We start from the raw sequence: 282,352 nt of genomic DNA on the forward strand, positions 1-282,352 counted from the left end.
GGCATGTGGGATCTTCCCGGACCGGGGCACGAACCCGTGTCCCCTGCATCAGCAGGCGGACTCTCAACCACTGCGCCACCAGGGAAGCCCCAAGGATCGCTATTTTTAACGTGAAGTATAAATAACTCCTTCAATCAAAACAGGATGACATTGTCACAGATAGACAAACAGATCAATGCAACATGATACAATATTTAGAATTAGTCACTGTGAAGGTGAGTTTTCTGTGTCAGCTTGGCTGGGCTCCAGTCCCCAGTTATTTTATCAAACATGAATTCAGGTGCCACTATACAGGTATTTTGTGGATGTGGTTGACGTCTACAGTCGGTTGACTCTGAGTAGGAAGATGACCGTTGGTTGTGTGGGTGGCCCTCATCCAGTCAGTTGAAGGCTTTTAGAGCAAAACCTGAGATTTGCTGGAAAAGAAGAAATTCTGCCTCAAGAGTTCATCATCAACTCCTGCACCTGAGCTCCTCACCGGCTGGCCTCCCTACGGATTTCAGACGTGCCAGCCCCTCAGTCACGTGACCCCGTTCCTATAAATGCTCACGTGAGTCCTACTTGTTGTGTTTCTTGGGAGAACCCTGTCACAGACTTTGATATGAAGAGTGGCCCTAGAGGAATGAAATCTTAAGGATACGTTTTCTGAATTGCTTCCAGGTTTTCTGGAATTGGTTCTTGAATCTGATTCAATTTAAAGGCACTACTGGCTCTATTTCTGTGGTGTGACATAGCAGCAGAGACTCAAAAAAATATCAGGACTGGATACTCCTGGTCAAACACTTAACAAGGGGCAAGGCTCTGGGTGACCATTGATTTGATGCCCCAGAACATTTTGTCAAACTAACAAGTGTGGAAAGGTTGGCTGTTTGTTCCTAATTGTGTTCGGCAGAGTGGGGAAAGAGAGGCCTCCCAGCTCACACACCACACGCAACCAGAAGACGCCACATCTGCCCTAAAACAGGGACCCTTTGCTCCTGCTGCCACAGAGCTGAGACTTCCAAAATCAGACTCAGAGGCTCACCCTGCCAGGGGCAGCATTACAACAAAAGTTGAATTCTCGACGTCGTGGAGGGTCTGCTGTTGTTTGGGAAGGTCTGCCTTGCAAGACGCTGCTGATTCTCAGGACCCACCCGCCGCCTCTCATGGCCTCCAGACCGAGGACTAGACTCAAGGCCCAGCAGACCCCAAAAGGTGAGGTTCAGAGAGTAAACCGAGAGGAGGCGGGTTCACTGTATCCCAGAAGAACTGTGCTTCCCAACTTCTACAGACAGAAACTGGAGAGTATGTATGGGATGGAAGTTAAGGGTGTAGAAAATGGTGGAAGGAACGTAAAGTTGGACCAGGCTGAGTTTCCTGCTATGGGCCCACTCAGCGGAGAACCTGGAGCCAGGGCTGTAGTCCCCGGGGTTCGCTTGGATGGGGGGCTGAGACGTGGACCAAAAGGTGGCCGACACTCAGAGAGCTTGAAACGCCAGGACCACCTTGGGATACGGCAGACGAGGGGGTTCCAAGGCTCAGTGAGATCTCAGAGTGGATCTGTCACGAGGCTGCTCACCCATCTGGGAGGGTTTAGAAGGCATACCTTTCACCCTGATGTGAGAAGTGAATCCGTGTTGGAGCCCCCAGACTTATGAAGCCCTCTGCTGTCACCCTTCTCTGAAAGGGAGAAATTACACCAAGAACTAAAGGGGATTCTCAAATGCAATGGGAGTAACTGGATCTTAGGGGGAGGGGCCCAAGTGACATGAGATGTGCTGAAGAGAAGCAGCCTCGTGCCTGGCCTCTGTACACTGGGACTGGAGTAAAGAGCCTAGAAGCTGTTTGGGTCTGAAAAAGGGATGGGCCTTGAGAGCCAGGAGCAGTGGAGGACACAGTAATGCTGGCTAACATTGAGGTGTGGGATCTGTGCCACGTGCCAGCCTTGGTCTGAGGGCCCATGTGTATATCCATTCCCCTAGGAATGCTCCTAGGTGGGGGCTGTCAGGCATCTCCTTTGACCAATGAGGAAGACAGTCTCCAAGAGATTAGGGACTTACTGCTCCCCCCCGACCCCGGTCTCGTAGGTCGGAAGAGGAAATGCCAGAATTGAATGTCAGATGGTCTGGCATTAACCATGACTCAATGCTGCTGTCTGGTCAAGCAAAGAGAAAGGCAGCTACAGAGGGAGCAGACACAGAGGGAGAAAGGCAGCTACAGAGGGAGCAGTCCACCCACAGGGGACCCAGGGCCATGCTTCCCCGGCTCCTGGCTGAGAGCCAGACTTGAGCCCTTGTGAAGAAGTCCTGCCCCAGAAGAATGGGATACAGAACTGGGGCAGGTGAAGCGCTATGGGTGGCCAGAAGAGGAGGGCTGTCACCCACTCCAGAGGCTGGACTCTAGGTCCCATAGGAATATGCCTAAGGAGTACCTCGTCTGAAAGCAAGTTAACAGAGAGAACGCCGACGACACGTCACAGCCCCTGCATCCCCGGAGCCTGAGCCCTTGCCCTCTGACCCATTAATTCTGGGTAGACCTAGGAAGGTCTTGAAGAGCAGTTGTGAGATGGGGACAGAAAATCAAGCCTGGAGGAGAGAAGACAAGGGAACCTCTCCCCACCATAAGCCACCCGACAGCCCCACTGGAGATGCCACCGCGGAGAAGATTTACTTCGGATGAGGGCTTGAAGTGAAGCTTTTGGACTACATGGGCATTGAAGATCCGAAAGTAACCAGAAGAGAGACCAGATTCTGCCAACATCTCACCCAGGAAGCAAGGATGAGCAGCTGGGCTGTTCATAGGAGCAGCCATGAGGGTGAATGGCGTCCACCAAGGCCAGCTTCTCGGTTCCCGGAAAAAACTCTGCTCATCCATGACTGGTCATCCTTTTAAATACACCAACCAGCCTGATTTCATGTCTACATTTTGTTGAAGAGTTTTGCATCTAGATATAGAAATGAAATTAACATATAATGATATAATTTGTTTCTTCCTTGACTATTATTACCCGGTGTATTATCCACATTAAGTTTTCCATCTTTTTGTGTGATCTGCAATACTTTAAATATCACAGGAAGCAAAGAAGAGCGAGAATACAGTTTAGAGATCATGAGGAGTCATTTATATTAGGCAATACTTAAAACATTCCCTAGCTCCAAAAGTCTATGTTAATATGACCAGAACCTTCCAGAGGAAAAGGCAGTATTCTGGAAATGAATTTACTGTCAGATGTTGCCTTACAGAGGGACTGGGAGAGAGGGTTAGGTAGATACAAAGATATGAACTTTTCACTGCTCATTCTCTATATGTATTTATTTTATTCAAATTATCTCAAATGTGGGACAAGAATGTAGAGGAAAATAATAAAAGTCCTCGGACCGTCAACAAAGCTTTAGCAAATCAAAATATGACATTAAAAATAAAACCTCTTCTAACAAGGTTTTGCTGCATAATCGTAAAGGTATCAAAGGGTCTGATTTGCTGAATTTTCACAGACAGAATCCACCCACGGAACCAAAACTCAGATCAAGAAGCAGGACATGGTGACCCCCCAGGAGCCCCTGGTGCTCCCTTCAGGTCACCACCCCATCCTCCTAAGGGTGTACCCCCTTCCTGCCTTTTACAAAAAGGACTGCTCTCACCTGGCTTATACTTTAGGTAAATGGGCTCCAACATACATAGTGTCTTTTACATTCAGCTTCCTTTGCTCAAAGTAGTATTTGTGAGATTCCTCCACGTTGTTGCATGAAGTTGCGTCTCATCCATTCCACTGCGGTAAAGGATTCCATCATGTGAATATATCAACATGTCTGCGCCCATTCTATTCATGGGCAAGTAGGTAGCCGCCAACTGGGGGCCACCAGAAGCCCTCTTCTGAATACTCCTGTATGTGGTTCTTGGTGAGCACATGTCCACGTGTCTATCAGTACCTCACCTGGGAATGGAACAGCTCCATCACAGAGTGTGTTTACTTGGGGCTTCAGTAGATACTGCCAAGTGGTTTCCCAAAGGGATTGGAGGGCACACATCCACTTGCAGCAATTAAGAGATGGCGTTGCCCCATTTCCTCCCCATCTTTGTGTGCTCTGCGTTTTTCCCCATTCTGGTGCACAGATCGTGAGAAATCACCAAAGTTGCAGAGGCCACTTGGAAGTCCACTTCTTGTGAAGTACTTAGTCAAACATGTTGTCCCTTTTTCTGTTGGGTTGTCTATTCTTGCCTATTCATTTGAAGTTCTTTGCATATTGTGGAATGAGTCCCGTGTTGGACACACGTGTTGCAAATATCTCTTCCCACTCTGCTAGATGCCTTCTCACTCCCCTAACAGTATCTTCTGATAAACAGAGATTCCTAATTTCACTGTAATCCAATTCTTCCACTTTCCCAGTTTAGGTCTTTGTTAAGAAATCTGCCTACACTAAGACCGTAAAGATAGGCTCCTGTGCTTTCTTCTAAAAGCTTCCTTGTTCTCACATTTAGACCTGTAATCCATCTGAAATGGATTTTTACGTAAGGTGAAGTGTGGGGATCCGTACAGATATCCAACTGATCTCAGCCCATTTATTGGAGAGTCTATCCTTTCTTCTCTACTGCAGTGTGGGCTATGTTCCAAATCATTTTTCTTAAATGAAACTCCAGCTTATTCACCAGTTTGTCCATTAATGTCCTCTTTCTGTTCTAGGATCTAATCTAGGATCCTCCGTGATGTTTAGTGGTCATATCTCAGTCTCATCTGTCTGCCGCATTTTCTATATCTTTCCTTATTGTTTATGACCTTGAAGGTCTGGAAGAGTACAGGCCATGTACCCTGTAGAATATCCTTGAACCTGGGTTTTTCTGTTGTTTCACTCATAATTAGACTAGGGGTATGGATTTCTGGAAATAATAGTGCAGAGGGGAAGTGCCCTTCTCATCACGTCATATCAGGGGACACATGATATCACATGACTTATCATTGGTGATGTTGACCTCCATCACTTGGCTACAGGGGTATTTGCCAGGTTCTCCACTGTACAGTTACTGTTTTTCCTTTCCTAGCCTATTCTTTGGAAACCAATCCCTGAGACTAACCCACTCTTCGGGATGAATCTCTACCTCCCAGAGGGAGGATATCTACATATAGTGTTTGGGATTATTCTACAATGAAGATTTGTCTCTTCTCTCTCATTTGTTTATTTATTCACTCATTCATTTATATCCATATGGACTCAGGTGTATTTATTTTCTATATTGTCACATCTTTAAAAAAAACTTCAGAGTTGATGTTCATTTATGACAGAGATGGAGTAAAGGGGTCAGATTTAACCTCTTGCCTGAAACAACAACAAAGCCGGACACAATATATGAAAAATTAAAACCAAGTATGGTTTTCAAGATACTGGACATCAGGCAATGAAAGACAGGGATCCCTGAGAGATGGAAAACCAGTGAGGTGATCTCCCCAACTGCTCCAGCTGACTGCCTAAAGAGTTTCCCATCACTGAGAGTACAGAGAAAGAAAACCCACAGGGAGCCTGGTAGATGCTTGAGTTGAGTAGACCAAGCCTAGAATCCAAGCTGACTAAAGCAGCTGGAATTTGTAGGACAGAATATTTAAAAGAGTGACACAGAAAGAGGGGGCAGAATATTGATTGGTATATAAAAGTGAGGAAACTACTTAAGTTCAGGAAGAGCAAAAAGAACAGTGAGAAAAATACCCAAAACTCACGTAGGGCCAGGAATATTACCTGTTCCTAGAAGTCAGCTAAAAACCTCCTAATTTATGGGACACTAGATAGATTACTCAGAAAGGGCATGCCCCAGTAATAGGGGAAAATTGCCCTAACTCAGTGTTGCTCTGGTCCTGCCTAATAAATGTGGAATAATTACTGAAAGAATAAAACTGTTTCCAAGTAACATAACTATACATCAGAACAAAGCTCAAGAACATTTTAAGAATATAAAACATTCAACACTCAACAAGGTAAAGTTAATAATGTCTGGTATCTAATCAAAAATTACTAGGCATACAAGCAAGCAGAAATTTCAGCCCCAAATGAAGGGAGAAATCAATCAATGGAAACCACCCCATAACTAACACCGATATTAAGATTAGTGGAAAAGGACTTGAAAATAGTTATTGTAGCTGCATATCATAGTTCAAAGTACTAAAGATTGAACATGTTAAGTAGAGACATGGAAGATATTAAAAAGACCCAAATCGAACATGTAGAGATGAAAGCTACAGTGCAGGAGATGAAAAGTGTACTAAATGGGAGTAACGGTAGATTAGACTTTGTAGAAGAAAATATTAGAGAATGTGAAAATATAGCAATAGAAACTATCTAAATTGAAATGTACAGAGAACAAAAGACATAAAAAATTAACAGAGCATCAGTGGGCTATAAGAAAACTTTCAGCACCCTAATATATGTGTACATGGGATCCCCAGAGAGGGGACACAAGGAAGCATACTTTAAAAAATAATGGCTGAACATTTTGCAAATTTCATGGAAACTAAAAGCTCACAGATCCGAGAACTTCAATGAACCCCAAGTTAAAGAAACAAGAAGAGGGCTTCCCTGGTGGCTCAGCGGTTGAGAGTCCACCTGCCGGTGCAGGGGACGTGAGTTTGTGTCCCGGTCCGGGAGGATCCCACATGCCGCGGAGCGGCTGGGCCCATGAGCCATGGCCACTGAGCCTGCGCGTCCGGAGCCTGTGCTCCGCAGCGGGAGAGGCCACAACAGTGAGAGGTCCGCGTACCGCAAAAAGAAAAAAAAAGTATATGACACACAGGAATAACAAAACAAGTGAGATACTATTATTTGAAAACTATAAAATTCTGATTAAATAAATCAAAGAAACCTAAAGAAATGGAAAGACACACACTGGTAATGGATTGAAAAACTAACGTAATAAAGATGTTATTCTCCTCAAAATGATCAATAGGTTTATATGCAATTACTATCAAAATGCCAGCAGGAATTTTTGTGGCCAATTCTGAAATTTATATAAGAAAGCAAAAGGACCAGAATAGCTAAAGGTGTTTTCAAAAGGGAAGAATATAATTAGAGGAATTGCACTACCTGATTTTAATACTTAAAGACTGACTCTGGAGCTATAGTAATGAAGATGGTGTTTTATTGATATAAAGATATTCAAGGAGACCCATGGAACAGAATAGAGTCCAGTATCAGACCCTTACATGGATGACCTACTGATTTTTTTGACAAAGGTACAAAGAAGGTGCAGTGGAGAAAGGAGAGCCTTCTTTATTTTAACTATATAGAAAGGCAAATTTTTTTCAAGATTAAAAATGTCAGAAACAATGACAGAACACAGATAATAGAGAGGGAAATGTTTTTCAATACATATGGCCAACACATGGTCGTGTCTTAATTTACAATGTGTGTATAAGTCCAAAGTACAACATGAAGTACTCAAAAGAAAACCAGGCAAAGAACCAAAAGAGATAGTTTTCAGATAAAAGAAATACAAGTGTCCATTGAACACATGAAAAGATGCTCAGCGTTATTCACACTTAACAGAATTCAAATAAAAATAAGGAAAAACCCCACCACTTTTCACCCATCTGATTGCAAGTCACAGGAACTCTCACACCCTGGGGGTGGAAATGTGAATTGAATTGGTGCTGCCTTGGGGAGGGTATTATTGGTCAGTGCACGCACCCCACATGTCCAAGAAACACTAGTCCTGAAAAAGGACCCCTCACTTAAAGAAAATCTAAATACAACCTGGAATATCACAGCAGATTATTTTAAAGTTGAATTTGGGTTTAAGAATATGTATAAACTAGGAATACAATTTTATCTTATATTTTACACAATAAAGTTTATAAGGCAACTATGTCCTCATTTTCCAAAGGAACAATGAACGATTCAGATGTTGACTGTGGGTTTTCAAGAATAATTCTTCTAAACAAATGTTATAAGGGTACAGTGAGAAACCTTTTCCTTTTTTTCAGAGCAGGAACATAGCTGAAATTTGACATGCTATTCAAAGGCTTCATCACTTTTCCCCAGGGCTCTCGACCTGCGATCTCCTGCTCATTCTGTCTCTGAGTGTGTGAATGTGTTCCCTCCTCCACGACTGAGAAACAAGTTCTCATCTGTCAGTGGGATCCAAGTTCCCCAACGTCACTTCACATTTGATTTGCACTCTCTTTTGATGCTGCAACTCCTTTTCAAGCTCTCTGATATATCATCTGTGCATACGGCTTTTCATTTTAGTTACGACATTTTTCATTTCTAGGGATTAACTAGTTTTTGTTTGTTTGCTTGTTTGATTACTAAGCTCCCATGTTTAATAGTGTTTCGTTCCCTGTCCATGTTTTATGTTCCCTCTTACACTGAAACATGTGACGCATATGTATTTATAATCTACACCTGCCGATCCGCCAAATCTGACATCTCTGTGGGGTGGTGTTGCTGCTGTGTGTGTTTCCCTACCTGGCAGTATCCTGTGTATTTGTGTGTTTATGGTGTTTTCAATGGGCCATTCGCTGGGCAGGCCCTGAGGTTGGGTTTGTGGGTGTATAATTACAGAGAATATTGCGTTTTTTTCCGCCAGGACCTTTGAGCCCTCTGAACCTGGGACCGTGTTTAAAAGCAAAGTATCAACTACAGTGTTGTAGGGCTCTACAGAAGATGTGTATTCAAGCCGTAAACCTTCCACAGAGTTTTGAGATGTATGGATCTTCAAAGGAATCTACATTTTTCCTCTACCAAGAACCAGAGTTGATACAAGTGTCTGTTTCTTCTCTTCTTCAGGGAAAATTCATCTCCAGACTCCTCCCTTACTGAGCACGTCCCAACCACAGACAAGGACACATATTTGGCTCCTCATTTTGGGTCCTATCTGTGCCACCATCAGACACGCAAACTCCACGTTATTATAGCTGGGATATGCCTATATGGGTCACCGATCTCTTTAGAGCCTGGTTTTGTACTTTCCTGTTATTTTTTTATTCCTGAAGATTTTTATTGCTACCTTTGAGTAGAGACAAGAATTTAAATGCATGTATTTTGCACTTTATTCCCCATTCTGAGGGCTATATAACAGGATATTTCATCCATTATGTTGCTGATCAAAAGAGATCTAAAGTATTTTAAAGTTTGCTTTTTAATACTTAGTATTCAGTCCACCTGGATATAATTTTTGAATATGATATGAAATAATGATACTTTTTCCATATTGATAAGCAATTGCCCATGTATTGAAAAAAAATCTATCTTTTTCTCATTAAGGCTATCTCAGCCCTGCCATATATTGATTACGTGTATCTTGGGTCTATCCTGGGTTATTGCCTTCCATTGGTTTATTTGTCTGTCACAGGACTCTCAATATATTGTCTTAATTCTATAGCCATCCAATATGTGCTAAAACATGATAGGGTAAGCCCTTCATCTTTTTTTTCACAATTAACTCCATTATTGTCTGTCCTTCTCCAATATATAATAACAAACTTGTCATGCTCTGTGAAAAATACTACTGGAATTTTGACTGGAATTACATTAACTTTAAAGACTAGTTGAAGGAGAATTGACCTGTGTACACCACTAAGACTTCCAGCTCATAAACATATCTAGCCATTTATTCAGATCTATATTTTTGTCCTTTTAAGTTTATAATCTATATAGAGGCCTGGTAACTCTTTGTCACCTTATAGTGTTTTGAGGGGAGATAAATGGGAACTTTTTCTTTTATGTTTTTTATTATTGTTTTGGAAAGCAATTGAAATTTTGTAAAATCACATATCCTGACACCTTCTTGGTAGTTTTGTTTATTTGATTGTTTTGTTTCTTTGAGGTATAAAATCATATCTTCTGCAGACAGATATAATTGTACAATTTTTATCATTTCTGAATTCAATGTTTTTCTTGTCTAATTGCATTGGTTTGAATTCAGTGAAAATTTGAAGAGAAGCAGTGAGAGCTGGCTCCTCATCTTGTTCCCGAATTCAAAAGGAATGTTTTTAAAATGTTATCACTAAGTATGACTCTTGTTTATATTTCTGATATATGCCCTTCAGGCTAAGAGTTTACTTTCAATTCCAAGTCGACAAGTCATTTTTCATCCTGAATGGATATTGGCTTTTTCAGTACCTTTTTCTGAGTCTCTTGTGATGAAGTTTTTAAACTTTAATCTCTTAGCAAAGTGGGCAGTAGTCACTGTGGGGAATTTTGAGATACAGATGGGTCTCTTCAAAAATTCTCAAAAGCCCTCCTGAACCTCCACTTCCCTGACCTTCTGCAACCTTGAGGTTGGTGATGCTTTTAAGAATGATTCCATTAGTTCTCGACCATTAACTTTGAAATTCCTGTGTGGTGGTCTCACTTTGAAATGAAGCATTTGCTGTCATGCATCTAATCTAAAGCTGAAACAGGCTCATTTCAATACATGTCTGGATTTTGTATTTTCGATGACTTCCTTTGTGCTACCTTCCAATTCAGTACTTCTCATTTTGACAGCATTCAAGCAGGCTAGAGTTCAACACATGTCTTCCTTTTTTATAAAGTTTATTTTTTCATTTTCTTTTTTTTAAGTTTATTTTTTATTGAAGTATAACTGAATTACAATGCTTTGTTAATTACTTCTCTACAGCAAAGTGACTCAGTCATGCATATATATACACATTCTTTTCCATATTCTTTTCCAGTATGGTTTATCAGAGGATACTAAACATAGTTCCCTGTGCTATACAGTAGGACCTTGTTGTTTATCTATTCTATATATACCCGTTTGCATCTGCTAATCCCCAAATCCCCCTACTACCCTCTCCCACCCCCCTCCTCCGTGGTAACCACAAGTCTATTCTCTATGTCCCTGATTTTGTTTCATAAATGTGTTCATTTGTGTCATATTTTAGATTCTACATATGAGTGATATCATATGGTATTTGTCTTTCTCTTTCTGACTTACTTCACTTAGTATGATAATCTCTAGTTGCATTCATGTTGCTGCAAATGACATTATTTCATTCTTTTTTATGGCTGAGTAGTATTCTGTTGTATGTACCACATCTTCTTTGAATATGCAATGAGAAAAGACAGTCTCTTCCGCAAATGGTGTTGGGAAAGCTGAACAGCCCCATGTAAAGCAATGAAGTTAGAACACACCCTCTCACCTTACACAAAAATAGACTCAAAATGGCTTATAGACTTAAACATAAGACATGACACCATAAAACTCCTAGAAGAGAACATAGGTAAAACATTCTCTGACATAAATCATACCAATGTTTTATTAGGTCAGTCTCCCAAGGCAATAGAAACAAAACCAAAAATAAACAAATGGGACCTAATCAAACTTATAAGATTTTGCACAGCAAAGGAAACCATAAACAAAATGAAAAGACAAGCTACAGAGTATAAAGTTTATTTTAATGACTCCCTTTTAATCAATATTTAAGGTCTCCAGCTAGTTATTTTTCACAAAAATCAGTTCTGCTAGCGTTTTCTCTGTTTTCTCCTTGATTTTTATTCTTTTGTGATTGAAACTGTACCTTCAATTATCTCTGTAAACACCTTCAACATACTTGTTTTGATGCTTCTGTTCGTCTCTCTGTGAAGGTCTGAATGATTTTCACCTACAGCCCATTTCTATGGCAGGAGTTTATTTCCTTGGTTCTATTTCTCAGACTTATACTTTTGTAGGCCTTTCTCAGTTTGGGTTTCCAAGTCAGATCTGATGGGTGGAGTTTGGGGCGGTTTTCCCTTTGTTTCTGTGTCTCTCCTGCCTCCTTCTCCCTGCTCTCACCTCCCCCACCTGAGGACCGTGCCTCCACTCCACCTGAGGTACATCCAGATCCAGGTCTTACACAGGATCGTGTGCGGGCTGGCAGGGATGCTAAAGACAAGGCAGGCCCATCCGTGATGCCAGCGGGTACCAGGCTCGGATCCCAGCCGCACGGTTATGTCTGTTTCCTCTCATCTCCCCAGGCCTGCAGCTCCCTTCAAATTAGGGTCCTTGGATCTTAGAGCAAAAGCTGTTTGCAGTCTTATTTCATGGGGCTCCTTCCACCCCTTGGCTATAGCCCGACTCATCTCCAGTCTGATATTCTGGTCTCCATTATACAGAGGTGTCAACCCTTGTCCTCCTTGTGTGGACCCAGAGACAAGTGACCCTCGTTCACCCCACTCAACAGTCACACTCTCCCCTCCCCACCCTGCCCCCCACCTCTTGAAATGAAACTCATAGAGGCGCGTCTCCTGGTTTCAGAGCCTGACACTGTCTGCATTTTCTCTGTTCACACGTGGTTCATCATTTCTATGAGTGCAGAGCAAAGGGAGTTGTTGCAATACAAACTCGCTGCCCTGTCCTGACAGGAAATCCTTGTGATTGCTGTTAAGTGATAGGATTTTAAATTATTTATATTTTGTCTTTTATTTAGAATTTTTCGAGCAAAAACACATTTTAAAGACTATAAAGCAAAAATAATGGTTATTTTTGTAGAATGAAGTAGAAAAAAATACAGATTTAGTACAAAATGAATATATATATGTATAATATATACATATATGATGTATACATTATATATACATAATATAATATATATTATATATAATATATATTATATATAGTATATATATTATATATATACTATGTATTATATATAATATATATAGTATATTATATATTATATACATTATATATATTATATTATATATATTATATATATTATATATATTATATATATTATATATATGTAATATATAATATATATTATATATATTATATATATAATATATATAATATATATTATATATACATTATATATATGTATAATGTATACATATATATACTATATATATGTATAATATATATATTATACAAGAATATATATATTCTTGTATAATAACAAGAATTATACAGGCATATGGACAGAGCCTGAGAGAGAGCTTAGAAAAAAAAGAAGACCCTTAATTTGTAGGTGTTATAGGATTCTGGGTAAATTTCTCTGATTTTTATTGTGGCTAATATTACAGTAATCAAGAGCATGTAATAGTTGGGTAGATTGAAGAGATAGAAGAGTGAAGTTAATAATTGTATTTAATGACTAGGTGATTTTTTTTTAGTTAATAATTGTATTTAATGACTAGGTGATTTTTTTTTTTTAACTGCAAGAAATAGGTCAAAGTCTACAGGCTAACGGGATCCCAATTAAAAGAATCCTAGTATATATAATGAAAATAAAAAGGGTAAATAAAACATTAGCCTTTGAAAGAGGGGGAAAGCTTTCTGAACAAAGCAGGAGGTGAAGCCGCAGAGTTCTAAGAAGCGTCACTGTTGGGCACTTCCAGCACTCGGTGTGTGCAGAGGCCATGGAGGGGGCAGTGAGGTCCCGTGCCCAAGAGAGAGACAGCAGCACCGGGTCCCACTGGGGACCATCAGCCTGGGAACAGGGAACCCAGGGTGAGATGGACGCACAGGAGGTAGTAGGAGGCCATCCTGGAGGAGGTGAGACCCACGGGGTTGTAGAGGGCAGAGGTCTCCAGGCATTGATCCGATGAGAGGATAAGAAACTCTACCTTTCATAATCACAAGGATGATGAAAGCCTTCTGTTTCTGCCTGTGGGCAAAATTAGGATCCCACTTTGTACATTTCAGACAACGATCCCAGGAGGCAACTTGGTCGCAAGCCTCACCCCCTCTGCCCTCCCTGGGACCCACAGGACCAGGGCTGATGTCAGGCCTGCTGGCCAACCCCTGCAGCATTTCCCACAGGCTGCGGGGTGGGCACTGCGGGACCTGAGGGATAAACACACCCTTCAAGGCGTACCAGAACCCCTGCCCCTTCCTCTGTGTCACAGTCCCCCCTGGAGGGGAGGGCGGAGTCCGCACCTGATGTCCATCAGTGTGGGCTCCTGCCCCAGGTGCACACCCAGGTGTCTGCAGGTGCAGGGCTCACGTACCCTGGGGATGGGGCCTGGCCGCTGATGTCCACGCAGTCCTGTGCAGGAGACCCTATGGCTCCTTGTTCATGGGGTCCCACCCTGCTTCTGTGGTTCTGTCGGTTGGCTACTTTAAGTCACCATGTCAACCATAGGACATCCCCGATCCAAGGACCAGCAGACAGGTTTCAAGTGTGGGTGTTTCTAACGTGATGTGTTAGGAAGCTGGCCTGTGTGCTAATATTCTGTTCATCTATCTCTGTTCTTTGCTGACTTAACATATTGAATGTAACTAGTTTTACTTTCTTAAGGTAGAATCTTATTTTAGGTATCAAATGTTAATATATGTCAAGGATTTTTTTTTTGTTTCTTTTGACCCAAAAATAACGTGATCATGGCTAATAGAAATTCAGCGGATGGGGACAGCCTTACCTTAGAGTGAGGTCAATGCACCTGGGGCAGCTCCAGGGCTCCGAGATGCCGTGTAAGGTCCACTGTTTTATTCCAGCTTTGATGTGTGCCCTGCACCAGCCAAATGGCCCAGCCAGACGCTCTGACAGCTGCCGCCCCCCCACCGCACACGCCTTACCTCGGTTATTCACCCTTCTTGCACACGTTGATGGAGCCCGGGGCTGTGCACGTGCCTTGCGATGCATTTCATCTAACCTCTTAAAGCCCTACGAGGATGTCCTAGTGACCAACTGCTTAGAGACAAAAGCTAAATTGAGAGAGGTGAGGTGAAGACTTTGAGTTTCCACAGCTCATGGTGAAACCACTTTGTCTGACAACAAACCCTGAGACACAAGAGAGCGTGGTGGTGGGCACGGGGGAAGGGTGGGCAGGAGGGAGGGCTGAGTCGGCGGGAGACTGGCCGCAGCTGCAGCAAATGGGGGCCCTTCAGGGTGGCACTGCTAGGCTGTCAGGGGTGGGCAATAAACACCACAGTCTGGAAAAGCAGATGGAGAAAATCTATTACAGAGAAAAGCGGCTGAGTGGGTTGAATGGGGGCCCCTACGTCCTAATCCCAGGCCTGTGCAGGTGACCCTATTTGGAAAAAGCAACTTTGCAGATGTACCTAAGGACCTCAAGATGGGATCATCCTGGATTACTCAGGGGGCCCCAAATCCAATGACAAGTGTCCTTATAAAAGACTAAGATGCAGAAGAAGAGAAGATGCAGACTCCGAGGCGGGGCCGCGTGACAACGAGGGCAGGGAAGGGCGATGTGGCCACAAGCCAAGGAGCCCCAGCCTTCAGGAGCTGGAGGACCCTCCGCTGGAGCCGTCGGAGGGAGCATGGCCCTGCAGACAACTTGATTTATGGCTTCTGGCTCCAGAGCCACAAGAAAACACATTTTTTGGGGGGGTGGCGGGTTAGGGACCAGAGCACACAGAGCAGCCCCAGGGAAGTTTTGTCCGGCTCTGCGCATGCTGGTCACTGAACTTTTGATGGGCAAACACAACCGTCCAGATGCCTGTTCGTGGTCATGCACTCCCTCCCCGATGTGGGGCTTGGGCTGGAAGCAGCCGGAGGAAAGGACTTGGGAAGTAACATAGCTGCTTTGAATCTAAGGAGACGTGGCAGCCACTTCAGGATGGAGGGATGGAGAAGGGAGCCTGGTGCAGGGCCTAGGCCCGCCTGGGGCTCATGGGTCACCTTCACAGGCCGCTCGGCCTCAGGCCTGTCCCTAGAATGAGCGGGATGTGGGCCCTGGGTCCGCGGGCGAGGAGGGACCTGCACTTTCAGGGTCAGCCGGTCCTGGGCGGGCAGGGCCACCAGGGAGTTTTGCTTCCAGCCCCGGAGCTGCGACCATAGGCTGACCTCGCTCCAACCCCGCAAACTCACGCAATGTTTTTCTGAATGAGGTTGGCGAAGCGTCTTTTTTTAAGACTGATTAAGAAGCTGTTCTCTTAGGGCACTGTCCAACAGCCCAGCCAGGAATGAAGGTGTTTGTCCTCACTCACAAAGGAAATGGGCTGTGGGGAGAAGAATTCCCTACAATTTATTCACACCACAAAAAATTAATGAGCATTAGTAAATTCCTTTTTCGTGTAAGGAAAAGAAGATGCAAACAGTGATTTAATGAAGGATTCTGCTCTCAATGCTGCTTTCCACCATAACAAAGAGGACAGTCCTTGTTATTCAGAAAGCAGTTGGGCTCAGAAGGAGGTTTTATAAACAGTCATTAGCATCTTAACTACAGGACCATTCAAAAGGCAGCGCCCCTGAAAAAAAAACTTCAGCCCATTAATCTCTTGGTCTCAAAGTCCAAGAAGTGAAACAGCCTCCTGAGAATATGTTCCAGGCCGGGCGGGCGTGAGGGGGGGTCTTCAGGGAGCGGGGTCTCCGGATGCGTCCTCCCCGTGGATGGCGGGCAGGCGGGATGAAGCCTGCTTTCTCCAGGCTTGGGTCTCAGGGGGCATGCCTCTCATGGCAGGAATCTTTCACTGGAAGTGGGTGACCTCATTCAAACCCACTCCATCCTAAAGGAGTGTGTGTATTTGCACAGCTGAAAAAAAGAGAAAGGATGGACGGACGGTGTTCCTTCTGAGCTGAGTCTGGCTTTGGAGACCAAGGGGTGAGCAACGTCCCCTGTGGTCCCTCCATGCCCCCACCTTGGGTTCTGGGTGACACAGTCCTGGGGACAGGGCCTCTCCACACAGTGCCTCTCAACAGCCCCAGGCGTTTGTCCCACGTGTGGAGGCCGCTGTGAACAATTTCTTTCCCAGTCATTTCTGCAAAAGCCCTAGAACTGGCTGGTACAGGAACTGATCACTGTTTGGGGGGAATCCTGCCAATTTGGGGTGAGGGGGTGGACCAGCCCATCCCAAACACACAGGCAAAGACATGGGGGCAGTTCCCTGCGGGAGAATGCAATTGGGGTGATGCCATCAGAAGTAGGGGCCAGGGCTGGGCGCAAGGGGATGCATAGCCACTGCAGGGCGACTGAGGCCTCCGAGAGACACTCAGAGCTGTGGCTTTGGATGTTTCTTCAAGTGGCTGCTCAGGGCAACTCAAGGCTCAAAGCAACAGAAGCTGCCCCTGTTGGCGTGATAGTGGGAACCCCGGCTGGTCAAATCCATCCCACCTTCCCCTTCCGCGGGATCCGAGGCCCTACCCTGAACCTGCAGGGCTCTGAGGAACAGGGTGAAACTGGCAACATAGCCCTCCCTCCATCATAATACGAATAAACTGTGACAGAGAGGGGAGGGCACCCCAGTCAGTGTCCAGAGGGAATCACCTGGAGCTTGGGTCCCAGAGACCTTCACCCGAAGGTGACCCCCAGAGCGGTCAGCTGGGACCGTCCTCAAGCCCTGCCCTGAGGCCTGCAGCTGGGGGTCTGGAAGCTGGTGATGGGGCTGGGGTCTCTTTTTATCACGTCAAAAGAGGAAGAAGCACCAATCGATTCTCTCTTTCTATGTTTGTTTTTTTCAGATTCCACATGTGAGTGAGATCGTACAGTATTTGTCTTCCTCTGACTTACCTCACTGAGCGCAACACCGTTAAGGTCCATCCATGTTGTTGTAAAGGGCAGCATGTGTCATTCTTCCTCACAGATGAATAATATTCCATCGTCTTTATATACCACGTCTTCTTTACCCATCCATCCACCAGGGGACGCTTAGGGTGTCTTTGTGTCTTGACTACTGTGAATAACGCTACAATGAACATGAAGGTGCAGATATGTCTTCAGAATCCTGATTCCAGCTCCTTTCAATATATACTCAGAAGTGGGATTGCTGGATCATAAGGTAGTTCTATTTTTAATTTTTTGAGGAACCTCTATATTAACCAATCTTATCATGATCATCATTCTGCCATATATACATACATACGATCACTGCATTATACACCTTACACTCACACAGTGTTATATGTCAATTCTATCCCATAGAGCTGGAAAAAGCCCAGCAGGAAATATAATTCCATCTACAATAAACCAGCTGTGATTTTCCTGAGGCTGCCCTGACACAGGGTCCCCTCCCAGGTTGTCTTCCACTTATCATAGATGCTTTGTTGTACAGACCAGTGGACAGGTGGATAAAATCATAGCTTGAAAATACTGAATAATCTGCTAAAAACATAACACCCACAGTGATGAGGGTATATGCCAAAGGGATACAGGAGCTGCTGAGAGAGCGCCCAATGGCCACAGCGACAAAATGAATCAGGCATAGCTTTAAATCATAACCTGTGTAAAAACGTAGACCCGAGTCCATGCTAATATAAATCCATAATTGAGGAAATAAAGAGGACAAGAGACACATCTCTCAGGCAGAAACATTCCACATAATTTGTAGACGCTTCCTGCTCAAGGAGCCGGGGCACGACGCCCACCCCTTAAGTGTGGGCCTTGCATAATGACAGGCTTCCAAGGAGGAGTAAAGCGAGGAGAAGCCTGACAAGCCCACCTGAGCCGAGTGGCAGAGGCCAGCACCACGTCGATCCGCCAGGTTGACAGCATGGGCCCAGATGCGAGGTGACGAGGACACTTCGCCTCTATGGTCCTCCTCCCAAAACCCAGGACCGCCTAACCCTGAGACAAACATTAGACAGATCCCAATAGATGGGGCACCTACACGACACCTCCCCAGCACTTCTCAAGGAGCTGCCAAGGTCTTCAAAAGCAAAGAAGATTTGAGAAACTGTCCCAACCCAGTGAGCCTAAGGAGACATAATGACCAAAGGTCACGTGGGACGTCAGTGGGGTCCTGGGACCAAACAATAAGAAAAGCAAAAGGCATCGGGTGAAAATGAAGCAGATCTGAAGAGAACATGGATTTTAGTGTCAAATAAGGTATCAGCACGGTAACAAACGCACTGCACTAACCTAAGATGTGGACAGCTGGGGAAATGAGTGCTGGGTATATGGGAACTCTGTATTATCCTCACCATTTTTCTATAAATCTAAAACTGTTTCAAGATTTAGAGTTGATGTTTAAAAGTACTTAATAAAACCAATTTGGGGGAGAAAATCCTTGCAAGGCTATCCACCCGTCAGCAGCAGGGCCTGCCAGGCCAGCAGCTTTCTAGCACCATCTTCACACCTCAACACCTGGATGGTGCCCAGGGCCCCCAGCAGACATGTCCTCAGCCTTGCAGAGCCTCTGGACACAAGCGGGTCCACCTGCTTCAGCGCTAGGGCCATTTCTGGAAAGTGCAGGAAGGGTCTTTAGACAGACAAGATGAATCAAAGTGGGCAGGAGCCCCGTGATGGGAAGGGGCTCACGGAACAGTCCACATCTGCATGCATCTGGAAATGTTCAAAATGAAACTCCAAGAAGGTCAGAAGAGTGGTCGAGAAGTGCTGACCGCCCACATGAGGCTGGGAGATGACCCACCACAAAGGCCATGTGGGTCGAGCCCAGGGGTGTGATCCAGTGCCCGCAGGGGCTGGTTGGGAGAGTCCAGGGTGTACAGGTGATGCTGTAAGGTCTTGGCCACAGAGAGAAGGACCGTGGGCAGTGGGTAGACACTCAGGGTCCCTTGTCCTCGTGCCCAGGGCTGGACACGGACCCTCTGAGATGCCGGGCCTGTTTAACAGGCCTGTTCTCTCCGGGCCTGAGACGCTGCATCACTTACCCAGTGCAGCATGCCGACCCCACGATCTGAGTGGTGGATGGCGGCATACAAGCAGGGCAGCTGGGGGTGGCTCCTCCGGCCGGGCAGGGCTGGATTCAGCTTCAACACCATTGACCTAACTACTCCCCTTCCCCTGTTTATTTATGCATTTATTCCTTCTTTATGTTTTTCCCTGTAGCATTTTCTGTTAAATCTCAGGTATCCTGTTAAATTAGCCCTGATCAATTCAGTAGGTGCTTCAAAATAATGACATATTTAGTATAAAACCAGAAGCCATATCACACCTCACAAAATAGTAGCCAAATATTATTAACTATTTGTAGCCAAATATTAAATATCTAGTCATGATGACGGCTGAGAACTGTCTTCTGACACCAAGCTTAGGGAGACCTTCAGGGTGAGGGCTGCCCCTGAAACACCTCAGCCCTGACTCTCGGGCCTTCCTTCAGGCCTCAACCCAGCAAACACACCCTTCGGCACCCCCGTGTGACTGTGGGTTGGGACACCTGCCCAAGGCCACTGGGGCCTCTAGGACTGAGCCCTAGTTAACGATGAACGAACGGATGCTCTCACTTCAAGTCCCGCTGCTCCTTCCCCCACACACTAACCTCCAGGCTTGCCAAACGATTTACCTTTGCCTGGACATCCCTCTGTCCCTGGGCATCTGCACAGCTGCTTCTTCTGCCTTCAGTGCTCTCTCTCAGCGGACACCTTCTCATCCATTCTGGAAGCAGCCACTGCCTTTTGCTCAGAACCCTGCCCCGAGCTGGCACGGCAATGCCTGCCCCCCATGCTCACCTGTTGGCCGTTGAAGCGCCTGTCACATCTGCTGTGACTCTTCCCCAGGGGCCAGGGGTTGTGCTGGAGATCTTGCCTCTCCAGGGCTCAGCACAGCGTTAAGCGCTGAGTAACTGAAAGGATGACTACTTTATCACATATCCTGCAGGGTAAAGGACTCTTAATTATAAAAAACACAAACAGGAGGAGTTTTGCTTTCAAAAATGATGGACTAACAGTGATAGAATATACCGTCCCACCTGAACCAATCGAAAAGTGGACAAAGTATATGAGACTATGGTCTGCAAGATACTGGTCATCAGGCAACAAAGGACAGTGACCCCTGGAAGATGCAAAACAAACAAAGGGAGCCCTGGGGTTGTCCCAACTTACTGCCTAGAAAGAGTTGCCAGGCTGCACTGCAGGGAGCAGGACCCAGGTGGAGCTGGGCGGGTTCTCAGAGCTGAGGACGTAGAGCCAGAGTACAGAGGGACTAGGATGGCTAGAGGTCACCCACAGAATGCCTAGGAGGAGAGATCTGCCCAGAGAGAGAACCCAAGATCGACAGAGCATCCCCCCTCTCAGCTGAGAATTAGCCAGTTCATGTGGGTGGAAACTGCCTCAGGCCAGAGAAAGAACCACAAGAGGATCAGAGGTAATGGTTCCCATTGTTCACACAGGGCCCAATATTAGTGCTTGTTCCTATTACTTTGTCCCAGACAGAACGTCAAGGTTCATGGGGCAATGGGTAGAGTGCTCAAAATCTGGGACTTGCCTTAACAGTGGAAAATCATTACTTCTTGACTAGGTACTGCTCTTGCCCCCCACCCCAAATAATCTCCAAAAGCGAGACCCAAAAGGATCAAACTGCTTCCAAGTAAATTCACTGCAACCTAGAATAAAACTCGAGAATATTCACAGAAACACAAAACTATCCAGCACCCGACAAGGAAAACTCATCATGTCTGTTGTCCGGTTAAAAAATCTCCAGGACTTCTATGTAGAGGACATTTCAACAGAGGACATAAGGAGGAGGTATATCAATCAATTGAAACCACGCCAGAACTGACACAGGTGTGAGAACTAGCAGACAAAGCATTTTAAAAGTTGTTGAAACAGTAAGGCATATGGTCACAAAGCTTAAGCGGAGACATGGAAGATATTTTGAAAAGACCCAAAAGGAAATTCCAGAGATAAAACTATAATGTCTGAGATGAAAATTACACCAGTGGGATTAATGGTAGATTACAAATTAAGAGAAAAAGATTAATGAATTTGAAGACATAGCAGTAGAAACTATTCGAAAGGAAACAGAGGGAAAACAGTTTTAAAATTAGAGCATTATCAAGCTGTGGGCTAACTTTAGGTGGTGTGTAATGGTGATCCTCAAGGAATATGAATAGAAGAGATATTTAAAGAAATCACGGCTAAACCATTGGCAAATTTGAGGAAAACTGTGAATGTGTAAATCCAGGAGGCTCAGAGAACTCCAAGCACAAGGAAACTACACCAAGACACATAATAATCGGTTTGCTAAAACCACTGTTAAAGAGAACATCCCCAAAGCCGCCAGAAACAAATATACGTTACATACAGAGGAACACATGTAAGAAAGACAACAGACTTCTTGTTGAAAACAATGTAGGAGGGAAGATAGTGACAAAACATCTTTAAAGTGCTAAAAGAAAACACATAAATAAGCAAATATCAGTAAACATAGAGCTCTATACTTAAAAAATATTATTCAAGAATGGAGGTGAAATAAATGTTTTTTAAGACATTCAAGAGATGAAAGAATCTATTACAGATCTGCTCTGTAAGATAGGGTAAAAGGAGTACTTCGAGCAGAATGAAATAATACTAAATGGAAGAATTGATCTACTCAAATAAGGACATCAGAAATAGCAGGTATGTGTGTTACTCATACTGTAAATGAAGTGGTGTAATAATATACCTTCAGTGTGGTATAATAAAGCTACACTGTGAGAAGCAGACACTAATATAATAAAACAGAGTTGAAGCTGAAAAAAAAACATAAAACTGAATCATAAAAATATTCAATTAATCCATAGGAAGGCAGAAAAAGAGAGTAATGGGAACAAAAGAACAGCTGAGAAAAATAGAAAACATTTGCCAGTGTGGTAGTTTAAAATCTAACTAATAAATATTCACATTAAATGTAAATTATCTAAATGCCCACTGAAAAGCAGATATTGTCAGACTGGATAGAAAAGTGAGGTCCAACAGTGTACTGTTTTGAAGTAATTCACCCCCAAAATAAAGACACAAATAAGTAAAAAGTAATAAGATATGCTATATTAATAGGGTGGATATGTTCATTTCAGGCAGAATAGATTTCATAGCAAACTATTATTGGGAATAAGTATGGCCATTTTGTAATGATAGAAGGATCAATTTATCAAGAGGACACAACAATCCTAAGTGGTCATGTACTTAATTACAGAATTTCACAATATGATACTTGAGGTAAAAACTGATAGAACTGCAAGGATAAATAGAAATCCACAATTATAGGCAAAGACTGCGATGACTCTCAGTAACTGATAGAACAAGTAGACAGATCAGTAAAGATACAGATGATATGAATAACGCTGAAAACTTACTCAATGTGACAGAAGTTTGTTCAACATCCCGCCCAACAAGAGCAGTGTTCCATTCTTATCAAGGACAAATGAAATATTTACCATGATAGACCATATTCTAGGCATAAAACATGTCTCAGATTATTTTAAAGGACTCAAGTCAGGCAAACTATGTTCTTTGTCAACAAAACTAAATTAGAAATCAATAAAAGAAAATCTCTAGAAAATCTTCTGAATGTTTAGAGACTAAATGACCCCCTTCCAAATAACTTATGGTTCAAAGAAGAAATTAAAAGGGAAATGAGAGAGTATTTTGGACTGAATGGAAATGAAAACACAACTAAAATAGTAATTGAAGGAAGTGATGGTGTGATTGTCTCAGTAAACACGGAAACAATATTTAGAAAATTTAATATCCATTTCTGACAAAACCCTCCAAAATCTGGGCATGGAAGGGAACTTCCTCAACCTGAAAGAGCACCTGTGCAAAGACTTCAGCTAACAACAGGCATAATGGAAAAGAGTGAAAGGTTGACTTGTAAGATCAGAAATAAGACAATGATGTTCATTCCAACTACTTACATTCAACATTGTGTTGGCATTTCTGGCCAATGCAATAAAGTAAGAAAAAGAAATAAAAGCCATCCAGATTAGCAAGGAAGAAGTAAAACTGTCTTTATTCACAGAAGTTAGGATTCTGAAGGAACCTGATGGAATCAACGAAAAGATAATAGATCTGATATCCGAGTTTATCAAGTTTGCAGGATATAAGATCAATATAAAAAGTCGAATGAAACTCTGTAAAGTAGGAACAATCAAAAATTGAAATAAAAGTTATTTTAAAAATTAATAAAACATCATTTTGTACCAAAAATATGATAAATACGGCAAAAGGTGGGAAGACCTGTATACTGAAAACTACAAAATATGGCTGAGAGAAATTAAATAAGATCTGAATGGAAAGATACACAGTGTCCATGGCTCAGTAGACTCAAAACTGTTAAGTTGACAATGACATCCTAAACTGATTCTAAAATTCATATGGAAATGCAAATAATCTAGGAAAGTTAAAAGAAAAAAATGGAGAACTAACACCATTTCATTTCAAGACCTTCTGTAAAGCTACAGTAATCAAATCAGTGCATAAAGACAGGTAAATAGATGAGGGGTGCAGAGTGGAGAGTTTAGAAATAGAGCCACGCAAATGCCGTCAGCCAGTTTTTCACAAAGCTGCAGAGAAAATTCAGTGGAGAAAGGACAGTCTTTCAAACAAATGGTGCCAGAACAATTGAAGTATTCGTATTCAAAAACATAAGCTTGTATGTGTAACTCACACCATGTACAAAATTACCTCAAAATGAATCATAGATCTAAATGAAAAACCTAAAACTATAGAAGTTCTAGAAGAAAACATGTCTGAAACATTTTTGGTCTGGGGCTAGGCAAAAATTTCTTAAATAGGACACCCAAATATGTACTTTATAGAGCAAAGTGATGTACAGGACTTCATCAAAATTAAACACTTGTGCTCTTCAAGTGACACTGTTCAGAGAATGAAACGGCAAATCACAGACTGGGAGTAAATATTTGCAAATTACATGTCTGATAAAAGATTGTGTCTGGAATATATAAAGAGCTAACAAAAATCAAGAAAGCCAACGACTCAGTAAAAAATTGTGGGTACTTTCCACAGAAATGTTTATTTGCCCATATGCAAGTAAGCCCATTCTTAACATTATTGGTCATTAGGGAAATGCAAAATAAAACCACATGAGATACTGCTTTATACCCAATAGGATGATGCCAATAAAAAAGACACCAGGATGTGAGAATATGCCGCACATAGAACTCTTATACACTGCTGGTGCAGATGTAAGGTGGGACAATCATGTTGCAAAAGAGTTCGCCATTTCATACAAAGTTAAGTTTGTAGCTGTGATATGATCCAGCCATTCTACTCCTTAATATTGACCCACAGGAAATGAAAACATGTGCTTATACAAAAACTACACCTGAATGTTCACAGCAGCTTGATTTGTCACAGCCCAAACTGCAGGCAACCCAAACGTCCATCAACAGGTGAATTCAGGAAAAACAGTTGTATCCATGCAATGGAACATTACGCAGCAGTAAAAAGGAATGAACTGTTTATTGATCTCTTCAGTAACGTGGATGAATCTCAAAAGAATTTTACTGAGGGAAACAAGGCAGAAAAAAAGGAGGATATACTGTCTATCAGTCCATTTTTATAGGTATCTAGGAAATGCCAACTAACGTATCATGACAGAAGCCATGGTTGGATTGGGCAGGGAGGTGTGGATGGAGGAATTGCAAAGGGCCAGTGGAAATAGTTTCAGGAGATGGATGTGAATACGTTCTTTCTCTTGATTGTGGTGATGTTTTCACAGGCACACACACGCCAAAATTTATTAAAAATGTCCACTTCAGATGTGTGCTTTTTATTGTATGACAATTACTTCTCTTGTGATGGTTAATTTCATGTCCACTTGGCTGGACTATGGTCCCCAGTTGTTTGGTCAAACACCTGTCTAAATATTGCTGTGAAGTTATTTTTAAGGTATGATTAACATTTAAAACAGCAGACTTTGAGAAAAGAGATGACCTTCCGTTACGTGGGTGGGCCTCATCCAATCAATTGAAGGCCTTAAGAGAAAACACTCTGATGTCTCCCAAGAAGAGGGAATTCTGCCTCTGGATGGACTTTGGACTCCAGCTGTGACCTCATCTCTTCCCTGGGTCTCCAGCCTGCCTTGTCCTGCAAATTCTGGACTTGCCAGCCTCCACACTTTCATGACCCATTCCTTAAATCAATCTTTCTCTCTCTCTCTCTCTCTCTCTCTCTCTCTCTCTCTGCCTCTCTCTCTCATTGGTTGTGTTTCTCTGGAGAACCCCGACTAATACACCTCTGTAAAGCTGTTATAAATATCAAAAGATACAAAAGATGAAAACCCATATTCCCATTGACAGCATATTTAAAATTACAAATGGAAAAATTGTCCCATGATCCATTCAACAGCTGAAAAAAAAAGATTTATAATATAGGTGAAAGACTGGTAATACCTGCTGTTGTCTTATTTATACCTCTCTGTATTTTTTACATTTCAAAAAATTGAAAGAAATTAATTGCAAAGTTAAAAGAGTTCTTACTCATCAATCATAAAAAGACAAAACACCAGGAGAAAACTTGGCAAAGGATATAACAGTTGATTCACAAAAGATGTTAAAATGACATATACATGTTAATCTTCATTAGAGCAAATAAATGCAAATGGAAAAAATAATAAGAACTTTTTATCAACTAAGTAATTGTCCAAGTTACTTGAGTCAGTAATAATAACCAGGCTGCTATGGGTTGACTGAAATGGTTACTGTCAGGTACTGTCTGGAGAAATGTAAATTAATATAACATTATTTGGAAATTCATTTAGTAATATATAGCAAGACCTTAAACCAGTGTCCTTATTTTGACCTAACAATTCTAGTTCTATGTTATTTTTCTACAAATAACCGTAACTACAGGAAATGATTTAAGTACAAGTGTGTTCATTGCTGAAATCCTTAAATAGTCTAAATGCTTTCTAAATGCTTAGAAATAGTCTAAATGTCCCAAAAAATTGATTGATTAAAAAAAGGTGGTATTTATGCATTACAGAATTTCAGACTGCATGGAAACAACGTTCTGGAAGAGTATGTGGTGTCGTGAAATAACGTCCACTACATATAAAGAGCCTGGTTACAAGAGTTATGGACCCAGCAATTTCACGCCTAGGTATGTCTCTGAGAGTAATGAAAACATATGTCTACACAAAAACTTATTCATAATGTGACTAACAGCATTATTCATAATAGCCAAATGGCAGAAGGAACCCAATATCTATGAATTAATGAATGAATAAACAAGAGGGGTCAAGCCGTACAATGGAATATTACTCAGCCATTAAAAGGAGAGTAGTATTGATGCCAGCCTACAACATGGATGAACCCTGAAAACATTATGCTAAAAGAGAGAAGCCAGTCACAAAAGACCACATATTCCATGATGTCATTTATAGGAAATGTCCAGATTAGGCAAATCTATAAAGAAATCTATAAATCAGAAAGTAGATTAGTGGCTGTCTAGGGCTTGCCAGGGTGGTATGGAGGGCTCTGGGGTAACAGAGGGTCTGGGGTTTTTTTTGGGGGGGGGTGATAAAAATGTTCTAAAATTGATTGTGATGATTGCACAGGTGTTTACAATTATTGTATTATACACTATTTAAATGGGTGAATCATACCCATACCCAAATATAATGTAAATTATATTTCAATTAAGCTGATACAAAAATAAGACAAAATAAAGATGTACAGAGTGAACGTGCCAAAAGAAGTGTAAAGTTACTAACAAAATGCCAAGTGTGGTTAACTGAGTGGTGGAAGGAAGGAACATTTGATTTTCTTTTTGCTTATCCGTCCGTTTTACAAATTTTTCTGTAAGTGAACTTAACTGAGTAATGAGAGGCAGGGGAGCAACAGGGCTGAAAAGCACCCTGTCTGGAGTCAGACTCCCTGGGTCCGGCCTCTGCTAGCCCTTACCAGCTAAAAATACTGCAGCGATCCCCTTACCTCCTTCCCACCCCAGCTGTCCCACTTGTAAATTCAGAAATGGAGCGCTTCAGGGGATGGTTCTGAAGGCTGAGTCAACCGTCTCTACCTGCCCAGAACACGGAATAGAGCCTGGCACACAGTAGAGAAAAAGCACCACTTATCATTATTAAGACTGAATCGATAAAATGGGTAATTGTTCATAAAAATGACACATAGATTCCCTCTACCAAGTCCCTGGAAAGCACTGTTCCAGGGGCTGAGAGTTCCACCAGGTTGCTCTCCATCTCCTTGGAGATCACAGCCTGCACCTGCCTAAACTTCCCACTCCTGCTTCTGTATCTTCTGCCCTTTGACGCTTCCTTCTGGGCTGCAGCTTCCCCATCAGCCTGAGAGCTCACAGAGGAAGCGGCTGACCTCACTTATTTGCCGTCTGCAAGGAGACACCGCTACCCTCTTCCCGGTTTTCTAGCCAGAATCTTGGAGTCACTCAGGACACCTCCATCCTGGTCCCCCCCTTCCCATTTCCCATGGCCGGTCAATCCCATCTCCTGAACAGCTCCTGAGTGCACCTGTGTCCCCTCATCCCCTCTCTCCCAGAGAAGCAGCCAGCCTGCCTCTCACATGGACTTGTACACCTGCTGCCGACTGACTGCTGGCCTGCCTCCCCTCCCCCACCCTCCCCCTGCACTCACTTTGGAAGTGATGTCTTTCCAAACGCACACGGGAGACGAGGGTGCCAGCCCTCAAAGGGAAACCGGCCATGTTTCCATAGGAGGGGCAGCCAGGCCCAGCACAGTCTAGCCCTTTAGCTGCCTGCTACCTAGACCCACGTGTATTCTTCATAAAAGGGGACCTGCTTTTTCATAACAAAGCCCCTCCCCGTTGTCCCAGTGGAGACATCCCATCTCACCCAGTTAAAACATCCTGCTCAGTTCAGGAGCTCTGGGAGCTGCCAGGGAGCCTGGCAGCCCATGACAGAGTGACAGATATGACATTCGGTATGGAGGAGAAAAAGTGAATGGGAAAACCACGGCCAATATTCCTGTTTTCAAAAGCAGAGCGGGGAAAATGAGGCACGCTTATCTCGAAGACGAGCCAAGATTTCCTGCCCAGACTTGGAAGGAGTCGTGAGGACCCACCCTCACGAGCCACGCCTCCTCTACGGGGTCTGTCCATTCCTGCCTCCGTGGCCACCTGAGCCGTCCACGGTGCAGGGCGCCCCTCCCCGGGCCAGGTCTCAGCAGCCCTGTGACTAGCCACTCGATGTGGGGTGAGACCCAAGCATTTCCTCGGGGTTGAACTCTTCCATCCCTTGTTTCCTAGGCTTGAAGTGAAGGTGGTGGTGTGATTCTCTAATAAACTCACCCGAGTTTCAAAATTTAATGTTCTATCAGTTCTGGCTAGTAATCAAAACCAGCCACTCAACAACAACAAACTGTCACTGGGTAGTATGCTTGGATCCAGGGCTGGCTTTCTGTTGCCTAGCAACAGACTTCAGCGCTCTGCTCATCCCCATCCTGTTTCCATCTTGGTCCCTCACGGGGCCTCCAGGAACCACCGGTGTCTGTCCCTACTTCTGGGCTGCCTCCTGGCTGTGCCGCTGTGATCAGGTCAGGATCGTCGGCCTCCGGTCAGGGGGCCCCAACCTTGTCTCTTTTCCCACCACCTTACCCCTTCCGGCCTCACTGGGTTTCCAGCTCTCCACGTCCCTGGATTCCGAGTCATGAGCACCAAGAACTCCATTATTCTTCCTCTCTCTGGTGAGAGTTTTCAGTACAGGGCATGAACTAGTCGATCCACTCCGACTTCCTGAAGTTTTCCACCTGACAAAGGTTCTTCGCTCGAGCAATCTTCAGTCAGGCTCCAGAACCTTCTCTAGGCCCTACTTCCTTGTAGGATCCACTCTTACCGAGAAGGCTGCTGAGTCTGTTTACTCAGAACCTGATCAGGCTCCTTACCCTCCCCCACTCCCCCAGGTGACCTCTGACCTGCAGCAAGAATCCTGTTGGGTCGGCTTCGCCAGAAGCCCCCACCCCCCCACCCCTGATGTTTCCTGTTACTCATTTTCCATCCACTGACTCTCACCTGCTCCTTGGCCATAAATGTCCACTCACCCATGCGGCAGGCAGGGTTGAGCCCAGTCTGCTTCCCCCAGTGCAAAATCCTTTCCCAGTGGTCCCCGTACACATCATGATGGCCTTGAATAGTCTGCCTTACCGTCTTCAACAAGCGCCACTGAATTTTCTTTTTTTTAATACATGTCAAACTCCTGACATTGCGGCCACAAAAATCTCCTGGCCTGAGTTTCAGGATGAAGGAGACTGTTTCATTCAGCGTGTCCCCTCCTGCTCAGACCACCCTCCCCAACCATCCACCATCACCATCTCCTGCATCCTTTGCAGGACAGCCCCGATCTATCCTTCCAAGTTCAACACAGACCACATCTCTCTATAGAACAGTGTTTGTGAAGCAAAGGAAATTACAGTGAGCAAAAATTATTGGGTGGGCAACCAGCACTTTAAGAAATGAATTAGGATAGAATCGAACATATCAGAGAGTATTGAGGGTATAAGTATTGTTCTGTGAAACTTTCAAGTGTTTGTCTGCCTGTGTGTGTGTGTGTCTTAAGGATGGCACCAAAAATGTTTGAAAACCACTGGAAGCTTCCCTGGGACGCCCTTATGGAACCCCACAACCTGATTTGGGCCAACTCTCCTCTCCTCTGCCCCAGCGGGCTCTCTAACGGCCCTCCCCCCTTCACAGCACCCGCCACACTGCACTGTAGTGGCTGGTTTCCTAAAACAGCCACACATTTCCAGGGGACAGAAAGTGCATGCCTGGTCCACTTTCCCTCCTCCAGCACCTGGCATCTCGTAGGTGCTCAGTAAATTGACGTTGAGTAAATGAATGCCCAGAACAATGCACAGGATGAAATGCAAGGTGTAACGTTTTTACAAGGTACATCCTTTTAACAGGATGAAATCGAATGAATGAATTGTGAAGGCGATGCAGGCATCCAGGGCGGCTCCATGTACTCCGGTTGAGGCGCCCCTCCCTGAGCCAGAGGCAGAGGAGACAAGGGGTCCTGCCCTCTTGCCTGCCCACCCCCCCCGGTTCTCAGGGCTCCAGGTTCTGCAGCACCGCCCTGCCAGCCAAGGGAGACGGGCAGCCGCAGCTGGGAAGACACTGAGATGGGAAGTCAGAGGACTGTAATTAAACAGGACCAGAAAATGTATGAAGAAAATCAGCCTGGATACAACCATATTACAACACCAGCCCTGCCCGAGCCCCTGGCCAAGGCGCCCACGGAGCCGACCCCTGGGTCCAGACAGACCACCTGGCCTGCGTCTTCTGCTCTCTGCGTGCTCGCTTCCCCCACTCTGTGTGTGTGTGTGTGTGTGTGTGTGTGTGTGTGTGTGCGCGCGCGCGTGTATGCATGTATGTTGTGTGTGTGTGTATATGCGGTGTGCACATGTGTGTGATGTGCACGTGTGCGTGCTCCTGGGAGAGCTGTCCCCTCACGCCCTCACGCCAGTCTCCCTGGTTCCTCAGGGGCCTCCCCAGCCAGGACTCAGACGTGAGTGAACTTCTTCCATCTCTGCTTCTCCCAGCTATTCAATCAGCGCTCAGGCCCTCTAGTGGCTCCTGAGAAAGGGTCCTCAGCTCCAACAGTACCTCATGGGTTCCCAGCTCCCCGTCCTCACGCAGAATCCGGAAGAACCCCTGAATTGGGAAGGATGCGTTTCTATGGCGTGTCCACGAGCCGGCAGGGAGGCAGTGCTCAGGCGGACGGTGTGTCTGGGCACCGCAGGGTCAGAGCCTCCCCGGGTAGCTGGACCATCTGGTCAGCACCTGGACTTGGGAGCTGTCTTGCCGAGGGGACAGGAGAGGGAGGAGTGGGGATGGGGAAAGTGACCTCAGAGGACGCACTTTCTCCATCCTCGGCATTAACACAGGAGACCAGTCCCGGGTGGGGAATTTAGAGACACAAGACTGGAGCCTTGTGAATGGTGCGCAAGGAGACCGCTCACCGAGGCCAGGACAGTAGGCAGAGGTGGAGGCACTGCAGAGGGGCCGAGGACAGGGCTCCTGGGACGTGTGTCCTGGCCTGGCAGTGCCCGGCCTGGGGAAAGGAGCAGCCTTTTCTGGGTGCTCAGCTGACTCTGCGCGGGTCCAAGGCTGTGCTCTCCAGGGGTTTGAGGACGCCAACAAAAAACCCAGAACAGGGATGACAAGGCCCATCCGCGTAAAGGGTCCAAAGCCCCCTATACTTGGAATAAACTCTGGTAACCCCAGCCCAGGCAAGGTCTGGGACCCAGCGTTGTAGGCAGGGGCGGGGAAAGGATGTGGGCGCCAAGGGCCTGCGGACCACACAGCCCCAGTACACAAACTTCACGCTGGCCGGCCCGTCCCCCCCCGCGAGGTGCCCAGGCCGCGGGCGCGCCGGGCCGTCTCTGTCGCCATCCAGAGGCGCGGTTCCGGCGCTTCGTCCGCTCGGCCGCCGCCGGCCTCCCCAGCCAGCACCTGGGCCCCCGCGGTGCCCCCGCGGCGCCGGGCACGCGCATCGGGGGCGCCCCTCGCATTTGTGGCCGGCGCGCCGAGCCCGGGCGCGCAGCGACGACCAGAGCGGCAGGGCCGGCGTCCCCGGGCTCGGCGGGCGCGGGCGCGCGCGGCGCGGGGCGGGCCGGCGCAGGGCGCTGTGGGCCGGAGCCCGGGCGCGGCGGCGGCGGTGGCGGCGGCGGCGGCGGTGGAGGATGGCGCGCGCGGGGCCCGCACGTGGAGGCCGGCGCGGGGGCGCGGGCAGGGCCGGCTGCTGAGACGCGCTGCTGCCCCCCGCGCGGGCGCCGCGGCTTCAATGGCGCCATCGCCCAGGACCAGCAGCCGGCAAGATGCGACCGCCCTGCCCAGCATGTCCTCAACTTTTTGGGCGTTCATGATCCTGGCCAGCCTGCTCATCGCCTACTGCAGTGAGTACCGCGCGGCCCGGGTCCTCGGCCGGCCCTCCGGTCCCGGCCCCGGCGCCCGTTCCCCGTTCCCGGGCCGCGGCTCCGGCGGGGCGCCCCGCGGGCCGCCCGGAGTCCGTGAGGAGTTGCGAGCTCGGGGCGCGCCGTCCCCCGGGTCCCCGTCGGTCCTGCGCTGGGCCGGGAGGGCGAGGGGTCGGCACTTCGGAGGCCGGCGCCACCGCTGAGCCTCCCTCCTCCGACTCCGGGGCAGGGCCCGGGCACCAGGCCCCGGGTGGCGCGGCGCGTCCCTGCGCGGCGATGCCCGCGGCTGCCCGGCGTGCCGCCGCCACTCCCGGCCCAGGCCCGCGATCCGAGCCGAGCCGGCGGCTTCCCGGCCGAGCCGAGCCGCGCGCTCCGGAGGCGGCGGCAGGTCCGGGGCGGGCGGGCAGCGCTGCCTGGGCTGTCGGTGGAGCGCCTTGCCCTGAGCTTTCCGCTGGCGACACTCCGGCGGGGGACGCGGCGGCCGAGTCCGGAGCGGGGCGCCTGGGGCAGGAGCGGGGCTCGGGTTAGGTCGTGCGGCTGGAGCTTCTGCCTTCCCGGGAAGCAGGCTCGCCGGCGCTTTCCTAAAAAAGATAAGTGAGGGCTGGGGTGCCCGGAGAGGGCTCGCCGCTTCCACCGGCATTTCGCGAGTAGGGTCCGAGGACCCGAGCCGGTGAACCAGTGGGTCTGGCGCGGGGCCACGGGCTCGGGGCTGGGGTGGCGCGGGCTGGCGGGCGCCCGGGGCACAGGCTGGGGGCTGGGGGACCGGGAGCAGGGTCGGGGTCTGCCTGGGTGTGTCGGGGGTGCTGCGCCCGGGGCACAGGCTGGGGGCTGGGGGAATGGAGGCTGGTGGGACGCTGGGCACAGCCTAGGGACTGCGGTGGGGGTGGATGGTCAATGCTCCGGACACGGGTTCGCGGCTGGTTGGATGGGTGGGGAGTGGTCAGCGTCCCGGGCACAGGCTCCGGGCCGGGATGGCGCGGGCAGGTGGGCTCCCCGGCCGACCGCCTGGCACAGGGTCCGGGTCCCTTCCTATCCCAGCGGGAGGAAAGGACGGGCGCTGAGGAACACCTGTCATGGAGAATTGCCATGGGCGATGGAAAAATATGGATTCTTTACCAAAAAAAAAAAAAAAAAAAAAATTGAGAGAGAGAGAGGGAGAGGGAGAGAGAGAGAGAGAGGCCGGCGCGGAGCCTCGCTCCCCGCCACCACCTCGCAGCCCTCGGCCACCTAGCTCCCAGCCCGAGCCTTCGCTCTCTCCAAAATGGGACCGCGGCGGGCCATGGAGACGCGGGGCGCGCGCGGTCGCGGAGTCCTGGGACAGCCCAGCCCCCACTCATCCTCCCCGAATGGCGGGGGAAACCCGGTGCTCAGAGCAGGAGTCGTGCTGCTGGTCTCAGCCGGGTTGTGCATTTCGCTGCAGTTGCTGGCGACGCGTGGGGACGCGTGGGGAGGGGTCTCCGAGCGGGAAGGTTCCCCGTGGGGCCGCAAGCCCGACTGCCCAGACTGGCACCGCCATCCCGGCTGCACCCTGCCTGCTCCTCCGAATGCGTTCCTGCGCTGGCTGCCTGGAGGGGGGCTGTTCTGGGGGTTTGAGCGAGGTCTGTGCCCTCTCCCCAGCTCCTCGCGGCCATCTCGGGGCCCTGGGGCAGCGTTCCCAGGGTTCCAGAGAAGAGCCTCAGCCGGCTTCCTTGGCCATGGGGAACAGGTGAAAGGCAGGTGAACTCGGGGCTCACCCAGGAGGTGTCATTTAAATGCACTTCCTGGTGGCAGCATGGGAGGGGGGCTCATCCAGCAGTGTTTGGGAAGGGGGTTGTTGTGCCCCAAGTCCCCAGGCTGCTGTCCCTCCCCGGCTCTGGGGACAACATCGTTGGTGCCAAGGCGAGAACCCGGCAACAACAGGCTGGCTGGGGAGGCAGCCCTCCGGGTACAGAGAGGAGCAACTGCTAATTGTTGTTAAGTACATGACACCTCCGCCCTGCCCTGTGGCTTCAACACTTCCCACCCCAGGTGCGCCAGCCAGGGCCTTCCTTTGTCACCTTCTGTGTGCAGTCTCTGCTCACTCCACCCCCCACCCCCACCCAGCACCTCCTGAACCTGAAGGGGGACCCGCTATGTCTGTCCTGACACTCACACCTTTGCCAGACTGCTGCCTGCTCCAGGTGGCGGTCCAGGCCTGCCCGCTGCTCAGACACTTGGTGGAACCCGAGATCCCATTGGACACTCAGGCTGCTTTGCGGAGGCCTCCCTGGCATTCTGGAAACAGCTCTTCCACCAGGACGACGACATTTGGTAAAAAAAAAAAACCCGTCTAATCCAGAATGGCGGAAATCATTAATAGCCGAAGCTTGGGTTAACCACATTTTTATGGTTGTTTCCACCTCCATGGAACGGAATAACTGACAATAAGATAACGTTTTTGGACACACCCCATTACACCAGAAAGGCACTTGGAGAAATTAAAACATTTCACTAATATACAAAGTAGACATATGCACTTGGAGGAATGAAAACACTAAAATGCGAACTAGACATAATAATAATCGATAGCTTGGAACATCAGCCCTAGAGAAAAAAGAAGTTCTTTTTTTTTAGAATTGATAAAGCAAATAAAATGCAAATGGAACAGTCCCTGTGATTTCATTCTCTTTTCCAGTATATCTGGGATGAAAAGAATAGTTATAGCACCCATGTCTGTAAATTGTTTCTGTTATCGGTAAGGATTTTTATTACCCAAAATGTTTTTGTGTTTTGGAGCAGATCTATTTGTGTCATTAGTTAGGGAGACTGGTAAGTGTCATACAGGATTCAGTTATCCTGCCTGTTAAATCTGTGCATTTCTCTGCAGCACAAAAGGTGTTCACTTTCTGGCGCTGCTAGAAGCAAACTGGAATCTTTCTTGGCGTCGTTTTGGGTCAGGGGTGTTCTCCTGTTCTTGGCCCCGTGGAAGCCCTCCCTTCCTTGCAGCCGCTGAGATTCATATTTAAGGAGATGGGCTCCACCCTCTGGCTGGAGAAAGACCTGCAGTCCACCAATTAAGTTAGTTGCTATAGTGACACAGCCTTGTCATTTTTCTCCTATTGGGGAACAATTGACAGGAGACACAGAAAGAGGAAGGGGGCCCTTGATGGCTTTCTTTAGAGATGCAGACTCCATCTCTGTGTACGTTCCCATTACAGCAGGGATGGACGCTTGGTAAAGACTTATCTTGGGGAGGTGATGAGCTCCGATGAGAAAATTGAAACTCTCCTTCACTCTGGTCTGGGGAAACCTCTGTTCTCATGGCTTGGAAAACGCTGAGTTAGATCGTCTTCCCCTTAGTGTATCTGGAGAGGAGAGTTCTGCCTGGACCTGGTTCTTGGATGGAGTGGGACAGCTCTGGCGAAACCATAGTGGTTTGCCTGTGTGCTGTGCTCAACCCCGAGACCCCGAAGATGCAGCTGCTGTGCTGGCTTACAACATACTGGCTGTAATAAACCGTGAGGGAGGTGGAGAGAATGATGCGCTAGTGGCGGCCTTAGGACGCTAAGCCGTGACTTGACACCGTGCACGGTGTTTATTTCGAAGTCCGAGAAGGCTGTGCGTTCACGTAGATTGCCCGTCTCCTCTTTGGACGGGCTTGGTGGACAGCTGCTCCTGGCATGTAAACGGTGGGTGGGAGGAAAGTCTTATATTTGAAAGTACCAGGGAGTAGAGTGCGAGAGGCAATGTGACTCTGTTGTCGACTTGTTTTTTTTTTCAAATAAATCTCATCAAAATTGAATGGCAGCTTTAAGTTAAATCTCATGCCATAGACCTCATGCAACTACGAGAAGAAATTACAACAACTTCTGAATTGTTTTTTAATCCACTAGAATACTAAAGAAGTGCAGGCTTTCTGAGGCTGCATTTTCCTTATAAATACAATTTATTGCATATTTAGGAGAGATCAGAATATGCCACTTTCCTGCTGTTCAAATTTGATTTCTGGGGTTTTCCAAGAGGTGAAATTGGAAATACTGGAAACTGAATGAAGTGATGACATTCAGAAGTTTATTTCTCATCCTTTTTTTTTTTCTCCTACTGTGTTTTTCATTTGATGAATTTCTGGCCGGAGAAGATGTGCTGTGTGTTTCTTTCAACAACATAAGGAGATAGGTTGCCTGTTTGTGGGATTTGTATTGGTGGAACTCCACGCCCAGGGATCGGGGAGCTGGGGGAGGTTATGCCCCTGGAAGCCAGACAGACTGATTGGTGCCCCCCCCCAGCCCCACACCCCTCCCCCCCAGCCCAGACACCGCCAACAGGGGCCACGCCCTCCAGGACTCCCCTGGCAACTCACTGTTTGCAGCGAGGCCAGAGGATAGCGCCTCCCAAACGGGGGCTGTGTGCTATAACTCAGCTGGCCGGGTCTTCGGTACCAGGCGTCTGGGCTGAATTCCACCCTGGAATTTCTCGCTCAAGACCTGCCACTTGACATCCCCCGGGAGGAGATATGGAGATCAGCTTTTGTGGCATGAAGTATTTTCAGGTGACTTTTATGGGTGTGATTATGGGAATATGTTATGATAATGTGGCATGAGAAATGGGAAGAAAAGCAAAACATTAACATCCCCATTTCTTTATATAGCTTCGCAGCTGCGCTGATTTACAAGGGCTCATTTTTGCATTAAAATGTGGTGCTCTGGAGTTAATGACCTCTACAGAACGCCACCTGTCACCCAGAGCCGTGGGTGCCCGCTGAGCGTTGGGGAGGAGATGGGTTGACAAGGAGGATGTGGGTCAGGGTTCCTGCGTGACAGGGGATCAGTCAGATGCTGGTGGCAGAGGGGGCTGGCCGCTGGATCTGCTGGACTTTATTTGTTTGGGGGATTGTCACTGGCTGTCCTCTCAGGGGCCGGCGCTGGCACACGGGGCTGAGAGTGCCTGGTGGTGTCCCTTTCTGCAGGCAACCTTGCACGCCCTCCGTGAACCCCAGAGCCGAGCTCCGGCTGCCCGGGCTGCCCCGGGGCTCCCACGGCTTCTGCGGAAGCGTCCAGCAATGGCCTGCTCCTCCTTCCACGTCCCCCTCCCCACGGTTTCCGTATCTGGGCTCTGGCGTGGTGCTAACTGAAGCTCCCAGCAGGCAGCACGAGCCGGCAGCAGCTGGCGGCAGATCTGGGCAAGTCGCCCCGTCTCTCCTTCACCCTGCAGACGTGGTGGAGGGCTCCCGCAGGCTTTGTAACGTTTACTTATTTATTCCAATGGCTGGCAGGAGTCGAGTGTGGAATCACTTTTGTCTCCAACTAGGCCGGCGGGACTCCTCCGGCATCCCCTGGTCCTCGTGGCTCTCGGGAGGCCCAGCTCCAAGTTGGCGTGCCTGCGGCGTCCTCGGGAATGGTGGGTCTAGGCCTGGTGGGACAGTGGCTGCTTGGTGAGATGTCCCCTGGGGAAGACCCCACTCATCTTCCGATGTTCCCGCCTCCCGGTCCTGGGCCCTGGTGTGTCACCTGCTGTGGAGTCGGCCTCCCCCGTGGAGGGGCTGGCCTCTGTGGGGTCCCACCTGGGGACCTGGCCCTCCTTCTAGGTGTGCTGGAGGCCAGAGCGGTGCAGAGCCGGCCCCTGGCGTCTGTGCCTCAGCTTGTTCGTGTGATGAGGAATTAGGAAGCCTGGGGACACAGAGGTGGGCAAGACCGCTTGCGTCCCAGTGTGGGGGGTGCTGGACGGTTAGCACAAAGCGAAGGCAGTAGAGGACGGGGCCCCCAGCTGGGCCCGGCACCCTCTTCTGCTGGGGTCCTGGCTGCCTTCTCTCAGGTCACCGCCTCCCCCAAACTCTCGGCCCAGGGTCTGGCCCTGAATCCCCTTCCAGCCCTGGAGCCTCCTCTTGCCCTGCCTGGCCTTCGCCAGGGCCTCTGCATGGCAGGGCAGCCTCCAGCTCTGTCCCTGTGCCCAGCCTCCTGGGAGTCCTTCTCCGAAACACACCTAGCCATCCTCCATCCTGTCTTCCCCACCGTCACCCGAGTCCCTCCTGCATACATCAGCATCGTCCTTGGTGGCCCCTCTGCCTCCAGGCTGGCCGACGGGAGATCCCCACGTGTGGCTTCCCTTAGAATGGAGCGGGCACCAGTCCTCTCCTCCCCGTCTCGCCGCCTCCCCGCTCACGTCACTCAGGGCCTCACTAAAGCCCATCTTTCCTGCCCCGGTGGCCCTCTCCATCCTCTGTGCTGGCTGGCAGAGTTCGGCCCGGAGCCGGCACCCCAGGGCTCCCTTCATGGGAATGTGATGCGTGTGCCCGTTCTCTCCTGCATGCCCTGGTATTACTCACTTCGATACCCCACTGTCCGCGGGGTCCCTCGCACGGCAACTCCCCCACAGTTCTGCTGAATGCAGCGAGGGAACCTGAGCTGGACTGGTCTCCAGAACATGCCCCACCCCCAGTGGTGGAGAACTCCTCCTCCAGGAAGCCTCCCCTGAATGCACCGCTTCCTTTCCCTCTCCAGCGCTCTGTGTGTTCACCTGGATGCCGGCTGGCACGGCTCTGGGACTTCGGGCAGTGACTGCCCCATTCTCTGAGAAAACACTCGTTGATCCTGGCGCCCTGGGCAGTGAGCTGTGACCGGGGCGGGGCTGAAGGTCTGGACCCTAAGGACTTGGGGTGCCCCGAAGGTCTGGGGGCAAGGCGGGCTGAGGGTCTGGGTGTGGCCACAGGACTGGGGGCGGGGCCGGAGAGATGTCTTGTGAAAATTGAAGTTGTTGGATCCGGAGTATCAAATCTGGTTCTAACACCGTCTGATTGAAAAGGAGAAGAAAGAAAACTGTGTGGAATCTCGATGAAACGTTCACTGTTTTCAAAGCGTCCTTGGTGGGCCTTTCACACTGCCGGAGTGGGAGCTCTCCAGAGCCTCCCAGCAGCCTCGCCTCCTTTCCTTAGCTTCTACTCCATCCTTATTTTCCTTGAATACTTGCTTTCTATGACATCCCTGGGGTTTCTTCCCCGTAGCACTGTGGACGTTTGGACCAGGTTGCTCTCCAGCGTGAACTTTCCTCATGGTGGGGTGTTGGGCAACATCCCTGGCCACCACCCACTCGGTGCCAGTAGTCTCCACCCCCCCCGGGGTGATAACCGAGCCCTTGTTGTGTGTCCCCTGGGGGTAGAATCCCCCCATCCCTGGGGCCTCTGACTTAGTTTGTGGGTCCGCAGTCCACAGGCTTGTTCTGGCATTTCCTGGTTTCGTTGAGTCGGGACTCTGGTCCTGGGGCTGAGTGCCAGTCACGCTGAGCAGCGTGACAACCTCATGACCGCGTCTGTAGCTGAACAGCCAACACAGGGGTGGGAGGACGTTCAGCCGGTCGCCTTCTCTGGCAGGTGCATCTCCCCAGTCGTGCCCAGACCGGCTGGGCTGTGGGAAAGGCTGTCTGCTGGGCGGGGACCGTGTCTCCCCACGCTTCTGTCTGCAGAGCTTGGAACCAGCCTCAGGGCTTGGGGTTGGTCTCAGATTCTTCTCCACATCCTGACTTCTCCATATCTCACATGTAACTTTATTGCTCATGGTGATCAAGCCATTTAGAGGCAATAAAACATTCCTGACCCGACGGGGACAGGGCAGCCCGCCCACTACCTGTCCGTCATCTACCCACCGGCTTGACGATGCTCACCTTTTCAAGAGGCATGATGTTGGAGATTTCTGTCTAGAGCCCGTTGGAACAAATTCATAAACACCATTCCCTCCAAAAGTTCTACTGCCCTTGGCGGGACCTTGGCTGCCTGGAAGCCGCCTTTACTCAGTCCTTTTTGGGGGACGCCAGAGCCTGCTGCCTGTATCCCTGACGGGGCTGCGCCAGGCTCTTTCTGTTCCGGCCTGTGCCCGCCAGCCTTGTCACTGGGCCCTGGCTGGGCCCTAGGAGCCCCTGCACGGGGATGGTGCCCGGGGTCAGCCGGCCTGTGCCGGCAGGGGGAGCATGCAGACCCCCTATGCCTCAGGATGTGCCCCTGCCCACCCCCCTCCCCAACAGGCAGCGTGTTCTAGTCCCTGGGCAGCCTGTTGCCGCCTTCCTTCGGGAGCCCTACCCCAGCGCCTTCCTCATGCCATCTGTGACCGTGGGGCGGCAGGGACGTGCCGCTGTGTACGTGGGTGCAGCTCGTGAAGATGCACATCCCACCGTATCAGGCAGCACTCCTGCACACGCACGCACGCACACATGCACACTTGTGCGGGTCTCCCCGCAGCCCCCAGCCCCGGCCTGCAGGTTGCTTTTCAGTCTCAGACTCGCGTGTCATGAGCCAAAGCCACTGACGGCCCCGCCAGAGTCCTAGTCCCGGGAGACCCCAGGTGGTGAGCCCAGGGCAGCACGGGGATGGGGTGGTGGGGGACTTGACTATCCCTAGAGCGTTTCCTCACCGGTTCCTTTTTAACCAGAGAAGTGGGATGCACAGGTGTGGCCTGGCGGCTTCCCTGGAGGTTACAGGCCTGGGGACCACGCACTGGAGAGCAGGAGCGGACAGAGCTCAGGGCTCCCCTCCCTGTGCCGGCTGCTTCCACTTCCCCGGCCCTTCATGCTGTGTCCCTGGTTTTGTGCACGCACGTGTGTACACACGCCACAGACACGCATCCCTTCTGATTTGGGGCCTCTGTCTCTGCACCAGATGGTGATGGCGCTGATGGTCTTTCCAGGCCCCAGACGCCACGAGGATCAGAAGGGAGTGAGTCTGGCACTTTGCAGGGATCCGACCTGCGATCCCAGGACCTGCCCATCCCAGGGTGACAGAGGGCAGCGTATGCTCGCCCGGACTTGGGATCCTGGGGCTGAAGGGCCAGTGAGACTTCGCTGTAGTTCACACAAGGAAGTTGCAATATCGCTGGACAGACACCTCGAGTGCACTTGCAAAGAGGGCGTGGGTTGCTCGGGCCGCCTGGTGCCCGCTGGGCTGGGCCTGATGACCAGGTGTCCCTGAGCACTGGGAGCGTGCGGCCTCGTCCGCGGGGTGGGGGGCCCTCCATGCAGAGCAGGGACTGCGGAAGGTTTGCTGCTGTGCCCGTTTCCACCGCGGCTGAGCCGGAGAGCAAACCTATCAGGACGCTCCCTGACACCGAGCGGGCCTGCAAGGACCTTGCCGGTTGAGCAGTGAGTCCCTGGGACCCGGCTGGCAGTGAACTCGGGGGCTGGGTTCCGCCTCCCGTGGTCCCTCCCCAGGCTGACATCCTCCCACATCCCGGAGCCACCTGCCACGGCACCTCAGGGCGCCCACGGCAGACAGGGCTGGGGGAGGTCAGCGGGTGGGCAGGTGGTGGGTGTGCTGGTCGCCCCGCGCGGGGTGAGGGTGGAGGACAGCTGGGGACTCACACTTGGGGTCCTGGCAGGGGAACAGCCCGGAAGGGCCAGCCTCGCCTTCCCCGCCCACGGGCTTCCTAAGGCCCCTTCTTTTGGTGCCACATTCCTTCTGACCTCCTCCCCGACGCCTAGGGCGCCTCCGGCTCCAGAGCTTCCAGGACTCAGCCCTACCCCCATTGCCAGCCCCTTGGCCACAGCCTGGCCTTGCACCCACCCTCCGGACGTTCAGAGCGACCGTGAACTCTCGAGACCGCACTGTTGAAACAGAGTCACAGATGTGGACAGCAAACTTATGGTTACCAAAGGGGTCGGGGGGAGGGTAGACTGGGAGATTGGGACACCGACACACACACACTGCCATACATAAAACAGGTAGTTAATAAGGCCCTGCTGTAGGGCACAGGGAGCTCCACTCAGTACTCTGTAATGGCCTGTATGGGAACAGAGTCGGAAACGGAGGGGATAGATGGGTACGCATGACGCATCCACTTTGCCATGTATACAGCCCTGTACAGCAACTCTGCTTCAACAGAGGCTAGAAAAGAAAGACCCCGCCCCCCCCCGCCAGCCGCCTCAAGCCTACAGCCCCTGCCTGGTTTGCTCGGCCTCCATCCTGGGGCCGCCCCCCGCCCCCCCGCAGGACAGGCTCACGTTCTGCATATGGGGAGCTGCTGGGGAGGAAACGCACGGATTGATCCGAGGGGCGTCCTCGCCCGGGGCCTGCCTCCTGCCCCAGCCGTGGGTTCCCCCTGGCCTGTTCGCCTGCGCTCAGATCCTCCGCCCTGGCTGCCAGGTCCAGCAGCTGAGTGTGCTCAGGAGATGCTCTGGCCGCCCGAACACCCCTGTGGTCCAGACTCATCTCTCCAGAGAAGGGGGTGCCTGGGGTGCCCAGGGCGGGGCCGGGCAGGGGGAGACAGCCGCCCCTCGGAGGGCTGAACTCTGCTGACCTCGCCGTTCTGACCCCGCGAATCCTCCCAGGGATCCGGGGCTGTGGCTGGAGAGAGGGGATGGATACACCTCACGGGCGCACGGAAACACTCGCCGCATGAAGGAGGCCCTCTCCCTCTGACCCGGGCTCACAAGCCCTGACAGTTCTAGCAGGGCGGCCAGCGGAGCCTGACGGGCTGCCGGGCCCGCGCACTGTGAGTGGTGTCCGCAGGTGGGAGTGGTGTCCGTCGTGGGCCTGGATGGGGACAGAGCCGGGGGCCCTGCGAGGGTCTCCTTTCTCCCCCGGGAGGCCCAGGCATGAGCTGGAGGAGGGCTGGGCAGGGTGTGTGTGCCCCCGGGTCTAGGGCTGTGGACTCACCGCAGACCCTTGCTGTCGTAGTCACAGTCGTGCTGGGTCCACGGCATGGGCCTCTCCAGGGCAGGGCCCCAAGCACAGCACCCCTGCTTTACTGATGGCTCTGGAATGGTTTTCCAAAAGGACAGACAGAATCTCCCTGCAGAGATGGGAGCGGGGTAGCCAGGGCCCTGAACTCTTCAGGACACTCCCTTCCCCAAGTTGTCCCCACCTGCCTTGTCTTGGTGTCTTGAATGTCCAGCGAGAGGGGCTGATTAATACAGCCGGGCAGGCTCTCCCGGTGCCCTTGCTGACGGCCTGTGATGGGCCGCTTTCTCCTAAGTTCTATTCGGAGGGTTTCCCCTGATGTTTAGCAAGGTCAGTACCAACATTGCGAACGTCTCTGAGCTTCCGTACTTGTTACTAAAATCCACCGATGATGAGGTGACGGTGGAGTCTTCCTGGCCTGCTTGACCGGACCGTGAACAAGTCGGCTGGAGCCGGGCTAGGCCGTGGTCTCCTGCTGTCAGGTACCTGGGTGACATCGGGGGGCAGGGCGTTGCTAGTTTTCCAAGACCTGCCTCGCATCTGATTTTAACTGAGCGTTGAGGAAGGCAGTTTTAAAGCACACCCGTTGCCTGAAGCCTTGTGGTTCGGGGAGGGGTATCCGGACAGTTCTCTGGAGGGCTTTCCTATCAGGACGTCGCACGGTTAAGATGCTAGTGCCTCCACGCCGCCCTGAATGCCACTGGATGCAGGGGAGAGGCCTCTCTCCGGCTCTGTTTCTAAATTCTTCTTCTCCATAGCAGCTCCATTACCTAATAGCACTTCCCCGGGCATCGCTGAATGCCGTTAATGGGTTGATAGGACTCGTTGCTAATCAATTGATGCTAATTTATGGTCCTCGCTGCAGTGGCTGAAGGAGGCCAGCCATGGAGCCACGCTGGGTCTTCCGTGCATTTCCCTGTGTCTCTTTTCGTGTCTCTTTTCTTCCCCGGCTCGTGTTAGGCTCTGTGGCCGTAGGAGTGAACCCTGCAGGGAGGCAGAGGCTGGCCGTCTGGGCTGTGTTTCGGAGGACCTATCACATGCATGTCTGCAAAAGCTGGAGAGGACAGGCCTCTGCTCCCTCAGCGCGGGAGGGCAGGGGCGGCGTCTAGGGAGACGGTCACCTTGAGATGACCGCGGGGGTGGCGTGTGTTTCCAGAGCTCCCTGGGTTCTGGAAACACGCGTCTGAGTCGGGCCAGCTCTGTCGGGAGCCACCGCATCGTGACCCCCGGAGACCTTTGCTCTGGCGTCCTGGTCGGCCCAAACAACATGCATTCCACACATTAAAAATGGTCAGGACCCAGACCTGGGGGCAGGTGTGTGTTAATGAACTTGGGGAGGTTTCTGAACCCCACCACAGTGAGATGCAAGCTCTCGAGCTAAGAAAACAGCAAACCTTCTCACCGTCGGCATCTGGGACATTGGACGTGGGCGCCGAGGACTTCTGAAACCTGCTGGCAGGCTCAGGCCTGGTGAGACACAGGCCACTGCTGCGTGGCAACCCACGTGCTTCTTTACAAGAACTTTGATTTGGTCAAAATCAGTGTTCCGTGGTCAACAGAAATGCATTTGCTCAGTGTGGTCAGAGTTCAGGGTGTTTTAGCTCCGTCTTCATCTTAAGGTTCCAGCATGAAAAAGGAACAGATTTTCAAGACAGGAGCAGCAGGAGCCCACGCGGTACAGCCGGGTGGCCGACGGCCACCTGCAGCTCCTAAGCCCCGTGCGTACGGGGAGGGCGCAGACGGCTTCATTGGACGCTGTCGTCATGGAGATTTTGCAAGATGCTCCAGTCACCCCCACCGTCTCAGGTGGTCAGGAGGTTTCTGTCTGTTAGACCCTGGGAAGTGGGCAGGATACCCAGAGGCCTCTGTCCACTCAGCATGTCAGCCCCACCCACTGTGACCTGGAGGATGTGGGGCGGTGAGCCCGCTGGAGGGGCCAGGACCCTTGGGGCCTGGGACCTTCCTCCCAGTGTCACGCCAGACCTGGGAGGGTTTGCCCCCTCCAACCTGATACCCGGTTTGCTCAAGCTCTGTTCTTGGGGCCAGCAGTGGGGTGGGACGCTTCTGAGAAACAGGGGAGCCGATTCCGTGCCATGGAGCAGACGTGACACGTACTGGAGTGTCCCTAGTGGGAGTCCGCGGGGCCTGGAAAGTTCCCTGGGGCGGGCCAGGCCACCTGTGACTGCGGACACTCCACACAGCCTTGCCCACTGCCGGAGCCGGGCGGGATGCTGCTTTGGCATTGGGTGCCCAGAGCCTTCGCCAGCCAGGCTCCCATCAGGGCGGCCGAAGCCTTAGCACGTCCTCTCCAGGGACTCAGGTGGACGCCGTGTGGGAGGGTGAGGAGCCAGCCCAGGCCCTGCAGGGCTTCGTGGCCTTGGACTCAGGGCCCTCCAGGCTAGCGTTTGCTGAGCATGGCCACATGTGGGAGGGCCCAGGCCTCGTTCCTGTGACCTGTGCATGCCTGGAAGTTGGGGACGTCTCCATTCACTGGAGCTCCCCCAGAAGTGGGGGGCTGTGGGCCTGCCAGCTCCACGCCGTGTGGCCCTGCGTTCACCCGGGGATGGGAGCCCCTCTGGGGCAGGACCTGGGCCTCCCATTGTCAGCTTGGTCCTGTCGGCTGGATCAGGGCCTGCGAAGGGCAGGTGCCGCGGATGAGTTAACCCAGGATTACTGCTGCTGTCAGCCGTTTACACATGTGTGTGAAAAAGGCTCTGATGCTGATTCGGCTGACAGGGTGGGGTGGGTATGGGGTGACCTGCCCATTCGACCCTGACTTGGAAGACTACCTCCGGCAAGTGTTTTTACCTGGGTGGCGGAAGGGCCTTTAGCAACTTGCGAATCCACTGAAGTTCCAAAAGGAGACAGGTCGTCCAGGCCACGGGGTCCTTGTGGCCAGCGCCTTGTTTTCCTGCCCAACTATAACCCAGACGAGGGCCTTGTTTGCCCCGGGAGTCTCCCCTCTGGGGCGCCTCTCGCTCCTGTCCCACCACGAGTCCCCACGTCGTGCTGGAATCCTGCCTCCACGGTCCCGATTGAAGCCCCCATATTCCCCAGCCCTGGCAGACTCCCCGTCTCGGGGCTTTGGTGACCACGGCTGGATCTGCTGCCCAGACAGACATGTGCTGTCACCCCAGGGCTTGTCCATACAGTGGTGCTTCCCTGTCCACGCGGGCCATCCTTGGAGAGGTGGGCGCTGACCCTGCTGTGTCACTCAGCTGCAGTCCTGGTGGATGGGCATCCTGCCAGGCACCCAGCAAACTGTGTCCACTTGCACCTAGATCTTCACGGCAACCCTCCCAGCTCAATGTTTGTTTTCTTTTCATTGTAGAGGGAAGTGAGGCTCAGGGAAGGCAGGGGACGTGCGCAGGGTTCCTGGTGGGAGAGGTGGAAACAAAGCCAGGCCGTCTTCTGGGGCCCCAGCCTGGTCCTGAGGGGTTTGGGAGGCTTGGAGAGGAGACCCGTGATGGGCCTTGCAGCCAGCCTTAGGGGCAGCAGGGGATGGTCCAGACACCACGCCAGGAGGGGCAGGTGGGTCTTGGACTTCAGGGCCTGGACAAGTTGTGGGAGCCTACTGGTGATGTATCTGCTGTTTCCAAGTTAAGTTGCAATTGCAACGTTAAAAAGAGAGGGGAGAGAAAGAGGGGATGGGGGAGGGAAGGAGGAGAGGAGGAGGGGAGAGGGAAGGAGGTGCGGAAGGGAAGGAGGGGACGGGGGAGAGAGAGAGGTACAGTCACAGGGTGGGGCTCCCGAATGGAATCCCAGAGGCCACTGCAGGGGTCCCTTCAGCCGGCGGGGTGCGGCCAGGGGTCTGCACTGGGGAGACTTCGGGTGCTTGGGTGCCTTCCATACCCCACCCCACCCAAGCCTCCTTGTGAGCGCTCTGGGCAGGGCAGTTGTGGACACTGTCCCCCACTGTGGGCGTGTCTGCCTGCAGGTGGGACACACATTATTTGCCTTTGGGATTGAACCAGTTGCATCCGGAATGCTCCCGTGCTCAGGAACCCACACAAAAGCCTGTAGCCCTCCCAGAGAGGACATTTCTTTTTTTTTTTTTAAGTTTTGTTTCAGTGACTTATTCTTTTTTCTAATCTTGTTTTTTTTTGACTGCATTGGGTCTTCATTGCTGCATGCCAGCTTTCTCCAGTTGCAGCGAACGAGCGGGGGCTACTCTTCGTTGTGGTGCACGGGCTTCTCATTGCGGTGGCTTCTCTTGCTGCGGAGTGCAGGCTCTAAGCCCGCGGGCTTCAGCAGTTGTGGTTTGTGGGCTCTAGAGCGCAGGCTCAGTAGTTGTGGCGCACGGGCTTAGTTGCTCCGCGGCATGTGGGATCTTCCCGGACCAGGGCTCGAACCCATGTCCCCTTCATTGGCAGGTGGATTCTTAACCACTGTGCCACCAGGGGAGTCCCCGAGAGGACATTTCTTGAACCACTGCTGGGTGCCAGTCAGGTGCCAGGCACTTCTCATACTTTGTGGCATTGAGTCTTCTCAGCAGGAGACGGGATATATGATTCCCTTTTTATAGAAGAAGAAACTGAGGGTCTCAGAGGCCCACAGTGTCTCCCTGTCTTCCCCAAGTGTGATGAGCTAGGATTTGAACATGGCTGCTGGCCTCTTCAGCTCTGGATCTTGCCATTAACCTTGTGAAACACCTACTGCCCCATAGGGGTGTGGAATCGCGTGGTCACCATCTGGATGACCAGGGCTGTGACACACAGAGCACTGCCTGCAGGCTATGGTGATGTCTGTCTGGGGACTGAGGAAGAATGTTTACCCAAAGGCATCCGGACAGCCTTGGCAGTTGGCGCTATGTCTACAGAAACGTCATCCTAAGCACACCCAGTGCAGACCATTGCCACTGCCCGTGGGTCAGGGTCTGTGAGACCACTGTCTGATTCAGAAAAGCTGTGACAGTCTCGGGGATGGTTTGTTAGACTGAAAGGAGATTAAATTGGCAAAAGGGAAAGGTTCACGGAGACACAGTCTCCAGGAGACACCAGGCATGAGCTCCAGGCCCCAGGGGGTGGCACAGATGGTACTTAGTTCCCCAGTGAGGACGTGTGACAGCCTGTGGAGTGTCACCAAGCAGGGGCACGCCCCTGAGCCCTGGGGCCGAAGGTGGCTATTGGGGGTCCCTTGGTGGGTAGGCTCCAGTCCCCTAGACCCAAACCAGGAAGAAATAGAAAATAGGAACTGACCAATTGCCAGTAATAAAGTTGAATCAGTAATTCTAAAACTTGCAACAAACAAAAGTCCAGGACCAGATGGCTCCACAGGTAAATTCTACGAAACATTTAGAGAAGAGTTAACACCTATCCTTCTGAAGCTATTCCAGAAATTTTCAGAGGAAGGAACACTTTCCAAACTCATTCCATGAGGCCAGCGCCACCCTGATACCAAAACCAGACAAAGATATCACACAAAAGAGAGAAAATTACAGGTCAACATGATGAACATATTTGCAGAAATCCTCAACAAAATACTAGCAAACCGACTCCAACAATACAATAAAAGGATCCTACACCACTGTCAAGTGCGATTTATTCCAGGGGTGCGAACATTTTTCAATATCTGCAAATCGATCAATGTGATACACCACATTAACAAACTGAATAAATAAAAACCATATGGTCATCTCAATAGATGCAGAAAAAGCTTTTGATAAAATTTAACATCTATGTATGATAAAAACTCTCCAGAAAGCAGGCTTAGAGGGAACTTACCTCAACATAATAAAGGCCGTAAGTGACAAACCCACAGCCAAAATCATACTCAATGGTGAAAAGCTGAAAGCATTTCCTCTAAGATCAGGCATGAGACAAGGATGCCCACACTCACCACTTTTATTCAACATAGTTTTGGAGGTCCTAGCCACAGCAATCAGAGAAGAAAAAGAAATAAAAGGAATCCAACTTGGAAAAGAAGTTAAACTGTCACTGTTTGCAGATGACACAATACTATACATAGAAAATCCTAAAGATGCTACCAGAAAATGACTAGAGCTCATCAATGAATTTGGTAAAGTTGCAGGTTACAAAATTAATATACAGAAATCTGTTGCATTTCTATACACTAACAATGAAGTATCAGAAAAAGAAATTAAGGAAGCAGTCCCATTTACCATTGAACCAAAAAGAATAAAATACCTAGGAATAAACCCACCTAAGCAGGCAAAAGACCTGTGCTTAGAAAACTATAAGATGCTGATGAAAGAAATTGAAGATGACACAAACAGATGGAAAGATATACCGTGTTCTTGGATTGAAAGAATTAATATTGTTAAGATGACCATACTACTCAAGGCAGCCTGCAGATTCAATGCAATCCCTATCAAAATGCCAATGGAAGTTTTCACAGAACTAGAACAAGTAATTTTAAAATTTGTATGGAAACATAAAAGACCCAGAATAGCCAAAACAATCTTGAGAAAAAAGAACAGAGCTGGAGGAATCACCCTCCCTGACTTCAGACTATAGTACAAAGCTACAGTCATCAAAACAACATGGTACTGGCACAAAAACAGACACATAGATCAGTGGAACAGGAGAGAGAGCCCAGAAATAAACCCACATACTTATGGTCAATTTGCGACAAAGGAGGCAAGAATATACAAAGGAGAAAAGACATTCTCTTCAATGAGTGGTGCTGAGAACCCTGGACAGCTACAGGTAAGAAAAATGAAACTAGAACATTCTCTACATCATATACAAATGTAAACTCAAAAAGGATCGAACACCTAAATGTAAGACTGGATACTGTAAAACTCCTAGAGGAAAACATAGGCAGAACACTGTGACGTAAATCACAGCACGATCTCTTTGGATCCGTCTCCTAAAGTAAAGGAAATGAAAGCAAAAATAAACAAATGGGACCTAATTAAACCTAAAAGCTTTTGTACAGCAAAGGAAACCATTGACAAAATGAAAAGGCAACCTACTGAACGGGAGAAAATATTTGCAAGCAATATGATCAATAAGGGATTAATATCCAATATATATAAACAGCTCCTACAACTCAACATCAAAAAAACCTGATTGAAAAATGGGCAGAAGAACTGTATAGACATTTTTCCAAAGAGGAAATGCAGACAGTTAACAGGCAAATGAAAAGATACTAAACATCACTAATCATCAGGGAAACTCAAATCCACACCAAAATGAGATATCACCTCACACCTGTCAGAATGGCTAACATCAAAAAGAACACAAATAACAATGGTTGGCGAGGATGTGAAGCAAAGGGAACCTGGTACAATGTTGGTATATGTAAATTTGTGCAGCCACTGTGGAAAACGGTGTGGAGGTTTCTCAAAAAACTAAAAATAGAACTACCATATGACCCAGTAATCCCACTCCTGGGTATATATCTGCAAAAACAAAACACTAATTCAAAAAGATACATGCGCCCTAATGTTCATAGGAACATCATTTATAATTGCCAAGGTATGGAAGCATCTTAAGTGTCCATCAGTAGACCAAGGGATAAAGAAGATGTGGTACATTTATACATAATGGAATATTACTCAGCCATATAAATGAATGAAATGTTGTCATTTGCAGCAACATGGATGGACTTGGAGGGTACTATGTTAAGTGGAATAAGTCAGACAGAGAAAGACAAATACTGTATGATATCACTTTTATGTGGAATCTAAAAAAAAACATATAGAGAATACAAAGAACAAACTAATGGTTACCAGTGGGGAGAGGGAAGGGGGAGGGGCACTACAGGGCTGGGAGAGGTGGGAGGTACAAACTATCGGGTATAAGATAAGCTCAAGGACATATTGTACAACACGGGGAATAGAGCCAATGTTTTGTAATAAGTGTAAATGGAATGTAAGCCTTAAAATTCTATAAACAGAAGAAAATCCCCAGTCCTGAGGGACCATCCTCCCCTGACCTGGGTGCAGGGGGTGTTGCCGTGTGCGTCCTGGCCAGCATGGGCACTGCTGTCATCTGGTGTGGGGTGACACGCTGCACGTTTAGGGGTGGCCAGGACCCTGGAATTCACAGCACAGGGCTGGTCTGGGAGCCCGAGGTGCAGAGTCTCGGGAGCTGGGGGCAGCCGGGGCGCCCCCCTAGGGCGTGAGCTGGTCAGCAGGTAGCCTCGGGGCTTGTGCTGTGCTTGGTACTCCACGGGGCCCCATCTGGGTGCTTTAGTTTTGCGCCTGTGGATGGCCTGGCCTCTTCGGCTCCTGCTTGGGCCAACCTGGCCGGGGGTGGCTCAGGCTTCCAGGAGGTGGGAGCGTCGTCCTCGCTGGTGCCTTCCAGGGTCCAGCCCTCCTGGGCTCCTTTAGCCCCCAGAGGCCCGCCCACCCTGGGAGGCAGTTGACAAAGCCTTGCGCACCTTCCTTTTGGAAAATGCCCTTCATTCAGCCGCATCTGGGTCTGCAGAGAAGCCGTTTCATCGTGAGTTTTGATTTTACAAAACACACTTGCAGAGACCGAGTCAAACGCAGTGCTTGCCTCCCAGGCTCTGCCCTTCCAGCCGGACCCCTGAAGCTCTGAAGGGCCATTCCCTGAGGCTGGCTCGTGCAGGCCTGCGTGTGGGTGTCGTGGACTCCTCACGTGGCCGGTGGGGACGGCCCCTCCCTGTGCACATATCCAGGGGCTGAACTGCTGGGTGGGTGGGAGGGGGAAGGGGAAGCCTGCTTCCGTGTGCCTCCTCCCCCAGGGCTCTGTGGGGTCTCCCCAAGCTGGGTGGGCTCTCCTCCCTCCTTGCATGCTACTCAGGGCAGGGAGAGGGGCGTCTGCTGGGCCTCCCCAGGCTGCAGCTGGTGATGGGTGTGACGGGTCCCTGGGGCACAGCGTGGCATGCAGGCAGCGAGCAGCCAGCCCAGGGGAGCTGGCCACGGCGCAGGTGGGACGCGGGGAGGGTGGCTGGGGCCCACGTTGCACACGCGCCTGCATCTGTTGGCCCAGGAGGCAAGGTGACCAGAGCCCCCTGCCCTCAACTCCCTCTCACTGTCACGGCCTCACTCCAGTCAGGAAATAGCCCTCTTCTGCTCTGCCCCGGAGACAGATGGTAATTTTAAAGACTTTAGGCAAAAACTAAAGGAAGATAACAAAGTCCGAAATGAGGACGATACCAACACCTAGATGGTTTGTAGGGTGTGTGTGTGTGTGTGTGTGCGTGCGTGTGTACGCGCACAAGTGTACGTTCGAACGTAACTCCTCTCAATGTGCTTCTCTTCCCTCGTGGTGGGTCATCAGGGCTCAGCCTCCATTACGGACACGAGGACCAGAGGCTGCCCGAGGCAGCTTGGGGCCTCAGAGCAGAGCTTGGCCGAGAGAGGCCGAGGCCCTGAGCGGGCCTGACTCTGGAGCCAAGTCCACGCTGTCGCTGTGCCGGGGCGCCTGGCTTTGGCCCGTCTCTGCAACCTCTGGCGCTGCCTCTCCCCCGGGGGCCACGTGTGTCCTATGCGTGGCGCCCTTTAGTCTTGTTGGGGACTCGCTGTGCAGTTTCGTCTGTCTGCTGGCTTCCTCCCCAGGGATGCTATAGGGAGCAGTCAGGTAGGCATGCCCGGTCCAGGCGGCCTTGGTGTGGGCAAGGGCTCACGGCTGCCGGGTGGCACGGGACAGAGGGAAGACCCAGCCCTCCTTCCCTTCCCTTCCCTTTTGTGAGGCTCAGGTCTCCTGTGGGAACCTGCTCCATCTTGGACGCTCCTTGTTGGCCCGTGGTTACAGCCGGCCTCAGGGTCTTCCCCGCGTCCCGGGAGTGGAATCCGGTGCGGACCACCAAGTCGCTGCCTGTCTGTGCGCACAGGCTCCAGACAGAACGAGCACATGCTCTTCTGAAGTTCCCAATTGCAAAATTTTCATCTCAATTAATGTAACAATAAGTTTGGAAAGGTGGCAGTCGGCGTTGGAAAGTTAAATGACACCTTCTTGGCGTCTCACGTTGGTAGAAGGCCAACTGATTATTTTTATATTACAATCCCCAGGCATTGTCAAATTGATTAATAAATTCTCTAAAAACCCGTTGCCTCTTAAGACGTTGAATTTGGGTAGCGGGGGATAACTTTCCTATGACTTTCAAGGGTGGGCTCTCTGGGCGTCAACGGTGTGCACGTGAGCTGGCGTGGCAGCCATCTGTTGTCCCGCAGAAATGAACTGGAGCCAAGGGGCAGTTCTGTCAGTTACCTTTCCACGGACATGGCTCAGGGTCTCGAGGCTGCACGGGGAGGGCCCCTTGGATCTCCCCAGGTGGCTTCTGTGCTGGGCAGAGCTAGAGCCTGCAGGGCCAGTCCCCTCACCTGTCAGCCAGGTGCCTCATCCCAGCTGAGCATTACCAGCCCAGACACAGGGAGCTCCTGAAACTGAGCACAGAGCTTAGCTCTGAGCTTCCTGGCAGACAAGGCAAAAAGGGAAGATCCACTGGGTGTAAGGCTCTCAGTGTCTGTTAAGGACTCATCTCAGAAGGTTGAAATGACACCAGCAGGAATACTGACTCTGGGCCATCACTCTGGCTGTCCTGGCACCTCGACGAATCATCTTCAACCTCCAAAACCAGGCGAGGTAGGCACTGTCATTTCCATTTTTAGGGTGAAACCCGAGAGGCCCAGACCCCCCATGTGGCAGGGTGGTCGTGACCCTGAGAGCGGGGCTGGGCAGGGTGGGGAGCAGTGGTGCAGAGCTGCCCTGGGTCAGTGAGCCCCCAGCACAGGGCCAGCAGTGGGAACTTCATGGGGCTGGACCTGCCAGACTGCAGCTTCCTGTCCTGCAAAAGGGGGCTTTGGGGTGCTGGTCTTGCCTGAGCCCTGCCCGATGACCTCTTCTCCCAGTCATCTCCACCTCTCTCTCCTCTGGCACCTTGGCCTCGGACCAGTGGACCTCAGCTCCCCGCACCTGTCCTCTCCTGCCTTCTCGTGCAGGCATCACGCCCGCTTTCCCGTGGCTCTGTTCCCTCCTTTCCCAGGATCACACTTGTCAAAGTCAGCATCACAGGGCTTCCCTGGTGGCGTAGTGGTTGAGAGCCCGCCTGCCGATGCAGGGGACACGGGTTCGTGCCCCGGTCCGGGAGGATCCCACGTGCTGCGGAGCGGCTGGGCCTGTGAGCCATGGCCGCTGAGCCTGTGCGTCTGGAGCCTGTGCTCCGCAACGGGAGAGGCCACGGCGGTGAGAGGCCCACGTACCGCAAAAAAAAAAAAAAAAAAAAAAAAAAGTCACCATCACAGTTGCCAGCCGCGAGGTCTTCTGAGGCCTCGTGGCGCCGGGGGCGCTGCTCACGTAGACCCTCCCCATCTCCTCGCCCACAGGCTGGTCCTGGCCTGTGTCCTGCCCCCCTCATTCCTCTGGGATAGTGTCTCTGTCATCTGTTCAGGGAGCGCTGCTCACCCCCTGCTAGGCACTGGCTTCCATCCTGATGGGGGAAGCGAATCCGGGGCCACCTGAGGCCTCCATCAGCCTGTGGGCAGGAGTCCATCCTCTAGGGGTCTGAACGCAGAGACCCCTCCCTGCCCAGGGTGACCCTGGCAGCCGTCCTGCCAGCGCCCAGTCCACCTCCGGGCCCACCACCCGCATCCACCGCCGCGTCCTCGGCCACCACAGCCTTGACCCCCGCCGTCGGGTCAAGGAGAAAGGACGAGGTGCGATGCGGCCCCAGCAGCTGCCGCAATCAGCCCGGCGTGTTCCGTCATTAACTCGGCGGCGCGCTACCCGAGGACTAATTAAACCAGGTGGCGGCAAAACCCAAGCAGAGGCGCAGAGATGTTTTTACATTTAAGTTGATCAAAATTAGGTGGAAAGGCATATGCTGGTGGAGGTGAAGAATTCTTTAAGTACATCTTACCGGCTCTTCTGAGCGCCCTTCCTGGTGATCTCGGCACAGATCTCTCCTCTCGCGCCGCTTAATCCTGGTTGCTCCCGTTCTCCTGTTGCCGAAACCTCGGGGCCTCTTGGTTCGGCCTTAATTTAAGCCAGCAGCATATTCGGTGCCGACGTCACCGCTGCGGGTGGCATTCTGGCTGAGGGCACGGACGCCAACCCCCCGCCCTCATCGGGAGCCGGTGGGCATTTCCCGGCCGGGGCCCAGGGACCCCACAGATGACCATCTCCATGGCGATGTGCTGACCGCCTGGACCACTTGTCAGGCATCCCTGTGCACTTACGTTGTCCTGTTTTCTTCTTGAGTCCCTGGCTGGGGGGCTTTGGGCTCAGGCGGTGCTGGTGCCCAGCCGAGGATGGAGGGGAGGCCGCCCCCCGCCGGAGGCTAGTGCTTTCTGGGAGGAGGGTGGCTGCAGCCCCGGCCAGGCCCCTGCTGAGCCCCCACCCAGTGCGGCCCCAGGGATTGGTGTGCGGGGCGGTTGGGGGGTGGCCTTGGGGGCTCCGGGGAAGTGCGTGCTCCTTGTCTAGGCCTGGTCTCTGGGCCAGGGGACCTCACTCCTGCTTTTTCAGGGAGAGCCTGGCAGCTCCGACGGCCCTTTTAAAAGTTTTCTTGTTTGATTTTTTTATAGAGGTGAAACTCACATAGCACAACGAACCATTTTTAAGTGTGCATTTTGTCAGCATTTAGCAGGTTCACAGTGTCCTACAACCACTGTCACCATCACGTTCTCATTTTCATCACCCCAGGAGGAAACCCCAGATGCGTTCAGCAGTCACTGCCTGTCACCCCCTCCGCCCACCCCAGAAACTCCCAGACTCACAACCTTCGTGAAGCAAAGGCCCAGAGACCCCTCAGTTCCTCTGAGGTGGAGGTTGACGAGAAGGAAAACAAAGATCCTGGCTTTGTCCCGGCTGCCAGGCTCCCCCGGTGACCTAGGGAGAAACTCCTGGGCACGGTGGTGCTGGCGACATTCAACAGGCCGGTGTCGCATCGGCGTGGCCGCTCTCCCGGGGGGGTGAGCACGGGCTGCCCGCGGGCGGCAGGCACACAGTAGAAGCATCCCTGCACTCTACGCGCCCCCGGGACGCTCGCCCCCGCCTGCTTCCTGACCCCCTTCCCCAGAGGTTGAGGCCCGGGATCCAGGTGACGGAGCTGCCACGAGCTCCGACCGGCCCTGGGCCCTGCATCTGGCCTCAAGGCTCTGCCTCGCTGGTGAGCCCAGCACACTGACATCCGGGGCTTCTGCCCGAGGGCTTGGCTCTGGGCCACCTGGGGGCCCTGAATTGTGTCCTAGTGGAAAGCAGCCCCTCGCCAGGGAGCAGCAGACCCTGGCCTCCTGCTGCCTGGACACCTGGATCCCTTCACCTGGTGGCAGCAGTGTGACCAGAGACGTGATTCCCGGGACCAGGGTCCTCTGCCACAGCCAGCCTGGGGGGGCCAGGCCGGCCTCCCTCCCTGGCCTCTCCTCCCTGCCCATCTTCTCTGGGCAGGCACGGTGGGGGTGAAGTCCTGGCAAAGCCCACTCTGTTTTCCAGCCCAGTGGTGCCCACACGTGACAGCCCAGGGGACAGTGCCCGTGAAAAGCCCCTTTGTCTGGCCGGGCTAATTAAGAAATAACAGCAGCCCCAAAAGGGGCCCAGGCCCAGGTCCTCTCTGGACAGCAGCCAGGGTCCCGAGGGGCTGGACGGGCACATCCAGGAGTTGAGTGGGATTCAAGGAAGACCTTCCAGGCCCAACCGAGCGTCCTCCCAGCCCCGGGGGCCTCTAGGCCGCAGTCAGCATGCTGCCCCTCTGAGTCGGGGAAGCTGACGTGGCCCTGGGAACAGGCCCAGGATCCAAGGCTGCGGCTTCGTCTGTGCTGGAGCCCAGCAGCACACAGCGTCTGAGGCTTCACTCTCCTCTCTGTGAAACAGGGCAGACGTGCTGCTGAGTCCACAGGGCAGAGGCTGCTTCCAGGCCCTCGCTGAGCACACCAAGGCCCGGGTCCCCTAATGGGCCGCCGTCCCCGCACCAGCTTCAGGGTCGTCTGAAGTGGCACCTGGCGTGCCGTCTCCCTGCCCACCTGGGCGCCCGTCACGCTCCCGTCTGCACAGCCGGTGTGGCCCCAGGGACAGGGACCGGAGACTCCATGCAAGGCTCACACGGGATCCGTGACGGTTGCTGGGCTCCCACCTCCTGCCGTGTCGTCTGGGAGCAGCAGGGCGGTGCCCAGCACGGAGGGCCAGCCCAGGGAGCCCCACTGTGCTCGCCCCACTCCAGTCACGGCCAAGCTGAGGATGAGCTGACAGGTTCTGATTTGCTTCAATACGAAAGACTTCCAACCTCAGAGAATCCGACGGATGCCGCACCGGCTCTGGCGTTCGGGCCCCACGACCCACAGACTCACGGAAGCTGGTCCAGGTCTCGGCTTGGACACGCAGTGACGGGACCAGGCAAGCTGCTCGGCCTCTGGGGCCTCGGTTTACTGATCTGTGTAATGGGAGCAGGAATGCAGGAGCACCCACCCCCGAGGCTCGTTGCCTGGCCTCAGCGGGCTGACATAGGTGAGTGAGGGCCTCGTAACGCCCCCTCCCACCTGAATGGCAGCTCAGCCGTGTCCCCATCAACTCCATCACCACCAGTAACCTTACCAGACGCGGGGTCCCGGCGAGGATGCCTGGCTGTGGACGGGATGGCCCTGGAACCCCTCCTGCCCGACCGGCATCCTGCGTGTCCCCACGAGGTCCCGCCTGGGAACTCCTACAACTTCGAGGGTCCTCCGGAGGCCAGCTGAGCTGGGCGATGGTGGCCACTGTGTAGATGAATGAGAAGACCAAGGCTCCCAGTAGAAAATGATGACCCCGGGGCACCATAATGCTGAGGGGTGTCCTGCCCAGTGTCCCCCAAGCAGTGTGTGGACGGTCACTCTGGTCGGGCAAGGGCCCTCACCTCCTCCCCTGGAGCAGTTTTCACCTGCACGGAAGCCGAACCTGCTCCCACATCTGCAGGGCCGGCCGGGAGGGTGCCCGTGATGGCCCGGACCTCGTGCAAGTGCAGGCTCTGAGGGGCTGACCCCAGGCAGAGAGCTTTAGGGTCGTTTGCATTTGAAAATTAACATGAAATCAAAAGAGACAGAGTAATTTTTCATTCTGCTTGAGAGGTTATTTGCTTTCTCAGCCGAAGCTTAGCGCACTGATTCGTGATGTCAAAAGGTAAATGATCTCAAACCAGATTCAATTTAAATTTCATTACATATTTGTAGGCGATGGCGGCGCCAAGTATCCCTCGCCTTCTCTTGGAGGATCTCTCACTTTTAATAACTCTGGTGCCTAAGGCCCTAATCTGTTTATTATGCAATCATGTAGCAGGGGTGATGATGTCTGTGAAACAGGCCTGAGTCTCGAAGGGCAGCTGCGCAGGGGACTGAGCACAGCCCGGCAGTCCCAGGGGAGGCAGGCTGGAGACCCCGGTCCCTGGAGCCGCTCGGCCCAAACGTGGTGAGACCACAGGCAAGCTCTAAGCTCTGTCTCCTCATCTGCAACGTGGACCGTTGAGTGGCTGGACTCCCGTGACAGTGAGGACAAGGGCCAGGCTCCAAGTGTCCTGCCAGGGACTGGTCTTGGCTCGACCACGTAGCAGCTGTGCAACCTTGGACCAGTTGCTCAACTTGTCTGGGCACGCTCTCCTCCCTGACACAGAGATTACCATTCTTACAGGCTGAGTAGCATCCTCTCAAAAATTCGTATCTAGCCGGGACCTCAAAACGTGACTGTATCTGGAAATAGGGTGTTTGCAGATGTAATTGTTAAGATGCAGTCATACTGGAGAAGGGTGGCCCTAACCCCAGTGACTGGGGGTCCTTGTAAAAGAGGAGTGGACACAGAGACACAGGGAGAAGCCACGTGACAGCCGAGGCAGAAATGAGAGTGACGCCTCTGCAAGCCATGGGACACCAAGGATGCTGGGAAACACCGGAAGCCAGGGGAGAGGCCGCAGAGGGAACGAGATGTGCCGACTCCCTCATCTCACGTGAGACGATGAACGTCCGCTGTGTCGTCTGCCCCAGGGGCAGATGCGCACGCCTGGGGTCGGCGTGAGGGTGCCCTGGGCATGTGTTCCTGTGTGTGGCCGGGAGACCAGGCCTGGCCCCAGGCAGCATCGCGGACGCTTTGGCTGCATCCCTGCTCCGTTTTCCCGACTCACCATCTCCATCCCCTCCTGCCCACGGCCACGGCCAGTCACGGCTCTGCTCTGAGTGCCTGCCCCACATCTGAATGCCGGGGAGCAGGACGTGGGGCAGGGCATGCCGGCAAGCACAGCTCGTGTTCTGGTCGGTGGAGTGACCGCCCGCACCCCGTCCTGGAGGGCGAGACAGCACGTTGTGAGGACGTGTCCGGGATGGGACGCAGGTGGACGGCATCACTGTGAAGAGGGAACCAGAGCCGGAGCCTCTCCCTCTGGGAGTGCGGCTTATCCCTGGAGATGAAACCATGATTTGAGGCTGATCCCGTGGGAGGACCTGAAGCGACACAGGGCTTCACTGCAGGATGTGGGTGGCTGGACAGGCTCGGGAGGGCTCCCGGGCCGGAGCACGGAGATGGGAGAGCCTGGTGGGCTGGGGTGTGCCAACATGTCCGGGCCCCCCACTGACTCCCCTGGCCTCAGCCAGCCTGGGCCCCCGCCCTGAGCTTCGTCAGAGGAGGGAGCAGCGGGAATGGTCTCTTCAGATGGCCCAGGGCTGCTGAGTGACCGCAGGGGGAGGCCCAGCTGCAGGGCTGCACAGAGCTTTCTGGACGGCCAGGGAGAGGGGGGCAGGACGCAGCTCAAAGGAGCGAACAGACGCCCTGGGTCTGGACGTTTCCCTCAGGACCGGCCTGCCTTTGCTGCATCGGATCCCAAAGGCCAGGGCAGACCCAAGGGCGGGGCGGGGCGGGGCCCCACAGAGCAGTGTGGGAGGAGCGTCCACACTCTCAGCATGCAGCCCCGCCCACAGTGCTGGAAGAACCCGGCGGGGTCGGGGGTTGGGGACCCTGCCCTCGCGAGGACGTCTGTTTGCGGGGGAACGTGAGTGTGGATGGAATTTTCTTTGGAAATGAATGCCTGCTGAATTCCTCCCGCCTCGGCTGCAACAGTGCAGAATCCAGGGCGTGGAAACAAGGCTGTAAATGGGTTTTCTTTGGCCCGTTTCACCAGTTACTGCCTCCTCGCCGTCCTCTGGCTTTATTTACCCAGCGGGATGCAGCTCTTAAGTGCGCATCTGGGCACTTTTCAAAAGTAATGTTAGTGCGTCTCAGGAACTCTCTTCCGCGATTTGGGCTTGTTTTATTTTGCAACATCAAACAGTGAGGAATGGAAGGTTCCAGATCAAGGCCTGCGGGGAGGCCCCCCGGGGTTAAGCGTGCAGACTCTCCCCGAGCTTGTCTCCACCCGACGCCAGATCCCATCCCCTCTGCCGCTGTCTCCCGTTTTCTCTCCTGTGGTGCTAATGGCATCGTTTGTTCCCGGTGCCAGGTAAAAAGAGCACGAGATAATCACCCAGGCATGAGTCATCATTAAGTTGAAGATAAAAACAAAGCTGTTCTGAAGCTCTGTTGCCAGGATGGGCGTTGTGTCTTGGATGAACGGGGTTTGTTACACATGTGGGGTTTCGGGGATCCAGGGCGGCCCCGTGGGGTCGAGGGGGAGCCAGTGTGGCTGCGTGGCTCCGGACCGTCAGGCCTGACGGTAGACGGACGAGGAGGTAAAGCCACCGCTTGGAGCATCCCCGGCGGTGTCGGGTTTGTCATTAAGCAGCGCGTTCATTGCCGGGTGGCCTTGGCCTGCGTCTATGAACTCGGGATGGCGGGATGGCGTTAGAGGAGGAGGGTCCGTGTTTGCTCCACCCCCTGTGCTCTGCTTCTGCTCGGAGCAAAGCGGGGCCGTGAGCTTGGCCTCAGAGGGGACTGGGATCCATCTGGAGGGAAACTGTTCCAGAGACGGAGCCCAGGCTGCGCAGGGGCGCTCTGCGTCTTCCCTGGCTCCTGTCACTGGCTGCCGCCTTCCTTAGGGAGGAGCAGGAATCTGACCAGCATTGGTGTCAACGCTGGAGTTTAGGCTTTTGCATGAAGAAGCGGGATGAGCAGCCCAGAGCCGACACGGGGCTGACGGGGTTAAGAAGACGAGACCCGTCCGTCCCTCACGTCTGGCTCAGGGTGGGTCGGTGCAGGCAGCCCCCGCTACCCCACAGGCCACTGGAGCCGCTCCATCCTTGAGCCATCTGGGTTTCCAGTTCCCTGTCTTGGTGGTCGGCTTCCAACAGCACGGGCCCTGGCCTATGACATGCCACACTCCCTTCTCCATTTGCTGAAATGATGCTCATGGGACGTGTGGAGGACCGGTGTGGGGTGGGGTAGGGCCCAGTCACGCCAGGCGGGTGAGCCCACATCTGCCTGGGAACGTCACCCCTCCAAGTCCCAGGGAAGGTGAGATGCTTGGGGATGCTCAGAGATGCGCAGGGCGCAGGAGGGCGCCCTGGAAACCAAGTCCGTTCTGTTGGGGTGTCCTGCCTTGGACTCCATGTCCACTTATTGTGGGTGACCTGGTGCAGTTCAGGGGGCATATTCTAGTCACCCCAGGTGATTTCGTGGCACTGAGACCAGAGCAAGCAGGGGTCCTGGTGAGTCAGGAAGCGCCCTTCAGTGACCCCTGGGACCCGCCTGGTGTCCGGCCTGTCCTAGGGGATGGACCACAGGGCAGCCTCGGGCCACCAGGAGCAGCCTCAGGTGGCTCAGGTGCCAGAGACCCCAGGAGGGGCTGGAGGGCCACCTCCTTCCAGAAGGAGGCCTAGAGCTGGCAGGTCCTCACAGAGGATGGCTGGGGCTGGACGTGACAGCCTAGGGGCAGCGCTTCAGCCCCTGAACCGCAGGTCACCCCAGGGCTGAGATCCCCAGCTCCAGGGTCTCCATCTAGTTCTCTGAAGCTCGTGTTCCGGAACTGCTCAGGGCCTGGTTGACCCAACACAGGCCCGGGGTCCAGTTGTCCTGGGACAGCAGTGGCCATGGCCAGGGGTCTTCTATGAGCCGCGGGCCATCACAGCCGGGAAAGTGACTGTGGCCTAGGGCACTGGGTGGGCTCGTTCAGGGTGGGGCTTAGAGCCTGCGGGTTTCAGGTAGGAGGGGTCTGAGCACCTCTGCAGGGGGCACGGTTGGCTTTAGGCCCGTTTCCGCCCTGTGCTCAGGCAGTGGTGCCTGGAAGGCGGTCACTGAAGACTCCCCAGCCGACAACCCATTAGCGCTGTGGTGGGGACGGAGGAACGTGTGACAGTGAGTTAAAGCAGCTCGTGTTGAAGGCGGGGCTGGCGAGGGGTCCGGATGGAGAGGGTGATGGAGTACCTGGGCCCAGGCCGGGCTGGCATGGTGGACCCAGGTTGGGGACTCACTCGCCCCGGCCGGGCCGTGATGCCCACATGTGGTCTCGTGGCCTAGCCCTCAGCCGTCCCCCGGGGGAGTCTCAGGGGTGCAGCCCACCTGTGGGAGACGCAGGGCATCAGCCTTTGCACCAAACATCTTTCCGTAGATGAAAAGATGGCCTCTCTCCCTGTCTCTCTCCCCCTCTCTGTCTCTCTGTCCCTCTGTCTCTCTCATCATCATCACCATTGGCCCCCACAGCACCCAGAGTCTTCCCGTCTAGGGACCTTGGCCCGTAGACTTTAGGAGAACCCGACAGATTCAGTCCCTCCCTGCCCCTCCCAGGAGTCCCTCCTCTGCAGGCTCTAGGACCCGCTCAGCCCAGCATTTCTCAAACTGTGGCTCGTGACCCTTTCTTGATGTTGAATCAATCTGGTGGGCTGGGGTCATCTTTAATAATGTAAAATATTTACCCAGAATCAGACTCCCTTGTGTGGCCTGCAGCTCTGTGAGGTTTGGCCCACGCATAGGTCTTTGTGGAGACCACAAATGGGACACGGAGGGTGCCTCCCACCCCAGAGCATTCCCTGGGGAGGCCTCTGTGCAGGTGCGCTGACCACCGATCAGTTCTTGGTTCCCACGGTTTGCCTTTTCCAGGATCCACGTCGTGCCGTCTGCGCGGCCGCTGCCCCGCCGAGCATAACCGTGGGAGGTCAGTGCACCTGCGCAGAGGGCACGCCTCTCTCTGGCCAAGGAGGTTCCGCGTGGGTGCCTGGGCTGTTTGCCCACCGCAGGGCATCTAGCTGCCTCCACTCGGGGCCATTGGAATGAGCTGCTGCGAACATTCGTGTGCGGGGTTTTGCGGGCACACACACTGCCGTTTCTCCGAGGGTCCGGCTGTTTGCTGTGCACTGGCCTCGGGCGGGGCGGGGCACAGGGCTGCGAGTGCAGGGCCCAGAAGGGCGGGGGGCGCCAGCCCTCAGGGTTTCCCTGGACACCCGGAGCATGGCCGCTTCCCGTGTTTGAGCCGCCATGTTCCTTCAAACCCGGTTTCCTTTGAGACGTGGATGCTGTAGGGTCTGCCTGGGAGGGAGGACGGAGCTTGTGTGACTGAGTCGTGAGCGGGGAGTTGGGGGGGGCGAGTGGGATCACAGCTCCCTAATAAACAAGATACGAGCGGGAGCTCAAGGGGGGCCGAGTCCCCTGTGACCTGAGGCTCTCCTGGCACTGGGCCACGTTGTCCTTGGAGATGCTCGTTCCACAGATGATTCTGGAGCACTGGCCGCCTGCCCGCCCGGGGGTCCAGGGGTAGTCACAGATCAGAGGTGGGCAGCTCACGGGTGTCCTGGGCCGGGCATCGCCGTGACCGGCCTCCGCCCTTCCCCTCTGAACCCCTCTCCTTCTTCCTGCTTCTCTGTACCCGGCACCCTCCAGCCTGGGGCCCCCTCTGCCCTCTGCCGTGGAGCGCCCCCTTATGCCCTCCTTCCAGCACTCGGATTCCCCCACCCCGCCCACCAGGACTCCCAGCTGCTTCTTGCCACCCCGCCCTCACCATGCTTCTCTTGCCCAGAACCGCTCACCTGCTCACGTCTGGAAGCGGGCACCGCACGCGCTTTCTCTAAAGATCAGAAATACGTGAAAGCTTTGAGGGCCCCGCGGTGCCCGGCACAGCTTCTCCGCTCGGCCGGCCCCGACATCTCCACGGGTTATTTCCGGCGAGTGACTCTGCCCCGTCTGCCCTGCTGTGGGAAGGGCTGACCCTGACCCTCCACCCGGAGCCGCCCCGGGCAGTTGGCTAGGTGCCAGCCTGCAGGGGTGAGTGGAGAAGGGCTCGGGGCACAGGGTGCATTCCGAGTCAGCACCCCGAGAGCCACGAGGCAGGGCCTGGGGAGCAGAGACAGGGCTGGGGGTCAGCACAGACCGAGGGCCGGGGGGGACGTAGAGCACAGGGGTCACGGGCGGAAGGCAGGAGGCGGCCAGAACCACTCCCTGACCGGCCAGAAATCAGCAAGACAGGAGGGACATTCATGCCTGCAACGCACGACACAGTGCGCACCCGTGTGGGCACAAACCGACGCGCGTGCGAGCGCCATGCATGTACCCATCCTGACGTTTACCCTCGACACACACACACACACACACACACGGGAGGTGAAGCTGGCAGTGGAGACCTGGCATCCAGCCACCTCGGCCAGAGGCACAGCCACCGGCTGCCACCTCTCGTGTTTGTCCACTTGACCTGCAAGCCCCCAGCAGCCTCCCGACGTTGGTTGACGGAGAGCTGCCTTTCAGCTGTTGGACGGCCCACAAACCTTTCCTCCGGTGGGGGGGACTGTCTTTTGGGGGCCCCTTGCCCCCTGAGGTCTCAGCGGGTGACCGGCCTCAGAAGCAGAAACCTTCCCGCTAGGGGTGGATGCAGACATTTTAAAGCCACAACGCGTTTTCCATTATTGTGCTCGTGGGGCGCCGGTCCTTGGGTTAATGACAGGCATTCCGTAAGTTTCCCTGCGTCCTGAGCCTGTGCCTGCCGTCAGCTAGGTTCTCCTGAGGATGCTTGTTCTGGCTAAGCTCAGATCACGGACGGACGAGGGCACCAGGCCACCCCCGTGGAGCCCGGGGGCAGGCACGCCGGCCCTGGAGGTTTTCGGGGACCCCTGCACCAGCCTTCCTGTGGCTGGTGGGTGTGAGGGCTCCATGCCGCCGGCCTCCCGGTACAGGTGGGAAACAGGGCACACCTGTGAGGGCCCAGGTGATGGGGACACCGGCTGTGTGTGCACCAGTGGGGAGGTCCCTGCACCCTTGCAGGATCCTAGGGCAGCTCCCACCGCAGGGCCCTTATATGTAGGGACGACTGACTCCAAAATCTTCCGTGGGCAGAGTGGAAGGAGGTGCAGCGGCCAAGCCTTCTGAGAGCTGCCGCTCGCAGCCCCGTCTGGGGGTGGCTGTGCAGAGCCCGTGAGCCCCCGGACCCCGATCCCAGAGCTTTGGTCCTAAGGAAGGGAACGGACATCTGAGCGCCACCCACGCCCATTAACTCTGTGCGTGCCAGCTTTGCACAGCGGACTGTGTAGGGCGCCCGCTGCGCGGAGCTCCCGGGGGAGCATCTCCCCTTGCTCCTCCTTCCTGGTCCCCGCGGGAGGAGACGATGTCCCGTGAACACATTTGCATGTTGATCGTGCTGCCATTACGTGTCTGAGAGTCTTTATGGTGAGAAGAATGAGGCAATCACGTTGGTACACACTGAACAGACTTTAAAAGACGGCGAGAAGGCGCTTTCATTGGAAGAGGGGAATTCGCTTAAAAATGTGCTGTCAAAATATGTTGCTCTAAATGCTGAGTTGATGGTTCTTTTGTTTTGCTTTGTCTCTTGAATGTGTCATTAGAAAAAATTAACAATGACATCAACTGGGAGATGGGCTGCACTCCACTGAAAGGGAGGCGTTGAGTTGTCCTTGTCATTTTTTAAAAATGATTTCTTTGCCTGTAAATATTATATCTCACGTGATGAATGCCCATCCTAACTTGGGTATTCATTTTGTGAAAGTCAGGTGTGTGTGTTTGGGGAACTCAGAGATAAGGTGCTGCGAAGGGGCAGGCGGGCCCCAGGGCCCCTCCCAGGCTCCGCGCCAGCCTCCTTCCTGCCCCCCAGTGTGGGCCCGGGTCCAGCCCTGGGGGAACGTGGGCCCCAGGCTGGGCTGTGCTGACGACTTGCCCTGCTAATTCTCATCTGAGAGCGCTGTGTTTCGCAGCCCGGCCAAGTCCTCCCTCTGAGGACACAAGAGCGGACGAACGGATGCATGTGTGTTTCGTGGAGACGGATGTGTGTCTGCATCAGTTGGTGAACCAGCGAATGGATGAACGGATGAATGAATCAGTGAATGCGGGGCCACCAGGGGAGCTGTGGCCTCTGGCCTGGGGTCCCCGGGAGCCGTCGTGCGCAGACATATTCTTTCCGAGAAAGCCTCATGGAGGACATGCTCTTCCAGTGTCGGGCTCCACGGCAGAGGACAGAGCTTCCGTGGAGGACATGCTCTTCCAGTGTTGGGCTCCACGGCAGAGGACAGAGCTTCCGTGGAGGACATGCTCTTCCAGTGTCGGGCTCCACGGCAGAGGACAGAGCTTCCATGGAGGACATGCTCTTCCAGTGTCGGGCTCCACGGCAGAGGACAGAGCTCCCTGCTCCACCCCATCGTGGCTGCTTTCACCCAGAATCTTCTCCCGGGAAGATCCCAGGATCCTAGAGGCCGAGGGGGTCCCAGAGCAGGGAGGGCAGCGCGCCGACCCGGGCCGGGGCTCCGAGCAGAGGTGGGATGGCCGCTCCCAGCAGCCCACAGGCCATCCCTTCTGCCTGGAGGATTGGCCACCCTGGCCTTGGACGCCAGAACCTTCCAGAAGGCAGACCAGGGCATGGCTGTGGGAAGAGGGGCAGCAGAGGTGGTGCAGGCAGGAGGTGAGGGCCTTCCACCAGGCTGGACCATGTGAGTGGGGATTTTCAATCCCAGGGCAGCCATGGGCTGGGTGAGGGGTGCGGGGAGGAGCCGTGGGTGATGCCAGGGTGACGGCCCACCTCACAGTGAGCCTGCACGGGGCGCATGGGCGGGGGACTCTGGAAGGAAGCGCGGCCGGGGTGAGCGGTCAGCTAGGACGAACTGGGCTGGCTTCCACGCGTGGCCGGCCGTCAGGCAGGGGAGCCACAGCCCCCTCTTGTGTCGGTGGCCCTGCAGCCACCTCGGTCGCCATGGAGACCTGAGGGGGAGGCGGGGCTGCACCCGCATTCCTGCAGCAGCAGCAGTGCCGCGAGGCTCCTCTGCCCGTGACGTCCACGTGCACGCGGCCCGCCTGAGCAGCAGGCAGTGGAGAGCCGTGCACTGCCCGCGCTGCGCCCTCCGGGGGAGACGTGGGCCCGGGCGTCACCTGGTTCAACCTGCTGCCATATTACAGAGAGAAGCTGAGGGCCAGGGCAGACTCCGGGGCGGCAGGGGCCTCCCGTCTCCTCGCCCTGCTCACAGGTGGGCCGAGAACCCCCAGGGCCCTTGGCTGGCGCCTTTTCTCCAGCCGGCGTGCTGCTCCTGGGACGGGGTGACCTTGGGGGTCCTGAGCAGGTGCGCTCACGGGGCAGTTGCTCGGGTCCATCACTGCGTCAGGTGCCCTGGACCTGCGGCTTCTATCCTGTCCCCAGGGGTCAGAGCGGGACTTCCCTCCGGCCGCTGTGCAGGGGCAAGGGGACGAGCCTGCCGAGGGCCTGGACGCTAAGCCCTCGACTTTGCACTTGAGCCAGGAGGCAGCCACTAGGCTGCCAGGAACACTTGGGCACAGGAAGGGGTGAGCACCCCCGGGCTGTCCAGGTCTGCCTAGGACTCATGTCCCCTGGGGAGACCCGGGGGCGACGGAGCCTGGAGAGGAGGAGACCAGGGGCCTCCAATCTCGGGAAGGAGCCCGTCCGTCCGCAGGGCAGGGAGAGCAAGGCCGTACAGCGGCGGGCCGGCCGGTGGGCTGTGGTGGGCGGTGCCTTTCCGCTGGAGGCCGGCCCAGGCCTGCCTGCACCCCTCCCCTCCTGCCTGTCCCCTGAGGCCCCTCCTGTCATGCCCTCTGCTCCCTATGAAGGGGAGGGTCCCCTCCCCTTTTCTTTCTGTCAGAAAGGCTGTAAGCTCGGCCCCGCGGGGATTGTCCATGAGGATGCTACTGCCAGCACCCCAGCCTGGGCACTGGGGCCAGAGCTCCAGGAGGCTCGCGGGATAGAAACCGAACCTTCAAGTATTTACATCCTTCTGCTTCGTGGCCCCTTTTGGGCCGTGGGCTGTCTGGGCGGCTCCTGCGGGGGCTCGTCTCTGGGTAGGGCTTCCCCTGGGGAAACAGGTGCTGCGTTTTCCCGGAGACCGTGTCCCTCTCTCCAGCCCCACGCTGGGCACATGCTCACAGGCACTGCTTGTGTTTCCAGGACAGTCTCTTTGGGGTTTCAGTTTCAGGGGTTAAAGGGATGACTTTGGGGCCAAGGCGACGATTATGCCCTAAGTGCCACTGGCTAGTTCAGGGAAGGGGGGCCGGAGACTGCTCTCTGCCCTGAAGGAGGGTGAGTGGCAGACAATCAAATCTACACCTGCATTCATGGGCTGGCGGTCACAGGTGCCTCCCGCTCAGGGTCTCAGCCTGATCCCAGTGGGTTTCTGCTCCCTTCCCAGCCCAGAGAGGGTCACGGGGCCCATGGCCAAGGCAGCCCCAGGGACCCTCTCATGCCGTCTGGTGAGGCTGTGAGGCCGCCATCCAACATGGTCTCCGCAGAAGGGGGCGGAGCAAAGGAGGACGCGTGGGAGAGGAGGGCCAGGCGGGCAGAGCCACATGCCCTCTGGTCACACTCCTTCCCCCAGAGTGACTCCCAGGTCCAGCTCCACGCAAGGCTGGCTGGGAGACGTGGTTGTCCCGTGCGTCCAGAGGAAGCTGTCTGACCTCGGAGAAGGCGGTGCTGTTTCTCCACCTGCCAGGGAGGAGGGGGAGGCAGGCGTGAAGATGCTTCCCCTGTCCTTAGGTCTGGGAGTCTCCCCTCCTCCATCCCAGGCAGCCCCTCCCCTGCCCCTGGGCTGCTGGGTGTGGGGCTCCCACCCCCGAGCGTGTGTCCCGGGCAGGGACACCGCTGGCCAGCCTCCAGGGCCTGGTGGAGCTGATGGTGGTGGTCGGGGGGGTGAGGGCAGAACCTTTCTCATGGAATGTTCTGGTTCTGATTGTGCGTGTGTGTGTGTAAGTGCATGACTCCTGAGAAGATGGGACGTTTCTATAGGATCGTGTGACAATGACAGGCCTACTCTACCTGCATATGACTCAGAAAAGTGTCTTCTACACACACATACGTATTCCGCGTTATGTAACATGTGTGCGTATGGGGGGGGGCGTGTAGAAGATACACATTTATGGGTCCGGTGCACTTATAATAAGGGCAAAGAGCATGGGGCCACCTTTGTGTGGAGATGAGCTCTCTGACCTCAGTGCCACCTGGGTGTGTGTACGTCTCAGACGTGTATCAGAGACACACGTGCAAAGGCTGCTCGACTGCACCGTGTGTGATGCCTGCTGACCCCCATGCACACACACAATGGGCCACACGTGTGCACACGCATATGCACACCCTGCTGGGGAGGGAGGCCCCCTGCTCCCTGATCCACGCCGTGAGGCTGACCCTGGGCCGGCCGCGTTTTGCAGCAGCCGGTGGTGTTTTCTCTTGACGCTCGGCAGAGGCAGCGTCCATAGGTGGGTGCAGCACTGTGTCTGTGTATCCTGCACACCCCTGTGCACGCACACCCGTGCACGGACCTGGGCGCCCCCGGCTCAGGGCAGGCGGGCAGCCCAGGCTCTGTTGGGACGCACAGAGGAGACTTGTCCGTCCCAGGGCTTTCCCTTCCTCGAGCCAGGAAACAAGTGGTTTCCTTTGTTCTCCTGAAAGTTCAGGTCCACGACAGGGGAGCCTGCCCAGCAGCTGTCCTTGTGGTGCTGACAGCGTGTCAGCCCAGGGAGCCCCCGGGGACGGCGCGCCTGCCCGCGAACAGATACAGAGCCCGCGTGCGCCAGCGTGACCCGTTGGCAGGGATCCGTGGCCGAGCTTGCTGTGCCCAGCGCTTTACTGGAGGAACATGACTCCAGCCTGATTATCAACATGTGACATTTTGAAAACCTGCCGAGGAGTTGTTAACTTTGGGTCTCCATGGCAACAGCGTCCTGTCCTCAGTGACAGCCGCTGCCTGAGTGGGTGAACGTGGCCAGGGGAGCGGGGAGCAGAGCCGGGGGCTTGCTGGTTCTGAGAAGCTCCTCATGCCGGTGTCAGGGCTGGGGAATCAGGACAGGGTGGCAGAGGCTTGACACCCTCCACTTCCCAAACGGTAGATCATTCGGTGAGTCTTGGGCATGGTGGGCGAGGCCCACGAGGGCAGGCTTGCTGGGGGCAGGGAGCGGAGATGAGGACGGTTACAGCAGCGTCTTTGTGGGCGCCCCGTGGTTTCCGGGCAGCACACAGATGTCATTGTCACCTACTGCGTGGTACTTCTGCCCGTGGCCAGCTTTTATATTTACAGGGAGCTAAGAATGGATTTCACAGTCTCTTTTTTTAAATTTATTTATTTATTTATTTATTTTTGGCTGCGTTGGGTCTTCTTTGCCGCACGTGGGCTTTCTCTAGTTGTGGTGAGTGGGGGCTACTCTTTGCTGCGGTGTGCAGGCTTCTCATTGCGGTGGCTTCTCTTGTTGTGGAGCACAGGCTCAGTAGTTGTGGCGCATGGGCTTAGTTGCTCTGCGGCATGTGGGATCTTCCCGGACCAGGGCTCAAACCCGTGTCCCCTGCATTGGCAGGCGTATTCTTAACCACTGTGCCACCAGGGAGGTCCAGGTTTTACATTCTTAAAGGGTTATCACCACAACAAAAAAGAAAAATGTGTGAAGCAACAGGGACGGTGTGTGACCCGCACGACCTGACTCCTGGTTTTGGGGTGGCCTCTAGGTGCCGTGGAGACGAGCCACTGGGGTCCACAAAGAGAGGTCCTCCATGTTTATCTCCTTTTTTATGTCTTTTTTTAGTGTATGTTTCGTGAAGTGTGCAGTAGATTTAAATGCTCAGACATGTATACACACACATTTGGGGGGACACACTCATTTTGGGAAGCTGATCAGATGCCAGTGCCCGGAGGTTCCGAGGGTCCTGGACTGAAGCAGCAGCTCCGATCAGGCCAGGCCGGATTCCGCTGAGATAAGCACCCCGGGGCCTCCCGTGACCTGCCAAGTAATTGCTGTTTTCAGACCCTGCTTTCCTGGTGCGTAATGACATTTCTCTGTCTCACGGCGGATGCTGGCTCTATGGTAATGAAGGCGAGGTGGCCAGAAAGACCCCAGTGGGCCCCCAAATTGGCTTATTTGCCAGGTAATCAGAGGCAGCTAGGCGCCATAATAGGACACGGGCTCTTGTGTAGACTGTGCGTGGTCGGGCCCCCGCGGGACGGGCCTGGCGGGACGAGCGAGGGCACGTGGCCTCCCTCCAAAGTGGCTGCTACAGTTTCCCAGGCAAGAAAAGCTATTTGATTTCCCTTTGGGCACCTGGTCTGAAGCAAAGAGAATTATTATGTTGACTTTTCCTAAAGACAGATTTACGTTGGGATGGGTGTAGTTTGTCAATGCAGCTCTTCTCTCCCATCTTCTGCTTTTTTGTTTCGAGCCAGCACAGCGTTTATGAAGGATGCGAGCGCGTTAGGCAGCAATCAGGAACGAAGAATAACAAGCATTTTGGGCAGGCGGCGCGGCGCGTGGTTCCGTGCCGACTGCCAGGCTGCCTGGGCCTGGGCTCGCCATCCCGGTTGCCGTGAAATGGGCAGAGGTTCCCGAAAGCCCTGTCGGTGCCAGTGCTCTTGTAAAGCCCGGAGCTCCAGCACCCATGGCCTCACCAGCTGGCACTGGGGCCCCTGGTCCATGGAGGAGAAGCCTAAAGCAAATAAATAAGTACGCGGCAGGTACATCCGGCGGCTGCATGGTCCCTTCAGAGAATTGCGACAGTGGAGCTCGATGGTGGCGGGGAAGCTGCAGAGGGTGGGTGGTCAGGGAGGGCCGCTCCCCGTAGGTGACATTTTAGTGAGCGCTGGATGACGAGAAGCCAGGAGTGGTCTTCCATGGGGTCACGGCTAAGTCCTAAACACTCAGTGAGTCCGGGAGCAAGTTCCTTGAGAGAGGCAGCTTCCGAGGTCCCAGATCCTGCATCTTCCGGCCAGAAAAACACACAGACATCAAGCAAAATTCTGGGGCCCTGCACACAGCCCCGCAGAGCACGGGGCATTGGATCTCTGGGCGCCTGTGCACACGTCCCAGGAGGGCATGGGCAGGGAGCCCCTGTCACTGTGTAGCCAGGGCTGCGGGCAGGCAGTCCTGGGGCCAAGGGGCCAGGAGAGGCCTTTGGTTTGGTTCCATGGGTGACGGAACCTCTGGAGGAACCCAGTCTGATTCAGCCCACTAAAGGCTCCTGTGGCTGCTGGCAATCGTGAATTGGGGGGTGGGGAGTGGAACGTGGGCCACTGGGGAGGCGGAGGAAACAGGGCAGATGGCGGTGCTTGGGTGGGGGAGAAGGGGGCCCTGCTGGGTCCGTGCCACTTCACCCCAGCCCTGCTCAGGGCAGTGTGATGCCCGTTGGAGCTGAGCCCCAGGAGGTCGTAGCATCTGAGATGTTATGGGTCACAGGTGACAACGAGCTTAACTCAAGCCGGCTTAAACAGCAAAGGGGCCATTGGCTCCTGGAATGGGGGAGCATCCGAGTCCAGAGGCAGGTGGGCTGCTGATACCCCTGCCCCTCTCAGGTGGCTCCCTCGCGGCTCCAACAAGCTTGCCAGACGCAGCCAGAGCTGTGCCTTCCCTCCCAGCACTGGGCCCGGACCTGGGGAGGCCGGGGTGTGTCCTGGCTGGACCAGCGAGGGACACAAACCCCATCTTGAACCTCGGACTGAGGGTGGGAAATGGAGGATGCTGATGGGCTGAAGATGGTAGGGCCGCCCCCGGGGATGGACCAGCTGCCCTGGACCACGGCTGCCCGGGCAGGGGCATGGCCGCAGGGGGAAACCTATAGACACCAGGAGCGGCTGGGGTGGGAGACGCTGCCTGACAGAGTCCCTTTCCTGGGGTGCCCCATGTGGCCTCAAACATGCCCTTTGTTCTTTCCATGAGTCCAAGCCTTGATGTGTTGCTTTCAGCTCTCTCTCAAGTTACTGAGCTAAAATCATCTCATAATTCACCAATTCCTTCTTTACAAAATGGTGTTATTCAGAATTTAGTCACTAATGTCTGTGAACACGTGGCCTTGGTTCCGGCTTCGCTCCGACGTTTGGACGAAGATTTGTGGCGCTCGGGGTGTGGGTTTGCTCGGTGTTTGCTGTCGGACCATGTTTCATCACCAGTAATAAAAGCAGACATTTATTAAAGGCCGGCCAGGTAGTGCCGGGCCAGACGGGTGATTTATCTGTGGGTGTGAAGCTCTGGTGCTCAAAGGAACCCTGGAAAGCATCTCCCATGGGGAAAGAGGGGCCCGGGGCTGAGGGATGTGCGCAGGACCCTCAGCCGGGGAGACGCGGGGGCAGGGGTCAGGCCCCAGCGTATGCGGCCCACCTGCAGCCCTTCCCCCGCCAGCGCTTCCTGGGGTGTGTGCACAGGGACAGGGACCCTGCCCGTGCTTCCTGGGTGTGTGCACAGGGACAGGGACCCTGCCCGTGCTTCCTGGGTGTGTGCACAGGGACAGGGACCCTGCCCGTGCTTCCTGGGGTGTGTGCACAGGGACAGGGACCCTGCCCGTGCTTCCTGGGTGTGTGCACAGGGACAGGGACCCTGCCCGTGCTTCCTGGGTGTGTGCAGGGACCCAGGGATCCCATTACCCTGTGCCCTATGGGTGTATACACAGAGACCCAGAATTGTGCTTGAGGCCTGGCCCGTCTCTGGCCCAGCTGTAAAGTCTGGCGGCTTGTCTGGTCCACCTGGTCACACTTACCTGTCGGCCACAGGGACTGTTGGTGGCCCCCCTCTGTGCTGTGAGATGGAGGTCCCTGGAGGCGGCCTGTGCTGGGGGCTCAGCTCGCCCCTCGTCTTGGCCCCGGGCTCCGAACCCTTCACAGTGGGGCTCTTGCTCCCAGGGACAAGCGGCCGGCCGGGCCTGCAGCCCTGCAGCTCGGGGCTTGGGGAGCTGCTCCCTTTCCCTTGGGCAGCCTGGTGGGGCCCACAGCCCCGGGTTCACAGGCTGGGAAGCGTCCCCGGCTCAGCCCTGCTTGTTCAGGTTGCCTGAGTGCCCTTCCCGGCCCACTGTCTCCAGCTGTTTCCGGTGGCCTTGGGCGCCACGTGGGCTTCCCGGGGCCTCTGTAACAAAGCACCGCAAACGGGGTGGCTTCAGACAGCAGACATTTGCTGCCCCGCTGTCAGAGAAGATGCCAGAAGCCTGAGAGGCAGGGCTGGTTTCCCCGAGGAGGCGTCCGTTCTCCCCCAGCTTCTGGAGGCTCCTTACTTGTGGCTGCGTCACTCCAGTGTCTGCCGCCGTCCTCACGGGGCCGTCTCTGTCTCTGCGCCTCTCATTGGATCCGGGCCCCAGCCCACTCTGGTAAGGCTTCTTCTTCACTAATTGTCTGCGGCAGCCCTGTATCCAAATAAGGACATTTGGGCTCTCGAGGGTTCTGAGGGTCCGGACTTGAACATTTCTTTTTTAGGGGATACAGTTCAACCCATAAAGGTAGGCTGACGTCTCTGCACCCCAGTTTCCTCATCCAGCGCCGCCCTTTCTGGTTGTTGAGAGGCGACGTAGGTGCATTTCGGAAGGAGGCGTCTATTATTTTCAGACAGAGCTGACCCACCTGGTGGTTAGTATCAACCCAGTGTGACCGGGGGACGGTGACTGGGCCCTGCTTCCCACCCCCCCAGGGTGCGGGGTTCCCCTATGAGCAGGCCAGGGAAGCAGCTGCTATCCCAGCAACCCCACTGCCAGGAACTCAGTAGGACCCTGGCCTCAGGGCATGGAGGTAAGTGTGGTCCTGGTGGGTCTGTGATGCTCTGGGCCAGGAGGGGAGAAGGGAGGTCAGGACGGCCTCGGGAGGGGAAAGGGCCTTGAGGGACACGGAGCGGGGAGGCTCGGCCGTGCTCCAGGGAGGGTGGACGTTCCCTTCTTCCAGTCCCTTCCCCTCTAGGAGAGGACAGCCCCACCACGTGGAGCTAGGCTCGCGCACAAGGGCTAGATGGAGGGGCTGTGGGAACTACGGAGCGGGAGCAGGGAGGGGGCAGAGCCCCACCCTGACCTCTGAGGTGGGGCTGCTGGGAGCGCTGCGTGGACGGCACGTCTCCGTCCTGCTTTGCGGGGCGCACAGGAGTGACCCTGTGCCCGCCACCGTGCATCCCTGCCTGGGAGGCAAGCAGGAGGCGGCACGTCCTGGCCCCTCCGCAGACCCAGCGCCCGCGAGCCTCGGGTGAGTGGCCCCACCTCCCAAGCCCAGGCCTGGCGCCTGGCACCCACCCGTGTCCACTCTTTCCAGGGAAGCGATCGGGGTCACGTCTACCTGTTTTTGATCCCTCCTTCGGCTCTGCTGCACGTTAGGATTTTGAACGGTGTTAACTCTGATTACCAAATACCAAATTCCATCAGTCAAGACACGCACCCTCCCCAGAGCGGGAGGTCGGGGCCCGAGTCATTTTTTGCAATAGCATTTGTGGAACGTTAAGACAAAATGTTCATAAAAGGATCATAAAATGTAATCCTGGCTGTGAAGCCGGCCTGAGTGGACGGGAGGTGACCTTTCCAGTTACTCTGGAGGAAATGTCGCCCAGGAGAGGGGGCGGTGGGGTCTGATGTCCGAGGAGAGCCTTCCTGCCAGGCGAGCCCTGACCTGAGGCCACCCTGCCAGACGCTGCCTCTGCGACTGAGAGATGTCTGGACGGGGACAGAATCTGTGCTACGAACAGGGAGTCTGGCACTCTGACCTCTCTGCCCTTCCCATCGCTGGCCGGCTGTGTTCCTGCCTTCCTAGGGGGACGGTGGTCCCATCTGGGCAGAGCCCGTGACTCTGAGGTCTGGGCCAGGTGGGGTTTACTCAGACCCTGCCCTCGGGTGGGGGCTAGACTGGCAGGATCTGGGCCAGGAGGGTGGCTTCCCTCCAGGCGTGTCCTGGCTAATGAGACCACGCCCCCGCACCGCCAGGAGAGGTTGGAGTGGCCCCCAGGACTCCAGCCGACCTGGAGCTGCAGGGAAGCGGGGCCGAGTGTCACAGTGGGAGCTGCTCCCTTAGCAACCAGGCAGGGCTCACCTGAGATGCCAGGACCTGACACTTGAGGGGGCTGGGATCCGGCCAGCCGTGGCCTGTGGACACTGGGAGGCCCACACCAGGGGGCATCCGACTGTGGTGGCGTGGCCAGTGAGGGGGAGTCTCCTACAGGAAGGGCTCCCCGTGGGTCCCGAGACGTACCTAGCACCTCCAGGTCCCCGACTTTCCTCAGAACTCCCGGCCCTGCCCCCGACAGCTGCTTCCGTGCTTCGCCCTGGGGGACCCGTCAGGGCTGGGGGGCACCCCCCGCACCCCCGCCCACTTTCCTGGAGGGTTTGCCGGGGACTCCCTCGGCCCTCAGTGGAGGTGACATCTGAGCGGGCAGCGTTTCGTTAATGTACGCAGATCTGCGCTGAATGCAGCTGTGGGCTTTGCTCCAATGAGCGATAGCGCCAGGGGTGAGGGTGCACTCGGCGTTCATTGCGTTAACATCACACCAGCTCCCCCCGGGCTGCAGAGAGCGGTCCCAGCTGTGCTTCCGTGGCCGCATCCCTACCCGCTTTCCTTAGAGCTCCGACTTGCACTAAGCCCCCGCGTGGAGGATTTGCCACGTCCGTGTGCGTCCCACACTTTGGGTTGTCGTGTGCCGTGTGCAGATGAGAAGGCCCGTGGCCCCGTCGCCCCTCCGGGCCTTGGGGAGACCTGCGTGTCCAAAGCCCTGAGTTCCCGCTTTTATGGCCACCAGGGCGTCATCGAGCAGCCCAGACGGGGCGAGTGTGGGGTCTCAGGTTGAAATCCAGGTGAGAGAGAGCTCTGGGGGTGTCCGGGAGGAGGTCAGGCACAGAGCTGATAGCCCAAACCTCCCCCCACCCTCCCCCCGGCCCTAAAGGGTAATGCGTGGAGTGAACGGGATGGAGGTTAGAGGCTCACTTTCAACTGGCAAGAGCTGCCCCGAGAGTGACATCTCCTCTGAGCGGGTGCAGCCCACCCAGCCCCCAGCGGGTCAGACGGCAGAGAAAAGACTCCCAGAAGCGATGACTCGCCACCTCCAGACATTCCTGAACACTTGGGTTCCACAAGCGTTTGCAAGTCCTAAGGATCTGTTATGTTTCCGGATGTGCCTTTCTCTCCCCACCCTCGCCCCCGCCTTTCCATCTGCGCGCTGACCCCCATCGCCCTACACACAACCGCAGCCATGGCCACGGCCAGCACGCTGCTGAAGGCCTCTGGGTTTCAGGGTTCTCCGGGATCGTACTCTTGGTCCCCCCCTGCCCTCCTGCGCAAGCGTCCTGGCAGCCCTGCCTCGGGGCCTGCAAATTCCTCCCTGACGCACTGCGGTTTATTCTCCCTGGTGTTACTTCGTGACTAGAGTGGGACACCCAAGAGGACAGCAGCCCTGCGGCCCTGCGGCCCAGTGGTCAGCCCAGTGCACAGCGCACAGTAGGTGTTCAATGCACGTTTGTGGAGTCCAGGGCTCAGGCAGCCCAGGCCGTGCCTCTCAGTCTCTGGAGCCAGCTTGGGCATCACGGATGCCTCTGTGCTGACGCTGGCAGAGGATCAGGGCTTCACAGTCTCCCCTGCTCCCCAGAGGGCTCTCGGAGACACAGGGCCGACACCCAGAACTGATCACGCACCGGAACCAGGGGGGCTGCTAGGGACGCAGGTGGCCAGGCAGGTAGCCGTGCAGAGAGCTGCCACCGGGCGAGGAGATCTGGCCGGGCTTGCAGAGGAGCGGGCGGAGCTGCAGGGACCAGAGCCCCACCCAGGCTGCTGTGCTGGCCCCGAAAGAGCCCAGAGCACCATCCTTGCTGCCTGTCCCTGTTAGAGGCGCTTTGTCCCGGGATGCCACCCCAAATCCGGCCGGGCCGAGGCCCGCAGTGTCTGCTGAACGGGGCGGGGGGGGTGAGTGGGTGCCCCGTGTCACGTGTTGGATTGCGGGTGGGTGGCTCCTGGTCTGTGGGCCAGCAGGTCCTACCCTAGGGAGCCGTTCCGGAGGCTCCTGGAAGCCCGGCGTGTGAGGGTGGGGAGGGCAGGTGCCACCCTGGGGCACCAGGGCAGACCTGGGCCCTCTGTCAGTCCCTGGAGCAGCTCAGGTGGGCACCTGGAGGAGCCAGGGCTGTGGGCACAGCAGGCAGGGAGGAGGGCTGGCCCAGGCCGCCGGGCGCGGACTGTCCCCCATGGGCCAGTGGGCCGGGCTCCCTCCTGCCTCTCCCCCCTCTGTCCTCAGCACTTCCTCTGCACCTGTGTATCCTCTACTCAGGCCTCCGTCCTCGGTCCTCACTGACAGCCCCTCTGCTCAGCATCAGGGTGCTTTCTTTCCTCATTTTGTGCTCACCTGTCCCAGGTTGTGGGTGCTCCAGTCAGGCGTGCAAAGTGGTTCACTCACAAACCCCTGTCGTGCACATGGATGGCCCCTGGAGACCCCGCTGCACCCACCGCCCGCCCTCGGAGCTCTCAGAGGAAGAGGCACCTGGGATGAGATCCTTCCTGCCTGGGGCATCCTACAGGCCCGGGAGGGGAAGGGGAGCCGCACGGTCTCTTGTTCTGGTTCCTTAGGTCCGTCCGTGGGCTGCAGGGCCACGCTCATTGCCCAAAGCCCGGCGAGCAGCATGCCCATCCCCCAACCAGAGGCTTCTCTGTGGTTCTGAAAGACCCCCCAGCGGTGCCGGTGTCAGGCTGGCTGGTTCCAGGACGCTGTGGCCCTGGAGGCTCCCGGGAAGCCCCCCAGCCTCATGGGGGAGGGCCGGGGCTGCCTGCAGCGGGCTGTTCCGACCAGCAGCTCACGAAGGCTACGAATAGCCACTTGGCCAGACTCAGTCTTCGTCTTGTTTCAGAAGAGTTTGTTTTTCCAGACTCTGTCCAAGTCTGTTTTAATCCACCAAAAGAGAAGCTAAGTTTGATAAATAAAAGAAGATGAAAAATGGTAGAGAAAAATGTGTTTCTCCCCCAGCTCCCAGGAGAGGACTGCCAAAATTGAGGCGTAGACACAGCAACAGAAAGATCAAAGCGTCTGATGGCATCTCTCTCCTCAGATGAAAAGGCAGTGAGTCCCCCAGCCGAGCCCCTTGCGGCCTGAGAGCCACCTTGCCTCCTGCACTGCATGCCGGTCGGAATCCCTTCGTCTGCTGGGCGGGACTGTGACGGGTCCCCGAGGTGTTCGTGGGAGGTTGGGCCCATCAGGGAGACCTTGGGTTTGCGGACCGCATGTCCCAGCCCTCCCCTTGGTATCCCAGGTCTTTGCCTTTCGAGACGTGCCCGTGACATTCAAGGCGCTGAGATGTCAGCCCTGGACAGAAGTGCAATGGTTGGGGGCGGGCAGGGGGGACCTTGAACTTGGCCCTGGTCACTCAACTGCACCTGGGTGGTGCGGAGAACTTTGCTTAAGTGATCACGGTGGAGGCGGCAGCAGCCTTCCTCCGGAGGCTCGGTGTCACCTGGCGGCCCGCCCGCCACTTCACAGGTACCACCTCCCAGAACCTCCATGACCTCTTGTAAGTGGGTGGTTCTCAGAGCGGGGCGTTGGCCTCGCCTGGGAGCCAGTTAGAAAAGCGGATTCTGGGCCCATCCCAGACCCCCTGAATCGGAGACCCCCAGGTGGGACTCGTTCCGTCTTTCTCCAGGGGCTCTGATGCACGTGCACGTTTGGAAGCCGCTGCTCCGCGGTGGATAATGTGCCCCCCCACCCCGTTTTCTAAGTGGGGAGAATTGAGAAAGTTGATATTTGGCATCTAACTAACTTGCCTGACATCTGACGTCTCGTCAGTGACAGAAACAGGAGCAAAGTTAAGTCTGCTCATTACAGAGCCGAGCCAGGCGCCTTGCCATGGGCCACGCCCACACCACATGCTCTCCCTTCTGGATTCTTCCATGTCCTGGGACGGGTGGGGACCCTGAAGTCCCCAGTCCCAGGGATGACGTGGCCACTGGGGCTGCGACTGCAAGGGCGGCTTCCAAGTGGAGGAGGCGTCAATAGCGGCTACTGAAGGTTTCCCCGAACCCACCTGCGCCCCTGGGATGTTGATCCCTGGCGGGCGGGCTCTTGCTTTTAGTGAAAAGTATTGAGGAAGATCTTGGGGATGTAGGTAAGCCTCCGGAGATGCTTTGAAATGCCACTCACTTCCCCACTCTCCCTGCCTCCCTCCCTCCCCCACCTCCCGCCACGGACAGTAAGCTGACCGTTCTTCAGGTCCGCCGAGCTCGATTCTCAGCCAGCCTACGTTCGAAATTAAGGGCCTGCTCCAGTCAGCTGCTGCCGCGTGGCGCTGTGTAACTAGCCGGCCGCTCAGTGGCTCAGTGTGGCAGGTGGGGGTCCGTGGGTCAGCTGGGTGGCTCTGGCTACGGGTCTGGGCTCAGCTACAGCAGGGCTAGCCTAGACCCAGACCCGGGCTTCAAGACAGGGCTGTGGATCCCCTGGGCTTCTGCAGGTCTCAGCGGGCTGGACCCAGGGTTCTGGGCTGCTCTGTGCGTGAAGCACCAGGGCCCAACCTCAGAGGCCCACGCCAGGCCCCTGGTCACTCCTGCCCCTGCCCGTCACTACGTCCCACTGCCTAAAGCAGCCCGCGCAGGGTGCGGGTGTTTCCCCCACCGTCCATCACTGTCCCAATCTCCTTGCTCCTCTGTCCCGTCCCCTGTGAGGCCTGTCATACAGCCGGTGTTGAATGCAGGCCTCCTGCTGGCTGGCCTGCAGTCAGTTGTTTTCACTGAATTCATTGTCTTTCTGGGAATGAGATTATGTGATGCCATCACACCCACGCTGAGGCTTTTGGCCAAAGAGACCTTCTTTATAGAAATCAAATTGACCCAAAGAAGAGTTTTCAAATGTAAAATGTAAATTAATTGGCATGAAAGGGCACTGTCCGTCTCGTCGTAAATTGTCTCCGAAATGGAAATACGAAGAGTAGACACGCGGCCCTCCTTTCCCGAGTAGAACTGGGCTATAACCCTTTCAGGCAAAGGCAGGATCCATCATGCACTCCTCTGCCTCTGAGACTCACTGCTGAGTTGTCTGGGGTTGGTGGAGGTTCTGCCCTCGCAGGCGGGCCTGATGTCGAAGCCCACACGCCGGCACGCTGGCACCCCGGGGACCATCGGTGACGCCGGGAACCGTGTGAACCTCGGGTGGGTGTGTCCCTCGTCGTCCCAGAGCCTGAGGTGGACTTGTAGTTCCAGCTCCACGCTAATCCTGAACTTGCGGTGCGGCAGTGATTCTGCATGCGTTTTGGAGAGGGGCCCTCATTTGAATTTAAATCTTATTCATTGTATTCCTGCGGTGGCATTTGGAGAAGGGGACCCACGGCCTTACCAAGCAGGCTACAGGGACTCAAGCAACATGGTACCACCGAGGGCTCGGGCTGGCCCTTGTCCAGTCTGTCCACTCTTCTGGAAGTGACAGCCTCTGGGGAGGGATGTGGCAGGAGCAGGGCAGCTCTGGGGCCACCGCGTGGTAGCGGGATCTGTCTCTGGCCCTCGCTGCCCACGTGGCCTTGAGAAGTGGGCGAGCCTCAGGTCCCCTGCCCGGGTGTAAGAACTGGACTCAACCAGAGACTGGCAGCGCCAGGCCCACTGCTGGCCGCTCAGGCTCTCATCTGGTTGCTCCCTGGCAGCTCAGTCTGCACCAGGCGGGGGTCCAGGTGGTTGACATGCGGTGACTCATGGCTGCAACGCCCCGTGAGGTGCTATCACGGTCCCGCTTCTCCCAAGGAGGAACGGAGCCACAGAGCGTTGAAACACCCCGAGCACTTGGCCCACTGATCTCAGAAGCCTGGCACTTTGGTGCCAACGCTGTGAGGTTGCCCACAGGCCCCCTGCTGCTGGGACAGCGACTTCTCTGGACCTCCCCGCCTTCCCTGTCACCACACACAGCAGTGGGAACCACACAGCAGTGGGAACCACACGCTTGGGGTTATGTGCCCGCCTCGTGTCCTCTTCCGAACGGCTCAAGGGCCTCCCCAAGCAAGGCTGCGTCCCCAGGGCCAGCATAGGACCTGACACTTAGTAGGGGCTCGGCCAGCCTGGGGTGAGTGAAAGACCTGGGCGCTTCCTGATGTCAGGAGCGGATGCTTCTCTATGTGGTGTCCTGTGGTCCAAGCCCCGGGAGGCCAGACCCCCCCCCCACAAGAGACTGTTGGAATAAAGGAGAGCCATCTCAGCCTAAGGAGACCTCCCCGAGTGTCCGTTCCCCCTCTGGGTGGGCTGCAGGAACGGAACCCTCTGAAAACTCACGCTGTCTCTCACTAGCCTGGGAGTCCCGGAATCAGGACTTCAGACTTTCCAGTCCAAGTTGTCAGAAAAGCTCTGGCCTGAGTGTGCCCTAGCGGACAGACGCAGACGCCTCTGTGGGCTGTTCCAATCGCAGGCAGCGACCGCGGGTCCAGAGCGGCCTCAACGGCCATTTCTGGATGACTGATGGCCACAGCCTGCCCATGCTGAGTGGGAGGGTGCCAGGCCGTGCCAGGGGAGGGCACGATCGATTTTGGCTTTTTGTAGCAGGACACACACACACACATCCCACGGGGCAAGGGGTGGGGGGAGAGGAAGTGGTGGACGAGAGGACGCAGTGGGCTGATGATGGTGTCCAGGGATGGCGCACGCTTATCTCGTGCAGCCACCAATCGTCTCGTCTTAGATGCCTGCCAGGCTCTCTTGAGAAGGGTTCTGGAACCTTCTGGGCCTGGTAGGAGATGGATTAGTGATGTCTGCCGTGGGCACAGGCCAGGGGAATCACCTGGGAGCCTTTGCTATTTCAGGGCAGCAGGCAGGTGGGTCCAGGACCCAGGACAGCACCCTGGAGTCAGGATGAGGTTGTCAAGGCCGCGTGGCGTGCAGGTTCTGACCTCTGAGAGCTGGGAGCTGCCCAGTGGCCCAGCCGGGTGGAGGGGTCAGGTCTGGGGCGAAAGTCACGGGAAGGTTGAGCGTCAGCCCTGGCTCTTCCCCCACCATCCGCAGTGCTGAGGCCGGCGGTGCTGGGCGTTTTCCATCTGTCCACACTGTCCCTCTTGTCCTGGACTGAGGGGGCTGATGCGGGTGTGGCGCTAGCCCGTGTGCCCTGGTGGGAGAAGGGGGCCTTGGTGGGGAGGCCTCGGGGAGGACGCGGGGCGCCACCAGTCCCTTCCCGCCTTCTGCTGAGCTCTGGGTCAGCAGCCGACGTCTGGGCTCTCCCGCCCTCCTGCTCTGTTGGAAGGAGAAATGCATCTGACGAAGGGACGCACCGGGGACACCTCCCCTTCTGACTTACACACTCAGCTCGAATGCAGGGTCTTACCCCAGGGAGACCCACCCCAATGGTCCCTCACCGTCCCAACGCCTTCTGGACTTGGATGCCTTGGGCCCTCCGTGTGGATGGAGGCCTTGACGGGGCCCTGGAGCCTGGACCACTGGGTCCTGGTCCAGGGCCCTCTGATTTGACGGGAACACCTTCTCTGACCTTCTCCCTCCTGGGACTGAAGCAGGATCTTGCAGACCAATGTGTGTCCAGAACCAGCAGACTCACTTCTGTTTGTGCAGAAAATTGCTGTTGTTGAAAATGGCCCCTCAAGTCTTAGCCGGTGTTCCTGCCTCGGGCCTTCGTGAGGTGGGTCCACGTGCATTGCTGACCCACTGTCCCCTGCGGCCACTGGGGCTGCTCTGGGTCCCTGTACAGTGTCATTCTAAGCCCTCCACACCCCGGGATGCAGGGGTCTCGGCGAGCAGAAGGTGCCCCCTCTGGCTTGAGGGCCTCCTAGTGGAAGGACGGGCTTCCCCTCTCCACTCACCCCCAGGGACAGGCAGGGGACAGTCCAGTGTGGGGCTTCCCAGATGGAGGAACAGCTGAAGGCCCCCCCGAGAGGTGGGGCAGGTGACAGCAACCTCACTCGTTTTCTAAGCACACGCTGGGTGGACGAGCCCATCAAGAATTCCGTTCCAGAACTCCTTGATATTTGACTTAAAGTTCAGCTCTAAATATAGACCCACTGGGCTGCGTCCCCACGTGTTGTTTCTGGGTGTGTGTGTGATCACGTGTGTGTGTGTGTGTGATCACGTGTGTGTGTGTGATCATGTGCGTGTGTGTGATCACGTACGTGTGTGTGACCACGTGCGTGTGTGTGTGATCACGTGCGTGTGGGTGTGATCACGTGCGTGTGTGTGTGATCACGTGCATGGTGTAGTGGCAGGCAGGTAGTGCTTGTACATCTTTCTTACACGCGTTCTGCAGCATCTTACAAGGAGAGAGACACCCGCGTCAGAGGCCCCAGGGGCAGGACCCTCCCCCGTGTGGCCCTTCTGAAGATGCTGGTCCAGCAGAGCCAGGCCACAGCCTCGCCGGCTCGCCAGGCTGGAGCGACCCCGCCGCAGCCGACCCCACCCACCTCTGCTCGGGTGGAAGCTGTCGGGGCAGAGCTGCAGGATCAGGGGCTTCTGGGCCAGTCGAGGAAGTTGGAGTGGACGGTGAGTGGACAGTAGTTAAGAGCACGAGGCCCCTGTGGGAAGGCAGCGCCACTTGAGGAAACTGGAGGAAACGAAACGCTCTGACTGTCTAGCTGACAGCCGAATGGGGTCACTGGGGCAGGGAGGGTTCTCGTGGCCGCAGCCCTCAAGGGCCGTGTGTCCGGGGGCTGCGTGCTGGCCGCCGTGCCAAGAGTGCCCGCTCGTCTGTCCCATCCTGGGAGGGTCCCCGAGAGGGCCAGCCCGCGCTCCCTCCATCAGAGGGGCCTCTGGCTCACGGGCCTCCCCAGGGCCACGGCCAGGACCCTGCACTGCCCGGGGCACATGGCCTGTGCTCGCTGCGCAGCTGAGCTTGGTCTGGGCCGGTGGAGGGCCCCGACCCCTGGGGACCGCTCTCCGAGTTCCCGCAGCTGCGAACCAGGGTTCCAGGGATTCACCAGCTCTTCGTGACTCTTCTCGCCACCTTCAGGTCCCAGCGGGGCCACCGTGGGATGCTCTCTGCCACCAGGTGGGGGACCCAGAGGCCAGCCAGGCCAGTGCAGCCTCTGCGGTGGTGGGGGGGGGCGTGGTCCCGGGAACGGGGCGCCGCCGGCCCGTCTCTATGGCACCTGATCCTTTACCGCGTGAGGTCTCAGCCTCCGGAGGCCCGGCTCGCGGGCTATGGGCAGGTCGAGAGGGTCGGCTTGCTCCAGTCTCAGGACCGTGCTGGGGGCCGGGACGCACCAGGACCCCCCTCTCCTGGGATGGCGGTGTCTGGAGAGCGGCCACGTACAGGCTGGCCAGTCTCGGGGTGCTCCTCAGAAGTCCGTGTCCTCCCTGCTCCCCGCCCCCCACAAAGGCTGGACTTCCCGGGCCCTCAGCTCCACGTCTGGCACTGGGGGACCTCTCCGTGCTGGGTCTCGGTGCCCCACTCTGTCGCCCCAGGTCAGGGCAAGGCCTTAACACCCCCTCGACTCCTAGGATGGATTTGGGCGCACATGGCGGCCCCTTTAATGTTTGTCACCTGCCAATGGCTCCTCAGGTCACCGTGCCTGCAGGGAGGCACAGTGCCCGGCTTCTGCTCCCAGGAGGGCCCGTGTGGGGGTCCTGCGTCATCGTGGGCCGCTGGGGTCACAGGTCCCCACCCCAGAGACCCCCCATTAGGCCAGGCTCTCGAACAGCTCAGGATCCCGAGTTCTGGCTGGGTGCTGGGGCTGGGGGATGTGCACGGGTCCTGCTGGCCCCGGGCCTGGGAGACAGTGGCACAGAGCTGAGGGCCCTTCGGGGATAGAGGGGCCCGGGGTGCAGCCCGCGGGTCAGCCGACCCTCCTGTCCAGCCAGATGGGAAACAGTTTTGGCTTGGCAGTCCACAGCCCCCATCCAACTGCTTCCCGCTGCCGGAAAGGAGCAAGGCGCATCCCTGTGCCCGTTAACCTTTATTTACAAGAACCGGCCGTGGTCCAATGGGGGCACGAGGGGACGCGTGCATTAAATTCTGTACAGAAGCACCTGAGGGGCCAGTGTGGCCACAGGGAGCGGACAGTCAGCTCATTCCGGGGGCTGCCGGGGGTTCCACTGAGGTGACAGCGTCGCTGGGTCTGGAGAAGGGAATGCACTGGAGGGATTTTTTTAAATCTGTAAATCAGATTGCATGGTTTTCCACCAAATTGTGTTGATTTAACTGAGTTGGTTGGAAATTAACTGAACTCAGCTTGGCCTTCTACAGAGGAAGGCAGGTTTAGGTGAGGTTTGGGCCCCAAACTCAGCCCCTGCCCGGGGGTACCTTCATGGACAAGTCTACCGGGGTCTTCCTGACTCTGCGTCTATATGACCGCAGCCCTGATGCCCCACGGCTCTGCCCCACCCGGCCAGCCTGGGATCACCTCCTGCCGGCAGCTGGTCCTTTGCAGGGCGTCGCCCTATGAGTGGAATCTCCCCATTCCTGAGCACCTGTTCACAATGGACCCCGTCCCGGGCCCTGTCCCTTTGCCTGGTCCTTGCCCTGTATGGGGACTTGCCTCTCAGCCCAGTGCCTGGAGCCCGCGGTGCCCGGCTCTGGGCATGATCGGGAAGCTCACCATCACCTCTTCTCTGTGCTCTGAGTGGCAGGCAGAGTGGGACACGCCCTCAGGAGGGTCTCCTGTAGATTAACTCGGCTTACTTGATCCATTGATTTCGTCAAGGGTCCGTTTACCGCGCTGACAACTGGAAAAACCTTAAATAAATCTTTAGTGAGCACAGGGGGGTCTGCCGGGCTCCTGGGAAATAGATGCAGCAGCCACACGGCACCCTCTTGGGCCCACCCCCCACCCCGGGCTGGGCCCTGAGGGAAGAGGCTGAGAACTGGGGCCTGGGGCCTGGGGCCCAAGGTCGGCCCGCGCCCCTGGGGGAGGCCGCCGGTCCTGCGTTGCTGCTCAGGGCTGCCCTTCATGCCTCCTTCACTCGTTCACGCATTCACTTAACATCACCGAGAACCTAGTCTGCCAGGCCCTGTGCTGGGACAGGAGAGATGTCCAGAGCCGCTCTGGGTGGGGGCCGCCAGGCTGCAGGTGTGTCAGGGGGTAACAGTAGTCAGGCAGACGGGGAGAGGAGACCCCGAGCGGAATGGCCTGGACCGCAGTGCCTCCTTCTCTGCTCAGGCATCCTTGCTCAGAGGCATCTCAGGGTCATGGCACCTGGCCGAGAACTTGGCGCTTAGCAGGTGGCAAGGCCTGTAGGTGGACACACTTAATCTGCCCGGCTCCCGTTTCCTTCCCTGCCGGGTGGGGATGGTCATGTTCTCCAGGCTGCTGTCCTCCGACATCAGGGGGGATGGGGAAATAGCCCCAATACGGGGCACGCAGTGTGCGCCCCTTGTTTGGTGCCCCAGAGCTGGTCCTTGTCCTCGGGGGGCTGCTCAGAGGTACCCCCGGGGGGCTGGGAGGGACCTTTGAGGAGTTGGGAAGAGGCTCATCTCCCAGATAGTCTGAAAGGGCCGCATGCCAGGTCTCGTCTCTGGGGAAGGTGCCCGGGAGCCTGGGCTACGTCTTTGAAGGGGCAGAAGTTTGACGAGTTAGTTTAGTTCATCACTTTTTCCATTAATAAAAATTAGGATAGGAAAGAAATTATCATAATCCAACATTGACAATGAAGCTTTCCCATTTACTTCTCGTTCTGGGAGGGTTTTTTTTTTTAATCAAAATGATTTATGGTGAATACAGTGCATATGAAAACTTTTAACCTGGTACCTTCCTAAGTTAAAAATGTTCCCTCCATATTACATTTTTAATCACATGAGTTAATTACTCTTTAGGGAGGCTTTGGAAATTCTGGGAAGGAGAGTATTACGGATTTCAAAGAATGAGACTGAAACTGTCATTTTAATGAGAATGCAAATGAGAATTGTTAAGGTTCAGTGAAGGTCACAGCGGCTTAATCATCAAATTATTATGCCCACTTATTGCCAGTAACAAGTGAATGTTAAAAGCTATTGTTTTAACAGATTAGACCTCCGAATTATTGTTATTTCAAACTTTCCCAGGTGTTCCGGGTATGATTTAAGAATTAGTAAATGCTGGGATCCCCTTCACACCTAGAATCCCCTCTGCACGTGTTCATTTTCACAAAGGGGTGGGCGCATGTGTCCCCAAATGTCAGAGTTTTTGGGATGGGCTCTGCGGAGATGCTGTGGGCAGGCATGTCACCCACCGGTGGTCCTGCCCCCTCTCAGGGGCTCCTCTGTGTCTGAGGAGGTGGCTGGACAGTGCTGTTGGGGAGTGGGCCCCAGGGGGCCATGTGGCCGTGGCGGCCAGGACTCAGGGTCAGCGGGGGTGGAGGCCGGCGGGCGCTCAGGTAGCCGCCAGCATCAGAGGGAGCGGAAGGGGGTGGAGTCACCCCGTCGTGGGACCCACGCCCTTGGGCAGCCTGTCGCCTTCCACTCACTGCTGACTCCGGGGCACGGCCCAGGGCGTGGTGCCTGGCACATGGCAGGCGGGGTGGGGGCTCTGTGAGTGTCTGAGGGTGGAGTGCAAGCTGGTGGCACGGGGTGACTGTGGGGTCAGTGCTGTGCGTGGCCCTGCGGTGTGGCTGGCTTCCTGGGCTCATCCCACCCGCATAGGTGGTGCACCCCTCCTGTGAGGTCAGAGCAGCCCCCTCTGCTCCCGCAGTGCCAGGGGCCCAGACCCTGTCCTTCTGCGGCCTTGGGGTATTGCTCCGAGGCAGGGGCATCACCTCTAGCTCATCCCCACGGCCTTGTCTGGCATATTTACCTTCATGCGGCGGAAGTTTGAGGGCATCTGTGTCTTCAGAAGGACGGAGGGAGGAAAGGAGACAGGCAGAAGGGAATAGTTAACCCCGGAAGTGCCCGGGGACCCTGGAGCACCCCCAGGCTGTGGGCACCCGGTGGACTGAGGCCTCCTGCAGCCAGGTGACCCCCTCTCCAAAGGGCTTAGAGGAGGGGTGACCTTTGCTGGGGCACCTTGCCTGAGCCCCTCCCCCATGGCTGAGGAGGCAGGGGTTGGGGCTGCGGGAGACCTGCCCGAGGGCCCAAGGCTGAGGGCCCGGGGTCATGTCCATCTCTCCAGGGGCAGAAGCAGCATCCTCCCAGACCGAGGCCCCCGGACGGCCAGTGGGGCTGGTCTGAGACCCCCCCCCCCCCCCGCCAGGCCGGACCTCCACTCTCCTTGCCCGAGAGCTCTCCAAGCTGGGTGTCCTGGTGCCTGGGACTCGTGTCCTGGCTAAGACCTCAATCTCTGAAAGCTGTTCCTCGGGGCAGTCAGATGTGTTGGTAGTTTAGAAAGGGTGACCTAGGGGACCACCTGTGGGACCTGGGAGTGGCAGAGGGAAGTCTCGGGCAGAGGAGGTGAGTCTATCTTGGCCAGTGGGGGGCTCCAAGGGGCCTGGGGGAAGAGGCAGGGTCCCTCGGAGGGGAAGGTGCTCCCCAGCCCCTGCCCCCAGCCCCCCGTCCCTGGGCTGCATGGGGGCTGGGGGGAGCCGGCCAGCCCCTGCCATGGAGCAGCCCCCTGGGGTTTGGTGGGGCAGCGTGGCTATCTGTGCGTCTCGATCCCGCGTACCACAGGGAGAAGTAATTAAATGCAATAGGTGCTGAGGCTTCCGAAATTGCATTATTTAGGAGCTGCAGCTCGCACACATACACACACAGGCTAAGCTGCGGATAATTAATAGATATATTTAAATCGGCCTCTGCCATCTGTATTCACCTGGGGAGGGACGCGTCCCAGGCAGGCCCACGCTGGGACATCTTTGGTTTGTGAGAGGAAAGCTGGGAATCCCGAGAGGGGCCAGGGCAGCAGGGCGTGCGGGGACCACAGAGCTGGATCCCCGGTGGGTGTGATGGGGCTGTGGCCCTGGACCACTGCATGCGGCTCCCTCAGATGGACAGGTGAGGTGCAGAGTCCGGCGGGGGGACACGGATGCAGGTCCCTCGGAGGTGCTCCCGGTGGGGGATAGATCCCCGGTGAGAAGAGCCACAGGGACACGGGGGCACCTGCCCTCTCCTGGTCGGGCTGCAGCTGGGCCCCTTGCTGGTCCCGGCTCCGTGTGCAGCTGCAGGGGCCTCACGTTAGGATCTGACAGGAAGCATCTTGGGCAGCTGGTTCTCAGCCTCCGTCCTCTGCCCACATCCCACCTCTGGGTGCTGGTCACTGCCCGGAAGGAGCCACAGGCCCTAAAAGGATGCACGCAACTTCCTGCGGCCCAGACACCGGTTAGCTGCCAGAGCCTGGCGTGTGGGTCTCCCTTCCGAGTGGCCAGCCCAGGCACGTGCGGCTAACGCGGGCGCAGCCACGGCCTCCCCTGGACCTCACGGCTGGCCCTGGACCGCAGTGTCAGTCTGTGCTGCCGGAGGCCTCTGCTGGTGCCAGGCAGACAGCGTCTGAGTCTCAGGGTCCTGCCCAGCTTTGAAGTGGGGGGGTGTTTGCTGCGAAGGCCGTGGTCATCGCTCTCTGTTGATGGGGGCCTGGGGGTGAGGGCAGCGTGGGCCGGGGACTCGGCACCCCCTTTGGTCCCATGTCTGGTTGTTCACAGGCAGTTTCTGGGCTCCTGCTACGCCTGCTTGCTCCCCAGAACGTGCTAAGAGGATTCAGTGCCAGCAGCCCTGCCCCCTGGGGGGGCGTCTCCATCTCCTGCCCCCCTCCCCTGCTCGCCCTCTGCCAGCTGTGTGGGGTCAGCACCTCATAGCACCCCATGGCGCCTGCCGTCTCTTCCCTAAGCCCTGATGCTGGACAGTGCCTTGGGCCCTGCCGTGCCCCGGTTAGGTCACGAGCTCTTTCCTCAGGGGCCGGATCAGCTGTGTCCCCACCCAGCCCCTGCAGCCATCGGGTGCTCTGTAGGTATGGGGGGAAGGGCTGAGCAGTGCAGAGAAGCTGGGGAGCTCCCAGGCCAGCCTGCAGGGTGCGGGGTGCAGGGTGTGCGGTACTCTGGAAGGAGCCCTGCATGCCTGGAGCCTGGGGCTTCTTTGAGAACCAGATCCTCTGGACAAAAAGGCTGCCGCGTGTTTGCTGTAACATCCCCATTCTGAGGGTCTCTAGATGGGGAGATTGGTGTGAGAGAGACCCCTGATGCCTTGGGAGGAACCTGGGGTCCCAGACTCAAGGTGTGACTTAAAATCTCATAAAACAGCCAAAACCCATTAGGAGTGTCTCCCTCTAGAGGTGGCCATGGGGAATTCTGCGCACGCTATCAGCAGCAGAAGGGGAGAGGGGAGTGTCTGTGGGGGGCTGTCTGTGGCGCTGGCCCCCTGGGTCTTCCCTGTGCATCCCACGTGGGCTCCAGAGTTTACCTGGAGGCCTTTTACCCGGTGAGGGCGGAGCTGGCCCAGAGCCTGCTCTGACTGCCCCCCTGGGGAGCGCCATTCTGAGGACTCTGCCTGGGCACCTCCTGACCCCTCTCTGTCCTGCACCCCTGCACAGTCATGGGGGAGCCCAGGCCTGGACCCACATCCTCCTGTTGACTCCTCACTGTGACCTTGCAGAGTGACCTTTCCCGCCCGTGGGCACTAGGGGAGCTCCGAGCACGGCCAGCGCCTTCCTGGAGCGAGTCCTGGGGATGGAGGGGCTCCCTCACGGGCCTGGGGAAGGCTACTGGGACGGAGTTAGGGAGGCCCACCCAGCGGGCTCAGAGGGAGCCGTCGGTCCCCCCGGGCCTGGGGGAGCGGGTCGGGGAGATGCTTCCTTCCACCGAGCATCTGACACCGGCTCACAGGGTCGTGCGTGCACTCCCTGCTCTGTCCTGGGGGAAAAGCAGAGGATGACACAGTGAACTGGTCCTCGGACGGAGGAAGACAGCACACACAGAGCCGGTGTGGCACCTGCACCCACGGTCGCAGGGACCAGGGGCGAGCGCCCAGCTGTGGGGTCCGGGCCAGGTGACAACAGCAGAAATGACATGGGAGGGGTGTCGTGGACTGACTCTGTCCCCCAGACTCATGTGTGGAAGCCCTAGTCCCCCAGCACCTCTGTTGGAGATAGGTCTTTACAGAGGTGATTAAGGTAAAATGAGGTCACAGGGGTGACCTCAGTCCCACAGGACTGGTGTCCTTATTAGAGGAGATTAGGACACAGACTCACACACAGGGATGACCACGTGAGGACATGGGGAGAGGACGGCGTCTACAGTCCAGGAGAGAGGCCTTGGGAGAAACCAGCCCTGAGACACCTGGATCTCAGATTCTAGCCTCTACGACTGGGAGACAGTAAGTGTCTGTGGTTTAGGCCACCCCATCTGGCCCGTGGCGCCCGAATGGGAGATTCGCCCCCCACACCCCCAGCAGTGGTGCCCCATCTCTAACCTCCCCAGGGCAGAGGGCGGAGGGAGGGCCACCTGCCCATCGGAAGGGTCAGCACAAGCTCCTGGGGGACGGGGAAGGCGACGGGAACTCCCAGATGGACGGCGGCCGGGCCAGTGCCAGTTCATTCTCGCCACGTGCCGCCTTCCCGCCATCCCAATGTGGTCATTATCGCGTTTTCGCTTTCTGTGGCTGCATTGTAATGGGAGCTTATGTTCACTTTGCTGGGAGCTGCCAAATCGTCGTCTGCTTCTCTGCAGCACGCACTCATTTGCTACTTGCCCTGGGTGTTTCTTAAAGTCGCGCGTTTTCCACCCAGACAAATTAAGTCTCGGTTTGAAGGCGTCCCTCTCCGGAGCGGACATCATGTGTGTTAATAGCCATCGCACCTCTCAGGGTGCTGGAGCTGGGATCACCTGCATCTTCAAGCAGCCGATTACTTACAGGGACGCAGCCTCAAAGCCAATAATGAAGTTATCGGGCGGAGTCAGGGCCCGTATGGGTTTTTGCCGCACCCCTGCCAGGACCAGTTTCAGGGTACACTTTGGGAGCAGTGGCGGTTGGGGAGAAGTCTCTCTGTCCCTGTGTGTCTTAATCCATGTGGCCGACCAGGACACGTGTCCTGAGCGTGGTCAGTGTGCAGCCACTGGGAGACAGGAACCTGGAGATGGGGTCCAGGAGCCGCGGGCAGGCGAGCCCCAGCGGGCACGCGGACTGGACACTGTGGACCGAGGTGTGAGCAGGTGCACTGGGAGGGCTGTGGCCACTCAGGAGGCCCAGACAGACCCTGAGTGCCTGTGAGCCAGAGTGACAGGAGAAGCGTGGTCCACCTGCGGGCATCCACTCACGGCCACCAGGGCTCCAAGGGAGGGCATGTGAACAGATGCTCAGCGCTAAGTATACAGTTAGCAGGTGTTGTATGTGGACTGAGTCACGTCCCCAAATTCATAGGCTGCAGCCCTAACCCCCAGTGTGATGGCGCTGGGAGGTGATTAGGTCACAAAGTGGGGCCCCCGTAGGGCGACTAAGGGAAAAAGAAGACGGGCGTCTGCAGCCGCAGGAGACCCAGGAGGAGAACTGCCTCCAGAAACCGAGCCAGCAGCGCCTGGATCTTGGACGTCCCGTCTCCAGAGCTGTGAGAAATGAAGGTCTGCTGTTTCAGCCTCTGTCTGTGCTGTTTGTCCCGCAGCCCGGCTAAGCAGGGCAGCGGACACCCCGTTACCCGACGTGGACCCCCAGCAGCGGATCTGTTCTGAAGCCGATGAGGATGGAGGGCTGCCGGGGATGCTTTGAGGAGGGTTGTCCTCATAGCCCCCGGGCGAGCGGGTGACTGGCCCTCGGAGCCTCTGCGACCCCTCCCCCCCAGCCCCTCCTGACCATGGCCCTCCCATGGCCTTGTGGTGGCTGACCCCGGCTCTGTGGCAGGATGGAACCGTGCCAGGAGTGGGGTCCGAAGGAAGGCGATGTCCTCTTCTCACTCCCAGGTTCTCAGGGCCTCTTGCTGTGGCCCCCGCAGACACAGATGGGTCTTCTGGGGCCGACAACTTGGGGAAGACTGACTTGTCCAGGCAACCGGGGCTGGTCTGAGCTGAGCCTTCAGGAGGAGTAAGCAGCCCCGGGCGGGGTCCAGGCGAGGGCACGGCGTGAGCAGGGCTGTGGATGTGTGTGTGGGTGCGGTGTGACTGGAGCCCTGGGGGTGACAGAAGCGCGGTCCCGAGGAGGGGGCTGGCTGGAGGGGGCACAGCGCCTCGGGGCTTCAGGAGGTACGCAGCGTCTCAGCCTCGCAGATGAGTGTCTGGGTAGCAGCCGACGGCCACCGTCTTCTTTCCTGGGACGCTGAAGCTTCCAGGCCGCAGTGCCTTTGCAGTCAGGATGCAGGAACTGTGTCTCCATGGGAGGGGCGTCCCCATCGTCTCAGCAGGAAGCCATGTCTGTAGTTCTGGCCCCGTCGCTTCCTGGGGCCGTGTCCCCGTGAGCCTCTGGGTTGGTGCCGGGCCGGCTCTTCAGCACTGATCCGTCGGGACCCCGACAAAGCACCCGTGTTCTCATCCACAGCCCCCAGTCACTGGAGGCCATGGCTGGGTGCCCAGGAGCCCAGAGGGACGGACGCATCAGCAGAGCAGGGGCGGTGGCCTAGGGGAGAGCCGGAGTCCGGCACGGACAGCAGGCCCTCATCACGCAGCAGAAAGCACGCCTGAGACCCGATGGCAGCTGGCCGTTCTCCGTGGTTCCTGGATGCACGGATCCCGTGCTGTGCCTGCCCCTGCGTCCCCGGGGGAAGGTCCGTGTTGTGGGAAACACTGGGCTCCTGTGGGCGTGGCCATCGCAGGGCCCTGCTTCTCAAGCTTGGAGCGGCCGTCAGGTGTGGGGTCCTGGGGTCCCGGGGACAGGAGGAGTGGACGGGAAGGTGCACGTGTGATGATGACAGAGGACACCTCACCCGCCTGGTCCATCAGGAAAGCCGTCCTGCCGGCGTGGCCGCAGGGCTGCTGGCCTGACCAGGTCATGAGGGTCCACCTGCTCCTGCTGTGTGGTTCTGCGGGATGTTGGTGCCGCTCGGTGCCTGGCCGGGTGCGCCCGCCACAGGCGCTCAGAGCATCCTGCCCATGTTAAAGGTGGGAACGACACAGCACTGGGAGAGCAGAGCCCTTCCCTTCTGTGCGGCTGCAGGAGCCTCCTCCCTGGATCCCTGTGGTCCCAGGCCAGATGTGGGAGTCTTCTGTCTGCTCTGGGGACCGTGAGGCTGATCCGGAAGTGAGCTGGGGCTGCTGCTGTCAGCACCCAGCAGGCACAGTGGGTGGGTTTCTACCGCGTTTAGGTGAAAAATGCACCCAAACTCTCTGTGCCTTGTCCGCCCAGGCCCTCAAGGGCACCCACGTTGTCATTTAGGCCTTGTTCTGGTTCATGACCGCGGTTTCCACCTCGGGTCTCAGGCGTGCTTTCCGCTGTGTGAAGAGGTCCTGGTGTCCGCGCCAGATGGCTCTCCGCGGGGCCCCCACCCCTGCTCTGCTGACGTGCCCGCCCCTCGGGGCTCCTGGGCACCTGGCCGTGGCCTCCGGGGACCGGGGGCCATGGATGAGAACGTGTGAGCTTTGCCAGTTTATAAACCTGACAGTTTATAAAAAGTTTACACCCACTTTCTTATTCACTCCTGTCAGTAGCTTGCAGGATGGCCGGGGCCGAGATAATGGACTTTTGTTATTACCGAGGTGGGGACGGTGACACCAAGGCTCAGCGTTCCTGCTGGGGGCCCGGGAGAGCCTCAGGGTGGGCTTCAGGGAATGGCCTCTGGGGGTCCCGTAACTACCTCTTAGGGCCGAGGCAGGGACTGGATCAGTTCTGGACGCACAGGCAGTGCCCAGTAAAGGTCAGCATGTCGCTCCCGCTGCCACTACTGTTAATATCCCCCAATCCTCACTCCCAAGCCCCTTTCTGGAAAGTGGGGTGTGTGGGATACTCCCCAGCAGCACTGGGGACCCCACAGCGTGGCCCCTGACTCTGGTGGGGTGGCCACATCTCAGTGGGAGGCCTGGCGTCCCCCCAAGGGCGGCCATCACACCCGAGGAGGGGTGGCCTGCACCCTGGCTGGGGAACCCCAGGGCCAGGTCACAGCCTCGAGGGCCATGGTGCCCCCACTTCTGGTTCTTCTGGTCACTGGGGGTCAGCACAGGGCCTGACCCCTTCTCCACAGGGAGAGGGGTCACTCGCAAGATCTGCAGCATTCCCCAGACCCACTGGGGCCACGCCCGAGGGTGGATGCCCCTCTGTATAGGGAGTGGTGCTGGGGGTGGGGCCCTGGGTGGACCCCAGGCCAGCACCTGGGAGGGCTCCATGCCCAGCGGGCAGGGCTGCCTCCAGGCCCGATGCTGGGCTGGGTCTGGCCTCCTGCTCCCCTGCAGCCAGGCCACAGCCCCCGACCTTCAGCCCTTTCTCTGACATTTAGCAAACAGGGCCAGCTGCCACCTCCTTCTCGGTTCTCAGCCGGGCCCTTGTGTGGACCCCGTGAGGATTCCTGCAGACGAGTGGCCGATCCTCACCCTGGGGCTCGTTTGTGCATTTCTCCAGAGGGAACGGCCGTGGGCATTTGGGCTGGAAGGACAAAGGGATAGTGTCCTGAGTCTTGAATGGTCTGTCTGGCCTCGCCAGCAGCGTGGGGGGGGTGAGCACGGAGCTCTTGAGGGGATGGGAGAAGCTGGCCCAGACATCTGAGTCCCTGGATGCGGAACGGTGGGCGGTGATGCTCCCAGCGTCTCCTTCTGGGAGGCCTGGTCCCCGGAGGCAGCCTGCACCTCTGCTCAGGTGAAGAGATCTTGCTGCCCTGGCGGGTCAGCGCATGCCCGAAGGAGCTGCTCCTGGGAGTGAGGGATGCCCGGCTCCCTCCGCCTCTTGCACCCACTACTGGAGCGGGGTCACCCGCAGCAGGAGTGGCCGCCCTCCGAGAGGCAGTGGTCACGGCGCATTTGGTTTTGCTCCAGCTCACCGAGCAGGGTTGCGAGAGTACCGGCTCCTGGATGGACAGCTTCTGCAGGTCCTGGAGGCTGAGGATCAGGGGCCCCGGGGGAGCTGCTGGGTGGCATCCTGACTGCCCTGCCGCGAGCGAAGGCTGCTCTCCCACCCACCTGTCTTGGGCAGTGCCCCCAGGACCACGTCGGGCTCCTTGCCTAGGACTGTCCCTCCTGAACCCAGCCACTCTGGGAGGGCAGCGTAGACTGCTCCCCAGCTGTTCTCTTTAGAAAGGGTGCCCTGGATGTAAAGGGTGCCTCGGCCTGGGCTCCCCAAAGCAGCCTGAGATGAGGCCGGGCCTGCAGGTGGTGTTTGGGAGTGAGTGGAGGGAATGGCTGTGAGGACGGGCTTCGGGAGTTGGTGGGGGCAGTGAATGGCGGGGGGAGGGTGGTCTCAAGTCCCCGCTGTGGGCAGCTGGGCTCTGCCCTGGTGGGAGCAGAGGAAGGCTGCCCACAGGAGAATAAGCAGAGACTGTTACCCGGAGACTGGGGCACGGCGGGGGGCCGGGGAGGCAGCTGTACCGGAGAACGGAGGCTGGGTTCCAGGTGCCTGGCAGAGGCTGGGCCTGGGGAGGCTGGGCCGCCGACCAGAGCAGGGCGTCCCTGTGACTCGCTAAGGGCATGTTTGGCTTCTCCCGGGTGGTCCTGCGTTGGGATCAGGGAAAGAAACAAGGGAAGCTGGGGGTCGCTGCCCACATGCTGAGCGTCTGGGCTGATAGCTGTAAGGTGGGCTGGCGGTCAGAGTTCCCTCGTCACGTGTGGTCTGGCCAGTGTCCGTACAATGCCACCTGCCTCCTAGTGGCCGGGGCAGGACGGATGACAGGGGTTGGGGCCTGCAGTGGCGAGATGGGGGTGGAGCAGGAACCAGAGCCTGCCAGCCTGGAACTTCTCTGGGGGACACTGGCCATGGTCGGGGCGGGTGGGAGGCTGGCTGGAGCCCCTGGAGGGCCCACAGCCTCAGGCTTGGGGTGGGCCTGGGAACATGTGAGGGCTGACTCAAGGCCAAGTGCTGGGCAGGGGCTTGGGGCCCGAGATCACAGAGCGGGCGTGGCCTCCTCGGGTGCCGGCGCAGGGGACCGGCGAGCTCTCCCAGATGTGGATAGTAGAACAGGAACACAGATGTCCCCAGATCCGGTTCCTATTACAACAGCAGCTGTGGGGAAGCCTCCGGCTCTAGCTTGAAAAGCACAAGATGCTCAATCGTAGCAGCATTTACAGGAATGTTCAAAAGGCTGTGGGGCCGCCAGTCTTTCACCATTTCTGGCTCTGCCTGGCTCAACCTGGCTTTCTTTGCCTGCTTTGAGCAGAATCTGGCATTTTTCTCCCTCAGATGGAGGCCTTGCAATGTCTGCATAGAAGGCTTGTAATTCTCAGGTCTTAGCTTTGGGAAGGTCTGCCACGTTAGACCTCCATCTTGCCACCCACCCAGCCCCCTGTTCAGCCCTCAGGAAGCCCCTATTGACCCCAATCACAGCATGTGCCTCATGGGGCTGGGACTGCCCAGGAGCGGCGTCCGTTCCCTCCAAGCACAGGCTTAGGAGAATGGGTCTGGGTCTTTCTCCCTCCTGAATGCTCCTTGCTTGGACCAGAGCTAGGCATAGGTAGGGGATAGATGGATGTACAGCTGGGTGGATAGAAGAATGGAAAGATATATAGATGGACGGATGGGTGGATGGGTGGATGAATGGATGGATGAATAGATGTATGATGGTGTACAGATGGATGAATAGATGACGGATGGGTGGATGTACGGTTGGGTAGATGGAAGGAAAGATGGATAGGTGGATGGATGGATGGATGGATGGGTGGATGGATAATGAATGATGTATGGGTGGATGGATGGCTGCATGGACAAATGGATGGATGGACGGATGGATGGGTGGGTGGACAGGTGGAGGGATCATGAGTGGATAGATAGATGGATGGTGGATGGTGGACTGATGGATGGACAGATGGATGATGGATGGGTGAGGAGATGAAGTAGCTCTGAGAATGGTATAGCCTCTGGGTAGCGAGGACAGGCAGGTGGACCCAGCCCTAGCCCAGCCCTTCCTTGCCTGACTCTAGGCAGACCCTGAGCTCCCTGAGCCTCCGTTTCCTCAGAAGCAAGTGGGAACCTCTGCCTCAGGAGGTCGCTGTGAGGACCACCTGTGATGAGCAGCGCAGGGCAGAGCTCCAGCCCTGATCACAGCCCGGTGTTTGTGCCCAGGGGCCACCCTGCCTGCTCTTCTGCTCACCTCAGTGGTCTGGGGGCTCATGCCTGTTGACACAGTGGGTCTAGTTCCTTCCTTTCCCTCTGTCCCGCGGTGTCCCCTCCCATGGTTCGGCGGCAGCCGTCACCCTTCCCCGTAGGAAGGGGCTCCCATTGTTTCGAAGGTTTTGCTACAAAGAAGCTGCCCTGAGTCACGTGTGAAGGGCTTTGTTCTGCGCCTGCAGCCTGCTCTGGGCATATTCTGAGGATGCGACTTTCAGATGTAGGGCGGGGACATCTTGAATTTGACTCTATTTCCTCAAGGACTCTTCAACAGGAAATCACTGTTTTTAAACAACACCAGAGTCTCCATGTTTGCTTCCCGGAGGGGCAGGTGAACCCTCACTGGGATGATATGAGCCGGCTGCGGGCATCCTGCCCTTCGCTGCCCCCAAGGCGCGCAGGAGGGCAGCGCGTGCACAGCTGTTCCAGGGGCTGGGAGCATCGCCCGCCCGCCGCGGGCAGCGGTTCCCTCCCAGGCTCATTAGGAGACACTTTGAGCGGACGGGAGGTATCAAGTTCACCTAAAGTGTGAGAGTGTGGTTTACTGCTTGATTTCACAGGGGAGGGCAGGGCAGCAGCGGTTGGGGCAGAGAGCTGCGCAGGTGGGCTAGTGGGGCAGGCAAGCCGGCCAGGTGAGGGGAAGCCGCCGGCCCCCAGGAGGCCAGCCTGGGGCGGCACGTCTGCTCCTCCATGAAGGCCCTGCTCGCCTTGCCCACCCCTCACTCAGTCCTCACCCGGCATCACACCCTCTGGGCGGGCGAGGTCCTCTGGGTGCAAAGCTCCCAGACGCAGCCCTGCTCGCTTGGAGGCCCGGGCCATGGCTGTCGGGGTGCGGGCGGGGACGGGGTGCCAGGAGGCGGGCTCAGTACGTGGCTGCTGCCTGAACCTGGCCGGATGGCGAGCTCCAGGAACCGGCAAGGTGGTCCCAGAGCAGGGAGACAAGGGCTCAGCAATGGCAGCTGTGAGTGTCGGGCAGGGCGGTTCGGCACCGGCTGGTGGGTTTTGCTGAGTTCATCACCTTTCTCCTGGGGGTGCTGGAGGGGCCCACAGGAGAAGTGAGAGCGAAAGAGCAAACTCTCCTGCTGTGCGGGTCTGTCTGCATCTGAGGCTGACCCTCCCTCTGGCCTCAGACGTCCTGAAGCACAGCTGGTGGTGAGAGAAACTGACCCGCACGCCCGCCCCCAGCCCCAGCCCCAGCGTTCCGGTCACGCTCCCTCCACTAGCGGCCTTGCCGTCCACCGCATCCTCCATCGCCGCCCGGGCATCTGCTCTGCTCCCTCCTTCTGCTCTAGAGAGAGGAGAGAGACGGTCTGGAGCTCACTCCCCCCACCCCAGCGCTGGATGTAAAGGGCTAATGGAGGAGTGAGCCCTGCCAGGGAATCTGCCCTTTACCCTTTACACAGAATCAAAACTTGAGCTCAAAGATGCCGTTCTGGGGGTGACTCCAGACAAGGGCTGCCACACGATGAGCCCCGCCCCCGACCTCCCTGGGGTTTGGGTGCTGCCCCTTCCAGGGGGAGCGGAGGGAAGAAGACGTTGCTGGGGGCCAACCCTGTGCAGTGCCCGCTGCCTGATTAGCTCCGACCCAAGTCCCAAGCTCTCATGAGGGATCGAGGGGCACAGGGACTGACAGCTGGCCAGCAGTCACACGGACGGCCAGCGCTGAGCTGGGCCTGGGGCTGTGGCCCTCCAGCCAGAGCCCTAGCCCTTTTCTTTTTCTTTTTCTTTTTTTTTTTTTTTGCAGTACGCGGCCCTCTCACTGCTGTGGCCTCTCCCGTCGCGGAGCACAGGCTCCGGACGCGCAGGCTCAGCGGCCATGGCTCACGGGCCCAGCCGCTCCGCGGCATGTGGGATCTTCCCGGACCGGGGCACGAACCTGTGTCCCCTGCATTGGCAGGCGGACTCTCAACCACTGTGCCGCCAGGGAAGCCCCCTAGCCCTTTGCTTAACCTCAGGCCGCTGCTGGCTGCTGGTTGGACCCCTTCCCCTGGCCCCGTCGCCCTCTCTGATCTCCTTCAACCGTGCGGCAGTGCTGGGGACCCACCCTCTTGCTCTCGGGGATGGGGCCACGGGTGGCTCCGTGTATCCTGAATCCCAGTCATCCTGAAGGAGAGGCAGCCTGGGCGTGGGGTCCATCCCCGCTGGACCCCCAGGTGCATAACTGAGTGGGCACTGATAACAGACAGCCCTGCCCTCAGCGCTCAGCTTTCCCATCTGGGGGGTGGGGACCCCTGCTGCTGTGTGCGCAGCACTTAGCACAGTCCCGGGACGTGGTGAGGACTCAGGGTGGGGCAGGTACTCAGCGAGGGGTCGTCGTGGGAAATCAGTGGGCACGTGGCCGAGCTCGGTGGATGCAGACGTCTGCGCAGAGGATTGCGGGGACTTGCAGTCCTAGGAGTTCCTGGCAGCCACGGGGCCTGGCCCAGCCCGATGCCTGAAGTGATGCCCGTGGGTGACGGGGGCCTGCAGTCACTGGGTGGGGGCACAAGGGCGACGCAAGCAAGACCCGGCCTCGGGCACACATGGACCCGGCTTCCACGCAGGATCTAGAGCTCCAGGAGGTGGGCTCCGTGCGGGCTGCAGGATGACAGAGCTGGCTGTCCTGTCAATTCTCAGGTGCTGGGGGGCCGGGGGCCGTCCTTTCCTCGCAGATCCCCTGCCAGGTGAGCCCTCTGCTGAGGTCTCCCCTCCCTCCTTGGCCTCTGCCTACGCTGCCTTATCCTCCCTGGCGCCTCCTGGAACCCACCCCAGATCTTTTCTCAACCGACCCCCTCTGGACCCAAGCGATGTCGTGTGGTGTCTCAGCCTCAAAAGCCCCCATAGGGAGGCCCCCACGTTGTCCCCCCCCAGGTCTCCTCCATCAGTTCCAGACCCTGCCACCTGCCCACTCCCATCTCCCCTTAGATACCTATAGTTGGCCCCAAACTGAGCTTGTCTGAAACCAGACACTCCACCCGCTCCCAGCAGCCAGCCCCTCACACGTCTGCTCCCCAGTGTCCAGCCTCCTGTGGGTCTTCCCATAACTATCTCTAAACCATTACCCGGGTCTGGCTGCTTCCGAGTGACTCCCCCACGGTATCCCTGGTCGTCTGGATTGTGGGTGACCTGAGCGGCCTCCCTGCATCCTCCCTGGTGAGCCGATGGTCTCTTCCCTTTAGGACACCCACCCTGGTCCCAGTCGAGCTTTGCTGTGGTTCAGCCGTGAGCACAGAGGCCTGTGGATTCGGCAGCACGATGGCTGAGCCTGGGATCCCCGGGAGTGGCCCTTCCTCCGCCTGTCCTATCCTTGCTAACCTGCCCCATTTCACCCCTTGCCCCTTCTATGTGCTCTTGGCCAATTCAGGGAACCGTGCAATTTGAGCATCACAGTTTGGTCTGGGTGCCCTTCTGTTTTGTGGCCTCTGGGATGGCTTGTCTGGGGGTGAAGCTGGAACCTTCCAAGGACACGAGGACCGTAGTGGGGAGGCAGTCAAGCTCAGGGGGGCGCCCAGCCCTCCTGTCCCAGGTGCGCGTCTGCAGCTCCCAGGGAGCCTCTCCTCTGTGTTTCCCAGTGTCAGGCCCTGCTTACTTGTCACGTTAGTTAATTATTCTTGCTGACGGTGGGGCAGGTCCTCTAAACTGACCTGCAGACGCAGGCTCATCCACGTAAATGGTGGTGGTCACTTTCCAGCCGTCCCCACAGCCCTTGCTTTGATCCCCGTGAGGGTGAGGCCCGCGGCTCCGGGGGCTGCCCTGCAGGCCTGTTCTCCTCACCCATACCCAGGAAGAGGCAGAGCTGTGGCCCAGTGTCCTGGTCCTTCCCAGGGCATCTGCAGCCCCCAAGGCTGCACTGGATTTGCCCCAGGTCTAGATCCCAACTCCTCCCCCTCGTGCCTTCCCGTGCCTGAGACCTCCAGGAGACTGCAGGCCTTGTGGCATGCTCACCAGCAAATCGGTCCTCTCTGAGAACCCTAGACTCCAGTCCCCTGGCCCCTGAGCCTGCCAGCTGGGTCCCCACCTGCTGCATCTTCCTGGTCCCACCCCCTCCTGGGACACTCCACTGATTCTCTTCCACTTGGGTGACTTCCCCCTATCAGCCAGGGCCAACACTCCTACCCCTTCTGCTGTCATGGCCTTTGGTTGTCAGAGTGTGACACTTAATTAAAAACATAGCTGTGACAGCCTTTATTTTGTTTGTATCTTTATCTTTCTAGATAAATATTACTGCCTCGTTCTCTTCAACAAGTGCAGACTATTATATGGACAAGACACAATTTATTTACAGTATTTTTATGATACTAGGTTTTCTCAAATCACAGAGCTTAAATGGCTCACGTTAGAAAAAAAATCAAATAACAAATGAGGGTTCAAAATGAAAAGCAAGATTCTGCCTGTCTTCCCCACACCCTGACCTTTTCCCCAGAGACAAAACTGTTCATCATCTGGTCCTTCCTGCTGTAAATTTTATTTATTTATTTTTACCCAGTGTTGTGGCTGTAAGTGCTGACTTAAATGTTCATTCCTTGACCCACCACCTCTGATCAGCCTGGTCAGGGCCTCAGCACCCCTCACTCTGAGCCGGAAGAAAGCAGAAGGGCTGCTTCAACACCATACCTTCCTTTGTTCCACATAATTTAAAAAAAAAAAAAAATCAAGGTTTAAGAATGTATATTTATCTTTCTACTATAAACATTTTTCTGCTCTCTGTCTACTTGTGGATTTAAAAACTTATAAAGAAATCAATGGCGTTTACAATACTACTCCATAAATATTGTTCAGCAAAGATACTGGATTTGTGACCAGAACTATGAAGAAAGAGATATAACATTTTACAGTGAAGGTTTTACTGGTCGAAGATTCTTCCAAGTGTGAGGGCCTAATGTGTTTTTAAGCACATACTTCACAGCTTATTTCATTTCTAAAGAGTCAAAGATGCTAGATTTTCTTTTATCCCATATTCCCACATCTGATTCCTGGATTCCTTTCTCTGCTGGAGTGTCACTCCAGGTCAACTTTTGTCTCAGGTGCATGGCCAGTCAACTGAACCCTTGTGTGCCCTTAAGTGGGAAACTATGTTGGCAGTCTAGCTGGGTATAAAATTCTAGATGCTGAAACTTTTCCCTTTAGCCCCCAACGACCTGCTCCAGTGTCTTCTAGAAGCAGTGTTGCTAATGGAAACCCTGGCGTCTCCATCTGTTTCTGACTTCACAAAACACACCTTATTGGTTCTTTTTATTCTGCCAGCTTCTCAGAGTTTCTTGCATCTCTTGGGTCTCGGTCTGTCTGTTCAGCCTACTCTGAGTCTGGGGGCTGCAATCCGAGTATGTGTGTTCAGTCGTCTGAGTTTTCTCCTCTGTGTTGCATTTTTCCTTCTCCTTTATAATTTCTATAAGTGAAAGTTTGATGCCCAGGATATGCCCTGCATGTTTCAATTTGTACCAACCTTCCCATCTCTCTCTCCATGTGCTCTCTGTCTGGGAAGTGTCCTTTACTTTCCACACACCCCTGTTTCCAGTCATGCCCATTTTACTCCTCAGGGCATTCCCTGGAGCCTAAAATCGGTTAGTCCTGTTGATTCCCAAGACTTTCTTCTTGTTCTCCTGTTTCCCTTATTTTTCATGGTACCTTATTTTTTTTTAACTGGTGCCACATTCTCTCAAATTTCTTTGAGAAAGATGTTATTTAGAATTATTATTATTACCTTACTTTTCCCTGAGTCATTACTGATTTCTGCCTCCTAAGGGTTAAGTGTTAGAGTATACCTGTCCTGGGTCTTCCTTCTCTTTCTGTAAACACCTGGTGGCCCTGCCTGCCAGGTCCTCTCTGTACAGGAATAAGGGGTGATGTGAGTACAGGCACTGGTCAGTGTGAGTCACCCTTGTCCTGGGCAGCAGCTGGCTTCTTGCTTAACCGGGAGAGTTGACCGTAGGTTCTCTGGGAACAGGCAGGGTGTATGGACAGATGGGCATCCCTGGAAGAAGCAGGGGAGCTGGTGGGGAAGCGAGGTCCCAGGCTACCCTGATGCTGGCTGGCTATAACCTGGGGATGTTCGTCCACCTCCCCCCTGGGGGACGGTCCTGCCTCTGACCTCCGTCCCTGCTTGCTATGGGTGGCCAAAGATCTCCACTCTGCCCTGCTGTGTCTCTCTCCTGCTCTCCCTTTCTCAGAAGAGCAGGGGACTCCAGGCCTTGTTTGTGCCAGAGGCCTTTTTGGCAATCTGGCGATGCCTGTGAAACCTTTCTCAGAACACCATAAAAATATATAAGATTACTAAGGAAACCAGTTACACCAAAATGCAATTTCAAATGTTGGGAAACCTATTTTGATATAGTAATATGTTTGCTTCTTTATTAAAACATTACATAAAAATGTCTGGCGGTGGGACAACCATAATTTGAAGTCAGGGTGATATTTCAAGCTGTCTGCAAGAGCTGTAATGTGATATGAAGATCCCTGCAATTTCTGGTAGTGACAAAAATCACAGTTACACCTAAACTCCTGTGAGCCTGCATGCTCACTTGAAGGGAGTGTCAAACTTCAGTTAAAGACACATTAAACAGAGGCACATTTGCCCCATCTGGTCCTTACCTCCAGCCCTCTGGGGACTGTCCCCAGGCAGAAGACCCCTCCCTTTTTGGACAGCATTCTTCTGGCTCTGGCCTGAGCCTGACAACAGCTGTCTCCACGATGCCCCCCGTGAGCACTGGGCCTGTGCCTCTTGGAGGCATTGCCTCCCCTTTGGAGTCACAGGTGCTGACGCTGGAGGACCTGGGCCTCCTTCCAACGTCTCTGGCTGCAGCCCCTCCTCTTCCCTCCAGCAACTGTGGCCCCAGGACTCCCCACCCTTCCTGGCCTGCAGATTGCCCTCATTTTGATTCCCGACACCATTATGGCTTTATTATTATGTTTAAGCATCTCTCTGATCAGACCCTGGCTGTCCCCTCCCGAGGTACATGTGGTGCTCACTCTGCCATCTTAAACTCGCTTCCCAGTGGCACCATGGGCCTCCGTGGTGTGCACAGCTAACGCACTCCTGTGGGCACCAGCCACAGGGCCCCCCGGTTGTCACCTGTTACCTCTTCTAAGGGCACAAGCTACGCCACACACGTTTCCTTGCAGAAGGTCTCAGAGCCAGAGGAGGATGCTCCGGTACCCACGGCATAGCACCTCCTGTTGCACTTGTTGAAAATAGATTTACACCACGTTTCTCCTTACAAACTTTCTTTTCTTAATTCCCTTTATAGAAGGATCCTCCAAATGGTTAGTTTGTTTGTAAAAGTTCCCCTGGGGAATTTAGAATACTTTAAATTTTCAAAATTTCAAGTAGAAGGCCCCGGATCAGGGCCCAGTGGATGTCAGAGGCTGGCCTTGTTTCCTCCTTGAGGTCCCTTTGGGGTCCTGGGTGTGCGTATGTAATAAGCACTGGGTGACCCTGAAGCCTTCTGAGGAGGAGAGCTCTGCACCGGGTGAGGACTGACCGCCAGTGACCTTGGTGGAGGTCAGGCTCTGTTGTGTCAGGAAGGGAGGCTCTTCAGAGGCTGCGGCAGGTGGGGTTTCCTACAAAGTGCCTGGGGGGGAAGGCCAAGGACCAGGGTGAGGCTGTTACAGGACATGGGGCTCTGAGGGGCTGTGCAAGGGGAGAGAGCCCCCAACCAGGGCAGGGCCTGAGCTGCTTGGCCTGTGGGAGGCTACGGCCCCTTCTCCAGGTGGGGTCTCGGACCCGGCATTCCCGTCTCATGGACATGATGCAGCTGGAGTGTGGAATCGCTTCTGGGCTGGCCTCCCCTCTGACCTGGGGCTGGCACAGCACCTCAGGCCGGGCAAGCTTGGAACTGGTCCTGGAGGACTTGGTGTCAGTGTGCCCAAGCGTACACGGAGGGCCTTGACCTGTCTGACCTCTAGGAGCCCTCCCAGGACCGGCCTCTTTCCCTTCCCAGCACTTAAATGTCTGTGCAGGAAGGAAGCAGTTTTCATGTGCACCCTTGGGCCTGCTCTCCAGGCCCGACGCTCACCAGGGCCCTCTGAGGGTGGGTCCCGTCCCGTCCTCCACCCACCCCACACGGTGGGGTTAGGTTCAGCCAGAGGCTTCCACCCTCACCCCCAGCCAAAGCTCTTTGCTGGGCATTTGGAATTGAATTGGAAATTCAATGCAGGAAAAAACTGCCTTGAGGCCTAGATACTGGCCTCTGGGGCGGCTCTAAACAGGACCCAGATGCCTCAGCTCTGGGGCTCAGGCGAATACCGGCCCTTCCCAGAGGCCGGAGGAGGCCAGGCCAGGAAGGGGCCCGCTGTTGCACGTGGAGCCGCCCCCGGCATTGACTGTGCGCCCACGCACGCGGGGCGGCCGCTGGCCTGGGGGATGGCACAGACTAGGGCCGGGATGTGGAGTGAGCGTGTTTCCAGGCCGAGGGGCCGTTTATTCAGAAGCCCTCGCAGGGCAGTGGCGACGCCTGGGCCGGGTTCCCCTGCCTCCTGGGGCCGTAGGGCGCGGGGGGCTGGGCGCACCGGAGGCCGCGCGATACCCGCTCCAGCCCCCGCCGCGGCCGCCTCTGCAGTGAGGCCCCTGCGCGCCTAGGTGGAGCCCGACCCGCGGTTTTCGGCCGGACCGGCCTCGCCTGACCCGCCGGCGCGCCAGGCGGGGGCGCTGCAGGGCGGCGGGGGTCCCCCGGGTCCCCTCCGCGGCCCAGTACGCATCGGCTGCTCGGCGGGCCGGGCGGAGCGCAGAGGGCGGCGGGCGCGGGCCGGAGTCCGAGCGCCGCGCTGCCCCTCCCGCCGCCTTCCCAGAAGGGCCGAGCTGAGCGGGCAGTGGGCACGCGCCGAGGGCCGGAGCGGCGGCATCCCGTGGGCGAGGCGCGCATTCTCGCCGGCCCCACCTGTCGGCGCGGGCGCCACCGGCCCCGGCCTCGGCCCCGGCCCCTGGCAACGCCAGCCGGGCGGGCGGCCCGCGGGAGCGCCGGCCCGGTCTCAACCGGCCACCGAGGCGGAGGCGCGGGCTCCCGGAGCGCGGAGGCCGGCACCGTCCGAGGGCGACCGGGCCGCGCAAGTTCTCTCCCTGCGGGCTGGGCCCGGCCGCGCGGGCCCCAGCGGCGGCGATGGTGCGGCGGCCCCGCGCCCTGCGCGCAGCCCTGGCCCCGCGCCCGGTTTTCCGCGGCGGCGGCGCGGCCCCCTGAGCCCCGGGCCGGAGCGAGCGCGGCGGCGGCGGCTTTGGAGAGGAAGGCGACGCCGGGCAGCGGCGGGAGGCGACAGGCGGCCAGCGGCCGGGCCGTTGCGCAATCTGCGGCCCGCCGTCCGGGCCCTGCCGGCGGCGCGGCTCCGGGGGCGACGGCGGGGCTGATTCATGGGGCCGCGGCGGCCGTCCCCCCGCGCCCGGGCCCCCGGCGCCCCGCAGCCCGCGATGGTGGCCGGGCGGCCGCCGCGGCCAGAGCCTCGGTGCTAACCTCCCCGCCCCGCCCGACCCCTCCCCGCGCCCCCGCCCGCTCCCCTCCCCTCCCCCTGCCCAAAAAGACACAGCCTGGCTCCCGGAGCGGCGCCTCCAGTCGCGGCGGAGCGCGGCGTTGGCGCGGATGGAGGGCGCGAGCGGGCGGCCGCGGCGGCTGCACCCAGCGGGGCGCTGATGCGGCGCCTGGACCTTCGCTGCTCGACTAGGGGGGCGTCGGCCGAGTGGGCACTCCGCGATGCAGCTCTTGAAGGCGCTCTGGGCACTCGCGGGGGTCGCGCTCTGCTGCTTCCTCGTCCTGGTGATTCACGCGCAGTTCCTGAAAGAAGGTAATTGTCCCCCGCGCGCCTGGCTTCCAGCACGTTCCGCCGCCACCGCCACCGCTCTCGGCCCGGCCGGCCTGGCGCTACTGCGGGGCCCGGGCGGCCGGCACGGACCCTGCCGCTCCGCTCACATCGGGGGTCCGAGGTGGCGCGCGGCGGGGTTTTGGCGCGGCGACCTCGGTGGCTCTCGCGCCGCCGGGGCTCCGGCCCGTTCCCGGGCTGCTGTGCCGTCCCCTGCCCCGCACGGCTCGTTGGCAGCGGCGCCCGGCCGCTCTCCGCGGGCCTTCGGTAGATGGCACCCGCGCTCCATCCTGGCGGGCCTGACTCGGGGCCCGGGCGGCGGGAGCCCAGGGCGAGGCCTGCGCGCCCGCATCCCGCTCTCCACGCCGCCTTCCGGACGAGTCCAGGACCCGCGGGCTCTAGGAGCAGGGACTTGACAGCCAGAGCAGCTGGCCCCGCACCAAGTCCGGCCCCCCTGCCCTCCCGGTGCCTGCTTGAGAGCGGGGCGCTCTTTAGGATCCCGTTCTTGGGACTTGCTTGAGTCGTGCAAGTTGACAGCGGGACCGGCGCAGCCGGAGGAATCTGTGGGAGGGGTAGCCCTGCCTCAGGGTTCCAGGGCAGGAGTACGCGGGCTGGTATGGTCGTGGTGGGTGGCTGCCCGAGTACCCTGGGCACTCCTGGAAACTTCCTGACTCGAAGGCCAGCTCTCCTGGAGGAGGGCTACCCTGGTGCACCATGGGCTCAGCCTGGCTGGCCTTTCTGGAACAGCCGACCTAGGCACCCACGGCCCAGGCAGCACCCACTGTCTGCCTGCAGCTAGCAGTGCCCTTGCCCGGAGGCACCTTGCCCCCAGCGCTGCCTGCTGCTGCCCCTGGCCATGAGGGAACACCGCCGAGCTCAGAGCTGCTGTGGCCTGGAGTGTGGGCAGATCCTCATTAGCTCGTGGCTCTTACAAAGGAAGGGTTGGCAACATTCAGCTGCTTCCCTGACTAGCTAACGAGCTGCCTCTGGCTTCCTGGGGAGGCAGGTAGGTGTAGGAGGCCAGCCTCGGTCCGTCACCTGCCCCGTTGGCCCGGTACCTGCCCCGTTGGCCCGGTGTCCTTTTCCTTCCCTTGATTTTGAGCCCAGGCCCTGAATGGAGAGGGGACTGTCCCAGGGGCTGCTGCAGGCCTGGCCTGCCCTGAGAGGGCCTGGTGTTTCCGCTGAGCTGGAGGCCAGCCGTCCACCACCGACCGGCTTGCTGACTTGCTTCAGGAGAGGACGGTTCTGCTGGGGGTGGCTGGTCCCCTGGCGCTGGCAAGCCTCCTAAGGTCTGATCTTGGCTGTGTCCTCTGCCAGGTGGCCGGGGGTCCCTGCACAGCTGAGCCTTCCTGGGCCGCAGGCCCTCACCCTTCCCTCCCGCTGATCTTTCCTCTCGGGGGGAATTCATTTTGAAAGGGGGACTCCTGTGTTCACTGCTTCTGAGGTCGAAAGGGCCTGGCTCTGTGGGAGTTCCTGTGATGAGGGGCGTCTTCCATGATTTTCAAGCTGCCTTACCAAGGGAGTGGAGCTCTGACAGCCTGGGGCTGGACGGTTCCCTTCTGCTCGCCTGCTGGGAGCTGACCGGTCCTGCTGTCTTACAGGGCACTGCCGTCCTCCTGAGGCCCCGCATCTTAAGGTCAAGACGTACGTTTTGGTGAAGAGAACAGAGTGTTTATGTCTTGGATTTGAAGAATCTGTGTGTGGGGCAGGCCAGCGTATTAGAGACTAGGCTTGCTCTGAGAGTGTGGTGTGTTCTGTGGATGGGATATTGGAGAGCCCTGCACAGAAACCTCAGCGTTTACTCTGGAGGGGCTAGAGGCTCCTCAACGTTCTTGAAGACGGTGTGGAGACAGGAAGGTGGGACACGGGGCCGGGAGCAGGTACGCGTTCTGGCGGTGCTCAGGGGAAGTCTGAGTGTTTGCACAACCCTCTGGGATTCTTGGAAGTGCTGTGCGTCCGCCCTGAAATGTCATGTCCGTGCTTCCCGGGATGGGGCCCACCCTGCAACGTCACGTACTTGCTTTCTGGGATGCAGTGCCCTTTGCTGCGTGCCTCTGATGAAAGGCCAGACCTGGAGAGTAGCCCTGTCCTCTCTGAGCTGCCCTTCCCGCCCTCTGGGGTCAGGAGCCCCGGGCAGGCGCTGGGAGGGTGGCGGGCCCACCCTGGATGCAGGGGAGACACAGGCCCTTACCGGCTGGAGGCTGCAGGTTCCAGGCCACTTCCTTCCAGTGGTGTGCTGGCCAGCGGGAGGGAGGGAGGGAGGGAGGGAGCGAGGCAGCGAGGCGGGCGGACGGACAATTGTGACTTGTTGTCTGTGGACGAGTGGGAAAGGGCTGTTTAAATAGCCATTTCCTTGAATCAGGTTTTTTCAGAGGTGAAGAATGGGGGACCCAGGGAGCCGTTTTTCCACACTTTGCCTTTTGTGCAGAGATGCGGGTCACCCCGTGGCTAATCCGTCCCCCTCTGGCCAGTCTGTCTCCCACTGTTGGTGAAGATGAATAGGGCTGTGGACGAGAGAGAGGCGTATTGTGGTCCCTAGTTGCAGCCTTGGCTGGGCCGGTCTTTGTGAGAGCGTCCTGCCTGCCGCATCGGGCCTGGCCTGGGCGGCTGGAGGGCTGGTGAGAAAGGCCCCGGTCACGGCCACGGCCACGGCCACGGCGTGGGGTGCGGGAGCTCAGGGACCAGGGTAGTTCCTTCTGCTGCTCGCCGCTCGGGACACCCTGACCCTCCTCTGGAAAGCCAGAGCCGTCATTTGCGTTCGGATGCAGCCTGACATGCCCTGTGCTTGTGAACTACAGTCAAGGTGGGGCGGGAGGGGGCAGTCTGGGCAACCGGATTTCAAATACAGCCTCTTAATCGGGGTTGGGGGCAGAGCATCGGCGTGGTGGTGCACTGGGAGAGGGCAGAGGAGAGACACCCTTTTCTCTCCCTAACTGCGCTTGGTCTCAGAACACAGCCTTAAGGAAACGGCCAGAATTAGAAAAAAAATATTTTCCATCTCCCTCTACCATAGACTTTAAGATATTTTTCTCCAAGCCTTTCAGTTACTGCACAGATGACAGCTTTCACGTTGCTGCTGATGGAACAAGAACAGTAACCACTCCACAGAAAGGCAGGGCGATGGGCCATTTGGCTTGTTCCTGGAGGTGAGGACCTGAGGTCTGTCAGTCTCCTTCACTCCTTTTGGGGGCAGGGGAGCCTGGGAGGTGGTGGGCGTGTTGTTCACAGCCTTCGCATGTTCCTATTGAGAACGTGTTTCGGGAGACGAGCATGTGTGTCTGGCTGCCCTAGCAGTGGACCCGGCCTCGATTCCAGAGGTCCTTTCTGAATCGCTGCTGCCTTCTGAATTGGACAGCTGCTCTGAGGGCCAACTGTTGAGCAAACAGGATTCGACTTTTATTTATTTAGTTAGCTCTTCATTCTGGAAGTGAAGCGGAATTCTGGGACCCGGCGGCTGGGAAGGCGCACGCTTAACCACGAACAGTCCCTTCACGGTCTTCTGTTAACTGTCATGGCTCTGCGCGCTGGTCATTAATTGCTGTAGTCGTTACGAGATCAGTAGTTAGTACAGTGTTACAGCGTACTGTGTCTGTTACATCTGTGAGTTTAAGATGTGGACAGAGGTCTTAGGACTGACATAGCAGAGTTCCTGGCACCTTGGAGTCCATCGGAAATGTTTGCTGGATCCAAAGATCATCCCAGTTGTAACACGTCTGGGGGTCCCAGGGGCACAAGGGGGCAGGTGTGTGCGGGTCGCCCACTGTGGGCAAGGGCTGTGGACCCCATGTCAAGCTTCTGAGAATGGGAGCAGTTTGGGGGCCCAGGCTACACCCAGATCATTCTCAGAGGCTGTGATAGTGGAGGAGAGTCGGGGACAGATGCTTGGGGCCTGCGTTCCAGGTGCTTCCGGCCACCCACCCAGACCTCCCTGCCGGCTGCGGGGTGCCCAGCCTGGGTCCCTGGGCTGCATGCGGAGAGAGCTGATCAGGCTTCCTCCCCTGCCCCCAAGCAGAGTTTATTTGCGAGGCCAGGTGAGTGGGACTGGTTGCCGGGGAGGCGGGGTGGCATCGAAAAGGCGTGAAAAATAGCCCAGCTCCTTTATCATCATTTCCTACCATTTCCACGACGAAGGATCTGCATAAATCCCACACTCGCCGTAATGGGAGCCTCGTTGCTGAGTGCCTGACAGCCGCAAAAGTGAAAGCAGAAAGGGACTGGACACAGAGGCGACTGTTCAGGCGTGAGGGGCCCCTGCGGCGTGGCCCGGCTGCTGTCACACTCCCCAGGGCCTGGGCACACGCATGCACACTCAGGAGGGCCGCTGTTAGCCTGACGCCCCCACCGCAGCTCTGGACGTTCTTCAGGCCCCGCCTGGCTTCCGCCCTGAGGGCGTTGGGGAGCTGTGCAGGGGACCATGCGAGTACCAGCTCAGGGGTCTGACACCAGGGTGTCTGCCCATCCTGGGGACGCAGCCCTGTGCAGGGCACCAGCAGAGAGGGGGCAGTGCGACGGCCAGGTCCCCTCCCTGGTGGAGGCGGGTCGTGGTGGATCCCTGGCGATGCATGGAACACTGCTGACGTTTCCTGTGTGTGAATGTGTGCGTGGATGTGGTGACGTTCGCTAAACTCTCACGTGCATTATACGTGATGCCCTTCGGCACGTGAAGTAAGTAGGTGAGATACGTTGTGAACTTGATCTAGAATCAATTCAGTGAACTTGATCTAGAATCAGAGCCATCCCTATATCCTTGCACTTACACGTCAGTAAATCGTTACAGGAAAGGCATGGAGTATAATGTGAACCTATGTAACAGATGATGTAAAGTAAGTAATTATGCATCTGTTTGTAACACGTGCTGTTGTTCACACACACATTTAATAAATGGACTTAGGACTCCTTAGAGGTGCACGTTGATGACCCCTGCAGTCACTGCCCTACTGTAGTGGTGACCAGCTTGCCCTCCTGTGACGTTTTCCTTTCATCTTTCCTTTCATCAAGTCTGTTCCTGTGTGCACACACAGGCACACACACGTGTAACATACAAACATGTAAACACATGCACACATGGACAGGCACACAGGTGTGAATGGACACACACACACACACACACACACACGTGTGATGCAGCCCCCAGCCCGGAGGCGGGGAGCAGAGGGTAAGGCCTCCACCTCCGCTTCCTGGCCCCTGCGGTCCTGTCCCTGCACCCGACACCCTGCGGGGTGCCTTTCAGAGCGGCCACGTGCTGTTCTTTATTTTCACAGATGAAGCAAGCGAGGCCTGGCGACGTCCAAGGACAGGCCCAGGTCACAGAGGTCAAGGGGACGTGGGCCGACGCACGGGCTCACTTTTTCTCTGCTTGGATCCGGGAGCAAGTGGCAGCCCGGTCTTACATCCATCTCCCCTCACACACCCTGATGCCTGCCTCGCCGACTCAGCGCCTGGCCAGTGGCTCACATGTGCTTGTGCAGATGGCCTGTGGGATTAGGAAGCCGGGTGGCAGTGTGATATCAGGCAAGTCACTGGGCCACTGGGACCCTCAGTCTCCTCCTCGGCAGGCTGGAAAGGATCGTAGAAACTGTTGCTCTGGGTGATCTGACATGGACAGACAGGCCGCTCCACCCAGACTCGCTTAGCTGAGAAGGACGTTCGCTGATCTCGGGTGGAATCGCCACCAGGGGCTCGAGCCTCGGCCTGGGTCCACACCCCACTCCCTGCCCCTCGGAGGTTCGTCCTCCAGCTGACTCAGCCTGGGAGGCCTCGGCTGTGGCCGCCAGCACTTTCCGGGACGCTGGGCCCTGGCTCCAAGGAGTCCTCGGGGAAGGGCAGGGCCCTCCGTCCGTCCCTCCCTACCGAGGGCTCTGACTGCCGGCCCAACCTGTGCCCTATCTCTGAGCAGGGTGGCAGGCTCTTCAGAACCATCTCCGCAGAGAGGGCCTCCCAAAAAGAAGGGGGAGCCCAGGACAGCTGAAGGGGTGGGGGACGAGCCCAGCCCCCGCAGGACCCCTCTGGGACCCATCAGACTGAGGGTCTGGGCCGTGTTCCTGGGGGAGGTGGCCCAGGAAAGAGCCAGAAGCAAGCCTGGGCCCTGAGAGCCTGGTGGGCGGGGGTGGCCGGGGCCTGCCGGGGTTTGGAGTCCACTGACCAGGCTTGACTGAAGCCCTGCCCTCCCTGACGGAGTTTCCATCTCTGAGTGGCCCTGGAGAGTCAGGGGCAGGAAGGCTGGGACCTGCCCACTTCCTCTGCGTTACTTAGGCCTGACGGCAGGCTGACTTGTGCCGGCGGTGTGGGGCTGAGATGCTGTCCGCGCGGGTGGCCCACAGCTGCGGGGAGCGGGGGCTCACCGGGCCTCTGCTGAGCTAGCAGCACAGGGGCTGGCGGTGGAGGAATGGTGCTCTCGGCCGACCCCGTTCCCCAGCCGTGACCTGGGTGGCAAGAAGGACCAGCCCCTTGCTTCCAGGCACTGGTGTGTCTTTGTGTGGGTGAAGGGCTGGGGGGCTGGACGCGGGACCACCCCTCTGGAGGGGGTTGGGCACATGTTTGCAGGGGGGGAGCACCCCCAGAAAAGCTTGGCTCTGCTGGACATCCTCTTCCTGCAGTCCACGTGGCGGGCGGCTGCTTCTGCCACTGGCTGCCCACGATGCCCAGACGGCCCAGGGCGGAAGCCGGGCCACGTGCTTGGTCGCACCGTCCGGTGGTGTCTCCGAGGCCGCCCTGCGTGCACCCTGCCACGCCCAGCTGTGTGACCTTGATGGTGTCCACGGTGATCTCCATAAGGTCCTCCATGGGTCACGTCACCGCTTTGTCCAAACACTTTTCAGGGAGCGGGAGGGAGGCCTGCCCTGTGCCCCAGCCCCTCTGGCCGCCGGGGGAGCTCGGGGAGCACTGCCCAGACCACCTCCATGTTCCCTTTCAGCATGAATGTCCTTGGAGAAAGCAGGTCACGGACTCAGATCACTGCTCCGGGGACTTGAGTGGGGCGTCGTGGCTGAGACCCCAGCCCCGTGGATGGAGTCACACGGCTGTGGCCAGGCCAGGCCTCGGGGTGTGGGTGCACCTGGTGGTCCTCACGGCCCACCCTTGGGGGTGGGCGACCCCGGGTCCGGCCTTTCCCGTCTCCAGGCCCATGTCTATTTGCTCCCCTTTCCTTCTCCCAGTGGCACGTGCGAGTCTAACTGCTCTGTCAGATGAAAACCCTGCAGGTGTGATGCGACCTGCGGCGTCCAAGCCAAGATGCTCTCGGTGGCTGAGACGGGCTGGGAGAACCTGGACAGGCTCGGGCCTTCCCAGGGGCGGGATGGGACGGTCAGGGTGGTGCCTCTCCAGCCGCGTGCTGGCCGCCTCGAAGGCAGCTGTGACCCAGGGACACTCAAATGGCGCCTTGGGCAGGCTTTGGGGGAGCACAGCAGGTGCTGGAAGGGCCACTGTGGCCTTCACTGCACTGACCTCCGTGGACTTCTGGTCAGTGATGGCTCGGGCCTTGGAGGGCACGGGGTGGTCACCCCGAGGGCAGCCCCGGAGGCCTCCGTCCATCAGCTCACGGCCCTGGCGGGTACCTCGGGCACTGGCTCCCTGGCTTGGGGGCCATCCGAGGTCTCAGGCAGGGTGGGCACCATCCTCAACATTGACCGTCGGCCCCTGTGTTCCCCACCCTGCACTGGACTTGGGGTGAGACCGCAGGGATTGGGCTGTGGCCTCTGGGTGCCAGTGGCTGGCTCTGGGCCCTGGTCTCCTGGTGTGACAGCAGAGTCCCGCAGGGGCCTGAGGCTGGACCTGCCGAGGGCGGCCCCCTCTGCTGCTGGCCCCCAGCCTCCAGAGCCCCTGGTTTGGGCAGGAGGCTGTGTTCTGGAAGGCTCCGGGCTCGGGCAAGCATGCTGCCCTCTGGGACTCTCCCTGAGGACCCTGCCGAAGCCCCAGGCCTAACACACACGTCCGCCCTTGGCCCTGTGCTCTCCCTTGCGATTCTGGAGGAGGGTGTGCAGACTCTAAAACACACACTCTTTTCAAAGTCAGCTTGTGCCTAGAGAAGGCGGATTTTATTAGCCAATTACCTCTCTTCTTCTCTGATCACAGGAGCGGCCAAGCAGGCCCTCCGATGTGCTTCACTGACAGCAGCCCAGACCTCGCTGATAAATAGCTGTGCTTTGCAAACCCACAGCCTCCTCCTGAGCCCTCCCTCCCCGGGGAGCTCCTGGGGCCAGTTGCCTGGGTGACGGCCTGGCTAGACACACCCACACAGTGTGGTGCACGTATCGAGCGCCTGCTGTATGCCGGGCACGGGCTGTGCTGGGGCTGGCGGGTCCGGTGGGACCATATATGTGACGAGCAGAGCAGAAGCTCCAGTGTGTGCCCTTTGAGAAATGCACAGCTGAGGGGTCGAGTGGTGGCCCCCTAAGGACAGGTCCACCCAGAAGCTGTGGACGTGGCCAGATTCAGAAGCAGGGTCTCTGCAGGTGTAGTGAAGGTCAGATTCTCCAGATGAGATTGTCCTGGATCCAGGTCTACCCTCTATCCAAGGACAAGTGTCCTTAGAAGAGATGCAGGGAAAGGCCACGCGAAGATGGAGGCAGAGACAGGTGATGGGGCCACAAGCCCAGGGAGGCTCACAGCTGCAGGAAGTGGGCAGAGCCCTCCCCCACAGCCTCCAGAGAGAGCATGACCCTGCCCACACCGTGACCTTGAACCTATGGCTTCCAGGACTCGGGAGAATGAATTTCTGTGGTTTGCGATCATTTTTACGGTGACCACAGGAACCCGACAGGCCACACAGGGGCGATGGAGGGAGCACCGGCCAGGAGGAGCTGAATCACCTGTGCCACCTGTGCCAGGGGTGCAGGGGTCTCACCTCCACCTTGTGTCCCGAGGAGGCCTGGACGGGCAGGTGCTCCATCAGCGTTCTGGCAAAGATACGGTTTCCCACCTGGCACCTGAACCCACGAGTGTGATGGCCACTGAGTTTCAGGTTGAAGCAGAAGCCGAGTCCCCCGGCGGTGGGGCTGGGGGGGGCCCGGAAGTTCTCAATGCGCCTCCGTCCATAAATCAGCGTTTCCCAAAGCCAGGGCACGTACGTTGTGCATACGAGATGGCTTTGTTTGGGCTTGGTGGGCATTTTTCATTTTAATGGTCGTGTGTATATTTTTATGGTTACCTTCTATTTACGGCCGTGGCTCTGCCTTCCCACGTACAGGAGAAGGACAGTTCCTTTCCAGCTGCATAGGGACCTTCTGTGTGGTGGGCCGCGGTGGAAATGCTGAGCTGCTGGGATGCGTGTTTATTAAGCACCTACTGAGTGCCTGCCCCGGCGAACAGGCTGAGGCAAGGAGTGGGGCGCTGGAGGCTGGTGGGCGCGGGTCTGAGGCTGTGCAGGCAGCAGGGGCTCCGGAAAGTTGTGCGGGTGCGTGGGGCTCATCGCAGACCTGCGCTCCAGGAATTGTGGTCACTTCCTCGGTGTCCAGGCCAGCTGAGGACGAAGGGGCCTCCCTCTGATGCGGGACGTGGACTCCACGGTGGGCCCTGTCATGGAGAGGTGGGCGGTCAGCTTCCAGGGGCTGCCGTCACAAAGGACCATGACCGGAGGCGGGGTGGGGGTGCTTGAAGAATGCACATGTATTGTCTTCTCCTTCTGGAGGCCAGAAGTCCAGGTCAGGACGTCGCAGGGTGGGTTCCTTCCAGGCCTCTTTCCCACTTCTGGTGGCTCCAAACGACCCTGACTTTCCTGGGCTTGTGGCCCCATCACTGCAGTCCCTGCCTGCTGTCACGTGTCGTTCTCCCTGTGTCTCAGATCTTCGTGCCTCTTATCAGGACACTGGTCCTTGGATTTAGGCCCCACCCAGATCCAGGTGATCGCATCCTGAGAGCCGTCACTGTATCTACAAGGACATATATTCCAGGTAAAACCACGTTCTGAGGTTCTGGGTAGACCCCTCTTTGGGGTCCACTGTTCCGCTCACCCCATGGTGGGGTGGAAGAGGATGCGCCCCTGTGCCTGGGCACTAACACCATCACCAGGGCCAGAGGTCTTGCAGATCTTAGAGCCACAAGCACCAGCTTCCTTCCAGTCTGGGTCTTGCCTGTGTTTGGGGTTCTCCCGAGGGCTGAGGGCCAGTACAGTTTGTAGGAGTGTGGAGTGGAGCAGGGCTTCCTCCCTCCCTGAACCCCGTTGCTCCCTGATGGAAGGGGCAGCCCTGGGAGACCCCTGCATCCTGCATTTGGAGGTCCTGTTGTCCCACCCACACTGTGCCTGCCGTCTGCAGGCTGAGCTAACCTCACGGGTCCAGGACGCTGCCTCTGCTCATGGACGGCACGTGTCCATTTGAAAGTTATTTGTGTTTTTCTTTTCTTTCTCTCTTTTTTTAAAGAAATTTGTGAAAGCCACCTTGGCATTGGTGCCTGGCCTCCCCCAAGGCACGTTGGATTCCATTTGGAATAGTCTGTTGCCAACTTAACAGTTACCCAGCACGTTATTAAAAATGTGTTTGTAACGTTTATTCTTTTGATTCCCAAGTCATCCTGATGTGTTGACTCATGTTGGTTGAACCTCGCATATTTCTTTTTCATGAAGTGTGTGGCTTGGCGATGAGAGCGAAATGCAGGATTCTGGGTATCGAGTTAATTTCCCACTGTGGCTGGGAAGGTGTAGGCAGGAAAGAGGGGGTGCTTTCCCTGAGGAATCTTCTAGAATGGAAGGTGGTTCCTCTTGGGTGGAAAGCACCATGAGAGCCAGAGATTCGGGGAACAGGAGAGCAGCCCCCAGGCCCCATTGCAGGCTTCCCGTCGGGATCCTGCTTCCCCGGCCTGTCGTGGGAGGGCATCTGATGCGGCCAGCCACCTGGAGGGCGGCCTGTGATGCCTTGAGGTTTGACCGTGGGGGAGGGCGCAGAGGTGTTGGGAGGTCCTGAGGGCGGCCTCACTGTGGACAGAGGCCTCTTGCTGGTTTGGGGAGGAGACAGGGACACGAGAGGTGGCCATGGGGAGGTCCAGGTGAGGGAGGGCCAGCGTGTGCCCAGGCGGTGGAATCAGAAGGTGGGGGACAGACCAAGAGCTCCTGGAGGTGGCCTGCTGGGCCAGTGGCCTCCCTGTGCCCTTGGCGGGCATGGCAGCTCCCACACCTGTGCTGCAAGGTGAGGGGTCGTCTCCCTGGGTGCTGGACACTTGTCCACTCGCATGCGGTTCCCCAGAGGTCAGAGGTGAGGAGGGCGAGGTGGCTGAAGGGGGCGGGGGGCTTGATGAAGCCGTCAGGGGGCGTTGTCCTCCGCAGGCGTGTTTCTCTATGGCCCGGGACATGCCACCCTCGGTCTCAAAAAGGACATCCTTCCCACGGGAGCGCAGCCGAGCCTCGTGGCTGGTAGCTCCCTTCAGCCGCTGGAGAAGTGACCGGGGGTGTGGTGCAGCACGTGGTCCAGGAGTAGCTGGTGTCTGCCTGCACACGTGGCGGGGGCTCCCTGGGAGGTGGGAGTGCTGCCCTGGGAGTCTGTGGGTCCTGAGCCAACGTCCTTCCAGGGACCAGCTCGTCCAGTCCCATCAGTCACTGAGCCCCTCCCCCCATCCTAGGTGACTGTCCTGGGAGCCCGTGGTCGCTCGGTGCAGTCTGGGCTCACTGTCTACGACCTTGAGGACTTGTGTCCTTCGTGCCTGGACCGGAGGGCGGCGGGGTCTGGGGACGGCGGTTAGGCCAGCAGGCGCCGCTAGAGCATCCCTTGCCTTTTGGACAGCGTGTGTGGGCGAGGCTGCCCTTCCACCCTGCCCGGGCCCGGGGTCCGTGCCTCCCGCCTCCCAGCTGCTGCCTTGGGCTGAAGGTCCTCGACACAGCCGTGGGCAGGCGGGCTGGTGTCTGCAGCTTCTTCCCGCCTTCCCGTCCTGTCCTCGTGTGGATGCACTTTGGGTGCCGAAAGGCTGGGCTTGGCGCCCCGGGGCTCTGGGGCGTGGGAGCGGCAGTGTCAACAGAATTTCCTGGAAAACTTAGCAGTCGACGCAGCGAAGGGAGCATTCGTGGTGCTCCCCCGACACCCATATGTTTTCTGGGACTGAACTTGGGAGGTTCCAGGGGAGGCCGTGGGACTCGCTGGGCGGGGCCCCTGGGGCTGATCATGTGTGAAGTCTGGTCCATGTGATGGAGATCCAGCCCTTGACGTCCTGGGCACAGGGGCTTCCTCGGAGCTTGCTGCGTGAGGGAAGGGAGACAGGACGACCGAGTTGCCTGCAGCCGCGGGAGGGGGTGTCCGCATGGACCCAGGCAGGAGCCATTGTGGGCCCAAGTGGCTGGTCCCCAGAGCGTTCAGAGCATCACCTGCCGAATTTCCCGGAGTGACCCCGTGTGCACAGGCCGGCCTGGGCCCACACTCGTGTCACTGGCAGGCCTTGGGGTTTGTTTGTAAAAGGAGACTCAGACTCAGAACTGCTGGAGATGGAGGCGGTGGGAAAGCGTCTGGTGTGACCGCTTCCTCGTACCGGGCACACTGAGGCCCGGTGGGAGAGGGACTTGCCCAAGGCCGCGTGGGGCTCAGCGAATGACATCGGCAGATGTCAGGGAAGTGGATTTTCAGGTGGGGAGATGGGTCTGGCCGAAGGCTTACAGGGGCCATCCCTCCACAGAGCAGGTGGGAGCCCGGAGCCGAGCAGGCTGGGGCCTGCGCAGCTGGGCTGATGGGGCTGGTGGGGGGGCCTGGGGCCTGCAGGGCTGCGTCTGGCTAGTTATTTAGTCGAGAGAAACGTTCCACGTGACCCTCTGATCCGCATCTCAAGTGACCAACTGCTGGAAACGGCACTTTTATCCCCAGGCCTCCCCCTCCCCGCCGCCTGCACCATCTCCAGGGCGGCGTGCTCTGCAAGCTGGGGGTCTGACCACAGGGCACCATGGAATCCTCGCCACCAGCCAGCCGGGGCACTGGCCAGCTATGGCCGTGGCCTTGCCCTCCTGGGCCTCCCCTTCCCAGTCTGTAAAGTCGGGGTGCTCCTGGCCGCCCTGCCCCGGCTGCGATACGGTGATGAAGGGCCCCCGAGATTGTGGGGAGGGGGCGTGGGCAGCTCATAGCGCGGTGCCTGCACCTCAGAAGCCCTCGGTCCACGAGGCTATTACTTTTAGCTATTTTTGTTGCTTTTCTTGTTACTCAAGACGTAGCTCTTACAGAGCCATGGTTTCTAGGAGGCTGACCATGACAAATGCCAGGAAACAGAGGCATCTTACCAGCCCCTGTGCGGGGGCCTGCAGACCCTCCAGGCCCTCGAAGCTCTGCTTTCTCCATCCCGGGAGTGATGTCTGTGTCTCTCGGGGACTCACAGGGACGACCCTGGGGGTCCAGGGGCTGCTCTTGGCTGGCAGAGCTGCCCCAGCCTCGGGGTGCAGCCAGGGCCCGGCCGGGCTTGGGGCCGTGGGTTGCCCAGGAGATGGCAGACGTCTGTGTGTCTGATCCCCTCAAGAGGGCCGCTGGGATGGGCCGGGAGCACCCGAGGGGGCCTTGCGGGCCGTACACGTGCGGGGAACCTCTTGGTTTGCTGCCAGTGCCGAGCACGTGTCGATCTGAACACACGCCGGTGCCTGGTGTCACGTGGCTCCCTCACAGTAGTCAGGGGCTCCTGTGTGGGTCCCCCATTCCCCTCAGCCACCTGCTGGTGGACAGTGCAGCGTAGATGGCCAGGCAGATGGAACCCTCGGCGTGGAGCTCTGGCCACTGAGACCGTGGAAACGTGCACCAGCTCGTCACCGAGCCTCAGGGTGGAGCTGGCGTGTGGGCCGAGCCCCCTCCTGTGCGCGTCTGTGTTCTGCACACAGGAGCCCTTTGGACCCCGGCCTGAGGGTGATCCCTCGTCCATAGGAGACTCTCGGCTGCAAGACCGTCCGGATTAGCTGTCCCCACGGCCCTGGGCACACGGAGCCACACATCAGCGAGTCTGGAATTAAGTGTTCTTTGAGCCCCGTGCTCCAGTGAGCGGTGAGCCCGCGTCGCACTCAGAGTTGGCACTCCGAGCGTATTTGCAGCTGTGCAACCACATCTCCGGGCTTCACTGCCCCGACCACAGAGGGGTCCTCCTAACGCCTTCCTGTCTGGGGGGTGTGGTACAGCCCTGGGGTCTTGCAAGGAGACCGGCTCCAACTCAGGGGGACTCCCTGTCCCCCAAGCGGTCTCCCCCAGGATCCTCTGTTTCTCCAGCCCCCAGGGTAGCGGTGGTCAGCGCCGTGCCATCAGCTCCAGCTGGCATATGCCGGGAGCGAGGGCAGCTGATGGCATGGCGCTGACCGGCCGCACAGAAAAAGCTGGGGAAATGGATGCATTTTGTTCTGAGGATCAAGCGGTCCCCACTGGCAGGAATGAGGTCCTCCAGGGCAGGGGAGCCGGAAGCTGCTCTCCAGGCCAAATCCAGACAAGCAGGGGCCGCAGAGGCCATGGCAGTGTGTCCTGGGCGAGAGGAGCTGGGCGGGGGGCTCCGCATCGCCGTCGTGGACCCCTGGGAGCCCGGCGAGGTCCGCCCCACCCCTTGTTGGTTAATTATTGTCTGCGGGGCCCCTAACATCACCAGACACTAATCCTTTAAGAACAGAGACCATCTTCAACAACAGCTGAATTCCAAGCCGAATACATTAAAACTTCTCCAGCATGCTATCTGTAGCCTTATTAAGTGGCAAGATTATGCAAAAAAAATCGTTAAGTTTGATAATGCACCTTTCCGTGAGGTTCCTACGGAACGTTCGTGATCTCCCATTGGGCTCTGTTTAAGCTCGACTGCAGGGGAATTAGTGGTATTATGTTTAAATCTTAACGTTTGTGTTAAGAAAGCATCTTGCAAAGCTTTTGGAATGTATCTTGAAAGCAATGCCTAGCTTCCTGGGTTTAACAAGGGAGTGAGTGCAAGGGGTTTCAAAGCCGCTAATCTGTAGGTATTTTGGCCGTGTGCCAGTAGATTTTTTTCCATCTCATTAAAAAAAAAAGGTGTTGTTTTCCTGAAAGTGACTGAGATAAAGTTGTTTCAGAGGCCAGGGGATGTGGAGACGACATGGCCTCAGAGGGCCCAGGCCAGCCTTCCCAGCTGGGCACCGAGGGCCAGGTCTGGCACTGGGCTCTGGGCACACGGCCGGGGAGGAGGGGACAGCAGCCTCGCTGTTGTCAGCCAGGCTCCCTTCAAAGGCATGTTCCAGATGTGCATGCACAGGTGAATGGATAGACGAGGTCTCCAAACGAGGTCCACCGAGCCTGGTGGCAGGCTTGTCCTTGGGCAGGTGTGCAGGATGCCCTCAGGGCAGGCTAGCAGGTGTCAGGGGTCAGCAGGGCTCAGGGGTCAGCAGGTGTCAGGGGTCAGCAGGTGTCAGGGCCCGGCAGGGCTCAGGGGTCAGCAGGTGTCAGGGCCCGGCAGGGCTCAGGGCTCAGCAGGTGTCAGGGGTCAGCAGGTGTCAGGGCCCGGCAGGGCTCAGGGGTCAGCAGGGCTCAGGGGTCAGCAGGGGTCAGGGCCCGGCAGGGCTCAGGGCTCAGCAGGTGTCAGGGGTCAGCAGGGGTCAGGGCCCGGCAGGGCTCAGGGGTCAGCAGGGGTCAGGGGTCAGCAGGTGTCAGGGCCTGGCAGGGCTCAGGGGTCAGCAGGGGTTAGGGCCCGGCAGGGCTCAGGGACAGGTGATCTTGGGCTTCTGGGCACTGCTGAGGACACCCAGCCTGTGGACTGAGAGTTTGATGGCTGGGTGCCCCTTGAAAGCCCAGGAGAGGGGCGTGGCGTGGCGGGCAGCTCTAGACCCTGCGCCTGCCAGGATGGCATGTTCAGCAGGTGGTCCCCAGAGACATCCGTCTTCCGGGGGAGGGAGCCCCCGCGGCCGCCTGGTGCAGATGCGCTGTCTCTCCTTCTGCTCAGGGCTGGTGTTCTTTCGGGGACCGTCCTGTAACGAGGCTGAACTAGCCCCGCCCCTCAGGGCCACTGGCAGCCTCTCACCAATCTGCAGGCCTTGCCTGAGGCGCCCTGCTCGCCTCTCCGGGCTAAGAACCTATGGCTGGGGGTGCGGGAGCCCATGGCCCAGAGCGCAGATGGGCCGCTCGCCCGCTGGCCATCCAGGCCTTGCTGTCCTGCGGCCCACGCCTGAGGCTCTCCCTCTGTCACCTGATCTTCATTTTGGGGTGGCCCTGTTGTGCCCCATTTCTGCTAGAGCTCCAGACTCCAGCTAAGATATAACAGCCGTGGACACGTGCCCCACCTTGGTAACTATGCGACACCCCTGGGGAATGGGCGGGGGGCCAGGGGGCCTGGCGAGGGCCGTGTTCGGACAGCCCATAGCCGGGGGAGCCGGTGGGGTGTGTGTAGGGACGTGGGGCCCCCGGGAAGGTGGCAGCCCAGGGTGGGGTCCCGGCAGGACCAGCAAGTGGGGCCCCGGGCACCCACCACCGAGCTTCAGAGCAGAGGCCACTCGAAGGCTCTGGGAGGTGAAAGGGGCTGTTGGCAGCCGTGTGGCCACGTTTGTCCTGCCCAGCGAGGCACGTCCACTCTTGGTTTTCACCTTTTTAAAGTGCACGTGTGTGTGTGTACACGTGTGCATGCATCTCTTTATTATGGGGGGGGTGTGTGTGTGTGTGTGTGTGTGTGTGAGCAGGTGATTTACTGGTGTAGGTAGCGCCTTTACGTCGCACAGGGTTCGGAGGAAGGGCTGCCAGCCTGTGCCCTCGAGGTGCCCAAGCCTGATGCAGGGTGCACCACGACGGAAGGCACAGAGCTGAAGCATACCAGCTTGCAGGCGTGCCGGCCTCTCTGTTCTCCTGGGTGGGAGGTTTCGTTTCCTAAAAAATAGCTTTTATCACAGTTTTCGTTCTAGGCTCCAGCCTCTCTCGCGGCTCTGTAGCCGGGCGGCCTGTCTGAGCAGCAGGCGGGACCCGAGGGGCTCGGGGCACGGAGGACCCCGGCTCCATGTCTGGCGTCTCAGGACGTGGCAGGGCATGGGGGCGCCCAGGCAGATGGCCGCAGTCCCACCAGTTGTTGCCTCTTCCAACAAGCGATTTTTACTGTAATGACTCAGCTTCCCAGACGGTCAGCGATGGGCTCGCCTGCCAGGAAGTGGGGCCCTCAGCCATAGTGATGGATGGCCTCCAGAGGTCACTTTGGGAGAATGCGTTGTGGGGTGGGATATCTCAAGGCCAGGCCCCTCTGCCTGTGGGCTGCTGGGGTCACAGAAGGCCAGAGGTCACCCAGCTTTGGGGGTCTTCGGCTTACTAGGGTATCTGCTGTCAGTCAGGGTTGTGATACAGTTTGGATGTGCCCAAGGGCATCCCTGGGGTGCACAGGAAAGTCCCTGCACCTTCCATCTGTCTTCTCACTGAAGGCACCGGGACGCGGCACCTGGTCCCGTGGGTTGAGGCCCTGGGGACTGGGCACCCGTCTGGCACCAACAGCCGTCCCCATCCACGTGGTGCCCGCTGGGCGTTCCTCAGTGGCAAGCTGCCCAGGGTTGTCATGGAGACATGACATGCATGTGGGGCTGGAGGAGGCTTTGGCTCTGGAGCCTTTGGGCCTGGGCTGGGTGGCTTCCAGGCAGAGGCCCCCTTCTTCTCCCCTCCTGCTCCCCTCTGTGCTGACAGCACCGTGAGCTGGGGCCTGTCCAGCGGAGACACCGTGAGCCCCTGCCCTAGGGTGGCACGTGAGTGAAGGGTGGAGGGAAGGCCGGGTGGGGAAGCGGTACACCTGTGAGGAAACAGGTGGGGCTCCAGGCAAGGGTGGAGGCGGGCCATTTGGGGAAGAGAGGGGCGGGGAGCAGAGCCCTGAGGGAGGAGAGGCCCAGTGGCACCCGGCTAAGCCAATAAGTGCGTGTCTGTGGTGGTGGTGGTGGTGGTGGTGATGATGGCAGAGGTGGTCATTGTGGTGACAGCGATGGTGGAGGTGATGGTTGTGGTGGTGATGGTGGTGGGAACCAATCTCTATGTTTCGGTGTCTTACATCCACCACCTCCTGTAACCCTAACAGCCCTCGTAGGTTGAAGGCAGGTATTGCCTCCATTTTACACGTGAGATTTTAGAGGTGACCCAACACGAGTGCCCTGGTCGACCTCAGGTGTAAACTCGAGACTGACGGATCCCAGAATCGGCCCTGCCTTTGTCACTCCAAGGCACACAGTGGAAATAATTACGATCTGTTTGTTGCGTTGGCCTGAGTAGCAAGAGAGGCTGCCGGCGTCTGGAGCCCTGAGGGCTGAGGGGTCAGTATCCAGGCATGGCTGTCCTGGCCCCTGCCCACAGCTGGGGTGGGCATTGCTAACCCAGGGCTGAAGGTGCCCATGGGGTCAGGCCTAGGGAGCCCCGAGCCCCGCATGGCTCGGGTTCTGGGTTCACAGCCCTGGGCAGTGTGACAGGGCGGCCTCCCTCCAAAGGAGGATGCTGGGCTCTGCATATGGAGGACAGGACAAGGTGGCGATTGCGGGGGACTCAGCCCTGTGAGCCCAGCGAGTCTGCACAGGGTCAGACCTTAGGAGGCCTCAGAGCTCTTGTCCTGCTGGGTGACGTCTGGGCGGCCCCAGATCACCCTTTGCAGACTCAGCTGCAGATCCCCGGGCTCAGCTTCTGGGACACGTGTGCCCTCTGGTCTCAAGGGTACTTGCACCCAGAAATCCCACCTCGGGGAATTTGTCCTGGGACCCACGGAGAGCTATCCTGGGATCTGACGAAATCGTGTGGGGAGGGACTGGGGAGCTTGTCCCGGGGCAGACGGCGAGGGTCTCCCGGCATCTCCAATGTGGACAGTACCCCCAGCCGCCGAGGTGGGAACATCAGTGATACTTTCAAAAATGAAGGAAAGCAGGCTTACACTGTACGTACAAAGCTCCCATGGTTGCCCTGGAGTTCCGTGTTTATAAGCATAGGTGTTTATGTGGGACACACGGAGAGGAAACACCGGGGGGAGCACGTGCTGGAGAGCTCACCTTGGCGGCTTCCCTGGGTGGTGCGATTTTCCGTGAAATGTGTTTTAAATCACATTTACTTTTATGTGCAAAAGCACATCATTAAAAAGCACATTAACTGCCGCCTCTGCTCTGGGGTTGGCCATCGAGTTCCCAAGGGGAGGGTCACCCCTCCGCCCTGCCTCTTACCTGTGCACCTGAGCGGACGCAGACACATGGGGGGGCATGGCGATGGTTTACTGCTCTGGACCGATGCTGGGCTCGTGCATGAGCCCTGGCTGTGACCCAGGCGTCCCCGTGGCCCGAGGCACACGCAGTCCCCGCTGGTGGCATCTCCCCAGGCAGAAAGAACCCAGGTCCCACATCCCTTCTACTGAGGTGGTTTGATGCCACCCCTGTGCCCTGAGGGTGGCAGGATGCAAGCTTGGGGACCCACACAGTGCCCCTCACACAGGCACGCTGGTCCAGGTGCCCACTGAGGTGGGATGTGGTGTCAGGCGTGGCGCAGGTGGCTGTGTCATGGGGGCAGGTGTGCACGTGGGACCTCTGCCCATCTTGGAGGCCAGACCACCTGTTCAGCTGCTGCACTCCATGTCGTGAGTGCCCCAGGGCCAGCTCGGCCCCCGTTGGACAGCTCCGCCTTCCACCCGCCTTCCCCACAGGCTGCCCGCTCCAGTGCCCCAGCCAGGCCAGCACGTCCTCCCAAATCCCCTGCTGTCCTCCTCTTCTCCTCCTGACCTGGGCTCTGTCATCTCCCGCGGCAAGGACAGCGCCTCCCCAGCCCACCCGTCCTGGCCCTTTTAGATGGAAGGGTCCCTTGCGAGTCTGATGCAGGAGGGCCCCTTCTTCAACACAGTGTGGGCCATCTGTACAGCCCATCATCAGTGGGTCTTAAAACGGGGGGAGATTCTGACACGTGGTTGGGCCTCGAGGACAGCACACTCGGGGAACAAGCCAGACACAGAAGGACAGATACTGTGATTCCACTCATGTGAGGTCCCTGGAGCCCTCAGAGCCTCAGGCACAGAAAGTAGACGGCGGGGCCAGGGTCTGGGGGAGGGGGAGGGGGGAGTCAGTGTGTAATTGGGGGCAGGGTTTCCGTTTGGGAGGATGAGAAAGTTCTGGTGGTGGTGGTCGCACGGAAGTGTGAATGGACTCAGTGCTGCTGAGCTGTGCACTTAAAATGGCTGAGAAGGTGAATTTTGTTATGGGCATTTTACCAGAATAAAAACTAACCAACTAGCTGGAGGAGGGGCCTCTTCCCAGAGAGGCACGTCTGTGTGCCCACAGACCCATGGGTGCACGGGGTCCCCTCAGCCCCCCAAGCCTTTCTCCTGCTAGTGGGGTACAGCAGGCCCCTCTCAGCTTGGGGGGGCCCTGGGTGGCTGTGGGGTGACGGTGGGTCCTCCCTGTCTGTGAACCCGGAGGCTCCCCGTGGGGTCTGTGTGCCCCTGTGACCCAGTCTCCCCGCACCTCGGTGGGTGCCACCGTGAGGCCCACTGGCCTGAGTCTTAGGTGCTGGCCTGAGATGATGCTGCCTGGACAGCAGGTGCCCTGGGCTGGGGTGAGGGGGCGGAGAGTCCCAGATGCACTCCCAGCCCCAGGGGGGCTGCGTCTAGGGGTCCTGGGGGCGTTAGTTAGTTGTGTTCTTTGCCAGGAGCAGATGCTGGGCAGGAACGTCGTGAGCCTTGTAGTCCGTCGTGATTCACCCGCACCCTGCAGAGGACCAGGCGCGTGCATTTTAGAGCAGAGTTCTCTGGGGGGCCTGTCCGGGGACGGGGCCCTTTCCTGTGTGTGTGTGTGTGTGTGTGTGTGTGTGGAGGGGGGGCGGTGGCGCTGCTGTGAGTTGTGTGACAAAGCGCAGGGCAGGGCCCCCTCTCCAGAAGCCCTCCAGCCTTTCCGTGCTCCTGTGACTCAAGGCGGGACCTCCCTCGGGCAGACGGAAGCCTCCCAGCGCCCAGGCCTCTGGGCCCGACGGCCCAGCCTCCCGCGGTCTGGGTGCGGGGCCCCGAGCCACAGCTGCGTGAGTATCACGGCCTCTGGCCCTGGTTTCCACGCTCCTGGGAGCGGCGCTGGCAGGCACTTGTCGTCATGGGGAAAGTGGACTCGGATCCCGGGGGATGGTGGGGAGCCGTGGTAAGCCCCCAGCTGCTGTCACGGGTGTCAGTCCCTCTTCTCTTGAAGCAGCACCTACAGAAGCGCGGCGATGGGTGCGGGGCTGCAGGCGGCTAATGCCTCCTGAGTGGGAGGCGCCTTCCCCTGCGGAGGCCAAGGCTGTGAGGGTGGACGCTCTGCCCCTCCGCCTCGCAACACGGGCACCGTGGGAGGGCCCCCTGCAGGGCACGGGTGAATCAGGACGGACTACAAGGCTCACGACGTTCCTGCCCGGAGCACCCGGGGAACCCAGGAGGGGTGGCCCAGGCCGGGGCATTTCCGGGCTGGACACGGAGGCCCCACTGGGTCAAGGGAACATGGATACACGTCCTCGCTGGCCCCGCGGTGAGCACAGGTGCCCGCCGCCCACCCCCGCCCTTGGGTGGCAGCAGGTGCAGGTCAGGGCTCCCGGGTGCCTCCCGCCCTCCTGGACGTTGGAGGCCTCCTGGGGCAGCCCCACGTGCCGCTCACCACTGCAGCGGTCACTTCTCTGTCCAGTAGAAGCGCATCTTCTCCAGCAGAAGCCTCAGGTCTTCTTCTCAGACTCTGGGTTTGAGTCATAGATGGATGGCAGGTACCTCCTCCACGGAGACCCTCTCTCCCAGGGGGTGGACCTTTGCACATCTGGTTTCACAGATCGCTGAAGCAGGAGCACAGGCGCTAGCAGCACAGAGCTGATCTAGGTTTGGGGCCGGGGTGGGGGACTTCCTGGTGGAGGTGACATCCGAGCTGATCCAGAAAGAGGAGCAGAGAACCGGGGGCCCAATGCAGTGAGGCCATGAGGCAGAGGGTCTAGCTGACCTCAGGGCAGCGTCACTCCCAAACAGGTGGGCACTGGAGACCTGCTGGGGTTGGGTAGCCCCTTGAGCAGCGAACTTGAGACTCCCCACCCCCCGCCATCCTTCAGAAGAGAACAAGAAGGTGTCCGGCGGGGGTCCTGGAGGGAGGGGCGCTTGTTGATGGCTCGTGTGTGACCCCCAGCACGGACAAGACTTCGAGTGCCGTTATCCGAAAATTATAAGCCCACCACCGGGAATGCGGAAGCGCCCTCAGTAAATCCTGCTGTGTTGAGGGGCGTCCGTTTGATGGGCGTTGGAGGCGAGGGCATCCCTGAAAGGGAGCAGGAGCTGCAGGCCCCCCGCCCGCCCCCCAGAAGCGCAGCCGAGGCTGCAAGGGTGGACCCTCCATGCGGGGCTCCTGAGATAAGAACTGTTGTTTACACCTTGAAATGTTTGAACACACTTAAAGAGAATAGCTCATGAAATTCAAATCACAGTGTCGGGGGGCGAGCACCCCACATCTGTCTGTCTGTGGTTTTCTGGGCCGCACAGTCTGCAGTGAGCAGCTGCCAGGGGGGCCCATGGCTGCAGAGTCGAGGACCTTTGCCGTCTTCGCTCCAGGAAAGGCCTTCGGGTCCCCAAGCCAAAGTGGTGATGACTCAACGTGTGGAGAGGGCCGTCACTGAGGGAAAGACGGCCTCGGCTTCCTCACCCACCTCGGAGCTTGAGTTGGCGGAGTCTGGGGGAGGCCGAGTGGCATTCACTCTGTAATGCAGGCGGTCCGTCTGATACCCAAGAGCACAGCTGGCTGCAGCCGTGACGAGGCCAGGGGGCCTGGCAGGGGGACGCGGAGCGAGACCAGCCCTGGTCCTGTGCTGATCCGTGACCTTGGCCAGCTGCTCCACCCCTGGGTCCTCCGTGTGGGTCCTTATAAGGGGCTCAGGGAGGTCAGAGAGAAAGTAGGAGGCGTGATGGCAGATGCAGAGGTCTGAGTTTAGTGGAGAAGGGGCGGGAGCCTCCAGAAGCCGGCAAGTCGGGCACGACCCCCGGAAGCTGCCCACCCTGGCCTGAGCCCCGCAGGCCCCCGTCGGTCTCTGGGGCTGGGCACTGCTCTCTGCGTTGCTGGATACCAGCCGGTCGGAGGTGACGTCTGTTGCAGGAGCCACAGGCAGTTCGTAAGAGGCCTGCAGGTGCGCCCGGCCTGGGCCCGCGCCCGCCCTGCTGGCTCACTGCCATTGCCCCTCAGGCTGAGTGACCGTTAGAGCAGCTGGGGGATGGCACTGTGCAGCATGGTGGCCCCCCCGACCTCAGAAGGGAGGCTGGCGTTCAGGGAACACCCCCCAGGACGGGCTGCGTGGTCAGTCTGCCCCATTCCCTGCTGAGTGTCTGCGGTGCGTGTCCATCGACACCGTAGCTGGGGTCATGCGGGCCTATGGGAGGGGCACGTCCTGGGCCAGCCCACTCGAGGGGGCGTGCCCTGCCCTGAGCGCCTGGTGAGTGAACACCTCGGCCCAGGTCCCTGTGCAACATGGGCCAGAAAGTCCCAGTTCTTACTAGGGTGAGATCGCTGACCCAGGAGAGTCAGGCCTCAGGAGATACGGCCTCCGCACCAGCCCGGCTGCACACTGCCGGGGGGAGCCCTTTGTCTCCGAGGTCAAAACCCACTTTCTGTGTCTCTGAGCTGCACACACCCAAGTTCCTGAGAGCCGCACCCCGTGGGTGCTATGTCTGCCCATTTCTCAGGTAGGGAAACCGAGGCAGAGCCAGGCTTCGAACCCAGGGAGTATGGCCTGCGCGCGTAACCTCCCGGCTGCGTGGAAGCAGACGTGGCGGAGGGAGCCCCGGCGTTTCTGACAGGGGGCTCAGTGGGAGTGGGCTTCCTCTGCCGGCCTCTGCACTGCCCCCACCACGTGGGCCCAGAGCAGCTTTCCCAGGCCTGAGACGTGCTTTGCGAGCGGACACCGTGTCCACGCGTGGCGTTCCGTGTGGCGTTCCCGTTCTCACGTCTTCATATTTACTTCTGCAGCGGCGATTGAATGAGAAAAGGCCGTCCGCGCACTTTTGAGACAAGGCCTTGTAAATACTTTATTGGAACAAGCTCGGGATTTACTTGCTATAAAGACGCCCTGGACGGCGCTGCCCGGTGCTGGGTAATTGCTCGGCCGGCTTAACGATCGTCGTTGGCAGTCAGGCCGCTCGGGCGCGTGGCAGCGTGGGGAGCTGGGCCACGTGGCCTCTGAGGCCCGTCCCCCTGGTTGGCGAGGGGGGCGTCCGGGCCCCTTTGCTCGCGAAGCTCCTTCACACCCGTCCTGTTCCCCTGCCCCTGCCCGTGAGGGCGCTGGGCTTGGAGTTGCCCGAGGAGCGGCTCTGCTGACCTTTGCAGAGCAGAGGAGTGGTGGATGGGATGGACGACCACGTGAGCTGCTTGACTTCCCGAGGCGGTGACCTGCCTTCAGCCTGAGTGTCCTCACTCCTAGTGAGAGCTGGGGCTTTCTGGCCCATGTTCTTCTTAGATCCAGCCCTGGCATGAGCCCTGGGAGCCCTGGACCCTGTGTTGGAGGTACCATCTCTCCCACAGTTGCTGGCCAGGTGCTCCCAGGGCTGCAGGACGCAGCTGGACCCCAGAGTCCTAGGCCCCCCGTTCAAGGAGGACTTTGGTGACTTAGGCTGACCCTCACATTACAATTCGGGGACTGATGGTTGCACAGGGACCGGCAGCCCCAGCGTCCACCCGAGTGGTGGCATCAGGACGGAGACACGGCACCAGCCCGGCTGCACACTGCGGGTGGAGGAGCCCTTTGTCTCCGAGGTCAAAACGCACTTCCCGTGTCTCTGAGCTGCACACACCCAAGTCCCAGGCTCTGGGCACTACAACCTGGGTGTTTATGGGGTGCAGAGCTGCAGGCATCTTATTGAAATGCCAATGTCAAATCCAATAGGAAAGGAAGAAAGGAAAGGAAGGGGCATGAGCCTGAGTTGGGGGTGGTCAGGCTGGAGGATGGAAGGAGAGAAGCTCCCGTCCCATCCCCGACCGCAGCACTGCTGCCCTGTGCCTGCACCCAGCCCTGGAGACTGGATCTTGTCCCATGACTGATGGCTCAGGCTACCCCAAGAGCCAGACATCTGGGGCCTGAGCCCAGCGCCCAGGTTCCAGAAGGTTCTGTCCAGTGGGTCCAGATCAGCCTCCCAGGCCCTGTCGCAAACTCCCACCCTTGCTTTTCTGAAGTACCGTCCGGGCCCTGCTGCAGGGAGTCCTCGGCCACCGATGCTGCCCTGGGAGTGGCTGCCCCTCACCCGGCACTGCAGGGGGTCAGTGCACGTAGGTTGGCGGCTCCTCTGACGAGTGCCCACCGTGGACCTTGGGCCCCCTAGGGTGTGGGAGTCGAGGGTGCCAGAAGAAGCACTAGAAAAGGTCTGGACCGTGGCACCTTCACGCAGTCATTCAACAAACCCTCACCAGCCCTGTGTCCGGAGCTGGGGTGGAGAATCATGGCCTCTGCTGAGGGCAGGGCCTTCCAGGAGGACCTCCCAACCTGCCCATATTGCTTAGCACGTGGAACCACGCAGTGGGAGCCTGGGTGAGTGGGGTGGGCCGCCTTCTGATTGACTGATGAGCCGTCCAGGGGTCCTGCCTGTGCAGGGCAGGGCTGGGGCCCCCTGGCCACCTGAGCTATGACCACTGATGGCCACATGGTCCTGGCAGCCTGTGGGTCTTCTCTGAGGAGCAGAGCTGGGTAGTGGGGATGGGGGGCGCCCCTGCCCCACGTCCCCCCTTTACTCCCAGACCCCCCGGGCCAAATGCGGCCCCCACCCTTGGTGGCCTCGCAGGGAGCCGGCCCATCCTCTGCCCATACGGTCCCAGGACTCCAGCCCATGACGCTCGTGGGCCCTTGTTATAAAGGGCGAGGAAGTCTTTATTTGGGGCTATTGTAACAGGTTAGCATGAACTCAGCTCCTGTGCAGTGAGGAGGGAGTGGGAGGTAGTGGGTGGAAACTTACTAAGAGGAACAGTTAGGTACCAGGTGTGGGGAGGAGTCCAGATAAACTGGCTTAGCAGGATTCTTTGCCCAAACTGGGCTCAGCAGGCCAAGGCCAAGGTCTGGAGCAGAAGAGGTCTCAGCGGAACCTGACCTAAGTTTGGGCAAGGAAGGAGTCATCGCGTGCTGTGGTGCCTGCAAGGCTGTGGATGCTTGGGGAAGAGTGCAGTCATGGGAGGCTTCCTGGAGGAGGTGGTATGAATGCAGGACAGCTGCTACAAGGTGGCTGGGGGCTGGCTCCCACTAGAGCTGTCCCCTTTGACCTTGACAGAAGCCCTGATGGAGGTGGGCAGGATCTGCACGCTCTTCACCTGCTCCCTCGGGGCCTATCACTCTCACTTAGTCGTGGCGTGTATCTCATGGGTGCCATGCTTTGACCAGAAGGTGCATGAATCATGTCCCTGGGTAAAGAGAACAAGGTCGTTCATGATGAGCGAAAGGCTGACCTCAGAATCCCGGACTCAGCATAGTCCTCAGGAAGCCTGGAGACAGGTGTGTGTGTCGGGGGTGGGGACAGACCAGCGAGGCCAGCATGACCCACTTCCCACATCAGATGCTGGCCCAGCCTCGGAGAGCGTCTGAGGGCTTCTCAGCATCCGCGCCATAGGGGCTTAATTTCCTTCGTCATTTCCACAGGTATTTTCATAGAACTCGTTTTTCAAGTATTAGATTTATGAAAGAGCTGTGAAGATAGTTCAGAAAGTTCCCATATGTCTCGTGTGCACTTTCCTCTGTTATTAACATCTTAGGATAGTTCGGGGCATTTGTTACAGTGAAGGAGCCACTATCGTATGTCATCATTAGCTAAAGTCCGTATGTGCTCAGACTTCCTTAGTTTTTACCTCGCGTCCCTTTGCTCTCCAGGACCCCACTTCACAGTTAGACATCCTGTCTCCTTGGGCTCCTCCCAGCTGACAGTTTCGCAGTTTTGATGATCTCGACAGATTGGGGGAGCGGGTCACATGCTTTGTAGAAGGCCCTCTGTTAGGTTTTGTCTGACGTTTTCCTCATGATTAGACTGGGTTGTGGGTTTGGGGGAAGGTGAGGTAACTGTCCTGTCCCATCACCTCAGGGCTCACGCTGTCAGCGTGACCGATCGCTGTGACGCTGACGTTGGTCACCTGGTTGAGGCTTCTCCCTCTGAGGCTTCTCCCTCTGAGGTTCCTCGTTTTCCTCCCCGTCTTCCTGTTCTCTTCTGGAGGAAGTCGCTCCGCACAGCCCAGGACTCAGGAGTGGGGAGTCACGCCCACCCGCTTCAGGTCGGGCAGTGCACCTACATTCATTATAGGGGATTCTTCAAACCTGGAAATGGGCACCTGCTCTCCGTATGTTAACTGACCCTGGCACCTCCGTGTGTCAGCGTGGACTCACAGACTCTCATACCTGCTTTTGCGTCACGTATCTGGTTATTCACCTGTTCAGCTTTGGCCACTGGGAGCTCTTGTGTGCCTTTGACACCCCCTCCCCAACCAGTGATTTTGTTTGTTTTTTGAGCACTTTCTTCCTTCTTGGCAGTACAAGATACTCCAGGCTGTATCTTTCCTACCCAATCCTGAAGTAAGCCATTTCTCCAAGGAGTCCTGGTTCCTTTAGGGGACAGTGGAGTTAGAGAACAAAATCAGGGTGTCGGGTGCCCCTGTTGCTCCTGGGCCCTCTCCCCTGACAGCCAGGAAACACCTGTGTGCACTCACCTGTGTACGTGCACATCTGCAGGTGAGCACCTGCCTCTGCCTTAGGCTGAACGTGCCTTCAGCTCTGAGCCGTCACCGTCTGGACCACCCCGGCCTCCTCCCCTTGCGGGTCTGACCTCGCTAACCCGAGGCAACACCGAGGACCTGGCTCCATCATCCACCTTTACCTAATCGTCGGTTCAGGGGTAGATGTGTAGCAGCGTCAGTTGTCCTTCTGTATCCCGCGGGAATGACTCCAGCAGCCGGGACAGAGCAATGTGCACCCCCTCCTTGTGCCTCTCTTCCCGCAGACTCCAGCATTTCCATGGTGACATAGGGCAGCACCTTCCCCCCACCTCTTCCATTGAGGTGGGGTCACACATTTCCAACAGGTTAGATGCTCCTGATGCTGCCTGAACACCTTCTGGAGATCCCCCGACCTCCTAAATGACTCGCTTGTGTACATTAAGGGCCACTCTGTGTTGTGAAGTGGTGCTGATTCTGAGAAATGCATAATTCTGTGTATTCTCCTTCACAGTGTCACCCAGGAGAGATTTACTGGCCCGAAGTTCCCCTGCGCTCTCCCTCCCTCCCTCCCTTCTGCTCTCCTGTCCCCTCCTGTTTCCTGTCCTCTGTTCCCCAAACCCCTGGCAACCACTGATCTTTTTACTGTCTCTGTGGCGTTGTCTTTTCCAGAATACTTGGCACCATACAGAAGGTAGCCTTTTCACATTGGGTGTCTTTGCTAGGTCATATGCGTTTAGGGTTCCTCCGTGTCGTTTGGAGCTCAGTAGCTCATTTCTTTCCAGTACCGAGTAATATTCCGTTGTCTCGATGGACCACAGTTTGTTTATTTACTCACAGCTAAAGGGCATCATGGTTGCTTCCAGTTTGGGGTGATTAGGAGTAAAAAGCTACTGTAAACATTCATGTGTAGTGTGTGTGTGTGTGTGTGTGTGTGTGTGTACATAAGCTTTAAAATAAATAAGGGTGAATACCTGGAAGCATGATTTCTGGCTCGTAAGAGTATGTTTGGTTCTGTAAGAAACTGACAGTGTCCCAAAGTGGCTGCGCCGTCCTGCATCCCTGCCTGTGATGGACGAGAGTTCCTGTTGCTCTGCATCTTCACCAGCATTTGGCGATGTTAGCGTCTCAGATCTGGGCCATTCTAATAGGCGTGCATGGTATCTCACTGTTGTTTTAATTTGAAATCTCTTGATGAGAAGTGATGTTGAGTATTTTTTCATCTCTTATTTGCCATTTTGGGGGAGGAGTCTATTCAGATCGTTTCCCCATTTTTCAGTTGGGTTGTTTGTTTCCTTAGTGTGGAGTTTTCAGTGTTCGTGTACATCTTGGATACAAGTCCTTTGTCAGATGTGTAGTTGGCAAGTATTTTCTCCCATCTGTGGCTTGTGCATTCACTCCCTCTTTCGAGAATGGAAGTTTTTAGTGTTGCCAATGCCAAGTTCATCAATTCTTGTCTTTCCTGGGTTGTGCTTTCCGTGTCCAATCTATCTAACAACTCAGGTCCCGTAGACTCTCTTTTCTTCTAGAAGTTTTACATTGCTGTGTTTATTTGGACCCCATTTAAGCTTGTTTTCGTGGAGGGTGGGAAGTCCGAGTCCGGATGCGCTTTTCACGTGTGGGATTCCGGTTTTTCCAGCAGTTTCTGTGGGAAGACGATCTTTCCTCCACAGGGTCACCTGTGCTCCTTCGCCGGGGACTGGTTTTCCCCGGGGGCTCCCGTCTGCGTTTTAGGGCGTGGGGCTAAGCTCCTTCGGCGCAGACAGCACCAGCCAGCCCTCTGAGGCAGCGACCCCACCAACCCTGCGCTTCCTGCAATCCACAACGATGCACCCTGAAACGGGGAAACAGGACTTTGCAATCAGCACCCTGGCCTGGGCTCCACCGCGCCTGCCTAAAAAAGCGCACCAGAGCCAGTCAGACTGTGGTTGGGCTCTTCCGAACCACCCTGGGTCTCCCGAGCCCGAGGCCTCCCAAGATGGGGCCGTGGGCGGCAGGGCCGTCGGGACAGCTTCTCCGTCACCCGGTCCTGCAGTGGGCTCATGCCGCGCAGCTGGCAGTCCCAGGCAGAGGCGGCTTCCGTGTGCCCCAGGGCGGGTGAAATGGCCTTTGTCTACCTTTGTCAGCGCGGGCTGGGCCAGGGGCTGCCCTGTGTCCCCGTGGCGCTGCTGACGGTGTCCCCTGAGATGGTTAGGATAGCTGGCCCGCTGGGTGTCCCACCCCATTGTCAGCGCGGGCTGGGCCAGGGGCTGCCCTGTGTCCCCGTGGCGCTGCTGACGGTGTCCCCTGAGATGGTTAGGACAGCCGGCCCGCTGGGTGTCCCACCCCACTCTCCACGAGCTCACAGAGGTGCTATCTTACCCTCGGGAGTAAAGCCGCAGAATCAGAATTCCATCTCTGTTGTCTGAGACCCTCTGCCTGGGCTTATCCCACCTGGGCTTATCCCACCTGGCTTATCCCACCTGGGAGGACCACACCCTGGGTCTTGCTGAGGCAGGACCCCAGAGGCCAGCCCTGTCCCACTCTAACTGGCGAGGAGGCTGCAGGTGACGGAGGGGGCGCCTGAGGGACCCCATGGGGTGCAGGGTAGGGAGGCTGCCCACTGAGCCCAGGCTGGGAAACCGAGGCTCTGAGACGGTGGGCACCTCGGCCAGGCCGGAGCCTGTGGTCCCGGAGGCTGGACTGGGATGGGCACGGGGACAGGAAGTGACTGCCACCTGGCTCGGTCTGGCCTGAAGGTCCTGGCAGGGTCCGAGGGGTCAAGGTCGGCCTGGGAGGTAACACCCAGCTGGGACGACGGGGAGGGGCACTTGTTAGCACAGGTTACCTTGTTCCACTTCACATCCACCCAGGCGAGGACTATCGGGATGCCAGGCAGGGTGGTCGCTACCGCACTGGGCCCCCGGCTGCTGGGGTGTCAGCGTGGAACCCCCCTCGGCCTCCGGCCCTTCCCCCCACTGCCCACCCGGCCCCCGCCCAGGGGACGGCTCCTTGCCTACAGCCACCAAGGCCATCAGCCTCCTTCAGGTGCCCCAGCCAGGAAGCCGGTCAGCCAGGGAGGGCGGGGTGGGGCCTGGTCCCCTCTGCAGCCCAGGAAACCTCCCCAGGCCTTCTGCCGATACAGGTGAGAGGTCTGTCCCCAGATGTCCCGTCCAAGCCGGACGAGCTGCAGGTGCCAGCCCTGTGTCCTCCCTGGTAGGCGGGCGAAGGGTGGGGACAGATACCCCCAGGCTGCCCCCTCTGGAGGGCTGCGCCCACTGGAGGCCAAGCCACTGTCCCCACGCCCTGCCTGGGCCATCTTCTGTCCCCCTGGTGCTGGAGGCCAGGGAAGGCAGAGGGCTCCCCATGCCCAGCTGACGGCCACACGTGTCCTCGTCCATCGGGGACGCTACCGAGGGGCGCCCTCTCCTGAGATAAGGTGCAGGGAAGTGGTAACCGAGGGTCTGCCCAGGACTCCCCGCACCTTGGGAAGGGGGGCTCGTCCCTGCCAGCCTGGCCTGCAGGTGCCCCTCCTGGAAGAGGAAACACTCGGGACTGGTGGCCACAGGGCGTTTACGGGGTCCCGGGCTGGCTCCCCCAACAGTGGCCTCCGCCTCAGCTGTCCCTGCCCAGGCTCTGCCCTGACGCCCTCAGCCTCAGGGCACTCGGCCCCAACCCCGGGACACCGAAGCCTTTGAGTCCCCTCGTGAAGGGAAAGCAGGTTTTCTCCACCATCACTGTCATCCTTCGGGGGTCAGTTCCCGCACATCCTGAAAGGCAGCTGGGAGCAGCCCACCTCTCGGCCCCTCTCGCAGCTCAGGCAGCGCGTGGAGCACGGTGCCGACGACTGAGGCCCAGCAGCTCGGCTCGGCCCCCTGCCCCACCCCCTCCTGCCGGCGCCCAGCCCCTTGGCCCTGGCTCATCCTGCATCCCCAGGGCCCAGTAATGGGCTGAAGGTCAGATGAACTCCCTTCAGGTTGAAATGAGTGTCTTTGAAAAAGCAGGGTCATGGTTTGGTTCCAAGTCGGGTTCTCGTCGGTGGTTCTGGCCCCGGGGAATCTGGCTGGTCTTGGAGTCATGTCTGGTCTCCACGTCTCGGGGGAGCCCAGGGGTGGGAGCATAGGACCGCCCCCCCAAACATCCACCTTGCCCCGGGCAGAAGCCCTGGGTTCAAGCCACCCGATGGGAGGGGGCAGACAGCCCTTCGGGGACGTCATGGCCCCAATGGCCCCTCCTCCTGTCGCCTGCCAGGGACATTTCTGGTCACCAGGGGTGTCACTGCTAACAGTGATGCTGGGTCATGAGACTGAGAACTGGGCCAGGAGTGTCCCAGACGTGCAGGGCAGGGGTGGCCCCTACTCACAAGGGAAGGTCTGGACTGGCCCCGCGTGGACACTGTGCCCCATCCAGGAGATGGCCCACCACGACCCGGTGACTCCTCTGGGCTCCAGGTGCCTGGGGGTCCGGGGTGGGGATGGGGGCAGGAGCCTGGGAGGCCGACCCAGGGTCTCCTCTGTGCTGCTGACACAGCAGATGCCAGATTCTCCAACAGGGGCTCAGCTGGCAGAACGGCACTGGGCTCTTTTTAGCCGAGGGAGGCTGCTGCCCAGGGCCCGTCTCCAGGCCGTGGCTCTGAGCAGCACAGGGTACCATGCGGGCTGGAGCGGGCGAGGTCTGGGGCGCACGGGGCCCGGAGCAAGGGTGTGCCCGGTTTTCTGGCATCTCTGGCGCAGGCCCGCCGGGCGCGGAGCAGGGTGACGCCGGCTGCCTTTTATTGACTTTTGCGAAGTCGTAAACTGCAGCATAATCACCCCGTGTTCACAGAGTTGTGCTAACAGTGTTCCAGTCCGCTCGGGCCGGGCCCCGGGCCACGGAACCTCCAGCCACGCTCGCCTCATTCACAGACACTGTCGCGGGGCAGCTGGCGGGGAGCCAGCTGGACGGGCCGGGGCTCCGTGAAGGCCGTTTCGGGGCAGCACTTGCTGCTTCAGGGAGAACAATAAAAGCGTTCTGTCCGCCTCACTGGCGCGTCATACACGCCCGCGCGTCAGTGTAGGAGCCCGGCCCGGGGCCCAGCGCCCAGGACGGGGCAGGCAGTGCCGTCTGCTGCGGAGGGCGCCCTCGGCTCCTTGCTCTCCAGCCCGGAGCCACGCAGCCAGGCCCGAGGGCCCGCTTCCCCCTCGCTGAGAGACTGAGGCACCGCCGGGTGGCAGGCTGTGGGAGGGGTCGGGGAGGACCGGAGCCCTGCGGCGTCCGGGCCCGTGCTTGGGATACCGAGGGGTCGTGCGCTCGCCGTCAGGGACACCCGGGGAGGGTCTGCACCCCGCTTTGCTCCCCGACAGGGCTCCTGAAGGTCAGGTGAGCCCAGCTGCTGTGGACGAGACCTGCCAGGGCGCCGTCGGCCACCTCTGGGGTCTTGGCCCCTCTGCCGCCAGGGCGGGGGTGAAGCCGCTGCCTCAGGCGCCTGGCAGGTGGGCACCCAGCACAGGTGTGTGGCTCCCGGTGGGCAGCAGCATCCCGGCACCGGTCCCCCTTATGGGCGGGGCTGGCCATTCCCCCACCCCCTGCGTTTCCAGGAGGGAGCGGGCCTGGAACAGCCGCCTAGGCAGGGAGGGAGCCCTCCAGGACCCAGACGTGGGGTCCCTGTTCCTCTGACGTCCCCAGCAAAGCCCAGAGTGGGGGGCCGTGTGGGCCGTGTTCACTGGCCAGCTGGCCCCGGGCTCCCTCGCCTGACACTATCCTTGCGACCACGCGGGACCCTGAGCCGTGCGGTCAGACAAAGCCCCGCAGGCCACAGCCCCTTATGGCCTCATTACCCAGCCTGCCCGGCTCCTCGGAGCTGCGCCCACCGCACGGTGAATGGACTGGACTCTGTGCGGGGACCCGAGCCTCTTTCCCGCTCCCCCAGTGAGAGGCCCCGGGGAAATCTCACACCTTCAGGCTGTCCCGGCACGTAGCGACGTGTAGAGGACAGTGGCCGGCGCTCCGAGTCGGGGTGCAGCCTCTCCGCCCCCAGCTCTGTGTGCCATCCCGGGGGCGGTTGCACCCAGGGGTGTGTGGTAGACCCCTCTCTGGAGCCCTCACCCTGTGCTGGGTGCTGGCAGAGCCTGGCGAGTTCTCCGGTCAGGAGGGGCCTGGGCACCCGCTGCTGGGGGATCTGCCCTGGCTTGGTGGCCGGAACGGGGTTGGCTGCAGTGGTGAATCTGTTCCCCTGTGACCACAGCAGAGAGGACACGGCCTCTGGGATGCTGGCCGTGCAGCCCCAGGCAGAGGTGGGCCTGGGTGGAGTCACCGACGGGGATTCTGGAGGCCTGGGTTGGTTCTGCAGAGCAGGGGGGCCTGACTGACAAGGCTGGCGACCCCGCCTGGGCCCTGCAGGCTCGCAGGGCAGCACGGAGTGGAGGGCTTGGGGTCTCCCTGGCTCAGCGTGCAGACTAGGGCACGGAGGACGAGGACCCGCCCGAGGGGCCCAGGGTCCCCGACAGCAAGGCCAGGCCGCTGTGGTCCAGGCTCGGATGGTCCCCTCCAGATGGAGAGGTCACAGGGCCTCCCGGGCGGAGCTGTCCAGCCCCGACCCTGCAGGCCTCGCCCCTCTGTGGAGTCTGGGGAGGCAGCGGGACCGCGCTAACTTGGGGGGTGATCCGCGTGGCCACCAGCATCCTCACTGGCCCTGTCCCTCCCAGCTAGAGGAAAAGGACTGAAAGGTGCGGTGGCCCGGTGCACCCCAACAGGTGTCCTTTCAGTGGGGGTCTGAGGGCATGAGTGGGGAGGGGCCCTTGTGGACCTGAGCGGGGGAGGGGGCACAGCCCAGGGTAGCCGGGCTCTGACAGCAGGTACCAGGGAGGACAGGCCAGGGGCCCAGGGATGGCGGGTGATGCCGGGCAGGTGGAGGGGCAGCTCTGGGCCTGTGTGTCCTGAGGAATCTGTCCCCGTCCAGCCTTCTCCAGGGCGCACAGCCCCACAAGGTCACATGCAACCCCAGACCCCTCTGCCCTCTGCAAACCTGGCCTGGGCCGCCTCTCATGACCTTCCCCTCCCCAGACTGAGGGCCCAGAACCGGCCACAAACAGCTGCTCCTCGCGGGAGGCGTGTGTCTCCCCAGGTGCCGGCGGCAGAGGGTGTTTCAGGGGCTCTTGATCTGTCCCTGCATTTCCAACTTGAAGCTCAGTTGGCAGCCAGCTCTGAAATCTCACATCTCAAGGACGAGCGTCCCGCCTCTGGGCACTGCCCTGCCCTCTGTGGGTTGACGGCGGTGGCAATGACAGCAGGGGGAGGTCCCCGACCGCCACGTGGTGGCTTCTGCTAGCTCAGGTCACCTGGCATCTCTGCGGCCCACCCTGCAGCTTTCTCTGTGCAGCCTGGGTGAGCCTGGGGAGGAGGGGAAAGGGGCGCTCGGCCAAGGGGGCGGGACGCTAATTTGATGTTAAGGCTGCAGTGGAGCCGCTGCAGGGAACTTAACTAGAGAGGCTTTGATCTCGGTTCCAAGAGACCCTGGAAAGCCTGCTCCATTGCCGTAATCACAGCCATTATTCTTTTCCTTTTTATCACAGTTCCCTCCACCTGCTCTTATCCAGATTAAAAAGCCAGGCTCTCAGATAGCCCAGGCGAGCCTCTCTCGGAAGGGCCTGCTGGGCGGGCGCCTCTAAGCAGAGGCCTCTCGCTGAGCTGGTGGCCACAAGCGGACTCTCTCCTCTCTCCCCCATGCTTTCCTGGGACCCTTCCCACGTCTGCAGACTTACAAGAGGCTGTGGGACGAGCCAGGCAGTGGGCAGGGGCAAGGTTCCAGAGGGGGCGCCCGGTCGTGGCAGGGGGCTGCCCCCTGCCCCTCTCCTCCCAGCCCATCCTGCTTTTGGCCTTGGGAGGAGGACGTGGCCCGGGTGGGAGGACGGGACAGCCCAGGGTAGGAGAGGACGCGGCCGTGGACAGGAATGATGATGACAGGGCAGGAGCAGGCTGGGACCAGCCAGCTGGATTCTGGGAGGTTTGCATGAGAAGATCTGTGACTTTGCTGGGCAGGCCATAATTCTATTTCACAGTCGTGTCATTGGGGACAGCCAGGGGCTAGCTTACGGAGCAGGGTGCGTTCAAAGGCTTGTCTTTAAGTTGGGAGAAGGCGGGTGCCGTGCTCTGAGCCGTGAGGACCATCTATCTGCGAAGGTGACCTGCCCCTCTCGATTATCCCAAGTTCAGCTCCCCTCCCCGGTCCCTCCGGACAGGGTGCCCGTGAAGTATCACCAGGCAGGGTCGCTGTTGGGGGCACCTCGACTCCAGGGACCCAGTCCTGCTGCCCAAAAGGTCAGGGACGGCGCCACGGCTTAACGGGTCGGGCCACCGCCCCGTCGAGGCCTGAGCCGCAGAGCGGCCGGGGCTGGTCCCCTGTGCCGGGCCACGGGAGGGGCCTTCTGTGAGGCGCCGGTTTCCCTCGATTTCTCTGTCTCCCTCACACCCCCAGCCTGTGCAGAGATCACCCTTGGCTGGTCTCCACACCCTTCCACAGGGACCTGGACTTGGGGACAGGCCACCCGTGTTTAAGTGGAGGTTGAACGGCGATCCGGAATGCCACACTCGGCTTTCACCACAGACTGGATTTCAGTGTAACTCAAATACCGAGACTGTGATGCTCCGTCTGATTGTAAAAGGTGTTCTTTTCTGGTCTTTTGAACCCTCGCGCTAACGTCTGTCTAGTTAGGGGTGGAACTAAACATGGCTGCCTTAGTTTGAGCGTCCAGGGCCCCGGCAGTTAGCTTCAGCTCGAAAGTGGCTCTCGCTTTGTCCGGGAGAGGCGGGCTGTGGATGAGGAGGCCGGGGCTTCTGCTCTCCGCGCTGCCTCCTGCTGACGTCGGGGCCCTGGCCCCCCCATCACCCCCGGGCTGAAGACGGAGGGCTGCAGCCTGTGGTTTGGGGGCAGGACTAGTGCGGGTGGGGGCTGGAGCCGGGTTCCAAGGGCAGCAGGAGAGGGGAGTGCTGGGCCGGGGCAGCGGGCAGCTCAGAGTCGCAGCTGGGGGGGAGGGCGCCTCGTGGCTGAGGGGCAGGTGAAGAAAGCCCTCTGCAAACGGGAGCTGCAGGTGCAGCTCCTTGAAGTCCTTCTAAGGACGTCGGGGCAGGGCTCCGCAGGGGGTGTCCTGACCGCAGAGACACAGAGCCGGGTGTGGGGGGTCTCCCAGCCTCCCCCCTCCCTCTGAGGCCTTCAGCCTGGGAGCTGCTCCGTCCCCCCCGTCCGCCTCCCCTTTACCTTGTCTCTTGGCCTCGGGCCGAACTGGCTGGTGAGTTTAACCCACAGTAAAGGCAGTAGGGATAGTCATCTCCTTGGATGACTCAGAGTCCGCGTGTGCCTTTGCCTGGGTTACCAGAGCTGCCTCGCTCCCTCCTTGAGCTCTGTTTTCGTCCAGTGCTGTTTAAATCCATGGTGACATGTTCCACGTACGCTAGAGAGCATGAGGTGCGGTCCTCCTCCCACCACCGTCTCCAACCAGCGGCAGTGACAGTGGCATCCACACTGCCGCCCACTCCCCGCTGTCACCAGCTCCCCTCCCCGTTACCCCTAGTGATTCCTTAACTCTTCCCTCCTCCTGATGGTGCTAATAGTATTTTCTCATTGTGCGACACCTTGGCAATGAGCCAAGCACAGATTCGGGGCCGTGTGTCCCGAGGATGCCTGTTCGGGGTGACCGTGGACGAAGTGGTGGCCCGAGGACATGGTGATGACCATGAGAGCGCAGCACAAGGGGGCCCTGCGTGCAGAATGGAAACCCCGCGCCGCGGAGGGACGCGTCCCGGGGCGTGAGAGGCCGTCCACACCACGATTTCCAGGGCCCAAGGCCACATCCCCGTGTGCCAGGCGGGGCTCTCCGTGTTCTCTGGTTTGTTGCGGTGACGCGCGGCGACACGCCGATTGCTGGCGTCTTCCTCTCCCGCCTAGGCGGACCCTTTCAGGTCCACTCCGAGGGTGCAGGCAGGTGGCATTTTAGGGTCTCGGCGCTGAGCGCCCCTCACCCCACACAGGTCCCACCGAGGGTTGCGTGCTCCTCGGTCGCTGGCGGGACTGGTGGGACTGGAGAGTCTGGTCCTCACTGGTGTCTGATTTCTGCTGCGAGGAGCCGCCTGCCCCTGGCCTCTCCGGGGGGAGGAGTGGCCCTGCCCATCTTATTGGGGAGGCATCTGCCGAGGCGAGGGGCCGGCCCAGGACCGACCCCGCAGCCCCTCTCTGCAGCCCGGGGGGTGTGGGAACTGAAGCTCCCGGCTCAGGAGCGCAACAGCTCCACGTCCTGTGTGTCTGTGAGGTCCAGGACGACACCCCAAATCAAAGCGGCAGGCGGGCCCTGCCGGTGGGACCTGGTCCCTCGAGGGAGAGGGTTGGGGAGCAGTCTTGCACCCCGACCTACACCCAGCATCCCAGGAAGTCCTGTTGAGGCCAGTGGGGAGAGGTTTGCTGGAGGGGTTTAGGTGCCAGCCACTTGGCTCCAGACTTGGGACACCCCGCCACCCCAGCTCCATCCCCCCAGCTGGCAGCCCCCCGTGTACTCAGGACACACGTGGAAAGGCCATCTGAGACCTTCTTGAGGCCAGTGGGCCACCCCCCAGCCCAGGAAACAAGGGCCCCTGCCTACCCCGGGGGCGATTTGAGTGTGTCTACCACGTGGGCCCACTGGACCTCTTGAATGTGTTGCCATCACTGGTGTGGCCTCACCTGCAGGAACAGCAGGGCTAGTCCAGGCTGGACCACGGGGCCACGGGACGAGGAGGAAGCTCCAGGTCATTTAGGCTGGTGGGTTACAACGTCCTGGACCGTAAATCCTGGTTAAAAGCAATTGTACGCAGCAGCCGGGAACACACAGCTGCCATCCTGTGCTGTGTACCCCCCGACCAAGTCCTGCAGCCCCCGGGCTCCTGTCCCGAAAGCTGACCGGTGGTGGCTCACAGCCAGGGGTGCAGGAATCAGCAGCGAAGGGCGTGCGGGACTTTCTGGGAGACGGGATACCCTGCAGGTCGGGGGGAGTGGGTTTGCCTGGGTGGGCGCCTGCACGGCCCGCGCGCGAACAGCGGGCGCGTTTTACAGCACGTGTACTGCTCCTGGGACTTGACTTTATCAAGTGCCGTCCTTGGGTTTCACAGGGGTTGGCAGGTCCTGACGCAGGGTTTCATAACCGCGCATCTCACAGCCCTCCGTGCCTCGCAGGACGAAGCCTGCTCTCGTTCAGAGGCGTCCTGGGCGTCCCTAGCTGGGAGCGGCTTGTTCTGGACCCGGAGGTGACGAGGATGAGGGTTTGGTTTAGGTCACGGCTGTTGTCATGCGTTCTCCTTGAGCTTAAACTGAAACCTGCTTCCCTGTAACCACCACCCATCGCCCGTCTCCCAAAGGGCCCTGTGAGGCCCAGGACACTCACGGCAAGGCCCTGACCCACGCTGGCCACGGGGCACATGCAGATGCCAAGTGCATCCCCAGACACCCCATTCTGTGGGAGACAGAACGCCTGCAGCCCTTCCGACCAGAGTGCAGGCCCCCCGCTTACAGGTGCGGTGTGGTGCCCCAGGCCCAGCCAGAGACGAGCCAGGGCCCCCGGGTCCTCCCACCACAAACTCCACAGGCCTTGTGGCTCCCACCTCCTGGTCCCCGTGTGGGTCTCCATGTCTGCACCTACATGGCCTGGACCCTCCCCGAGGGCAGAGCCGCCTTCTCATCTGGGTCTTTTCCCTCCTGTTGGGGACCTGCCCGGGCCCCCATCTTCCTGGTCACGCGTGTGCCTGAAGGTGACCCAGCCTGTGGTCAGCTCCGGGCCCCGTGCCGGCCTCAGGCCCTGCTGGCCTCCTGGGCTGCCCAGGTTTCGTCCTCATCCAGGCACAGGGCTGACACTCGTGACTGCTAAATGCCATCCTCTCTGAGTGCCTTTATTCTGTCAGACCTCCTCCCAGATGGATGTCGGCACAGACGGGATTAAATGGCTGTGGTGCTTTCCCGGGAACGGGGCGGGGGCTGCCTGAGGGCCAGGCCCAGCTGAGTCGCCCCAGGGCCTCTTCCCACCCGGGAAGCCACGGGGCACCGGCTGCCCAGAGCCATCCTTTGGTATCCCATCCATCTGGCGCTGGGGCGGGGCGGGGGGGGGCCTGGACCGTGCCCTCCTGAGACCTACACCCAGGTTACAGGCCGTTCTCTCCACTGAGAAATGACGCCTGAGCAGGAGTTTGGACCCCTCGGCCCCTCCAGTGACCTTGCTCAGGGTCTGGCTGGTGGCCGCCCTGGTTTGGGGGCCGTGCTGGGGATGCTGAGGGGCTGGTGTCCGGCCATCCTGCCTGGTCCAGCTCAGGGAATAAATGAAACTTGGCAAAGCTTGACTCAGCCAAAGCGTCGCAGCAGGGACTGTGCCCGTGAGCACTCGGGATGCAGCTGCCCTCCGCTCCCAGCCTGCGGCAGCCCGGGGACCAGGAGGGTGCGTGTTCCACAGGAACTTTCTACGGGGCCCCTTCCCCGAGCCCCAGGCCCCCAGTCAGGATCTCTCGGGCATGGGAGAAACCTCTGTGGGCCGCTTGTGGAAAATCTGTAGAAACAGGGACGGTGGTGGTACTTGCCTTGATGGGGAAGCGTTGAGGGCGTGGTGTGGCCCCCCACCGAGTCTGGTCCGGCCCCTCAGGGACCAGTGCTGTCGCTGGGGGTAGCTCTGCACTCCTAGCCTCTGGGGCTGCGTGGGTGGTAGGAGCCCCCGGCCCCTGGTCCTGGGGCACATTCAGCGGCCTGGATCACTGAGGCAGCGAGGCAGTGAGCCCCTTGGGGGTCCGCTCCCAAGCCAGGCTCCCCTCCGCGGGCTCAGCCACCACCAGCTAGGCAGGCGTGGCACGCGCCCTCCCCCGTCCCAGCAGCAGGGACGGGGCCCTGCAGATCCCAGCCCTGTAGGTCACGGCTGGGCAAGGCTGCCTCCTAACGGGTGGCCAGGATGGGGGTGAGAGGTGATGGACCTGACCTCTCCTGGGGGGGTGTTTCCTGCTCTCCTGCGGGACCCCCAGCTGCAGGCAGAGGTGACAGCGTCCAGGGGGAGCGTGGCCAGCTGTTTACATGCAATGACGTTGCCACAAGTGTCAGGGGACAGAATCAGACCATAGAACTGGGGGTTTGCGTGACCACCCACACGCACCCTGACCTCCGCCGTCTAGTGAGAAGCTGCAGGCCTGTCTCTGGGGGAAAGTGAGCATCTCTTTCTTTTTTTACACGTCTCTCTACGGCATCTGGCTTTTGTTAAATGCTTATGTTGCTGCCTTTCTCCTAAGAAGACTCCCTGGAGTTTTGTTTCTTTCCGTCTTCATGGCAGCCGCCCATCACCCCTCAGGCACACACGTGTGCACGCATGGACACTCTCCTCCCTGGGCCCCGGCAGGGCCTGTGGGTCCAGGCGCCAGGCTGGGCTGGGGGGGCAGCTGCAGGGAGGCCCAGCCTGTGTCCCCACTGCAGAGGAGGACGTGGTCAGGTGTGGGCTGCGTGCATGGTGGGAGCAGCTGTTGGGGAAGGAATTGTGATTTCTTGTTTGTTTTATTTTTGAAGCATTTTTTTTTCTTTCTGGTTTTAAAAGTAATACAAGTTCTTTGTAACAAAAATACCTGGGGGAAGACAATAAGAATTATAATCCCACCCGCCCCCCCGAAGAAAACGCCGACCACGTCTTGTGTGTTGGTGTGTGTGTCTGTGTGTGTGACACAGAGAGAGAGCAGAGGTGAGACAAGGGAAGGAGGGAAGGGGGAGCCCAGACTCTAGAATCTTCCTGGCTGCCCTCTCCCAGAGGAGGAGGGCCCACCGGGAGGCGTGTGGGGACTGGCCTGGCCCGTTGCAGGCTTCCCCACTCCTCTCGGAGGCCCGTGTCCCACGTGTGCTCCCGGCTGTAGCCGCGGTGCTGTCCCAGACCCTGGGGTCCCTGGTTCCTCAAGCTTCAGGAGCGGGGGATGAAGGGCGGGCACGGCGGGACCTGGGGAGGGTCATTCCTGGGGGCAGTAGGCTCCCAGGGGGTCCCGGCCGGCCTTCGGCCCTGTGGCTGAGATACCCGTCGTCACGAAGCCGCTGGCCTGGTCAGAGGACACCGGGGCTGAAGTGCGAGGTGGTGACATTTTCACAACAAACCAGAAATCTGAGTGGAACAGAGAGGTTTCCAAGTGCAGGGTGGGCGCCTGCCTGGAGCTGGCTTGAGAAGACCCCCCCCCCGAGTGCCACAGGGGGTGTCCAGGACGTCAGCCCCAGTTAAGGCGGCCAGTGTGGTCCCCTGGGGGCCCAGGGCCAGCTGGCTGCCTGTCCTCCCTCCTGCCCTGTGCCCCACACTTGGATGCAGGTTGAATGAGGTGCTGTGGGTTCCTGGGCAGCTGGCGGGGGGTCTGGGAGCTCCAGGTCAGGTGTGGGCAGACAGGGACAGACCAGTGCCTTGGAGGAGAGATCCGCTGAGTCCATGGCGAGTCCGGTGAGTTCCGAGCACGTGGTCAAGTTCTAAGTACTGTGTGTTAACTGCGCAGCCCAAGTTCACTGTCGACCCCCAGAGCAGAACCGACAGCGTGGGCGGGGCCGGGCAGTCTTCTCCTCGACACCAGGCGACCTCACGGTGCGGGTGGACCACCCCTCTCATGCCTGAACTCCGTGTTCAGCTGTGTGACCCGCGGGGAGAGCCACCTGGTGTCTCGGGACGCCGCCGCTTCCGAGCTCGCCGAGCACCTCTTGAGCCTGTATTCTGAGCCCCTGTGATGCGCTGCCACCCTGTCCCTGTCCCCTTGCCCTTCACCTGGGCTGCTTGCTTCCAGGAGCCCTGGACCTGCCCATGGGAGCCGTTCACGTACTGCCGTTTGCCAACCTTGTCAGAGGTGCGGGGCGCCTGAGCTAAGGACAGCGCGGTGGAGCCTGGGGGCGAGGCAGCTGGGGATGGGAGCGTTTATCCGTGAGCTCCTCCAGGGGTCGGGGACAATATCCGAGACCCAGCCCAGCCCGGGGAGGATGGTCACGGCACAGGGCGAGGACCACGTGAAGGTCCTGGGATGAAAGCCCGGGAAGAGACCTGAGTCTGCAGACAGCCAACCCCCAACACGGAATTGAGGGCTGGAAACCCCAGAAGGGGAGGCCAGGGCAGCCGAGGAAACACGGTGTGGAGGGATGGAGAGGGGCCGGGCTGGGCGCCTAGGCTGTGAGCTGGTAATAAATTCATGAACCGGGACCCGTGGTGTCCCGAAGGCACGCGGAGCCGTGCGTGGCCTCGGCCCGTGCGCCCCGGTGCTGGCTCGTCCCCTTTCGGCTCTTCCACACTCTCAGGCAGAGGTTGGTTTTCTTCCTTTCATAGATTGATGGTGTCCCCGAAAGATACATTCAGGTCCCAACCCTGTTAACCTGGGACGATGGCCTTACTTGGAAATAGGGGCTTTGCAGCTGCAGTTAAGATGAAGCCACTAAGTGAACCCTAGTCAACATGACCAGCGACCTTGTGAGAAGAGGAGACACCAGGGGGTCTGTGACGACGGGACTGATGAGGCTACGAGGCGACCCACGGGAGGCAGGAAGGTCCCCCCTCCACGGCCACCCTGAGAGAGCCGGCCCTGCCGCAGCCTCCATTTCAGACTTGCAGCCGCCAGGTTACGGGTGAATATGCTGGGGGTTAGGCCCCCAGTCTGTGACGCCTCTATACGGCAGCCCCTGGGCACTGGCTACAGTCCAGGACACCTGCTGTCCGCTGCATCTCCACGTGGGTGCACATGCAGAGGAACTGGGGGGCCCTTGGCCGCCTTGTCCTTCCCTACCTCAGCGCCACTGGTCCACGGGGCGTGGTCCAGAATCGTGGCACCTGGGGGGATGACGACGTTAGGCTGACGGCTGCTGTGTGAGAGGTGCACTGGACGTAGAAGCCCTCTCAGACCCCCGGCGGGGACCTTGCCTGGCCACCGCCTTACAAACGAGGGTCCAGGCTCCGGAGGCGCGATGTGCCTGGGTCAGGGGGTTCCCATGGCTGGTCGGTCAGTTGCTTTGTTAGTTACTGACCAGGGCTCAGGTTCCGAGGAGACGGGCCTCTGCCGGCCCCTGACGTCAGCCAAAGGTGTCTGGGGTCAGGGTGGGCGGCAGCGAGACCGAGAGTGCCGGAGCAGCCCCACGGCAACACGCAGAGCTTAAAATAACAGCCGGGACGGAACCCACGCAGCTGCCCGACCGCACGTCGCAGAGGCGGACCAGCCCACGAGTCTCAGCATCTTTGCCGTGAGCTCCTGGACCCCCTCCGATGCACGGTTGCCCGTAATCACGTCTGTCTTTAAGGCTCTAACCACTGTTGTTACCAGAAACGCACACCTCACTATCCACGACGCTCTTCCCTCTGCTGCATTTGTTTATCTACTTCGTTATTTACGCGTCTGTCTATTTTTGCTGGTTCTTAGCGCAGTATATAATTTTGCGTGTAATTAGTTAGTGCACGTTCAATCACAGCCAAAGCCTTCAGGGAGGCGGCACTTGGGTGTTGGCCATGGAACAGGCTCTGCTCAGCAAGGGGAGGGGGGTCCCAGCAGGTCGAGGAGGAGGGGTTCGGGGCCCACATCCTTCCTCCCACACCTGTGTGGGTCTCCCGTGAGCCGTCCGTGACGGGCTCTGGACGGCTGGCTTGGGGTCCCCGTGCACAGCTCCCTTCAGGCCCTGGGCCGGGCATGTCTGGTACCCGCTGCAGACACCCCGTTGCCTCTTGGGTCGGTCACACCCAGACGTGGCTTCCCCCGGGTCAGGGTGGCCTGGGCAGCTCTGGGCTGATGGAGCCGGTGGCTACTCCATGCACTGTATCCTGCCAGCCTGGCCCCAGGCCGGGCTGGGCACCCGGAGGTGACATCAGTGACAAAAAGGCAGGGCAGTCCTGTGCAGAGAGCCGCCTGGAGGACCCAGGGCCAGGGGTGACAGCAGTGTATGAGGAAGGACACCCAGGGCTGAAGAAACGGCTGCCTGGGAGCCCCAGGGAGCTGCCAGCTTTTCCTCTGTGGGGTGGACACTGCCGCCCTCCTCCCCTGCACGTGGGGACCGTCTCCTGGGTGTCACCTCCTCATCGTTCCCTTGTTTGGAGCTGCAGCAGGCACCCCCATCCTCTCTCCCTGCCGACCCCCTGCATAGCGGTGGGCTGGGATCTGTATGGGGCCGTATCCTCGAGCTGGGAGGGACCTTCAGGGGCAGAGTACCGTCCGCTTTCTCGCACTGTGGTCCCAGGGCCCAACGCAGAGGGCGGCATACAGTGGTGCTTATTGTTTGCTGAGGGAAGGAAAGTGAGGCAGCGAGTAGACGCCCCGGTGGAGGCTGTGGCCGTGTGGCCACACCGAGGGGCCACCCGGTGTCACCAAGAGATCTAGGCTCACAGCTCGGGGATGACTGGTGGGGCACCAGCCAGGCCCGGGGAGGACCTGCAGCTTCCCTGGGGCCAGCGGCCGGGCTTCCCGCGTCGGCACCCGCCGTCCAGAGCCGGTGCTGCCTGTCTGGTCTCTGGTCGGTGTGCCTCTTCAGGGCATCCTGGTTTACAGGCAGGCATGTCCCTCTGCTGGGATGCTGCCCCTCAGCTCCTCAGAGCCGTGGTGCCCTCCCTGGATTTAGGAGTCATGTGGGGGGTGAGGAAGCCAGTGAAACCCATGGAGTCATCACCTGCAAACGAGACGGGTCCCTTCTCGGCAGGTTGGGCCGGTCCAGACACAGACCGAGGCCGCTCCAGGCCAGCCTGGCCTCCCAGCACGGAGCCCTGTGCAGCCCAGGTCCTGACTCGTGACCGGGGGCCCTTCCCCTGTGACTCAGCCCTTCACTTCCAGGAGTGGCTGAGATGGGGCACGTTGAACGTCCTGTCGCCCAGGCAAGGCTGCCAAAGCCACGCTGCAGAAGCGTGGAGGTCACTGGCCTGACCCGGTGCCTTGGCTTTTACAGGGTGGGTCTGACAGCATCATCTGGGGGGTCAGATGTCCCTCTGGGTCCCTCTGCAGGCGGGCGCCAGGTGGGCACTCGGTGTGGTGCTGGGACGGCTGGTCTCCAGGCGCGTCCTCTCAGCCCCATCTGTGCCTCTCTTGCAGGTCAGCTGGCCGCCGGCACCTGTGAGATTGTGACGCTGGACCGCGACAGCAGCCAGCCGCGGAGGACGATCGCCCGGCAGACGGCTCGCTGCGCGTGCAGGAAGGGGCAGATTGCGGGCACCACCAGAGCCAGGCCCGCCTGCGTGGACGGTAAGAGCCCCGGCCCGGGCGGCCGTCGGGGGCCACAAGAGGCTGCGTGCCCAGGGTCCACGAGATGCCCCCAGCCCCCAGGACATTCCACCGAGGCGCCCTGCTCGCTGGGCGAGGCCTCGGGCTGCACGGGGCCGCCACCCCGGCGGTGCCGGTCGTGCACCTGAGGGCTGCCTGCTGGCCGTGGGCGTGGAGTGCAGGCTGGCGGGGAGCCGGGTGCCCAGGGGGCCAGAGGGCATTTCTTGGCCAGTCAGGCTTGCTGCGGGCAGAGGGGTGGAGGCGGTGACACCAGCGAGATGGCCCTGATGCCCGTGTGGTCTCTGTCTGAGGTGCCTGCGGTCTGGCAGGTGGCAGGTGGCAGGTGCCCCAGGCTTCGTGACGTGCAGCGGGGCCGCCACAGGCTCCCAGGACAGCTGACGCGATGTGCCCGTTGGGTAGGCTGGTGACACCACTGAGGCTGAGCCGGCTCGGGGACAAGACACGTCCTGTTAACGTTCTTGCTGAGCTGATGCTCAGGCACCTTGTGGGAGGTGGTGCCTTTGGGGACCGTCCTCAGAAACAGACCCACAAGCCGCCTTTACAAAGCGGGGAGGAGTCCCTGCGGCTTCCATTAGGGCACCGACGTGGGCGCGTCCCCTGGTGCAGGAGACGCCGTGGGTGCTCTGCAGGGGACCTGGGCATCCCAAGGCCGGACGCAGCGGGGCCCAGCAGGGGTCTGGGGCGGGGCCAGCGGGCGAGTGGGGGAGGCGGCGTTGGAGCCGGGCCGGAACCCTGCCCAGCCCCAGGACTAGAGCAGGGGGGACACCACTTTTCTGGGTGGCCTGGGGGCTCCCGTGGGCCTGGCTGGCAGCTGCCTGTGTTGGTCCAGGCTCCTTGGGGTGGATGGCCCCATGCAGGGGTGTGGGGCGGCTGGAGGAGTCGCGGTCACCGTGGTCAAGGTGGAGGGTCCAAGGTATCAGCCGGTCCATCCCGTGGGGGTGGCAGGGATGCACAGGGTCGCCCAGAGCTGGACTTGGACCCTAGCTCTTCTGGTCGGTCCCTCCCCTCCCCTACAGCCTCTGCACGGGCTCTGGGGGCCCAGCTCCCTGGTTCAATCTGCTGCCTCCGCCAGGGAGTCCCACCGGCTCCCCTGCTCTGACCTAGGACGTGGGGGGAACCACTTTGCCTGCTGCAGGCGGTGCTGGCGAAGGTCACGGGAGAGGTGACGGGCGTGCTGAGCACAGGGCTGGGGCATCGTGAGCTCCCGGCCACTCTGGGAGGCTCACCAGCAGTGCTGGTAGGGCTGCATCAGGAGCGAGGACACATCATCCCTGAGGCGGAGGCTTTCTGACAAACCGCGTGGGTCCCAGTGCAGCCCCCAAAGGGAGAAAGGCCCCCAAGGAAGGGCCCCTCGGGGATGGGGCTGATTCAGGGGCCCGGGTCAGTGTCACCAGTGAGCCTGTCCAGGACTGTCCGGGGACCTGGCCGGGGCAGTGAGTCTGCTCGGGGCCCGGGGCCTGGAGCTCTAGCCCCACATGGCCTCTAGCAGGACAGGGAAGGAGTCAGGGACGGGCCTGGGCTCTTGGCCTGAGGGAGCAGGCCCGGCCCTCACCACTCCAGGCCCCGACGTCCTGTGCACCTTTGGGGCTGAGCTGGCTGCGGGATCCTCACCCACAGAGCTTGGGGTGCCCAGAAGCACCCTGGAGGTGCACGGGGCTCCAGGACCACCCGGCCGCCCCCGGGACCTGCCATGCTTCCCTCAGGCCCCTCGGCCACGTGCTACCTGCCTTGTGCTGCCAGCCCGGAAGGGCTCTCTGGGAATGTCGGGGCACCTGGGAGATGGTGGGAAAGGACTGTGCCGTGGGGGGGGCTGGAGGCTAGTGGAAGGATGCTGAGACAGCTGGTGCCTTTTGAGGATCTGGGGCAAGGAAGCACCCGTGCTGGCGTCAGTTTTGTTTCTAAGAAGCTGTTGTCTGTCCTTGTTAAGAGCGTCTAGCCATCGGCATCCCACGGACGGGGTGTGATTGGACAGCCAGATGTCCATGCGCGGTGCTAACGTCCTTGCCTCTGGGGACCATCCTCAGAAACAGACAGTTTACAGAGAGGAAAGGCCTAGCTGCTCCGAGGCCGCTCCACTGACCCTAGACTCTGTCTGCCCAGTGGGTTGCCGGTGGACCGCCTTGACCCCCAGTGAGCTGGGCTAAGCCACCGCATCCCCATCTGCAGCTCCTGTAACTAGAAGTGGCCAGAGCGCCTTCTGGGCTGACATTGACGGATTCTTCCCGGCCAGGAGGGAGAGGGAGGTGCGGGCCCGCTCCCCTCCCCTCTGGTCATTAGCTCTGGGAGCCTTCGGGAGAGTCAGGTCAGAACTGATTACTAATTGAATCTGGGTCTGCTCATCCGAAACCGCGTTCTCACCCCTCTCCTGTGAGCCTCCCCGCGTGTCAGGAGCTGGGTCCCAGAGACCCAAATTAAAACCCGGCCGTTTTCCGGGGAGGCCATACAAATCAGTCAGCTGGCATTTTTTGCACAGCGGGCATTTCCAGGCTGCCGTCTAATTTAATTTTTGCCTTTCTGTGTTCTTGCTCTGTGCACGTAATGTTTCCTCAAGTGTGAACTGTGCTGCTAAAGAGGAAACTCGGGTTGCATGGCTTGCTTGGAATTCCGGAGGAACGGGCCTTAAATTGGGACGGTTTGTGCTGACCCTGTCATGTTTGGTAAATACGTGGGCTTGAAGTACTAGAGCCCAGCTGCATCTGTTCACGTGTTTATTCATTTATTTATTAACTTATCGTTCATTCATTTGCCCCCTCACTCATTCATTTGATCAAATAAGGTGTTTGCTCCTGGGTGGAGGAGAGCTGGAAGGGGAGATTGACTCTTAGGGTACCTAGTACCTAGAACATGCAGTGCTGGGGGGCTAGGGTCCAGACTGTGGGGCAGGGGCTGGGGGACCCCAGAGTACAGCCGTCACTTCCTGTCCAGGACCTTAGCAAAGTTGCATCTTCAAGGGAGCATTTGAGCAGGGTACCAAAGGATGAATAGGAGCTCACCAAGAAAGTATCTCTTTGTAAAAGGAGGGGGCTGGTGGTGAGAGGGGAGTTCCTGGCCGTGTTTCTGGGTAAACTGCAACCCTCTCCCCCGCAGCCTGGACCCTAACCCTAACCTGCCTAGGGTCTTTCCAACTCATGGATCCATCAGCGAAAGAGTTTCTCAAACAAGCCCCACTATCCCTGCGAGGCTCCACGCCCTTACACACAAACACAGAACGGCACCTACCCTCGGGGCTGCCGCTGGTCGTGGACACCTCGGTTAAAAGCCCCCTCCGTCGGCACTGCAGCTCTGGAAGGCTCCGAGGGCCCCTCTCCACCGGTGGAAATGCGCGTGACCCCGACGCCCCTGCAGCACCGCTGAGAGGACCGAGGGCCAGTCCCCAAGCCCCGCCCCGCCCAGTCCACAGCAGGTCACCCACAGGCAGCTCCACTCTCCCTGAAGTGGCGTCTTTCTTTATAAAGGAAGGCTCTTCCTCCCATCAGCTGAATCCTCGTGAAAGTCTCTTGGAAGAGAACAAAGTAAAGAAAGCAGCGTGGTGCCCAGGGGCCGGGCACGGGCAGTGGGGCGGGAGAAGAGAGGGTTGTTTCCGGAGTAGCGCTGCCCCAGCCGTGGTGCGGGGGTGGGGGCAGGGGTCTTAGGCCGGGCCCGGCAGGGTTCCTGGGAGCCATGGGGTGTGGTGGGCAGGCGGAGTTCCGCACAGGCCTGTTGTGAGGGCCGCTGCAGCCCTGAGGAGGAGGTCGCAGCCTAGGCTGGTACAGTCCAGTCTGGAGAGGGTCCTCCTGTGTATGGCCTGCCAGGCTCTCCGGAGTCCCTGCCAGGACCTCCTGGCTGATGCTGTTGACCCCTGGCACCTGCTGGGAGCTGGCCTGTCTTCTCGCCAACATGCCTTTGTATTCCTGAGCAGGGAACTACGCATCCAGGTCACATCCCTGAACGTCAGGGTCAGATCTCGTAATACACCTTTCCTTTCCGGGGAGCCTGGGATGCAGACAGGGCCCAGGGTGTTGGGTGGAGAGCCGTGGCCCCAGGCCTCCTGGGTGCTCACCTGCTGTGCGCACAGATTGGGTAACAGCTGAGCGTCACCACACTCCTCTTAGAGTGAGAGGAGGTGTGCTGCTCAGAGGCTCTCTCTGAACTGATGTGCCAACCTAGGGAACCACCCGTCCCCCATTTACATTCTTCCCAGCCACGTATGAGACATGCCTGTTCCAGACATGGCCTTTGAGGGACTCTGGTGAGGGAGCGGGAGCAGGGATGGCTGTTTGAGAGGGGTCTGTGTGCAGATGGCTGCTGTGGTCTGGGATGAGTCTGGGTCCCCGCCAGGGAGGAAGTGAAGACCCAGAAGAGGCACCTCATTAGTAGATGCAAGGAGTTGAGGGTGCAGAAATAAACCCTGCATCGCATCAGCTGGTCTTCATCAAGGGCGCCAAGGCCAATGGGGAGGCAGTAGTCTTGTCAACAAGTGGCACTGGGACATCTGGATTTCCATGTGCAAAAGAATGAGGTTGGATCCCTGCCTTACGCCATATATATGCCAGCAACCTCAACGTGGATCAAAGACCTAATGTTAAGGGCTAAAATGATGAAACTTGTAGCAGAAGACGGGGTAACTCTTTATGACCTTGGATTTGCCAAAGGATTCTTACATATGACACCAAACGCACAAGCAACAAGAGAAAAATAGAGAAATGGGACTTTACCACAATGAAAAACTCTGGTGCCTCAGAAGACACCATCAAGAAAGTGAAAAGACAGCCCACAGAATGGGAGAGCATATTTGCAAATTGTGGATCTGATAAGGGACCTTTATCTAGAATATATAGAGGACTCCTCCAACTCAAAAATGAGAAGACAATTAACACAATTTTAAAATTGTCGGAGGATCTGAGTAGACCTTTCTTCAAAGAAGATAGACGTGAATAACCAGATGCCAGCTCTCATGAGTCAGCAGGAAAATGCAAATTAAGCACACAATAAGATGCTGGAAAGCACGGCTTCAACTCCAAACGTCAGTTGACAACAACTGTTCCCGAGGGTGTGGAAGAATCGGAACCCTCCTACACTGCTGGTGGGAATGTAAAAGGGAGCAGCTGTTTTGGAAAAATGATCTTGATTAAACAAGAGCTGTCCTATGATCTAACAGTTCCACTCTGAATGGAATCCTAGGTATTCCCCAGGAGGAATGAAAACATACATCCACTCTGTCGACTGAAAAAAAGCGGCACAACGTGAGGGTTGGGAGTTAAGCTTTATCTGGGACACAGTGAGGACTCCAGCCCAGGAGACAGCATCTCAGAGAGCTCTGAGGGACCGCTCCAAAGAGGCGGGGGGAAGGTCAGCATATATGAGACTTTGGTGAAGGGGGAGTCCATTCAGTCAAGCACATATTTTCTGCAGAAGGTTTCTGCAAGTCACGAGGAGCAGACGTCACCATGAAGGATTTTAGTGCTTCTCTCCATAAGAGGAGATGCAAGAATTGGGCTCATAAAATCTCCTGAGAAGATCTAACTATCTGAAGGCCTGTGCTGCCAGTCTTTCCCGGAGCACAGAGAGCCTGTTTCCTGATCTCCACCCTGAACTCCTTTCAGGGCGGGGTTGAAGGTCAACGAGTGCCAGTGTGTAGCTGGCAACTCAGAAACGTGTCCACACACATTCACAGCAGCATCTGCCCTGACAGACAGAAGGTGGAAACAGCCCAGACGTCCATCAGTGGACAGATGGGTAAACGGAGCGTAGTGTGTCCGTACAATGGAACGTTATTGAGCTGTACAAAAGAACGACTGGATGAACCTGGAAAGCAGGACGCTCAGGGAGGAAGCCAGACCCGGAGGGCACACGGTGTGTGATTCTGTTTACGTAGGACAGGCAGATCCGGAGAGACAGAGAGCAGATTAGTGGCTCCCAGGGGCTGGGGAGGGATAGGTAGGGGAACGGGCTTTCTGTTGGGGGGATGAAGAGGCCCTAAAACTGACGCGATGGTTGCACGGCTCTGGACGCACTGAAACCACTGAACGATGCACTTTTAAGTCGTGAATCGTAAGGTGTGTGAATTGAGGCAAAGCCCACACACATGCACAGAGCTGATGAGGGGGGTGAACTGGGAAGGCTGGGTGGGGGGGCCTTGCGCGAGGCAGGGGGCGGGGGAGACGTGACGGGGGCGGGGCCGGCACTCCAGTCACCCCTGAGCAGTGAGGACCAGGGGTCAGGACGCGGGCTGTTCTACAGCTGGTTGGGTTGGAGCTCAGGTTGGAGAAGGTCTGACAGGGGAGGCGAGTGTAGACCACCGTTCCTTAAGCTCTGATGGCAGCGCCCGGCGTCTGTTTTGCAGGATACGGTAAAAATCACATAACTGGGAAACAAAATTTCAGAGAGCGTTTGAGTCGAAGTCTGCTTTGTGTTCGATCCAGCAGAGCCTGGACGGCCCCTCTGTGTCACACTGGTCTCGCGGCATAAGGCGCATCGTGGGCCGTGGCCTCAGCAGCATGGTCTGCAGCCCCCCCACCCCACCCCAAGGTCCTGTGAAGGGGCAGGGAGGCTGGGACCTGGCTTTGAGGCTCAGAAGCGAAAAGGAAGGAAACGTGAGGCCTTTAGATGCTGGTGGAGAGCACGAGGCAACAGAGAGGAACGGAGAAGCTGGGAGTGGCTGGAAATTCCCAGAAGGGCGTTAGGGGTTAGGGGCCCAGGGCTGCCTCAGGGGACGGGCAGCTCCCCGCTGTGAGGACTGGACGGAACCCAGAGGCCCATGCCTGGGTGGCCCTTAGTTCTCCATCAGGTGGGGGCCTTGGTGTTTCAGCACCCGGCTCTGCAGCCTCATCTGGATCACCCTGCTTCTCCCCAGGGCCATTGCAGCAGCGCTAGGGTGGGTGCAGAGGCAGAAGCATGAGATGAGAGGAGGGGGCCGTCACGGGCAGCACAAACCTGATGGGGGCTGAACCGGGCAGATGCGGTAGCAAAAACCCCGGAAGGCTTCCTGGAGGAGCTGAGCCCTGTGTCCCACGGAGGTGGCCACGCCCACCTGCGTTGCTCCATGGCCCCGGTTGTGCCCTTGAACTCCCAGAGTGTCCTTTAGAGCAGACTTGAGTGAGTGGTCACCCCACATCCACGTCCAGACCCCAGACTCCATTCTTTGAGAGGAAAGAGGACAGGATTCAGAGTGGACAGCAGGCCTCCGTCTTTGGGGGCAAAAGCTTTTAGGTGTTTTAATACTTGGAAAAGTGAGTATGCATATTTAGAAACCTGTGTGTGCCCTTTATGCAGCTGAGTGGCCTCCAGCAGTTCGGCTAAGCTCTGCGAGCTGTGGGTAGAGGAGCAGCAGAGGTGTGAGTGAGGGTCCAGCCCTGCCTGGCCTCCTGCACCACCCTTTATCTGTGTCACCTGCTCTCTGGAGTCTGCTAGACCTGCCCCCCGTGGTGGGCCGAGCAGGCTTGCAGTGACTTGCAAGAGTCATGTTAAATTTTCAGAAATTGTGTGAGCTAACTGCTATATACAGCCGTTAATAAAAAGTAAGTTATTTAACCTTACCTGTACATAAATTATATTAAAAAGAAAGATATCCACCTTAAGCCTCTCAAAAAAGAACAAGCTAAACCCAAATCGAGTAGAAGGAAGAAAAATAACAAAACTTAGAATGGAAATAAATAAAACCGAGACTAGAAAAAACAGTGGACATCAACTAAACCAAAAGTGAATTATTTGAAAGATAAACAAAAATATCGAAACTTTATTTTTAACTAGACTGATCAGAGAAAGAGAGAGAGAAAAGGCTCAAATTACTAAATCAGAAACTAAAGGGAGGACCACCCTCTTTATTTTTCCTATCCTTCACAGAAACACAAAGGGTGGAAAGGAATACTATAAACCGCTGTGTGCCAACACATCAGGTAACTTGGACGAAAGGGACCACTTCCTAGAAACACACAAACTGACTTAAGAAGAAATAGAAAGTCTGAGTAGACCCATGACAAGTCAAGACAGTGAGTTAATAATCTAATAACATCCTAGCAAGAAAAGCCTGGGACCAGATGGTTCCACTGGTGAATTCTACCAAATTTAGAGAAGAATTAATGTCAATTCTTCTCAAACTCTTCCAAACAAAACACTTCTTGACTCACTCCACGAGGCTGGGTTTACCCCAATAGCAAAAGTATCAGGAAAAGGCATTACAAGGAAACTACAGACCTTATAGATACAGATGCAGAACTCCTCCACAAAACACTAACACACTGAGTCCAGGAGAGTGTGGAAAGGATTGTACGTCACGACCAAGGAGGATTTATCTCAAGGGTGCAAGACTGGATCAACATAAGAAAATCAGTAGCTGTGATATATGGTATTAATAGAATAAAGGTCAAAAGTCACATGATCCTGCCAATAGTTGCAGAAGAAGCATTTAACAAAATCCAACATCCTTCCAAGATAAAAACACTCAGCAAACTAGAAACAAAAGGGAACGTTTCAACGTGACAAAGGGCATCTACGAAAAGCCACCGGGCAGCATCGTACTCAGTGGGAAGACTGGACGCTTTTGCCCTAAGATCAGGAACAAGACGAGGATGTCTCCTCTGGCCACTCTGTTCAGCATTGTCCTGGCAGCATGGCCAGGGCAGCTGGGAGAGACATAAACAGGAGTCATCCTGATGGGAAAGGAAGAAGTAAAGCTATCTATTCACAGATGATGTGATCTTCTGCAGAGAAAATCTGAAGGAATCCACGTACACACTTAAAAGGAATAAAGGAGTTTGGCAAGGTTGCAGGATACAAGGTCAGTACACAAAACTCAATGGAATTTCTCCACAATGGTAGGGAACAATCTGAAAATGATCTCAAGAAAATAATTCCACTTGCAGTAGCTTCAGAAAGAATGAAATACTCAAAAATAAATTCAGCAGATGTGCCAGGCTCGTGCACTGAAAGCTATAAAACAAAAAGCTAATAACGTCGCCGCCCTCATCTTACACATTTTAATCAGCATTTGAGGATTGTCAGCGTGTAGAGAAGAAATATCTGTGCAACATCTTGGAGGAGAGTCTCTCCAGGAACCAGGAGCTGATGTGCCCCAGCGTGTGGTGGGAACCCTCGTGCTCTGATGGCAGCCGTTAGCAGGGACACTTGTGACATTATTCAGAGAAGGTGCAGGGGGCTCTGCGCTGATCAGCAGACAGGTCTGCAGGCCGCCTGCCTCCCGTCCCGCTCCTGTAGCTCAGGGACATCGCAGACACTCGTCGTGGCGGGGGCGTGCGTGAGACCCTGTTACACAGGGCTCTGCCCAGGGTCCCCTGCGAGTCCCCAGGCCCTGTCCGGGCCGATGCAGGCAGGTCCCCCTCCCTGAGATTGTTGATCCTCTGTCTCCTTCAGGAAGGAGGGCAGAGGGGGCGCTCAGCTCCGGAGCCCCCGACCCTGGGCGGAGTTTAAATTTGGACTTTTTCAGGACCCCCCAAGCAAAGCTGCAGTTGACGTGGGCGCGTCAGAGCTTTGCGAACAGTTCCTAAAGGCCAGCGTGTGCAGGTTTACATGGTCACCAGGGCCTTGCTGAAGGCTTTAAATGAATCACTGCTTTTATTTCCACAGACGCCCATTGAGGGAAGCACTCTTATCTGCCCCCCTTTAAAGACTGGAGACTGGGCCACAAGGGGCGTGGAGCTTGCCCCAAGTGGTCAGCTGCAGCCTGGAGGCCCCTGGGTTTCAGTGCCCCCCAGGAAGCCACAGTGCCCTCTGGGAAACACCCGGCAGCGCTGAGAGGCCCAGACCTGGGTGCAGAATGAGAGCAGCCCAGGCTGTTGGCCTCAGCGAGGACCCCGGGGAAACGGGACAAAAGGTCCTGACTGTGTCCTGAGATGTGTGGGGGAGTGGAGGAAGCACGAGACCCCAGGAGAGGAAACTGTGGACTCAGGCCGCGGCTACCTGGGAAGACTTCCTGCAAGAGGTGACACCAGCGCTCATCACTGGGCCACGGCTGCCCGGAGCAGGTGGGCGTCAGCGGGCAGCAAACCAGGGTGCTTGCTGGCTGCTAGGCAGTGGGTACCGTCACGGGCAGAGTCTCTGAGAGCCGTGCCGAGGACACAGTGCCCGTCAGAACCTGTGGTTGAGTCCCCCTTCCTTCCTGGAGGAGGGAGGCAGCGGCCCCTCTCTCTCGTCCACAGCTTGCTCACGTTCACACGTGCCAGCACAGCGTCACACTGGTGCTCAGCCTGGTGGCAGGGCCGTCCTTGGCCCCAGTCCATTGCCCGGCTCTGGGCCTGCAGAGGGAGATACCTCAGCTGCCGTGGTCTAGCGCCGGGGGGCCCTGCCTGGGGGTTGACCTTGTGGAGGGAGAGAGTGGGTGCAGCCCGCCTGCCACGCTGGTCACGTCCACTCCCGAGGGTGGAGGTCACAGGAGCTGGACACCACGGGTCCTGTCGCTCCCAGCGAGTCCAGCCCCTTTTCAGGGAGTCCAGCTTCTGTAGAGCAGACAGACCCTGACACCGTTAGTTTCAGGGCAGGCCCAGGAAGTGGGGTGTGGTAGGGACCCCTCTGGGAGGAGGGAGGGGCCCGGCATCCTTTACTAGCCTCTCCTTCCCGCCGAAATTGCCGGCCTCGTTAGGCGAGGCCCCCGCGGCTTTCCTCTGCGCTCCGGAGTGGCTACGCCCACCCGGGGCTGGGAAGGCATCCCTCCCGGGCCTCCTGGCGAGGAGTGGCTTCCCTGGGGGCTGAGCGCGGGCCCTGGGGCTCTGCACCGCCCAAGGAGGCCCTTCTTTGAGGGAAGCTCATGCTCTTTCATGTGATTTGAAATTTCAAACTCAGTTAGGTAGCGTGGTAAAAACCAAATCAAAACCAGGGAAATTGTCGACAAAACAATTGCATTTTAATCCAGGGAGCCGGCCTGCCCCCATGTTCTGCTGGCTCCGGGCATGGACGCAGGGGCAGCTCTGGTCGCTTTCAGGACCCGCGTGGAGGGAGCGCCTGCGCAGCCTTCCAGGTAGGGCTTGGGGAGGCGGGAGGGGCCGGGTCCTTTGACCAGCTCCTCAGGCCATGGTGGGGGGCAGGGGCTGATCCCCACCTCCTGGGAGCACGGGTGGTGTCTGACGGCCTTTTGGAAGATCTCTGCCCTGCTCTCTGGACAGGAAAGTCAGGGCACTGGGTGCTGGCAGAGGTCAGGCTGGTGATGGAAGCGGCAGTGACGGTGGACGGGCGAGTCAGGAGGCCGGGTGGTGGCACTCACCGTGGGGTTGTGGAGAAACTGGAGGGAGAAGCCCTGAGCCCGGCCCTGGGCACGGCCTGAGCACAGTGCAGAGAGGTGTCTGTGCCGACCGAGGGGGCCCTGGGCGTGGCCTGAGCTCTGTCCCCCGGCAGGTGTGGCTCACCTGTGGGCCAGGGAGCAGGTGCCCGACAGGGGCCTGGAGGCAGGTCCAGGGGCTCCCCTGGGTGGTGTGAAGGGGAGTGAGGTCAGCAGGGAGGAAGCTCAGGACAGGCATACGGCTGCTGGCCAGGCGGCCGGGCTCCAGGCCGCGACTGCCGCTCAGAGCCCAGGCTGGGGGAGGGACGGCAGCGTCTGGCAGGGCAGCGATGTCAGCGTCCCCTTCCTTGCTCTCCAGGGCTGTAGTTGGGGTGGGGGGAAGGAAGGAGGCCCCCGCAGCAGGGAGCTGCAGAGGTGAATGAAAGTGTTCCTTTAATTGTTCAGATGCCTGGCAGGATCTGCAGAGCCTGCCTGCCTGATGGGCGAGACGCAGCCGCGTTTGCCGCCGGAGCCCGGGGCCTGGCGGTCGCAGGAGCCCTGGGAGGGGCGTGGGCCTTCGGGTCAGTGCGACCCCGTGAGGGTGGTTCCCTGCACCAGCCGGAGGGCCCTCCTCACTGTGCCGTAGCTGCTTCTGGTGTAGCTTTACTGTCCTCGTTTTAAGTGTCCTCGGCTGGTAGTCGAGCAGCTGATCTAACGCAGGTTTTACCGGTAACTGGGGAAGGTATGGTGTTCACGTCCTGGGTCCACAGCTTCGGGAGCAGGGTGCCGCCCGTGAATGGCAGAGTCGGGGCCCCCATACGGGGGTTAAGTACCCGAGTCCTTGCAGGTCCAGTGCCCAGCTGCCCACATGACCTTGGCCGTCACCTCCACCCTGAGCACCAAGGGTCCCTCCAGGGTGGACGTAAGGGCACAGGGCAAACTGCAGGACCCTGGACCCAGCGATCCGTGTTTCCTAGGGGACTGGGCTGCACAGCCTCCTGGGGCAGCAAACCAAAGATGCAGGTGTGTTGTTTTTTTGTTTTTTGTTTTTTTTTTAACATCTATATTGGGGTATAATTGCTTTACAGTGGTGTGTTAGTTTCTGCTTTATAACAAAGTGAATCAGTTATACATATACATATGTTCCCGTGTGGTTTTAAAGAGATGCATCATCGCTTCTGAATGTGAATGTACCTCTGACACCTGAACAGTAGCACCAGGAAGAAGAAAACAAATGCAGCCCTTCCTCACTGAAAGGCTTTCCCTCCAGCATCAGGCATCCCTGGTGGCCGTGGGAATCCGAGTCTATACAGTTACAGGTTCATAACGATGCCCGTGTAGGCAAGTTCAGAAACGATTTCATGACCTTGCCTAGGATGTGGAAGTCCAAAATAAGTGTTTATTCTTTTACAAAATACTTTAATTGAGATGTAACACACACAGGCTTGCACTACTCGCCCGCCGGAGCCTGGATGCCTCACCCCCCACCCCAGTCCTACCCCCTCCCGTTACTAGTGCCCCGTCTTCTGGAACCTCGCGTTAATGGAATCAGACAGTACATAGACTTCTGTGTCTGGCTTCTCTCACTCACCGTGTCTGTGAGATCAACCTTGTTGTGTGAAGCGACATCTTGTTATTTTTATTGCTGTGTGGAATTCCGCTGCCTGGCTGTACTGTAATTTATGTGTCTGTCCTAAAGAAGATGGGTGTTTGGGTTATTTTGAATTTTCAGTTATTATGAGTGCCGTGGCTGTGAACATGTGCGTGTGTCTTTTCGTAGACATGCACACTCATTAATTGTGGGCGTCCGTATACCCAGCAGTGGCACAGATGCACATCAGCTATGGTAGGTCCGCCCGAAGCGGTTCTCAAAGTGCCTGTGCCATTGGAGCTGCCTGCAGCAGTGTATGGCGTGCCATTTGCTCTGTTGTAATCAGCACCTGTTGTCGTTGGTCTTTTTAGTTTAGCCGCCCTGTGGGGTGTAGTGTGGCAGCTTGTTTGGGCGTTGACGTGCATCTCTCTGTTGAGCGGTTAATAGCAAGTGTGATTCCCCAGGCTTACTGGGCAGGTGGAAAGCATCTCTCGTGAAGCATCTGTCAAAGGACTGGGCGGTTTGTTTATTCCCAGGAGCGCTTTCTTTATTCTGAGTCTGAGTCCTGCACTGGGGGCTTGTACTGCTAACATCTTCTCCCAGGCTGGTGTGGTCACTGGCTTACTGGTGTGTTTGGATGAACAGAAATCCCCAATTTTAACTAGGTCTAATTTACCGGTCTCTCCTCTTACGTCATGTGTTTTGCTGGTCGGGGGCTGGTCCCTCGTGTCCTCCCACGAGCTCTGTCGTCCACGTCACACGTGTGGGTCTGTGATCCAATTCTTATTGATATTTTACGTGGTCTCAGACGGACCTCAGATCTCATTTCCAGCATCGCTATTGAAAAGTTCTAATCTTTCAAGCTCATAACAATTGTAGGTAAAGTTCTGAAACATGATTTTGAAACGAATGGAAGAGCTGGGTCCTTTCCCTGATTATGTGATGCCTGGTTAGCTAATTATGTCCTGCTGTCTAATCAGCTGAGAGCTGGGGCTGAGCTCACCGTGGATTGCTATATATACTTACCCCACCCCACCCCCGCCGGCCTGGAACGCGAACAAGGTCATGGAATCTCTGTTTTCCTGTTTCTTTTTCCACCTTCCTGAGCATCTCAGGCTGGAGTTGGCAGGAGGAAGTGACAGCTGATTCTCCCCACATTCCCTCCGATGCCCCCACTCTGCGTCCACCCAGCCCTGGCCTTGTGGGTCCTCCCACATGGGCACAGGGCGGGGCTCCACAGGGTGAGGATGCTGGCCTTGCACTGTTGCCGTGAGGGCAGGACAGACGGACAGGCAGAAGAGGGGTCCGGCCTGCTCCTCCGTCTGGAGCTGTCGGCCTGGGGTGGGTCCTTGTGCCCGATGATGGGCCACGCTGCACCCGCAGACGGTGGGGGGATCTCTTCTCTCTGGCGTGGTCCGGCAGCCGGCAGAGGACCCCGCGTCCCGGTTCTCCCAGCTCTGTGCTCTGGGGAGATAGGCCGATCTCTTGTCCTGCTGAAGACTGGGCCACATGACTTCTTCCACATTGTCTGGCCGGATCGGGTGTTTTTCCTTCGTCTGTTTGATTTTAATTAATAGGCGTTATTTTTAGAGAAGTTTTCGGTTCACAGAGAAACAGAGCAGAAAGTACAGAGTGTTCCCACATGCCCCCCATGTTCCCATTGTTAACATTAATGATGGCATTGTTAGTGCCTTTGTTGCAAGTGAGGGGCCGACAGTGATACACTGTTATGAGCCAAAGTCCACCATTCACATCAGGTTCCATCTCTGTGTTGTGCGGTGTCTGGGTTTTGCCAAATACGCCGTGTCAGGGACTGTGTCGGGGACGGTATCACACAAAATAGTTGCACTGCCCTAGAGCCTGCTGCTGGAGCTAGCTGGCACTGCACAACGCTCGGGGGCCGTTCCCTGTGGCAGGTGGGAGGGAGCTGGTACCTGGGTATGCCTGCCCCTGTCCCCTGGCCGGGCCCCGAGGCCTGGCTCCATGCAGCGCAGCCCCGAGGCCGGCATCATGCCCCTGGAGGTCAGCAGGGAGGCCAGAATGCGGCTGCTTCTTCCCCTTCATGCCAGGAAGCCAGTCTGCTGGTGAGCCGGGAGGTGAGCCACGCCTGTGCTCCCAAGGGCAGCCCACCCTCCCAGAGCCCGGCCCCACGGAGGAGCCAGCGCCGGGGGGGCAGCCGTCGTCGGGGGGCCTGGATCTGTGCTGTCGCCAGGCCAGAGTCGGAGCAGGACGCCCATGGAAGGGGGACCCAGTGCGTCCAGAGAGCCGGCGGAGCACCTGCCAGCCATGGCGGGCTGGGGTGAGACTGAACCCCGAAGGAGGAGCCAGGGCTTCCTGCTCCCCTCCCCCAGAGCACCCACTCTTTCCTGTGCCCACCTCCTGCCCAGCTGGAGAGACTTCTGTGGTTCCAAGCTGCAGAGATCCCTGGGCCGGCCGCTTCCAGAGAGGCTTCCGTCCACACTGGCGGCCCTGTCTGTCTGGGGAAACCCAGACGGGGACCCTGAGGATTGGGGGGCAGAGGGCAGCAGGGCACGGTCCCTGTTTTGCCCAGAAGAGCTAGTAGGGCTTCTGGAAGGCAGGTGCTGGGTGCCCCACGAGGAGATCGGAGGAGGAGGCCCAGAGCCGGCACCCCGTGCAGCCAGGCCCAGTGCCCTGGGGCCTAAGAGGGCCAGCCTGGGAGCCAGAATCGCCCCTTCCCAGCCTGGTTGCCGCTGTCGAACGGCGTAATCGTCCATCTGCCTCGTGCCTTCCACCCAGGACACGAGCGCATGCTGCAGTGAGAGGGACCGCGGCCCCCGAGAGTCAGGAGGCAGAAGGCGAGGGGAGAGGCTGGAAACCTAATAAAATTGCATTTCCTGAAATAGCCGTGACCGTGATGGTGATGCGCCTGCCGCCGTATTGGTTCTGACACGGGTACCACACACACATTAGCGACGTCTCCCACGTTCGTCCTGCACCCGGGTCCCGGGCTGCTCTCTCCTGTTGGTGTTTGTTTATCTCGCGGGCTTTGCTGGGATAGTGAGGCTGCTCTGCACGCCAGCACTGCATTGTAACCCGCCGCCCACTTAATTCAATTTCTCTTGTGTTCTCACTCCGCTGACAAAAGTAATCGGCGTTTGGCTGCCAGAGCTGCAGTTCCCACCGAGAGCTGAGTCTCCAGGTGTCCCCGATGTCCCCGGCCTGAGAGGGCTGCACGCCTCGTTCTCAGGATGGGCAGAGCCCCCAACACCCCCTGCTGCCCTGATTCCCAGCCCAACGGGGCAGAGGAGGTCCCGTCTTCAACTTTAATGGATTAATCGAGATGACAGCAAAAGCCCAAGTGATCTAACTGGGCATGGCTTCATCTCCAAAACCCTTAAAAAAGGAGAGTGGGACCCACGGAGACCCATTCAGGCTAAAGGCACCTCTGGGTCCCTGATTCAAGCCTAGTCACTTGCATTCCTCCATCAGGACAAGTCGTGTCGGGAAGGACAGCGTGCGTCTGTCTCCCTCCAGGTGGACCTTCACACTGGCGCCACCCCCAGGAGGGGAGGGAGCCCGTCCTCAACCTGACCTGGGTCACTAGCTGCCCGTGAGCCTCAGGTCACCTCTGAGGAATGAGCATTACTGACCTGCCCCAGGCCAACAGGGATTCCCAAGGCTCCAGGTGGCAGGTTCCTTGGAGAAGAACCTACGAGAAAGGGTCCTTTTGGAGTCCCTCCCAGGAGCAGTTTAGCACCGTGGCCTCTCTTTCTGAACAAGCAGTTTAAATAGTCCAGAACTGGGCACTGTGGCCTGTGGCATTGTTCCGGAGCACCTGCTCTGTGGCAGGTGAAGCACCTGTCCTCGGGCACCTCCCCAGCCCTGTCCCTCCTGGACTTTGCACAAGGGGAGTCCGTGCTCACCAGTGGCTGAATAACAGGACATCACGGAGCTCAGATCCTGCAGACGCCCACGCGGGGCTACCTCCTGCCTGAGCTAGCCTCAGTGCAGCTCGTCGGGAATGGAAAATCGGGACCTCTGGCCCCTCCTCCATCTGGCAGGCTGCCCTGGTCAGCTGTCCAAGCCTGTGCGAATCACGGAAAGATGAAGGATGGACTTTAGGAGCCAGATAACCCGGTCTTGGGCTGTGCATTTAAATCCTCTCCGAGGGGGCGGCTCTGGGCTGTGAACGCGCCGCGGGGCTGGCGCCTGCGGCCCCCAATCCCGTAACTTGCTGCTTCTCGGGATGGCCTCCCTTAATCGTGGCTTTCGTGATAAATAAATGCAGTGTCTGTTACCACTCCTTCATGGAGGGTGTTCGTGCCCTGCAGAGGTCGTTACGATTTGGCACACGGAGAGCTCTCTTTAATGGAGGGTCTCGCTGGAACAAGGCTCTGTGGACAGACCACTCAGAAGGTGCTGGGAGGCCCATCCAGTGCGCACTCGATAAACGCGCCCCCATGCGCTCTGTTGGACTCACGCGGCCAAGCCTGTGGCCGCTGTCAGCTCAGACCCAGGAGAGCACTGGCTCAGGCCAGCCCCCCACCCTGCCTGACCCTGCAGAGGAGGCTCGAGGGCCGAGGAGGGAGGGGGGTCTGCTGGGGGCGGCCTGGGCAGAACGGGTCCCAAAGTCAAAGCTCCCAGCAGGACGGAGCCGATTCGGAGCCCCTGGGTAACGACCCTGTAAACTTGCCAGCTCATCAGGATGTGGGAAATGCGGGGTCGAGGCATTTTGTCACGGCCCTGACGGCAATGAGGCACCTCCGGTGTTGGATGAGGGCGATTTTACATGATGGAGACGATGATTAACAGCGGCTTCTCCGCAGCAGGCTTTACGGCCTCTGGTGACTATATTCTGTGTAATAAATACGGCAGGGAAGCACCGTCTCCAAAGGCCGGGACAGTCAGTCCTGACTGACCTGTTTGAATGAAAACCCTAAACCTCGTGGGGTCAAACTGTCATCCCTCGTTACCCATAAATTAGGGGGCCGGGGGGACATCACCCAATGTGTATCTACCAGGAAGCACCAGAGATTTTGGTATTCCAGGGATGCGGTAAGCCCGGGAGGACCAGAGCACGCCACTTGGACACACTTCTTAAATCACGAGGTTGGTTCCTTGTCGCAGCGCAGAAGCCGGGAGAGCCATGACCTTGGTGACGGCAGCGGCCGTCAAGGGCTCCCCAGGAACGGGCCAGAGCGGGGAGACTCAACAGGGGGACAGCTCCTGACAGGTGGCTCCCCCCACCATCCGCCCGGCGCCGCAGGACCGAGGGTTTCTCCCGCACTGGAGACCCCAACCACCCAGTGCGTCTCTGGGGAGGCTGCCTTGCTCCCCGACCTGAGGTGCTCCACGGCGAAGCACAGACATCCTCAGCGGGGTGGGGAGGGCCTCCACTCCTGCAGGGAAGTCAGAACATCCAGCCCAATTGAACCAGGAGTGCGAGGCCTTTGGTGTCTCCTGCTAGCCCTGCTGTCGGGGCAGAGCCGTGTCCAAGGGGACCTGCTGTCCGCAGCGCACCCCACACGAGCAGGCAGGTTTGTCAGGGGATCGCCCAGGCCCCGCAAGCCCCACGGGCACCCTGGACATGCAGGCAAGACTGTGGCCCCTCCCCCAGAATAGCTGGAGGGAGCCTCACCTGCGATTCAGCCCGGCTCCTGCTGCAGCCCCGGCCAGGCTCGCAGGAAGAGGGAAGCTGCCTGTCTCCAAGACCTGAATGATGTCCGACAACTGGGGAGTGAGCCCAGGGCGTGGATCTCGTTACCTGGGTTCCAATCATGAGTCTTACACTGAGTAACAGTGTGTCTTTGAAGAAACCCCTTAGCCTCCCCGAGTCTGCTTTCTCATCTGTAAAATGGGTACAATGCCGGCTTCAAGGACCAGAGCTAACATGAGTAGGGGGTAGCGATTATTGCGTTATGTTTATCGTCTCAGCTCATGTGATGTCTTTCATCCCATGAATTTCCCTCTCCTGGACCTTGACTGCAAACACTCAGAGCCTTCCCTTGTATTTCAACACCGGTTATTAGGCTGTAACTGATGAACTCTGGGAGGGTTGGTTTGCGGGAGCTTCTGCTGCCTACCTCGGCCTGTGATACAATCGCCCCCTTTAACACTTACCTTTACAACTAGCCCTAAGTATTAATTATTTGTGGTAGGTGATTTGGACAGGAGGGAAAAGATAATGTAAGAAGAAGATGGAAGTATTTTTTTTCATAGCTTCTTTGAAAGGACTCATTTTTCTCTTGTGTATCAGGGAACAAAAGCCCATGGGTGGAAGACGTGGCTGAAGGTCAGGTGCACATTTCCTGTGAACACGGTTCGTGCCGTGTGATCCCTCGGCTGGGTATAGCATGGCAGCTCACGTTCGCTTCCCGTCAGGGCTTCCAAGGCGTCGCTCACATTCACGTGGCCTCTAACGCCCGTGATGGCTGTGTGTCCTGACATCAGTGACCTCCCGTGCCCTGGACACCCTTCTTCCCCTCCCACCCCAGAGCCTTTTGAAACTTTCTTTGGAACGTCCACACTCAGAAGCCTCCATGGGTTACAGCCAGGTGTGTTGACATTCGGGGGGCACTTGGAATGGGGACTCCAGGTTTGCTGGGAATGTGTCCGTACGATCTCTGATCACCTCCCCCCAACCTGTGTTCTTTCCTGATAGAACAGTTGCTCTCAGTGGGGAGCAGAACCTGGACACCCAGGCCCGGGGGTGTTGGGGACGGTCACGTAGGGACCAGGGCACTAGCGGCTGTTCGTGCTGGGGCCCTTCTGTCCTTCCTTCCTCTGTCCCCACAGTCCGCTTCCAACTCCTGAGAGCTCTACTGCTGTCTCCTTGCTTCCTTCCCTGTCGCCAAAATCCACTCTCGTTTCACACAAGCCGAGTCCAGGTGGCTCTGAGGGGACCCTTGAGGTGGGCTGGCCGTGACGTCTGCTGCTCTCTGCGCTGCTCCCAGGGCTGTGGCTTCCCTCCCAGGCCACCCCTGTGTGCTCTGCCTCTTTCTGAAGCAGGACAACTGGGTGACTGAGCAGGTGGGCAGCTTGGGGTCCTCTGTGTCTGCAGCAGCCTCTGTCCTACAGTGGGGAGTAGGACAGGCCTCGGGTACCAGGCTGGGGAGTCAGGGCCCTGTCGCTGCCTGGTCAGGGCGACCTCTCCTTGTCTGTAGCCCCTGAGCCGAAGGGCTGTGCTTGTTTGTGGGACGGCGGGGAAGGGGTGCGGAAAGACGGGCTTGCCGAGGGCCCGCGGTATTTCAGGCTCTGATGACGCCTTTTTGGAATCCTCCACCAGATGTGCCTCCGCCTCCCCAAGACTGTGTGTGCAGCCCACAGGCCATTTAAGGACACATCTTCCTGGCTTGACCTGGGGCTCACTGCTACAGCGGGTGCTCCGCGGGTACCGGGCACGGGTTGGAGGGCTGGCCACTCTCAAGCGAGTGGGCCGTCACGATGTTCCAGGACAGCGTGGGAAGGTAACTCTCAGCCCCAGCATGGACCTGGGGGCGTGGCTTCCTCTGTTCTCGCTTCCCAGGACGCCAGCCCAGCGCTGTGAGCACCAGGGAGCAAACAAAATGGTGCCTCTCGGGTATTTATTTATGGTCGCTTGCCTCTCCTGCCCCAGCTGGGACGGAGCGCCCTGCCCACCGCGCTCCCCCGGCCCGCGGCCGAGGCACGTGGGGGCGGATTTCAGGCCCACGTGTGACCTTGCAGTGCATCCTTCCTCAGAGCGTGATTCCAGGTCCCACAAAGGCCGTCGTGGCTTTACGGACTGAAGGGCGTGCTTTGCGCACTGCGCTGGCTCGGCGTCCACGTTCAGGCTGATCCAGGTTAATGCAGTTAAGAGACTGCGTCCCGGGCCTTGATCACGGTCTGCCTGAGAGGGCACCTGGCCCGGGGGCAGGAGGACCTGGACACGGGGAAGCGGGGCTGCAGGGAACAGGAGCCGCGATGCTGCCCTCCCCAGGGCCCTGGAGCATCCCAGACCTGGCCCTCCCACCAGAGCTTCCCTAGAAGCCCAGATGGGGGCCTGACCAAGTGCCTGATGTTGGAAACCTCCTGCCACCCATCATGAGGGGTTTTGTGGGGTGCGTGCTCTCGATGAGACTCGTACACAGACTGTGGGGGGCAGAGCCAGGACCCCAAGGTTCCTGTGTCACCTGCCAGCTGCAGGCCTCCCGCGCTGGGCCCTGCATCTTTGCCTGCTGTGCCTCCCCTGGCCTCGCTCCACCCCAACTCCCAGATCAGGGACAGGCTGGGGGTCTCCTGTCAGCTGGCTTCCCTGCAGAGCCCCCCGTGCAGCAGAGAAAGGCTGCAGGGGGAGGGCCTCCACACCCCTCCTCCCCACGCCTGCTGGGCAGTGGCCCTGAGCCCGAGGGAAGTCTGGCTCAGTGAAGGCCTCTGCCCCGTCCAGAGCAGGCCCGGCTTTGCAGAGTTTCACGGGGTCACCTCCACACCCAGCATCCGGGAGGCATCAGGACCGCGTTTGGGCCTCAGCTGTGAGACGGCCTGCCCAGCCGCAAAGCTGGAAGACTTTCTGGCGTTTTAAGGAAAAGTTTGCTGATGACCAAGCCTGCGATAAAATTTTGTTTTATTCCTATAAAGATCAAAATGGGCCTTTCCCGGGACTTCCCTGGCGGTCCAGCGGTTAAGACTTCACCTTCTAATGCAGGGGGTGTGGGTTCAATCCCTGGTCGCGGAGCTAAGATCCCACATGCCTCGCGGCCAAAAAAAAAATGGGTCTTTCCCCATTTTGCTGGCCCGGGATCCCCCGTGCCCAGCAGGAGCTGCCGTGTAGCTGGGGAGGGCAGGCGCCGTCTGGGCTGGGCCTGGAAAGGGCCTCTCGGCTTCCCTGAGGTCCGCTGGCCGGGCCACCACCTCCTTGCAGGATCCTGGGAAGTTCATTCTAGTTACACATGCAGAAAAAGGAGGAAATGGATTTGGGGAACTTTGTCCCAAGCCAGTGGACCCCACAGCCGGGGCATCTCCGAGTGACACCATCAGGGGATTGGGGGTGGATTAACCCAGAGCCTTCGGAAGCCCAAGAAGAGGGTAGGGGCGATGGGCCGTCCCTTGGGAGGGAATCTGGCCCCTTTTCTCTGACGCTGTTGGGAGCACGGAGCCGGGTCGTCCTCCCTGGGCTCTGAGCCGGTGTGTCCTGGGAGCCCTGGCCCTGCAGCCCGAGGCCCGACACCTGCCCTCCTCCACCCACACCACCTGCCCTCGGCACAGGCTCGAGGACGTGCAGGTGCCCTGGTCCACAGATGTCCCTGGAGGGGCAGACCAGTGCCCGGTGGGCTTTCCTCCACGTTCCTGGGACACTGGGGGCAGGAAAGGCATCGCCCACCTGACGTGGTGGGAAGATTGCCCCCGCCTTGAGTTCTGTCTAAACCCAGAAACTTCCCAAACATCCTGCTGACCCTCCTGGCGGCAGTGACCCCAGGCATGGCAGGCTGACCGCATGCCCGCCCTGTGGCCAAAGCTTGCTCTTGTCCACGACCGGAAGCTGGTTCTGCCTCTGAACACCGAAGGTGGCTGCCTGACGGGGCAGCGATGGGGCCGCGGAAGCCGGACACATTCTTAGAAGCTTGGCAATGAGATACAGGCCAGGCGCATAAACTCGACTCACGGCGCCACGGCAGCCAGGCTCGATGAGCAGGCCCTGTCCTTGCCTGGTGATAGAAGGAAATGGAAAGTTCTGAAAGAGCAGGGAGCCTGGAGCGGCACCCCTCCCCCACACCGGCCTCAGCTCCGGGAGGAGGGAGGGACCTGCTGTGCCCCGCGTGTTAGGGGTCGGGGTGCGGGTGACAGGAGAAGATTCAGGGGCTCCGGGGGCGAGGAGGGTGGGCAGCGTTCTGGGGGAGGGGCTGGGTGGCAGCGGTACCTCTGGGGGCTCGCTGGGGACATGGGAGGATGGACTGGAGGTGGCTGGATCCCATCCCTGCTGCCTCTCCTCTGTGGTCACCCCCTCCCGAGGAGCACCCAGAGCCAGCCTTTTCACCACCGTGCATTCTTCTCCAGGGCTGGTTGGGTGACGGTCCAGGAGCCGAGTGCTGGGGCCCTCCAGGTACATCCGCTCCCACCCGGGGTGTGAGTGGACCCCACACGGGGAAGGGCGCTGGACCCGGATGCCAACTGCACAAGCTGGAGTGACTAGAGGGACCCTCGTTCCAGCCTTGATTTACTGGTGTGGACGCTGTGGCCAGGACCGTGTGTACCGGTCATCCCTGGGGCTGAGGGACAAGCCCGAGCTCCAGGCTTTGTCTTTCCACCCCAGGCTGCTGACCTGGAGGGCGTCAGGGGGCTTCTCTGAGCCCGTGTCATCTTTGGAAGGAGGGGCCGCTGCAGCTCCAGCCCCCAGGGCTGTGGAGCAAGAGATGCTTAGACAGAGTGTGTGTGGCCCCCGCCCAGCCTGGGAGGCCTCGGCCACCACTGACAGCTTTGGTCACCAGTGGCGCCTGGGGCGGCACCCGGGGCAGGGCCCCCGGCCAGGGCTCCGAGGCTCGCAGGAAGCCTCCGTCATCCCCGTGGAGGGACGCCCGCCTGGCGCTCAGCTGGAAGGCCCTTCTCAGCATCCTCGCCGCCCGCGGCCGTGTCAACAAACCCATATTAAGACACATCTGTCCGACTTCTCTCCTGTGTCCTGGACAGAAAGCAGTTGCCGGTACAATCACGCTGCACTGAATGCAGCCGCTCCCAAGCCTCCAGCGGGAAGGCTGAGGGACCGAAGGATCTCATTGTCCTGCCGCCAGCGCGGGTCGGGCTCCGTGTGTCACAGCCACCTCGGGACCGAACAGGGGCCGGCACAGGTCGTCCTCACGAGGTGGTCCCAGTGCTGGCCTCGGGAGCGTGGTTCTGGAGACGGGCATGCCAGGGCTCACGGGGGCGGTGAGGGTGACCAGGACCACTCGAGCGGGATGGGGACGCTGGCCCACGCAGCAGCACCGCTGCCGATATTGAGGGGCTGCGCCCAGAGCCCCCATCTTGCTGCTGCTGCCCTGCAGCCCCGTCTGATGGCACAGGGCCCACACCTCTCACAGGGCCTGGTCCTGCCCGGCTCCCAGGTGTGTGTGTGGTGGGTGACCCAGGGCTAAGGCTACTCCTGCTGCCCCACCGCGGGGGTCCGCCCTCTGGGTGTTTGCTGAACTGCCCGGGTGGGGTGGCAGAGGTGCTGGGCACCAGGCTGGGCCTCCTCCGGACGCACCAAGCAGGGCAGATGAGGCAGCGACTTGCGATGGCCCAGACCCCGGTCTCCTCCCGTCCCCTCCCCTCCCCCTCCCCAGCGATGCCTGCCCGCCCTCTGAGCTGCGAGGGCCCAGGGGGCCCAGAGCCCTGGTTGGGAAGGACCCTCATGAGGCAGACGACGTCCGGGCAGGGGCTTCTCGCACTTGGCAGCAGGCAGCCTGAGCCCAGCCGGGGGCGCAGTGCTGCCTGTCTCTATCTGTCCCTCCCTCCCTCCCCCCTCTAGTGCATATTTCCAGAACCTTCTATGCACAAGATGCTGTGCCGGGTGTACAGCAGGGGATAGAGCAGGCCGGGCCCCACTGTCACGGAGCTGACCTTTTGTGGGGCTCAGACTTTCCAAATCCACGCTCAAATTCATGTGTCACTGGCCTCGTGAAGGATCAGGGCACCCGAGGGAGACCCTGGGGCCTGTGGTCAGCGGAAGGGGCAGGAGAGAGGCCTCCATTGCGGGGGAGGTCTGGGTCAGGCTTGAGAGGCGTGGAGAAGGGCGTTGGGACAGTGGACCCGCTGCAGCGAGGACAAGGGTGGGGGAAGGCTGCAGGCAGGCGGCCAGTGGGCACGGGCAGGGTGGTTTGGTCCACAGTCAGAAAGGGTATCCGGCATGGCCCACGGGATGGAATCCTGTGCTCAGTGACAAGATGCCGGAGACAGATGTCACGACACGGAAGCAACACTAAAGGTTGAATTAGAAAGAAAGCAAAGAAGCAACAGGACAAAAAAACACGTGTAGGTTTACGTAGCTGCATGTCATGGGGCAGATGGAAAGAGCAGAGGATGCGCCTCACGGGTCAGAGGTTGGCTCTGAACACCTGGCCCCACATCTGCGCAGTCCCCCAAGGCCTTGGGCTGGCTCCCTGGGACCTTGGCCCCCCCTTGTAAGCGGGGAGGACGACTCTGTCCCCAGGAGTCACGGGGGCTGCAGGGAGCCCAGACAGAGCCCTCTGGCCAACTCCCAGCCCCGAGCCGGCCTTGCCTCTGTAGCCGGGTTGGTGCCGCCTTTGCCCCAGAGGGAGCCTTGGTGCAGCCGGGCTGTGGATGGGACTTCATTTCTAAAGCTATAGGCCCACAGGCCCCATTCCCCAGACCCCACCCCTGGCTCCAGCCTGTGCTTTTAGTGGAGGCAGAGCTATAAATAACCCCCAATTTGCAGCTCTGTGGACACCAGGCAGGGGAGCCATTCATCTTGCTGCCCAGGTGGCCACCAGCTGTTGCTGGATTCTTGGAACAGAAAAAGGGAGAGATTCAGAGAGAGGGCTTAGCTTCCAGACCACCACAGCCTGGAGCCTCCCTCCTGTGGCCCTGAGCACTTCCTTCCCTTCAAGCCGTGGGCGCCCCGAGGCGGCAGGGTGCCCCCTGCACTGAGTGGGGCCGGGCAGCCCCCGGCAGTGAGGGAAAGCAGCCCCGGGGAACAGGGAGCACAGGGCACGAGGGGTACAGGTAAGCCGAGGGCTGGTGGCTTTCCCAAACTGCTGGGAGACCCCCGGACTCATCCTGCCGCATCCTGCATCCAGCAGCAGCCCCATGAGTGCGATGCGCGGAGACCCCCAGGCACCGGGCCTGCATCAGCCCCACCTCCCAAGTAGGAAGGGCTGGGCATCCCTGGGCGGGGCACCGAGCCCATTTCAGCGTGCCACCCCCAGTGCTTCCAGAAGACTCCAGCCCTTGAACTGAGGGTCTTAGATTCCTGTATCTCCAGTGGGCGTTTCACCCCCCAGGGCCCTTGCTCTCTGATCCAGCAGCTTCACTCGGGTGGTTGGCAGGTCCTGCCGTTACCCTGGCACAATCCAGCCTCTGGGGATTTCAGCAGGAAGATAGTGATGCCGGGCAGGGCCCTGTGCTTCGACCGGACCTGAGCTCAGGGTTATGGGGAATCTTGGGGAGGCAGATCAAGGTAGTAACCAAGGAAACCGGATCCGAATGTCCAGGCCCAGTTTGTCCCATTTTGGAGCCTCTCAGAACACGAGGGGCTCAAACCGTCGAGCAAATAAACAGACCGTCAGGAAAGACTTCCTTCCCATTACTTTAAATCAAGCTTCGTAAATCTTACAGCACAGGCGAGAAGCTTCTGTTAGAGACACCTTTCCCAGACTGTAAGATAAAACATGCGTGCGAAGCTATTTGATTGGTTGGAAGCAGTGTATCCTTCTTGCAAACACGATAGGTTCTGCTGTGGTGTCCAAACACAGCCTCTCCCTGGTACTTGATCAAACACCGTGCCCCTCATTTCCCAGGCTCCGTGCTGAGTTCATGCAACCTGCCCACAGTTCAGTCCACTTCCCAGGGGCCAGGGGGCCTTGTGCTAGTCAGTCCTGAGTGTGGGACATGGAACGTGGGATGTGGCCTGCCCCCTGACCTGTACCCTGTTTTCTGTGCCCCAGGGAGGGCGTCTGTGGTGGGTTGGATTCAACAGAGAGATGCGTTGAAGTTCTAACCCATGTGCCTGTGAATGTGGCCTTAGGTGGAAATGTAATCAGATATAATCAGGTTAAGATGAGGTCATCAAGGTGGGCTCTGATCCATTGACTGGGGTCCTTATAGGAGGAGGAAATACCGCATTAAGACAGAGGCACCTGGGGAGCAGGCCATGTGATGATGGAGGTGGAGACTGGAGTGATGTGTCCACCTTCATCCCCAGGAGGCACCAGCCTCCTCCTGGGCCAGCATCTCCCTATCGATACCTTTCCACAGGCCTCACAACCTCCCTTCCTGCAGGGGTAAGGGGTTGGGGTCTCTGAGGCCATCAGGGCCAACTGGCAGGTGCCCGTGTTGGGGAGGAGAGCGCAGAGCTGCTGGAGGAGGGGGGGGTTGGTCTGGGGAACACCCTCCAAGAGCCGCTGGCGCCTCTAGTTCCGTGGGTGGAAACTCGATGGTTCCCCACTTACAGTGGCGACCCCAAGCCCCCACCTCCTCCCGTCTGCCCCACTGTTTACTTCTCGAGAGGTGGTCACAGGTTACTTCTTTACAGTTCCTCTCTGGGCCAGTCAGGAAGAGCTTGGGCAGAGGCCTTGGAGCCCATGGGCTGTCCCTGGCTTCTTCCATCACTGCCGGCTGACCTTCCCCATAGACGCAGGAGGGGGGGAGGTGGGAAGCCCAGAATGCCTCGTGTTGACTATGCATTGGCCATGCATGCCTCAGGAGTCAGAGGGAGGCAGGGTGGGGTCAACACAGCCACCGATGCCACCCTTTCCCTCCCTCCTCCTTCTGAAGTTTGCTCCAGGGGGAAGGAGGACAGAGGGGTCCCTGAGCAGTGGGTTCCTTGGCCCTTCCCAGTACGCGTGACACTGTGTGATGCTACCAGGCATCTCTGACTATTGGGGGAAGGAAGTCAAGTTCAGGGTTTCCCGAGTGCTCTGAACGCCAAGGGTTTGAGTGGATGGATGGATGGATGGGTGGGTGGATGCGTGGATGGGTGGGTAGGTGGATGGATGGATGGGTGGATGGATGGGTGGATGGATGGGTGGATGGATGGATGGATGGATGGGTAGATGGATGGATGGATGGATGGATGGTGAGTGGGTGGATGGATGGATGAGTAGATGGATGGGTGGGCGGATGGATGGATAGATGGATGGATGGATGGATGGATGGTGAGTGGGTGGATGGATGGATGGATGGATGTGTGGATGGATGGATGGGTGGATGGATGATGGATGGATGGATAGAAGGATGGATGGATGGGTGGATGGATGGGTGGATGGATGGATGGATGGATGGATGGATGGATGGATGGATGGAAGGATGGGTGGATGGATGGATGGATGGATGGATGGATGGATGGGTGGATGGATGGGTGGATGGATGGATGGATGGATGGATGGGTGGATGGATGGGTGGATGGGTGGATGGATGGGTGGATGGATGGGTGGATGGGTGGATGGATGGGTGGATGGGTGGATGGATGGATGGGTGGGTGGAAGGATGGATGGGTGGATGGATGGAAGGATGGATGGGTGGATGGATGGGTGGATGGATGGATGGATGGATGGATGGATGGATGGATGGATGGATGGATGAGTGAGTGGGTGGATAGTTGGGTGGATGGGTAGATAGGTGAATGGAGGGGTGGGTGACTGGATGGATGGGCAGGTGAACAGGAGAAATGAGTGGACAGAGGATGGTTTTCTAAGTATCTCACGCGCCTCACAGTGAAACTTTCTGTGAGGGCTTGATAGGTCTGCGTCCTAGTGGGGTCCTGGTTTCCCTGAAAGCAGCCGGTGCTCTCAGCCTCAGTGCCCCTCTGTCATGTCCAGCGTCTCCCCCATGCAGGCAAGAGCACGCCCCTGGACCATGGCCCTCATCACTTCCTGGGAGACTGACCCACAACACAGCCCCCACCCCCATGGGCGCCCGGCTGCCACAAGTGGCCTCCCTAAATGAAAGTGTGTCCCAGCTCTCTACGAAGGGATGTGCAGGGTCTCCACACAGTGAGGCCGTGACGCTCCCCTGCTGCCCCCCAGGAGCCCTGCCACCTCCCGGAACCAGGGATATGCTTTCCTGCCTCAGATTAAAATGAAAAGCCGGTTGCATCTCCTGTCTACCCTCTCGAGGAGCTTCTGTCAATGCATGGGAATTTGCCCAAGAAAAATGATTGGAGTGTTTTCCTTTTCCCCTCTACTTACATTTCTTAATCCTAGTGAAATAACGAGACAGGTAGCTCATGACAACTGGGGTTTTTCTCTCTCAATCCAATTTGCTTACCCAAATCTGGAGTGTTTTCCACGGGCGCAGGACGCTAACCAATCATACAGGGAAACGTCTCCATTCTCGAGCTCTGGTGGGGACAGGTCCCCGGCAGCTAATGAACCTCACTAATCAGGGAACCGTCTCAAAAATCAATCCATCTACTGCAACTATTTAAAGAAAAAATAATTATCGAGACTGTTCTCGCTAAATTATGCTGTCTAGAAGTTGTCGAAAGAAAATTTTGTCTAATTTTAAAATGTCATCTGGGTTTTGCAGAGTTTTCTTTTCTGAGTGATTAAAGGATTCGGCATGAATGAGCGGGAGGAGAATGTGCCTTTTCTTCCCGAATTGTCGGGTCTTGAGTGTGACGTGTGCCAGCCTGGTGCGGCCCCCGGCCTTGGCCTCCATCACAGACCCCGCCCGGGAACGTGCATGGCCTTGGAGTCACTGGACCCCAGGCTTCTCCAGGGAAAGTGGGTCTCCCCGCCTGCCCCTTGGTCCTGAGAACAGGCCCACATCCTTGAGCTGGGCGTGCCCCATGGCTTGGGGTGAGTGCAGCCTGAGTGAGTGACCATGGCCCTCTTTGCCCGGGAGGTAGAGGTTGACAGGCCCCTTGAGCTCAGGGGTCCCAGCGGCTGAGCTGTGCCCACTCCCATCCCACTCGCTTCCCTGATGGGTTAATCCCGGTACCAAGGGCGGACAGGGGCCTCCCGTGCTTGGCCCCGGCGTGTTCAGAACATCTGAGAAGACTCCAGAAAACTGACAGCTGCCTTGCCTGCGAAGGAGGAAGGTGTGACTCACAGAGGTTTTGCAGTTTGGGCTGGCTCACTGACGTCTGTCCATCCCAAGTGACCAAGGAGACCAGAGAAGTTCAGGGAGCCCGGAGCCAGACCCCTGGGGTGGCCCCCCTCAGAGAGGAGGCGGGCTGCTCCCAAGAAGTCCCTGAGCCCCGGGCTCCCCGGCCAGGTTGGGCACAGAGGCCACCCCTGGACCGCAGAGTCAGGCCCCGGCTGGCTTGGGGGTGGTGCAGGGGTGCCTGGGGCTGCCCCTCGGAGCCCGTCCCTAGTCTGCTGGCTGGGACCCCCCTTCCTGCTCTGGCCTGGTGAGGATGGAATGGGATGGGGTCTTCGGGACCCTGTACTGACGCAGCTCTTCCTGTTGGCGTTTTGGCCTTACTGTCCTGCCCGTCTTGAGTGAGGGTGGGGTTGGGGGAGGGGCGATGACCAAACCAGTGAGGGGGGACAGGTACGTGACCCGCACACGGTACTGAGCGTCAGGCCCCATGACCCCAGGAACAGTGGGGGCCATGGTAGCAATAACAAGCCACCCACCCCAGACCAGGAGCAGAAGCCGGGCAGGGTCAGAGAAGGTTCCGGAAAGCTGGGATAGGGAGGGCTCTTCGTCCCTGGCACCCTTCCCCTGGCCCGACGCTCACCTGTGTATCCAGGACCACCTGCTCCACCCCCCCAGCATCCTCGTGGACCCCCTTTTCCGTGCACTACCCCTGCGCCGCAGCGCAGCGAGCTTTTAAACCATCACCTGGACCAGTGCGGACGTAGGGTCAGTGGCCACGTGTGGCTGCCCAGGACGCCCTGTTAGGCCTGCGTCTCCTCACACCTTCTCCAGCTGAGCCCACTAAGCCTCACCAACAGGGTCCACAGATGACGAACCCTACGTCCCTCCATCCTGGGGCTGAAGTCCGCCTATCACCAAGGGGGCCTCAGAGCTGGGAGCTGGAGCAGGTGTGTGCGCAGGGCCAGCCCTGCATGGGGGCTTCTCTGCATGGAGCCCCTCCCTCCCTCCCTCCCTCCCCTCTACCCGGGCAGCTCCTTACCGGGACTTCAGGGTCTGTGTTCCTTCTCCCCACGGCCCTGTGCCCGCCTGAGGCTGCTGTGAGAATCCACACCACGCTCTCAGCTGGGACGTCTGGGGCCCCCGGAACACAGGTGGGTAGCCAGGAGCTGCTGTGATTCAAGGCCCCTCTGCCGTCACAGGCCCCCCTTCCCGGCTGTCCGCTGTAATCAGCTATGGCAAAGCCCCGAAGCATATTTTGGGACCGTTGGAGGCCCTTCTATGTACCCAGTTCCTACAAGAGCAGTCGGCACAGCCTGGCACTGGGGGGAGGTTGAGGGGATGAAGCTAACCCTACACTGATGAATGTCAGCACAGCCCTCCCTGAAATCGCAGGAAGGGCAGACACGTGCATGCAGCGTGCTCTGATCATGGGGAACCAAGCAAGATGTGTGAGCACGTGGAAGCTCCTAATACACGCGTGGATAGACGTATACCTGTGTCTATGTTAGAAAGCCCTGTGGGGGGCGGCAGGGGGCTGTAGGCGGAGCACAGCCCCTGCGGCTCAGAATGGGAAGCAGCTCCCTGTCCCCGGGCTGCTGACTGCAGACCCAGCCGGTCCCAGGCCAGAGCAGCCCAGAGCTGGCAGCCAGGCCTCTGGAGCCAGCTTGGAGGCCCTTCGGGGCTGGGATGCTGCTGGGTGGTCTTGTGGGTCCAGCACGGTGGGAGCCCCAGGACCCCATCCATCCTCTGCCTGCCAGATGCTTCTGGGGACAGAGAGGGGCTGGGACAAGCCACCACCCAGGGCTCCTGGAGTCTCCCGTGGCCGCTGCCGAGACCCCGCCCCCTCCAGAGCACTGTGAGCCCGGCCTGGGGCGTCTCGGGGACGGAGCAGCTTCTCCAGGGAGGACAGGAAATGCCATCTCTACCTGCAGCTCTCAGAACGCAGGCTCACTGGCCTAACGTGCGCAGAATAAATGTCTGTAGGAGAGAGTTATTCAGGCCCAAGGCCGTCGGAAAGCTGCCCTCTGACCCACCTACTGATGGTCACAGAGTCGCCTGCAGGACGGGACCCGGTGCCAACTCCCCTGGGGGCAGATGACTGAGGACACATGATTGGCCGTGGTCGGGGTCTGATCCACTTGGCGGGCAGCCTGGCGGGATGCGTCCAGGGCCGTGGAGATGCTCAGACCCTCTGACCCCGTAATTCCTCTCCCGGAAATATGTCCTGAGAAGATAATTCAAAAGAAGACGAAAGGCATGTTGGTAGCAGAGCTGAGCTGGAAAGCGCAAACAGCAGAGATGCCCGTCTCGGGACAGCGTGGTGGACCACAGGAGCCTGAGCTGGTCCCGTGCAGCTGGGGGTGTAGCTGTGGAGCAGCGTGGAGGGCCTAGCGGACCCGGAGATGGAGAAGGACGGGGCAGGCGGCGGCTACACAAGGGCCCTTTAACAGAGTCTGGGGGGTGGGGCTGCCCCAGGGGAGGGTCACCTCCCTGTCCCCTCAGTGGCCCTGGCACTGGTCCTCGGTGTGGTTGTGCTGTCCCTTGCTGGCCTCCAGAGCTCAGGATGCTGGGACCGAAGGCCTGTGTCCCACACCAACTGCAGGGCCAGCCACCCGCCTGCAGCAGAGCAGCTGGTGCTGGGGGACATGCGCATTTCGCGCCCCAGCATCCCTTGCGCCGTCCTAGCCCATAATGATGCTGAGAGAATGAACAGTGGTGGGGCGGGGGCTTCCCTCAGCCGCGGCCGTTCTGACTGGCTCTTACATCAGCTCTGTCCTTGCATCAGCCCCCTACCCTGCCCCGACACAGCGGCCTTCGTCCCATCCACAGGTGAGAAAAGTGAGGCACAGAGAGGGCAGGCGCCTGACCCGAGGGCCCAGCTGTGAGCAGCGGCACACGGGGACTCGGACCCCAAGGGCTCGAGCTCCAAACGCCACCCTGGCCTCCTCTCCTCCCTGGTCGAGCCACGGTTTCTCCTGCCGGCCGGGCCCTGCCTGCGTATCCTCTTGCTGCCTCTGGGAGCCCGTTCCTGTGCACGGCCGCGTGGAATCAGGGAGCATGGGGGACCCTGGTCAGGCTGGCCGGGCTCAAGCCCTCGCATCGTCCCCTTCCGGCTGCTGTGTGAATGTGGAAATCTCCTAACCTCTCGGAGCTTCCTTGTCCCCATGTGTGATGTGAAGATCAGGCAAACTGGTTCCTCGTAAGTAACAACCAATAGTCAGTCTCTCGATAAAGGAGCACGGGACTCCCCGTGAGGGTTCGCAAGCCGGTCCCGGTGGTCGGCAGCTGCCTGCACGGCCCAGCAGCTTGGTTCAGAGCCCCCAGGAGCCACCTGGCCTGCTCAGTCCCGCCAGGTGTGCTCACCTGGTGTGTTTGGGCATTGACGTTTCAAATGGGAGTCTGTGAAATGCAGAAGCTGCCCCCGGGTGTGTAAGGGCAAAATGGATTTCTCCCGGAATCATGGGGGTTCCCAGCAGATGCTCCGGTTGTTTGCGTTCTCCCAAGCCCAAGGCCACCGATCCCCGGGTTGGGTCAGGGGGAGACCAGAGCCCGCCAGGCGGGGAGGCCCAGGTGTGCTGGGTCATCTCCACACAGCTGCCGGCCCTCCCCAGGCCTGGCGGGGCATCCCGTGGGCTCACCTGTCCTCCCACCATCGCTGTGCCCTCCTCCAGAGCGCTACGCCTCTGCTTCCTCCCGTCCCCGGGGCCAGGCTGCCAGGGAGGGACGGCCTGAGAGTGGCTGTTGCCGGGAAGGTCCTCTAAGGATAGCTCGGGGGCTACCCAGGGTGCCCTCTGACCTCCCAGCCCCACGGGCCTTCCTGCCTCTGCCGGTAACTGCTCCCGGGAGGGGCCTCAACGTGCCATCCTGAGGAGCACAGAGATGGGAGCCCAGGGCCCTCCTGGGGTCCTCGAAACGTTCCCTGCAGCAGTAGCAAATGGACTACATCCTCAGGGCCTGTGTCAGCTCTTCATGTGATAGATTCTTCCAGAACCCTTGATACATCCCAGTTATATTTGACTCCCGTGTGTGTGTGTAATTAATATCTCTATGCTTATATTAAATGCCAGCCGCCCCTCTCCTCATGGGTGTGGATGTGGCCTCACCCCTCTGTCACTAGCAAGATCCGGGGGACTTTGGGGACAGATACCTCTGGGTTAGATGCTGCCAGAGACAGCGGCCTCCCCGTCTCCGACGGACAAGGTCCATTTATGGCTGTATCTGAGAATGTGGCCGGAGATTTCTGGAATCCCACTGGTTTTGTTCTGGACGACTCATTTTTCCAAGCTGTTCAGTAAAGTAAGCAGACTCGTGTTAATGGAAATGAAGAAACAGTTTATTCCAAAGGGACCCATGCAATTTACGAGCAGCAAAGGGCGCAGGCGTTGAGCAGAGCGAGATGGTCTCCGCGATCCCCGTCCATCTGTCCAGACTCAAGCGAGCAGCGCGCTGGCCGCTGCCGTTGCTGTCTGAGCAGGCGTGCTGTCCACCAGACCCCGGACGGCTTCAAGGTCGTCCTGGTTGTCCCATCCTTAGGCTTGGGGGGGTGGGCGAGGGCATCGTGCAGGGGCGTGTTTCTGTGCTTCCACATCTTCGGAGCTTGTTTGTGCTGGTAAACAAAGAGGGTGTCCCGGCGTCATGGGCACCACGGTGGGGAGAGGGGTGTTGCTGGCGGCAGGGTCCCCACATATGTGCAGTTCAGTCACTAGAACAGAATTTCAGACGTCACACGGGGACATACCCACACACAAATACTTGTGCGTGCACCTGCGCACACAACATACAGGTGTGTGCACACACACGCACACATGTACACACACACACACACAGGATCAACGGCTGGGCACACAGGCTCTCGGCCGTAGGAGGCTCCCGTGGCTGGTGAGCTGATTGAACTGGGGTCCACTCAGACCTTCTGTACCTCCTCGGGATGCTGATCAGGAAGGTTGAAAGGAATCAAATAGGGGTGCTTAGCCCCGTCGAGGAGAGCACCGGGGAGAAGCCACAGCGCTAAGTGTCCCCTTTGAACAGGGCAAGTCTGAACTCTGAGGCCCTCCAGCTTCTGCCTTCCATCCTGGCCCTTCCCACGTTTTCCCTGCCTCACGTGGGTCATCTTTTTCCCGAGATGGAAAATTCCAGAGCATTGGCCCTGGAGGGTGGACACTGCAGCTCCAGGGCTAAGCCAGCCAGAGGCCCTCACGGGGCCTGGTGAGGGCAAGGGCTCAGGAAGTGTGAGCAGATAAGAAAAACAGCTTTGTATCATGGGCCTTCCGGAGACAGATGCTGCTGGTCTCCGCTGTTGGAGACCAGCTCTGAAGGTTTTGCAGGCTCCTGAGAAATTGCACATGTAAAGCACCATTAGCTTTTTGGGGTGTAAGTGAGCTCAACCGAAGGCCCCTCCCTCCGCTGGCTGTCAGATCTGAGTGAATTTAGCCTGGAATCCCTCTGATGCCAGGCGGCTGGTTTTCAGAGTGGGGACCACAGGGGCCGGGCTCCTTCTGTCTCTTAAGGAGGAAGAAGCTGGTCCCCCAGGCAGGGCCCCAAGGCAGATGAGCTATGTCCCTGTTAGGACCCCTGGTGAGCGCACCTGTCCTGAGGGTCCTCGTGGGTTCTTCGTGGGCTGCAGCGCCGCCCTGCTCACCTGGGAAGAGCTGTCCTGTCCCCTGAATGCACATCACTCCGTCTCCTCTTGGCTGTGTCCCCATAGCCCCCTCTGTGGCCCTTGTCACCCTGAAGCTGCCAGGATGTGTCTTCGACTCCAGGGACAGTTTGCCCCACAGTTTTGGCAAGTTGGCCCTTCAGTCGATTGACCCAGACCCACCTGAAGCAGTCTGGTCGTGTCCAGGACCTGCACCCCTGCCGGGCCCCCCGCTTCTCAGTCCCCTGGATGCCCTGGGCCCTGCCCTGCTCCTCTCCCAGCCACCAGGCCCCTGCCTGCCTAAGAGCTTGGCCCGGCGCCCTCTGTGTCCCGAGAGGCCTGTCCGTCCGTCACGAGCAGCTGGGCTGCAGGGGCGGCTTCCTTGGGGGGCGGCAGCCGGGAATGAGCCCCTCTGGACCTGGAATCACCCGGGTGTCCTCGCAGAGGGGGATTCGGAGAGAAGGGACCCAGCCTCTCCATCCCAAGGCCCCAGCACTGGCCGCTGGAGAGATGGGGACCCTGCAGGCCGACGTACACACTTGCACACGGTGGATGTGTGTGCGTGTGGGTGTGTGTGTGTGCGAGGCGGAGGGAGAGGCGTGTGGGCCAGGCCGGGTCCCAGGGCTTCCACTTCCTCTCAAAGGCTCGAGCTTGCAGAGCTGGTCCATGCTGGGCCCCGAGGCCCGGGACAGGCACTGGGCGCGTGGCCAGCGGGAGATCCACGCCCCTGGCCTGCACGGACCGAGGGCCCCGTGGTTGTGACACAGGAACAGGCTGGACCGCTGTCCACATCCGTCAGCCGCCATCCCTCTGCCCCCTCAGCACCCCCAGCCCTGGGCGATGCCCTCCCCCGCTGGGAGCTGCCACGACGCTGGGGCCAGGGGAGAGGAGGTGGTGACGTGTGGGCACGAAAGGCCCCTTTGTCCCTGGGACGTGGTGGCCCAGCCCTGCGCCTCCGTCCGCCCGCAGCAGGAAGTGGGCTGGGGCTGAGTGAGCCGAGCTCCCGCGGCCAACGAAAGGCGCTGAGTGATCAGCCTGGCCGGCCAGTGCCCTCCGCAGGGCCGGCACCCGCACACCCGGGCCACCGCACCAGGTGGGGACAGGGCGGGGGCCAGGCAGCAGGTCTGCCTGTTTGTTTTGCAGACACACCCACACGACTGCTGTGCGCCAGGCCAGCCCATGAAGTGGTCCCACAAGTATGGCAGTGAGCGTGCCTGTGAACGTGTGCACATATCTGTGTGTATGTCCGTGGTGTATACGTGTGCGCTGTTTCACACATGTGGGTGTGGTGTGCATGCCTTTGTGGGTGTTTACGTGTGTGCATGTGTCTGCACGTGGCATGTGTGACCTCTGCATTCCTGTGCATGTGCACACGTGTGTACGTGTGTGTGAACGTGTGTGGCCAGGCTCTGTGGGACCTACGCCCCTCAAGCTCTCCTCCCTCTTCCTGACCGACCCTCAGATGTTGTCCCGTTATGTTTGTGGGGCTCCCCCCAGGAGAATGGGGGGTGCGTGTTCCCCCACCGCCGTCGCCCGCCTCTTAGTACTGCGTGTGGGACAGAGCAGAGGGGATGAAGGCTTGGTGACGCCCTGTGCTCTGGGGAAGGGGAAGGAACAGGGCCCGTGTCCTCGACCAAGGGCCTGGAGCCCAGCTGAGCTGCGGCCGGGGGCGGAGCCTCAGGAGACCCGCCGGCATCCCAGCCCCCTGCTTGCTTGGAGCCTGGCTCGGTCTCTCCAGTGTCCGTCTCCCGTCTCCAGCCCCATGGTCGGTGGCCAAGAGTGGCTTATTTCCTCACCTGACCATGAAGGGTGTGTGTTTTACACATGGACGGGCCAACCCCTGGGCCAGGTACTCCACTTGCAGCTTCTTCTCTGTCCCCTCGGTCACCAAGCTTCCCGGGGAGGACAGAGCCACGGGAAGCACTGCTGGCTCGAGGTCCTCTGCTGGCACGGCAGTGCAGGATTGAACCCTTCCCTCCTCTGCTGTCTTGTCCTGCAGGCCAGCCAGGGAAGCGTGGGTATCAGAACCAGGCCTCTGACGTGGCCCATGCTGCCCTGCCCCGCTGGTCTGGGCCAGTGCCCTTCTGGGCTTCAGTCTCTCTGTATGGGGCCTCGCCTCAGCCTCCCTGCCTCCAGAACTGCATTTCCCTCTTGCATCTGAGGGCAGGTCTGTCACCTGAGAAGGCCACGTTCCTGCTCTTGGCTCTGCTCCCTGGGCACAGCTGGGGTCTGGGTCCCCCCGCCCCGTGGTGACAGGCACAGTACGCTGACAGCATTTCCCTGGGTGCAGCCCAGGAGACAGACAGGAGCACAGGTCCAGATTTTTTTTAGCCACTGTTGAGCCTCTTCCCACGCCGTCTGTCCTGGATGACCCCAGAGAAACCCTCCCTTCTTTCTTTAATTCGTCACGACCGTCTCTAAACCACGCACACAGGGTTTCCGGGGCTTGGCGGGGTGTGTATTTCAATCCTGTCGCTGCCTCATGGGTTTACGGTTTGCATTTGTTGGTGTGCGACGAGGTTTTTGTGTTGTCATTTACTGTCACCAAAATGGTGCACCAGGGACGGCGGGGCTGCTGCGGGGACTTCTGCCGGAACGATGAGCAGATGAGGAAAAGAGTCCTGAGGGGATGTGCTGGGGAATGCAGCCGCCTGTGGCCCGCGGGTCCTGGCAGGGCCACGTGGAGCGCAAGGCACGGCTGGAGCCGGGCCTGCCGTGGCCTAGAGACGTTTCTGGGCAGCGAGATGGCCCGTCCCCCACACCTGCCATGAGAGCAGAGCTGCGTCTCCTCTTCCGTGGGAACCACGCTGACGCTCAGCTGGAGTGTTTTTCCGCTCTGACTTCAGTTGGCTGCGGGGCATTTCCGCACCGTGAGGTCTCCCGGGCCGTCTTAGCTCAGGCTGCGGTCACAAAGCACCATAGGCTGTAGGTCTCGAACAGCAGAAATTCATTTTCTCGAAGTCCAGAGGCAAGGAGGTTGCGATGCAGGTGCGGTTGACTGGTGGGGACCCCCTCCTGGCCCACAGACCGCCGCCTGCACTGCATCCTACGTGGGAGAGGCTGAGCTCTCTGAGGTCAGTTCCTATAAGGGCACCAATGCTGTGAGGTGAGGCCCCACCCTTATGACCTCATTTAACCTCAGGTACTTCTGTAAAGGCCCTGTTTCCAAGTCCAGCCACTCTGGGGTCAGGACTTCATCCTGCGACTGCAGGGGGCGGGGGTCACAGCTCCGTCCATAGCTCGGCCTAGAAAGGAGCCGGTCTCAGGATGACCAGCTGGCTGTGGGTAGAGAGATGCTTGGTGTGGGTCCAGGTGGGCAGCACACTACCCACGGGCCCTCTGCCTGCCCGTCGATCCCAGGACACTCCCCGCTGTGCTCAGGCAGCTCCCGCTGCTTTGTCAGAATTGGCAGCAAGGGGTCACCTGGGATGCCATCCTTGTCTGTTTTCCAGCCCACCTCCCAGCCCACCCTTTGTTAAGACTCACCGAGTCACCCTCCCCTGCAGGGGCCCCAAGGCCCAGGCCCCCACAGGCTGAGGCCCCTCTCAGGTCCCCTATCGCCTTTGTAGGGACAGTCACTGCCTGCAGGACTGGTGGCGTGATTGGCGGCCCGCATGCAAAGTGGAAACGCTGGGACCCTTTAAAAGTTACTAAGAATTTCAAGATGCAGGAAGAGCAGGGTGGGGCCATGTGGGCCGCTGCAGCCACCAGAGCAGTCGAACCTGCTTTAAAAGGACGCGCATCACCCTGTCCTAATTCAAAACGACCCGTAGTTCCCAGGTTCCGTGAACAGTTCCATGCATACAGTCGGTGTTCTCTCCATCACAGAGTCCCTCCTTCCAGGGTCTCCGTCACATATGGGTTCCCAGGCCCTCCCGCCACTGCCACAGAAAGGTGGTGGGTTTCCCAGGAAGAGAGAGACGCAGCCCGCTTCTGCCTGGAAGCGTGGGTTTGGAGTCATCAGTGCTTAGCGGCCACGGGGTCTACCTTCCCCACCCCATCTGACAGTGACAAGGACTCGAGTCCTGATGTCACCAGCCCTGGGACGTCCTCGGGGGGAGGGGTCCCCTTTGTGGATGAGGCCCCTGGAGGGCCGTGGCCTCCGTACGATCTGCCAGGAGTCCCCACCCTCCCCCCCACCCAGGCCCCAGGATTGCGGCCTGCAGTCGGGCAGTCCCCACTGCATCTGAGGGGGGGTCCTGACCGGGAGACCTACCCCCACCCCCGCCCACTGCTGTCTTTCCTGGCTCCCACGCAGATTCCAGACAAAGGAGAGAAGTACATTGTTGCCTCCAGGAAGGGAGGTTCTTGAAACTGTCCCCAGCGCCCTCAGTCACTACTTACTGAGTGGCCGATGGCAGAGCTGGTGGTGGGCAGTGAGCGATTGACTGCGAGGCCAGGGAGGGGGCAGCAGTCTGGCCAGGCCACCCTGATTGACACCAGGCGCTGCCCACTGGACCGTCCCGTCCCTGAATTCCGGTGCCGGGAATTGGGCTGCGTAGGTACGGCTCAAGCCCCAGGCCAGCGCTGACAGCTCTCTCTTCTCTCCACAGCACGAATCATCAAAACAAAGCAGTGGTGTGACATGCTCCCTTGTCTGGAGGGGGAAGGCTGTGACTTGTTGATCAACCGGTCAGGCTGGACGTGCACGCAGCCCGGCGGGCGGATAAAGACCACCACGGTAGGTGCGCGGCGCTGGCTGTGCGGGGGGTGCGGAGGCCTCAGGCAGCAGAGCACACTGGGGCGGGGTGCACCCCACACGCGCGATGACAGGACGGACACACAGGCTGCCAGCCCCGCCTCCTCCAGAACCTCCCTGCTCTGCGGCCGGATCAGTCTGTCCCCGGGCTGCTCAGACCCATCACACGGTCACTGAGTGCCCAGCGGCCCGAGAGGCTGGACAGAACTCCCTCCAGGCCGGTCAGCCCACACGACATTGCCGGTGAAGTTGTCCTGTTTCTGGGCCATGTACTCCCAGCTCCAGGCTGGGGGGAAGGTTAGAACCCACAGAAGGGCCTCGGAACGAAGGGCCTTTAAAGCAGAAGGATTGGGGAGGGGCCGTGGGCCTCGTCCAGGCCGTCCCCTCACCCCCCAGGCAGGCATGGTGGCTGTTCGGAGCACAGACCCCGAGAGCCCCTGAGGGTGCCTCTGTCCCTCCTGGATCCCACCGAGAGGGACAGTTGTGGACTCTGGGCTCCTCAGGCTGGTCTCCTGCAGGCTGGGAGGCAGAGGGCGGCAAAGTGGCTTTGGGGCTGTTTGCTCTGAGATTCCTTTCCCAAAGGAAAACTCATTAAGCACAGGCTGGGATGGTGTGGGCCAGGGGAGCGGGGCTGCCCGGCCGGGGCCACGGGGACGGCTCTGGTGCTCCGTACGCTGGGCCCGCACAGTGTTGGACTCCGCCAGCCAATTTTCACCCCTCATCCGGGCTCTTCCTCGTGACATTGACGTAGACAGCGGAGGACTGGGGTGGGCTATGGCTCCTGGCCAAAATTCCCGCCTCGATGCTGGGGGACGTTATGTCAGGGAGGTCTGGGGTCTCATGGAAGGATCTGGAGTTCTCTCCGGCATCCATGGCAGAGAAGTGGGGGCCACGGCCCCTCAGGAATTAGTCTAGAGGAAAACCCACCCCTTCCTGCCCTTGCAGCCTCCGCTGGAGAAGTCAGATGGGCTGTTTCAGCAACGTCCTTAAGAGGCCAATGAGGTGTAGCTGCTGCGAGATGAGACACAGACGCCCTGGTCCCACCGCCGGCAGGGAGGCCGGGTAGGGACAAGCCAGGCCTCCGGGGGCACATTCTGAGGGCGGGGCTGTCAAGTGGAGACGCGGGCCCCCAGCTGCACCCAGGCAGCCCATCAGAGGTCTCGGAGGCCTCTTGTGTTGGCGGGAGTTCAGGCAGGGGGCCCTGCCTGCAGCCTCCCCTTGCAGGCCTGGGGGCCCGTCCCAAGCAGGGCCGCCCACGAGGAGCGCTGGGCTGGGCTGCAGCGGGCGCCCCCGGGTCCCCAGTCGTTGAAGCCGCAGCTGCGCACTTGTCTGAGCGTCGGCCGTGCTTGTTCACGCACGTGCAGCATGGAAGCGAGGGGTCTGTCGTCACACCTGGCAAGTGTGCGGGTGTGCCAGCTCCTCACCTGCCACCTGCCTCACTGCTCCAGGAGCGGAAGGGCCTCTGAGGTGGGGCCGCTGCCTCCCCGACCGTCTAGGAAGCAGCTGACCTTTCCGGGAGCGGAAGGGCCTCTGAGGTGGGGCCGCTGCCTCCCCGACCGTCTAGGAAGCAGCTGACCTTTCCAGGTTTCCCGAAAGGTGGAGACTGGGGGACAAGCAGACCCCTGGACCCCCGGGGCCACCGCCCCCGGATCCGTGGGGCCCGGGGTCAGCGTGTGGATGTGCAGGGGGCCCGGGCCAGCCCTGGTGCGGGAGGTGCTGCGTCGGGGGTCTTTTGAATGAACACCCACAGGAGGTGAGGCTTGGAGGGGGCTCCGGGCCACCCACCCTCCATGGCGGGCCTGGCTGTGCATGGATGCGGGGTCAGGCCTGCCCTCCAGGTCGTGTGGCCCCAGGCAGCACCCCTCAGTCTCCTCACGGTGAATCGGGGCATCTCCTCCCATCAAGCCCCCAAGCCCGTCCCGGCTCCCGGCGCCCTGCGCCCCCGCCCCTCGGAGGTTCTGGGGGCCTCTGCGTACAAAGGGCGCCCCTTTGGCAGCCCTAGCACCCTATCCCTGCAAGCGCAGCCTCAGGTCCTTAAGTTGCTCTAAGACGTTTGCTGAGAAGGTGCAGACAGTCGTTTTCTTCGGACTCACGGGTCTCGGAGCTCAGAATCGTCCAGCCGTGAAAACTGCAGCTGGGGTGGCTGAGGGAGGCCACGGCCGGGGGTCAGTGAGCCGTGGAGGTGGGTCTCCCCAACTCAGACGGGGCCTTGGCGCTGCAGAAGGCCCACGTGTCTTCCAGGTGAGAAGACAGTCTCTGATGCGCGCATCCTGAGATCAGCCCGCCCTGGAGAGCACCTCGTGCTGGAACAGGTGCAACAGGAGAAGCCCACGGTCCAGGCAGGAAGGCCCCGCCACACCTGGGGCAGGTCAGGGAGGGGTGCACCCGCTCAGGGCCCCTTCACTCCCCCGGCGGGAGGCGCTCACACTCGGAGACACGGCCGAGTGGCCGGACGTGTTCTGTGACAGTGACCTCCCGCCTATGTGCTGGCCCGCAGGGTCACATCCCCACCGGGGAAGTGGGCCCCGGGTGCTTGGGTTGGCAGATCCCGCTGAGATGACCCTAGGGGACCAGCGATCTCTGTCATCGTCCCAAGTGTCTGCAGAGGTGACCCTGGCCTGCGTGTGGAGACCTATTTTCAAAGCTTTCTTAAAAGCTTACTTGAGCTCTTGACCCAAACACCTTATAATTGGAGCACGTAATCCCCTTCCACGATTGCATCTCAGGCCTCTTACAGACGGCAGGTTAGCACTGTGGGGTTTCACATTTTAGCATAAATTGGTTTTCCGTGAGGGGGGCTGTAAGACACCTCAGGATTGCTTGGCCACGTGACTGCTAACTCATCCCAGGTGCCAGGGTCTCAGCCCAGCGCCCCTGCAGCCAGGGCCACGTCCAGAAGTGGCTGTCACCCCCCCACCACTGCCTGGTCACGCCCCACCCCCTTCTCTGCATGGGCCATGGCTGCTCCCTTCTCTGTGTCCCCAGCAGACCATGAGCTGCCTGAGGGCAGGCGCAGGCCCTGTGGTCCCGCCAGCCCCGGTCCCTCTTTCGGGGCTCCCATACATCCATGTGATAAATTGACTAATGGATTAGCAGAGCCCAGACCCCAGGCACGTGCTGACGTTTGCATCTCCTAGATCACCTCTTTTCAAAGTGCAGGTCGTCACCCCATTAGTGGGTCGTGAAATTAATTTAGTGGCTCACGATCAGTGTTTTAAAGAAAGAGGAAGAAACAGAATAAAAACATCCAGGAGCATCTGTGTCTTGAGGGCAAAAGCTGCTTCGTGAAGCGCACACAGGGTCACAGGTGAGGTCACGCGGGTACCAGGACAGGTTGCAGTGAAGAGCTGGGGACCCGGCATCCCGGAGGTACTCAGGGCGGCGGGGGGGACCTGGCATCTGTGGCTCCCGCGATCCCTGTTCCGAGGGCTGCCTGTGACGTTGGTTGGCACCGGGCAAGTTGAGCAGGTGGACATCACAGGCCCTCCCCAAGGTCGCAAACAGCATCCCCTCCTTGGCCCTCTCGCGGCCCCTTAGAGCAGAGCTGACCGGGCAGGCAGAGGGGAAGGAAAAGGCCAGGCCCCAGGTAGGCGTGAGGCCCCCGCGAGTGGAGCGCCGTCCTGCCCACCCTCGGCTTCTGTCCAGATATGAGCAGCTGGGGCGGCGCCCGGGCTTTAGTGGCGCTCAGGACAGTCGGATATGTGCTCCATCTGCCACGTACAGTGCTTCTGTGTTAAAGATGTTCTACAGTAGCTGCTATAATGAACACCTCCTGGACCAGAGCAAACCACCTGGTTGAATCCGTCTCTCAGATGCACAATTAAGTCCTACGTTTTAATTCTGTGCTGCGTGGACACGCCACCGTGGGGGACAAGGGGTATTCTGGGGGGTATCTGTACAGTCTACTCCAGGACCCTGGATGTCATGGAAATTCATGACAAGAGAAGCACTTTCCCAGGAGCTGCCTCTGATCACCTTTGCCCCAGGAAGTCCAAATTCTGCCCAGGCCCAGGTGTCCTGGACCTGGGAGTGCACAGCAGCGAGGTGCGGACGGACCCCCGGGGGGCTCCCTTAGGCCCCGGAGGGACGGAGGAGTGCCCAGCTCTGCCTGAAGCCTGGAGGCCTGCGGCTCATCACCCCTGCCTCCCTCATCTTGTGTGAACTGGCCGTGCTTGGGCCGGGCAGCCCGGCACTTAGGCCAGCGTGCACTGCGCACACTGACCCACGTCCAGGCCCAGGCGGCTCTTACTGTCGCTCCTCCGTGCCGAGTGTCCATCCTCCACGTGGCTGGTCCAGGATTGAAGAGCCAGCCCGGTACGGGACAGGGGGTGGGGAGGGAGCAGTGCCCCTTCTGGTTGTCGGTCCTCACCGTCCCAGGGCCGGCCGGCCTCATCCGGGCTGTCCCCGCAGACCCAGTGCCGCCCCACCCAGGAAGCTTGGAGCTTCCGGAGGGAGGAGTCCTAGGTCCAACCTGGAGGCCTCTGCGTTCCCGGATTCAAAATGTACTACCCGAGGGCCTCGTGTGTGTCCAGTGTGGGCCCCTCCCACCGAGATTCCTGAGAAAGGCTGTCCAGGGTCTTCTGTCCAAGGAGCTCACCCAGCACGTGGCCCAGGCCTCCACGCTTCAGCCAGGGTCCTTGTGCCAGGTGCCCACCCAGGGCTGGACACACAGAAGGAGGAGCCTCGGGGGCCCCGAGCACAGGACCCCTCACGCTGGGGCTCACGTTCTCGAAGGGCGGTCAGGGGGCACTTTGCAGGTGCTTGTACCAGGCTCCCAGGTGTAAAGAACAGAATACACGCTTCCCCCTTCTGCCAGCTGGAAACCCCTGGACGTGGCGGGGACGTGCGGGGAGTGAACGGAAGAGGAGGCAACAGCGAAGCCAAATGGGAGAGGCAGCTGCACTCGGCAGGTCACGGGGAGCTGAACCCCAGAGGAGCGGCAGGGTCACGCTCAGACCCCAGGACTCAGGAGTCGGGGCGCAGGCCCCCTGCGTGTGGAGTGGAGGTGGAGCTGACAGGGCCGGTGGAAAGGCTGCAGGAGGGCTCCCAGGTCCTCCCTACCCGGACCGTGGCTGGGGCCCCCTGTGTGCCCCGCAGGAGCCCGGAGCCCCCAGAGGCTCACGCCGGGGAGGAATCACACCTTCACAACTCTGGACCCCATAAGGCCAACGCCAAGTGTAGGGGAACTTCCTGAAAACCCGGAGACGGAGAGAAACCCAAGTCCCGAGATGTGAGACCCACCCACTCCCAGAGGGTGCAGTCAGGACACGGGGGTTCTTCACCGAGAAACTTAGGCTCTGAGCTTCCCACGGCTGCTATAGCAAGTGACCACACACTGGGTGACTTCCAGGAACAAAAATCACCCCCTCGCAGTGTGGAGGCCGGAGGTCCAGAGGGGTCAGTGCGGCCGTGCTCCCTCTGCATCCTCGGGGAGGGTCCTTCCTGACTCTTCCAGCCTCTGGGGTTTGCCTGCCGTCCTGGGGCCTCCTGGACTGTGGCCACATCCCACCAGGCTCCGCCTCCGGCTTCCTCCCCGGGCATCTGAACTTCCCTCTTTCCTCTTACAGAGATGCCGGCATCTCATTTAGGGCCCGCCCTACATGAGGGATGATTTCATCTCAAGGTCCTTAACTAATTGCATCTTCAAAGACCCAATTCCGAAGAAGGTCATATTCTGAGGTTTCGGGTGGACAAGAGTTTGGGGGGAGGGTAACCCGCTAGCCTACCAACCAAGCCTGATGCAGAACCTGGGCGCTGTGAGCTGGGGTCTGAGGCCCCTCTGTGAAGCCCCCCATCCCCCCGCCGGGCTTCTAGCATCAGGATCCTCGTCTGGTGGGAAGAGAGAGATGACAAACAAACACAAACCTAAGGAAAGGGGTTAGGAGCTTAGAGGGGACAGACAGCAGAGGCAGCAGAGAGGAGGTGGTGCAGACACGGAGATGCACGGCGAGCCCGCCAGGCTCGCTGCCCAAGGTCACCTTCACCCCCAGCTCCCACCCAGAGTCGGGGCTGCTTGTCTCAAGGCAGTAGCTTCCTTGAAGGAAGACTTATTTCAAGAGCTGTAAGAAGACAAGAAAGCACTTCTGGAAATTACACACGTGCACACACTCGTGATGTGTGTATATGTCTTCGCAGACTTAATATGTACCTGTATGAGTGTGTGTGTGTGTGACAGAATTTGTTAAAACTCCAGCAAACGTTTGGGATATAAAATTGAGGAAATCTCAAAAAGCCAGGAGCAGAACTTAAAAAAAGAAGTAGGAAGAGTAGGAAAGGAAAAGAAAAAACAGATTAGAAGACCGATTCAGGAGGTCTAAAGAATGTAAGATCCAAAAATAGAGACCAGTGAAGAAGGAATTATCAAAGACGTATTTTCTAAAGAAATTCCCAGAACTCAAAGCCCGGGTTTCCTGTGTGCCAGGACTCACCACGGGCCAGAAATGAATGAAGAAAGACCCATCCTGAGGCGTATCAGCATGAAATTTCAGGCCACTGGAGATGAAAACAACATTGTAAAAACTCAGAGGGAAAAAATAGGTCACATACAAAGCCTCAGACATCAGAGTGTATCTGGCTTCTCAGCAGAAGCGCTCCAAGCCAGAAAGCAGCCGAGTTGGGATGCGTTGGAATTCCACGCCACGGCCCAACAGCCCGTGGGGGTAGGGGTCCTCCAGCCTAAAGTCAGTAACTGGGATGGCCCTCCCGGGGTCAGGCAGCCGTGGCCCTGCTCCCCACTCTGGGCGCCCCATCCTCAGGAGGCTGTAAGTGCAGTGGTCCAGCCCCCGGCACGGCCCCCGCTGGCAGGACGGGCTGCTCGAGGGAGGGGCACTGGATGGATGTGTTCCCCGAAAGTTGTGGGCAACCCCCAAATGCAGAGGAGTCAGGCAGTGGGATGCCCTGAAGCTTCCCCAGGAACACAAAAAGGGAAATCATCCAGGATGCTCCAGGGAATGTCTGGGAGCCTTGGGTCTGACGCAGCCCTGCAGGTGTATCGAGATCTCACGCCCTGTCACCTGTCGGGCACCGCGGCTGCCCTCGGGGAGGTCTGGCCCCTCGCGCGATGGACACACACGCTTCCTCGCAGAGCTCACGTGGGTCGTCGACCCCACTTCCCAGGGAACTGACCGAGCCGGAAGTCAGGACCTGTCTGCGGCCAGCTCCCCGGGCGCCGGCCCTCGGAGTTCAGGGGACCAGGCATCACCAGCAGCGTGTGAGGCGGGACCCAGGGGCCGTACGAGGTGTGAGTCCATCCTGAGCGGCTTCTGAGGACTCTCGAGGCACTAGGATGGGCTTGGGCGTGGAGTTCAGGTCACTGTCTGAGGCCGGGCGCGGCGGCAGGTGAGATGTTGAGGTCTCGGCAGGAGCGGTGGGACCCTGACGTGCCTGCAGTGCCAGGGAGGGGACACGGCTGCACACGGCGGGTGCAGGGGTTGAGGAGAGGCGGGGGTCAGGACGACTGGTGACCCCGGCCTGACCCCTCCTGGCCCACACGCAGCAGGCCAGGGCCGCACCCAGGTCGGAAGGGCCAGGACTCGCTGAGGACAAAGGGGGGCCACGTGGCGGCCCCCCAGCATCCGCGTGGAAGCAGTTTGTATGGGTCCCCCAGCAGGGGGGGTAGGGGCCGTGGTCCTGGAGGGGAGCTCAGAGGTGTCCTGGCGGGTGAGATCCGCTGCTGGGTGGCCGACGCCGCGTGGCCGATGAGGGGAGGAGGCGCCTTAGGTCCGGCGGGGCCCGCCGTGCTCCCCTTGCCCCCTTCCCAGCCTCACCAGGGAGCCCGTGCTTCGTCTTTCTCCCAGAGCTTGGCCCGGCCGGCTCTGCGTTCCCCTCGGCTCCACAGGGTGCCCCCTAAGCCTGCCAGGCTCCCTCCCAGGCCTGCGGCCACCCAGGAGCTCCTGCAGCCTTTCTGATGCTCTGCGGTGTCTGGGGTGCCACGCCCCCACTTTGCTGTCCCTCGTGGGAGTCCTTCTGTCTTTCTCTGGGAACGTGGCTCCTTCCATGGCCAAGGTGGCAGGGCCTCCTCCCCCAGGGCAAGGACTTTGGGGAGGCTTTGGTGCGGTTGTCACTCCCCCTGACCGGCGTCCTCCAGGCCTCACTCCCGTCACAGCCGAAGGCCTTCTCTCCTCCACCATCCGGCCGTCTGTCCGCTTTGGGCTCAGGCCAGCACCTGCCCTGGGCCCCGGGAACCGTGGTTCCGTCCCCCTTGTGGAGGAACACACGCTCAGTCCATTTCATGACCCAGGGCTTCGGGGGTCCCCAGCCTCCCTGCCGGGTGTGAGTTCCCACAGATAGGACTATCGCGACGCCAGGTGTGGGGAAGGCCAGGGTTGCCTGGGGACACTTGGGGGGTGCTTGTCCTCTCTGCTCCCAAACGAATGAGCGATCCCGGCAAGCAGAAATGTTCATTACAGACCCTTACCGCTTCCTGCTCTGAAAACCAAAGGAAGGAAACTGGTCGTGAGCCGGGATGAGGTGGCGTGTGCCCTTCTCATCCGAGGCCACGGTCGGCCGCCTTCTGCCCGGTCTCTCCTGTTCCCTGTGGGAGGAGGAGATGGTCAGTCCTGAGGATCTGCTGGGATCTCCCACCCTGAGAGGGCCCACGGGGTCCGTGCTTCCGGCCCCTGCCCAGGCCTTTCCCCTCCTACAGATGATGCCCAGTGGGACCCTGGCCAGGAGGCTGCAGGAATGGCGCAGGGGGAGACCACAGCCTCCTGTCATCTGCGAAGCTCTCCGCTCGGCGGGGAGCAACAGGGCCTCAGCCCAGTCCGTCTCTCCAGGAAGACTCCTTGACCTGCGTGGTCCCTCCCGGTTCTGGATGCCGGCTCTGCGCTGGGTATCGGGCTCGGGGCCACGTCTGCCCCTTGAGGGGATGGGAGGGACAGAGGAGGAGCTGGCCGAACCGTGAGGTCTGGGGCTGAGTCGCCCCCCAGGCAGAGCTGGGAGGCTGCCGTCTGTCTTCTGGAATCTGATCGGATGGTGTTTATGGCGGGTTTTGCCGGAGCCCACACGGTGCTCGGAGGTTGAACTGGGGGCAGAGAGCAGGGCCCTGGGGCCTAGGGGTGAGCTCGGCAGGAGGGCTGGGGAGAGGAAAAGCCTGGAAGGAGCACTGTGGGTGGGAGGACCACCCCCTCTCACCACTGAGGGGGCTGAGATGGGTGGGCCCCAACCAAGCCAGCCCCTCCGTCTGTCTTCCAAGGACCACCCGGGAGGGGCCTGGATGGTCTGTGCCCACGTCGTGCTCCCAAGGGCGAGAGGCTTTTGTGCAGGAGGTTCCAGGATAAACGTGGAGGAACCAGCGGACAGTGGGTCCTCCTCCAGGAGAACCTTGGTACCTGCCACTCACCAGTTCTCTCTCCCTCACAAGCGATGAAAAATACCCCGTCATGACTCTGATCCCCGTCTGTAATCCGTATTGTGTGCTTTAGAATCACTGCTATTCATCATGGCAATAATAGCTGGACATTTTAATAGATTCCGTGTGTAAACACAGACGTAGCTGGTCCGGCACCAGCGCAGCGCGAGCACGGACATTCTTCATCTTCTCGGCAGAAGTGAGCCCAGAAACAAAAGCGGGTTTGACGAAACCCACGATATTTCCATGGGCGCTTTCGGCCAGTTTCATTAGAGGAGGCGTGGCACGCGGATGGCTGTTTACAGTAATTGTGCTACGTGAGTCTCGATTTTCCTTAAAGCAGTTGTCCTTTGAATCATTTTAAATCTGTAAATGGCAAAGGGTTGAAACAGGAGGAAAGGGGTCCAGTGGAGAAAGCCAGTGGGCACTGGACGGGCCACCACAGTGGGGTCGGGTGTTCCTGACACCGCAGAGGTGACAGGCAGCCTACCAAGAGGACCAGGTCAGGGTCAGGGTCAGGGTCAGCAGAGTTCTGACCTGCTTTTCCGTACCTAGGGGTGGCCTTCCCCTTGGCCCTGCACGGGCAGCCGGGTCACGTGATCAGTACATCAGTACTGCCAGCTCCCCCTTCCCTCCGCTCCCCCCCGCCCCCCTGTCCTCCATCCTTTTTGGCTCCATGTGGGATGCCGGGATGCACGGATGAAGCACTCGTGGCCTCCAGATCTCACGCCGGAAGAATCCCTGGAGGGGCCGCTTTGGGGGCTGCAAGGATGGCTATTACTTAACACGTGAGGTCAGGTAGTTGCTGACCAGATGGAAGAGAATGCTTTCTGCAGGACCTCGGTGAGAGGGGGATGCTGGCCAGGTACCCAAGTCCTACAGCTCAGCCTGATGGGGGTGCCTGGGATGCAAGTTTTCCAAATAGTCCCAGATCTCAGCAGTCCTCAGGGAAGCCTGGGGCCCCACCTTCGATGGGGTATGTGTCCCCGTAGGGGGACCCTCAGAGAACAGCGCTGTTGATCAGGACAGCCGTTTTAGAGCGAGCAGACATTGCTACCACCATGCTGTCCATTTCAGCCAGCCTGCCACGCCGCCCAGGGCTGTCCGGGGCCTGCCACCTCCCCCCGGCCCTGTGCCACGGCCGGGAGCGCCCCTGTGGTCCTGCAGGCATGCAGTGCGTTCTCAGCGTGTCAACGTGAGCCTTCATTAAGGATGCGCGAAGTTCAGAGTCATCCCCGGTTTCCAGCAGAGCTGTTTGAGTTGATACTCTTTGTTGAGTCCACGTTTCATGAACTAATTGGGCAGAACGACAGGCAAAGCTGCTGAGAACACGGTTTTGCCCTGTTGGTTTACTACGTCCTTGTAATCTTACACGTGACATTTCATTACCTAGTAATTTATTTTTTCATGAAAGACAAAGGTAAATCTGATGCTGCTTTACTGTGAAAAGGCAGATCGTGTATTTGAGATGGAAGTTAAGTCAGCACGAGCACGGCAGAACTCGCCAGGGCAGTGATGTGCTTCCTAACCCAGCGCGGCTCTGGCTCTGATTCAGAACAACGGGCCCCTGGCATCTGCTCCACCCACCCCAGCCTGCCCCTCACGCCCCAGGGTCTGGACACCCAAACCTCTCTCTGTGGTTGTGTCTTGCGCTCGGCCCTCTCGCTGCGGTCTGGGTGTGACCCACGGTCCCCAGCCCAGCCCCTCCGCCCACAGAGCAGCTCTGATGGCTTCTGGGCGCCGCAGAGGGTGTGAAATACGGCATTTGGCGTAGACATTTGTTAAAGATCAGTCTTGAAAAATGAAATAGAGGGATTTGTGTCTCAATCTAAATCCCTTTAAATGCCAGCTCCCCATTAAACTGAGATGTACCCGGTGATGTAAGTGTCGGGATGGTACCAAGGCCGGCATTGTCATCTCTGCGGTTCTGCCCCTGGGTCCCCTCCTCCCCCAACCAGAGCTTCGTCTCAGGCTCACCTGGACCCGTGGGGGATCGCACCTCCCCACACTGCCCTGCTGTGTCAAGCCCTGTTCTCTGGGCCCCCGGACAGGGCCGCCCCCTGCCCCGCCCCTGCCGCCTGCAGGCTTGGCAGGTGTAATGCACACCTGGGAGGCTGGCCTTGAGGGAGTCACTTTCACCTCTCAGAGCCTCAGTTTCCTCATCTGTGGAAGGGGTAAGCGTGACCCCAGGCTGACGTCACAGGTCCTTGGGGTTTGGGGAAAGGGCAGTAGTGGATGAGAAGCATTTCTAAACCCCAGGGGAGTCTCTGTAGGTGAAAGGTTGGTGAGTTTCCTCCTGTGGCACCTTCCAGAATATGTGCTCATGTTCCCAATGGCTGCATCCGAATGAAGCCACACCCTCGTTCCCTCCTGAAAGCCTTCGGTGCCTTGTAGCAGGGACGCCCAGGCCCCGGGGGTGTCTCTCCACTCTGCGTGTCCGGGCTGCACCTGGCCTTGTGCGGTCATGGCCATGAGGCGTCAGGGTTTCATAGGACAGATGGGCGTGTGATGGGCGAGGAACAGACAAGTGGAGACCTGCATTTTCCCTCTCCCCCATGACCTTTGCCTTCCATGCCACGAGGATGGCATGCTCCCCAGACCTTTGGAGGAGAGAGGAAGAGTCTGGTCCTCGTGCCAAGTCTGTGGAGAAGTGGCCGTGGCTTTCTGGATTACTAGGGTGACAGACTCATCACACTGGCTGAACAGCCTCAGCCCAGCTTCCAATTTCAAAAGATTTTGAAAATAAGGACAACTGGCAATAGCATCATGACTTGGAGAGAAGAGAAGTGTGCACTGAGGTCAGGTAAGACCCTGCTGGGTGCTTTGCCAGAGTGGACGGTAGAAACCTCAGGATGCCCCTGCTTTTTTATCCTCTGAGCCCCTGCTCTAAGACCTCCTGTGATGCACAAAGAGCCCAGGGCCTCCTCCTGGTGCCTGGACCTAACCTTCGGACTAGAGACCCCTGCAGTGGTCAGAAAACAATCAGGCAGAGGTGGAGCCTCCCTGCACCACGGTTCCCCCTTCCCTCTGTGAATACGCGGCTCTAGCAGGACCAGGAAAAGATGCCAGCGCAGAGGTGAGCTCCACTGGAAGGGGCAGAGTTAGCAGGAAGAGCCTCTCACCTGGGGCGGGAGAAGCCAGATGACGGGCTCACCAAGGCCATGTTGTCCCCGCTCAGTCTTCCGTTCTCAAAACTCTGCAGCTCAGACAGAAAACCTGACCTCCCTGGTGGGATCAGACCCCACTGAGAGCTGCCTTTTGGATCCCATGAAGATCGAGGGTCTCTGCACATCACCCCAAACCTCTGGGCCAGCCTGGGTCAGGCGGAGCCTCCCACAGCCCCTGGAACTGAGAGGAAGGGTGCAGACTCCCTCCCCCTGAGCCTGCTGGCTCGTTCCGGGCCGGGATTGGCCTCTGCCTGTTTAAAAGGGAATAAGAAAAGCATCACAGCCAAAATATAAGCAGGAGCCTCTGAAAGGATGGGCACTGTCTATGGAGAGGAGCACTTTCTGCAGACGAAAGGCAGGGTGAGCTCTGGAAATAACCCCTGCGGTAAACGTGAGGCTTCCGGTCAGTGTCTGCTTGTGGGCATCAAAGAGCTAAAAGAGGCTGTGACCTCTGTGACCCCAGAGCAAGAAGCCTGAAGGAAGGGCAGCCTGGGATGAATTGCAGGCAAACGGCCAAAGGTTTGCAGGGCCAAATAGAGACTGAACTCCATGGGACCCAAAACATCAGAGTGGATTGAGATGTGTACAGAAGCTGCAGATAATGGACATGTCACTGCAGAGAATCAACACAGGGATGTGAACCAACCTTAAACCGAGAGGCAGTTCATAGGAGACCCAGAAAATGAAGCCAAAGAGAGAGATGTTGTAAGTACAGAAGACAGAGGACAGAAATCCAACCTGGGAAAGTGGATGCCGCCGCGGGGAGCCACGTGGCGAGAACAAAGAATAACCACGTTAAGGTGAAAAGAGAGAGTTGCCGAGAAGCTGTCCTGAGCCAGGGGAGACCCCCAATTAAAGCAGAATGAGAGCATCTGGGACCCAAGCACCCATGGCAGTATCTGTGAATCGGAAGAGTGAAGGAAAACTCTCTAATCATCCAGGTTGTACTGGAGAAAAAAACTAAGGCAGGAGGACAAGTCCATAGACCTCTGAAGGCGTAGACAAGCCACCTCTGAACCCAGGAGACCCAGAACCAGAGTGAAGGACAGACCATCTCCAGGGATTTGTCAAAAAATGCTTCTACTTGTGAGTTCAGTCCTATTTCTGGTGGTTGTTTTGGACACAGGGAGTAAACAGGATGGCTTTAAATTTGCAAGGATTTAGAAAGTGTACCACCCACATACCTTTCCTGAAAGAGTCAATGAAAGATGCCCTGGAGCCAATCAAAGAAATACGAATGAGTGGCTGATGACCTCGGAAAGGTCATAGGTCATATGTAAGAAGATCAGTGGTGACTAGATACCAATTAACTACATGGGGCTTAGATATAAATTATTCCTGTAACTGTGGTTATGCAGTTGAACACAAAATTGGCGACACTGTTATTTAATGTACTCTGTATGTTGTGAAGACTATTTTTGTATAATCTGATTTGTAACTTCTCGTTAAATTGACAACAGCTGCAGGGGGGCAGCTGCAGACGAAGAAAAGAGTCACTCAATGTCTCTTCATGGAAGGAAAGAACTTACATCACTAGGGAAATGGCTTAATCATTAAAAGTGCATTTGATTAACATAAAGGCCACCACTAATAGAAACAAGAACATGATTTCTCCTAAACTACAGTGGAAGAAAAAGCAAGTGGAACTGTGTGTAAGGAAATGAACCATGAAAGGGGCAGAACCAGAAATCAGTGTGGAACATGCTGATCAAGACAGAAATGAGGCTCAGTGGTGACAATAAATGTAAGTGGGCTAGCCTTCTCTTCTAAAAGGCAGAGACTATCAAATCAGGTTTTTTAAATAGTCAAATATGTGTTGCCTTCTAAGGGCACTGCTACAAACAAACCAAAAAGTTTAAAAGCAAATAATAAACAAAGTTACTAGGCAAGTGAAATGGAAAGGAAATCAGTAGGTAAAGTGATTAAATTGGAATAATATGGTGGCATATATTGATACATTTAAGGTGTGTATATAGTTATTGACACATACTGATCCATGACAGTTCAAACTAGTAGAAGTATCACAGAAACCTTTACGTACTGATTAACATAAGTTTACAGGAAGCAAACCCAAGTACGAATAAACAAAGTGATCAGAAACACAATTTTTAGTTGGAATTTAAACAGCTCTTAAATCTGTGTTAGGTCAAGTAAACACCACTGATAACAACAATAAAAAGAACCAGGGCATAGATCTTTTGAAAAATGAAATTACCAAGGTTGAATTTGCAGCAACATAGTTAACATTATAACATACAAATAGGCTGCTTCTAACTTTCTATTATTTATGAAATTTACAAAAATATCCATAATCCAGGTTACTAACCAACCTAAGAGGAGGCATGTGCCAACTTTCTTTTCCAACCACAATGCGATATGTTTAAAACTATACCCAAAATAATGACCTTAACCCTAGCAACCAGAACCTTCCTGTAATTTGTTGGTTGAAGGATGAAATAGAACATGCAGACCGACCCACGAGTCATATGCAGGTGTGAGGTCAGTCTTTCCAGCTCCACTCCCAGGCAAAACAATTGTGATCTGCTTAACTCAGAACACGTGACCTTGCTCTCTGTGCCTCCGTCTCCACATCTATAAAATGGGCAGAATGCTATTCCCTGCTTCCTAGGGCTGCTGTAAGGTTGATGGAGTTAGAACGTTAACACCATCACGCGGGCCAGCACTTACTGGACAATACAGTGTACGCATCTGACTGACCGTTAAATCTCATTTAAAATGTGACGAGAATAAGAGAGTGCACCTGTGGGTACAGGGAAGGATGGACTCGTCGGTATACTTGTGTCTTAAATAACTTTATTTTTAACTCAGAAAGAACGAAAATGAAGAAACCAAGCTATGGAAAAAGCCACCTTCAAAAAGATTGGAGAAAACCTGTAAAGATGAAAAAGAAATATTAATGATTTTTTTAAAGGCATGGAATTAATCGTTGCATCGCTGGCAAAACTATAAAAATGCATTTTTACTTCTGTCATGTGTAGATTTTTTTTATGTTAGAAAATAGTTCTGAAAGGAAGAAGGGAAAATCAGCCTGCGTTGGGGCCTCAACTTATTCAAGAGTGCATGCATAGCTAGCCCACTGATCACTGCATATGGAAATTTGATTAAAGATATGATTTTCTGGGGAAGGGGGATTACCAAAAATAAAGGCATAGAAAAATGTTAATATTCTCCAGTAAAAGTTCCAGACGGAGATGTTTTAACTGGCATGTTCTTGAAAGCATTCGGTGTACAGGTGTCTCTTCCCCGCCAACTGGGAAATGTGGAAAATTACCCAGTTCATTTTAGGAACTAGTGAAACCCTGATGCTGGAAAGGTCCCCCAAATTAGAAAAATACCCAGAAAGTCATTTTGTTCAATAAAGACTTTTGAGTCTGTGCTGTGGGCTGGGAGCCCTTCCAGGCACAGAAATCCTTCAGCAAAGCACCCCGAGGCCCTCCAGGACCTGGCATTGTTTTCAGGATGCTGCCCCCTGGTGGGAGTAGTGATTGGGACATAGGTCACCCGCACCTGCATAAAATGACAGCGGACTGATTTCTGCAGTCCTTTAAAAGAACCAAAAAAAAGGCCACCACACAGTAGCTTTATGTAAGAAATGTAAATATACTTTAATATTTCAGAATCAGGTAGAACGAAAAGCCCTGTACGGAGATCAAATAAAATGTGTGTTCTGATTCAGAAGATGCAGAAAAAGGCACCAGACAGACCCTGTATTTATTCCTCAGAAAAATATCAAGAGAACGATGGTCACAGACCTCCAGGCTAACCTGGAAGAGAAGGTGGGCTCTCCCTGGAACCCAGTGTTCCCCCCGAAACCAAAGCTGCCCTTGCACTGAAGATGGACCCCGCCCTGTCCATACCTGACTCTCGCGAGGCTAGCCTGCAGCCACCCGGGAACTTGTTACTTTTTGGAAGTTCTGGCAAATGAACTCACACAACTATTTGATATGAGAAAATGCAATCATTATTACTTACAGAAGGTAAATGAACAGGTATTTCCAAAACTCTGGAGAATCACCTGAAATGCCTTGAAAACTAATTAGAGAATTTATTAAATTGGACCAGTTATGAACATAGAAGTTTCTCTACTTGTGTTCAACTGTAAGCTTTCATAGACACAAACAAGCTCTGGTCTAGATCAGAGGTCGGACGACTACCGCCTGCTCGCCAAATCTGGCCCCCCACCTATTTTTTAAATAAAGTTTTATTGGCACACAGCCTTGCTTATTCACTCACATATTGTCTAGGCATGCATTCACACTGCAATGGCAGGGTTGAGTCTTTGCAGAAAGACTTTTATGGCCCGCAAAGCTGAAAATATACACTACCCGGCCCTTGGTAGCGCAAGTTTGCCAACCCCAGACTAGATTAATAAAGGCTTTCAACCCTGAGGGCCAGGGCACGGAGTCAGCAGTAGCTTGAACACAAGTGTCATTTAGGAGGTGAAAACGGGAGGTGAAATTTGTAGGCAGCTTTAAGGAAGAAACATGCCCGCTGGCACAGGAAAGAGAGACTGGACAAAAGCCTGTGTGTTCTCACCTCCAAGCAAGTATGTGTAATGATTTCATTACAATAAATAAGTGAAATAAAAGTAAGAAAGAGAGAGGGGAGAGCTCTGTTAGTAGCAGGAGAAAACATAAAATAACTCGGAATAACTTTGGTAAGAAAAGGCACCTATGAAGATAATGGCAAAACCTCCCCATGGGAGACTTAAGAAGACTTGAATAAATTAATAGAAAGACGTCACATACTTTGATAAGGTGAGGGATTGTCTAGATGTTATGAGGTTGTCTCTTCTTTCAAATTTGATGCTTAGATTTAATACAGTTTCAATCAAATCTCCAGTGAGTTTTTTCTGGAACATTACAAAATGCTTTCACATTTTATATTGGGTGGGACTCGTCCGCGGTGTGTGGGAAGGCTTTGGGACATGCCGCAGTGTCCGCCTCCTGCTGGGGATGGACAAGGGGGTAAAGGGAGCTTGGTGAGCAGCTCAGCCCTGGGCGATGCAGCCAGTGCTTGGTTCTGCCCTTCATCCCCCTCCCGAGTTAACAGCGGACCCTGTCTGGCCAAGTGCCCAGGATACAGTTAAAACCCGAGAAGACGTTGGCTCTTCTGCTGCTCTTTCTGACCCATGAACCAGACCATGTGGTCCTGAGATGAACCTGGGTGTTGGTGAGCACGGACTGGGGGTACAGTGTGGAAGGGGCAGCCCCCAACAGCAGATGCTGGGAAAACCAGCTTCATACTTGGGAGAAATTCAACCTGCATCCTTACCTCACACCATGTTCCAAATTAAATTCCCTAGGGATTACAGACTAAACTATGACACATGAAACCATGAGATGGTTAAGGACAAGTCCAGGTGGACACCTGAGTTCAGGGGGAGGAAGGATGCTGAAACGGTCCATGAGCCTGAAAATAGTAAGAATCGGTGACGATCGCAGACACTCGCCCATGCTGTTCTGAGCACGTGCACAGGTCGACCTGCTCAGGCTGACGGCCACCGTGGGCCATGCTCTGTTACCACCCCATTTTATAGATGAGAACACTGAGGCCTTCTGCAGGCCACCCAGTGACCGAGAGACTCACGCTAGGCCCGCCTTCAAGGGGCAGCCCTGCCTCGCCTTGATATCCCAAACTTCTGAAAGTCCAGCTCACCTTCCGAGAACAGAGGCAGATGGCAAGGTGGGCGTCGGGGGACCCGCCTGGCAGGAGCTGGTTTCTAACCCTGGGGCTGGGGGCAGCAGGCAGACGAAAAGGCACACAGCCCAGGGGTGGAAAGTTCCTGAAACATGAAGTGGGGACAAGGAGTGGCGAGAGATTCTCCGTCGGGGGTCAGCAGCTGAAACACGAATGGGCGCTGCCCCTCGGGACTCGCCGTGGTTGGTGTTCGTTTCTTTACCTTCATGTTGAGGCCTCGTGAAGGGCGCTGGTTGTAAGCATGTGAATTTGCCAGTCTTTCTGGGACGTGCTGGGCAGTGTGTCATCAAGAGAATCCGAAATGCATGTTTCAGACCCTTTGGAAAACAGTCTGGCATTTGCTCAAAAAGTGAGACACGGAGCTACCGTGTGACTCAGGATCCCTCTCCTGGGGGAATTCCCGGGGTGGGATGGGGGCGTCACTGCTGACGAGTGTGGTTTGGGGGGATAGAAATGTTCTACGTTGACTGTGGTGGTGGTTGCACAGCTCTGAATAGAGCAAAACCACTGACTTGACCCTGTAGCTGGGCACGTGGTCTGGGCTGTGAGCTCTCCCTCCGTGAAGCCGCTATTAGCAGGTGGATGTGGATGGATATTTGAACAAGAAAGGGTTTGTCCTCGGCCCGGTCTTGGGACTCCTCTGACTGACAGGGGCCTGGCGGGGCCACCGCCCCCTCTGCCGACGTGTGGCACCGTGAAGAGCCTGCCTGGGCCCAGCAGGTGACCTGCCCAGCCCCTGAAAGTGGACACAGGAGGCAGCGCAGGGAAGGGGTTTGACCCTGAGCTTCCCGGGCACACGGGGCCTCCCTCGCCGCTGTGGACGGCCAGGTGTCGGGGAGAGCGTGTCTGATGACACCTCTGAGGACACACCTCCACCCACCCCACCCCAGCCCCGTCATCGCCAGACATCGCCTGTGAACTTGGGACGGTGGGTCGGCCGCGAGCTGCGGTGGCCGAGGCCGTCATCCTGCGATGCCGGCCGGGCTCTAGCTGCTGGGATTGGCGGAGCGGGTGGATGGGACGTCAGAGGCCGACTCTGCCAGGAGACAAAGCAGACAGGCCCGCACCACCCACACTCCCTTTAGAAAAGCCGCCTGGCCAGCCGGCCGTTCCCAGGGCAGTTGAGCCCGTGGGGAGGTCGAGGGCAGCCCCCTGCAGAGCTGGAGGGGGCCTGGGCTGAGGCTGGCCCGCCGGGGAGACGTGACCCTGGCAGCATCAAGGTCATGAGTGGAGCTGGACTGGACCAAGTGCGACCTGTGAGGGGCACGGGCTGGTCTCAGCCGCTTCCCTCACCCAGGACTCAGGCACCCACCCGCCTTCGGGGCAGATGGAGCTGGAGGCCCCTGTGTGGGGCTGGGGCCCGGGAGCCTGGCTCGGGGCGGATGAATTTTCTGTGCTGCTGCGCATTTGGTGACGGAGAGCCTTGGCCATCTCACAGCTCAGCAGTCAGACATCCAGCACCGCGTGGCCGGGGTCTCGGCCCAGGTCCCACAGGGCAGAAACCCAGGTGTGCGCCGGGCTGCGTCTCACCTGAGGCTCCGGGAAAGAGCCCCGCCCAGGTTCACTCAGTTGATGGCAGAATTCAGGTCCCTGGTGCTATAGGGCTGAGGCCAGTTTCCTCTCGGCTGTCCCTAGAGGTCACCTCACTCCTCGCCAGGCCGTACCCTGACCCTGGGAGCGGGTGGGTTCTAAGGGTGGCCTGTGGCCTCCGTCCCCGGTGTCACCTCGTGGCCGTGTTGCATTTCATTAGCGCGGCTCCCCTGGTGGGGCCCCCCTTACATGCTTGCACTGGCGCCACCTCTGTGTTCTGCTTTCATTTGTAGGAAGTGGAGTAAGAACTTACAGGTACTTAGGAGATGCCGTGAATGCAGAGTCCTTCCAGGTCTGGGGAGTCGTCTGTCTCTGCATCCTTTATCTCATCTTGCCTGCCCATCCTCACGTGGCGTGTGGTTTATTTCCATAATCTCGCTAGCTGCCCTGTGCGGTGTGGGCATGCTGCTCGGCCAGGGGACAGACCCACGGCTGCTCGAGCAGGGCCCTGGGCCATGGAGGGGTGTTTTCCTGAGAGAAGGAGGCCTGGGCTTTGCAGTACCTGATGGATGTCCTCAGTAAACCTCCATATTCTCGGTGAAATCCTATTACCAGCATCATCACTTTATTTAGGACGAGGAGACCAGTATCCCTTTATTTGTTCAGAGGCCGTATAAACCCAGAGGAGCCTAGACAAAGTACCGTCAGGACCCAGTTCTGCAGACATGCGGGCGCCATGCAGAAAAAGATGCAGTGGTCCTGGGTGAGGCTGTCGGACGGCAGCCGTGCTCTGCTCACAGCCTCTACTCCTGTGAAAAGGGGGAAACTGTGCCCCTGGGTGTTCCCGTTTCAGGCTCCCATTTAGTGGATGTGGAAACTGAGGCTGTGGCAGCCAAGCCCCTTTCCTGAGGCCACAGGACAGGAAGAGCCCAGCTGAGATTCAAACCCAGACCTGTCTCAATGGGCTCCTTCCTAAGACCCCAAATCTCACCAGTGACAGACCCCAGGCTGTAGGGAGGGGGCAATGGTGGGGCAGGAAATGCACACTGGGGTGGCCCCAGGGAGGCAGCTGCTGCCAGGGTCCTGGACCACAGCCCTCCGCCCCCTCTGAGACCTGAGTCAGAACGACCCTCCACAGGCCTCCAGGGCCGGGCAGGGAGTTGTCCGGCAGGTACACACGTGCACACACATGTACACATACACGTGCACACACATGTACACATACACACGCACACAATTCCACACACCTGCACACACATCGACATAAATGCACATACACTCACATGCACACATCTCCACACACGTGCACACACTTGCGTCGATGTTCTTTTTCAAATGCCCGTGGAGGCTGCTGTCAGTTTTGTTGAGACCCTTGCATCACTGGGCATTTAATCTACCCTCGGCATCTCTGAGGCCTTTGTAACTCTTTTTTTCAATATGGCTTCTCATCACAGAAAAGCGGGGAATGAGGCCCTTGGAGAGGGTAAAGCCCCTGATGAAGGGTGTGCTGGGCGGTCACTCACCACAGGACCATCCAGTAAACAGGGTCCGGATCATTGCCTTAATGGCTACGTGCTGATCACCCTTCAGAGCCAAGGGTCAGCCCAGCTTGGCCCCTGATCTGCCCCTGTTCGGAATTCGAGGCTCAGGGGCGATTTTGCTTTGGTGGCATGAACTCTCAGTCACCCCTCCTCCTTTTACAGGGGCCTTATAACCGGAGCCACCCCTTGTATCAGGATTGGACCTGGATCCTAGCGTTCCTGACCCCAAACCAGAGGCGCCAGGATGCTTCCTTCCCTCCCGGAGGAGGAAACAACACAGCTTGTCCATAACGAGGCAGCTCAACAGAAATAGAAACTGCGGTCCACGAGGACCAGCCCCCCTCAGAACCCCACCACTGGGACGCAGCCTGGTGCAGACTTTCTAGAAACTTCTCTCAGAAGACAGACTCCAAGAACGAGTCATAAGCCAAAGAAAATAAATAAATGGTTCTAAAGATAGACATGACTTTCCCACATCAGAATCAAGAAACAGGTTTTTTATTAGAGAAGCTAGACCATTTAGCTACACAATAAATCTGTATTATTACAGCTATCAGCTTGCCTAAAGTAAGGACACTCCAGTCTGCTTGTCTATAAAAGCTAAATAGAACAGCACAAACCTTCCCCCAGAGGGCCCCGGCAGCTCTCGCCCATCCTCCGCAGCTCTCTGCCTCGTGGCACAGAAGGGCTGCGCTGTCTGTGCCGTCCCACATCACTTGATGCCCTGGTTAGAGCAGTCTGCTGCCTGGCCCCCGGTCCCTCACGCGCAGGTGCTGCATCCTAGCGGTGACCGAGTGGCGGATGCTTTCATGGTGAGGACAGGTGAGATGCCTGGAGCAGCCCGGCTGCACCCAGAGCTGGTGTCTCATCTTCGGGCTCCCTGCTCAGGTCCATAAGGGCTAAGAAGCAGCTTACGGCAGGTGCGGGCTGCGGGGCTTGTGGTGGTTCTGGCCGTCCCCGGGTTTAGCCTAAGCTCTTGCTCTCAGGTCTTCTCCCTCTCGTTCTGCTGGGACACCCATGTCGGCGCTGAGCCCCTGTCTGACTTGCTGCGCCCTTGTCCCTTTATCCCCTGAGGCTCAGTCACCCTATGGTCTGCGGCAGCAGCCTCGCCCCGCGTGAGCGGGCACTGAATCCGCTCCTGTCCTCCGACCCGCAGGGCCCGCTTTGCGAGGGGGAGATCAGTGAGCACCCAGACGTGCCGACCCTTTACAGTTGGCTCCAGACGGCCCTCCCAGCCTTTGCTGGCTCTCCATCAGCCCAGCGAGGGCTGCGGTCTGTCTCCTCAGGCCCTGGGAGATGAGTGGCTTCGGGGGATCGAAGCCAGGTGGAGACTTTGTTAGCCAGGGACCCCAGGAGGAGAGACCCACTCCGGCCGGAGCTGAGGCTGCCGGACAGATGTGGTCCCCCGAGCCCTCACCAAGGGCTGCGGTGTGAGGATGGAAGGAGGGGGCTCCCGGGGTCAGACCCCGCACGTCCCTGTTGGCTGTGCTGCCCCGGGGCTTCCAGACTCGGACCGTGGCAGGGCCGCGAAAATAGTGGTGCACAGAGGTGCCCATCTGCTCTGCCTGGTGCAGGGCCGGGGTCGCCACTTCACGCTGCTTCCTAAGCACAAGGGGACATATCCTGAGGCCACAGGGCAGGGACGGAACTGCCCCTCCAGCTGAAAGGGCCCTCAGCACCCCACCCAGGCTTCCCCTGTCTGCCTGCCCCACTCCATCCCCTCCCCAGCTTCTCTCCTATGTGGCACCGTCGTGGCCTGGCCCTTCAGAACTGGCCCAGCAAGGTCCCGCCAGGCACTGTTCGCAGCCCTCAGCCCTGCAGATTCCCCAGAGCGTCATGGGCCGGGCATGTTCCATGTCATCAGGGCTGTGCTCCCTGTTTGGGGGCAGTTCACGTGACCTTGCTGTGCTGTGGGCTCCAGGAGACGAGACCCTCCACTCCTTGCCTACTAAGGACCCCTAAGTATCAGGAGGTGGCATAGTTGTCATTCTTCTTGGCGTTAAGCAGCCCCTAGATGGGGGCAGAGGAGTGATGGAGATTGGGTGGGGGGCAGAGGCCCTTAGAAGCAGCCGCAGTGACAAGACACAGGTGCGTCCGGGGCAGCTGGGCTGGTGCTCGAGGGGCGGGGGAGGGACTGGGGCCCTGCTCTCTCACGCTGGGCATCCTCAGACCAGGCCTTGGCCCTCGTGCTGCCCGCCCCCACTTTGTCCCCGGCCCCGCCGTTCGAGGTGCCGCATCTCTCTGTCCCGCCTGCGCGCTAGATGCCAGTGCGCGTTTTCACAGGGCCTTGGGTCTCCAGGTGGCTGGTCGTCTCCTCCCTCACAGCAGGGCAGAGGGGGACGTGTCTGAGCAGCCAGGGCCCCTCTGCGGACGATCGTGTGCCCTCCCTCCTCGGGCGTCTGGGACATCCCAGGCTCAGGAGTCAGTTAACCACACTCCTCGGGTGTGAACTGGCCGGATAAGGTCAGGAAATGGTCCCAGAAACTCAATCACGTGGCTGGGCATGGATGGGATGATGCACAGCCTTTCCAGAAGCTTCTCCCCGGTTGTTTTTACTCTCTCCGTGGTAGCAGCCTTCATGGTCAAGCTCTCTCACGCAGGCCATGGTCATCTCGCTGCCCCGCAGTTTCTACGTCTCCGCTGTCCGTTAGAACCTTTTGTTCGGGGCTTTCAGCCCAGAACATTGTGCTCTTTAAACAGAAGACTCAGCCTGCCCCCAAAGGCAAACGGAAACTTTTAGAGGAAGAGGGAGTATCACTCAGGGGACTCACAGGGCTGGAAGGTTTCCTTTTGTTTTATAAACGATGCTTTATAGTGTCCAAATACCAAGAAAAACCTCCTCGTCACCTCCTTGCCCGGCGGGAAGGACTGCCCTGGACGGGAACTCCGGCCGTGTCCACAGCTCAGTCCTCAGACGAAACACTCCCGGGACTCTCGCCACTAACTGAGAGGCTCTGTCCACTGAGCCCGGTGACCGCAGGGGACACGGGCAGTGCTGGGCCGGCTCCTGTGTCAGTTTGTCCAGCGTGCAAGGCGAGGTGACCCTGAGACCAGCTCTGGCCACCTCGGGGGCGGAGTCCCAGAGAAATAGCCGCAGACCCCGAGGACGCAGCCCATGACCTTGGGGTGTTGGACGGCCATGCGCAGAGCTGGAGCCCGCCGAGTGCCGGCTGCTTTCCAGGCCCGGGGACACCAGGGGGTCACACAGAGGCTGCGACCCCAGGACACTCTGGATCTCCGCACACCAGGAGAGCAGCGGCACTGACCACCGGGATTCAGGAAGCTGGGTGCAGCTCCCAGAAAGCCCCTCGAGGGGGAGAGCAGAGTTGAGGACAGCTCCCTGGCAGCAAACGTGGGGTGTTGGAGCCTCGTCAGTCACCTGGGACCGGCCGCTTTGCCTCCCTGGGCCTCTGTTCCCACTGGGGTAGAAGGTCCTAAAGCCGTGTGGTCAAAGGGTGTCTGGGCGATGTTGCATACGGAGCCATGGTCAGCAGGACGGGCTCAGAGCGGGCGTCACTGCCCAGTTCAGAGGGAAGGGAGGTGACCCCGGCCCTGAAGGAGCCCACGGGGGTTTGGGGAGACTCCCAGTGCAGTGACAGATCTGACCCATGAGAAATGTGTAACCAGGACGAGCAGGTGCCCTCGGGGAGGCCAGCTCTGGCAAAGCTCAGGGCCCTCCAAGGAGCCGGGGCCCACATCGAGTTTCTTGACCAAGCTCAGCTCGGGGTTGGGGTCGCAGGGCTGCTTAGTGGGACTGTCCGGGGGGCAGTGGAGCAGGGAAACCCCTACAGGGGAGCCTTCACCAGGGAGGGGGAGGACGTGGCCACAAGGACGCCACCTGCTGACCTGGGGCAGCGTCCTGGGCCCTCAGATGCACAGATGGGGAAGGACCCCAGGTTGGATGCCCTCTCCAGAGACAGGGATCCAGCAGGGCCCTCATGACACAGCCCCAGCATCCGGCCAGGTGGCTGTCATGGTCCCGCCAGGCCCGGGGTCCTGGTCACTGGCCCTGCGTGTCCCTGAGCAGGTGGGAGGTAAGGGCCACGTGGATGAGACATGACTCACTTCTCATGGGTCATCCCTGGGGCTCAGGATCCCAGGCGGGGTGGGGGGCAGCCTGCAAGAGAGCAGGGGGCTGCTTCCTGGGTGTCCCCGGGGTCTGGCCGATTGTCTTGAGAAGACGCTCCCTGGGGAAGGGCGCCGGAGACCAGTGGGCCACTTCCCAGCACGGGAACGTCCTGCAGCCTGCAGGGACCAGCCCAGCGCTGGTTTTCCAGTGAGCTGTGAGGACCGGCCCAGGGCCCTGAGCGGGGACCCCTGTGAGGCCCGAGGTGGGCCTCGGCCGTGTGCTTCCCCAGCTGGAAACGCTTCTCTGAGGCCAGAAGGGGTCTGCTGGCTTCTGCAAAGCCTGTGTGGCTCTGCTGGAGCTCGTCCTGGCCATTTTGACTACTTTTCTGGGCTGCAAACCCGACTTCCAGGCCTCTTCTCTGGTCCCGAGGCCTGGGGACGAGCTGGCAGCCAGCAATCGTCTGTTGGCTGGGTCGGGACTTGGGTCCCATCCGAGCACAGCCGCTGCGGACATCAGGCTGCCTCCTGTCTGTTCCTGAAGGCCAGGCAGGCGCCGGGGGCAGCCAGCCCCGGAGTCTGACAACAAAGGCCTCAGAGAGTGTCTGAGCTCTGGCCGGGGGCGTCCGGTGACAGCCCACCCTCTCCGGGCAGCTCTGAGCCTGCATCCCTCCCCACTTAGCCTGGGCCTGGTAGGAGAAGGCAGCAGACATCCAGGGCTCGGAAGTTAGCTGGACGGGCTTCTGTGTCCCTCCAGACCCGCTGGGCTCAGGGGTTCTGTCTCTAGGCTGGCCTGACTGGGGGAACTGGCCAGAGCAGACAGGGGCCTGTATCCAGCCCTCCCCCCCGCACCCACCAGGGGCAGGAAGCGCCAGAGGCCAGGGTGCCTGCAAGAAAGTGGAGACCCCCCCGCCAAGGATGGGGGACCTACAGGGGCAAACACCTGTGACTGTAAGAAATGACTAGAACGTGTGTAGTGACTGCATTGCTTCAAGCCGTGAGGGCTTCCTAGCGAAACATCAGCCGTGCTTACTGCCCCCAGACGAAAACCTCCGTGTGTGTGAGGCACCATGAGTGAAAGCTAAGGGTGGACCAAGCTGGGAGACAGGCCTGCAGTAAACGTGCCCGGGACTCTCCCTGGCCTGCGCACGTGGGCGCAGCTGAGATTATACACGCGGTCTTGTTCGGATCAGTAAGAAATACAAGACCTGAGCAGATGAACTGACAAGACGGGCCGGTGCGAGTGGCCGGGGACCGCGTTGGCAAGATTATTCCACTCCTCTGGTCGTCAGGAGAAGTGAAGATGAGCCCTCAACCAGATCCTGCTTCTCTTCTGTCGGATGAAGGCGGACGTGAAGCCTCCGTCATCTCAGCTCGCAGACGACGAGAAGCAGCCCCCCAGGCGGGGCGCGGGGGGCACCGAGACAGCCCGGGTCCCTGGGAGTCCATCCAGTGGGGCCCCGTGAGCACGTGTGCAGCCCAGGAATTGCCGATCGCACAGACCAGGCTGCCGACCTCACAAACAGTGCAAATGTTCACGCGGAACCCAACCCTCATCGTACACGTGGATGTGTTCTAAAGGGTGTGAAGGAAATACACTAAATGTAACCAAATATCTTCTGATATGGAAACGTGGATGGATTTTTATTTTCTTTTTATACTCATGTGTTTCCCCGTTTCTCTACAAATAAGAATTTATACAATTTTGTAGGTAGAAAAAGTAGAATCAGTGCATCCTTTCTTGGTTAACCCCTCAGGTGCTGGTGAGTGACTGTGCTGGACGGTCTCCGTCGTGGACGTGGCTGGACGGGTCGGGGAGGGGGTGGCTGCCACGTGCTATGGTCAGCAGGGCGTTGGGCCTGGACGGACAGGCCTACAAGGTCCGAGTGAGGCGAGGGTCACCACCACTCCTGGACTCCTGGGTCGAGCATGCCATGTGCAAGGAGGCCTTTGCCAAACTCGGGAAGGCTGGGGCTGGACGTGTCCACTGGGGTCCGGGTCAGGGTCCCTGGGCCGAGATCAGGTAGCTGGCCAGATGTGGAGAGAGAGCTACAGCTAGGACCCTGCGGTGGTCGGAACGGTGACCCCCCCTCCAAAGATACCTCGTGCCCTGGCTCTGCTCCCCGTGCCCTCCCGCTTCTGGGATGGGCTTCAGGCAGCGGAGACGGAGTGAGGGCTGAGCCCACGCACGCCCACAACCGCACGTGGAGGTTCTCTCGGGCCCCTGTCACCTCCGGACGTGTGCTCGCGGCCTTGGGGTCCCACAGCAGCCCTGCTTCCACAGCCCCGTGGGGGCGCTAGTCCTGCCGAGAGAGTGGGCGCCTGTCAACCTGGAGCCTCAGGCAGCCTTGAGTCCCTTGGGGCTGGGGGCAGAGAGCTCTGACCCTCCCTGGACACCCTCAGCTCTGGTCCAGCTCTGCCATCAACCTGCTAGGTGTCCTTGGGCCTGAAACACCTAAATCCAGTTAACACCCCCTCACCACTGATGCGTTCGGGGCGCCCGCGTGTGCGGGCTCCACACAGAGCTGGGGAGGAGACAGCACGGTCCGGCGGGGCCTCAGGGAAACCTGAGGTTCTCAGAGCTGCTCCTTGGAACCCTGTGCCGGCCTCGGGGTTCCAGGACCACGGGCGTGGAGGAGGGGGGGCCGAGCTGAGTCCTGCCCGGCAGGTGCCTAGGACCACGGGCTTGGAGGAGGGGGGGGCTGAGCTGAGTCCTGTCCGGCAGGTGCCCAGGACCATGGGCCTGGAGGAGGGGGTGCCGAGCTGAGTCCTGCCCGGCAGGTGCCCAGGACCACGGGCTTGGAGGAGGGGGGGCCGAGCTGAGTCCTGTCCGGCAGGTGCCCTTCCTCATGGCTCCTGGCTGCTGTCTGGGAGCTGCAGGTGGAGAGCAGGGTCCCTGCAGGGGCTCTGAGTGCAGTGCCGAGGCGCTGTCAGAGCTGGGGTGGGATGTGCAGCCCAGCCACCTGGGGAGGGGCCTTGTCTGTCCTGGAGGACGGCAGGCCGGAGGCAGTCAGTCCACATTGCCCCCGAGCCGGCCACCGACGGAAGACAGTGAAGATGTGAGCAGCGCTTGCCCGGCTCACGGCCCCCGGCGGCTAATTGCAGCGCAGGACAGGACGGACGGGCAGCGTGAGGCCCTCGGGGCGGGGCCTGGGGAGTGGCCCGTGTGAGCCGGACAGCCTGCACACAGCCCGGCGGCTGAGGACGCGGGAGGAGCCAGGAGGCCGTGGTGTGGTCCGCGTGACAGGGACAGGGGCCTGCGACGTGGGCGGGGCCTGGTGGGAGTGTGACCGGGGCCGCAGGCAGGTGGCAAAGGGCCGGGGCTCAGGCCAGATGGGGTAGACGCGGGACCAGCCCGGAGGCGGACGAGCAGCTGCAGGGAGAGGGGAGGGGCTTTCTGGGGGAGGTGTCCCCCAGCACATCTGGAGAGGCCCCTCCCAGGCCATCACACCCGCTGCGTCCCATTCCCATGGTATGTGTGGGACCCCCAGGACATCGTCCACTCCCTGCAGAGCTGGGCCTGCTGGGAGTCGGTACAGGGAGGGCAGCCCCATGCGCCTGACCCAGGTCTGGGGTCCTAAAAGGCAGTGGCCACCTGCATACTCTCTGTGGGACCCCAGGCCTCGGGGTCCCTGCCTCAAATTGGGGCCACCCTAGGGGTTGAGGGAGCCAGTGGTCCAGCGGGGACATGGGACAGGAGGCTGCTGGACACGGGTCCCACCACCTGAGGCTGTGATGCTCTGTGGAAACCACACTCCCTGCTTTCCTGTCTCCGTCACTCTATAGGTGATGCCTCCGCTGCCCCAGAGCAGAGGCTGGAACCCTCACATCGCCTCACGGCTGTGAGCCGGCCTGTTGTGTCGCATCTCCTGGGACCCTGGGGTGTTGGGTGTGGGTGCTTCGGGCCTCACCAACCAGCATGAACACCCCAGCTCTGCAGCCTCCCAGGGGCTCTGTAGGGGTGAGACACACGTGTTCCCATCACTCTGCTCCGTGCAGTTCTGCAGTACCTGCTGTGTACAGGGCACAGTGCAAGACACGGTTAGGGAAACAGTTGGATGCAACTCAGACCCGAGGCCCTGGCCAGCACGGGGCGGAGGACACGCAGCTCACACTGGCCGCTGACGGAGCTCCAGTGCCCCCATCATGGCCAAGGGCGGGGTCCCACCCAGAGCCCAGAGGAAGCGGGTGCTCCCGGGCTGCCCTCTGTGACAGGCGTAGGGTTCTTCTCCAGCACTGGGGCCCGAGATCTAGTTTTTGTCCTCGAGGAAGTCTGCTGGCATCTTTGAAGTGTGCTGTCCGGGTGAGGCCAGCCTCGCGGACGATCTCTGGGTTCCCGCCATGCCCGACGGGAACCCTTGGTGTCTGCGGAGGCTGACGGCTCTCTTCTCTGCCCCTCAGGTCTCCTGACAAACGCAGCCCCACAGGGGCCCCAGGAGTGACCTTGGCTCCCTGGAGAGGCCACAATCCTCGGTCGGTCGTGGATGCCACCCACCCTCTGCCACCCGCCCGCCCTCCGCTTCTCTAGCCTGTCAAGGACAGCCTGCTTCCTCGGCCGCCTGAGCAGAGTCTGTCCGGCCTCCCCGAGGAGTCAGTCCTGGGACATACAGCAGGGCTGCGCCACCGGGCGTCCCTGGAACCTGGCCTGGCCACCCTCCCGGCCGCAGACAAGGAGGCGGAGGCAGCTGCAGCCCAGCCAGCCCGAGAGAGGAGGACAGCGCCGGGCCGGGGAGGACTGAGTCTCGGGCGCAGAAGTGGCCTCTCCTTGTGCCCCAGACTGTCCGAATCGCTTTTATTTTCTTATCCTTTCAGTATATTCAATAGACCAAAGAGCAAAATCTATTTTAACGCGGACTCGTACTTACCATCAGAGTCCCTGGGTTCGACTGGGGGGCACGGGGGCAGAGACACGCTGGAGAGGCACAGCCCACGAACGCTGCGGGGCCCCCGAGCAGCCGGAGGATGCGGCCGGAGGACACATGGCCGGCGACGTCCCCGCGTGGACCCCGCGGGTGCGCCCGGCCGGGAGCACAGCTCGCTGTGCACACCTGCTCCTCTGTACTTAGATGGACTTCCTCGTACTAAAATCCCTTTCTGTTTTAACCAGTTAAACACGCCTCTCTGCAGCTCCATTCTGATAGTGGGATAATCCAGGATTCGCCAAGAGCATGTCGGGTCTCCCATGACTGCTGTCTCATCCGATCACCATTTAGCTCCAGAAAGCAAATTAAAGAAAGCGAAAGTAACACTTGTTTGAAAGAGATCATTAAATGTATTTTGCAAAGCCGAAGTTATATATTTAACAGTTTTTATATGTTGTATATTTGTAGAAAATCCTATATAACAATTCATGTGGTAGCCCCGGCCGTCGTGAAGCGTGGGCCGGGGCTGGGGGTTCCCGAAGTCTCTGGGGTGGGCGGGGGCGACCGGCATCCCGGACGTGGGGGCGCCCAGCACCGCCGAGGGGCAGGACTCTGCGGGCAGCGAGCTGAGGACCAGGGGTGTGGCGCAGACATGCCGGCCGGTGCTAGCGGAGAGGCCCGTTGCCTTTTGCTGGGTTTGGGTTGGGTGGTCCCTGCCCCCTGGGGCTCTGTTGTGGGAGTGGCCAGTCCTTTGATCACGCTTCTTCCAACGGATTTTGTTTCCCTTTTTCTTACCCCTCTCCCTTTCTTGCAACTTGAGGGCAGTGTGCGGCCGGCCTCGTCTTCTCAAGCGGACACCCTTATCTTTCTCAGTCTTCATGTCAGAGGGTGGAGACAGCGGGGGATGGGGGAGCCCCCGTCTTCCCACTTCCCTCCTGCAAGGCGGGGTCACCAGGCCCCACGAGTAAGGGACCGGTACGGTTTACCTTCCCCTGTCCACCCTGTGCCAGGTCCCTTTATTTTCCTGAGTTTCAGCTTAAGTATGCTACCTAAGAGTCCAATTAACAGCAGTATTATGCTAGGTCTATGCTACTAAAAAAAAAAGGAAAAAAAAATAAACTATATAGAAGCTGCTCTAGCCACCCATAGACTAAAGACAGGAGAGAAAATCCATTTATTTAAGACCCATTTCAATGTCCACGAGTATATAATTTACCTTCAGTCACCACAAATTTATGGGTACGTGTATCCTGGGGTAAAAGGACTGGCCGAGGTTGGGGTTTGGCATCACAGAGGAGGCGGCCTGCGCAGCGTGCTGTCCCGAGCTGGCCAGCCCCAAGCTCCACGGCCCGGGCTCACCCCAGGGGCAGCGAGGGAGGCCCCAGGAGGGTCGCCCGGCGCAGCGCCAGCAGCCCCACCGCCACCACCCTCGCCTGCTTCTTTGGACAGTGCGTGTAGACACCTTCCGAGGGCAGAGGTTGGGAGATTTGAGATGTTACAGCATTTTTTCCCTTGTTTTACAGTATTCAGTTTTGTGTCGATTCAGCTAAATTATGAAAATAAAGAAAAACTCCTTTGATAAGCATGGCTTTTGTTCGCTGGCCGCGGTGTCCTGGGACAGGGCTGTCGCCGGCGTGGCTGGTGGAGACAGAGCCCAGGGCACAGGTGGTGACAGGGCCTCTTCCCGGGAGGCAGGCCCACCGTGATGGTGCACAGTCAGGAGCCCTCCAGGCTTTCCCGGACCCCCAAGGATACTCCCTGAAGCCCAGCCCCCGGCGCGTAGACAGCATCTGGCCCGTAACTGCTATCCCCTGGGAAGCCGTGTGCGCCTGGCCAAGCCAGTGGGAAGTTGACAGCCACGTCCATTCAGCCCTCCCCCAGGGTCCGTGAGCCAGGCCATTCCCGCACATGCCCCCAGTTCCAGGAGCAGAACCCCACTCAAGGGCTCCAGAAGGAGACCCTCGTCTGAAGGACCTCTTTCCCCGGGAAATCCGCTCAGACCTCCAGAGAGCACTGTTGGGCGTGTTCAGGGTCCATCACCTGCAGGCATGTGTGCATTGGGGGAGGCCTTGCCTGTCTGCTTCCAACTGCTCTTGATAAGATGTCAGCCCTGGGACCTGTGGCCTGGGGGGCGGGCCGCGGGCCTTTCGAGTTCTGTGCTTGATTTAAGGAGACCTCACTGGCCTTTGGAGCTGTTACAGGGAGTAAGGAGAGCCCCGCCCACTGGCACAGAGCCGGGCTTGTCCTGGGAGGTAGGGAAAGGGACAGAGTGCAGGCCTAGCTGCTGCCACAGGAACCCCCAGGTGGGCCCTTCCCCTCTCGAGGGGGCCTGGGTGCCCTTGCCAGAAAGGGCCTTCCCCGGGGGGGATACCTCAGGGAGCGGCTTGGGGGCTTTGCCATGGAGCCCAAACGGGGCAGGGCAGCTTGATGGGGAGAGGGGCCCACCCTCGCCTCCGCCCTCTGTCCACACGGAGAAACGAGCTGGAAGGGGCCGGGGTTCACGTGCAGGAGGTGAAGCAGCCCACCGGAGAGCCGCACGCACAGCCGCTACTCCGGAGACTTCTGGGCAAAACAGGGGGAAAAGCAAAATCATGAAGCTAGGGAAAAGAAAAGAGCTTCTGGGTCACCAGGGCTCGTAAAAGCGGACACGGGTCTCCAACCGGATCCAAGGGTGTGTACCGGTCAGGATGGGCCGGGTGGCGCTGCAGGAGCAAACAGTCCGCCTGCCCAAGCCCAACGTGCCCCTGAGCAGGGCTCTCCCCTCCTGCCCCAAGCCCGTGTGCCTGCTGGGGACGTCTCCGTGATCGGGGGACACGCAAGCGCCCAGAGCCGCCTGCAGAGGCTTCTGCGGGAAGCGGCGTCTGCCTGCACCTCCTCTGCTCCCAGCCACGCCCGACGTCCCAAGTCTGGGGAGAGTCTGGCTCTGCCACGGAAGCCGCGCGTCTGCTGTTCGCTGACCTGAGCTGCTGGCCTGTCTCCTGACCCACCGAATTTGAGAGGCGTCAGTGCTGCCCACCTCCAGGCTGGGGAAGAGACGTGAGGTCCACCTCCCCGTGTGGGGGATGGATGGTCACGCACTCCCTCCACGGCCCGTCCCAGCCCTGCTGTGACCTGAGGCTGAGACGGGTGCGGTCGCTGCCCCCAGGAAGGGGAGGATTCAGCCCGTCCTCCCCGACTGCCGCCGGCTGGCCGCTCCCGCGGCCCCTACAGGACAGCTTTGCCCAAGGGCAGCGTTCCTTCGGCACACGGCCTGGCCCTGGGGGTGGCTGCCCCGCTGTGTGATGGGAAGGGCGGGAATCTGGCATCAGTCCCGTCTGAGCTGCCAGCAAAGCTGAGATAAGCCTATTCTCTGGGCCTCAGTCTCCCCGTTGGCGGAATAGAGGGAATTGGGCCGAGTTCACCAGGTTTCCTGAAGATCAAGGGAGACCGTTCTCGTTCGGCACGAGACTCTCCTGGCGCGCGGGGCGGCGTCCTTAGAGAACGGGAGGCGTGTTTGTTTAGGGGCGGCTCTGTGATTAGTGCCACCGGTGCACTGCTCCATCTCTCAGAACCCGGTCCTGAGGCCACCTTTAACGGCTAGTCTCCATGGCCACCTGTTGGCCTGCATCCTGGCTCTGCCTCTTCGAGGGTGTTAATGTGAACCCAGGCTGCAGGCAATGGCTGTGGGGCAGGTGTAGCTCTGGGTCAGGGTCCCAGCAGGGCTTCCTCGTGGGTCCCACTGTCACCGTTGCTACAGTGACCAGGCGAAGCCTCCGTGGTCAGTTCCGGGACCGGCCAGACAGGATGTGTGTACAAGCCTGTGTAGGTAGTGTGTGCATGTGTGTGTACACGTGCCTGTTTTTTTCACGGTCACCTTCATGTTCTGGGCACTTTCGAAGTCAGGGGTCCGAGGAGGAGCCTCCAGGAGCCCCAGGTCATGCCCAGAGGCGTCGTGTCGGTCCAGAGGGCACCTGGGGTGGGTCGACCCAGTGGACGCTGCAGCCCCGATGTTGCCGAGGCGTCTCCTGCTGATGTCCCACGTGCCACAGTAACTTGTCACGTTGGCCTTTGGGAGGGGACCCCTTTGCCATCCTTGTCCTGAGCTGACCATCGCCCAGAGAGGCTGGCGCCCACAGAAAGTGTGCTTCTCTGGAAACCCCCTCGTGGAACGTGAGGACCGGAAGGTTCCCGACGATTCCCAGGGTGCTGGGCTCAGCGAGGAGCGGTGGTGGCCTCCGCCCGGCCTGCTGATCTGACTGATGGTGGGCACCGTGCCCCCAGCAGAGCCAGTGACAGTGTCCTGCGTGTGTGGAGAGGACCCACTTCAGGGCTGAGAAAGGCTCCCGGCACACTGGCCCTGCTCCCTTAGTGGTCTGGGTCAGCCCAGCCCAGGGAAAGTCCACAGTGGGGTGCAGGAGTGGCCCCTGTCTGCTTCCGCAGAGGGTGGGGCAGGTGAGCCCCGGGGGAAGGGCTACAGAAGGCAGAAGGGGAGTGGGGGAGGAAGTGGGCGTGGGGCTGGGACGGGCGTCTGGGCTGCTCAGCGCAGGCGCAGGACCTCAGGACAGCTGGGGACAGCAGCCGCCCCCGCAGACACGTGCCCGCCTGTGCCCACCCGGACCTGCTGGCCGCCCCCACACACGCTAAGGTGAAGGTTCCCCGGTGCCCACTCCCCGGGTGCTGCTCACGCCCTCCACCCTGCCCCCAGGGGCACTGCCACGTGGACACGGGGCTCAGCTGCTCCCAGACAAGGGGCGGCGCGGAGGCCTGTGCGGGGGCTGCGGTGATGGCTGTGAGTCAGCGCTGCCCCGTGCTCCCCGCTGCGCCCGGTGGGTGAGTGATCAGAGCCCCTGGTCTGTTTCCAGAGGCCTGTGTGTCTTTCTGTCTCTCAGCCGCCCCCCAGGCCTCAAAGGCAGGGCCCGATCGCCCAGCACACAAGCCGCCACCTCTCCACTCTGGCTGGGGTCCCAGCCTGGGCATCGGGTGTCCCTGCTGCACATGGGGGTGGTCTCCCCAGTCTCGTTGTCCTGAAGGACGCGTGTGCCGCCTTTCCGGCTGGCTGTCTAGTTTCCTGGTCATATATATATTTTTCCATTTAGTCGTTGGCATCTTTGGGGCCACACTGCATCTGAGATATCTTCTATTTCTTCCTTCTGTGCCCAGGGTCATGGAATTGCTTTAAAATAATATTAATTTTCCGCTTTTACAGAGGTCACCTCATTTATTCCTTCCACCAGGGCTGCAGGGATGAAATCTGTCTCTTTCCTTAGTGGGGTGGCGGGCAGGAGGCCCTTGCAGCTGGGGCAGCACCCAATGGACCTGCATGTGATGTCGCCCTTCATCCCTGGGGCAATAGGAGCCTGAAAGTCGCCCATCTCGGCCAGCTGCGCCATCCAGTCCCGTCGTGAAGGTGGGAAGTGAGCGTGGGAAGCGGCATAGGTGCCGTCCGAGGACGTGTCCCCACCGTACAGTCCACCGGCTCTGCAGAGGGTGAGTGTTAAGGAAAAGTTACTCTGACGCGTAGGAAAACGGTCAGGAAGATTTCACGGAGGACTAGGGCAACAGGGGAGGTCAGGCTCCCCTCCCAACGCAGCAGACGGCTGGGGATTTACAGCCAAGGAGCAGAGTGGACGGGAGACCAGGACCGGAGACGCCGGGGGCAGGGGTTCTTGCTGTAGGCACGTCGGCGAAGGTGGGGGTCCCTCTAGACTGACTCAGTAGGACTCTAGCTAAGATGGGGCCCATCGAGAAGGCACACGGGATCCCAAGGCCAGGTCTGGCTGAGCGCAGGACTCCGGGGGCCTGATAAAATTTGGTCAAGGGGAGCGTTTCGGTCATGCGCTGTCGCTAAGCGTAGAAATGGTGCCTTCCACACAAACCTCACAGCTCGACCCTCCCGTCTGAGCCCAGCCTCACTTCTGGGAAGACCGAGGAAGGAAAAGCTCCCGTTGCCAGGGAGACACCGAGACTCATGCTGAGCCCGTGGTCGCCGCCAGGGTTCTGACGCTCCTTGGAGAGGGGAGAGGAGAGTCATTCTCGGAGGCTCCTTTGGGAGCTTGGTCTCACGCTGCCCGGGCTTCGGCAGGGTCAGCCCTCAGTCAGAGGTTGGCCGTAAACCCTGGAACAAAGCCCTCCCCTCCCTGTCCGGGGAGTGCAGCTGCACTGCCCTGAGTGATGGGCTGTGGCCCAGCGGACATGTCCAGGCCCAGGCCCCCGTATTCCAAGGATGGGCCCTGCTGCCTCTGCAGTTCTGGGGTCCCATTGCCGGGGCTCCCCAGGACCTTTCCCGAGGGATAAGGCCTCACCAAGCCGGGCAGACAGGCGGCCTGGACTCCCTCCCGAGAGAGTTGGACGGGCTTTCCATGTCCACGTGCAGAGTCCTGGACCCACGTGCCTGCCCAGTCTCGCCCCAGAAAAGCCACGTCAGCTAACACGCTCAGGCACATGGCCCACTGGGAGACAGTCTGACGGGGCCGAGGCGGGAGGGGCCACGTCGGGGCCGAAAGCCCAGGGCCCGGGGCTCCTGCTGACACAGACAGTGGCGGGAGCCCGTCAGCCCTTTGCAGCCTCCCTTCGGCCCCATGGCTGGAGGCAGGAGGCAGAGCAGCCTCAGGGCTTAGGAGTCGGGAGCGTGAACGCGGGACACAAGTCCCCAGAATCCACATGGTCCGGGAGTAGCTTCCATACGCGGTACGCGTTGGGAGGATGCTGGTGTCCCTACCGGGAAAGTCCCCTGATGCTCAGGGGGCCCGCGACTCACCCTCCCTGAGCAGGTGCCCTGGGTCCTCCAGATGCCTCCAGGGTCTCTGGGCCCCTGCACGCAGGAGGACGAGAGCAACCCCAGGGGACCCAGGGCCAGAGGACGGACGCCGCCCGCGGGGAGAGCTGGTCCCGGCGGCAGGACCGTTAACGTGCGTGGCTGCCAGCTCGATGGGCTCTCCCCCGCCCAGTTTCTCAAGGGCTGTTGTCAGTTCCCGGTGCCGAGCTCCCGTCATGAACTGCGACGATGACAGATCCATTAAGGAGATCGATTCGGTCACGTTATCACTTTAATGCCTGAATCGGAGCCGATCTCACCCCCGAGGCTGGAGGCCGACTGTCGTGAGTCGCCCAGAGAGAATGAGCTTCTGACTTTCGAATAATTAAACAGGTTTCTGCTTGGGGTTCATAAAATTCCCCTTAATAATGACTGTGAGAGCCCCTCAGTCATCGGGGGGGTGAGTTGAGGCCAGAGGCGGCCCATCCCTTTGGGGAAGTAGCCTGTGTAATGGGTGTGGGAGGGTTCATGGGGGGGCAGGGGGGTGTCAGCCAGGCTCAGATGCCCTGAGGCTCCACCACGTGGGGATGGTGTGAGGTCCTGAGCAAGCTTCCAGAGCCCAGCAGTAGGGCCTCTCCTCCCTTTGCTGGTCAGTGCTGTTCTCCAGGCCCTTCCAGTGAGGCTCCAGGGAAATACCTGCTGGGGAAGCAATACAAATGCAAATGTGCCGGAGCAGTGGGTGAAAACTGTGTTCAGACACTAAATTGGGGTGTATGTTAGCAGGGTCCTACTCTGTCAGATTGTCAGGGAAATTTTTGTTTTCAAAATTAGCTTTCCAGTGGTTGTTTGATCCTCGGAGGTGTCTGCGTGTGTCTGTGCGTGTGTGAACGTCTGTGTGTGTGTGTGTGTCTGTGGCAGTGTCCATGATGTGTGTCATTATCCTGGTGTCTGTGTCAGGCCCCATCTGTTGTCCACAGGAGGAGGGGTCCTGGGCCCAGACCCTGAACTTGGCCTGTCTTCGGGGAGGAGGGGTTCCCTGGGGGCTCAGTGACATAATTGTTCTCCTGGCCTGGCACGGTGGGTGGCAGAGACAAGCCCAGCGTCCCTCTGCAGGGACACACCTTCCACTCGGCCACTCAGGGCCCTCCTGAGATGTGTCCCCCAAACATGAGTCCCATGGACCAGAGGCAAAGAGAGGGGCACGCAGGAGCCCGGACCCCAGAAACGTCTGGCAACGGAATCAGCCCCAGAGCACGGACGGCAGCGTCTGACGTGGGCTTCCAGAGAAACTGCGGTTTTTCAAAAAAGGAAAAGAAAATGTGAGAAGGGGGAAAGATGCTGTAGGGAACAGGCACAGGGGAACCAAACGCAGTGGCCATCGCTCCCCAAGGGGCCATCCCTGCTCCCAGACGCTCCCCTGGGTGCCGACTCTGGTGGGCCTGCCCCTTCTCACCAGCATCGCCCGCACTCCCCTCCCCACGACAGGAATCCCTCACTCACCGCTCACCTGCGCTTTCATGGCAGCCCACCCGGCGTGGCTGAGCCCTGGCGCTGGGGGACAGCGGGGAACAGAGAAGAAGAAATGTCGGTCCTGCTGGGTCCAGACTCTGCTGCAGGGTAGGGGGAGGCCCGGGGAAGGCAGCCCCCCACCAAGCAGATGGGTAAATGTCTCCATCAGGGTCAGCGCGGGGAGGGGAGGGGGGCCTGCTGCTCGATGAGGGGGTCAGGGCCCATCACGACGTAAGTTGTCCTCATCTGATTGAGACAAAGCTTGAACCCAGAGTAACCTTCTTTTAGGATTGGTTGAAATTTGAAGTTTGGGTCTCTGCTTTGCTTTCCTTTCCACTCAGGCTTTTTGAGAAGCTGGTCTAGACCTGCACTCTGCTTCTCTGAGGCTCACGGCACGGCCTCCAGACCGGGCCCTGAGTGCTGCCCTATCCGACGGTGACGTGCCAGGCGGCACTGGATGTGACTTCTTTGGGGCACGGACCCTGGTCGCTTCCCCACCCCCGCAGAGCACAGGCAGGACACGTGGCGGACCTTCCATGGCCATACCCCCAGGATCACCACCACGCCCTGTGCTGTACACACCCAGCACGATCTGCCAGAAACAAGATGCGCATTCAAAGCACCGTCTCCTGGGCTCTGTTCAACCCTTTCCTTCTTAATGAAGTGAATGGCAACCTGCCTGCACGAGGAATTCTAAGAGAAGACCATCCTCCCAGCCACCAAGAGACGGGCCCAAGCAGGTCACCAGCTGGGTGGTGGGCCTGTGAGCATCAGGGCGGCCACAGACCCCCCGAGCACCCAGGGCCGAGGACCCACTCCCTGGTGCAGGCATGCAGAGCACAGAGACTAGGTGGGTCAACCTGCATCCTGTGGGTTCAAAGCCACCCGGAGCATCTGGAGAAGAAGCAGGAGAGGCGTGGAGACAGCATCAAGGCCAGGACACGGCCGCAGCCGAGCCTCAGGACACGGAGCCCCCGTGAAGGGGAGCTGCCTACAGCCCCACACGTGTCAGCTTCCGTCCCGCTTCCCCTCACGTGTCTCAGACTGACGCCCGCTTTAAACTCTGCCTTTGCTCTCCTGGTCAGATTCCATTTTTGGCTTTTCAGGGAATAAGATTCTTCCCATCTTGAAACATGGACTCCCCAAGGGTCCTCCTCCCCCGCCCTCTGCCCAGCCCAAGGGTCACGTGCGTCTCCCCAGTGTCCTGGACATAAAGACCCCCGGGAAGGGGCTGCATCTTTTCTTGCATCTCCAGAGCCTGGTGACCGTCAACTCTCACCACACCTGTTAAGTGAATGTTCAAATGTTGGTGGAATAAACTGAGTGTCTGCATACAGGGCCTTGGGGGCTCTCAGTGTGAATGTGAGGGTGGCCTGCTGGGATGCTTCCGAAGGTCCTATTTGAAAGGGGAGGGGACAGTCAGCTGAGGCTCCAAGGGAGGGTACAGCAGTCCCTGGCCAGGCCCTGGGTGAAGGAGAGGTAGCCCTGTGAGCAACGTGGATTGACTCCTCTGTACTTCAGTTTCCCAGCCAGCTTGTGTGTTCTGGAAGGTTCCATGGCACACACATCACAGCCGTTAGCATCAAGAGTGGAGCCGTACGGCAAGCCCTGCCCTGGACACATGCAGATGAACAATCAACCGGGCACACTAGGGGACAGAGAGTGACCCCGGACCATGAGCTGAGCCCTAAAGGAAGGAGACTTTGGGGATGGGACTCATGGGGCCACCATGGTGGATTGTTGCCGTGACAGCCACCGTGGCTCACACCCCCATGTCCCCACACTGATGCTGAGCTTGGTCATGTGACACCTTTCGGCCAATCAAACAACAGCAAATGTGATGCAGGCAAACGTTTAAAAGGCACTGGCTTCTTAGAATTTCCCCACTCTTAATGCTGTCACATCCTATTACCATGTGACCCAGTCTAGGTGATGCCACAGGAGGACGAAATAACACGTGAGGCCAGCCAAGCCCAGCTGACAACCATTGTGAGCCCAGCCGAGATCAGCAGAGGAAACACCCGACAGACCATGTGCTGGACACACGAGGGCCATGGATAAACAAGACTGTGTAAACCAGACAGCAGTGGGTTACTTGGGAAGTTCTGGGGGAGAAAAGTCAACCATTCCGACTTAAAATTCTATGTCTAGCAGAGGTACGCTTTGAAAACGATGGCAAAATAAAGATACTTGAAGAAAAATTAAAACTGAGAGAATGCACTGCTAAAAGACTCTTACTCCAGGAAATACTAAGGGATGAGACAGGAAAGAAAGTACCCCAGGTGGAAGCTTGGAGGTTCAGGAAGGAGCAAGGACTGCGGGAGGTGGGATGCTGGTAATGGTAGGATGGCGAGGTTCAGCAACTCTTCCCAAGAAAACAACCACACAGCCCGAATTCAGTTCCCCAGCACAGCCCTTTGAAAGCACTGAATAAAGGCAGGACGAAATGACGAAGAATTTACTTTTGAAAGAACGCTGCTGATCAGGTAAGAGCTGCATTTTTGTGGCTTTCTTCCTGGGGCTGCTCCCAAAACCCCAGGTTTGGTGATAGAAAACACAGCTTTGGCGCGTGAGGCAGCAGGTGACATAGCTCGGGGCAGCAGGGCAGCAGGGAATGTAAGGAGGACCTTTGTGAGCAAAGGGCACCAATGGGTCCAGATCCAAAGCTGAGCGTCAGGTTTGCCCGAGCCCCTGGCTGACCTGACTAAGCAGCACAGGACCGTGGGGCAGAAACTGGAGACATTATTCGTGATGATGTGTTTAGGAAGGCCGTGACTTTGACCGAGGACATTCCCCAACCTGCACGGTCCAGGCCACCGAGAAAGGAGCGTCTCCGGCTTGAGGTGTCAGAAGAAAGAACACGGGGTGGTCGAGGAAGACAGACACCAGAGACCCAGAAAGTGGGCTAGCCCCCAAACCTGAGAATGAACTCTGCCCAAATCCTCAGGTGAGCACTAGACCACATAGGTGTAGGATGCACACATGGAGTCAGGAGAAAATAAGCACAGCTGGAAACCAGAACAACACAAAACAAAGCCCTGAGCTGAAACCTCAGCTGCTCCACACTTCGGGGAAGACAGGTTTCTCAGTTTCTGAGGGCAGGCAAAGTAATTGCCAACTGTAACAAGAACCGACAACCCTCAGAAAAACAGCAGACATTTCAGAGTGCCCACAACATACTACTTACAACGAGCTTTCCACCAAGATTTATCAGGCATGCAAAGGAGCAGGAATGCGTGGTGTGTACTCAGGAAAGAATTCAGACGTAGAAACCAGTCGGAGCCAGCCCTGCCGTTGGATTTAGCAAGACTTCCAAGTAGCTCTTATAAAGATGTCCAAATAGTTAAAAGACAATGTGGTATTCAGGAGTAAATAGATAGAGAATTTCAGCAAGAAATTAAGACAACAGAAGAGCAGTTCTACAGGAGGAAAGTACAATATCAGGAAATAAATTGAAAAATTGAGCAGATGGGCTCAACAGAAGACTGCAGCCAGCAGAAGAGAAAGCTGGTGAGTCTGAAGAGAGACCAGTAAAAGGACTCAACCTGAAAAACGGACAGGGGCTTCCCTGGTGGCGCAGTGGTTGAGAGTCCGCCTGCCGATGCAGGGGACAAGGGTTTGTGCCCCGGTCTGGGAAGATCCCACATGCCGCGGAGCAGCTGGGCCCGTGAGCCATGGCCACTGAGCCTGCGCGCCCGGAGCCTGTGCTCCGCAACAGGAGAGGACACAACAGTGAGAGGCCTGCGTGCCGCAAAAAAAAAAAAAAAAAGGACAGAAATGATGGAAGAAAGTCATAAAAGCTTCAGAGACCTTTGGGGACAATATGAACCTGCCCAGTATCAGTGGATATTAGGTCCCTGGAATGAGAGAAGAGAAAATGTGGAGTAGAAACAGCATTTGTAGGAACAATGGCCAAGGCTCCCCAAATCTGGTGAAAACATTAACATACAGATCCATCAGATCAACAACCCAAAGTGGGATAAACACAAGAAACTACAACAAGGCACATGGTATTCAAACCTCTGAAAGACAAAGACAAAGAGACATCCTTGAAAACAGTAAGAGAAAATGGTGCATTTCATGGAGGGTACAGTGATGGGACTCATGGCTGATGTCCCAACAGAAACCAGTGAGGCCATCGACAGGGAAGTGGATAAAGGAATTGTGGTACGTATATACAATGGAATACTACTCAGCCATGAAAAAGAATGAAATAATGCCATTTGCGGCATCGTGGATGGACCTAGAGATGATCATACTAAGTGAGGTAAGTCAGACACAGACAAATATCATAGGCTATCGCTTATAGGTGCAATATAAAAAGTGATACAAATGAACTTATTTACAAAACAGAAATAGATCCACAGACATAGAAAACAAACTTATGGTTACCAAAGGGGAAAAGGGGGGAGGAATACATTAGGAGTTTGGGATTAATATATACACACTACTATTTATAAAATAAATAACCTACAAGGACCTACTATATAGCACAGGGAACTATACTCAATATTTTATAATAACCTATAAGGGAAAATAATCTGAAAAACTCCTATATATATATATATATATATATATATATATATATATACAATTGACTCAATTTGCTGTATACGTGAAACTAACACAACATTGTAAATCAACTATACTTCAATTTAAAAAAAAAAAACAAAAAACAGAGACACCAGACACTGCAGAGACAATCTGAAGTGTCCAAGGGAAAAAATGTCTGCCAACTAAAGATTCTATTTCCAGAAAAACTATTCCTCAAAATAGAATGTGACGTCAAGACATTTCCAGTAAAACAAAGCTGAGAAAATTCCCTGCCAGTAGTGGTACTGCAGTGCAAGAAATGCTAAAGTATTCTATAAATAAAAACAAATATGCGTGTGTACACAATCTCATAATTTCTTTAGAATACATATTACTGGGTTTAAAATGTACAGAGGTTTTATTTATCTCTGTATAAAGGCATATAGCCCAAAGATTGTGGTACAAACAGAAAATATGACGAGGTTCCTATTTTTTTTCAGAAATCACTTAATATTAACCTTAAATTGAGTGTGATAACATAATGTAATCCATAGTGAGACCTCCAGAAAATAATGCAGTTTTACCTAGAAAGCTGAAAGTGGAATTGAAGTGGTATGCTAAAAATATGTGATGACCCCAGAGTAGGCAGGAAAGAGGGGCTATAGAAACAAACATGAGATTAGAGCATGGAAAAGAAAGAGCGAGGTGGCCCCAAATTCCAAGCACCTCAACGGTTATATTAAATACAAATAGAAGAAACTCCAATCAAAAGTCAAGAGTTGGCAGATGGGATAAAATAGCAAGAACGAAATATGTGCTTTACCCAGACAAACCCTAACACAAAGACACACACAGTAAAAGAATGGACAACATATACCATGCGGACAATAGGCATGAGAAATTGAGAGGGGATGTGTTGGTAATAGTAGTCGAGATGGACTTTCTGACAAGGAATAGTACCACAAAAATGAACATTTAATAATAACACAGTGTCAATATAGCAGGAAAATGTAGCAATATAGAAGGAAAATAAAAGAATAATAGATGTATATGTGCCTGAAAATAAATGCAAAGTACATGAAACAAAATGGACAGCACTGAAAGGAAAATCAGAGACCATAACCATTAAGAATGAAGATTCCATTACTCTGCCATCAGTAACTGATAAAACAGAGACAAAATCAGTAAGTTCATGGAGGACCCAGACAAGATCAGCCACTACCTAATTACATTTCTAGAATATTCCACCAACCAAGAGTGGACCCCTCGTAGTGCTGGAACCCATGGTAGTGCTGCATGCTTATATTTTCTTAAATTGCTAAACTCTATTCAAAAGTGGCCATACCTATCTGATCAGTCTTTATTAATTTTAGCCATACTATAGAATGAATTTTGCACCCACTCTTTTCAAGACACATGGAAGATGAACCAAGACAGACCAAGTGCTGGACAAAAAGCAAATCTCAAAAAGTTTCAAGGAATGAAAATCATATAATATACGTTCTCTGACCACAACTGAATTAAATTAGAAATCAACCAGAAAATGATATCTGGAAAATTCCCGAATATTTGCAAATACCTTCTAAACAATCCATGAGGCAAGAAGAAAAGAAAAAAAAAAGAAATTTAATTTTTACAGATTTAATTAAATTAACTTAAATATTTTGACTTGAATGAGAAAACACATTATGGTGAAAATCTCTTCAATGTAGCTAGTGCAGTGCTTTAGAAGCTTACATTGGGAGGGAAAACGGTCTGAAGTGATTGACCTAAGCTTCCTCCTTAAGACACTAGAAAAAGGAGCTGAGTAAACTCAATGTAAATAGGAGGAAGGAAATAACACATATAAGAGCAGATATCAGTGAAGTAAGAAGTGAATAAGTAATAAAAGCAATGAAACCAAGAGCTTGATTTTAAAAAAAGCGGCTTTACAGAATTACAATTGAGGTGTAATTAACCACACATATTTAAAGCACACTATTGTCAAACACATCAGAATTCTGCCATGTACACACACCCTTGAAACCATCACCAGTGTCAGTCTGCTCTGGCTGCTGTAACAACATACCACGGACAGAGTGGCTTTGATAAGGGGGTTTTATTTCTCACAGTCCTGGAGGCTGGAAAGCCCAAGATCAAGGTGCTGGTTGATTGGGTTCCTGGGGAAGGCTGTCCTCTAGGGTTACAGGTGGTCACCTGCCCCTCACTGTGAACTCATGGGGTGGGGAGAGGGAAGGAGGGAGTGAGGGAGGGAAAGAGAGAGAGACAGGTAGAGAGAGACAGGGAGACAGGGAAAGAGCACTCTGGTGTCTCTTCCTAAGGGCGCCAATCCCAGAGGACAAGGGCCCCACCCTCATGACCTCATCCAACACTAAATACCTCCCAAAGTACCATCACATTGGAGGTTGGGACTTCAACATAGGAATTTTGAGGGGGCACAATTCAGCTCCTAATACCCACAGTCAAGATAAAGAAGATGCCCACCAGCCCAAAGCAGCCTCTGGTCCCTCCTTGCCTACCCAGTCTGTTTTCTGCTCCATTGATCTGTGCTCTTGTCTTTCTCATTTTCTTCCTCCTGCTCTGGGCTTACTCTCCTCCTGTTCTCTGCCTTATTAACATGAAAGTCTGCATGTCTCATTTTAGGTTTTCTTCTTTTCTAACATAAACATTTAAAGCTGTAAATCTCCCTCCAAGCATTGGTTCTGCTGCATCGCACACACTTGGGTCTGTTGTATTTTCATTATCGTCCTGTTCAAAGTATTTCTCTAATTTGCTTGGTTATTTCTTTTCGATCCATGGATTTTTCAGAAATGTGTTATTTAACTTCTAAATATTTGGGGATTTTCTAGATATTTTAGTGTTACTGATGCCTAAGTTAGTTGCACTGTGGCCAAAGAAAGTATTCTATATGATTGCAACCCTTTTAAATTTATTGAGCCTTGTTTTATGGCCCATTGTATGATCTATCATGGTGAATGTACTATATTAATTCGAATAAATGTGTATCTGATAAATGTTGCATTTGTGTCTTGTAAATATCAACTGTTTATAAATACCACATATCTAAACATATACGTTTTAATTTCAGTTGTCTAGCTCTACCACAAATCTTATTAGAATTTTGATGAGATGTGTACTGAATTTATGGAATAATGTGGGAAAATGGACATTTTTCAGGTATTGAGACTTTACGTGAATGAACATAACAGATCTCTTCATTTATTTAGATCTTCTGATTGTCTTTTACTATCATTGCATTATTTTCTGCTTGACGGATTTTTATGTATTAAGGCTTCATTCTTTTTGTTATTACACTTATTATTTTGAATAATGTGTCTGTTGATAACCACAAAATTGTCTGGCAATAGTGTCAAACTTTTCCTTTTTAATCTTTATATATTTTACTATTTATCTTGTCTTACTCTGCCAAATCAAAGTATCCTTAACTTGTCCCAGATTTTAAAGAGAGTGTGTCCGGAAGCTTTATACTGAAGTATGATGTTTGTGGTCATTTTTCATAGATAACCTACATCAACTTAAGGAAGTACTCTCCTATTCATAGTTTTTTAAGAGCTTTTATCAATAATGGAGTTAAATTTTTTTAAATGCACTTTCTTGCCTCTATTCGAATAATTGTATGTTTTTTAAGTGGTGAATTGTACACCACTTAAATTATAATGCATCCTTTTACTTCTAAGAAAACCCAATTTGATCATGAATAATTTTTAATGGATTACTGCCTTTGAATTGTTAATATTTTTGATGGATTTTTAGATCTATGCTCATGAATTATATTGACCTACACTTTTCTTTTCTTATAGTGTCCTTGACTGGCTTGGGATCAAGATTATACTCATCTCATAAAATAAGTCTTTTCATTTTTTATTGTGTGGAAAATTTTTATGAAATTAGAATGATCTGTTCATTGACTATTTGGTAGAAGTCACCCATAAAACTATCCATACCTCTTTTAAATTTGAAAATATAACATGGGTGGCCTTTATAATACTGATCCAGTAGGTCTATTTAGGCTTGCTATTTCTTTTGGGGTCATTTTTTTGGAAGTTATGCTTTTCCAGGCACTTTTCAAGTTTACTTAAATTTGCACATTTATCAGGACAAATTTGTTTATAGAGTTCTCTCATCTTTTATGTCTTTACTATGAAATGCATCGTGCATTCAATGATGCATGTGAACAGTTCCAACAATAGTAACACACGAAACACACATCCTTCCAGCATCTCTGTGAAGAGTCAGAGCCTCACCAGCCCTGTTGAAGCCCTCACAACTTCACCCTCTACCACCCTCTCCCCAGACTAATCATCTACTTGACTTTGTGAAAATCATCTTCTCACATTTTTAAGAGTTGATAGTCTAAGAATGCATCCTTACGTTCTATCATTGGGTTTACAGTGGGAGTAATAGACACAAAACAAGCTTTATGAGGTCAGAGTACTGTGGCCACCACCTAGGGAAGGCACCCACAGAAAACAAGCTCAAGAGAGTGTGTGGGGAAGCCTGGTTTCAGCATCTTGGAGAGTTTACAGGAGCCTCCTGCAGAATTCCCTGAGCAGGTGATGCGTGAGGCGGGGACCCAAGGGCTCGCCCTGGCTGGGGCCCCTTCAGGGACTGTCGTGCGGACCGGGAGCTGGGCTGCTCTCTCTGCATGTCCTCCTCCAGTTCCTGGGATTACAGCAGCTCCATCTGTGCGGTGGGATGCACACCCTCAGCTGGCCCAGGATCCCGGCATGGAGAGGAGCACACAGCCAAGGTAAGGCACAGAGAAGAACCCCGGCCAGCACCCCAGGTGCACAGAGCTTGGATCAAACAGCTGATGCAGTGGGGGTGAGGCCCCGGGTTAACCTCCACACGCATCGGTGGGGATGCACTCCAATCTGGGCGGGGTAACCTCTGTGTCCTGTGGATGGCTGTCCACAGAGGGGCCTCCACCAGCCTCCTGAGGGTGGTGGTCCTGCCCCCTGCATCACATCTCCAGTGTCCTGAGCCCCCTTGGTGGGCCCCTGCTCTCAGCTGGGTGGGCACAGCCTCCCGAGCTTCTTGAGAAGGAGTTCAAGGGAAGCAGTGTTCTTGGACCCTGCCTATCCATAGCGGTTTTTATTTTATCCTACCTACTTTACTTTGTTGTTGAATATTAAGACATATCGAAGGGTCTGGCTGGGTAAAGAATTTTGGTTGGCAGCCATTTTCCTTCTGACTTGAAGGAAGCACATCACTGTGTTCCGGATTCCTCTGTTGCTACTGAGAAACCCCAAGCCTTGTTGATTCTCCATCCTTTTAGCCAAATTTTTCTACAAGCAGGATTCTAGCATAGTCTCTATTCTGTTGTGCAGTTTCACAATGAGGAGCCTTGGTGTGCCTCTATTTTCATTCCTGTTCTAGGTGTTTACAGGGCTTTTTTAACCCATCAGCCCTTTATTTCTGAGAAATTTTCTTGACTTTTTTTGATGATTGAATCTCTTTATTTATTTTTTTTTAGTTCTCTCTTCTACAACATCTATTATTTGGGTGTTGGACCTTCTGAACTGGTCTTCTAATTTTATTTCTCTGTTTTTCATCCCTTCATCTTTAGCTCTGCTAACTTTTTTGTAAGATTGTCTCACTATGAGATTGTTTCAATTGTATCTTGCAGACTTTCTATAGAGTTTTTCATTTTGATCGCTATGTTTTTAATTTCCAGTCGCTACTTTGTTATTGTTCTCTGAATTTCCTGTTGTGTTATAGATAACATCTTGTTCTTTTTTATGATTGCAATATTTTCCTTATTTCTCTGGGGTATTCAATGACTTTTTGGAAAGTTTCTGCTCTCTGAAAAGCCCTTGTTCCCTCCAAGTGGCACTGCTCTGTCTGTAGCTCTGGCCTCTATCTCCCCCGTTGGAAACTGTCCCTATACTTGACAATCCTGAGCCAATGGCTCACGGTGGAGTGTGTTTACAAGCCTTCTATGGGTCCACTCACTTTGACTTTTGCTATGAGGACATTTGGATGGGTCCTCTTGTGGGAACTCCTCACCTTGGAGACACAAGGTGTCTTTAGGTGTTTTCTTTTTGGTTGGCCCGACTCCCCAGAAAACTACTTGTTTCTCGCCTAAAAGGTGAAGTTTGCCTGCCAGGTTATGTCTTAGTCTTTTGCATATGGTACCCATATCTCAGTTTTGCCAAATGTAGAAAATACATCTCCAGACTCCAGCAGGGGTAGAGGAGGGGATGTGAGGTCGGGGAGAAAAGCTAGAAACACACTCACTCTCCAACAGCAGTTGAAGCTCTTGCTGCCGGGTCCTGGGCATCTTTCTTCCCTCCCTCCCTCCTTCCCTCCTTCCCTCCCTCCCTCCCTCCTTCCCTCCCTCCCTCCCTCCCTCCCTCCTTCCCTCCCTCCCTCCCTCCTTTCCTCACTCCCTCCCTCATTCCTTTTGAATTCTCTAGGATAAATCAGTTTTGTTCTCCATATTCCTGCTTGATGCTTGGAATTCAGATTTCTCAGACTCACTCTATTAGCTATTTTTCATTGGTTTGTTTCTCAGCTTCAAAATTTTTATTCCCCCCCCCATCTTTTTAGAACTTCTGAAAAGATTTTCAGGTGAAAAAAAATTCTCTCTTTTATTAATGGAGTTTTGGGGAACTCGCAAAATCTTAATCTAGAAATTTTCTTATCTTTGGAGATAATATGACCATGATAGATTTATAGTTACAGCCTCTTTTACATCCCTAATATTGGTTTATTTGTCCTCGAAGTGCAATGAACTTTTAGTTTTGGGAAGTTTTTTCTAGACAAATTTCTTGGAGGTTGTCAATTTTAATCATTTTTATTTCCCCACCAAAGTCTAACTTTTAGTTTTGGGGGTATTCACTAGTTTTAGTTTGGTTTCAATTTTATTAATTTCTACTCTTTTCTTTTTATTACCTTCATTCTAATCTTTTGGTATTTACATTATTGTTTTTGTTTTTCTTATTTTTCCTAACTTCTTAAGTTACCTGCCAAGCCCTTTATTTTCAGTCATTCTTCTTCCCAAATGAAAGTATTTAAGGATGTAAACTTTTCTCTAGTTTTGCATCAGCTGTGTCCAACATGTTTGGATGCATAGAATTTTTTTATTTAGAAATAACTGTAGTATAGTTAAGATTACTATTTATTCTTTAAACCCCAACTAATTTTAAAGTTTTTTAATATACAGGTTTTCTAATTGAAAGTTTTATTGAGATAATTGGAGATTCACATGCAGGTATAAGAAATAATATAGAGAGAATCCCATGCACATTTCACCCTGTTTTCCCCGATTCAAACATCACATAAAATTATAGTACGGTATTATAGTGGCACAATTCACTGATCTTATTCAGATTGCCCCGTTTTTACTTGGACTCGTGTGTGTGTGTGTGTGTGTGTGTGTGTGTGTGTCTGTGTGTGTGTGGTGAGGCAGGTGTATGTATGTTTCTGTGCGTGCATTAAGCCCTGTACAATGTTATCCCCATGAACCCAACAGCAGTTACGATACCAAACAGTTCCCACACCCGTCACCCTCTCACCTCCCCACCCCCACCCTCCGGCAAACACTAATCCATCTTCCATTCCTAAAACTTTGTCATTTAAAAATGTTATATAAGGAGAATCGCTCACCGTGTAGCCTTGGGCATTGTGTCTCTGCCCCACATAATTCCCTGAAGCTGCATATGCAGGGGCACAGTTAGTTTACCTCCTTGCTGACTCCTATCCCATGGGGTGGGTGGGCCAGTTTGCTTAACCATTCTAAAGGTATGGGTTTTTAAGTTATTTTCTTGTCATTGATTTGCAATATAGTTATGTTCACAAAGTATATTTTGTTTCGTGGTAAAACTGGTTTTGGTATTGAAACGCATTGAGATTTGACTTATAGTCTAATCCAGGTCAGTTTCCATAAGTCTTCTGCATATACTCAGAAAGTCGACCCTGCAGTTCTGAGGTGTAGACCTCTACAGTCTGTATTTTCATGTGATCTATTTGTTAATTGTGTTGTTTCAATCTTTCATATACTTATAAATAGTTTTGCTTTCTTGATTCCCTTTGAAAGCTCTATTACAATCTTCCAGATTGGTGGTGGATTTGTCTGTTTCTGCTTGCAGTTTTATTAACTTTGGCATGCTAAGATTTGGAGCTATGCTATGTGCATACGTATCTGGACTTTTGAATGTTCCCCTGATGAATCTGGCTTTTCATCGTCTAGTCACCCTCCTTGTCTCCAGTAACTCATACTCCACGTTTAACATTAGCTGCTCCAAGACGCTGTCGTTTCATCTGCTTCCAAGGCTTCGCCCCTTCCTTTGCTTGCAAAGTGTCTCCTTATGTTGTAGGCATGTCTCTTGTGTTTGTCATATGACTGCTTTTCTTAAATCCTTCATTTCCTATACTTAATTATATTGGAATATTTTCACGTGTGTACAGCTTGGTGTTGTGCTGTTTTTTCTGCCTTATCTGAATTTATTTAATTTTTCCCCTCTCTTTTCTTTCTCCTGAAAGCAGGCTGTGGGTGTACCTTTCATGTAGGAAGGGTCAGCTCTACACCCCAAGGCACCAGGAGAAGGAGAGTTTGCCGGAATGTGGAAGGAGTTTCCTGGAATGTGGGTAATGCCGGCCACGTGGAGGGAACAGCGACCTTCTGTCAAAGGACACAGCAGCTCCAAGGGACCTGGGGGAGCACACGGAGGAAGAAAACCCCTGAGTCCATTCTCCTCGCTCTCTTGTTGAGTCTCCCTATTGACCAAATTCAACTTCAAGCCAGTGGACTTGGGAGCTGGACGGGCAAGGTAAGTTAGCAACACTTCTGGCTTCACAAGTATTCTTATTTATCTTGGTAGTCAACTTTATACACTTTAATAGAATCATACTTCAATTATTTGTTTTAGGAGCATTAAACCACGTCTGTTGACCTGTTCTGAGAAGGATAATATCCCTGTTTACCCAACGCCCGGCATACTTCCCCACCCACCTGCTCTTTAGTTCGTTATGTCATTATTTCCACGTGTTATAGTCTATAATGTTTATTGCTCGCTCCATAACCATCATTTCTACCCTTGGTTCGGCCTGAGTATTAAATTTATGAGGTTCCATAATGAGCTCCCTGCCAGTTCACTTGTTACAGCTTTTTTATTAAGCTCGGAGCTGACTGGCTTTCGTCCTCTAGGAAATTCTTCAGGAAGGTGACGGGTGTTCTCACATACAAGAAAAGGTCTGTCTTTTTGTTCTGTACTCAAGTTTACCTGGGTATAAAACTATTGAGTGGCATTTTCTTCCCGTGAACCTTGATAAACATCCCTCTACGCTCTTCCGACCTTGAAGGTTCCGACAGAAAATTCCTGAGATGGACCAACATCTCCCCCTAATATTGGAGTAAGTTTGGGGGCAAGAGGTGGATTCTCACAATATTATTTCTTTATCTTTCAAGTCCAGGAATTTCACCTCCTCTTCTTTAGAGCAAACAGTCATATACATGCAGAAATCTTTTTCTTTTATGGCTGTCACATTCTTTCTTGTATTTGAAAACTTAACCAAATTTTTCATTTTGTTCAAAGTTTCCACGTGCCCCCACCCCCGCCTATGGCTGTCCGTCCTCATGATGCTTCCAATGGGGACTTTCCTGTGACAGCCTTGCTGCCCTCTGGCATTCCCTTCCAAGTCTAGCAATTTATTTTCATCTCTTTTTTTCTGTTTTATCATTGCTTCATGGTTCTCTTGTGTCTAAGCTCCTGGTTCACTACAACTTATTCTAAATGAGGACCTTTAGGTCTGTGAGATATTATTTTTTTCTGGATACTATTTTTTTATTAACGGCTCCCTGGTCAAGTTCTTCTGTTGTATATTTTTAATCTCCTCCTCTACATCATTCCGATTTTTTCCTCTTATGCTTATTTTTATGTCAATGAGAAGGGCTCATTCCTGATCAGGTATTGGTAGAGAGACAATGTGCGGAATGCACTTATGTGCCCCTGGCTGGTACCTCATCTTCTCCCTCTGACTCAGAGTTAAGCTCTGTGCGATACAGGGTGTGTGTGTGCGCGCGCGCATGCAGGTATGCTTGTGGCCTATTGGTCTACACTAAGCTTCCACCCAGGAGGTCGGTGGTTCCAAAGCTGCTTCTCATGGGCAGGATTCCTTTCTTCAATCATGTGTTGGACTAACTGTCTCCTGCAAAGATGGCAGACTGTGCTTTTCCTTGTTCGCCCCAATTGTTTGACCCTTTGTGGTGTCAGGAGTTTTAAGGACGCCTGTAACCAGCCCAGGCACCTCTTTGTCCCATGTCAGGGGGGCAGGTGTCCCGCAGAGAGTGCTTGGGTAAAGGTGTGCGCTGTGTGGCTTCCCCAGGTCTGCAGAAGTGGGAGGGCCTGGCCTGGCTTGCTACGCCTCCCAGAGATTAGATTTTATAGAGTGATGAAAGCAGGAGTTCCCACTTCTACCCCTCCTCCTTGTTTTCCTCTGCATCATGAGAGAAGTCAGCCCACTGTTATGGTGACTCACAGCCAGGTGGTTTTGTGTCTCAGGGGACTGGCCCTGAGCAGAACCTCCCAGAACTCGCCTGAGAGGTGAGAGCTCAGCACTGCTCTGTCCACCGTATCCTCAGCTCCGAGGAAGCAGCCCGATTGCAGGGACCGGAGCCCACTCCCCACTGAGGCTGACGTTTCTGTCAGGTGGCAAAGGCGTGTGGGGACCAGAGCAGATGAGGGGGTGGGGAGGGCCTCCCGGGGGAGGTGAGGGTGTTTTTGCAAAGACCTGAGGGGCTTGGGAAGGAGACCTGGGGGATACGGGGTGAGAAGCGCAGACACGACATGGAGGCCTGCGTGAGGGGGAGCCCTCTGTGCCCCCGAGTACAGCTGGGGATGGAATGGAGGGATGCGGGGATCATGGGATGCGGGGGTCGAGGCCAGGGAGCCACAGAGCCGCATCCCGCGGGCTGGGGACCCCTGGGGCCTCTCACTGCTCCTCCGAATCAGGGCAGGGCTCTCAGCAGAGAAGTAGCAGCTCTGACTTGGGGTCCACAGGCCCACTGGCCGCTATGGGACGTCAGATGTGGGGAGACCAGGGCAGAAGCAGGGCACTGGGTCCAGGGTGGGACGGCACAGCTGAGCGGGGGAGCGGGGGCCGATGCACGTGTGGGGAAGGCCCCGAAGACTGTTCCCCGTTCCCTGAGCCAGGCCCTTGCCCTCACTGACCCGTGACCCGACGCCAGCCCCCACCAGCGTTGAAGGGCCCAGGAAAGGCGAAGGACAGGGAGCTGGTCTCCAAGGCAGGACAGCGTGGATGCATCTGTCTCTGGCGAGGTGCCCACTTACCATGCGGTGGAGGCTGATGTAGAGTCATGAAGTGGGCCACTTGCCTCTGCTTTCTTGTAACCTTGGACATTGCAAAACCCTCCGAGCAACGTTCTTGAAATTTACCTGAACATCAGCCTCAGTGACGCTCCTGCCCCACTGGGTCTCCCTCCTCTCACCCCGGAGCCGTTGCCACTGGACGGGCAGGTGAGCACCCCGACACAAGCTGATGCAGGGCGTTCCGGGCTTCCCTCCTTACCCACGAGATGCCAGAGGGGGCCGGTCTCACCAGAGGAGAGGGAGAGAGGAAGGGATGGAGGGAGGGCCCTGGCCGCTGTGGGCGGTGTGGCCGACTGGACCCTCATCTTGTTTAATCCGAGTAACAGCCTCCCAGGCAGCTCCCTGTTTGCACAGGAGACACAGAGAGAGCTGCCGACCCATGAAGGCCGTGCAGCTGGCTGGGCGCCATGGGTGTCACCCGGTCAGGGGACTGTGGGGAGGTTCCGACAGTCTTCCCCTCCTGGCAAAACTCTACCTGGGCCTCTCTGGGTATATCAGTCAGGAGTCATCAGAGGAATGGAACCAATGGGATACAGAGCAATAAACAGAAGAGGATATTCATTGTAGGAATCAGCTCCCATGGTGATGGAGGCTGAGAGGCCCTGAGAGGAGCCTCTTGCAGGCTGGGGCCCCAGGACGGCCAGTGGCAGCTCCCGCCCTAGTCTGAAGGCCTGAGAAGGGGAGGGTTGGTCCCAGTGTGACTCTCAAAGCCCTGGAAGCAGGAGCTCCGATGTCCCCGATGTCTCTGGGCAGAAGATGGAGGTCTCAGCCCGCAGAGAGAGAGTCTGCCCCTCCTCTCCTTTCTGTGCCATCCCGGCCTCGAGGGCGTGGATGACACCCTCACCCCCAACACACACACACACACACACACACACACACGGGGGAGGGGACCTGCTTTACTCCGTCCACTGGTTCAAATGCCCATCTCGGCCAGAGCCACCCACGCAGTCACACCCAGATTAGCGTTTGGTCAGCTGTCAGGGCCCCCATGGCCGGTTGAGCTGACACATAAAACTAACCGCGACCGCGACAAGGTGGCCGGGGACAGACTTGAGGGGAAGAGAGGGGAAGAGAAAGGTAGAGAAGAAGACGGAAAGGATGGACCATTTTTGGAACCACTGTGGAGACAGTTTCCTATGAATCAGGCTGAGCTTGAAAGGGAGAGACGGTGCAGATGTATCAGTTCCCTAGAGCTGTGTAACAAACACCCCAGCCTGGGCGGCTTGAACATCAGATCTTTACTTCCTCACATCCTGGAGGCTGGAAGTCCAAGGTCAGGGTGTGGGCAGGGCTGGTTCCTCCTGAGGCCTCTCTCCTTGGCTTGTAGACACTGTCTTCTCCCCGTGTCCTCACGTGGTTTTTCCTCTGTGTGTGTCTGCATCCTGGTCTCTTCGTATAAGGACCCCAGTCACGCTGGATCAGGGGCCACCTGTGTAAGCTCATTTTACCATCATCACCTCTTTAAAGGCCTATCTCCACATACAGTCACATTCTGAGGTCCTGGGGGTGGGGACTTCAACACATGAAACTCCGGGGGACACAGTTCAGCCCCATAGCAGGTCAGTGTGAAGGGCAGGCCCAAGTACAGAGACTGCTGCCTTGAGGTGTCTGGGGGACGCAGGAGCCAAGTCCCCTCACTAAACCTTGAGCTAAAATCTGGCTGCAAATCTTCAGACGCTGGACCTTGACCCTGACCTGTGGCTTCACAGTCTAACTCACGGGGCAGGGCTGTCCCTGGAGGCACGAGGCCCCTAGAAGGCAGAGTCGCCCCCCGACAGTGTGGCTGGGACAGAGCAGGACGCGGACCCCGTGGAACCTGGGGTGGAGTCTCCTCGTCCCCTGGCCGTGGCACTGGGGGTGGGCCCTCCAAGGAATGTCAGCTCCATGCATGGGGCTGTCTGTCCATCTGCTCTCTATCGTTTTCCAAAATGAAAATGGTTTTGTCTCTCTGATAATAGCAATCCTAGCAAACCCATCTGGCAGTGATTTCTTCAATCCCCCTCTGCCCACGAAGCAACGCTGTGAAGACCCAAGGCCCAGAGAGGTGGCGATGTTCACCCAGCATCGTTCGGGGACACGCAGTCGCTGGCTGTCCCACTGGCTGCAGAGGCCAAGCTTTCAACACAATTCTACACAATGCCTTACGCTCTCTCTTTCTTGACATTATTGCAAAATAATTTAATTATTCAAACAGTAAATGTTTAGAAATGTAAGCGATCTCTAAAATACAGAAGAGAAAATGAAGACCGACCTAGTCCAGCCCCACCGGGAGCCAGGCTGACCTTTCCAAGGGCAGTGGAGGCTGCGTCCGGCGTGTGAGCCTGGAGACCCCCAGGCAGCCCTGCTCCCCTCGGGGACCCTCGCTGCAGGGGCTCAGCACTGCGTCTCACTGCTCTTTACAGCCTCGAGGGGCAAGCCAGAGGCACTTAACAGCAAAATGAATCCATAGCTCGTGGTGAAAAGGAATTAAACACAAATCTGGGAAAAGCAGGGATTAATCCTGAGACCGCCGTGCTGCATGGAAGACACAGGGCACTGAAAGAACACATGCCTATGCTTCTGTTTTTATAAAGTTCCCAAAAAAGGCAAAACCGCACTTGTGTTTCAGGGCTGTAGACACAGGCAGTGAAACCATAAAGAAAAACAAGGAAGTTATGTCCATGACACTAAGGAGACTGGTTGACTCGAGATCAGGAAGGCGGCCAGCCCAGAGAGGGGAGGGGGCACTTGTGATGGGGGCTTCCCCAGGGCTGTCACAGCTCTGCTCCCCGGGGATGGGGACGGAGGGTGAGTTAGAACGCTGACACACCCTCCACATCGGCTCTGCGACCCTGGGCGAGTTCCTGATCTCCTGGCTGACCATCCCCATTGGTAAAGTGGACTGTGCAGGGTTGTCGTGACAACCAGAGGAGATGCTGGATTCGGAAGTGGATGACTGTGATCTGGTGTGGATTGAACTATGTCCTCCAGAAAGACGCACTGAAGTTCTGACCGCCCCCCCCCCCCCGCCCATGAATGCAGCCTTAGTTGGTCTTTGCAGCTGTGGTCAAGTGAAGACCCGGTCGTGTTGGAGTACGGCGGGCGCTGCATGCGGTGACTGGGGTCCTCATGGGAGACGTGGAGAAACAGACTCAGGGAGAGGCCGTGCATACGGAAGCAGGGATGGATGGTGCAGGCCACAAGCCCAGGGGTGCAAGGCTCCTCCCCTGGAGCCCCTTGAGGAAGCAGGGCCCTGTCCACACCTTGAGACTCTGGCCTCCAGAGCCTCGAGCCGATTCATTCCCGTGGCCACAAGCCACCCAGTGTGTGACCATTTGCCCAGCAGACTTGGAGACTAACACCCCCTCGTCTTTCTGTATTTGCTCTTCGTGGGCAAACCTTTGTCTTGCTGCCTTCTGTAAGCTCATCCCCAGCTCTATCCAGGCTGCACACCACAAACTGGCACTCGCCAGCCACCTCTACAAGGATCAGATCCTGAAACGCTGCACCTGCTGACCTTCAACCCCGCCCCGGAAAGGAGCTCAGGGTGGAGATCAGGAAGGGGGCCCTCTGTGCTCTGGGAAAAACCGTCAGAGCAGGTCTTCAGATAGATATTTTCAGGAGACGATTTTATGAGCCCAATTCTTGCATCTCCTCGTATCTAGAAAAGCACTAAAATCCTTCATGGTGAGGCCTGCTCCTTGTGGCTAGCGGGAACCTTCATGAGACGAGCAGAAACATTCTGCAAAAGCGTGTGCTGGGTTGCAGGTACTCCCCCGTCACCAAAATCGCTTATATACTGACCTCCCCTCCCCTGTTTGGAGCAGTCCCTCAGAGCTACCTGAGATGCTGTCTCCCTGGCTGTAGTCCTCATTTTGCCCCAAATAAAACTTAACTCACAACTCCCACGGTGTGCATTTTTTTTTCGGTCGACGAAGCACCTGGTAGGCACTTAATCAACGTTTGCTGGGTGAATGTGTGAACACTATATGCGCGGTGTTTTATACACTGTTTTCCTCAGTCACCTCGGTAGGACCAAGCCTTGTTGCACGTCCATAAATAGAAACGCGTCCTGTTATTTCAAATGTGGGCCTCGGAGTCCCTCCAGGGACGGCAGCCCCTCTGCAGTCACACTGATCCAGCCCACTTTCTGCTTTGTGTTGTGAGGATTGATGCTGCTGCGAACATATTCATGTAAAACTCCTGCAACTCATTTAATAATTCGTTACCCTAAACGTTAGGAAATCGTTAGGTGAAGGGTAGAAAAGCTCTGTGCGTTTTCACATTTGCTGCACGTGGCAGGATCACACCCTGCAAATCGGAAGCCTTCAGAAGCCCACTGACCGGGGAGAGGGCCGCCCACACCAGGAATTAGCTTCTCTTTAATCTCTGCCAATTTGCTAAACACAAAAAGGTATCAATGGCTTTGTTGTTTGGATTTGCATTCTGTGATGACTATTGAGTTTGAATATCTTTTCACATGTTTATTGGCCATTTATGTAAATAAGTCCTTAACATTCCTGAAGCCTTCAAAAATGTCCGGCTGAATCCTCCGTCAGGGGCTCTAGGACTGGGGCCCTGGGCAGGAGGAGGGCAGGGAGGCGCCCCCCAGCAGGGCCAGTCACCCTGCTTCAGAGGGCGTCCAGCCGCCCCCAAGGATGTCCATGCGGCACTCCACTCCCCCCGTGCGCCCCAAGCAGCCTCCCCCTGGGCTCCGCGGTCCTGTGGATGGATGACAGCAGCTTGGCAAGGCCTCAGCTCAGAGAGATTCGCACGTTAACAGGGAACTCTGCTCCAGGCTAGAGATTTGAAAACCCAACCTGGGCTCTGGGGGTTCAGCTCTTTAAGCGCCTTTAGAAGCTAAATCGACAGTAAACACACGCATGGTGGCCAGTGCTTTCCAGCACGCCTGCCTGGTCTGCTCCACGGTGGAGGGCGGAGTGGACCGGTGAAGGGGTGGTCCCTGGGCAAGGAAGTCATAGTCGCGTCCTGCCCATGGAGGTGCCCAGCGTCAGGGGCACCCGTCCCCCGAGTCCTAGAGGTGAGCCGTGTGTGGGACCAGGGCCCCAGCCAGCTCCCGCCCAGCAGAACCACTCCCCGCTCTGGCCTCTGCAAAGCCTCCCTTGGAAGGACCCCCCCCATCCTAAACTGTCCCCAAGGTCAACTCTGCCCCAGGTAGCTCTCCTAAACTTAATCTGCTACCCTTTGTTCTCCATTCCACCAGCTAAATCATCCTACCTTTCACATTTTATTTTCTGATTAGTTGCATGGAGCTCATTAAATGGGAGATAGAACTTTTCATAAAATATGTAGCCGGGTGTGGGCTTCCCTGGTGGCACAGTGGTTGAGAGTCCGCCTGCCGATGCAGGGGACACGGGTTCGTGCCCCGGTCCGGGAAGATCCCACATGCCGCGGAGCGGCTGGGCCCGTGAGCCATGACCGCTGAGCCTGCGCGTCCGGAGCCTGTGCTCCGCAACGGGAGAGGTCACAGCAGTGAGAGGCCTGCGTGCCGCAAAAAAAAAAAAAAAAAAAAAAAAAAATGTAGCTGGTTCTTGGATGATTAATTCCAAAATTTAAAAAATAATAATCAGGCGATGAAATGCATTGTCTGCTCGTAAAACTCATCTGGTATCTGAGGATGGTGGCTTTACAGTTGCAGGGCCCGGTGCAGGGTCCGGTCTGGCCCTGGAGGTGACCTCACCTGTCCGGTTGAGCCTGAGGCCATCCCGGAGGACCTGCTCCTGGAGAAGACTGCCTGGTGGCCCCTGTGGGTGAGGGGTCGTGACCCTCTGTGGTGGACCCAGCTCTGTGGGGACCTTGCAGGTTTTAAGGGTTCTCCCCGACCTGTCCCATCAATATGTCCTGGGGACCCCCTGTTAGACCATCATTCCCAGCCATAGACCACAGTGAGGGCCAAGGAGGTAGCTTTCCAACCAACAGGGGGTTGATAAGGTAGAGCTCCCCAGACCCCCGACCAGAAACCCCCACTTCCCAGCTCTGCTGGGCCGCGGGTCTGCACGCGCGGCAGCCCTCTGGGCGACATCCACGCAGGGGCCCGGGGCCTGAGACCGTCGGAGGAGATGGGGCCCTATGTGCTGGTTTACCGTAAATTAAGGTCTTAGGAAAGCAACCGGAAAAGAGCATGATGGGAGACACAGGAAGAGGAGGGACAGGCGCAAGGAGGGGGCCGGGCGGGCCTGGGCCTTGCGGCCCCTCCTCCACTGATGACCTCGGTCCACCTGGGCAGTCTGCAGATCAGAAAAGAGCTTTGGTGTCGCTGTGGGATGTCCCCAAGTGGCTAATGGTGCCCTGTTTCCTGATCTCAGGAAATGCACGCTGAAGAACGGAAGGGCAAAGAGGCCCGTGGACGTGGAGGGGAGGTGCAGGCTGGGGCTCATGTCCTAACCTGGGGCGGGGTGGGCGGGGGGATGCCCTGCACTGACTTCTGCTGTCGGGGCAGCTCTTCTATAAACTTGAAATTATTTCAAAGTCAACAATAAACTCTACCTGGCAGGCACACCTGGTGCTGGGCAGGGGTGGGTGTGTGGCATCCTCTTGACTTCCAGGGTTGGGGTTCTCGGGGGGCAGGGCGGAAGCCCCTCGACTCTTCCAACACCCCCTCTCTGACTGAGACCTTCCCTCCTGGCGCTCAGTCTGCAGCCGCCGTCTCCTCCGCCTGGCCCTCCTGCCTCTTATGTACCCCCCTCCCCACAAAGCCGCACACTGGGGCCCTGACCCCCAGGGTGACAATGAAGGTGAAACGGGGTCGTGGGGTCGGGCTCTGGTCCTATAGGGTGGTGTCCGTATAAGAGAGACCAGAGCTCGCTCTTTACCAGGAAAAGGCACAGCGAGAAGCCTGCCGTCTGCAAGCCAGGAGGACCGTCCTCCCCAGACACCAGCCCTGCCGACACCTTGATTTTGGCATCTGGCCTCCAGGACTGAGAAGCAGGTGTCTGAGCTTGAAGCCGCCTGTGCTATGCTGTTTGGTACACGGTGGCCTGCGCTGATCAAGGGACAGAAGCCATGAGCCGCAGACTCCGTCCTGGCCTCACTCTGAACCAGGACGCCCCACGCTGCAGACACAGACGTGAGCGGCCTCTGGGGCTGAGGATCCCCCGAAGGCGTCTGCAGAATCGGGGGTGTGAGCTCACAGCATCTATCATGTTCCCAGGCCTCCCGGCGCAAAGGGGTGAGGCCAGGCCCCCGCGCCTCCTGGCGACTTCCTACTGCCCCACTCAGCCAGGACAGGTGGACACCCCCAGACCAGCTGCCGGGGGCCCGCCCCTGAACCCCAAACCCAGTGTCACCTCCCCCAGACCTGCTCTGCCCTCTGCAGCCCCACTTCCGTGAATGACGCCCGTCCACCCAGGAGCCCAGGCCCGACGCTGAGTCAGCCTGAATTTCCCAGCTGGACGAGTCGTGTGTGTCTGCCTTCCCGAAATGGTTCTCAGGGACGGGCAGGGTCCTGCCTTCTTTCATCTCTCCTGGATTCAGGGGGGTCCCAGGCACTGTGGTCGGGGGAGAAATTTGCAAAGTCACGGGAAGCGTAGCCAGGCAATGGGGTTAGCCCAGGATCTGGGTGGGGGGTTGGGCTTCGGGGAAGGGCTGGGCCAGTTGGCCCACGGGTTTGGGGAAGGTGTTGGTCCGGAAGGACCCCCTCCCAGGGGGGCAGAGTCCAGCTGGAGAGGAAGGGGCTGAGCCAGCAGGAGGGCAGCCTGGGGCAGGGCAGCCCCTCTGCCCACATGTGTGGAGGGCGCAGGGGATCCCCTGCAGGGACGAGCAGTTCCTTTACCAGGAGTCACACATTTGTCCCTAAACAGCAGCTCTCGCCACAAATTCCAGGCTTGCGCTTCCCCCAGCAGATGCGTGGCCGGGGTGTCGAGGCCTCAGTCAACCCATGGGCGCTCACCCATCAGGGTTAGTTCCTGCAGGAGGGAGCGGCCAGCTGGTCACGTGATCTGACCTCTAGATCTGGGGGAGCGGTAGAACCGGGGAAGCCCATCAGGTCAGCGACCCCTGCCCCCAGGACCCCCGGCCCCACGCGGGGCAGCCTCGTCGGCGTCCAGCCAGTGCCCCTCCTGTTGCAGGCTCTCGGGCAGGGCTGTGCCTTCGACCCCTGGCCCCTGAAGCCCGGCCGGGCTCTGCAGGAGCTGGGATTTCAGGAGGCCTCCAGCCCCGGGAGGCAGGGCTGGGCAGCTGGACGCTTGAGCCCAGAAGGGACAGAGGAGCCTGCTAGCCAGTGCTGAGGAAGCTCTGCTGGGCTTGGGGCTTCTGTCCCACTGCGGGGCCGGCAGGAGGAGGGTGGCGCTGGTGGCAGCGCCCGGCCGTCCAGCTTGGTCACCTGTGGCCCGGAGCCGGTCTCAGCTAATTATTTACAAGGACAGGAGACGCGCTCTCGGAAGAAAAGTACCAGATAAGGATTTTCTGTAATTGCACGTTGGCCGGCCTGGCCTCTCCCACAGAGCTGAAGGTGAGCTGCTTAGAGAGAACTCTCCAGGCGCCGGCAGGAGAGCAGAGGGTCCCCACGCGGAGTGTGCCTCCAGGAGGGGTATCCGTCTGCTCTGTCACCCACCTCTGAGGTCCATTTCACAGCCTGAGTGGCTGCTGTAAATTAGCTATGCTTAGTAGCTTCCCAGCTCCAGCGGGCGCCTGACCTGCAGGACGGAGGGGACGGGAGCCGGCAAATGGAGGCTGAGGAGGGCTGCCAGCAGGCCTGGGGGCAAGTGACCCCAAGGCTCAGGCTGGGTCCGGGGAAGCCACAGGCCAGCCCCACCGGGCAGAATGCGGCGCAGGCTGCAAGATGCTCGAGGCCTCCCCGTCTCGGGGGTGGGGGCCTCCCAAAGGCCCCCCTCCTGTAATGTGGGTCCAGGTATGCAGGCGGCCCCAGGAGCCGGGAGCTGGTGGGCGTGGGGTCTCTGTGCTCGGACACAGATGAGGGGACACATCTGGGGCCACTGAGGCAGATGGGGACCTCCCACCCCATCCTCAGAACGCAGGTGCACGCCCCCATGGGGGTCGTGCTGGCCCCCGCCCTGGCCTTTGCCGGCTCAGGTGGGGTCTGTGAGGCGGCCCAGACCACTGCTGGGCGGTCAGGTGGGGTGCAGTGCTTCCTGCAGGGACACTGCTTCTGGAGTTGGTCTGAGGACACAGTGGCGAGCGGCCTTCTTTTTTTATTTTATTTATTTATTTTTTTTTGGTGCGGTACGCAGGCCTCTCACTGTTGTGGCCTCTCCCGTTGCAGAGCACAGGCTCCAGACGTGCAGACTCAGCGGCCATGGCTCACGGGCCCAGCTGCTCCGCGGCATGTGGGATCTTCCGGGACCGGGGCACGAACCCGTGTCCCCTGCATCGGCAGGCGGACTCTCAACCACTGCGCCACCAGGGAAGCCCTGCGAGCGTCCTTCTTAGGACAGCAGGTGGGTGTCCTGCCAACACCTGTGACCACTGCCTGTCCGAGCTGCACAGGTACCTGAGTCGAGCTCAGGCAGAGGCAGCAGCCGTTCAAAGGCCCTGCGGCAGAGACTGGGCACTCGGGAACAGAGGCCTGGGTGTCAGGGGTGGGGACGCTAGGTGGGAAGTGCTGGGAGGGGCGGGCAACAGGTGACTTACCCTCCCCCACGATGTTAGCGTGCAGTTAGGGGGCTCCTGACACCATCCTGGCAGGGGGGTCGTGCTGGGCCTGGGAGGAGGCCAGGTGAAGGAACTAGGCAGCATTTAGGAGAAATGGCAGAGGTCCTGGTGGGCTGGGGGTGGTGGTGGAGGATCTCGAGTGGACCCTGGTTTTCTGCACCCTGAGGCGGGCCAGGCTTCCAGCGGGAGGCCAGAGCTTCACTTGTTATCCCGGAGCCCCGGGTGGTCAGGGTTGGGGTGTGTGTGGGGTGCTGAGCTGCAGTTCCCTGGGATTTGCAGACAGGATGGAACGTACAGCCGTCTCTGTGGATGAGATCGACCTCACGAGGCAGCCTCGTTCCAGACACAGACACGGTGGGGAGGGGCCCGCAGGGTCTCTGAAGACGTGCTTCTCTGATTGCTCTACCTGACACCCTGTGGGTGGGCTCCGTGTCCCCCACTTCCTGGTCCAGGACACCTGGTGAGACCTCCAGCCCCCGAGCGGGCCCTCTGTCCCAAGCCCCCGTGTCACCCTTGCTGGGCGGCAGCCTCGCCCCAGGGTCCTATTCGCGGTCCCTCCCTTGGTCATTTCTCTCTGAAAGGGACGCCTGCATGTGGGTTCTGTGATCCCCACGGGTCCCGGAGACCCCAGGTGACCAGTCTGCCCTCTCCTGGCTTGGGGAGCTCTGGGCAGGTTTTCCAAGGTGGGGAGGCACTGGCGTGTGAAGAGGGGTTCGCCCCTGGGCAGGAAGGGGACAGAGTCCTAGGTGGGTGGGACGTTGTGATCAAAGCGCACTGAAAGCAGGAAACCACAGGATGCGCTACCCCAGGGAGTGACATGGGAGCTGAGGACAGAGGACAGGTGCAGCCCGGACCTCGTGGTCAGCAGCTCAGAGCTGACAGCGGGGGAAGCTAGGATCTGTGACAAGGTTTGTAACAGAGATGGGGTGGGAAAGCTCCGATGTTTCAGAGACGTGGTCCGGCTGCAGGGGTACAGGCTGGAAGGGGCTAGACGGGGCAGGGAGGCCAGAGGGGGCTGGTGAGGGCCAGAGGCTAGCGTCAGGGCTGCCACGACGGGGGTGGGGAGGTCTGCAGACCGTGGTGCTGTTCTATCAGAACTCTGCGTTAATTTTCAAAAGTAGACTTCATTTTTCACACCTGTTTTAGATTTTCAGAAAAGCTGTGAAGGTAGTTCAGAGAGTTCCCATTCCCCCCACCCCCAGGGTCTCATCCACCTTAGTGTACTTGTTACAACGAATAAAGCAGTATCGATATATTAGCTGTATAATTATGAGATGAAGTCCACACATTACTCAAAATGCCTTAGCTTTTAGCTAAATTCCTCGGGGTTTATCCAATGCCCTTTTTCTGCCCAGGACCCTGTCCAGGACCCCACGTGACATGTAGTCGTCCGGTCTCCTTGGGCTTCTCCTCCTGCTGTGACAGTCTCTCCAACTTTCCTTGCCTCTGTGACCTCGACCGTCTGGGAGGCGGGGCAGGTGTTTTGCAGAAGGCCCCTCTGTTGGAACTTGTCTGGTATTTCCCTTGTTGCCGTTACGGTTATTTTGGAAGGAGACGTACCAAGGGTGCGTGCTGTCACCATGATGGATCACCGTGGTGCCGGCCTCGTCACCTGGCTGAGGTGTGCTGTCAGGCTATCTGCTGTATGGTCCTGTTTCCCCCCTCCCTCTGCCCTCCTTGGAGGGAATCCACAGTCCAGGGGCGGGGGTCATGCCCCAGCTTCTAGGGGCAGAGTGTCAACAAACACTATTTGCGATGGCTTTGCACAGATTGGTCTCTTTTCTCCTTTTTATATATCTATTCAATCATTAATTTATATCACTATGAATTCACGGAGATTTATTTCAGACTTCGGGTGTAGTCCTAGACCACTGCTTCATGATGCCCAAATGGTTCCAGCTTTGACCTTGGGGGCTCTCGCAGGTGCCCTGTGTCCCCTGACCTGTTCTCACCATGCGGCCCCTCCCTCCCTCCCTCCCTCCTTCCTTTCTTCCTTCCTCCCTTCCTTCTCTCCTCCTTTAAGGAGTGTCCCCTTTGTTTCTCCTTCACCCTCACTCCCTCTGAGATCTCATGAACTGCTGGCTGGGTGGCTTCCCTTGGCCCCTTTTCCATGGAAGCCCCGAAACCCTCAGTTTTTACCTCCCTGTCCTGTGAGGTTTGCTGAAGCGACACTTACCTTTCCAGTTGTCCCAGCTGTTGAATTCTGTTTTCCCAGCCTCTCCTCCGGGCGGGCACATAGCTTGGGAATCAGCCTGTGCCTTGAGGGGACCTTGTGTGTAGAATTTCGGGCTCGCTTCCCTCCCAGCTCTTGCTTCTAGGATTTTTGGAGTCTCGGGTCCTGGCATCTCAACAGCCCCGAATCCCCGCTTTCTCTCCCCGGCCCAGGGAGACCCGTTTACGGTCTGCTCCACATGCTGGCACGCCAGCTGCCCCGAGGAGGGAGATCGGGGACAAATTCAGGGTCACCCAACGTGTGTCCCTTTTTGGGGGGACTCTTAGCTCCTCAAATTCTGGCTGCCTTGTTCGCTCTTTGATGTCCTTTAACAGCCTTTTTTTTTTTTTTTTTAACTTCATCAAGCTGTTATAGTTGCCCTCGGTGGGAGGGTCGGTCTAATAGAAGCTACTCCAGCACAGCTCGGCGTTCAAGTCAGGCTTCTAGCTTGTTATGTGTCTCGTTTACCGCATCCCCAGAGTCTAGAACAGTACCTGGTAAACAGGAGAAGGCTGGTAAATACTTGTTTAGTGTTTGGTGAGCAAAGAGAGCCCTCGACAGGTGACAATAGTTGAGGCAGGGGACACCGAATGTGCAGGCGACAGCTCTGCTGAGTGCGAGGATGTGAAGGATCACCCGAGGGAGATCCGCAGGTAACTAAAGACATTTCCTGGAGCTTGAGAGAGAGGCTGGAAGAGGCAGCACCGGAGATGCCAGCATCCCCCTACCTGTGTGGACCCCAGACAGAAGACCTCTCTCAGGTAGATCTGAGCAACGTCGTGCCCAGAGAGGGTGGGTAGTGCCGGATATGGAGGAATCATACTTTAGCGGGGGGAGCGGGCGGGCGGGGGGGACCTTCCCTAGGTCCTCCAGTACTTCTGCGAGTACTGTCTCGCCCCTTCCCTGAAGGCCTATGTGAGGCCACCTCTCTTTTCAGCCAGAATGACACCACACTTTGGCTCTGTTATTCACTTCTTGCAAACGTTCCCCTAGAAAGGTATTCTTATGGAAACAAATTCTGGTTTGGGAGATGCGTTTCTCCAGATGATGCCTCAGAGCCTGCGTGTCTCCTATGCAGGGATGGGGTTCCTCCCATTCAGCACATCTGCTCTTCAGCTGGGGTTGTAGCTGGCAGGAACCATCATCTGCAGACCCTGCTCCCAGCCCCGTGAATCAGAATCACGGGGGGCGCTTATGAAATATGGAATCACCTCGTCTGCAACCCAGACTCAGGACCAGAACCTCCGCATTAGGAATGGGGAGGGGGACCGCGTGGGCATCATGTTCTAAAATCTTCCCAGGAGATTCTGAGGCTCAGCTCTGTTGGCTGATGAAGTTGGTGTATTCTGAGAACTGACCATCATGTTGTCATGTTTGTTTATTTTATCCCTTTAAGTTATGTATTGTATCTGTTTAATTCTATTGTACCTAATATCCATTTATCTATTTTATCTATCATCTATCTCTCATTCTTTCTATTAATTACCTCTTTTAATAGAGTTCCTGTCTGAGTACCTGGCTCTGGTCTTCGAGCTCCAGTGCCCCTGGGGCCACTGGGACAGGGACAGACGGGGCCTCCGAGAGTCTCAGGGGAGGGGGGCAGCGACCTTGAGCAGGTTGGCAGGGGGGTCTGGTGGCTTGGTAGTTCTGTGTTCTGGAAGCACACCTACACCAGGGTTGCAAGCCTTGACAAAGGGACGCTTTGCACTGAAGGGAAGCCCTCTTTATAAGGAGAGTATGACCTCTCTAAGCTGAGCTGAGATGCTTGGACACCCCTCTGCCATCTGGGGAGAGATTTGGTCCATCGCTTTCCCCTGGCTGTCGTAACAAAGCACCCAAATCCAGGAGGCTTAAGCAGCGAAACCTCACGGTTTGGAAGTCAGAAGTCGGAGATCAAGGTGTTGGCAGGGCTGGTTTCTTCTGAGCCTGTGAGGGAAAGATCTGTTCCAGCATCTTCTGGGGCTTTGCTGCCATCTCTGGCGTCCTTGGCCTGTAGACGCAGCTCCCGATCTCTGCCTCCATCTTCACAGTCCTTCTCCCTGTGTGTCTGTCTCTGTGCCCACATTCCCCCTTTGTATAAGGTCACCAGTCATATTGGATGAGGGGGTCCACGCTGTCCCTGTGTGACCTCATCTTAACTGAACTAACTGCATCTTCAATGACCCTATTTCCAAATAAGGTCACATTCTTAGGTCAAGGGATTAGACCTTGAACATATGAATTTGGGGGATACAATTCAACCCATGACATTTGAAATCAGGGAAAAACTCTCAGGAGGTATCTGCAGTCCCGAGAGTCTCAGGAAGGACTATCTTTGATTCAGTGGGTCCCCCAGGGATAAAGTGGATGTCCTGGTCAAATTATGCACCAAGGGATGTGGTTTTCCAGGGGGGACTGTGAATTTATGTGTGAGGGGTTCTCGGTGGGACTCGGTGGGGAGGATTGGGTGAACTGGGGTTCTGGGCTCCAGGGGCCAAGCTGGAGGAATCCATTGTCTCTGACGGAGAGAAGCCCCCTCCGCTCTCTCTGACCTCAGGGAGTTGGAGTCTGTCTTCACGGGGCCAAATGAGGAAGACGGCGTGTCTCTCCTCCGTGTCCGGGGTCGGTCAGCGTCCATGGGGCAGGGTTACCAGGGGCAGTAGGCCTGGCCACTGAGCCCACGAGTGGAAGCCTGAGCAGCTGCGTATTAATGGGATAAAACACACTGAACTCTGTGCCTGCCAAGAGCATCCGACCTGTTGTCGCCTTAGACGAGCTCCATGATGTCAGGCAAGTGGTTCTTCTTTCTTCAGGGAACACGGTGACACATTCAGGGGATTCTGATTATGGGTAATTAGCTGTGACGGAGCCGCCTGGAGATGCCAACTTCCTGTGCATCACACAGAAATGCAGACGCAGCCTCCACCCCTGCGCTGGCCTCGCCCACTGTCTGTGGGTCTCTCGGTCCGCAGCAGGGCCCATGGGTCTGTCCATCCACGTTTCAGTCTTTGTGTCTGTCTGCCCTGCAGGTGGAGTCACGTGTCCAAGGGGAAGGGAAGGCCGTGGTCCCTGGAGAGCGCTGTCTGGCCTGATGGGAGGTCCCTGGGGACCCCGATTTGGGCTTCTGTGTCCCCCACCCTTGCTGCCCCTGTGAACCCCCACCTTGCGCTTTGAAGACTACATCAAAGCCCGTGCATCCCTGCCTGGCGGCTGCCACACCACCTCCTTAAACTCCTGGTGGATTGGCGCTGAGCAGGGTCCCGGGATTGGCCTCCTCAGTGGAAGCACAGTGCAGGGTCCCAGCACCGCCCGGCTGGCTGACCATCATTCCAGGGCCATGCGGCCAGTGCCGCCCAGCACTGGGTCCAGAGGAAGCTCCGGACACGGTCAGTGAGGGCAGCATTATGACTGCCCAGGGATGACCGGGGAAAAGGGTGCTCCTTTCATGGCTCTTGCCTAAGAAAAGCCGGTCACTCCAGGCTGGAAGCCGTGCTTTCCCAGGGCTGGTGGGAGGGGGCTTTGTCAGGCCACGCCCACTGCCTGCAAAGATAGGAAGTCACATGGCCTGCTTGCTGAATCCGCACCAACTGGTAGGGGCAGCGGTGGAGCTGGGTGGGGGAGTGCGAGTCCAGAGGCTCCCAGGAGATCCTGGCCCCCTGGGGAGCCGGGCACTACCCCCCGCTCCGTCAGCCCCAGGTCCATGTCCCCAGACCACACCACGTTTTCCACCCACTGCTGTTCAGACACATGGTCTGTCAGGAAAGACCTCTGGCCGACCAGATTCCTGGCCCCGAGTTCTGAATTTGGCCACGAAGCAGGGGCCAGGGGCCGTGGGAGCCAAGCTGAGTGTCACGTGGGCTGTGTGGTGACCAGGCTGTGCCGGACACCTGCCCAATCCCGAGGCTCTGAGGTCTGGCCCTGGGCCTCGGCCAGGCACTCATGTCTACTGCCTTGACCGCTGTGTTAATTTCACTATGTGTGTGGGTTTCCACTCTTGTCACAGAAGAGCTGCAACTGGGACTCAGGGCTTGGGACTCTTCCTTTCTGGTTCCCACCCGAGAATTTCCCAAGGGGCCTTCAACGCAGCTCTTGTCCTCTGTCCTCCTGCCCGAGACCTGCAGCCTTTGGCTGTAGGTGGTCACTGGGCTGTAAGTGTGCGCTCATCCCTCCCCATGGGCAGAACTGTTCACTTACGCTAAGTTCAAGAACACGGAGTCTCCCCTTGTGACAGAGGACAGCTATCGGTCACCTGAGGGGAGGTAGGGCCGGGAAGAGGGACGGGCCTCACAGACACCTGCTCTCCTGCGATGCTTGGGGTGGACACTGGTGTCTGGGGTAGTTTACTCTGCGGAAGTGGTACCCGAGGGCAACGTGTAGATAAGCACTAATACACAGAAGTGGGATACTTCGTCCCCTCGCCCCAGCGGGCTGTCCTGCAGGTACAGAGAGCCCTGGGTGAGGCCACCTGGCGGCCGGCTCTCCCCACCCTCACTCCTCTGTGCAGTCCTACCGGCCATCACACCTGTTCCCCCCCCCCTCAGGTGAGCCCCACCTCCTGCTGGGTGTCAGAGGCACTGCGGCAGGGCGGGGCGTGATGAGCCCTGGGGTGGGTGGGTCAGCTCCCAATGGGGCTGGAATGCAGGATGTGGGGCAGGGCGTGGAAGCGCTTAGCCAGGGCTTGCCTTTATCAGACTTACATTGTGGTGTTCGAAAGGGTTTGTTCTCGTGGGAAGATGTGCTGCAGGGCCCAGAGAGGGAGTAGGGGGTGAGTGGGGCCCAGAGCGGCGCCCAGACAAGAGCCAGCAGGGGCGTGAGGAAGAGAGGGGCTCTGACTGGTTTCGGAGGAAGTGTCCCCAGGGCTTCTGGGAGGATTGGATGCAGGTTAGGGGAAGAGGGGACCAAGAATGATCCCAGGCAGAGGCCACAGCACCAGTAACTGAGCTGGAGAGATGGGAGGAACGCGTCTGGGGTGCCAGGAGGATTGGGGGTCTGTGCCCCCTTGTCTGGAAGGTCGCTGGACATGCTCATGGAGAGGTATTATCAGGGGATAATGTATCATCAGGGATGCAGGTCGGTGTCACCCCTTAGCACTGATGGCCTGGCCCTCCAGGTCACAGGGGACCCCCTGAGCAGGGCAGAAGTGGGGAGTGTGACCATGGAGCCTGCACTGCCCGTGGGACAGGAAGCATCTCTTCCGAGCGTCCCTAATACCATTAGGGAAAGCAACGGGCTCTTTTCACTCCTGCAGGTCCCTGGTAATCGTTTCTTCACAGCTGCCAGCCACAGTCGGTGGCTGTGTTACGTCTGTGTGGAGGACGCTACTTGGGATTCGGGGGAGAGCACCGGGCGGATTAGGGTTCTGGGTCCAGGCTGCCAGCTGGAGAAAAGAGCCATCTCAGTCTGCGTTCGGAGGTCAGAGAACTGTGGGGAGACCGTGGGGAGATCGGCTTGGAATACTTACCGGAGTCTCTGCAGCGGGGGTTGGAGCCCAGGGGCGGCTGCGGGGGACAAAGTGGAGAAGGGCCACCGCCACTGGGAGGGGCCCCCAGTCAGTGCTGGACGTCACCCCGTGGGTGCCCCGGGGATGGAGAGCCGTGGGGAGGGGCCCCGACTTCACAGATGCAGGGAAACTGAGATGGGCAAGTGGGGCCCTGCCTGTGAGGAGAAGCCTTTGATGTAAGGGAGGGAAATGGCTGTGTGACTGGGGTGGAAGAGCCATGGAGCAGAGCTGCAGACCCAGAGCTGCCGGCAGGAGCGGGCTGCCCCCGCCAGAACCGGGGGTCTGCCCACCCCTCCCCTCAAACTGCCAGACTGAAAGGCTGATGCAAGCTCGGCTGTGGGCAGTGCAGCAGCTGCTAAGAGAGGAGAGACCTTACGCCCGACGAGCTGCAGGACCAGGGATGCATCCCGACAGGGCCAAGAGACGCGTGCGACGGGTCCCGTGGTGAAGCGTCGGGAGGAAATCCGACTTAGGAAAGGAGACTTTGTGGCACTGAAGACACTCCTGCAATGTGGGGTTTAACAGGGACCGGGATGCAAGGCTACCATGGTGCCAGGAAGACCCTTGGACACTTGGAAGAGTCAACATGGAAGTCCAGGGAGACAGAAGCATCCTCACGGACCCTGCTGAAGTCGGGAATTGGGGGCCAGCCAGGGGCGACCTGGGCCAAGCCTTGCCCTGGGGGAAGGAGGACTACCCTGCTCTGTGGATCCCAGGCCTCGCAGGACAGCTGAGCAAAGCTAGGACCCAAACCAGGTCTGCGCCCCTCCAGGCCACCCAGCGCCTCTGCACACATGTGTTTCTTTTCATCCTGAATCCCCCCTTTTGGGGCTCTGCCTGTGCTGCCCCGCCTCCCCACTGCTGCCCCCACCCAGGGATGGCCTGGCTGCCCTCAGGAAGGGAAGGGGTCGAGGGCAGGAGGGTTCCTGCCTGGAGCAGGCGGGAGCTGGGCAATACGGGGCAGGGTCTTCCCTCGCCTACCCACCCCTGCTGCCAGCTGGGGGGCGGGCTTCTCCGGCTGCCACCGCCCCCCTCAGCCGTGCCCAGACCTCGCCTTCCCTTGCTCCCTCCGAACCCACCGGCCCAGGGCCAGGTAGGGGCTCCCTGTAGAACCGCCTGGCACGGGCCCAGGAGCCCTGCATTGAGGACCCTGGGGACAGAAGCCCTCACACAAGTGTCCCTGGGCTTTCATCTGCAGCTCGGGTGGCCCCTAGCCCAGAGTCACTCACAGCTCAATGAGGGACACAGCCCTTCACCTGGGCTGACAGCTCAGCATCTCGGCGCCCCAGGAGCTGGGCACTAGGGGCTGACTGTGTCAGGGTGGGCACCCACTGTGCCCTTTGGATGCTTCTGGAGGAATCGAGGAGGCTGGATGGCGTCTCCAAGGTGCTCAGCTGTGGGGCAGCCCAGTGGGACCGAGGGGCCTCCTCTCACCCTGTCCCCTTAGGAGGGTCGGACCAGCCCCCGATCCATGGCTGGTAACCTGGCAACCAGGCAACTGTCCCCATCTGTCCCAGACAGCTCAGCAAAGCCCTGGGCCAGGACAGCCAGGAATAGACTCTGTGCGGGGAGACGGCAGCTTCTCCTCCCCCCAGGGTCGGGACAGTGTGACCACCAGTCAGACCACACTCTTTCTGGACAAACGACCCAACAGATCCCCACTGGGCACCTTCAGAAACCCCGTGGTCTACAGCAAGCTGAGGGGCCCAGACAGACCACTTCCCCTGGGTAACACAGCCTAGACTGAGCACCTAGACAGGCCTGCAGTGTCCCAACACCAGGACCCGGCTGGCCCTCGTCCAGCAGGAAGAGACCGTTCACCAGGGGGGTGAACAGTGCTGGCCCTCGCGTGACAAATGGGCTCACTAACGAGATGGATGGCCGTGGTCCACCGTCTCCACCCAGGCAGGGGCCAAGTGCACTTGAAGCTCCGGACCAGCTGCAGACGGGCCTCCGGGAGGCTGGAGGGGGGCGCTGTCGGGGGACGGGGAGCAGCCTGGGTCCCTGCACGGGGGGCACCAGGCCCTGTGGGGCGGCCGGGAGCTGTGAGGGAGCTCAGGGCAGTGGTTGGGCAGGTGTGGCAGGGGACAAGGCGGGGGCTCGGGGACAAAGAGAAATGCTGCAAGGTCCTCAGCGAGCCAGCGCTTCTGGATTAAAATCCAGCTCGGCTGGACCCGCAACTCCCTCCCGCTTCCCGTTTCCTCCAGCCCCAGCTCGGCCCTGGCCACTTCCCTCTGCTGGATCCCCACTTGGTTGTCCTTAAATCCTCCCCGCGACCAGTCTGGGTGGGAGCCTGTCTGGACACCTGCACCCTGGGGGCCTCCACACGCCACAGTCCTGCCCGGAGAGCAAATGCAGGCGGGAAGGCGAGAGGAGGGGCGGGCTGCCCAGGAGCCCTCTGACACCCTCCTCCAGCGGCATGGGCCCGTCCCGTACTCCGCTCTACCCCCACCCCAAGCCATCTCCTCCTGGAAGCTTCCCTCACCTGCATGTATCAGCTCACGCGGCTCATTCCCTCACCTGGTCCTGTGAGGGCCTCACGGCCATGCCCCAACCCAGGTCAGAAACTCAGCTTCCCAGGAGTTAAAGGCACCTGGAGTGGGTGTCGGTGGGATGCCCAGACCGTGCCTGCGCCTCTGAGGGTCCCGGTGACCAGTGAGGGCCGTCTGCCTTCTGAGCCTGTGTCCTGGAGCCGGGCAGCCCGCAGTCTCGGAGCACAGGACCAGGCTTGCAGCCCCGCCTGGCCAGGGCAGGTGGAGGGGACCAGCAGGGCCTGCTGAGATGCGCCGCGCTCCAGCTCCAGCTTGAGTGGGGGGCCGTGAACTCCTGGGACTCAGTTTCCCCATTCAGAGTCGGAGGAGAGCCCGGCTGGGGGCACGTCTGCCTCAGGGTGCTCCAGGTGCCTTGCCCTTCCCGGAGGGACCCTTGCTGGGACCCAGAATCCCCACCTCCACTCCTGCAGGGCCAGGCCTGCGTCGGTCAGGACCCCAAGCGCGGCCTGGGCTGCAGGGCCACTGGCCCCAAGCCGGCCCCGTCCTCCTCCACCAAGACCCGGGTTTAGGCTTGCTGGGCCCCGCGCTGGAGCCCGTCACAGACCCTTCTGATCACTCTCTAAACCGAGGATAAGCCGGGATTCAGCTCCTCAGGCATGTTAGTAAAGCACGTTTCCAGGGCGGCCTCTTGGAGACCATTAAAAGATTATCTTTTCTTCGAGACGTACATTAACATCCATCTGAGCTCTCGGCCGAAGCTTCAAGCCAGGAAGAGGGGCCTTGTTGAATCAGAGCAGGAAAATAAACCCTCGGGCGCCCTGAATGGGCCGGGGAGTTCTTGGACAGGCCGGCAGGAACCGGATTCTGCAAACCCTTGAGAGCAGCAGGCAGACCCACCTGCCCACTCAAGGGTTTCCTGTTCGCCTTTGCCCCTGCTTTGCCCTGATTTCTGTCTTTTGAGTCTTGGTGGCCTCCGAAAGCTGGGTGAGACTGATCGCCACTGTAACCCCAGGCAGCCCGTTGGCCAGCCAGACTGCCCTCCATCCCAGGTGGGACTGGATGGCCTCACTGGGTATGGAGGCCTTGTGGGCATCTTCCCAGGTCGGGGAGGCCTCTCGCCTGGTGCCTGCACCCGGAGAGTGGAACAGGCTGTGGTGAGAGCGTCTGTGTCGGCAAATGGGGCCGGGGCTTCCCTTAGGGACACGATCAGGCGCATTTAGCTGTGTTGGTTGAATGCGGGGGCTGGGAGGGTTGAGGGCGCAGTTTGCTCCTGCCGCCTGCAGCCCCGGGGCCACCAGGGCAGAGCTGGGAGGTCGGGGTCTGAGGGCCTGTTAGGTAAGCGGCCAAAGTGGGGGGCTGCCATCGACGTGTGGACGGACCCGCTGCTGGGCCGCCTGAGGCCTCGGCCTCTGCTCTCAGCGAGGCTGGGAAGCAGATCTAGCCTCATCTAACCATTGATTCAGTGCTGAGCACCTTCCGAGTCCAGGGGTGGAGAGAAGAACATTCTGGGAGCTGGAATCACACGGGGAGGGCGGTGAGACCCGCTGCGGGGAGGGCCTAGGCCGGCCCCGTGGACATGGCCCGGCCCTGCTTCAGCTGGAGTCTGGAGCCCAGGTGAGCCTGTGTCGGCCGTCTTCCTCCGGGAGCAGAGGGGCGAGGCGATGGCTAGCACAGGTCCCTCTGCAATTGGGAGCCACGATGTGTGGGCAGCAGGGAGCAGCAGGGGTTTGGTTCTGTTCATTCCCGTCCGGGACAGGTTTACTCAGGCCTGGAGGTGGTGGGCACAGCTGTGGTTGTCCCCAGATGGCGAGGCTTCAGGGGTCCGGCTCAGGCCTCACAGAGGTTTGGACAATGGCCGGTCTCAGGTCCGGCCCACGTTCCCCTCACTTTCTCTTCTGCTTTCCAGCTCTCCTCTGGGAATTCGTCATCGCACCACAGGATGAGAGGGACACGATACTGGCTGAGGCTCTCGCGCTCGCTGGAGCACGGGTGGGCGCGAGTTCGTCTCTGCCGGCGGCCTCTCCCCTGGGACCCGTGGGCCCAGGTGACCGGGGAGTCCCAGGCGCTTAGTGAGAAAGCCCAGTACCGGAACCTGAAGCCCCCATGACCTCAGACTCCAAACGCACGATGGCCAGAACTTCCACGGGTCCGGCATGGCGTGGGGTGGGGTCTCTACCCAGCACCAGCCCAGGAACGCTTCCTCAGCTGGGTCTCTAGAGGTGTTCTCGATTTCTCTCCCCCTGCCATGGTTCTAATCTCATCTCTGCCTTTTGAGAAACCTTCTCCAGTCTGACCTTCCTCTCACTGGATGGACTTTACTCCACCTTCTTCATTTCTTACGGCTTCAATGCCAATTTGTAAACGTGTGCATTTCTTGTACACACACGAGAGGGTGAACAGCACACATCCGTACACGTAAGAATTAGAATAAGGCTGCTGTGTGAGGTGAAGGCGGGGCACGCCCCATGCCCCTCCTGGCTTCCAAGCCCCCCTCACCCAGAGGAAGCAGTCTCCTGACTTCAACGGTGCCCATCTCTTAGGTTTGCAGTTATGCCACCTGCAAATACGACCCTAAATGACGAACTCGGACATTTCTCCAGCTTGAACTTTGTAACGTGGAGACACACTGTTTATTTTCTAAAGGGAATGGCTTCTTTCCCTCAACATCCAGTTTTTAGGGCGTTTATTTTCTAAAGGGAATGGCTTCTTTCCCTCAACATCTAGTTTTTAGGGCGTGTAGCTGTAATTCACACACTTTCAGGGCCGTAGGTGACTCTGTCACATTTCAGGAGTCTTCTGCAGTCCTTTCTTAGTACTCCATCCGACTTTTGTTCATCGCGGCAAGGGAGCTCCCAGTCGCATCTTCAAATGTCCTTTGCCATTTTGGCCTTTGTTTCTGCAAGATCATTTGAACCTCCAGCTCCCTGGTCGATCGGTCCGTCTTCCCATTTGCACCACGTTCTGCCTGATGCATTTTGGGGCCATGTTGATGAAAGCATAAGGGTGTAAAATGCTAGAGCTTTCCGGGAATTCCCACTGCCAAGCCTGGTCCTCTCTCTGACCCTGGGATCCTGGAATCCGAACCTGCTGCCCTAACTGCACGTGACTTTGGGAGGTTTCGGGATGGGGGTGAACGCATGGTATATTAGGAGGGACACAAAAATACGCAGACCCTGGAGGATTGATTCGTCAGTCCCACAGGGAGCTACGTTATGTCCCACCTACGACATACCTGCAGCCTGGAGCAGACCTTCCTGATGTCGGGGCAGCAGGGGTGCCTGTCCATGCTGGCTTTCACTGCCTCTTATCCTCCTCAGGCAAAGCCACTCGTTCATGCAAAGACTTTCAATGCAAACGTCTGGTCAAATTTAAGTCTTTTTACCACAAACGCTGACAGTGTTGGTTTTCCCCACGACAGCACCCGTATCGGTTCAGCATCACAAATCCACTACGCTTTCCATAGTTTTCTCTTCCTGCATGCAACACTAACTTGATGTACCGTCAGGTTTTCCTCTTTCAGTTTGTTTCCAAACTATCGGGGACTTTTCCCTTTTGAGATAATTTTGTTATCATATAACTTATGTGGCTTTTATCATATAACTTATGTAAATCATCATATAATTTATGTGACTTGTCGTTTGCTGTTGGTTCTGCAGTTATATGCTCAGCACAGCTCTCACGCTGAAGCTTCTCCTGTGACGTCCTGGAAGGGCCGGGGGAGATAGACAGGCTGCTTGAGTCCTCACCTGTTCCTGAGGCTTGTCTGTGGTCGTGATCCTTGAAGGTCAGTTAGCATAGAAAACCTCTGCTTGCATTTTGTTTCTTTGAGTATCTTAAATCTGATTTTCCATTTTCTTGTGCTGTCAAGGGTCCTGGTGACGATCCCGTCCTTGTCTCAGGTGCACGGTCACCAGGTGTCCTGGTCTGTGCGTATCGTGCACTAAACACAATCTGTACGACACCCCTGGCTTCGTCTCAGAAGCTGCCTTGATTGGATGATAATGAGATCAGCACCCTACTTACCAATAGCTTTCTCTTTGTCCACGTCGCCCCCAGTAGATTTCCTTTCATCCTTAAAGACCGGTATTTACTAGAACATTGCTCAGGAATGCTTTCTGATTGTCCCAGAATCACAACGCACCCTTCCCACAGCGTTCTGTGTTTCAGGAAAGATTCCTTCCATGGGGATGGTTGACACCTGTTCTGTGCCACTGCTTCCCTCCCCAACTTGAGGGGATTCCATTCACACATTTCTTTATTATTATTTTTTTCAATTTTATTTATTTATTTATGGCTGCATTGGGTCTTCGTTGCTGCGTGCAGCCTTTCTCTTGTTGCGGCAAGGGGGGGCTACTCTTCGTTACGGTGCGCACGCGCAGGCCTCTCATTGTGGTGGCCTCTCCCGTTGCGGAGCACGGGCTCTAGGCGCGCGGGCTTCAGTAGTTGCGGTTCGCGGGCTCCAGAGCACAGGCTCGGTAGCTGTGGCGCACGGACCCAGTTGCTCCGCAGCATATGGGATCCTCCCGGACCGGGGCTTGAACCCGTGTCCCCTGCATTGGCAGGCAGACTCCCAACCACTGCACCACCAGGGAAGACCAATTCACACATTTCTTGAACCTTCTTTGCTTCTATTCTGTGACTGTATAACTGTCCTTAGAACCGTTACTTTTTAGTTCACTTCTCCATTTTTCTCCTTTCTTTCTTACACTGACCTGACTGCAGTATCAGTGGGGTCTGTTCACTCTTGTGTACGTACCCCTGGATTCTCCTTTCTGAGGTGACGTTGCTTTTACTTTAACCATTTGTTTCTAAACTCTTTCAGTCCTTTCTACCCCCTGCCTGCTTAGCCAGCTCATTCCTGAGCTTTTCTATTTTTTTTTCCTTACTGCATTCTTTCCCGGGCCAGTCATTTTCTTAATTTCGTTGGGCGTCTCTGTTACATTAGGTTCCAGTCTGCACGTGCTCAGAGGCCAGCCTCCAGCGGGGGCTCCGCACTGGCCACTCCGTCAGCTCACTTTCAGTCTTGATTCTCACGGAGGTGTCTTTTTGTGGATTTTTCACAATCCTTTTCTCTTGCTCATTTGAGGTGAGCTCAAGGTTCCTGTGTTTTAGGGGAGGTGTCCCAGTATAGGGGGGCAGGGTGGGGACCCCAGCCTCACGCTAACAGATTCTTCCCCTGTTATTATTGGAAAAGGGCATCTCACTGGAGGAGGTTTAGGATGGTGCTGAAGGGGTGGGTTTCCAGCCCACTGCCCAGCCCTTCTTGGCTCGGTCATCCCAGTTCTGTAACTCCGGGCCGCCCTTGTGTAAAGCTGGGCTGATAAATGTGAATTTCCCCTGGGGGGAGCACAGGATTGAATGGCTTCATTCCCAAAGCCAAAGACAGTGTCCGGCACATAGAAAGTGCGGCGTCAACACTGTGATCCCTCCTAGAGTCCTCCCGTTTCCTGGACTTGAATCCTGACCGCCCGGGCGCACCCCTTGGAGCCTCGGGGGACACTGTGGTCCCCACATCTCAGTGGGTCCTCACTGCCCACACTGGTGGTTTTCTGCTTGGCTCCCAGTGGGGATCATCTGTGCAACGTCTTGCTTTGCCCACAGACACAGGTGTGTATGGGTGTCTCAGTGCAGGTGGAGACCCCGCCTCAGATTGTCAGATGGGGGTGGCCTCTGCGGGTGGGGGCAGAGGGCAAGGGAGGGGCGGGGTCACCGTGACCCTGTGAGCGGCGATGGCCTGCACCCCAGCGTGTGTGCGGGAGCCCAGCTCCTGGTGCGGCAACGGGGCTCCCCGTGGTCAGTTTGCACTCTGCCTCCAGGCTCTGCCCTCCCACACCCATGGGTCCGAGATGGGCTTCTGACTTTGCTGACCTGCCTCTTGTAGGCTCCTTCCAGGAGGAAGACCGAGGACGTGCCTTTTGGAGTCATGTAGACCCGGGCTCGAATCCCGGCTGGTCGCATGGCTGAGAGTCCAGAGCCCTTGGACAGGCTGCTCCTGTCTGGGTCTGTGTTTCTACCTGTGAAATGGGTTGATACCATCCTTCAGGGGTTCTGTGAGGTGAGATGGGGCCATAGAAGTACTGTGCTTGATGCATACCCTGGCTTCCCCTCCTCCTGGGCAGGAAGCACTCCTTGGAGCAACCCGGGGTCCTGGAGGTGGGGTCCGTGCACAGGACCTGCAGGGCCTCCCTTGCTCCACAGACCTAGCTCTGAGGGTCCCAGAAAGGCAATGGGTTCTGAGTTGTAAGATGTCCTTAGAGAAATACGGGACTGAAACCTCTGCGTAGGAGGAAATGTCCAGCTGGGAATTAGGACCCCAGACTCCTCTTTTTCAGATGGTTTTGCACTGTCTGTCCTGCAGGTGTGGCAGTCCCCTCCCAGTGTGGACGGCGCCACCAGGGGCCATGCAGACCTGTTGGGGACAGCTCTGAGGGCTGCATCTGGGCCTCACCAGGAGGACACTCCCCCAACCCCCCTCACACCAATAATCTCATGTTGATGGACAAAATTAGTCTCCGAATTCTAATGAGACTGTGCTCCCAGAGACAGACAGCTCATCTGAAGATTAAATGAGATAAATTGCCACTTTTGCTGGTCCGTTTAGAAACTCATTTGCATTCTGTCAGCTTCCATTACAAAGGGGCCCTGCAGTTACTGAAGGGAGCATGGGTGGGAGCAGAGGCCCTCTGGCCCAGGCTGGGGGTGGTATGCTGCGGGGGATGGGGGTTCTCTGCAGGGCCCCTGCCACCTCCCGGCTGGCTCTCCTCCCCTCCAGCCTCAGACACCCCCCACCCTCTCCACCCGCCCCTCAAAGCTCTGTGCAGAGTTGGGTGCAGCCTCCTTGCCCCCTGCCTTGCTGTCCTGGAGGGGAAGTCCAGGAGACCAGTCTTCTCACTGAAGGGTTTTCCTCTGTGTAGCTGGGCAGAGGGGCAAAGCCCCCAGCCCGGGCTGTCACTCTTAGGCTCTGTCTATGGTCAGGAGACAAATCACCACAAAGTCTGTGGCCTGTCACAAGGGCAGTTTAGCATTTCTCACAGCCCTGGAGGCTGCCCGGGCTATTCTCTGTTGGTCGGACCTCGTGGAACTCAGTCGTTCCTGGCACTCATTCTACCCGCAGCTGGGCCTTCCTGGAAAGTCCAGGAAGGGTCCCGCCGTGTGCACTGGCCGGGGGTGGGGAGCGCAGGAGGGTGGGGTGGGACCGTCAGAGCCCACGGAGACAGTATGAGCTGAGCTGCGCGCACCAGTCTTTCCACGAGGCATCCCCGGCCGGTGCCTAAAGTCATCTGGCTTAGAATCCACACCTCCTTTCCCAGTAAGCCCCACCCTCCCTGCCGCCCTGAAGCTTGCACCGGGGGTGTAACGCGGGCAAATCACGAAGTCAGTCACCAAAGCCGACAGCTGACACTGGCACTAATTGTAATTAAAAATTAGCATAGAAATGTGCTTTTAGGAGATTGAAATTATTGGTAGGTCCCGACCCATATGTGTCACCCAAGTGATGGAGGACAAATACACCTCACATTAAATAAAGTACATCTAGTGGGCTTTTGAGAGAGAAAAGATGCAAATGCATTGATTTTCCCTTCTCCTTGATTACAGATGTGTCTTCTGCATAGACAAATACCCGCTGGGACTGTCAGCCGTCAGACTCGGCTCCTCTGTCCCCCAAGCCAGAGCCGTCATCAATTTCCATTCAGGTCCGCGACCCCGAATAACAGCTTTGTACGGTAAGCACTTTCTATACTCTGTAAATTGCATTACATATTAGAAATATTATCTCCATGCAGCAAACTGTCGGTTAATGATTAGTTGAGTGGGTAAAACGCATGTCAGGGAGAGGATACAGATTTCACGGAGCAATTACAGCATGGTATAGTGTTTGCATCCCTGGCGGTGCTTACATTGTGGGACACGTCGGGGCTGCTGTCGGCAAAGCAACATGAAGACAGATGTGTCACTAGGGGCACAGGGCAGCCTCGGACCGCAGAGCTTCTCACCCCCCTCACCCAAAATCAGGGGAGGGGCGGGGAGACAGAGGGGTTGGCTTAGATACTGCAGTCCTGGAGGGCCTCTCTGAGGAGGTGATTTTTGGGAAAAGTCCTGAAGGAGAGGCAAGAGCAAGTCACGTGGCTAGATGAGAGAGAAGAGCTCAGGACAAAGGGCACAGACGTACAGAGCGCTGAGGTTTTGGGGAACGTGCTCTTTCGCATGGATGACAAGAAGTCCGGGGTGGCTGGAGGGAGGTGGGGGGAGGGGGCGGTGACAGGTGCAGGCAGGTCCTGGGGCCGCACCGTGATGATGTCCGGTGTCCAGGCGGGACACGCCTAGTCTGACTGGCTTCTATGCAGAGAGTAGACAGGGGTTCCCTGCAGAAATCAGGTGGGCTACAGGGCAGGCTGGAGGAGACAGCTTGAGGAGGGCTGGTTCCGGACGTGCCTTGAGGTCATTCAAATGGGCAGGATTTGGAGGTCAGAGACGGGCTGCAAGAGAAAGAAGAAACAAAGATCATGCCCAGCTCTGGGTCCAGCAACCAGCTGTCAGATGGGATTGGAGGCAGGCCCCATGGGAGCTGGGACAGGGCAAGGAGCCCCTGTGGGGCATGGGGAAGAGTGAGGTGCAGACACCAACGAGTCTCCAGGTAGGGGTGGGTAGGGGCTGTGGACCAGAGCGAGGACAGGTGTGGACCAAGTGATGACTAGGGTCTGTGATAGGGTGTGGAGTAGGGTAGGAATATGGGTCCTGGGTTGCTTTCTGCTCCCACGGTTTCCTCCTCATTCACTGGAGAGATCTTTCCAACTACCTAGCTGTGCAATGTCAGTTCTGAAGGTTTTGACACTGCCAGGCTGACCCTGAGCCCGTGAGGAGTTACCTCTGCTCCATGTGGCAACCCCCTCTCTGGGTTTGTCCTCCTCTGGTCCGCATCCAGCTCTGTGCCCCCCGCCGGCCCTGCTCTGGGGGTCCTGTTCCCCCTGTCGGGCAGGTGTCCTGAGGCGTCGCAGAAGCTGCTTCCCTTGCTGGCCCCGCGCAGCCCTGCCCTCTCCCCCCTCGCGTGCTGTCTCTCCAGGAGCAGTTGACCCTCCTCTGTGCCCTGCAGACCGTCGGCCCTGCCCACTGGGTCCCCAGCCCCAGCGTAGCCAGTGCTTGGCCCAGTCTCGCTGAAGGAAGGAAGATGCTGGGGGATGCAGAGGTTAAGGCCTGCGGACGGGCTGCCTGGGGGCCAAGCCCTGACCTCGCGGCCGGGCACCCCGCAGGGAGGGAGCACAGACGCCAGGATCACCCAGGAGCCCCTTGGGCAGGTCGGGAGTAACTCGGGATTCTTTTTGAAGAGCTGCTGGAGGATGTCCTGGGTTTCGGACTCCCGAGCCAAGTTTCTACACCATCTGCAGCAGTGGTTTCCACCCAGCGAGACCCAGGCTTGCTCGGAGCCGAAACCCAGCGAGACCCAGGCTTGCTCGGAGCCGAAACCCCGCGAGACTGATGGAGAAAGCTTGGGCCTCACGATCAAAGAACGGGCCGGGGCCGGGGCACCCGAGGAAGGTTCGCTGGGGCTCTGTTGACCCTCTTTCCCCCCCACCGCAGACGTTCCTTCCCCAGAAGGGCCCGCTGGCCGCGGCCGCGCTTGCCTGAGGTTTGGGGGCCGGAGGCCAGCATCTGGAGGCGGAAGAGTCTCCCAGCCCAGCGGGTTCAGCCGCTGGTTGGTGGTGGTGGTGTCGCAGTGAATTATTTAATGTGGAATGAAATCCTGTCCTCTGAGTGTCTTTAAGAGCACAGAGGAGTTAGAAGGTACATTCGTTTTGCTTAATACCTGTCTTTGTTTTTCCTGGAAGAGTCCTGCGAGAGCCGGGCCTCTGCTCCACGCGCGGCCTCCCCTCGTCTGCCCCTCCCCAAGCTGGATGCCCCACCCCCCGAGGCCATTTACGCGGCACCTGCCGCCTCTCCACTCTAGCCCATCCTCAGGCAACTCCGTCCTCATCCTGTGGCCAAAACCCACTGGTCCTCGGCCCTCCCCATCCTGGACTTCCCTGCAGACCTCAAAGCTGGGAGGAGGGCCCTGGGAGGCAGCCCCTCTGTCCCCCACCTGCCTCTCCCTGCCCCTGCCCTGGCCACGGCCACGCCCCAATACACCTGGCACCTCCCCCAGGTGAGGGCTCTGCACACAGCCGGGCAAACCCTCTGGCTAGAGCTGTTCTGTCAAAGGGGCGCCCGGTAAGAGTTCGAGGTGAGGGAGCAGGTCCCAGGGCCCCCCGCTGCTTGTCAGGAGTGCAGGGGGCCTGCACAGAGTCCCAGCATTGCCGCCTGGCACCCGGAGGTCAAAGGATGCGACCCCGGCTAGTGACACAGAGCCCTGGGTCGGGTGGCCCTGCCAGGTGGTGATGGCGTCAGTTCAGATGAACGTGAGAGGAAAAGTGACCCCCACTGGAGCCCAGCATGTACCTGACAGCCCCTTCCACCTGTCAAGCGTGGGTCCCTCTGAGGCTCTGCAGAGGCTGGGTCTGCCACGCGAGGTTGGGGAGCTGAGGGCTGAGCAGGGGGATGGGGTGCCTCCTGCCGAGGCCGCCGTGGGTCAGCCAGGCCCAGGGACCAGCCGCGGGAGGCCATCCTTCTACCCCCCACCCTCCCCGCCAGCCCCCAGGCCCCCCAGGCGTGGCCCAGCACAGCAGGTGTACCACCCGTGTGGGAGCCGCAGGGCGGCTGGAACCCAGGCCCAGGGTGTGGTGGAGGGTACGCGTCCTGGCGCTGCACAAGGGAGCCGTGGAGGGGGGGGCCCTGCCCCGCATGACATCAGGACCAAGCTGGATGCGCCCAGGAGACCGGAGCTGTCGGCTGGCCGGGGTGACGGCGATGAAGGCTTTCCATTCCCGAGACGTCCCTGAATAAACCCACTTCCTGACTCGCTGAACTAAGCTACTCCTCCACCAGTAATTCCAGCCTTGCTTTATGCCAGATACCAGGCCAGTGCACAAGTGCAGACCTGAATAAAACGGAGTCTGGACGCTCTGGGACACAGATGCTTGTGTCTGCTGTGGTAGACAGAGGAACAGGTGGTGAAGACCACGTGACAAACGTTTTAACTGGGGAGACAGACAGAGACCATGGCTGGGGCACTCAGGGCCGACTAACTCAGAACACGCTTTGTCGATTACGGCATTCATTTTCCTCTTCTTGTGTCCACAGCACCTGGAGGAAGGCCTGGCACAGAGTAGGTGCCCAATAGCAAGGTATCCCCAGGCCACGAGCTCTGTTCGGGTGGGCTCCTCCCACCCAAGCCCCTCCCCTCCTCACACGTGCCCTTGGCTTTCTTCCAGGCCAGTGGAGATTCTCCTGCCCCATCCCGGGGGGCGGTAATTGACTGTCTGTCGGAGGCAGCGTGTCCAGTTATGGGTCTGAGAGGGGTCGTGGAGGCTTCCCCTTACAGCAACGGGTGGACTCACATACCCTGTCCTTCTAGAAACATAGAAAAGCTGGATATAGAAATTAAACATCCTTGTCAACGCACAGCTAAGCTCTAGAGAGAGTAGAGAAGGTCTCAGGAACAAGACCAAGAGGCTGCAGACAGGAACCCGGGGGTCCCGCGGCTGCTGTGAGGGCTGAAGGGTCGTTGGTCCATCTTGGCCCCCAAGAGGCCTGGCTGGAGTCTTCAAGGATGTGCACCTGGGATGGGGGTAGGCAGCCCTGAACGAAGACCCCTCCCAAAGAAATGAGGAGTGGTCCTCCAAGGCTCTAAAGGCGGTGAAGGATGAGGGGAACAAGGATTAGCCTGAGGGCTCTGTCCTCAGCTGGGTTTGCATTAACTCGACCTGCATAGTTTGCAATCCTAAAAATGACAAGAAAAGAGATTCAGGTACTTCTCCTAGTGGAGCAGATTCTCAGACAAAGCCCCGCTGAGCAGCTCACATCCCGAAGGACAAGACACTCCATGAGTGCTATGGGGATGGGAGACGCAGACCCCCAGCGCCTGGGACAATTGGGGGGTGAAATGCTGACCACAGAGCCCATTTATTTTTGAATGTTTAATCAATAAAAAGGGAGATCAGAAACCTCAGCACAGATCAGAAAACTATTAAGAATGCCAAGAATATCTGAAAAGTAAAAAAAAAAAAGGTAACCTTAAGAAGTAAAAAAAAAAATCATTATTTTTTCAAAGAGAGACAATTGGCAAAAATGGAAGGGAGAACTGAATGAGTTCCCAGAGAGTCAGGAAAGAACTTGAAGGACAAACACCCAAACCCATAAACACCATAGTTTAATTGTAGTTCCAGAAAAAGAGACCAGAGGAAGCTGGGGAGAGGCAGCAGTCACAGAGAGAATGGCTGAGCCTTCTCTAAGATTGATGACAGACATGAATCCTCATATGGAAGACTTATTATGAATACAGGAGTATAACACTAAGAGCTTCACACTGAGAACGACCCTGAAAAGCAACCTGAAAGATGCCCGATCAAAGGTAAGAATTTAAAAGTAGCCGGAGAGAAAAGACCTGCCACCTCCAAAGATCACCGACTGTGCTAATAACAGGACCCTCGGCAGGAACAGCAGAGGCAAGAAAAAATAGTAGAATAATATCTCCGAAGGATGGAAGAAAAATTATGAGTCAATACTTTTACATCTAATGTTCAAGAGAAAAGGAAGCAAACAATGTTTTTCAGACAAAAAATTGGGCTTTACCACCAAAACCCTGGAAAAGGATTTCCCGAAGCAGAGATGCCCCAGCTTGCGCTGTAAAGGGCCAGGTCGTAAGCATCTTAGGCTCATCGGCCACGTGCAGCCTCCGTCACGTGTTGTTGTTAGTACGACCCTTTAAAAATCCATTTTTAGGGGGTGGGTCACACAAAAAAAAATCTAAACAGGCTGTAGGCTGTATCTGGCCCATAGACTGAAGTTTTCTGTTCTAAAACAATGGGCTTTAAACAAAAAGACAATTCAAATTATCGTTGATTTGGGGGGGAAAAAAAGAGAATTTCCAATGACTGAGTAACAGATGATTTTACAAATTCAGGTAGGTTTCAAATTCTTTCCTTTCAACTAAGCTCAGACTCTCACATAACTTATTAAAACGTAAAGTAATTCTAGTAACGGTTTATTTTTAATGATAATCATATGTTGATTTTAATGCTTAAGTCATAATCATTTAAAATAATGTCTGGGGACTTCCCTGGTGGCGCACTGGTTGAGTCCGCCTGCCGATGCAGGGGACACGGGTTCGTGCCCCGGTCTGGGAAGATCCCACGTGCCGCGGAGCGGCTGGGCCCGTGAGCCATGGCCGCTGAGCCTGCGCGTCCGGAGCCTGTGCTCGGCAACGGGAGAGGCCACAACAGTGAGAGGCCCGCGTACCGCAAAAAAAAAGTCTGATGCCAGATCCCTCTTGTGGGCGTGGCATGACCAGGTTACTGTGGAAGGAAACCCAGGGTGAGTTTGCATGCCCTGGGACAGCCGGGACAGCCGTGTCCTTACCGTCCATCACAGTTGACGGGCTGCGCAGGCAGCTGTATCTCACGGATACTCAGGTAGAGGCAGTCCACCTTCAAGGCATCCTCACTCCCGCACCTGCGACTCACACGGGCCTTGGGCTGGACCACAGCTGGGACTGCAGCCTGAAGCCTCCACATTCTCCCAAACACCTGCTTTTCTCTGGATTTTCGGTATCAGCCGTCTTCGTGGTAGGAGATAGTACATATCCCCTTTGTGTCCAGCCTCAGAGTCACAGAGCCCCAGGTCGGCAGATTTTCCAGGGAAGGGAGCCTGGACCCCTTGTCGACATCACACAGTGAGTCCAGCGTCACGGCGGGGGACACGTGGGTAGCACAGACAGTGTGCTCACTGGCACACGGCTCAATGTCCAACTTCAATGAAATGATGTACATCGAATGAAAACATTCCCTTCATTCTCACCTCATTTATAGGAGCACGTTCTCAGTGCTTAAATTAAAGTTTTAAAATTAAAAGTAGGAATAAAATTGAATGCCACTTCATTCCAGCAATTAGACCATCTAAGGGGGTGTGATTTAAATGTGTGGATGAGATGCACTTAAAACACCTTTTTATG

At 57.4% G+C, this 282,352-nt stretch overlaps 1 protein-coding gene across 7 annotated transcripts; it reads left to right on the top strand.

The window, feature by feature from the left end:
- The first annotated feature begins 32,200 nt into the window (after positions 1 to 32,200).
- TAFA5 (TAFA chemokine like family member 5) lies at positions 32,201 to 224,818 on the top strand. Of its 7 annotated transcripts, none has more exons than XM_033405301.2 (4): positions 32,201 to 32,405; positions 154,183 to 154,332; positions 194,010 to 194,137; positions 215,626 to 222,165. In XM_033405301.2, exons 1-4 carry the CDS (start codon positions 32,294 to 32,296, stop codon positions 215,752 to 215,754), a joined length of 519 nt encoding a protein of 172 aa, XP_033261192.1. In that variant the 5' UTR covers positions 32,201 to 32,293; the 3' UTR covers positions 215,755 to 222,165. The 7 variants fall into 7 exon arrangements, with proteins under 7 accessions (XP_033261192.1, XP_012392079.1, XP_049550597.1 ...); XM_012536625.3 differs by lacking the exon at positions 215,626 to 222,165 and adding an exon at positions 223,930 to 224,818 and having other exon boundaries at positions 32,207 to 32,405; XM_049694640.1 differs by lacking the exon at positions 32,201 to 32,405 and adding an exon at positions 108,375 to 108,653.
- The last annotated feature ends 57,534 nt before the right edge of the window (positions 224,819 to 282,352 follow it).

Source organism: Orcinus orca, chromosome 11 (genome assembly GCF_937001465.1).
Source record: "Orcinus orca chromosome 11, mOrcOrc1.1, whole genome shotgun sequence".
NCBI classification, from domain to species: domain Eukaryota; kingdom Metazoa; phylum Chordata; class Mammalia; order Artiodactyla; family Delphinidae; genus Orcinus; species Orcinus orca.

Excerpts from the sequence above, each read along its gene's own strand:
- TAFA5 (XM_033405300.2), top strand. The coding sequence starts at position 177,227 with ATGCCAACTGCACAAGCTGGAGTGACTAGAGGGACCCTCGTTCCAGCC.